Below are 288,358 nucleotides of genomic sequence, written 5' to 3'. Positions count from 1 at the left end.
TAACAAAAATAGAGGCTTTAGGACCCGAATACAATAATGAAATAAAGGATATTAATTTAGAAGGGAGCCCTATCCATTTAAGAGCTTGGAACATAAAATCCCATCCAATCCTGTCAAATGCTTTCTCTGCATCCAGCGCTATGGCAGCGATAGGATACTCAAGAGAAGAAGCTTTACTAAGGATGTTAAAAAAGACTCTAGAGTTATCGGAAGATAGACGACCTTTTACGAAACCTGATTGTTCAGGTCCAATTAGGTTAGGTAGGATGGGGTCAAGACGAAGAGCAAGAATTTTTGCAAAAATTTTATAATCAAGATTGACTAGGGAAATTGGGCGGTAATTTTTACAAAGAGTAGGGTCTTTGTTATCTTTGGCAATTAAGCAGATCAAGGCTTCCTGAAATGTACCAGAAGAAGCACCACTTGTAATAATGGAATTGAAAAGTAAAAGAAGATGTGGAAGAAGTAAATTAGCAAATTGCCCATAGAATTCAATCGTAAATCCGTCTGGACCTGGAGCCTTTCCCCTTTTTAGAACTGATATTGCATGAGTAATTTCAGAAAGAGTGATATCCAATTCTAAAGAGGAAAAGTCAGTATCATGAGGTGGAAGATGTTCAATAGACTCAAAATAGGCAGAAAGACTAGTTAAAGTCGGTTGTTGTTCAGGAGTATATAAATTCTTATAAAAGGAAACAAATTTGTTTAAAATGTCATCGTCCTTAAATAAGGAGGTACCAGAATTGTTCCGAATGGACTCTATTTTAGTTCGATCACGTCCTACTTTCAAATAGTTTGCCAATAACTTCCTCATTTTATTTTGACCTCCATAATAACGAGCACTGCTTTTTAAAAGATAGGAAGAAGCAGCTTCAGTGGATGATTTATTAAATTTGAATTTTGCGTCAATAAGTTTTTTTAATGAAGATTCAGAGTTTGAATGATAATAATTGTATTCAAGTTGTTTAATTTCTATAAGCATTTGAGAAGTTTTAACTTCAAAAGATTTCTTTTTGCGGGATACAAAATGTATAATAAACCCTTTGGCCGCTGCTTTAAAAGAATCCCAAATCATAACTTCGGAAGAGTTTGGAACAGAATTAAGGGAAAAGAATTCGGAAGCAAATGAGTTGAATTGGCTTGTAAAGTTAGAATCAGACAACAAAGTATTGTTTAATCGCCATCTACACGTATGCGGAGTAGAGGGTAACAAATCAAAATCCACAAAAACTGGAGCATGATCCAAAATTAGAATGGAACCAATTTCAGAGTGAGAAACTTGTTGGGATAAGGATTTACTAAAGAAGAGGTAATCTATTCGGGATTGAGAATGATGAGCGTGGGAGTAAAAGCTGTATTCTCGGGTATCAGGGTTACAAAGCTTCCAAATGTCAACCAAGGATTTGTGTTGTATGGCAGAAGTAAATTGGGAATGCATATTAGTGTTAGAGAATCTAACAGAAGAGTGTCTATCTAATATGGGATCAAAAACCTGATTGCAATCCCCTCCAAAAATAATATATTCATCATCCAGCAAGAGAAGCTTCTCAGAAATTTGAGTCCAAAAAGAATTATCAACAGTAACTGGAGCATAGGTGTTAAAAAGGACTAAAGGAATTTGGTTTATGAGTAGCTTGATTATTAGCCAACGACCATCCGAATCACATTCTTGATGAATAACTGAAACCTGATATTTTTACTGGCATAAAATAGATACTCCATTTTTCCTCCCAAGGGCTGGAGAAGAGAGAACATTACCAACCCAACCTCGTTTCAATTTAGATGATTCAGTATCACATAGGTGTTTCTCTTGAAGTAGAGCTATGTCAGCCTTCAACTTGGTTAAATGGGTTAATATTCGTTGTCTTTTTATAGGATTATTTATTCCCTTAACATTCCATGTAACAACTCTAAATGGAACCTGATAAAATTAATTCTAACAATTGTTATGCAAACAGTAAAAAAGTCAAGCACAATGTTAAACGACTGGTAGAAATTAGAACAAATATGCAACTGATTAGGTTCAACTCGAACAAGTATCATATAAGTAGGGGTGGGCGGAATTTGCATAATCGCGTTACGCAAATCTCCGTGAAACGGTAAAAAATCTCCGCGAACACGCAGAAATTCCGCGAACACGCGGAATTGCTTGTTCGCGATACTTTTTTCCTGTTCGCGATCGCTGTTTGCGTGCTCGGGGTGAAATATCTCGCGAACACGCATATTGAGAACGCGAACAAGCAAGAAATTTCGCGAAGTCGCGGAACGCAGATTTTTGGGTAATTTCGCGTTCTCCGCGGAACGCGAAATTAAGCAAATTCCGCAAACGGAACGGAATTTACCGCCCAGGCCTACATATAAGCAATGAGAAATCTAAATACAATATTGAAAAAATGATAGATATTAGAGTAACAAACTGTGAAGTGGGAAATGCAGATTAGAAAAAGAGAGGAGAAAGGAAGAGAGAGACTGTCATCAAAAATGGAAAAAAAGAAGAAAGAAGAATGGGAGAAGAAACAGAGAATAGGAAGAGAAAAAGAAGAAAAAGAAAGAAAAGAAAGAGGGAGAGGAAAGAAGAGAACATGGAACAGGAATACAAAACACATCAAACGCTATTTGGAAAAGCATAAAAATGTCAAAAAGACATACCACAGGAAGACAATGAGAGTGGGGATGGAGGAACCACACAAGGGAAAAAACACACCGAACGGAAGACTCCAAGAGGGTGCGGCAAAGGAAAAACAGCCTCCGGGCATAGGACGAAGAAGTCATACATCAAAAGGATCACAAAACCGCACCTCAGAGGAGAAAGAGAAAAAACACATTAGAAGAATACCTGAAGACATAACAAAAACAGTAAAAAGGAGGATAAAAATAGGCAATGATAGACAAACAAAAAATAATGAGACAATTCCGCTCAATTATGAATAGGAAGTGTCCATAGAACCATCTCAGCAGGAATTGAGGAAATGTTGAAGAAGTGTAGGATCTTCATAGTTTGTTGTTTTATTGTTGTAAGTCAATTTAAAGAGACAAGGGTGAAACAGTCCGTATCAGGCATTCAGGGCATGGAGAGAAGGTCTCATGTCCAAAAATTGTTTGCGACGATCCGCAGTAGCCTTAGTGTAATCTTGAGCAAAAAAGAGATTGGAACCATTCCAGGAGATTTTCCCCTTTTGTTTGGCAGCTTGAATGACTTTAATCAAGTCAGTATACTCTAGGAAGTACAAAATAACACCCCTAGGTTTCGTCGAAGATGAAGAGAAATTGGTAGAACGGGAAAGTTGACCCAGACGGTGTGCTCGCTGAATATTCAACGGAGGAGAACTTGGAAGACCAAGGAGTGTTGGCAGGAAGGATTGAAAGAAGGATATAGGATTGGTACCTTCAAGACCCTCCACAAGGCCATAAATAGGTAGGTTATTACGTCGATTACGATTTTCTAAATTTTCAATCTGTTGCTTAAGAGATTGTATTTCCTTATACATTCCCAGAACCTGGTCAGAGATTACCTGCACTGAGGTCATTTTCCTTTCAAGATCTGCAACTTTCTGTTCAGTATGCGACCAACTATCTTCAAGACTCTGAAGACGAGCATTTGTTTCAGCCATGTAGGGTTTAAGAAAGCGTATTTCTTCAAGAAGAAACTCCATGGAAATGGACAAGGCTGTGGTCGTGGGAGAAAGAGGATTCGTCTTTGCCCGTTTTCCTGGGGTGGAAGGTAATTTAGAGTTAGGTTTTGTGCCTGGGCGAGACGTGTTAGAAGATGAGCCTTTTATTCCAATAGAGTCATTAGTTACTTCATCCATATTATTCTGTAAAACACTGAATGGAATATTTTCCTCTAATGGCACGGAAGTGGCATTAATGTGCTGCACGCTACTACGGTTAGAACGAGCCATCATTTCCAAAAATACGAGAGATGGAAATATTGGTAAATGAGCACCAAGTCCCAAAAAGGCGTCAGCAGAGAACACTGAAAATTGTTGAGGAAAAATGAAAGGTTAGCTAATACGTGCCAGAAATAAAACCTTCATCCATATAAGCTTATGTATCAATTATGAGTAGAAATGAGCAACAATACCAAACAAGTTGTGGAAAAACATGGTAGAAATCGAATATGAAGGCAGAGGCAGCAAGCTAAAATCCAAAATGGAGTCCAGGGTTATATTGAGCTGAGGAGACATGGGAAAGCTCACCACAGAAGCCAAAAATAACCAAATTGCCAAGCGGAATAAAGGATATCATGAAGTCAGGAGAAAGATGGCAACTATAATCCTCCCAAAGCAGCAAAAGTCATGTTCAGGCAGAAAAAACAAATGAAATTTATCACGGAGGGGGAGCATAAAAGCACAAAATGGCGGCCGCAACTCAGCAACGGGTCAGGCCGATAATTGAAGCCGCAAAATCATTGTGCAAGCTCACCCCGCATCTCCGCTCAGCCGCCTATGCATTTAGGAGAAGATCCGCCGCTGCCAGGAACGGTTTCCGCGGTCTTTCAGTCACGGTGTGCGCCCGGGGGATTTCCGTCGCCTCACGCTCTCACGGACCTTCCGAGAGCGGCGACCATTCCCGTCGGCGCCTAAGCCACGCTCCCCCATTTGTGAAACTCTAAGTGATCCTTTTAGTCCTTATAAGAAAATTGCAACTTGAAGTCCGAATGAGTAAATTGGAACATTGTAGCGACATCTAGTCAAGTGTCATGTGATAAGAGATTATTTTTCATATTGGCATGGCTATGGTTGTGTGCTATGAATTCCTGGAATCTTGCATAATGGATGCTAAGGCTACCAGCATCTCAGTATCCAAAATTAGTCAGAATATAACATCGCATCATAACTCCGAAACAAACTAAATGCAGAGTGAGGTCAATCAAATGTGTGGAAGATACTTTCTAAGACTTTGAGGTGGATTCACAGATGCAGCAGAGCACAATGAGACTGACAGGGAATGTCAAATGCCTTCGATGAAACACACTCCACCAAATTATCAATGCTTCACATGCATTGTGAAGGGTATGGCTTAATGCAATTGACAGATCCAAGTCTACAAACTCGTACTGTAGCCAAAAGGGGAGGAAGGCAAATACACAGGGATACCCTGAAAATCTGCAGAGGGGTGGAAGTGGAGAGGTGTACATTGCTAACCTTTAAACTCGAGTTCTGCATTACAGGGATGCTCTTCTTCTTTGCCGCACATGTCAATGTATGTAATTTCTGTCAGTGAGTCATAGTTCAGTGAAAGTCATACTCTATACAAATGTTGCGATGGTGTATTATTGTGAACGCCTGCACGTGCTGACTATGACCTGACCATATGGCATGTACATTAATGACAGATACAGAACAATGTGAGATTTGTGAAGGTAATAATTCTGGTGCTGGAAAGGGAGTAATTGTTACAGTAGGAGAACGCTCGGGCTCTAATGATGTACCAGTGTTATTTAGTGTGCACAGCCTTTGTTGGGTTATTGGGGTGCTATCAATTATTATTTGCATAGCTCAGAGTTTTTTTATTTCTTTGTCCTGAATGACAAAGGTGTGTATGAGTGCTGATGGGCAGAAGATTCTGGTGACAGCTGGTGCTGAAGCAACTGTAATGTCTTAGATAAATTGTTTTCTGTGAGGAGAGACTGAGGATGATGAAATAAGAGTAACGAGTAGAAGCAGCTGGCATCGGAGGCCGGGAGCCACAGATTTTAGATGTCATCCTCATTTAAGTCTTTAGATATCCCATGAATGTCACATACATATTGAGAGTTGCCCGAGGGCTTTTTCATGCTTATCCTGAGAGAGGTACCAACTCCTGGAACCTCAAATGTGTTGCAGTGATCCAGTTTCCCTTCCTTACTAGTACTGTTGCAGATGAAAGAGTGAGTCTGAAATAGGTAGCATGTCAGGTATGTTGGTGCACAAAGACAAATATTCAGAGTTTCTGATGATGCATTTGGTTGTCCAGTGAGTATACACCATTCTCTGGAATCATTTTACATCCAGCCCACATAGTTAAGTTTTCAGGTGCAGAGGCCTCATTCCCAGCAAGTTAAGTCCATAATGCAAAGCTTTTCATATTAACTGAAGTGGTTGAAACCTATTGTGTCTCTGCTTTCTCCAAGAAATCAGTCTCTTGTGTGGGGGTGATACCATAAATGTTTCTCTTGGCTGTTGTAATGTTCTAAATTTGAATCCTACTAAAACCCTACTTCATAGTGTGCAAAGAGTTTAGAGTGTTTCTGTCTGTTCTACTTCAGGTCTGGTCAGTAGGGACCATGTGTTGGTGGCCGAAGCCATCTACTGTGGACTCCTCTCATGGAATGTGTCCATTTCAAGTTTGCCTTCCTGGACTACAGATGTTTACACTAGCTCACAATAGTCTATATGATGGCTAAAATATGCCTGTATTACCATGTACATTTTTTAAACAGCAGACAAAGCACTTTTCAAAGTGCCCAAATTCCATTTTATAACCCAGGGAAGTCAGTACTTTTTGCATCAGTCCCTCTATTTGACCAGCGTTGAAAGACCGGTTCAGATTTTGTTTACTGTATATGTGCTGCCAGTCAGCAACTCAGTCATGTGATAGAGTTCAAAGAAGAATTAAGCAGAGATTATTCTCTTTTTCTACTTGCCTAGGGGTAAGAACTGAAAAAGCTTAACAAATGTATGCCTTTTTAATACTTGCAAAAGGTCAAGTTCGAAACTAGTAGCAGACCTAATAGGAGTCATTGTCATTTCTGATTAGACTTCTGACAACACCCACTGAGTCCTTCTTCCCCACCCAATGCCTTCAAATTTTCAGTTTTTTCAGTTCACAAATATTTTACCACTTTTGGTATTTAGTGTTTTGTTTATGTATCATAAATGTGCTAAGAATTCATGATTTCCAGCAGTTTGCCCATTTACAGCTGGGACTGCTCCCAATGCGACTCGGTAGGGTAGCAGCACGGGGGAGGGAATATAAAAATAAAAACGCAAAAGAAAACATTAAAAACCATAAAATATCTCTTATGTGATGCTGCGTCCGCTGCTTTGCTCCTCTCCCGATCCTCAACTGGTAGCACACAGCACAGGCTCCAAGGTGCAAATCCTGACGCTGCTTTCATGCTGGGTATACTATTACCCAGCAAGAAAGAAGCGCTGGAATTGGTCTGGGTGGCCTGGATTGGTGCTCAGGCAGGACCTAGTAGCCTGTGTCTGTTCTTCACCCAGTTGGAGTAATGCTAAGTCTGCATGTCAGGTTGGACAGTCTAAGAAAGTTGGCCAAACCGACATGCACACTTAGCAGTACCCATCACTTCTCCCTGATGCCCAGGATGGCCCATCCCAGCCCGCCCTGTGACTAGGTTGACTCAGTGAAAATGATAATATATTTTTTTTGTTATCATTTCCTTTTCGCTGTTGCTCTGCTGGGTAGCAGCAGTTTTTGTTGGCCTTAGGCGTCTGTGCACTTAACCACTCCTAACCAGTGCTAAAGTGATTGTGCTCACACCCTAAAACATGGTTTGAGTGGCATATACCACATTGGCATATTTAATTTACATGTCCTGGTACCAAAAAACTCCCATTTGTGTTTTTCACTACTACGACTGCGCCAACACCCTCGCCCCGATCAAGAAACCCTCCAACAGACACACCAGCAAGAAAGCTAGCTGGTTCACTGAAGACCTCCAGGCCTCAAAGCAAACCTGCCGAAAGCTAAAGAAGAAATGGCACCGTAAACAGACACCGGACAGCTACGCAGCCCACAAGAACGCCACCCGCAGACACCATCACCTCATCAGATCCGCCAAAAGGGCCTCCTTTAAAGACTGCCTAGACAACAACGTACACAACAGCAAAGAGCTCCCTCAACATCGTGAAGGAACTCTCCAACCCCAGCTCCAACACCAACGACATCCCACCTTCGCAGGACCTGTGCGACTTCCTTGCCACCTTCTTCCATCGCAAGATCGCAGACATCCATGACCGCTTCAATGCCATGACCGTCCCGACAACCACTGAGACTTCCGTCCCCACAGCCACCATCCGCACCGACCCCCTGCTCTCCTGGACCAACATAAACGACGACGGCACCATCAAAATCATGAACAACATCCACTCCGGATCTCCGTCAGACCCATGCCCCCACCACATCTTCAACAAAGTCAGCGCCACCATCGCACCCCACCACCGGAAAGCCATCAACATCTCCTTTGAGACAGCGACATTCGCAGAGAGCTGGAAGCACGCTGAGATCAACGCCTTACTCAAAAAACCCAAGGACCTCAAGAACTTCCGGCCCATCTCCCTGCTCCCGGCGAAGGTCATCGAGAAGACCGTCAACAGACAACTGACCCGCTACCTCGAGGAGAACAGCATCTTGGACCTGCCTCACTCCGGGTTCTGCAGCAACCACAGCACCGAAACTGCCCTCATCGCCGCCACCGATGACATCAGGGCCCTGCTGGACAGCGGAGAAACCGTGGCCCTCATCCTCCAGGACCTGTCAGCCACCTTCGACACCGTCTGCCACCGCACCCTACGCACACGCCTCCATGATGGTGGGATCCGAGACAAGGCTCTGGACTGAACCACCTCCTTCCTCGCCAGTAGAACCCAGAGTGTCCGCCTCCCCCTTTCCGCTCCAAAGCCACCAAGATCATCTGCGGCGTACCCCAGGGCTCATCCCTCAGCCTGACATTGTTCAACATCAACATGGCACCGCTCACCCACGTCGCCCGACTGCACGACCTCAACATCATCTCCTACACTGACGACACCCAGCTGATCCTCTCCCTCACCAAGGACCCCCTCACCGCCAAAACCAACCTCCACAAAGGAATGAAAGCCGTCGCCGAGTGGATGTAGAACAGCCGACTGAAGCTAAACTCGGACAAGACAGAAGACCTCATCCTCGGATCCACCCATTCGACCTGGGTCAACTCCTGGTGGCCGACCGCACTGGGAACAGCTCCAACACCCACCGACCACGCACGCAACCTAGGATTCATCCTCGACTCTACTCTCTCTATGACAAAGCAGGTCAACGCCGTCTCGTCCTCCTGCTTCAACACCCTCTGCATGCTCCGCAAGATCTACAGATGGATCCCCACTGAAACAAGAAGAACGGTCACCCAGGCCCTCGTCAGCAGCAGGTTGGACTACGGAAACGCCCTCTACGTAGGAGCTTCGGCCAAACTCCTGAAACGACTTCAACGCATCCAAAACGCCTCTGCACGCCTGATCCTTGACATCCCTCGCCGCAGCCACATCACACCCCACCTGAGAGACCTGCACTGGCTCCCCATCAACAAGAGGATCACCTTCAAGCTCCTCACCCAAGCACGCAAGGCACTCCATATCACCGGACCAGCATACCTTAACAGAAGACTCAGCTTCTACACCCCCAACCGCCAGCTCCGCTACGCCGACCTCGCCCTCGCCACAGTCCCCCGCATCCAGAGAGCAACCTCCGGTGGCAGATCATTCTCCCACCTTGCCGCCAAGACCTGGAACACCCTCCCCATCCTCCTACGGCAGACCCAGGACCTGCTAACCTTCAGCAGACTCCTCTTTTCGAGCAGTAGCAGCATCCCTCCCACCCCAGCGCCTTGAGACCCTCACGGGTAAGTAGTGCACTTTTACAAATGTTCTGATTGATTGATTGATTGATTGATTGATTGATTGATTGATTGATTGATTGATGAGGCCTACCACTCTCATAAGACTACACTGGGGAATCCTTATTACATTTAATAAACTGTAATTCATAATTGAAAGGAGGTGGATCTGTCTAATTGGTACCTCTGGAACTGAAATAATAAAGCCACTTTAATGGCAAAGTACGATTTGGTGCTACAATTTTGAAAATGCAATATTTCGAAATTTGCCATTTCCTGTGTGCCAAGTCTGGGGAAGGTGACAGCTGGGCTTGGTGTTTTCTCTAGACACCCACACACTATGGGAAATTTGATAGCCATCCTGGTAGGATGGGAGGGAAGAGCTGGGCAATGCCTCACTTACACCTGAATATCTTGTGCCCTGTCCATACACAAAAGGCTGCATACCCCCCTGTAGTGAGTTTGGAGTCAGGGCAGAAAGGCAGGACCTCTGTGCACTTCAAATACCCTTATTTGAAGTCACCCCCACTTTAAAGGCATCACTGGGTATAAGAACTGAACTTCAGACCCTACCACTTCAATACACTTCTGGACCTGTGGAAACTCTGCCAGGAAAAAAGACTGCTGTGCTGCTGAAGAACTGCCACTCTGCTGGGCTACTGCGTTGGAAGATCTGCTGCCTTGCTGTACTGACCTGCTGCTGTCTTTACCTGGCTGAGAAGGACTGAACCTGCCTCACTTGTCCCCAGAACTCAGAGTGACTCCAACAGCTAGTTGTCTGGCCTCCAGATCTGAAGTCTCTGGGACATAAAAGACTTCCAACTATCCTGCTTCTGCATCTGGACTCTGCCATCTGTGAATCTGCCCTTCCCTAGTGGTGTCACCCCAATCCTGGACTCTTGCAATTGGAACTAACGTGTTTGCTTCAGCATAACCAACGCATCGCTACCGCTGAGGAGAACAGAATTGGCCCTGGGTCAACACCTAAGCATTGCCACCGCTGAGTGGATTGGAACTGGTGCATCAGCCCTGTTGCGTGGACCAGAACCAGCACATCATTGCTGTTGCATAGCTCAGAGACACCGCTTTGCCATCGGAACCAACACTGCGCGATGCCCTACTCAAAGTAAGGTCCTTGCATCCCTGTTGACAACAGCCTTGAGGAAATGCCTAAATCTCTGCATTGCAGCCACCCACTCATAGGAACCGACGTATCACCACTGTTAAGCAACCAGGACCAGCGCATTGCCCCCGCCGTGTTGATTGACACCGGCCCATCACCTGTCTGTGTTCCGCATCCTCATCGTCAACAGGATCCTCAACCATGGTACTTTTGCTCAGCAGGCCCAGCCTGGTCCCTGTAGCCAGCCCGCGCTCCATCGTGGTCAGCCTGAACTTGTGACTTTGTTCGGTCCAGCACAACCAGATATCCCTTGATGGGGCTTAGTTGTTGGTGCTATTTTCACTTAATGCTTTAAAAGTCAATATCTCTGGTTTTATGCATTTGAATTTTATCATTTTGCTGTCAAATAATTTATGAAAAAATAATCTATTTTTCTAACCTGGTTGGGATACACATTGCCTCTAAGTTAAGCCAAGAAAGTTGCCCAGCACTACTTCTCCTCTTCCCTAGTTACCCCTTAGACCTACAATTGCTCTAAAGATCACACACCCGTTGCCAAATTCATGTCTTTTGTGAAATTATTGCCTCTACTTCACGGCTCGGCAACTTCATCAACTCAAACATTAGAAGAGCTTTGCATATGTGTGCAGTCTCACTCACCTCCACCGTCTATCGAATAGAGTGTGCCGACCATATTTATCTGAGTTCAAACAAATAAAGTATTTACATGTTGGTTCTTAAAATCATTGTAGAGCAGGCAGTGGTGTTTTCCATTTTCAGGTGCAAGGGTGTTTTGTTAACCGGAATACAAATAATATTCATTTTCTTAAAGAAAGTAATGCATGGTATGGTGGTAATGTCATTGTAAAGTTAAGTACTGCTGTTTATCATTTTTATGATGCAAGGGTATTTTGTTTTGGGTGATTTAAGGTGTGAAACATTGGTTTGCAAAACAAGAGTGCTGAATGCCTTTTTGTGTCATACATTTTTCTTCCTCCAGCAGATTGTGTAATAATTCGGCTGCTCTTGCTGGATTTCGCTTTTAGAGCAGAATGAAGGCTGCTGGGTGCAACCGAGGACTCTTTCATTCACATTGTCCTTATCATGTACAACATTACATTGTTGCCAATGGGTTTGTATTTTTCTATTCAACAATAAAATACAAATCCAGAAAAGGCTGAAGGGGTCACCTATAAAACGAGGAGTCTCTTAGTAGTTATAGTACAGGCATATTGAATTGCTAGGCATCCAGTTCTGCCTGTGCTTGCATCCAGGGAGTTGTTTTCTTGATGTGATTGCCTCCTGGCCTTGCACTTCATTATAAATCAATCGTGTGCGAATTTTCTCCTCCATGTTATCAATGTGATTTGTAGTGGCTTCTAAGCTACCTAATCATATTTGGGAGGGATATTTCGATCGCCCTGTATTAATTTGTAGCATTAGCATGTTTTTCATTGCAATATTTTCTGATCTAAAGTAGAAGAAGGAATAGCTGCCAGGGTGGCAACTCATCTCCATGAAGCGAAGGGATAAAAACGGAAAGAATAGCAGAGGCATCTCAGACATAAATAGCAGAAGAGGGATCGTATCAGACACAGGAGATCATTATATAGGGATATTACCTTCCAAATTGTGGTTGGAAGGGCGTATAATCAATATAAGGTAAAGACTGGTAGGGAGTGTTACTCATACAAGTGGACAGGAGGCTTCAAGGGCAAAGGTGAATACTTATAACAAATGATTAGGGGGCATATCAGCAACAACCGGCGATAATTATCGCTAAGCGCACTTAGCGCTAGGATAATTATCGCCGGCTAGCGTGGATTTTTATCACTGAGATAGCGTGCTCTTAGCAACGCTTATCTCAAAAGCGATAAAAATCCTCACGCTAACTGCCTAATGTGAGATTATCGCTGGAAACCCAGAGATAATCTCACGCAATGTGGCGTTAGCTTGATGATAGAGAATCACAAATTTAGCCATGATATCCACCTTCCATAGGATATCATGGCTAAATCAGTCCTGAAGCAGGCGTTAGGAAAGTAGCGATAACAGGGGTTATCGCTACTTTTCTTGCCGCTATGCTTCATAGCGTGGGGCTTGATGATAGGAGAAATGTCGCTTAGCGACCTTTCTCCTGTCATGTCCGGTCCGGAACGCCCACTTTGCATCTCATTAGAGATGCAAAGCTGGGCGTTAGGAATTCCTACGCAAACGCATGTTTTCACGCGTTAGCCTGAGCTTGCTAATTAGGCGATAAAACTATCGCCGCTTTTCGGCCGAAAACAGCTGCAAAAGCGCGATAATTCTATTGCCTCGCCTTGCTGATATGGCCCTATGTTGTCGGGCAGGAACAGGCCAATAATAAATCAAGCCCTGCTCAAGTTGGATACTCTGAGAATCAGTAATCCCTCCATCCTTCAAATACTCTTTCTCTGGACAGGCTCCAAGGATCTGAGATGTTCTCTTGGCACTTATCCAACAGGCCACAACAAGCTCTGCTTTTAAAGGGGACCTCAGAAAGCACTTCCTAAGAGACCTTACATAATATCTACCCTCCTATTATACCTAGTTTTACTGAACTTGTGCTACAATTATGTCCCTATCTCCCAGAAGTACATGGGGGTATATCTACAAAGCGGCAATATAAAATTATCGCCGCATTTGCGGCCGTTTTCGGCTGAAAAGCGGTGATAATTTTATCGCTATATTAGCAAGGTCACCCTATCGCGTGAAACCTTGTATTAGCGCCTGAATTTCTAATGCTCATCTTTGCATCTCTAATGAGATGAAAAGTGGGCGTTCCTCCCCAGGATAACGGGAGAAATGTCGCTAAGCGACATTTCTCCTATTATCAAGCCTCACGCAAAGCAGCATAGCGACAAGAAAAGTAGCGATAACATCTGTTATCGCTGCTTTCTTTACACCTGCTTTGAAACTGACTTAGCCATGATATCCTATGTAAGGTGGATATCACGGCTAAGTATGTGAGGCCCTATCAGCAAGCTATAGCCAAACTTCGTGGGATTATCGCTGGGTTTCCAGCGATAATCTCACGTTTGGCAGTTAGAGCTAAGATTTTTTTCGCTTTTGAGATAAGCGTTGCTAATAGTACGCTATCTCAGCGATAAAAATCCACGCTAGACGGCGATAATTATCCTAGCGCTAAGTGCACTTAGCGATAATTATCGCCGGTTGTTGCTGATATGCCCCTTAATTCTTGTGTTATGATCTTTTTGCCTCTTCATTGTTATACCGTGCCACATTGAGTCTTGACATGGTCAGAGTCTTCACATGCTATGTCAAGAACCAGAATAAATAAATAATAAATGAATATGGAGGATTTCTATAAGACAACAATAAGATACATGACATAGAAATTCAGTCGTAAAAAGGGGAGATTGGAACGTGGTTTCAGGCGCAAAAAGCTTGAAGGGTTACCTGAATAATCATTAGAAGAGCCCTGTGTTCACTAATTATTACAATTTTCAGAGGAATCTCGACCTTCGCAAAATGTGGATAGCTTCTTTGTTGCGTTTAACACAATACCTCACTTTGTCGTGTACATGACACACCATAAGCACAAAAAAATTGTTTTACACAAACAGAGAAAAGAGGGAATATTGATCACGGTTACTGTGCCACACCACAAGCAGAAAAGACTGCTACCAGCGCTTGAAAATCTTTCTGCCTCTGACACATAACTGACATAATATTTGATGAAGTGGATAAACAAATGTGTTTTTCCTACTCTGCAACCACCATACAACAGGAAGCCACAGAGAACACTGAGTGCAAAGAGTTCCTCAAATTAGGAATAATTTGGTTAACTATAAGCTATTGCCTTCTATCTCAACTACTGAAGCTATATATAAAAAAAAGTCCTATTCTTTTAACCAATATATGGAGCAGACTGAATATTCAGCTTGCAACAAGCAGCTAAAAATGTGGTGTTAATTGAGAGTTTCTAAATCTGTATGCCCCCCTAAAACGAAACATTTATAGTACGTCTTCCTGAAAATGAAGGTCATATAAGCATTGGCAAAACCAGTAGGTCTGGCCTTGTGTAGTAATGATCATTTCTGGTACAGTGGTTATTCCTCATTTATTTATTACAAGCATCTGCAAGCAAACTATATAGCATCTCGAGGAAAAAAGAAAAACATGCAGTGATCTAAATGTGCCAGTCATGTGCTTTCAACAAAAACTAAATGAAAAATGAGTCATCACACTAGTTAACCATCTTGGAATGTTATTGTGCAGAGAGTATCATTTTTTAATGTTCCAAGACGGCTGCCACACCTAGGGTGAACGTCATAGCTATCATGGAGTTGTAAATGAATGATGCTGTATGCACAATACAATTCTACCATTCCAAAATTGCTGTCCTGGTTAAAGATAGGGCGACACGAGCTAGGACAAACTGCATAGGAAATGAGAGACCCCATAACCATGGCTGGTAGCCCCATAGAATTGGAATGGGAGGTGGCGGGCACTCTCAAAATGAAATGGTGATGAAAGTTATATAGTATTAAAAGGGAAAATTAAAGGAGTAGCCCGCCAGTGCAATCAGTAAATCACACTCTTTTTCCAGCAGATGTACATCTGATTAGATAAAATGTTTTCATTCATCGCAAAGAAGCAAATGGCAGAAGTGGGTTAACACGCTCATGTTTTAGACTGTCCTGTAGATGAAAGCAAAATGTGAATAGCACTCCAACAGAGCAATAACTGGAGAGGAATGACCCAGAACACTGCTGGATATGTATATGTGAATGTGAATCTCCATGTATATATAAGAGGCCGACAGATGGCTAAATCTGTCATGTTAGAGCTAAAAAGGGAGTATTGATATATCTAGGAGGTGAACTAAAGTTCATTATGTAGTTGTTCAAACCATTAGTACAAACCAATTGTAATGTCTCCTTAAATGTGGTTGTTAGCATGTAAAGTGCAGGCGAAGTTAGATTCATGGTTGTAACTTCTGTTTTCATACAGTGCGTGCCTTTCAGATGTTGCTCTGTTTCACTGTCTTGCAATGATCATGATCTATTTGAGTGAGTATGGAAATGGGATCCTACCTCATGCGTTCCACAAAATAAGCATGTCTCTTTCAATCTTTATTTCTTATCCCAATTACAGCAATGGATAAGCATTCATACATCAACCTGAACACATCTATCCCGCCCGTCTGCACAACTCTAATGAGGCCCAATTCGGATGAAACCAGTGTAAGATAGCTTGTTTCCCGTCTGGATAGAACATGGGATGGCATTTTGGGTTGGACTTTTCCTATTGGATTGTCAGGGCAGAGATGATCTACAGAGGTGATATGATGCACAACATAATCCCATTTCCAGGCAGCACAAATTCCCTGATCTTTTCTCAACAAAACCCAGCATCATCCAAGAACGGTGGGCACTCTCTCCACCAGAAGGATGAAGTAATCTACATCAGGCCCCTGGCGGAACAACAGATCATCGGGTGAAATATAAATTAGGTTGTAAGTTCTTTGGCGTCACAACTTGTGGATATTTCCTTTCCTTAGCTCAATTGTTCTGTAAATAAGAGTTTATCAAGTTTCCATCTGAAAACATGCAGTTCTCTATCTACTAAAGCAATCCACCTTTAAAGGTGTTCATTGTAATCAAAATTCTTTCTTCAAAATCTGGCTTTCTCTCCCATGGATTCTTGAATTTAGATTGTTGATATTATGGCTCTCAGATTTTGCCTTTTCTTTTATGGCGTCTCAAGTTAACTAGTGCTTTTCTCTTCTGAGGATGTGAATAGAATGGCTTGTTCATGCTCCTACCTTGTATTCAACGAGAGAGACATCCGCTTAGAGAACTCATCTGTGTCTAACTGCTAGGACTGGATCGAAGATCTTGAGACTTGCAGAACTTTGTTCTACCTGGAGGCGCTTCTTGGGACAGAGTATCAGTGGAGACTGCCTTACGCAGGGAAACCTCAATACTGAGCACATGAGCCTGTTCATGGCCCTGTTTTATAGCCGGAGCCACCACAGGATGACTAATGCTGCCTTGGACGACTGACACTAAGGAGGATTCATGCCCTATAGGATGACTACCACTAAGAGTGCTAGGTAAGTGACTCATGCTCAGAATGTTGGGATTTGTAGTCTTCTCCAAAGTAAAACAACAAACATGTATGAGTTCTTTGCATTTTGATTTACATGAAATGGCATATAGGGCATGAGGGTATCCAGGTCCACATCAATGTTACCATTCCATGTACACTATTACAGATTTGGGTTAACAAAATACTATCTAAAGCAAATCAACCTGGAATCAGTAAACGCAGCTACTGACACATGTTTCACACTTAGAGCCTGATTACGATGTCAGACAGACCTGAGTCCATCTGACATCCTATGGGAACTGGGACCAACCGACCTCCTGTTGTCGGTCCCAACCCAGCAAGTGGGATGCAACCAAACACTGTTCGGTTGCAATCCTATTCTGTACAATGGGAGCATGGATTCCGACCGGAATGCATGCTCTCATTGTAAAGAGCTGAGGTGAAGTTCATCCCTGCACCCCCTGACAGGCAGCGCAAGGTGTCTGCCACTGGGTGCAGAGATCAATGGGGGGGCACCTCTGGTGCCCCCTAGGCTGCCATCCGGAGGCCTTGCACCCATGGGGGCACTGCTGGGGGCCCCCAAAGTCGGATTCCTACAGCCTTTCTGTGTCAGAAAGGCCGGCACAGAAAGACTGTTGGAATCTGCCATCGTAATCCCTCGGGCAGAAAGAGAAGCCCTTGGGATTACAGGCCCCTTTCTGAATGGTAGACGGGCTCTGTGAGCCCTTTGTAAACCATTCGGAAATCCTGTTTGGATTAATTTACGAACGACTCCATCAAAATAGTTCAGTCAGAAATTAATTCAAACAGGAGATTACGATGGTTTAGGAATGGCTCCGACCAAGGGTAGGGGCCTTTTCCTGTAGCATCGTAAGTGGGCCCCTAATAGAGCTCATCTAAGAAGCACAGCTTTGTCCAGACATGAGGGAGCACCGACTGTAAGTTGAAACAATATCCTGTCCCAGCAATTATACTATTAGATTACTCTATTAGTTCCCGATTATCACCTACAAAAATCTTAGTGCTTCCTATTTCTCTCTTGACTCTAATTTTGTCATGATATTGATCAGATAGTCACTCAGGAGCTATTGCTTGAGCTGTGGGAGGGTCCACATTCAATAGCCTGTGACCCTGCAATTTTACATCCTAAACAAGCTACAGTTGAGTCATTTCCTGGAGATCCCTCACTTTCCCGGCTGAGGTTGCTCCCATTCTGAGCACAGGACTCAGGAATTCCTCCAGCAGTTGTGGTGTCAGCCCCACCATGGAAAAAAGCTTCAGGAAGCTGCAGGCAGTAATTGACAAAAATGAAAAGCAGGCTCAGCAGGTGCATTGCTGGTGTTGCCCATGCCTTGTTGAACGATCTTGTGTTTCTTAGAGTTTATCTGCTTTACCTACTATTCTAATCCGTATAGCCATTATTATTGACTTCATGTGGTGCTCTGTTCATGGTGTCTATTTAATAGTGCAGTTAAAGTAGAAATTGACCCCAAACATATTTCTAACCACAGTGTGCTATACATTGTAGAATTGCCTCTGGTATATCAATTGTGGTATAAACCTCTGCAGTGGACCTTTGAAATAACTCTGCTGCAAGACAGGAAATACAATTACCAAATGTTAAGTACCATATGGGAGTTTACTACACATAATTTAGGGTCTGGACCTATGGGCATTATTTGGGACAAGCTTAAGGCAATTGTATGTGAAGCAAGGCTCAGCTTTTCTTTACAAAGTCAAAAAGCTCAGGTTTATACCATTAGTTAGTGATTCAACATGACCTCTTGATCTGAAAAGGTGCACTCAGCAGAGGATTTGAAACGTTTATTGACTATAAGGTCCCTCATTCTTAGGGGTTAAAGAAGGGGTTGGCAATAGGATCTATACGATGAGCATTTGTGAATTTAGAGAAAAAATAGGTAGGATACTATGTTAAATTGAAAGACAAAGAATATTGTAGTTTCATAGCATATATTTACTCACATTTTCATGATGAATGCCAATCATGTTAAGCAACCAGGAGGGATTATATTGGCTTTTAGCAATTATGATGATGCAAAAAAATCATAATTTTGTGCTATATTTTAGCACAAAATGCATTCTTGCATCAAGTTTTGGCATGAGGATGCATTTAATAAAAGCACTGTGAACAACAGCCACTCGCATTCTGTTGTGTCTATGCGATCACTGTAAATTATTATCTTGAATTGCACCATTCCCAGGAAACTTGTATGGCAAATGGTGCACAGTTAAGCAAAGTGTCGTAATGGCATCATTTCAGGGCTTTCTCATAAGAAGTGTAAGATGAAACTCCTGAAATGATATGAATTGTGACAACGTATTTTAAATTCTGCCTAGGCCTATTGTAAAGAGAGGTTTGTCATGCAGCACTAAGAAGCTCAAGAAAAACTCTTGTTTTAGAAGGGGTTTAAAAAAAGGACACAGGGAGCAGCCGCTCGTTCTCTCAAGCTCTCTTTTCCTACTGAGGAGAGTGAAGCAGGGGCCAAGGTGCTGTGATTTATCATGTCTTTTCTCTTCTAGGTATTCCCCTTTTAGGTGACAAATGTTAATTCATTTAGAAATGAATGTGCACGACTGTTACAGAATGCACATTTATTTTGTGTTATTGTTTTTTCCTTACAATGTGATAAGCTAGTCAGTTCGAATATATTCATAGTATTTCAAATGCGCTGACTGCACTGCTCAGTTCTAAATAATCAGTATGGAGTTATGGACAGAGGTTCACGAAAAGCTGATAACTGTGTTGTGTTTGTTATTATTATTTAAAAAAACACAGTTTAGCAGAGTTGGAATAAGTAAAAGGGGATCACAACCATTTGTTTCAATTTTTGTCCTATAAGATTCAACAACTTCCAAATAATATTATAAAAGCCAGGTTTAGGGTGTGAAGTATTAAAGAGGAACCTTCCACTTTAATTACAGGCTACAGGGTAGTCATTCAGCCTGTGCTTGCCGCGAGTATCGACCCAGCTGTCCTTGCTTGATGAGGATAGCTGGCTTGGCCAATATATTCAACACAAGACTTAGGGCATCATTAGGATGGCGGGCGGGCGGATTTTGTCCGCCCACCATCCTGATGGAAAACGGGACTGCCCACCATATGTGCGGCGGTCCCGTGGGGGAGATTAGGATGCATCCGCCTCACTGGCGGGCACATCACACATTTTTAACATTGTGGCGGGCGGTGCTTTTAGCAGCACCCGCCGCAATAGTAAAAATGCATGTTGTGCATTTGTATGCACAAAGTGGCAGGCACAGCGCGGTGCCTGCAGCATTGTGCATGCGAATGCCTTTCCGTAAGGCTGCTCTCCGCCTGCATACTAATATGGATGGCGGTGTCTAGCACTCACTGCCACCATATTAAACCCTTTTCCACCCGGTCGACTCGTCGACGGGGCGGAAAAGCGGCAGACGGTCTTCCCGTCCGCCGCGGTACCCCCGCAATAGTGATATGGTGGGGGGTAATTGGCATGCCAGCGGTGTAGTATGGCGGGCGGATTGCCACCGCCGTTTGGGCGGTGGCGATCCACCCGCCATACTAATAGACCCTTTATTGTTCAAACAGGTAGGCATGTGTGAACATCTTTGAAACTCACAAAAGGCTTTCTTTTCTCTTCTACGAAAACATTAGTTTAGTGAATAGAAGTAGAAAAGATTGCTATAAAATCATTCAGTAAATATATATATATTTTTTGTTGTTTAACTCTTTGGCATTCATTGCAGCTGTCGTTCTATTTGCCTGTATTGTAGTTATGTTTCACATTGTGTGCAGCAAGATAGGATTTTGATTTTATAAATTAATCTTTAAAATGTGTTTTTTGTTTCATAGGATTCTTGAGTATGTTATTCCTTAATGAAAGAGAGCTTGGAGTTCCACTGAATTTTCCTATAACGTCTCAAATGATTGATCGTTACCTGAAAAACATCTCAATCAAGTATTGATCAGTGGGTTGTGGGTTGGTTGAACTTAAACTGGTTTTCTGTCTTGGATTGTTACATTGTCTGAATCCTTACAATCACAGCAACACCGCAGAGGAGGAATTATCCTGGTACTAAAACCTCGCCACTTCGAATTGTGAATATTCTTTAATACTACGAGGAAGAAATCTGGAATTTAATATACTATCAATTGACTGTATGACATCTGAATAATACAAACTAGCCTTGAGGAAGCCCTGGCTCAATCTGCAATATAGGGCAAAACACGTGTCGGCTGTCCCCTTTTCTTAACATCTTGCCATTAAACATGTTAAAAAAAGAGCGGAATGGCTTCAAAAAGTGACAAATGGAAATAAAATATCTTCCTTCACTAAACTCTAACTGGGCTACTCTGTTGTGTCACAAAATAAAGGAATTAACCTAATGGAAAAGCAGACCGACTGAAGGGAGGAACATATGCTTAAACCCATACTCTTACTTGTCAATACGAGGCTGAACGGTCCAGAGCCTTGAGCTACGTTCCTCCAAAGTCCCATAGGATTTCATATCCAACACCAGGATCTCTGGACCGACCTTTCCTTTGAATTGTCTGAATCCTTAAAGCCTGGGGGTCTAGAAGACCGAACTCTGTGTTCTAGAGTAACCTAGAAAATGTATTAAAGAAGCTACCAAATAGCAAGTCTGCTGGGGCTGATTTTCTACCCTTGGAAATTTACAAGTTCTTCTTTGAGGATTTATCTCCTCTTCTTCCTGTGCTCTTTAATATTATTGGTGAGTTTTGCCATGCAAATGCCTCCTAGAAGGAGGTCCACATCACAGTTTTTCTTAAAAGAATACAAGGACCCTATGCTGAGTGCACCTGGTCATGGACAGGACTCATGATGCCTTGCAACCATTGGTATTTCGCTCATCATGCCATTTCAATTTGGACCCAGCCATTTGCAAATCAGTCTTCACCCTGCTCCAACAGGGACAGTCCAGCCTGAACTTCCAGGCCAGGTCTTCCCTGAACCAGAACACAAGCAACCCAAGACTGGTTTTGGCCTGATTAGGGCTCATCACTCAAGTACAGATTGGTTCCAGAGGCACAGTGATCAGGGGATCCATGTCTGGGCATATCCTTGCCACTTGGGGCACACACCAGACACACAAAAGGTGATGGGAGGAATGCTTGTAATTTGTATAACCACTGGCATTGGTACAGAGGGTTTGCATGTTACCCTGAGTGATTGCCAATAGTTAGATGTATTGCAAGCATCTTCCCATCACAGTTTATGTGTTAGATGTAATGCCTTAAGTGGCAAGGGTATACCCAGACATTAATCTCTTTCTCACTGTGCCACAGGCAGCAAGCTACGTACAGCTTAAAACCTGTCGTAGGTTGCTTGTGTTTGGGTACTGAGAGGACTTGATTTAGCAGTTTGGGCTCGACTGTTCCTATTGGAGCAGGGTCAAGACTGAATTGCATATGGCTGGGTCTAATCTGAGTTGAGATGGTGTGTCAAATGAAAGAGGGATTGAAATGCTACCCCAGGTAATTGCCAGTGGTTAGAGGTACTGCAAGCATCCTCCAATCACCTTTTGTGTTTTGTGTGTAACACACACCACTCACATGTTGTGCCAGGAGAAAGAACAGCAAGTTCACATCCAGCTAAAGCCAAAGTGTCTTATTAATGGTAAACTAACGCAGCGTGGGTCCGCAAGTTATTTTGCTGCACCACTCTGTGTACGTTTCTGGGCACAGGGATGCAAAATATTTACAGCATCATGTCGCATCTCCGTGCCTTTCCCTGCGCTGGTGTACAAACTGCTACCATGCACCGGCACAGGCACCCTTGCACCATGGTGCAAGAATGCCTGCATTGTGGGTAGATTGTTTTTGTGCAGGAAGGGGCACCTTCCTGCACAAAAACAATCACTTGAGGTGATTTCCTCTTCCAATGAGTGCTATGGAATGTAGCATGCATTGAAAGGGGAAAAAAATAGGAGAAATGAAAATATTTCTCCACGTTGCGCCTCGCTACGGCACCCCTGGTGGTGTAGTATCCTGACGCATTTCCAGATTTACGATTGCTCGTAAATCTGATAATGCATCAGTGAACATGGGTATTGCGTGGGAACACCCAGAGCAACACCCATATCACGCCCCTAGCATGAAACGTGTTGCATGAAATGGGGTGAGATTTACAAGCACACATAATGCCACGCAGGGTGGCTTTACATGTGCTTGTAAATTTTACGCAGCAGGTTGCGTTGTTGCGTGACGCACCTGCGGCGAAATTAGCTCATAGATAAGCCCCAACGTCTCCCCTCCACGCTGCTATGCAATACTGCAATGAGCACTCCTTGCCTGCCACTCCAGCATTTGGCTTCATGAGTGAGCTGAGTAAAGAGGTCCTGCCTGCTGCATGTACCACAGCAGATCGACTCTGCCGCGTGAACTCTGTTATTCAGATGTTCACTCTGGAATGGCTGTTGTTCATGCGCTGCCTCAATCAAGCTGTCACTTTTCATGTACAATCTGCAAGTATTTCACCTGGAAATCAAGGCAGAAATCCACTCGACTACACACTGCTCTCATGTTTGTAATTATGTTAGACGAAGGCACGAGTAATCACACTGCACTGACGGTGGGCACCGGTCGTGGTGAAGCTTGGATTCTGAAGCACTCTTTCTTTCCATCAATGCAAGCACAGAACAATGCGCAGCTGGCAGGAGCGTCTCCACAAGCCTCATGAGAAAACAGCTGGGACAGGCGCTGCCAAAGATCATTGGCCAGATTCCGAGTTTGTCGGAATCCAGCAGCTTTTTATCGCACTCGATAGATAATGATTCTCTTGAGTTATGTTATTTATCGGATAATATAAATAGCACCTAGTGCAGGGTTTTCTGGAATAGAATGCAGGTTTTTGTGCTTACAACAGCACAGTCTGCATTGTAACGTAAATAGCATACACTTTCTCTCTATAATTCCGGCAAGTGTGACCTGCTGAGATTTACCAAAAGGTGAAATATTTAACACATTCTGTAATTACCGGATGTGGTGAATAACAGGAGTTTACGCAGGAGCCAGAGAATTGCCACCAATGTGTGTGTTTATGAGATATTGTTCTACATTGGCATATGTTTCAATACAATACTGATGGGTAACAGTTCTATGTGGGTTGATATTTAATTGTGATGAAAACAGGCATACCCTGTCATCCCACTGCAGATTGGTACAATACATTTGAAAGGACACAGCAGATATGGAACAACGCCACCTTTTGTTTGCTTTTCAAGTCATTTTTACTTCTCTGCGCGTTATGACCTGGAGCAGGGTGCTTATGGGATACATATCATCCGTTGGCTGATGTCACTGTTCTGTGAAATAAGAACATTTTAATTGTTACACCGAATCCTGAAATGTTTTGCTATAAACAGATATTTGGAAGAATTATATGACAATAAATATGTTATTATGCAAAAGTATGCTAATAAGTCACAGGATAATAAAGAATATATAAGGAAAGCCAACGACAGTGACTGAAATGCCTCTGTTGGGTGGCATAAGAGGCTTGGACGGTGTTGGGTTTGGGTTTTAACACTTGGGGGTGTGGCTAACGTCTTATGGGAAAGGCCGCCTGAAACGTGTGTTATATACCCGGGTTAGTCCCATGTAGCAAAGCGGTCCATTACTTACATTGTCTTGCGGAATTTTCGGAATTTGGGTAATTTCGCGTTCCGCGGAGAACGCGGAGTTGCCAAAAATTCCACGAGCCGCAGCTTCCCGGAATTTAATGCATGTTCGCAAGGTATTTACCCCCGAGCATGCAAACAACGTTTGCCAACAGGAAAAAAGCATCACGAACGGGCGAAACAAGCAATTCTGTATCCTCGCGGAATTTCTGCGTGCTCGCGGAGATTTTTTACCGTTTCGCAGAGCTTTGCATACATTTGCATAGCACGACTATGAAAATTCCGCCCACCCCTACATAATACAGCAAGATATATCTATTTTACAGCATGGACAATCACAACTTTGGTACATTGTAATACTAAGCTGTATAATACATTCTGGCCATGTGCCATGGTGTTATATCAATAGTATGAGTCTGTTTTCTGCATATGATATAACAGGAAGACAGATAGTAATGGCACGCACAGATTCAAAGTATACCATCTTGCACATTGAAAAATTGGACCAATTACTTTTTACCATTCACCATCCAGAGACTGTATAATCCTTGGTGACATCACCCTCCCGTCAACGACTTTCCAACTCCAATAGTGTCTACATTACCAACAAGTAGGAAGATATGGAGTGCTAGGGAAAGGTTATGTGAATGAGTACTGGGAATTACGATTCAGGTTTAGATGCAGGAATGGGGACGCAGAAGATTTTCTTAGTAGTTCCGACTATGAGGATGCTTTAAGCGGGTCCTTAGTTTGCAAAGACATTTCTCTTCATGGGGCATGCAATGCTTCAGTTGCGAACTTGTCCTGTTATCTGAAGGGTTTTCCGGCTGCTGTAATTCATCTGGTCTTCAGGCTGCTCTCGAATGGGAGCTACTTGATGCTGAAGGATCAAGGTTGCTGTGGAATGGAACCGGGCATCGCTTATCTGGTTACAGTTAATTCCATAGCCACTTGTTGTACACAAGTACTGTTTCCACCTGCCTGCACAGTTACAGAGGCAATGCTATGGCCTTCGATGAATGTTTTGAACAAACGCTTTGATTCTCTGAGCAAACTGAAAGCCATGCTTTTTCAAAAAGATGTTGCCCTAACATCAGCCAGAGAGAAGTTTAATCTCCAGGTTGCAAGGTCCTTGCCTGAGATACAGACACTACTCCACACTAACTTCCCTCTGCATTTAGAGGAGCTGGTTCATCGTATCTTTAACATGTCTGATACAAAGGGAATTGTACACTTTTTTAAATGTATGAGCTCTGGACTGGTTAGCACCTTTCAAACTATTCTCGGAGTTATACCGTCTTTCATATACTCTATTTTGAGAACGGTTTTTAGAGGTTCTGCTACTTGTGGCAGGAATACTGATTTGAATTTTCCTGCTCTGCAATGGACATCCCATTTCAACCCTGAATGGAGACAGCATTGCTTGTGCTTTGATCCCGTGAGCGCATGGTACACTTCTTCGGCACTCCTTGGCTTCCCTAACCAGACGAGCAATGGTTCTTGCCCTTCAGGCCTGTTTGGCTTCACTGCGTACAACCTGTATTCTATTGCCTGTTTTGCAGCCACAAATGTGTATTGGAATTTTTGCCTCGGATCACAATTGGTTGCGCCACTGGACATTGAGGTAATGATGGACCCCTTAAAGGCCCATAGGTATTGTTGTCCTCAGCGTAATCCATTGTTGATGGATGCATTCTTCTAGCCACCCTGGGATGCTTTGGCTCCAAGTGATAGACTTACAGGATGCAGTCCCTCCGCCAGCGGCTGCCGTGGGAACTGAATGGAATCACATTTGCTCCATAAACATGCTTCGAGGTGCACCTCTTGGAACACCGTCTGCGGTCTCAAGCAACAGCATTGTTGAGTCTACCACTCAGAACACATAAACAATTGGCTTTCCGTGTGGTGGGAATGATTTGGCCTATTTTTTAACCAAAATGGATCAACACATTTTTTTGCTTTATTTTTCTAGGCACTATGGCTTTCACAGTGCTTGAGATTCCAAAAAGTAAAATTAATGACTTCAAGGCTGTTATATGTATATTTTAAAGGGAAGCTCTCTTTTAGGTGATGTTAAGAGTAGTTTTTTTTTACCCTAGCAATTTTGCTGCATTATGGCCAGCTGGCTTTTAGTATGAGGAGTGGGTGTTATGTGCCCGGGTTAGGCCCATGAAGAGAAGCAGCCCATTTATCATATTGCCCTATTTTTCACAACAACATTTCTGCTGTGGCCTTTTGCACATATTTGTGTGCACAACAATGTTGGATTAGTTTCTCTGAAACTACTTTGTTTACATATCTAGCTTGGCACAATATCATCATAATTCTTTGAACATCATGTACAAGGCCCTTCTACGCACTATGTACAAATGTCGTTCAATCTTCATCCACGTGGCAGTAGGGTTATCTACATATCTATAACACCACTAATCTGTACCCACATCGCAACGCTGCTTTCTATTATAAATAAAGAGCATCCCAAAAGATTAGCAGAGGAGGCACTTCAGCTGACATCGCGGATCCCTGCATACTATACAATGAAACAGCGAACCTTTATAGCAATCGCACCACCCTCATTATTTTTCCAACCAAGTCCCAATATAAATTATGTACAGCCACATTGCCTGCACATCCACTGCTTCCGCCATTTCCAAGGAGAGATCAGAGGATCCGAAAAAGTTCAACATATAATTGTGAAGTGCACTGCACAATCAGATTTCCACAAGCAGTTAGTCCATTCCTTCCCAGTTAGAGTCCAAAATAATCTTTATATTTCATCTGAATAACACAGAACAGCCAATGCGTTTTGTCCACTACCCATGGACTTCATCAGGGCATGATATGTTTGTCTTTCAGTATATTGAAATTGTGGTGCACTTCACAATTATATGTTGGTCCTTGCATACTGAAAGTTCACCACGCAGCAGTCTGGCATCTCAGTGAGGGGTGTCCAGTTCCTGACCAAGATGGGGTCATACATTCTCTCCCAGCAGGTAATGGGGTTAGATCATCCTTTGCGAGGATTCTTGACTACACACATCCTAGTTACACTCAGAGTAGGGTTTGAATAGTAGGAGCATGCCTAATTACTGCCTTGTTTATATGCCTGCATAGTTACACTGTTTTAGCACTATGGTAGAACTGTATCTACTATTTACTCTTTTCATGCTTGTAATCACTTTCATCTGCTTCTGTCGACTGATTATTGCAGCACATGTATTCTATACAAGAATAACATTGGTTTAATAAATATATGGCAAATGTCCCACTGTATATTCTGTATATTTCTCTGAGCACTAGTAAGCATTATTGACTGAGCTAAAAGTTCTTATCTGTTTCCATGATCCATGAGGGGTCAGGTTTACCATGTTCAGTGGTTGCCAGAAACCATTCACTCCCTAATATATGAAACATATACAGATCAGAGATTTTGACTGAATACAAAGCCCTGAGGAAGTCTAGGTTGACTGTACCCAAAGACGAAACACATGTAGGCTGGTGAGAGAAGTGATGACCAATTAAAGAAAAGAATGACACACTGATGACTGTCGGATGAATTTCTTTGGACTCGGTTTTGCATGTAATCAGAGTTGCTGTTTCTATTAAAAACCTAGTTTACTCGCCATCTGACCCTACTATAGAAACATTACTGATATCTGATAATGCCCGCATCACCCTAGATGTCATAATATTCAAATTGTCCACTAATAGGAGTTCATGGAGAAAGAACTATGCCATTCTTGAGGGTCCTGTATCTAAAGAGTTCTTTCAAACTAACAAAACACCAGACATGCTGATTGAGGTGGTACTGGATGCAATGAAGGCAACTATTAGAGGGGAAATGCTTAGTATTATGGCATCTAGAAATAAAAAGATTAACATAAGACTGAATCTCTTTGAAACGCAAATTAAATAATAAGAGAGTGAAAGAACATTATCACTTGAACAAAATATTATGACTAAGATAACACTGTTCAAGTATGAATCGAATAAAATGAAAGGACTCATGTTTGGTCCAATGAAACAAAAAACAGAAATCTTCTAGAATTTAGTAGGGCAAGTAAACTCCTAGCTTTAAAACTTAAAGACACAAAAAAAGTATCCCAGCCATCAGAGACAAAGAGGGATTACTTCAGGTCGATGATACACAAATGTTAGATTCCTTCCAATCTTTCTTTGTTGACTTATACAACCCAATTCAAACTGATAATATAATATAAAGAGCTTTGAAGCTTGACAATTGCCAACATTTCTATTAAAGCCCTAAAATCTCCACAAAAGCACCGGGCCCTGATGGCTTAAGGTCTTATTTTTAGAAATTCTTTCGGGATATCTTAATACTTCACCTGGTTGATTCTTCAGAAAATTCAAATCCTCAGGTAAAATCACAGGGTTAGTTGCAAAAGCCCATATAGTAGTGAGACTGCTCTCCCTCCGTGCAGCTCCACCACTGAGTACTTCCCCTTGAGCCCTGAGTGCTCTGTTGCAGGATGTTTGAGGCCCTCCTCCACCCGCAGGCTCCTGCCTGCACCTCATTCCCAGTGGTCCAGTAGGAGAGCACTCTGGTCTTCTGCTGTTCTGCCTCTCTTGCCTCTTTCCTCTTTTAATCTTTCCTTCTCTGCTTCTTTCTTCTGTTCCCTCTTTTTCTCTTCCTTCTGTTTATTTTTCCTTCTGCATGTGCCATTTTTCGCTGCGCTTTTTCCCCTGCTGCTGTTGCCCCCGCAGTCTCTCCCCCTGCATTGTGTCCTTCCCGCCTCCCAGCTGACCCACCCTCCCCCGATCCCTACTTAATGGGGGCCACTATGTGGCTGCGCTGCTGGTGCACTGAAGGCGTGCCAAAGGCAAGCACATCCGCGCCTGTCTGCGGCCCAACCACGACCTTTGCCAGGGACCCTGGTCCTCTTACCCACCTCTGCTACAACTCGAGCACCCTCCATGATCTCATGCAACAAAAACTGCCAGCTCTCAATGCCAAACAACACCCAAGGTCCTGTCTACACTGCCACTGCACCTTCACCCACCTCCACCCCAGCCTTATCTCCCAGCATACCAGACACCACTGCTCACAAACTACTCAACTGCATACTTCTCAACGTACGTTCCCTACCCAAGCACGCCATAGAAATCTGAGAACTCCTCAACAAAGACTCGCCTGACGTCGCCTTCCTCACAGAAAACTGGACCAACGCCAACTCTTCACCGACATCACCACTGCCATTCCTGTCGAATACAAGAACCTGCACAAGGACCGCCCCACCCATCCAGGAGAAGGTATATCTACAAAGGCACCCTCTGCTTGACCACAACAACCCTCATGGAGCACCTCCATTTCCAGATCCAGGCCAACCCTAAAATGACTCTCCGCAGAACCCTCATCTACAGGCCACTCAGCCCCCGTGCTCCCTTTACCGATGCCATTACCGATCTCATCGCACCCCACGCCCACGCCTCCAAAGACTACATCCTACTCAGAGACCTAAACTTCCACCTAGACAACCACAACAACTCAAACACTGCCTCCCTCCTAGTAAACCTGGCCAACATAGGACTGAAACAACTAGTCACTGCCCCCATGCACATATCAGGACACACACTCGGCCTCGTCTTCGCAAAAGGAAACAGCATCTTCTACAGCCACACCACCATGCTCCTCTGGACAGATCACCACTGCATCCACTTCTCCTTAAAAAAACACCATACACAAGCACGCCCACCGCATCCATCACAGAAGCTGGAACAAGGTCAGCGAAGATCAGGTCACCTCTGCCCTCATCAGCACCCCACATCTGACTACACCAGACGCAAACACCACAGCATGCAACCTCCACCCCTGGATCATGAACTGCACCGATACATTTGCTCCCCCCAAAAGAGCCAGAGGAAGGCACATGAAAAAAACAAGCTGTTTCACCCCTGCACTCCAAGAATCCAGACGCTCTTGCTGATGACTCAAAAAGACATGGAGAAACAACAAAACCCCGGAAACACACTCCGCCTACAAAGCAGCCACCACCACACACAACTGCACACCACTATCTCTTCAAATCCACAAGGAAAAAATCCCTCCAAGAGAGAATCCTCACCAACGCTCACAACACCAAAGAACTCTTCTCCTTCATCAAGGAATTCGCCAAACCCTGCAGCAAAACAACAGACATCCCACCATCTTAAGACCTCTGCAACAAACTCAGCACCTTCTTCTACCTTAAGATTAAAATGATCTGTGACAACTGCGATAACCAAGACCTCCTCATCGCTCCAGCCCCCCTCCATGCGACACCAACCAACAGACCCTGCTCAAATGGACCCCACTCACGACAGAAGACACCTTGAAGACCATGAAAAGCATCCACTCCAGGGCACCCTCAAACCCCTTCCCACACCACATCTTCCACAGAGCAGCCTCTGCCATCACACCTGAACTACGTCAGACAATAAACTGCTCCTTAAAAACCACCACCTTTCCCGATGGCTGGAAACACACTGAAGTCAACCCCCTGCTCTAGAAACCCTCCGCAGACCTGACAGACCTCAAGAACTTCAGGCCCCTCTACCTGCTTCCTTTCGCTCCCAAGGTCATCGAAAAGGCCATCAACACTCAGCATGCAAACTTCATCGAAGCTAACAACATCCTGGACATCTCCCAATCAGGATTCCGCAGCAACCACTGCACTGAGACCACCAAAACAGCGGCCCTCATCCTCCTGGACCTCTCGGCTGCCTTTGACACCGTCTCCCACCGCACCCTAGCCTCAAGAGTCCATGACACCAGCATCCACGGCAAGGTGCTTGACTGGATTTGCTCTTTCCTCACCAGCAGAACTCAGTGGGTTTGGCTTCCTCCCTACCTCTTGGAACTGACAGAGACCAACTGTAGAGTGCACCAGGACTCCTCCCTCAGCCCCACCCTCTTCAACCTCTACATGGCCCCCCTCGCAACCATTGTCAGGAACCATGGGCACAACATTGTTTCCTATGCCAACGACACCCAGCTGATCCTCTCCCTCACAAATGAACCCAACGTCACCAAACATAACTTTCAAGAAGGGATGAAAGCTGTTGCCACCTGGATAAAGAACAGCTACCTGAAACTCAACTCTGAGAAAATAGACATCCTCATCCTTGACTCCACCCCCTCCGCATGGAACAACTCCTGGTGGCCGCCAACACTTGAAAATCCCCCCACCCCGACGAACCACGTACAAAAACTCAGCATCATAATAGACACATCGCTCAGAATGAACCGCAAGACAAACACTGTATCCTCGACCTGCTTCAACACCCTCTGCATGCTTTGAAAGACGTTGAGATGGATCCCATCCAATTCCAGAAAAACTGCCACGCACACTCTCATCAGCAGCAGACTAGACTACGGCAACGCTCTCTATGCCGGGATCAACAAGAAACACCTTTGCAAACTCCAGACTGTCCAGAAAGCCGCAGCCAAACTGACCCTCTGCATCCCCTGTCGCAGTCGCATCACCCAACACCTCCATGACCTCCAATGGCTCCCAATCGAAAGAAGAATAACTTTCAAACTCCTCACCCATGCATGCAAGGCTCTTCAGAACACTGAACCCACATACCTGAACAACTGCATCTCCTTCCACGCCAGCTCTCTCTGCCCACCATCCCATTTATCTACAAGACCAGAATGGGGGGAAAGTCCTTCTCCTACCTCCCAGCCAAGGCCTGGAACGAGCTCCTCCTCCACCTCCGGTAAGCTCCCACATTGTCCCAATTCAGGAAGGACCGCAAGACCTAGCTCTTCGGATAAACCCAGCACTCAACTGAGCCGTCCCTTTTACCCCGAGAGCGTTGAGATCCTCACAGGTGAGTAGCTGCGCTTTACCACCTTAATTGATTGAGTGATTGATTGATAGATACCCAAAGAAGGTAAGGACTCCCTTGAAATGAAAAACTTTAGACAAATATCACTACTCAATACAGACTTTAAAATCTAGGCTAAGAAACTACCTTTGAGGTGAGAAAAAGTGCTCCCCTTTCTTATACATTCCTCCCAGATCGGCTTTGTAAAGGGGAGACTAGCCATGGACAATATTCAAATGTTTTGCCATATTTCAGAAAAAGAAAAAATGTTAACTTCTTCATCCAGAGCTATGGCCTTGGATGCAGAAAAAGTATTTGAAAAGTTCCTTTGTCTTTCCTCAACACTGTGTTACAAAAATTCAACTAGGTGACCGCTTCTTACATACGGCTATATCCCTCTACCACAAGCCCGCAGTCTGCATCAAACTTAATGGACAAATGTCAAAGGAATTTCATTTAGCACAAGTGACTAGACAAGTCTGTCCCCTCTCCCGCTACTATTCCTGCTCTCAACAGAACCATTACTTCAAGCAATCAGAATGAATACTAAGATTAAAGGTATCCTGTTTACTCGTGGCCCTCAAAAATGGCAGCCTTTGCGGATGGCGTACTGATATTCTCCACAGAGGTGGAGGAAGAGGTTCCTCAAATCCTTGAAAATATTTCTAAATATGCTTTAGTTTCAGGCTATTCCCTACATTAAGATAAAACTGAAATTTTCCATCTGAATACGCTCTGTCTTAGGGTAGTGGCACAAGCTAACTTGACATAGCAACCTTCCAGGCTAAAATACTTAGGTATTGAATTTGCAAACACGATCGAGGAGACCAGAATCCATTGTGAATATTCATTTTAACTAAAGTTAAAAGGCTTGTAGATAAGTTGTAACCTAGATACATTACGTGGTGGGGACGCATAGAAACTGTTAAGATGATGCAAGCACTACAAATCAATTTTGTCTTTTGAAAGTTCCCGGTAAAATTATCTGATTCTTTCCACAAATCTGCCAATGCACTCCTATCTTCCTTCATATGGAAAAACAAACTTACGAGGATTGTATTTCTAAAACTGTAAATGAACACATTTAAAGGAGGTCTAGGCCTTCCAAACTTCAGACTCTATCAAACTGCTTTTTTGCCAGACAAGAAGCATGGTGGCTGAACAATGACTTTCCTAACCCTGCATGGGTTTATATCAAAGTTGTATTAGTCAGCCCTCTCTCCCTAATTAGTATCTTAACAATAAATCAACTCTAAGTTCCCCCACTCGTTTCTCATCCTCAGGGACATGCTGTCAGCGATAAAAAGTTTGGACCATTTCTTCACTAACATACTAAAATGATCCGAAGTGGCCTCATTATAGCTAAACAGTTCCATAAAAATGTCCATTACTGCAGCTTCCTGGATGGATTGGGTGACGGGAAGCATTCTTTTATTTAAGAACCTAGGAGACACCCAAAACCCGTTATCTTTTGCCATGCTTTCTAAGAGGTGCCATTCCCTACCCTACGACTTCTATAATTTCCTAAAGAGTAGGGTTGCCCTGCAAATGTTCGGACAAACTCAGTCTGCGGATTGCCTTGCCTTCCTCGAGAGCCTTAAGAATAAACCCCACACTGCTTCCCTTATATATAAAACCCTACAAAAGAAGGCTACTCCAACAACAACAATATCCAAAACAAATGGAAGGAATGATGTTCTCTTAATAGTACTGAGCCTACTCCGCCTTCACACTTTTACGACACAAAGTTTCTCCCACTCTGTACCAATTCACACTCTGAATAATTTACATATCATTTTGGTCCCCTACAAGACTACACAATGTAGGACTAGAAGACTCACACTAACTTTGGCATTGTAAACTTCTCCCAGTGACTTATACCACTTACTATTGTTTTGAAAGCACATTAGACCTTTCTGGACGAAGATAAAAGAAGTTCTTAATGAGATTTTTAATGTAAATCTCTCTCTAAACTATGCGATTGTTGCTTTAGGACCGCACACTTGCTCACCTTCCCCAGTGTTGGACATTTGGGATATTTATTTCATGGATGTCCTACACACTATTGCCGTTAAAGTCATTCTAGCAAATTGGATAAACTACAGTAACATTTCATACCATACATTGTGGGCCTGGGCTTCCTTCATAAGAAGTGCTGTCGACAGTCTCCACAACAGTAATTTCAATACCAAATCTTCCCACCTATTATGGTTAAAACTAGACCTTTACTTAGAAAAAAATCAAGCCACTATAACCATCCTATTTCACATAAAACGAATGGCCCAACACTTAATAAAGTGCACACGTGCTTTTTGTCTTTTCTTTCCTCCATATCTTCTCTACTATCCTGTCTCTCACTTCCTTTCCTAAGTTTCTTCTTCTAGACATTATTCCAGCTTTGCCTATTGCTTTCTTATGGATGACATTTTGCTATCACAATATGTATTCAACAACCTATAACATCTAGTGCACTTCAATTATCCTAAAATATTGCCATGTTTCAGACTGTTTTGTACAGCATAACCCGCTAAATTACTGGTATAATACTTTGTACCTAACTCCTCCAATGAAAATATTTGGAAATGAGAGGAAAAAAAACGAAAAAACCTTCTCATCTACTCCTGTGCTCTCGGGCTCTTAGCTGTGAGTTTCTCTGTACGGATTTGCAATTCCAGAAAGAGTGACAGGCGTTATTAGGGCGCTGTTAGTGGACCGACCCCTCGACGCCACTGAACACGGGGACAAATGGAGAAGAAGTCTGAACTGAGACTGGCAAGGCCCATCTGCCACTCTCAGGGGCCCGGCACGTCTTGTCCGATGAGTCACCCTATCAGAATAGCATGTTCCGAGGTCCCATACTGGGCTAATCTCATTGACCATGTACTTGTGCCTGTACTATCACCAACACATTTATTTAATTCAAACATGGTTCATGTATCCACTCAACCAGGGACTCCCAAACAAACACTCTTATTTCCCTACAGAACATGCATCTCCATCTTCTGGTCACAGTCAGTATAATGTACTCACAGTTATCAATAATCCCACCTAACCCATCCACACATGTGAAGAAAAAAAAAAATCATCATAGCAGCTGAGCCCCAGCTCTGCATGTTTGAACTGCTTGTCCACATGAGACTGAGAGCATGTGCGAACCATTCATGTGTTTGTTTTTTTATAACCAGATTTTATTGATTTTTGCTGTTGAAAGCAGTACAGAACACAACAGTGCGGCTCATACATACTGCGCTCGCTCATGCGATTGTTAGTATGTAGCCGCGAATAGGAGGAGAAGGAGGCTCCCTTATCTGCCCACAGAGCACTAGTGGGCTGTAGTCGGCCCGCCCACCACCTTTCCCAAACCTTCCCGTACTTGTGTGGACAGCCCCGTGCTTGGTATAGCGACTCCTCTAGCTCGGGGCACCAGTCCATGGCTGCTCTCCGAGCTGCTTGTGATAGGGCTCGGTCTGATTTCCAGTTCTTGGCAATTTCCTGTTTTGCCAGGGTGACACCAATGCCTACAGGGATCTGTTCTCCCCTGAGCCCCCCACGTCATCCAGGATACAAAAGAGAACGAGTTTGTTTTCTTTATGAGTACATGGCCACTATGTGTATGTATGTGTGTACTTTGCATGTCTCCACATGAGCATGCAAACTTCATCAATGTGTACTGTTCACATGTCCACTCCATGCCTGAAGGTGGGTGCAATCTCTATGTACCCGCATATACAGTATAGGGCACATATGACCAGTTGTATGTGACTAGACCACACATAGGTGCAATTTATGAACTCAACATGTGTGATGCTGTTGGCCCCAGCAGATCATACCCCATCAGCCATGCGAGTTTGCGCCTGGCATTGACTAGCACATCCTAATTGTACAGAGAAAAGCTGTCAGTAGTTGATAAATTCCCTGCTCCTTTACTGGTGGAAGGCAGTGAACCAGGGCACGGTTTTACAATTGTGAGTAGTGTTTAGGGATTTGCTGTCACTAGGGTAACACTCATGAGCGCCCACTTATCCAGCTCACCTCATTCGAAAAACCCAAACCACTTTTATCACATCCACACCTCACACTAGTCCTATCACTCACATCACTGGCATCACTCATATCAGCCACTCCAGTCACACTGAACAGCCCATTCATGTCACACTCTTTACCTCTCACAGCACTGAAATTACACATGAGGCACTAACACGGTTTACATCACTGGCATCACACTCATCACTCAAAGTTTTCCCCACTGTCATTCACATTGCTAACACCTGGAACCAATCATATTACCAATCATTCCGTTCACAGCACTATCATCATACACACCATCATGCCACTAGCAGTATAACTACTATTCATATGATGCATGCACTACTAACACAGCTTACATTACTAACACCACTCACACCAGACATGACTGTCTCGCTATTCACAGATCACATCATACACACCATTCGCAAATGTTCACCACCGACATTACTTACACCACTTGCACTGCTCTGTCACTCACACAGCTTACACCACTGACATAAAGTATACTGCTCACATAGTTTGCCCCACTGTTAGAAGGTGGTTCTGACACTATGGGCCGCCCGGATTTTTCGCTTTTTGAGCACCTAATTGTTGAGCTTTTACTGTGGAGGAGCCTCATAAGTTGGAACTCACCCACAGTGAACTCAGGATGTAAGAGACTGCATGGGGATTTTACTGGTGTTCCCCTGGCTTTACCAGGCCACTGCGCAGCAGCTGGAGTAAGGGACACCGGGCTGGTTACATGCAGACACATGTGTACATGCGTGTGCACACGTGTACGGGCTGCGCAGGGGAGATTCCTAGCGTGCGCAGTCCAGGAGCAGCTACAAAGTGAATGGTGTGGCAGGACTTATGCAGTATTGGGTGGTGACATAGGCTTTATACACTGAAAAGAAACATGCCAGGGAAAGTCAGTGTGTTTTACTGTGTTTTCACTTCATTATTCCCCTATGGGGATGTGGGGCCCATGGCTAGATTAACTTCTGTTAGGCCTACAGATTCCAGACACGCACTTAAGTCCAATGTAGCGAAAGTGAAAATAAGTCTTCTGCAGAGTCCAAAGTCATATTTGTACTGCTTTTGGGTCATCCAGAACTGTCATATTTCTCTGAGCCAGCCATGACCAGACCCAGACTGAGGGCTGACCTCAGCTGGATGTATTGATAACCTTTCTTCCACAAGCTAGGGCCTCCTCTCCACGAAGAGAAGATGGGTGGGGCCACAGGCCAATCCATCAACCGCTGTCGCTGGGTGCCAGGCACCAGGCTGCACCAAGGAGGGAAAGCAGTGTGGGGGAAGAGGCTTCAGAGGCATGTGGCCAGAAACCCAGGACGATGCCATTTTGAACAAGCCCAGAGGCTGGACATGAAGAAGGGAGCAGGGGCAGGGACGTGATGTGTCGCTGTTTGATAGGACCAACAGAGACTTCCTGTCAGCCCCCTACTCAACTTTTAAAAAGTGCTTGCACAGGAAGAGAAGCTCTCTCTGGGGTGCGGTCTGCTGAGGCTGAAGGTGCTGGAGCCTGGCGCAATGGGCAGTTGGAAGGAGAGACCCCCTGACTGCTCTCAGGACCCTAACAGCACCAGAAGAAGAGCCCAGGACCGGTGCACAGGAGCAGTGGCCTCTGCGCAGGGAGAAGAGAGGCCACGGAGGAGAGCCAGGCAAAAGGCTGGCGCAGGGAGCCAGTGAAGACAGCACCCTGCTGAATCAAAAACCCCGAGGGCGGAGGAGAGGGTTCCCAGTGGCTGGGGCTGGTAAAGAGGAGCATGAAGCGCCCCATAATGTCTCACCAGGCATTTGGAAATCTGCTGTTTTGGTGCTTTGTGGCCCCCAGAGGAGGGGGGTCACCCTCACTTGTGAAAAGGTGCTGGGGGAGCTGCTGGAGAAGCTCAGTCTCCCCCCCCAGCACAAAGAAATCTGCCGTTTTGGTGCCTGGTGGCCCCCAGAGGAGGGGGTCACCCTCATGTGTGAAAAGGGGTGCAGAGGGGCTGCAGGAGCACCGCAGCCTCCCCCAGCATAAAGAAGAACAGTCAACCCATAAGTTTCACAGGGCATCTGAAAGAATAACCCCTCAAGGGCTCAGCCTGCCTTTAACACCTTCTAGGCTGGAACTTATGTTCTACAGCTGAGGGTGTACTATGAAGTGCATCATGGAGGGAAGGGCTGAGTTGGGGATGTCTGGAGAAGGGCATCCCCTGGAGGTGAAGTGGTGTAATTGCACCAAAATGCATTTACTATTGGTTATTTCTTTTTAGGTGGACTGAAAGTCACCTGTGTAAGGTGATGTTAAGCTAAATGGAGTTATGTTGCTGGACCTTCCTGCTAGGGGGTCTGGCTGTATTTACGTAATTCCATGCTTTTACCTGTGATTCCTTTTAAAGTGAAGAGGCACACTGCAGGAGAAGTGTAGTTGCCAGGAGTACTTCTTTTGAAGGGACTGTAAGTCACATGTGTAAGGAGATGTCATAAGCCAAGGGGGGCTATGTTGCCAGAAAGTCCTGCTGGGGTGTCTGGCTGTATATGCACAATCCTGTGATTTCATCTGTGATGCCTTTAGGGGCTGCAATTGCAATGCATTCAAATGATCAACCAAGGTGATGAGTACTATCATTCTTCGATTCTTGCTGCTGTGCTTAGGTGAAGTCCCCAGAGTGCTAGCCCTTAAGATATAGAGTTTATGGTCAGTAGGAGATGCTCAGTCAGGGTCATGTGTCACCAAGGCAGGTTTACCCCTTTTTAATGCTTGTTGAGGTAATGGGGTGGGTCGCCACTGGGATGGTGCCAGTGCGCAGGGCCCTCGCTCCAGGTTATGTTCAACTATCTGCATTGGGAGCAAGTTGATGTGCATACATGGGAGTGGTGGTACTAGACCCCACCCCCCCTTTGCGGGAGGGGTGGAGATGTTATGCAATGTCACAAAGTAATTCCAACAGCTTATGTATATTTGTAAATTGGTGCATAGTATTGAGTAGTGTGTGTGTTTAATAAATGTACTCTTACTTTTATAAAGCAAAGTACAGACTGGACAATCAATTATTGAGTGTTATTTTTGTGCACCTGCAAATGGCGATTACTAGCCCCCACCACCTCCCTTGAGTAAGCCTCAGACTGCTCTGCAATGCTACCCTCTGAGAGTCAGGCGCTACAATTGGGTGTTTGGTTCCCAGTGAAGGACAAATGTAGTGATGTTATTTGTGCAGGCCTCACAGATGCTGCCTCGTTTTCCAACACCCACACATAAAGATTCCACTTAAAAAGCTTTCACAACCTACTTCACTCTCATCCAACTCCACTCACACAGCTCACATCACTGACATTGTGCACACCACTAATACAGCTTAAATCAATTACATCAAGCACACCACACACAAAGGTTACACCCCTGACACCATGATCACCACAAAACCAACTTGCACCACTCGCTATACAGACCATATTACTCACACGGCTGTCACCAGAGACATCAAGCATATCATTCACACAGCTTATACCAATAACACAGGTCACTGCTCACATCAAGGACACGAGCACCTCTCACATTAATCATATCAGTCCCATCACTCACCTTACTCACATCCATTGCGCAGCTCCCACCAGTTTCACAGGTTACACCACTGACATAAGGACACTTCTCACATACTTACACCACTGACACAGCTAATACCACTGATAACACAAACTATTTGCGCAGCTTACATTTTCATCACTTTCACCTTTCACACAATACAGATTGCTCATCCTGATTACATTATCCACATCACTCACGTAACTCACACTAGCCATGTCACTCTCATGACTTACACTACTAACACTGCTTACGTCATTCACACCACTCAACCACACATACTACTAACATTGCTCACATCATGCACATCACTCACAACTCCCAAAACATACACTGTTATCAACCTTCATACCAGACCTATCTCTTATATTAGGCTTATTATTTTCAACACTCACATTACTTTGGTATATAGAAATGTTGCATGCCTTCGATTGCATTGGGTCACGGGTGTAACAATAAACAAATATGGGAAGGGTTTGCCTTAATGAAGGATCTTTCCGAGCAAGCACCCCACACATCTAAAATGTTGATGCACAGAATACATGTCCCCAAGGAGTTATTATTTGCATCTTTCTTGACAGTTCAGGGTCAGCTGGCAGAGATCAGAACAGGATGTCTTCTCTGCTCTTCTGTCGCTGGCTGGAAAACAAACTTACACCAAACGTCCCAAAAGCAGTCTAGCAGTCACTCACTACCCAAAGCACTCTCACACCCTCAGGGGCGTAACACAGGCCCCCGCAGCCCCAGCGGTGCGGGGCGGCCCCCACACTCCAGCGGACCCCTCACTCTAAGCGGAGGGAGACGGCTGCGCCTGCAAGCAAGCCTCTTCAGCCTCTTCAGCCTCTCCAAGTCGCCATAAATTAAACTGTGCGCGCACACCGCGGTGACGGCATCTAAGCCTCCGAGTCTTCCCTCTCATTCTGTCTCGCTCCTCAGTTAGTTAGTCAGTTAGTGAAAACCGAGACTTCAAGAAACGGGTATTACCCTCTCTTTCCTCCTTTCGTTTATTTTCTCCCATGTGAAACGGATCCAAAAAAAAATTACATTTTTGCTGGAAACGTTGTCTTTTTCTGACACAAGTGCAGCCTCCAGGTGGAGAGAAATAAAACATTGCAAATGTGAAAAATACATAACTAATTATTATTAGAATTTCAGTTAAAGATTGCAGTTATGACGCACAAAGCCATCCACTTCAATACTCCCAGGTACCTGGCACAAAAACTTGAACTATCCTGTGGTGTAAGAGCCTCCTGAAGCGCCACTACTTTCCTCTTGCAACCACTTATCCTTAACAAAAAGAGAACTTGTCACAGAGCCTTCTCTGGCGCTGCTCTAAAGATATGGAACTCTCTCCCACCAGAAGTACGCAAAATCTCCGTAACAATGGTGTTCAAAGTGGAAGTCAAAAGATTCCTGATGAATAAATTCCTTCAGTAAGTGGGCTAGGCTCTCTGGCCCGATGTCATTGTTCCTACTTCCATGGTACCGACATTTACTACTACACTTTTTTACGACATACTGTGTCCCTCCTTCGCTACCCTGTACAATTGTTTAATATAACTTCCATGTGGCATTTCTCGTGTAATTTATGATAATTCGTGTTTTTATCCCTACCTGTTGTTGTTTTTACATTTTTGTCCTTCTAGTTCTAATGTAAAGCGCTCTGATATCCTTTGGGATCTTGTTCGCGCTATATAAAACTTTATAAATAAATAAATAAATAAATAAAATTAAAGCAAGACAGAGTGGTTGCAAGGTGTCCAGATTGATTTATTTACACGCACCTAAACACATTAACGCCACTTTACAGTGTTTGCCAGTGAAGTGATACTTTTGTTTTCTCGTCTCTCTTTGAACAACATTGTTTTCCCTGTGTGGGAAAGTGCACCTTGCCTGGAGGTACTGAAATACCTGTTTGATGGGTGAATTGGAAAACAAAATGTGTACAGCGACTGTGTGTTTACGAATGTGGTCTTTTTAGACCATACTACCTATGTTTTGAAATAATATAAGTAATGGGCACTGAAACGGGTCCCTTCTGGGCCCTGTAGTCATGGCCTTACCTTTTCATGCAAAATCACTCACTAATTTCAGAATAATGAGTGCAAAAGGAAAAAGGTAACCATGTTGTTCCTGCTTACATATCACATGCATTACTTAATCTTGGATTCCCTATGAGTGTTTGCTTTTTCTAGGATGTTGTTAATTTTTTTTAGGCAGCATATTGCTCTTGTCTAGTGTGTAATTAGAATTGAGTCACATCCAGGTGTTTATAGCGGGTCAGTGCAGTGCAAGTTTCTCTAAGTGGGGCAGTATGGGGTTCAGTGGGGGACAGGATGTGGCGCTATGGTCAGAGCTGCTGAAGTGGAACTAGTGAACCTGGTTCAGCCTTAATGACCAGGCTCCCAGACCACTCTCCTGAGGTACACCTTAGAAGGCGCCGCAAGATGTTAAAAGCCCTGGTGTCTTAGCACCAGCAGGTGGACCCTAGCAGTGGCAAGTGGTGATTAACCTTGAAGGCCTGTCCACCACTATCCATGAAGTTCACCTCCAGTCTTGGGGACAGACCTATGAAGCAGCCCATCATAGAGTGGCAGTGCCTCTGTCACTGAGATCACAGGACCCTTGAGCAGGGTGGCACTAGGGCAGTGCGACCGCACCGGGCGCTAACTTCAGTTGGGGGCGTTGTGTTTGTAAGTATATTATGGTTTTAAAAGCACTTGCTGCCTCCTTCCTGGCCTCCAACATTTTTGGGCAACAATAAAAATGTCTTGATAACTCCAGTGATTAATGTTCTTAGTAGAGAGAGATGGTGTTTTGTCTAGTGGAAGGTTTGACTCATAAAAAGGAATGGCAGAGGTGTAATGTGCATGCTGCTAAGAACATGTGCCATGCATATCACAAAGTGCACATAATGTGAATAGGTCAGTGGGTTACTGCTTTTGTCAGAGAGACCCTATTGTTACTTGCAGTTCATAAGTTAAAATCCTAACATAGAACAGTGAGCTATTAACTGTCATGTAAGAGCTGCATGCAAACTCCAAGGTATAAATTAGAGCGTTATGTTTTTTTCCCCAGTCTTCGCTTATCCTAATGTTGCAAAAAAGGGTTGATTTGGGTAGAAATCAATTCTGATTATTAAAGAGAACCCCTAACCATGGTATTATGTTTTTAATTCTGAGTTTGTGTTTCTGCAGACCAATCACTATTAAACCATGCTGCCTACTAGTATGGTTGTCATGTGACTCCTACACCTTGTAGTCCTTCATCTTATGTAACATTTCCTACACAGTGATTTACACACATATGAATGATTGTCTCTGTGTAATATGTGGGATGTAAAGTGCTCTGATATCCTACACTGGTATTAGTGGTGCTGTAAATTTTCTGACACTTTATTATTTTGAAAGTTTTACACATGCTAACAGTCTCTGCAAAGATTTTTCCTTATTAGTACTAGTGGAACATACAACTGCAGCAATGAGAAAGGTGACCAGTCAACCTTTGCAAAGGGCCTTCCACTTCACAGCAGCACAAGTCACATTTTTTAGTAACTTTTAATGTGTTTGAGCTATAAACAATTAGTTAAAATCGTCAGATTATGCAGCAGATGATGTATTATGTGGCAAATATGGCAAAGCCATAGTTATGTGGAAAACATTTGCAAACTACGATATTTTGCCATTCATGTTTGCACTCTCTCTCTAGGCATCTTGAAGCTGGAAAACTCCTGCATCCATCCCAAACTGGGTTACGCCCCTCTCAAGGGACTGAAACAGCCTTACTGGCAGTCGCGGAATACTCTAGAAGGATTCTTGATGCAGGTGGTTCTCTAGCCGTCATAGTGTTAGAGCTCAGCGCGGCATGTGATATGGTTAGTCACCGTATCCTAATGCATCGACTCAAAGATCTGGGTGTGACAGGAACACCCTTGAATTGACTGTGCTCTTTCCTCGAGGGTAGATCCTTCCAGGTCTTCGAGGGCGATCGGCCATGTCAAGCCCTAGGCCCCTTTATTGTGGAGTGCCTCAGGGGTCGTCCCTGAGTCCCACTCTCTTTATAGTTTACATGGCTTCTCTCGCAGGCATTGTTCTACCCTTTGGGGTGCATATAATTACATATGCCGATGACACTCAATTAGTGGTCGCATTTAACTACAAAAGCAGTTCTCCTAATTGTCTTGGCCCATGCCTCAAGGAGGTGATGAGTTGGATGTGCCATTCCCATCTAAAACTGAACGGTGATAAGACCGAACTTATGTTGCTCGGTAATCCCTCCCCCTTCGAGGTTTCCTCTATCTGGCCAGCATGTATGGGCCCTGTGCCTATCCCCAAATCCAAAATAAAGCGTTTGGGTTTCTGGCTTGATTCTGAGCTTAGCTTTTAAAAACAAGCAAGGAAAGTTGTTGCCTCCTACTTCGGTATTCTAAGACTGCTGCGTAAAGTGTTGCCTTTGATACCCCCTCACGCAAGAAAGCTCGTGGTCCAGGCACTTGTCTTATCCCGCCTGGACTATGGCAACGCTCTTTATCTCGGTGCTCCCTGTGCGGTCTTTAAGAAACTTCAAATCATGCAAAATTGTGCCGCAAGGATTCTTGAGGGTACTCCAAGCAGCCAGTCAGCCAAAGCTGCACTTAGGTCTTTACATTGGCTTTCCATTCAGGAAAGAGTCCACTTTAAAGCCCTCTGCACCACCCATAAGATGCTAGGGGGTGTCGGACCGGCTATCATTTCTTCCTTTGTCCAGCCCTACCAAGCCAACAGGCGGTTACTTTCAAATGACCTCCACCTGGCGTCTGTTCCCAGAATCAAGAGGTCCAGAAGTGGCGGCCGGCTCTTCTTTTACAATGCCGCTAAACTCTGGAACTCCTTACCGCTTCAGCTACGTAAAGAGCCAGACCACACCGTCTTCCGCAGGAGGCTCAAAACCTGACTTTTCCCTAATTGATTGCCACAGGTTAGTGCGGTTTCTGGCCTAGCGCTGGGATGCCTTCGTATAACCATGCGCTTTATAAATGCTATTTCATTTCATTTAATTCATTTCATTTTAACTGCTCTTGTGGAAAAAGGGAGGAGAAGTGCTGATGACAGAAACTCCATGGCCGGGAGACAAATGGCTTGTGATTCCACTTTTAAGGATATTTGGGACATTCTGTGATTGGAAATGTATCCCACTTTGTCAATGTATTTTAATGTCAATAACACATGTTTAACCTTAAATAAACACATGTATCTATTGGTTAAATTAAATAATGTAATAAGCTGTAACCGGTTAGTGAAATGGGAAACGAATACTAAAAATTGGGATATTTTGCTCTTTCTGCCACACCTCTCACTCCGCCCACTGAGCGAATCCATTGGTTATTCCCGCCCTCTGATTCTCCTCCCACATTCCCCTACTTTTTTTCCCCCACTTCGACCACTGCCTGGAACTGACATGCATTAGAGACAACTGTGGGCTTTTACCACTGGGTCTCTTAGAGAATGACACCTCATGTCCATACACGGGGGCTAAACACAGCACATTTCTGGGTTCTCCGCACAACGTGTTTGCTATTTGACGCCAGACTTCTGGCGTCAAATAGCAAACACGAAATTAAACATCCCCTTGTGCTTGTATAAAACATAGCTGCCAAGTGGCATTGGCACCATGTCATGGCCATTCATAGCTTTTATCCAACAACACTTTGCATACTGGAATGTTTAACCCCTTACTTGATTTTTGTATATTGCTGGACTGGTGATTGCTTTATTTTGCACTTTGAAAGTATTTGCACTTTTTCTTTTGCTTTACTAATTACAGTTTGTATAGATTATCATTAGGTACTTGCTGATATGGTTTGTTTTTATTCTACATGCAGTGTTATTTATGGTGTTGCCTGTAATACGTGTAACTTAAATCTTGTATTTAGCATTGTTTACACTACAGAAATGATAAATTAAAACAGACAAACATCTGCATCAATGTTCTGAAGCATCCAAACAGTTTTCTTCCTCAGCCTTGTTTGCCTGCCTGTTTTGCAGTGCTTACTAATAAAGACATTATGATTGAAATTGCTTCCTCAGTTCACGTTATTATCATGTGCAACCCTTGACAGTCGCTAGTGTGTGGCATGCAGATAATTCACCAGTCTATTTCTCTTGACGTTTGCAGGATACTGAGTTATAGCTTGTGCACTTCTCATGTATATTTTCAGTCGAGTTTTTATGGAATTGCAGGTTTGGGTTGGTCTTTCAAAGTTTCAAGGTATTGGCAATTCTATTTCAGACCCATCATAGTTGTTCTTTGTTCTTCAGCCATAGGCAGGTCCTGAGACAATAGGACCGCTCCTTGGCATTGTTCTGATTGCTGCCTCAGTTAAATAATCTGCTTTTGACAGTATTGTTACAAATGGCATAGCTTGTATGTTAAGAGTGTTTTCCACTTTTTCATTAGAACTTAGAGAAAGACAATATAGAGGCATTTCATTTAAATGTCGGAGGTTTCAAATCAAAATATGCAAGATTTCTGGGTGGTAGGGCAAAGTGGTAGATGGAGGGCCGCGCTGCCGTGGGAGGGGGGGCCCCCTCCATGTGCTTTGCAGGGGGGCCCCCTCAAGTTTCGTTACGCCACTGCACACCCTAATGGAGTAGCAGCCACACATTACCAACAGCACTCTGACATCACTCATAGATTAGCAGCCACACAATACTGATGACATTCTCATGGACTAGCAGCCACACAATACCGATGGCACTCTCATAGAGAAGCAGCCACACAATACCGATGGCACTCTCATAGAGAAGCGGCCACACAATACCAATGGCACTCCCATAGACTATCAGCCACACAATACCGATGCCACTCACATAGAGAAGCAGCCACACAATACCCATGGCACTCTCATAGACTAGCAGCCACACAATACCGATGGCACTCTCATAGAGAAGCAGCCACACAATACCCATGGCACTCTCACAGAGAAGCAGCCTCACAATACCGATGGCACTCTCATAGAGAATCACCCAAACAATACTGATGACATTCTCATAGACTAGCAGCCACACAATACCGATGGCACTCTCATTGAGAAGCAGCCACACAATACTGATGGCACTCTCATAGACTAGCAGCCACTCAATAGCGATGGCACTCTCATAGAGAAGCAGCCACACAATACCGATGGCACTCTCATAGACTAGCAGCCACAAAATACCGATGGCACTCTCATAGAGAAGCTGTCACACAATATCGATGGCACTTTCATAGAGAAGCAGCCACACAATACCGATGGCACTCTCATAGAGAAGCAGCCACACAATACCGATGGCACTCCCATAGACTAGCAGCCACACAATACTGATGGCACTCTCATAGAGAAGCAGCCACACTACTGACAGAATTCTCATAGAGTAATAGTCACACTCTACCAACAGCATCTGAAGCCACTCATAGAGCAGCAGTTGCACATTACTGACAGGACAGCACTCTGACACCACTCAGAGTGTAGCAGTCGTACACTCTCAACAGTACTCTTGCACCCCCTTGCACTAGGGTTTCCATACTACTGACAGCTCTGTGACAAGCCTCACAGACTAGAGTTTCCTACTACCAATAGCACTCAGAAACCAGCAGTAACACGTTACTCACAGCACTCCAGCAGGCTTCACAGAGGAGCAGTCCAACAATACACTACTGACAGTACTTCCAGCCTTCAAACAGTGGCAGCCACAAACTACGAACAGCACATTCACACCCTTCACACAGCAACAGTTTAGTACTATTGACAGCAATCCTACCGTTCCTGCTGCGAAAGCTCTGACTTTAAAATCACAACGCAAACGCATACCTGCATAGAAGTGCACTTGACTTCTCTCTACATCCTTCTACTTTTAGTACCTGTATCGGACTGGAAGCACCACGCGTAATAGCCTAAAGTACTGCAGCCTGTTACATCAAGGGCTTGCATCTGACCCGAGAGACCTCCATTAAAGGCCCATAGCACTGCAGCCCACATCAGGAAAGTGCCAATTACATCTTCACAAAACTCTGTGGTAAAGCAACTGTCCGTGCCTATGCTACTAGAAAAAAAAGCATTGGCATAGCGAATAGGTCTCGCCTTTGGGACCTTATAAGTGTTTATCCATGCAACAGTTGATGTTGTTGCACCAATGATATTGTGCTGGATAACTAAACACTTATAAGGTCCCAAAGGCGTGACCTATTGGCTATGCCAATGCTTGTGCATAAAGGAAGAATGTCTGTTGCCAGAGATGGTGAGCTTGTCAGCCAGCTAGGTAGAGTGCTGTTGGTTACTGCACCTAGTTATGGAGATGGTGTGGGCCGGAAAGGGCAGCCAGTTCCATCAGGATGGGAATAATATGGAAATATTTCTTCAGGCCATGAAGGAGGGATTCTTTAGCATGCAGAATGCGCTTGAGGGGGTGCCAGTGCAGATTCTGGGTAGCCATGGTGAAGGTTATTGCCACATCCAGAAGCGAGCGCAAGCCAGCTTGAACAGCAGTTTAGGAGTTGCTTTCTGAGAGAAATGGTTTTACTTAAGTAAACACAACTGGTTTCATGCCTTCTCTGTTTTCTTTCCAATTCGTTCTTTAAGGATGTGGTTTGCATCCAGGATGAGTACAAGCGAATTGGAATTTGGTGAAAGTCAGTGGTGTAATTGCTTACTTGCTCCAATAGGAGAGAAATCTGTCATAGATTCAGTATGTAATTGAGGTTTGCAAAGGGTACGACAGATACATAAAAAGAACAACTTGCTGTCATTGTAAGACTAAAAGCACCTGGGCTCCGCTAGGGTTATTGATGTAATTACATAGTTCTGCTAGAGTCACAGAGTTGAGGCTTCATGCCTCATATTACCAAGGAAGCCCTCTGAACGGAGAGCTTTGAGTCAGGCAGTTGAATTGAGGACCTGTGAGCCGTGAAGTGAGGTGAGGGCACGTGAGAGCAGCAGGCATCAGAGGGTGCAAGACAGGCAGAGGCAGTGGTGTGACAGCATGAGAGCTCTTCCGTGGTTGAGGGCATGAACGAGATAGGGAGTGATGCAAGAGCACGCGCAGTCTTGGATGTGATGTGAGGGCGCCTGCGAGCAACACCCGTCAAATATAGATCTGAGGGTATCTGTGAGTTGGGCAGCGATGTGACGGCATCAGTTAGGAGGGGGCGAGAACCGGGCATTGATGAAGGGCACAGGAGAGCCTGGCAGCGGTGTGACGTGTGAGGGCTCGCACCTTGGTTTAAAGACAATTCTAAATATTGCAGTTGTGCAAAGTAGTCACAAGGTTGTGATGCCACTCAGCGGTAATGTGGTGGAGTGGTGCGTGCGTGTGTGCGTGCGCGCGCAGTCTGCTCTTTTTGGAAGCACATACTCGTGCTTGTGGGGCGCCCCTGCGCGCTCCCTCAAGGTGGATGCCGCCTTAAGCACGAGTGTGTGCTTCGAAAAAGAGCAGAGTGACGGCTAAAGGTCCTCCGATGTACCGCGTGCACGCTGCGTAGGCGATACATAAAAAAGGTGAGGCCAATTGGCTTTGCCAATACTCGTTTCAGAGCTTAATTTGTAAATGAATGAGTGCCGGTGGCCGAACGTTTTGCACAGAAGCCAATGGTTGGTCAGGGGTACCAAATACCAAGGGTGGATGGGCTTGATTCCACCTCATTCCTCTTTTATCTACCACCGGGCACTCCCAACCCCTTTATCTCACTTGTGTAGGTTCTTTTTCCTCACTGATTTCTTTCTTTGTCATTGCTTTCCATCTTTCTCTTCCTCCTTCTTTTCTCCGTTGTTTTTCTTCTCTCTTGTTTTGTATCAAAGTCTGATAAAAAAATAATAAGTAACAGTCATTAAAAATGAGTGCCACCCGCAACCACTGGCTCTAATTAGGCATTGGCTTCTTTGTCCTGTAACTAATGTATACATGTATGATTCTTTTGCTTTCTCACTATATCTCACTCTTGTCATGATATTTGTCATTATATTTTATCATTACTGTAGGTATCTCTGATGTCAATTGCAACGAGTCCATACTAAAGGAAAACTGAATTAAATAAACAAAATGAATGTATAAAAAAAGTTAACATACACGGAGGAATGCACCCCCCTCCAATTACCATAAATCTGTTTAGCATTGCAAATGTTAAACTGCTGAATTATGTATCTCTTGATATGATTTTCCCCAAGATTGATGGTATGTGTACAAAAACCAAAAGGCCTGTTGTTTTTTACATTTACAACGAAGCTGCTCTTTAGAATAACTAAAACAGAATCCAAGCAACCCCACTGAGTGAACCTTTAAAGGTCTACGGCATGCAGATTCACATTGCATATCCGGGGAAGGAACCGTAAATGTCTCGAGCACACTGTAACAGAATGCATTATGGTAATGCATGGATTTTCTCGCTTCTCAGGCCACATTTCAATGACAAAGCCTCAGCTAATGAAAACGCGACTCTGCCGAGCACCTCCTTTGCATCAATCTATTTTTAAGATGCTATACTTAGAGCAGGCAGTGAGTTGAACTGAACACCAGTGTGGAAACATAGATTCACATTGTAAATCAGAGTGTGCGAGCGTGTGTGTGTGTGTTTTAACACATGGATATAGTTATTAAACATTAATACAAACTGAACTGTATGGTTATGATTGCTTGTGCAATCAATGAAACTATAATGTGTGCACGAGACCCAAAGCTCATGATCGCTGCCTTGATGTGACAGGGCAATTACAAATGGCAAAAACAATCTTTTGGTGAGATTACATATCGCATTGCCATTAACACTTAATTAGATATGTATGAATTAATATTGGTTTGAGAAGTTTTGCTATTTAATGACACTATGCTTTTAGGTATTTTGACTTATTGGTATAAATATTGCCAGATCACAGATATTGCCAGTGGTGTGAGAGTTATAGTTTGCATGACTATTGTATGAGTTATAGATTACAGAGTTAACCAGAACTGCTGATTTTGAGTGATTTCTCAGATTTAATTTGTCAGATTGCGGAGCTAACCACAGCTGCTGATGGAGTGATTTTTCAGATTTAATTCATAAGCATAACTGTACTTCAACCGTTGTTTTTCAAGTTTATTTCTATTTTTCTCAACACATGTTAAGGTATTAAATACAATCCGAACTATAACTGCACTTTAATTTTGATGGTCATCCACAGCAGACCAAGCCCCGTTGCACCCAACACACCGCTGGGGACCGACCCTGTGCCCAACATGCCTCTGGTGGCTAGCCACCATTGAATATAGCACGTGGGCAGGACCTGCAGCCAGTCTTTCATGGGAGACCAACTTGTGGAATGCATAACCTATGTCAAGGCCGGTAGGCCAATATGCCGCAAGCAACCAATGTCTTTGCAAATGGCATTTGACCAGGCACCACAGCAAAACTCAAATCAGGTGGCCTTGTAAGGCCTAGAATTTTATAGAGACAAGCTCTGTCTTAATTTTTTGATGGTTCTTAAAAGAACCGTATTTTGTGGAATGGGTCGGATTTTGTCTTTTGTTACAGTTTTTTTGTGTAGTGTACTTTTTTTGCAATTTGGTGGCAAACATTCATTTGAGATGTTTGTTTTGCACTACATGCATTAAAGTGCAAAGGTGCATAAGTTGAGATTGTCCTTTTCCGCTTCTTTCTGCAGCAGCTCATTTTGAGGTCTCTCTGATTCCTTGCATGCTTGTATCTTCCTTTTTCCAATCTTCAAGTACCTGATGTGCTGCTTGTCATGCTTCAACCCAAGGCCAGTCCGGCCGTAGCGGGCATCGGGCATTTTCCCAGAGGGCCAGAAGTATGGGAGCTGATTTTAAGTGACGGCCATTTTTGTTAATGGGGGCAGGTTTTGCAGCAGTGGTGTGGTATCGGCCCCCTGTAACAAAAACAGCAGTAGTGCTTCTCACTAGCACCCCCTAATCTCCCAACCCCAGGCCGGTCCAACTGAATTCCCAGGGCTGGTTTGTGTTCCCAGTCCAGCCCTGCTTCAACCAGAGGTGTCGCTACCAAGCAAAATCCTGAAGGGAAAGAATCAGTCCTCTCTGATCCCTGCTTAGATTTGGGTAAACATTGGTTGTCCTCCTCACAATGAATTTCTTCTCCCCTGGAAGATGAGGGAGGAATTACTGCAAAACGGAGTCCATGTTGAGCATCTACACTTTCTCACTTTCCCCCGTGCAAACCACTTCTTGTTCCAATTATGCAACAAAGGATGGTCCATAAATCTCTACTCTTGAGCTTCTTCCTGAAATCTGCCGGAAAGGGTGCTGTCCGGAGGTAGAGGGGCAGATTGTTCCAATTCTAGGCGGTGATTTAGGAGAAGGAGCAGACACCGCTGTGTCGAATGCTGGGTGTGTGTGTGAGGTAGAGTGAGGCGGAGCACAGGTTCTGTGAGGGCTGCTCAAAGTTCAGTCCATGGTTGATGTAAGACGGTTCTTGGTCAGAGACCTTCAAAGTAAAGAAAACACATAATTGCACCACAGCCATAGCCTGAGGCAAACATGGTCAGGATTAACAGGTCTGGGCCAAGAAAAGGAAATCCTTTTTTAAACAACCAAGGCAGTTTATGGGCAATGACTCCATAATCCTACTTTTAAATTGATGGAATGGCAATCCCACTAGCAGAGGATATCATGAGACACTGGACCAAGATGCAATTGAGCAAGTGGGGAAAGATTGAAACACACACATCAAGAAGACATATCCCTTCCAGGATAAGGCCAGAATTCTCCTGGCAGGAAACTAAAGTTTACTAGATCCTCCTGCACCTGGGTCCATCTCATGGCAGATGCTGATTGCAGGGCCAGGAGAAACCTCAAGTTACTTGAATGCAGTCGGAACGGTCCAAGTGTAAGGGCACCATTTCAACATCTGTCTGGAACTGCACTGCAACGGCTGGGGGTGGAGAATGAATTAACCAATTGTTATGGTGTGGGTGAAAGCCAGTCCCCTTTTGGTGTCAAAGACACATCACTGCAACAAGCACTTCACCTTGAAAGGTAAAACCTTGAATGGGAAATGGCCTGACAAAACTAAAAGCCTCAACAATCACCAATAGGGATACCAGACACAAATGTGGAGAAAGGCATCCTCAAAATCCAAAACTGCAAGAAAGTCTCCTACTGGGATCAGGCAAATAACGCTCTAAAGGATGTCCATATTGAAATTGTTTATTTGGGCAAGCTTGTTGACTCTCTTAAGTTGATGATGAGCCGGTACCGCTAGATGATCTTTGACACCATGAACATTTGAGAGCAAACATAGTTCTAAGCTCCAAGCACCAGAGAAACAAAGGAAATCACTTCCTTTGTCAACAAAGGTTTTACACACAGCCTTCTGCACACCCGTTTTGAACAGCCCCCAGGCAGGACCCAAGCCTCCAAACCAAAGTCTAACCAGAAATCACATAACCTCTCGATATGATCTGCCACGAGGCCCAATGCAGGAAGTTCAGAGTAAACAAGAGGAAGAAAAAGGTTTCAGAGGGGGGGCGGGTACACACAGCTTTGAAAATTTGCTGGATTGTCCAGAGGCCTCTGACCCCATGGAACCTTCTCTCAAGGCCAGTGCATACTTTCTGTTCTTAAAGGAATTGTGCAGGAGATCATCCTACTGAAATTTAAATAGTGTGGGATGTAAATCTGGAATTGACCTCAGACCATAGCACCAGAAGAAATACCATAGCACAAAAAGGATTTATCAGATAGCAAATATACATACAACTCAATCCAGGCAAGGAACTAAATGCATTCCACTCATATCAGCATAGCGGAGAAGAGAGCTTGAAGGCCCTGAACCAGGCTCTGAGAAACATAGGAGTAATAGGTTGGAGCTCTTATGGCCAGGTTGACTTTCATGACCACAGGATCTGAGGGTCCTCTGACAACCATGGAACACCCTGCCAAACAGGAGAACAAACATAGGATGTAACTGTAGGAGAGTAGGATCTGCTTCTTATAGTTACCCCCACTTTTGGCTGATATGACACTGTTTTCGACTTAGTCTGACTGGGATCCTGCTATTCAGGACCCCAGTCTAGCTGCTTTCTCATTTAAATTGATTGCATGTACTTCAGCTACACTCCAGATTGGGTTCTGGGGTACCCTTATACGTCCCTAGTATATGGTATACTATGTACCTGGGGCATAGGTACCCCAGAGGGCTCCCAGGGGCTGCAGCATGTATTAGGCCACCCCTGAGAGACCATTCAAAATGACACCACAGGTCTGCTACAGCAGCCTGTGTAAGGTGGTGCATGCACCCCTTACTTAGATACAGGTTCACTATATATATCCTATATCACTGCACATATAAACCTATCAGTCACCCCTACGGCAGGCCTTATCAATCCTGAAGGCAGGGTGCTGGGTTTTATGTGAGAGGGTGCATCTGCATGAGCAGAGCCCCTCTGCAGCCTTCGGGAACCTATATTCCGGGGCTGTTTGTGATGCAGCCAACCATATATGCTTAAGTGCATTATAACCTCGCGGTGAACGCTAACTTTAAAATGGCTGCATGGAAACATGTCGTGTTTGGTGTCAAACACCTTGGAATCATACCTCCCTGCCAGTAACTGGCGGTGAAGGTATGATTCCACCCTCCTAGAGGGAGAAATAGACATACCGGGCTACCCGGTACCAGCTTTCTCGACCCTGGCATCACAAAATGGATGCTGCCAGCCACAGACACGAGTTTGCCCTCCTACAGCTGAGCCAAGCTCGAGCAGGGGAAGGTTTGACAATAGGCTTCCTGTCACACCTCCTCCCAGACAGGCTTTAGTGTATTGGGGCTTGGTGGGTGCACTCTGAGAGTGCTTTGATGTCTGCACTGGGGGTACATTTTCTGTCCCTGTGCATAGTCCAGTTCAAACCGGTTGCAGGAGCTATTTGCTCCTACTCTGGCGTGAAACTGGACAAAGGACATGGGTGTAGCCACCTCTATGTCCTGACCCTCCCATAGGTGGGTCCCCAGAGTTTGTCCCACCCCTTCCTTGGGTATAAAGTAGGAACCCCTGAGTACAGGACTTTAGAATATACCTGGACTAAACTCTGCTACAGAAACCAAGTACTTTGACGATCTGCATGACGCTGGATGACTGAAGAATCTCCCTTGGAGTAAAGGAGTTACTCCCCTGCAAGGCAGGCACCTGAAACACATCTCCCGAGCTCCTGAGAATTTCTGCAACACAGGAGGTGGGTTCCCCAGGTCTCTGAGGTTGATCTGTGCTCTCAGCAATTCTGAGGCCCGTATCCCTCGTGGGGTCCATGCAACCTGAACCCCTGTGCACCGCGTACATTTGCAGCAGCATTTGCTTTTTGGCGACCCCTGAGGCTGTGCTTTGGGCTACTTGTAGTCCTGACCCCGAGCAGTAATTCCACTGAAGATTTCTGGCTTACACTCCACAAGTGTTCCGTGGGCTGGTATTTAGTGATTCAGCTTGAGGTCCCTTCGCGATCCCTGGTCCGTCGACCTGTGGGTCCCTGTGAAGGTAACTTTGGCTTCCCGTGGGCTTTCCCGGTTGCTCCAGATGTGCCCTGACTCTCCATAGCTTGGAGAGTCCCTAGGACCATGCTGGTCCTCGCCGAAGCATCTTTCCTCTGACCGCGTGGGTTGCAGTTGCCAAGGCTTGTTGGTGTTCAATCCGGACACTGAACCCCCAGCACTCGACATCCTTCGTGGGACAGCTCACCTCTGGACTTTGGTTGTTGTCGACGTCCCCTGGTCCCCGTGGCTGCAGAGTCAAGCTTCACCTCTTCTCACCTGAAACACTCGTCATCGGTGGGTATTCGTCTATCATGCCCCTGGTCAAGGTGAAGTGACCCAGACTCTGTCCCCTCTGCTTTCAGGTTCTTCTCAGCTCTGATCCAGGCTTGGATCACACCGGACACTTTTCATCTTCCCGGCAGCAGCACTTTTTCGCATCACGCTATTGAAAACAACGTTTTCCGACATCACTTGACCCCTATGCACCCGGCTCCTCTGGGATAGATAACACAGGTATCTCGGTACTCTCAAGGGTGCTGGCTTTAGAACCTTCTATGTTTAACTTGGTTTGCTTGAAGTCCTCTTCGAAGTGTCCTTAATCTTTAAAATTCCAAGCGTGACTTTCCCATAGAGTTGTTTGGAACTCATGTCTGTGTTCTCACACTGCACCCGTCCTCCGTGGGTCCCAAGTGTCACTAACTTGGGTGGTTCTGTGGGGTCTCAGTGATTCTACATGCTCTAGGCACTGTGTCTAGTCAAGTCGTGGTTGTTATACCACTTTCTTAGTATATGGTTTGGTCTCCCCCTAGTGCCCACTGTGTATTGTGCTATTTACTGTCGTTCTAGTGATTTAATATTGTGTGCTTAGTTCTCTAATCTCATAAAGAGGTTAGTAGAGAGTGTTTAGTAATAAATACATATATTTTATATATTCCTTGTGTGGTTCGCCTTTCATTTGGTTATTCAGGAGGTTATAATCTGGTAAACCAAGCTGCTTTACATTCCTTCGAGACTTAGCCTGAAGGCTGCTCTCCATAGCTACCACTAGGATAGCTTTCAATAAATGTTGTCTTTAACCTAATCATCAATAAGGATTGTTTGGACTGGTACAAGGTGCCCACTTAAATTAGTGGTCAGCATATACCAGGCCAACTTCTCACAGTAACAAAATCCAAATTGCCCGTTGAATACATCCTGGTCAGAAAATGAGCAATGGTTGATAACTCCCTCACGGAATGAATACATGCTCTGTGGCACCTGAGGGACCATCAGCAGAGGTAAATTCTCCAGTCCACACATTACAGGACATTTTTCATCCATTAAATCACAACATAGAATGTCTACAGAATAAATGCCCAGAGTAGAAACAATCACCAAGACAAAGAAACATTCCTTTGTGCAGTCTTCCATATGACGTATTCTGGCTTCTCCTCCATCCACATCATGTCACATCAATGCCTTAGAGCACCAAACAGCTATTGAGTTCCAGCTGGTAGCTCCAAACCAATGTGACTGTCATGCAGAGCTGAAAACGGGGAGCAGCAATGCATTGATATCACTCCACGTCAACAGTAGACGTTGTCCAATGAGCCAGTACCAGTCCCCAGAGAACCCGATCCATGTTCCTTTAGCCTTAAGACCAGCCAGGGATCTTGAAGTGTGAAAATATAAAGCAGGCAGAAGGATCCACAGCATGTGGTCCACCTATACATAAGCTACAGAAATCTGCACAGGCAAACAGAGAAACAAATAAAAGGAGCAATTGTGGGACCTTTATGGTGACTATTGCTGAGGAGGGGTAGAAAAGAATTACAGATAAAAAAGATTTGGTGGACCATCTGAATAAATATTCTTTAAGTCTCCTAACTGCTCTTGCTGTCTAGTAGCCAAACAACAGACTCCGATTTAGAAAGAATTTTGTGATATGAAGCTAGTGCATGTAAAGTATGATGGACCACCAGAGACTTTAAAATCAAAAAGTAAAACAATGCAAATATTATCAGAGCATATATGAGATGGTCCAACACGCTTGGATTGAGCACTTACATTACGGTTATTTTACCTGATTAACATACTTGGGAAACTCCAGGTGGCTGCTTGATAGATGTCAGATATAGAGCCACCACTGGATCAAAGAAAGCAGGGGCATCCCTTTTTTCCACAGACCAGAGAAACTGCTAGCCGGACTTCCTACTTAGTGGGGCAGTGGAGGTTTTTCCGCCCTTTATGAACCAGACAAAAAGTCACAAATAAGGTAGGAGGTCCCAAAGGAGCAGAAACGAAAGAAGACGTTCTGATTGAGCTGAAACTCTGAAAGGCAGGGCTTGTTGCAGGCTATAATGGAAGACATGAACATAAAGAATGTGCATAGGGGGGCCACAAAACAAACCCAACTATAAGAAAATCAAAAACCCTCATGGTACATATCAATAACTAATACATTTATATTTGTGGGAGTTGTTCTTGGAGTCAAAGTCCGGAAGAACTGTTGAAGCCATCAATTCTTCTTTGGAACGGCTTTGTCTCTGAAGGCAGTTCAATTGTCAGACATAAGCAACAAAGTTATATTGGATAATAATGGGTCCAGTAGTGGTGAGAAGGTGAGGGGAAGGGCCAATTCCTTGACAGAAGAAGTCTGGAGGAGCAAGGGTGTTAGGCCTGAGATCCTTGGTGGGGTCTTCCCCCAAACATTTTGCCTTCACCCCTCCTGATTTCTGAAATTCGTTTTAGTTTGCATTAGAAATGTGTGCACTTTACCACGTCTAACCAGTGTTAAAGTGTTTGTTCTCCTCCCTTAAAAGTGGCAAGATTGGAGTACACCTGATTGTCACATGTAATTTACTTTTAAGCCCCAAGTACATGGTACTACATTTACCCAAGGCCTGTAAATTAAATGCTACTAGTGGATCCACTATAGTAGCCCTTTAAGACATGTCTCAGGGGGCGTGGTTTGGACGCCGATCGGGATGGCGGCGTGAGCCTGCAGCTCCGTGCCAGATCCCCGCTACATATTCTGTTTACCGGCCAAAAAGCGCCGCTGGTGGCGCGAGCTTGTTGCGCTGGGCACCGGGACTAAAGCGGACGGCGAAAACGGGACGGCGGGGGCCCAGGCGAGGTGCTGGAGCTGGATCGCGGAGCAGGGACGTGCGGCAATCTGAGGGCAAGATGGCGGCGGTCCTGAACGGCGGAGCCTAAAGAGTGCCGGACGGAGGCTTGCGGCTGCAGGGGAGGCTCACCTCCTGCGGGACTGGGTGGAGCCGGTCCCCGACTGGGTGGTGCGGGAGGCTTTCCGCCACGGCAGCGGCGGGGGATCCTGCCGCCCCTCCCCCATTGCTGAACGCAGCCATTTTCCTGAAGTGGGGATTGACTGCCCCGGGTGCCGCACCTTTCTCGGACTGCTCACCGTCATCGGCGGAGGTGAAAGGACTGACCGCGGCCCGTGACAAGCACTGGCCTATGCACAGCGGAGGGCTGCGACCTGGAGTAATGGCTGGTGCCGCCGTGTGTGTGCTGTGAGGCAGGCGTGCGCTGACTTGAGGTCGCGGCTTGCGGCCTGGTGCACGAGTCGCGCTAGCCTGGAGCGCCCCCGGAGCGTTCGTGGGGGCGGCACACCCTGAGCAGAGCGGCAGAGGCAACAACTGTGTGGCGGTGGATTATTCACCCGAGGAGCCTGCCTAGCCCGACCCAAGCCAGCTGGTGGGGGACCGAGGTAGGCCCTGCATGCTGTCAGTGGGGGCTGGACGAAGAGTGGATGCATTGCTGGCTGCCCGGGGTGACCGGCGTGGAGGAGTTTAGGGCTTGGTGACCAGCAGGGAAAACCTCTCCATTTGGCATATAAATCCCCGGAAACACCCGAGAGGTACTGCCAAGGCGCATACTTTAAAGACTCAGCCCTCTCCAAACTGATCAACGACCTTCCTGGGCCTGTCGTGGCTGGGAACCCTGTGGCCAAGTGTACATTTGCCTATTCAGCCCCTTGACAAAAATGGTTGTGGGCGGACGTTGAAGGCTACCTGGCGGGACAGAAGTGCTCGGGCTGGGGAGCGCTGGGGACCGGCACGCCAGACGACTGCGGAGTGGCGCCCCCCGGGGTGCACGGCTGGCCCCGTTGGGTGTGTCGAGCTGGGTCTGCCCCGGCGCTGGAGCGGGGATGAGGTGAGCCTGCACTGCTGCGGACGCTGAGTGGTGTAGCGGAGTGCCCTTGCCCTGGGTGGCGTTCATGGGCACGCGGACGGGGGCTACTGGCGCCTGCGGCGGGTGGCCTTAGCAGGAGGACAGCCTGCTCGCCACGAGAAGAGAGTCTCCGGACTGTCAAGCCGCGGGCCCTGGGGGTGGAGGCCGGGCCTCGAGGAGGACACCGCCCTCAGTGAGAGGGCACCGGGCTCTGGATCCTCCCTCCCGCAGTGGACGGACGTTGGAACCGGCTTTTCTTCCGGAGGTGCCCTGAACTGGGACTGGCACGGGGCGGGATGACCACTAAGGGTGTCGCACCGCATTTGACTCCCGGGCACGGCCAGGCAGCGATGTCGGCCGCGGCTGGCGGGGCCCACGATGACCCGGAGGGCTCGGCGCAAGAACGGCGCCTGAACAAACGGCTGGATGGGATCCTGGAGGCGATCACCGCGACCAAGGAGGCCTTGCATCAGGACATAGCGCACGTTGCCACTGGACTGGGCCTCTTGAGGGCCGATCATGCCAAGCTGTCGGACAGAGTAAAGGACAATGAGTTGTTGCTCCAGGAGCTCAAACCAGCAGCGGCAACCGCGGAACGCAAACTCGCTGATATCCTTGGCCGTCTAGTGACGCTGGAGAAACGGGCGGAGGACGCCGAAGGCCGTAATCGGAGGAACAACGTGAGGGTAGTGGGCCTGCCGGAAAAAGTTGAAGGGGATGATGCGGTGGCCTACATGGAGAACTGGTTTAAAACGACTGTGGCCGCGGAGGGTCTCTCCCCCTTCTTTTCCCTGGAGCGAGCGCATAGGGTCCCGGCCCGCCCGCCCGCGCAGGCCCGCCCTCCCAGACCAATGGTGGCCAGACTCTTGCATTACAGGGACAGGGATCTACTGATACAGAGGGCGCGCTCGGAGGGCCCCTTTCAGGTGGCCAATAGCTCAGTCACGGTGTTCCCAGACTACACGCAGGAGGTCCAGAAGAACAGGGCTTCTTTTTTGGCCGTGAAAAAAGAACTGCGGAGTGAGGGCCTACAATATTCCTTGCTGTTTCCGGCGAAGCTGCGAGTGATCCTGGGCGGAACGACTCACTTCTTTCAGGCCCCGGATGAGGTGTGGACGTGGTTGGAGTCATATCGCGCTGGAACGGCTCGGGGGGGAAGGAGGACAGGGAGCGACAGAAGCCGGTCCAAGTGCGGAAATCTCAACGCATCCGCAAACGCAACAAACTCCAGGGAGCGGCGCGGGATGAACAGATGGCAGACGACAGACGGGGGGCGCTGGCCGCAACGGCGATCACCACGGGCTCGCAACGAGAGAGGACATCAGCGGGCTCGGACTCTGTTGAGGAGGCTGGGCGGTCCGGCGGAGAGGTTTCAGAGGCTGACAGTTCCGGGGGGCCGGCGATCACCCCACAGACGGCTGATGGATTATTTAACGGGTGACACTGGGAGTGAGGCCACATTCACGACTCCTGGTCTAACTGGGGGTCCTGGTGCTCAGCGGACTCGCAGGTATTGTGCTGAGACACACAGGGGATTGTGGGCTCGGGGCTGGGGCTTGGTCTGCCCTGGGTCGGCTCTGAATCACCCTCGCGTTGCCCTTAAGGCTTTCTGTGGAGGCGACCACAGAGTAGGGAATGTTTGGAGGGTTGCAGGTTTGGATGGGGGCTGATATTGCATTATTGGGTCCTGTTCTGGGGAGTGGGAGGGGGGGAGTTTGTGGGGATGTTTTGGTTGGGGAGTTCTACTGCGCTGCTGTAGGTGGGCCTGGGACACTGGTATGCTGGTGGGGTACTGGCTACAATGGGGACGTTACCTAATTTGAAATGCCTCACGTGGAATGTTCGTGGACTCCGCACTATGTCTAGACGATACAAGGTACACGCCCACCTGGTGAGGCGCGGCATACAAATTGCACTCCTGCAAGAAACTCACTTAACTAAACAGGAATACACTGCGTTGCAAAGGAGATGGCGTGGCCAGGTGTTTGGAACTACGTACTCAGCATTTGCCAGGGGGGTGTTGGTGTGGGTGAGGGCGGGGGTCCCATTCCAGGCCACGAATCAGTTGGTGGACCCGGAGGGTAGATTTGTGGCGGTGGAGGGGAGGCTCTATGGTCAGGACGTAGTCTTATGCAGTATATATGCTCCCAATACGGACCAGGCCCGCTTTTTTGCTAGCCTGACGGGCTCATTGGCGCACTTCCTAGCGGGCCCCATATTGATAGGAGGGGACTTCAACTCGATCACTGATGTGGCGCTAGATCGGTCGCATCCGCCATTGGCCGACTCCCCGGTGCGCCGGTTAGCGGCGCACAGGGCGGACTGGCAGGAGAGGTGGGGCCTGATAGATGTGTGGTGGGAGCAACATCCGGGAGCCCGGGACTACTCCTTTTTCTCCGCATTGCACGCGCTGCATGTTAGGATAGACGCTATTTTGTGCAGCGGGGCCCTGGCTCCCGTGATGGCCCACACGGAGTATCTCACTAGAACTATCTCGGACCATAACCCGTTGCTGTTGACAGTGCAGTGGCAGCGGCCGCGGTCAGCAGTTCCAACATGGCGGTTGCGACCGGATACATTGGAAGACCTGGTGTTTAGGGATGCGGTCCTACAGGGCGTTGAGCACTACTTTAGGGAGAATGAGGGCTCCACTGCCACGAGGTCGATGGAATGGGATGCAATGAAGGTAGTGACCCGAGGCATTTGTATGGGCAAATTTGCGAACGTGCGGTCCACAGTCCTGGCCGCTCTAGGGAAGGCGGAGGGGGTGCTGCGGGATCTAGAACAGCGTAGGCCCGAGCGACCAGATTTACAGGACAGGCTGCTTGAGGTGAAGGAGGTGGTAGCGACTGAAACGGAGCGGCTGCGGGGTTTTGATTACAAGTTGTATCTAGTCCGAGTGCATGCAGAAAGGGACAAGGTAGGAACGCTACTAGCTAGACTAGCTAACCCAGAACCCCGAGGTTGCCCGGTCATGAGCATTCGAACGGAGACGGGGGAGGTGGTTTACTCGCAAGAGGCAGTACTGAAGTGTTTCAGGTCGTATTACATGGAACTCTATGAGAGTCAACTGAGGGTGGAGGTCTCCACAATAGCTGACTATCTGGCGACTATTTGTCTCCCGCGGGTGGATGCCGAAACTGCGACAGAACTGGGTGGGCCCATCACGCTACAGGAGATCCGGGTGGCCATCAAGCAGATGGCCAGAAACAAAACGCCGGGGGTGGATGGCCTGCCGATCGAATTCTATGCGCAGTTTGTGGATGCCTTGGCACCCAGGCTCTTGCTGGTCTACGCTGAAGCCATGACGCTGGGGCGTCTTCCCCAATCGATGAGGGAGGCATTGGTGGTGCCGCTGTTGAAGCCCGGCAGGGACGCCTCTGATGTGACGTCGTATAGACCTTTGTCTATGCTGACGGTCGATTATAAAATACTGAGTCGCATACTGGCCACTAGATTACTGCCACTTATGACCAAGCTGGTTCATGAGGACCAAGCCGGTTTTATCCCCACCAGGAGCACGGCCTTGAATATCCGCCGCCTGGTCCGTATCATAGACAGTGTTTGGGGCCCTGATCAGAAACCAGCAGTGCTCTCCGTGGACATCGAGAAGGCTTTCGACAGCCTCGAATGGGGGTACCTCGATGCGGTGCTCGAGAGGTTCGGCCTGGGGGAGGGGTTTGGACGCTGGACGAGGGTCCTTTACTCCTCTGCTACGGCCAGGGTACGGCTGGGAGCGGTCATATCCTCCGATTATCTGGTGCGCAGGGGGTCGAGACAGGGTTGCTCGCTGTCTCCCCTGTTGTTCGCCTTGGAGATGGAACCTCTTGCGGCACAAGCGCGGACGGGGGCGGTGTACGGCGGGGTTAGTTGTGGGGAGGAGACGCACCATATCTCGCTGTACGCTGATGACCTCCTGCTGTACCTGGAGGACTCAGGCGACGCTCTGGAAGGGGCTGTGGGGATGCTGTCCAGCTTCGGCAGGCTCTCGGGCCTCAAGGTCAATTGGACCAAAACTTGTGATTTCCCGTTGCGGGCGGACGTGCCATATTCCCCTCCCACTGTGCATGTGGTTTGGGAGGCTACGTGCTTCACTTACCTGGGGGTCCGGATCTACCACGACATCGTGAACCTGTTGGAAGGTAATATAGGACATTGTATACGGGCCCTGAAGGGGTGCATGGCCTTCTGGGCCTCCCTCCCGCTCTCGGTGCTGGGCCGGGTCACGCTATTGAAGATGGTGGCTCTGCCCCGACTGCTCTATTACTTCCGCACCCTGCCGATCTGGATCCCACAGCGGACTTTCAAAGACCTGAAAACACAGGTTATTGGCTTCCTGTGGGGGACCGGGCGGCGGAGGGTGGCCTTGGCTGCTCTAATGCGGCCTAAAATCGAGGGAGGACTAGCGGTCCCTGATTTTGAATTATACTACCTGGCGGCACAGCTACAAGTGCTGACACAGAACGTTGCGAAAGTGTTCAGAGGCCCGGAACTGGAACGGGGGACCGGCATCCAGAGGCACGTTCTATCCTACCTAGTCATGCAACAGAAACTAGACCTGAGAGGCTTATCCATTGAGGAGAGAACTCTTCGATTATGCTGGCAAAGGAGCATGAAGAGAGCGAAAGCCAGAAAGACAGACGCCCCCTGCATTCTGTAGTAGAGCATTAACAGTGAGAAGTATATTGTCCCTTATGATGAAAGGAACCATCACAAGACGTCATATTTCCTGGGGACCTCTACTGAGCAGTCAATAGATGAATATGTCTAGTGAGGAGACTGCTCAGCATATGTCTATAGACACTTCGCATCCTCGAATTTCAGACGGCATATAATGAGTGGAGTTTGGCCTCTAATATAGGCTCCTTCGTGTCTAGGCACAAAGGAGCCCAGACAGTAGCCAGAAGAAGATGAACAACCATTAACGCAAACCCCTGCCACAATCATGAGTCCAGATCCTGTACCCGGTTGCGTAGGATTCTCTGGGTGCATGTCAGTTAGTGGCATCTGGCTTCAGGGATATTTTTGGCTACCCATGTCACTTCACCGGGGAACGCAAACCTACCTCGACTGCAGGCTGGACCTCTGTGCGTGGAAGCTACCAGCGTTTGAAAGAAAACAGATAATTCAATCAAATAATTTAGAAACTTAAGCAAAGTGTTTACATAGTTTGCTGACAGGAACATGTATGATTTGCGTTATGCCCCTTTCAGAAGGACAACATGATTATTACAAACAAATCTTGTGTAAAATACGTGTACTTAACGCCAACCGTAGAATATGTGGCCTGTTTGCAAAAGAAATGACCATGAGGCCACGACCGACCCCCACCTTGTTAACCCTTTCTCAGTAATTAGACAAAATGAAGCTCTTCCATATGAGCACTTTTAAAACAACATGAAGCTAAACATCTGCAGGTGAGGCAGAATCAAGACCAGGAGGACGCTCGTGCGCAGGGCCATTTATTTGTTCTGATTGTGAAACAACCTTGACTGTGTGAGAAAGGGAAAACGGATGGAATTATCTATCAGCTGGTTCCCATACAAGGCCGCCCCATGCGTAGAATTAACTGATTGCAGCTGCATGTCAGCCTGAGCCTGAACGCGGCCATTTGTCCTGGCAGGCGCAGTATGAAGCACGCGCTCCCTCCTAATGGCAATCAGCTGTGGGGGCCATTATTACTCGAGCATCAGTGCTCTGCGCCATATGTCAACGCCATGGCGCCTTTGAGGCACTGCTCTCCAGTATGAGGCTGGGCATCAGATCGCTGCTGCTGTGCGCGCTGCCTGGAGAGACTGTAACCGACAAGGACGCCCAGAGGGGTTCACTAAGCCTTACTATCAGCGTTCATCGGGTTTTGGTTTTAAAGTGATCGGGCTTAAGGTTTCCCTGGAAGATCTGACAATGCAAAATGTGATCCAGATTACAAAAAAGGTTTATCTTGAGTGTTCACATTGTGTTCTCACGGCAATTCGGAATCAAATATGAAAGGCATCAATTGTGTCACTCAGGAGAAGGGTTTTAAGGTTTCCCCTCTCCATGTGGTTGACAGGGAAATATCATTTCCCACGTTTTGTACGTTTTAGTTATCAAAATAAGCACAGTCTTTGCCAAAGCGCTCCAGATATGAAATGCAAACCAGATCTCTATATATGTTGGACACTTCATGAACTTCGCCTGAGAAAGTCCTACATTTTTGCGTTAGTAATCAGAGCTTTGAAGTTGCACACAATGCTGTGAGTGTTTTGACCTGAGTGTCTATCCCCTGGAACACTTTATGCATTTGCCTCTGACTTCCTGCTATTTAAGCCCTACCTCTGCAATATTGTTAAAATTCATATATTTGGAGAGATTTAGACCGCTGGTCATTTGGTTAGAAAAGGTGACTGCCGACCTGACAAATTTAGAGATCTCAAGCAGGCCGGCATCTCAGTGCCTGGGTCCGCAGGTAAACCAGGTCCACTGAAGTTTCTGAACTTTGACCACTTGACGGTGGTTGCCCCTGTTGTCAATAAGACAAATCCCAAAGTGTGAGTTTGTTTCTAGAAGACAAAAAACAACGTCCATGACCTTCAGGGAATTTTTTCCCTGCACATTGGGGGTAATTGTTTGATTGCCTGGCCCTCGACGGCCATGCCAGGTTGCCCTCCACAGGAAAATCTAGTGATGACTAACTTGTCACAGGCTCGCACAACAATCACTTTAGCCTGATGGCCCAGTGGTGGGCGGCCTTCAGTTAGTTTCATAGGTCATTTTGTAGCAGTTTTTAATGGTGATTTGGTGAAAAGTTCCAGTTTCTATTTTCCTCAATTAGGATTCGGTAGTCAATTTAATTTTGCTCAAAACTCAGGGGTAAACTCAATGTGGCAGGTGCAATTTGCATCAGAATTCTAATCCTACTTTAAGCACAAATATAAGTGTAAGCCTGAAGCATCATACCCCTCACTTGTTATTGGGGCCTATGCCCTGTGCTTTATTATCAAAAGTGCTACCAGACTCCACAATGTTAGATAAAAATACCATATGTGAGTTCAAACTCCAGTACCTTTTATAGTTTGTGCTGCCTTTCATGTACCTACTTGACTTACATGCGCAGCGATTTTGGCATAGATATAGATTTACCCCATTTGCCTGGCATTGTCCCCGTGACCATCTCCTTCAAGTGAAACAAAAAGCACCCACTCAAGACAATATTGTATGTGTCACTACATTCAACACATGCAGCCAGGAGATTAAAAAGATAGCAAAAAAGTACTGGGGCCTGGTCTTGTCTGAAATTGATGTCATGCAAGATTCCATCTTTGCTTTTAGGAGAGAAAAAAATATGAAAGACACGGTGGTAAAAGCCTATCTAGAACCACCTAAGCCACCAGACATTAGGAGCCAACTGGGATTGTCCCCTCTGATGGGACACCATAATTGTGGCCAGTGCAAGGCCTTCCCCCAAACCATTGTAGGATCATCTTTTACACATGACGGAAGGACATATAATCTCTCCCTACCTACTAACTGCAACGGCACTAATTTGATTTACGCAATTAAGTGTCCTTGTGACATGCTCTATAAAGGGCAAACCACACAAAAGTTGAAGGCTAGGATACTTCAACACATGAGTAGGATCTAATGTAATGTACAAGGAGCATCACTGGTAGAACATTTCAATTCCAGGAACCACAGCCCGGATAGCCTGAAGTGGTGGGTGGTAGAGAGGATACGGCCACATCCAAGAGGTGGCTCAATTGTATCCTCCCTTAATTTAAAGGAGTGTAAATGGATCCATTGTCTGGACACAGTTAATACAGGTCTCAACGAACTGAAAGAGACATCCAGACACATGAGGTTACTTTAGATAAACACCTTAAAATTGTCTGTCTTTGTCAACCAGAATGTGACTGTTTGCATGTAACCTCTGCTTTTCACCATATAGACCTCATCATGTAACACCTACCATTACTGACCCCTTTAATGGTGTTTTTGTCTTGCGGAAACTATTCTGTGACCCACTGTAACCTCCAGGGTCTGTACAATTTTTTATGCCCGCATCAGTCACGTGTCGACATGTAACCATTAATCAATGTAATGACTACTATATCACCGTGCGCACAATCTACTTGCATAGTTCATCATGTGTTTTTAACAGTGTGGTTGTTTATATTAGGAATCCTGTGGCAAAAGGACCCATTGAAACCTCCAGGGTCCTTTTACCTCAGGTGTTGCACATGTCATGTGCTTATATGCAACTTGCTCATTCAAACACAATAACCAGTGCATATACAGCCACATGTTTCAAATACGTTCATCAATATGTACAGGTACTCAAACTGGGGGCCTTTTTCGTTTCAATTATTGGCCTCTCCTTGACACTCTGCGTGAGCCTCTCCGCCCTTCCCCAAAATACGGACAGATCGAGACTCGCTGCCACACAGCTTTCAGCTGTTGCGAGCAGGTGCGTGATTGTGCAATTGGCGCCCGGGCAGGCAGCATTAAGCTGCTGCACAGCGTCACGCGCCCTCATGCACGCTGGCGCGTGTCTGCTTATATAGATACAGAATGCGCAGTCTGCTTTAAGACTGCAGAGCGGACGCCTGATTCCATGGTAAGCACTGGTTTCACTACCAGTTGCCCCGTGATGTCAACGTGACATTTTCAATCCTTGCGCTTTGGTATAATTCCCGTCATTTCTATACTTTCCAGGACTTATTGCGTGGATTTGTGATAAAATTCTTTACTCATCTGGATTGTTCCAGACTATCCCTCAAGCCACAGGTAGGACTATATTACCGATGTGGCAGGCACGCATTAATTAAGATTCAGCTGACTTTAGAGTATTTTCAACGTTGTATATTGGCCCCTTTCTTTCAGGGTACTGGCCCTGATTCATTCTTACTGGAATTATCCCAGACTTCACATCAAGCCACAGGTAAGACTCGACTACCGATGTGGCCAGTTTGCTTTATTAAATAAATACCTGATTTTAGAATGCTCTACTCTATAAATTGGCCCTCTCTTTCAGGGTATTGGCCTTGATTCCTTCACGCTTTCCCTTGGAGGGGAAGCTTTCCCTCCTTTCCCATTTTTTGAGATTGTACCTCACCGCGTCTTTCCTGAAACCTGCAGGTAAAACCCATTTCTTTATCCTGAATTGCGCGCCCTTCAAATTTACCCACTTTTCTCGAGAGCTATGTAACCATCCCTTAATCTAATTTTTAGATCCGTCTGGCTGCCCCCACACTGCGCGGGACGCCTTCTTGCATCTAGGGTGAGGAATGATTATCACCAGCCCACCTCCTAAGTTGGTCCATTTTAGAACACCCCCTAACACAATGTCTCATCTATTCCAGGCTGTCCCCCTTTCCTTATGAAGACCCGCTGCAACACATCATTTATGCGTTGTCAGGGTCGAAACGTTGACACTTAACCTTGGTTCAGCCTTACATATCTCTGTGTCCCACTGTTAAGCAATTTGGCCTTTACCAGAGAGATTTCTGCAATCACTGTTCTGACCATTTTTGAAAATTGTATAAACTTGAACTCAAAGACGAAATACATACAATAGAAGTCAAATTAAAAACTTTCCAGACACCAGCACAACTAAGAAAAAGACTTGAAGATTTGAATAAAGAAATGACAGATTTTGAGAAGGAGTCTAAGTATCAGAAATACAAAAAAGATGTGAAAAATTTTAAGCATGACCAAGTCTATCCCTACACCAGAGAAGACTACCAACCAACAAATAGGAATGCTGGCTATAACACCGATTCAGACGTATCAGATACAGGGTCTGATAATTCAGACTCTAGTACTGGAAGAAGGAACAACGTTAGAGGACGGAGACAGGGTAACTCTGTAAGAAGTAGAGGTGGCTATGGGTGGCCTTATTATCAAAAACCAAAGGAAATGATGGACGGAGTGTTGAACATTGCAAGCACTCACCCCCAGTCAACTGATCTGGGTTTAATCCATCACCGTTCTTTAGCCCACTCTGCCACCCCAGTTCAGACATGGCCATATGCAAATCAGTCTGACCCTGTGCCTCATGGGAACAGTCCAGCCCGAACTGCCAAGCCATGTCTTCCCTGGACCGGAAACAAGCTTCCTAGGACCGGCTTCTGGCATTTCAGCCGTCTTCAGCCAGGCTTGCTTGAATCCAGTGGCAAAGTGAGCAAGGGACTCACGTCTGAGCATACCCTGCCAACTTATGGCGAACAAAGCAAAAACCAAAGGAAATGATGGACGGAGTGTTGAACATTGCAAGCACTCACCCCCAGTCAACTGATCTGGGTTTAATCCATCACCGTTCTTTAGCCCACTCTGCCACCCCAGTTCAGACATGGCCATATGCAAATCAGTCTGACCCTGTGCCTCATGGGAACAGTCCAGCCCGAACTGCCAAGCCATGTCTTCCCTGGACCGGAACCAAGCTTCCTAGGACCGGTTTCTGGCATTTCAGCCGTCTTCAGCCAGGCTTGCTTGAATCCAGTGGCAAAGTGAGCAAGGGACTCACGTCTGAGCATACCCTGCCAACCTATGGCGAACAAAGCAAAAACCAAAGGAAATGATGGACGGAGTGTTGAACATTGCAAGCACTCACCCCCAGTCAACTGATCTGGGTTTAATCCATCACCGTTCTTTAGCCCACTCTGCCACCCCAGTTCAGACATGGCCATATGCAAATCAGTCTGACCCTGTGCCTCATGGGAACAGTCCAGCCCGAACTGCCAAGCCATGTCTTCCCTGGACCGGAAACAAGCTTCCTAGGACCGGTTTCTTGCATTTCAGCCGTCTTCAGCCAGGCTTGCTTGAATCCAGTGGCAAAGTGAGCAAGGGACTCACGTCTGAGCATACCCTGCCAACTTATGGCGAACACCTTTTGGAGCCCCACCTTTCTATTATGGCCCAACTATGGGACCTCACCAATTTCAACCACAACCTTTTCCTTACTGGAACTCTAGTTACCAAAATGAAGGACAAAACCAAAGAGGGCCTTTTTTAGGCCGAGGCAGAGGACAACAAAGAGGACGTCCAAAAGGAAAGAACAATGTTCAATGGGCCCAACCCCTGACATCGACACGAATGAACACCAGGAGTATGGGCTACCCGGACCAACAAACGAAGAGCAACCCTTGAGCATTGTTGTCAATCTCTCAAAGAAAATTCTATCCCCAATAGAGGTACAGATCTTGGAAAAAGGTCTAGGTTTTGTACCAACACCTACGCTGGATAAATTTGTACTCATCTGTGAAATGAATGAATTCATTAGAAAACTAAAATTGGAAGTATTCTTTCGTGACAAAAAACCTAGTGATTCTCATAGAGGAGACACTGGTCTACATAAAAAATCTACATTTACGCCTCTACTTTCAATGTTACCAGTAGAGCTCCTGGCTTTTGAAAAGGGAGTCCTTAAAGAACTAGGTGATTTGGATCCCACGACATCTAGAGTATTTCACAATACTACAAAAAACGAACAAGAAGTAACAAGGGCACTAGCTAATGACACTTCAATCACTATAAAACCCGCAGATAAAGGCGGTGGCATAGTGATACAAGATTCTGAGGCGTATAGAAATAAGTGCCTAAGGTTGCTTACATAAGATTGTAATTACAAGAAAATTGAGATTGACTCTACGGAGCGGCTACGTGTCAACATCACAAGTATGGTTGAGGAAGCTCTGACTCATAACTGGATAACCCCCAAAGAAGGCGCTTTTTTGATCAACAAAGATCCAGTAATTCCTTATTTTTATACCATACCGAAAATACATATATCAATACAGAACCCTCCTGGACGTCCTATTGTATCTGGCATAGGGTAAATTTTAGAATCTTTATCCAAGTTTGCCGATGCCTTGTTACGTCCTATTGTACAAAGAACTAGCACTTATCTCAAGGATACGAAATCTGCTCTAGTATTACTCAAGAATTCGATCCAACCAAAAATATCCTGGTTTCCCTCGATGTGGAAAGCTTATATACAAGCCTCCCGCATAATGAGACTATGAACATACTAGAAGAAACCCTATACCAGAGTGACTGGCCATATAAGACACCACAACATTTTGTATTGGAATGTTGCAAATGGGCCTTGCAAGAAAATTTCTTCAGATTTGAGCATCTCATGTTCAATCAACAACACGGTACCAGCATGGGAAGCACCTTTGCTCCAAGTGTGGCAGGGATCTATGTTTACCATCTAGAAACCAACACAATTTTAAATGATGGCAACCCTCATCGAGATAAGATCCAAGGATGGTGGAGATACATCGATGATGTACTTATGATCTGGAAAGGTGATGAAAACGAATTGCTGGATGAGTCACAGGAATGTAATATCTGGGCCCGGAAGGGTGGAATCTTCCATGGGGCATGTTGTTGAGGGGGGTCCATTGTTAAATCTTATGGGGGGGACGGTTGAAGCAACTACTGAGGATATTTTAGAGGAAATTGTGGGGGTGGATGGTGCTTGTATGACTCCTAGACTCGAGTTACGGGCTGAACCTGTGAAGGTAGTGGAGATCCCAGCCCCCACTGTGCCAATGATTCAATCATATAAAAGTAATGTAACAACTCCACACGATATTTTAAAGGTAGCTTCCTGGAATGTGGCTGGGATCAAGGGCCGGCTACACTCAGAGGAGTGGTTGGAATTTATAGATACTTTTGATATTATATTACTCCAGGAAACTTGGGCTACGGTCCCAATCCATAGGGTTGGGTTTATTAATTTTTCCAAACCTGCAATCAGTGGTAGCAAAGGGCGTGCCTCAGGGGGCCTATTGATCTGGGTGAAGCAATCCTTGGGAGTCCATCTATCTGAAATATCTCTGGAACATCAAGACCTCCTGGGTATCAAGTTGAGCAAAGCTGCCCATCGGGATCTGATTATTATTAACATCTATGCACGAGGCCTACCTGGAGGCCGCTGCCCTGGTATTGTCGATGTAGTGGATAGGTATCTTGATAGTTTAGGAAGTGATAATCTCTTTGTCCTAGCGGGCGACTTGAACTGCACCTTTGAGCCGCTCCAGGCAGTTGGGGACAGTTGGGGGTCCTCAGAGGATGCAGTCTGGAACATTCCGGACCTATCAATTGATAAAATCGCCAAAGGGACTGAGGCAGCTTTGAACTGGATGGCCCTATGTTTGAACAGGGGCTTAAGGGCAGTTAATGGCCGCTCCTTATCAGATCAATGTGCCTGCAACACCTATGATAATGGTCTAAGGAAAAGCCGTATAGATTATATTTTGCTAAAGTTGGAACTCTGGCAATATATGATCGACATGGAAGTGGTATCCCGCCCAGAAAGCGACCACAATCCCCTGTCGCTTAGTTTAAGGTTCCTGGGCTCTGATAGATTGAGGAATCCAGATACTCTTAGGACAGGAGATCTCACCTTGACAAATGACAGAAGAAGGCTGAAATGGTCTAGGTTAGTGGGTGATGCCACCCTCCTTGAAAGTATTAAAAATTTGGTCACCTACACGGTGAACGAACTCATGCCCACTGTGTCAGAGGGGGTCGGCCCCGATTATGTAACCGAGACCCACGAATGTTGTTTTGAACAGCTTAAATCTCTCTTATCCAGTCCATACTTGGAAGGCCCGTCAAAAAAACTTGGTTCCCATCAGAAATGGTACAACGGGAAATGTACGGAGGCCTATAGCCAATTAGTTAAGGCGGTCAAGTCTCGGGTTATGAGTGATGTCAAGTTAGCTAGGGTACAGTATAAAAAAACCCAGTGGGATGCTAAAAGAGAGTGGGAAGACAGACATTGGTCCGATCTTCTGGATGCATCGACATCCAATAACCAGACTAAATTCTGGGAACTGGTAAAGTGGGGCAGGGACCCAGACCCAGACTCGCAAATGCCTACAAATCACGTCTCCCCCGGAACTTGGGTGGATTTCTATGCTGCCCAATTTAGGTCTGAGATCTCGGAATCCTCCACTATGCTAAGTTATGAGCACACACTGTTTGATCACGGTGGGGTCCTGTTCTTCACAGAACAAGAAACAGAATTAGATCTGGGTTTGACTGAGCGGGGGAAGGCTCCAGGGATGGACCTAATCCCTGTCGATTTGTTTAAATCCAACCAAAAACTTTGGGTACCGTATATTACCAGGTTAGCTAATGCAACTGCCCAAGGAGCCAGAATCCCAAAGAGCTGGAAGGGGGCTGAGATCCTTCTAATCCACAAAAAAGGGGATCGGTCCAATCCGGGCAATTATCGCCCGATCAGCCTTATTGACTCCCTCCAAAAGGTCATTGCACGAATGATCTTAGGTAGAGTTCAGGGTTGGATGGTCTCCGAGTGCATTTTGTCTCCCATGCAAGCAGGCTTTAGATCCGGTATCAGCACCATCGACCAGGTGTTTAGATTTTGTCTAATTTACTGGAAGGTGGTGCTGTTAGGCGGGGGGAAAATTTTCGCCGCTTTTATTGATCTAAAGGCGGCTTTTGACATGGTCCCGAGGGCTAAACTGTGGTGCGTCTTGAGAGACTTGGGTTTACCCTTGGAACTTCTGGATCTAATTGTTAAACTGCATGAGGACAATTTTGCTAGGGTTCGGTGGGGCGGTCAAGGACAAGTGACGAACAGCTTCCCAGTAACACGCGGGGTTCGTCAGGGTTGTGTCCTGGCGCCCACACTCTTCCTGTTATTTATTGACCAGGTAGTAAACTTTTTCAAGACCTTCCCAACTGACGCTCCCTCCCTGGCTGGGAAGAAGTTCCCAATGCTTATCTTCGCTGACGACACTCTGCTCCTCTCTAAGACCAGAAGCGGTTTACAGCGGGCTCTGAACCGCTTTGAGGAGTTTTGTGTCATCAACGATTTGAAGGTAAACGTGGGCAAAACTAAGTTTATGGTTTTTACTAAGAACATTTCGGTTCGGAGCTCGGTAAGGATGGGTGGGGCTAATTTCGAACAAGTAGATCATATGTCCTACCTAGGGGTTACACTAGACTTTCGCCTGCGATGGAAGGAGCAGGTAGTCGAACAGCAGCTTAAACTGGCCCGCTTAACTGGCTGCCTCCTTAGGGAACAAAAGAGATCCATCACTAAACGTGTGCACCCAGCGCTAAAAATTTATGACGCAAAGATTAACGCTGCTATTTTATATGGAGCGGATCTTTGGGCGTATATGGATCTTTCTAGCCTGTTTAAAGCACAGTGTAAGTTCTTGCGGAATCTAGTGGGGCTTCCGCAATCAACTCCATCTATACCCCTTTGTTTGGACTTAGGTTGTAATCCACTTAATGAGATGGCGAGGTTCAGATTGGTTGCCTTTTGGAGACGGATTTGGTCTTCTCCTGACCTTGCCTTATTTGCTAATGAACTTGTCGAAGTTAGGTCCATTGAGGGATCCGGGAGAATTCCATGGCTACGCACGGTTAGAACCATCTTGGTTGAAATGGGTTTGGAACAGCTGTGGTTGTCTCCAGGAACCAATGTGTTTCCCTCCAAACAAGAATTTAAAGCATTGTACTGGGCCTCGGTTCGACAAACCTTAGTGTCTGCTTCTAGTTCCACAAGTCTAACAGGTAGGTTCCTGGCTAACAAGCTGGATCCTTCCCGTGAGAACTACTGGGATATCATTACCAGGCCGCTAGATAAGAAACTCTACCATCAGTTTCGGGTGGGTTCTTTGCCCTTGAATACATTCACTAAAAATTGGGGTACTGGAGTAACTGAATTTTGTCAATGGTGTCCTGGTCATAAGGAGACAGAGGGTCACCTCTTATTTGCCTGCCCCATGTACCAAGACCCACGTAGAAAATGGATAAAACCTCTGTTTCAACGCCTTACCTGTAGTAGGTCCGCGGAGGCCATTCGGGCATTGAAGACCAATACCTCAGAGTTGTTTGTGGTGAGCACAGCGAAATTCCTTGGCTGGGTTTGGATCATTAGAGCCCATAAATAGTTAGAAATGATTGCTTATACGATTCGTACTTAAAACATCCTATCCAAAGATGGATATTGTTTAGTATTTTAAGATGGTTTTATTTATTGATTTTATGCTTTTAAAAAACATACATAAACGGATCGTCTAAATATAAATGGGATGCTTAACAAGGATTATTTTTAATGTATAGTTTTTATTGTGTGTAAAAATATTTGTAATCTGGACAGTATATGGTGTTTGTAAAGCATGGCCCAAACTGTTTGTGTAATTTCTGCTGTCTTTTATGATTTTATTATCGAAATAAAGACATTAAAACCTGAAACCTGAACCTGAATTGCTGGATTTTCTCAATTGGCTTAACGAGCAAGACAGTTTTTTAAAATTCACGCATACGATGAGTAGGTCTGAATTAATATTTCTTGACCTCATTATACATGCTACCAATGAAGGCTTGCGGACAACTACCCATTTTAAATCTACTGCAAAAAATTGTCTTTTAAGATACGATAGTTTTCACCCCAGGTATCTGAAAGCCAATTTTCCTTTATGGACAATTCTTGAGATTAAGAAGAAATTGTTCCGAAAAATCTGATTATGTTGAACAAGCTAAAGATTTGGCGGTGAAGCTAAGACGAAGAAAGTATCCAAGAAATATAATAAGACAAGCACAAAAGAGAGCAGGCAACAATAACAGGGAAGCATTGTTGCAAACATATGAAAAAGAAATAGCAGAACAACCTAAACGCCCCATTTGCATAACGACGTACAACGTGATGTCTGATCAAGTGGCAAAAGTGGTCAAGAAACACTGGTCTACCCTCAACAATAGCGGTCTCAATATTCCGCTACCAATATTCTCACATAAAAGGAGCCAAAATCTGAAGGACATTCTAGTACACACGCGTCCCCAGATCCAACCGGCCAATCAGCAGTTAAGCAACCTTCCTAAAGGCCACCACCCATGTGGAAATTGTAGCGTCTGTCATTTAACCACGAAAACCACCAGATACACTTTTAATACAGGTGCTACCTGGGACCTCAGAACCTTTACGAATTGCCAATCCACCGGCACAGTGTATCTAATCACATGTCCATGTAATCTCCACTATGTGGGTATGACTACACGGAAAACCACAACAAGAATCAGTGAACATGGCAGCACCATCCGTTGTTTGAGATCAAGTACGAGAATGACTAACCACTTTATAGAGAAAAAACATTTTCCAAATGACATGCGTTGGTTAATTTTGGAGAAAATTAGACCTGGCGACAATCTTGAACATCGACTACATATAAAAGACCAAAGATGGGTCTACAAATTACGTACTGATACCCAGGGTCTTAATGACAGTATCCCGTGGAATGTATTGAACCGCTGAGGCAGACCTTCTGTGTGTAAAAATAACCAGAAGTTAACATGAATGAGGAAAACAATAATTTTCAAACGTTCTAAGGTAAATAATATACTACCCCTAACTAAAACCAACAGTCCTAATAATATACTATTTGGATTTTATGCTGAAACTAATATGTTAGATCTATCCTTAAACATAGGACGTATTTTGAGTTTACTATCATTATGTATATTGAATAAAGACTCCCTCATTAATAAAATTAGGGTTTTGAACGTCCGGAAATAATACTTTCTCCACCACTATTCTAATTAAGCATCACCAGTTTTACGTTTCCGGACAACATTTACTATTTTTGTTTGTTGTTACGAGTGTAAATTACATGTAAAAACAAAAGCCGCAAACGTTGGCATTTAAAAACTACTCATGTAGACATGGCTGAAAAATACATTCTTTTGGATTAATACACCTTTCCAAGATGGCGCACGATATCACTCGAGTGCACCATAACCCCCCAGCTAGTTTTACGCTTCCGGACAACATTTATTTGTTAATATTTGTTGTTACGAATTTATAATACATTTAAAATCACAAGCCGCAAACGTTGTTATTTGAGAACCCCTCATACAGACATGGTGGTTAAATACATTGTTTGGACTAAATCACCATTCCAAGATGGCGCATGATATCACTGGAGTGCACACACCTGTGAACCCTTCACAAGCTCCGTTTCCCGCTCACGGGGATATTTAAACGGAGTTCTGATAGCATACCAGTAATATGCGGTGTCCCTGGGAGCTAATAGGCTGGAGGTCCTTGATAGACAAGTAAGTTTTCATATAGCAAATAACCACCATGACGAATTCTTTCGGATTTGTCTCGCTTTTTAACTAAGAATTCCCAATGCACTAACGAGCAGTTTTCGTACTTATAACATCTAAAACTTCCTAAATCTAGATTTCTAAAGCCTCCCTGCCCCAGCAACACCATGGAGTAGAATAACACCTCCAAAAAAGTAGTTTTTTTATCGACGCAACCTACCGTATGTTCATGATATGTATATGTGTGTATATGTGTGTATATGTCTATGTGTTTCACTATAGTCACTTGAGCACTTTAAATACATGCACTTGATTTGTATTGATATATAAGATTTATGACACCGCAAAGTTTGAAAAGTTGTTTTGGTCCCTTATCCACGCTACTTAGTGGACTAGGGTGTGTAACTAATTCATGTGTGTCATTATATTTTTATACAGAAACATCGACCCTATACAACTAAGAAATTCTTGGTGCAAGGGAATCGTATGTATGTAACAAACCAAATACGTTACAATAAGTATAAAATCAACTGAGTGTTTTTCTGCACGGAGTGGTACACGCAGGGCTGGTCCTTGTGTAGTCCTGAGGAAGTGGTTGGGGTAAGCACGAAACATGTCGACCAAGTAAATAGGGACAGCTTCACATAATGGTTACTGTGCTCTGTTACTAACCCCATTTTTATTATATATTTACCAGATAGGAGCAGAATAAAGTTAGGGCTCACTATCTAGGTAATTTTTATTCAATTTTTTCACTTTTCACTTCACACAGCACATCACTACACATAGTTTAAACAAAAAAAGTGCTCCTACGTATTTCGCTAAGTTGTAGCACGCCCCAGACAGTAGATGCCTGGGAGGACCCCTATGATGAAGCATGTCACCCATGGGAAACCCTAGGTGAGTGAGGGGACTCTAGAAAAACAAATGTCTTTTTCTAGCACAGGACTCTAAAAAATTGTGGAATATACAATTTTTGGTAGGTTTTTATTAGGATCTTTGTGGATTCTTTTGGCAGATAAACTTGTACATAACCTCACAACTGTATATGTACCTTGTCCCCAGCACTGAGCACTCATGTCACTCTGAAACACTTGTCACTGTCTTACTTTGTTGTATTTTGACAGCCCGAAAATGTGTATATTTATGTTGTCTGATGAAAATTTTGAAAATTCAGTAACAATCATTTTTTCGCTAGTACTTTGGAGTCTTCCATCTTTACTAGGGTGTTCTGATAATTGTTTTTGCTTTGTTGCGCACATTGATTTGTTCTACTTACATTGGTACTGGATTCTTTAAGTAAGCATACGTTTCCATATTTCCAATGATGTGTTCATTTCAACAAAGCAATTGGCGCTCCCCGACAGAGCCATTGTAGTTCACTATATACTCACCCAGGCTCTGGGGGACACTGGGTTACCCCATTGTGTTATTCCTCATTTGCCACATAATCCACCATCTGCCACATAATCTGCAAATTTTAACAAAAAAATAGTTTTTTCTAGGTCAAATGGTTCACAATTTACTATACATGCAGCAAAACATGTTGCTGCACAGTGGAAGGCCATTTGCAAAGACTGACTAGTTAAATTTTTGTTGCTGATTGCTATATTTGATTTTTAAACTGGTACTAATGAGGTACAGTCAATGCCTAGACAATGTTATCAAGTTTAAAAATGAGAAAATAATGAAGCAATACTATAACAAAATGTTCTGCATTATGCTGCATAAAATGCCTTTCCTTCCTGTGTAATTTACTCAACCCTAACACATATTCTGGCCCTCCCCTGCTGCATAATTCCAGCGGCCCTGAAAAAGACACACGAGGAACAATCACTTTGCCAAAACACACACAAGGTCACTGGTGACATTTCCTTGTGCTCCATTATGCAGCTGAAGTGCAGAATACATACTGGACATTTATCAAAGGTTGTAGCACTTAGTAATTAACCAATAAAAAGTACTCCACTTTGTTAGGTATTTTGTGCAAAACTGTGGGCTCTTTTTGGATAAAGGGGCAGGTGCAGTTTTGCTGTAGCCTAGTCACTTACACAGCCACTGACACACTCATACAGACACTTAGACACCCATTCACACACTCAGGCACTCACACACCCACTGTGAAACCCACTCAGACACTGATACACCCACTCACAGACCCACTCAGAGACTCGTACACCAACTCACAGACTCACTCACACACCCACTCACAGACATACTGAGACACTCTCACATGCACTCATCGACCCTCTCAGACACTCATGTACCCACTCACACATGCATTCCAGCACTTATGTACCCACTCACAGAACCACTCAGACACTCTCACAGCCACTCACAAACCCATTCAGGCATGTAACCTACTCACAGACCCAATCTGACACTCTTGCACCCACTTACAGAATTAATCATGCTCTCTCTCACCCATTCACAGACCTATTTAGAGCCTCATGCACCAACTCACAGATCCAGTCTGAGACTCATGAACCCACTCACAGACCCACTCATGCACTCACTCACAAACTGATTGATGCAGTCATGGAGGCACTTGCAAACCCACTCAGACATTATCACACCCATTCACAAACCCACTGAGACACCCACTCAGGCACCCTCTGAGATACTCACATACTGTCTCACAGACCCAATGAGACACTCACACACCCACCCACACACCCACTGAGACACCCATGCACTCACTCACACACTCACTCTCAAAGGTTACAGTTAGGAAATAACATTAAAAACTATAGAAATTCGCTGAAAAAACAAAGGTTCCAGGGATGCTATACTTAGCAAATAGAATTTTTTAAAACATTAGAAATTCACTGAAAAAAGCAAAGGTTATAGGGACGATATAGTTAGGCTCAGATTTCACTTGTACGTAACCAATGAATTTAATTTAGCAGTTAGAGTTACCTGAACTAACTATAACTTACGCCACTGCAATGCACTGCTTATGACCTCACATATTACACCACTCATAACATGGTCAGTGACAACACTAATGACTTAACTGATGACATCTCACATGACATCACAGATGACATCATCCACAGAACTGCTCCAAAACCCACTCACACCCCCATACACCAACTTACCCACACAACTACTCACATGCCCATTCACAAACCCATACAAGTACTCACACAACCACTCACTCATCCATACAGCTACTCAGACAACTAGTCACCCATACAGTCACTCACACAGCCACACACTAACCATTACAGTTACTACACACCCACTTATTCACTACACAGCCTCTCACACACCTGCTCACTCACCCATACAGCCTCACAACACAGCTACTAACTCACCCATACAACCACTCACACAATCACTCACATTCCCACACAACCACTTACATACCAATTCACCCATACATCCATACAAGCACTCACACATCCATTCACTCACCCATACAGCCATTAACACAGACACTTACTCTCCAACACAGCCACTCACACACCAATTCACTTAACTAAACAGCCACTCATATAGTCACTCACTCTCCCATGCAGCCACTTAAACACCCACTCACTCACTCACACAGCCATTCAGATACCCACCCACTCACCCATACAGTCACTCACACACCAACTCACCCACCCACTCACCCACCCATACAGCCACTCACTCACCCATATAGCCACTGACACACACCATCACAAACACAGCCACTCACACATTCACTCCCTCACCCACACAGCTACTCACACACCCACTTACACACCCATACAGCCACTCACACATCCTCTCACACACCCATACAGCTACTCAGAACCTCATTCACACATGGTTAAACACAGCCAATCACATAATATATGTTAGCAGTAGTATTACTCATTAGTAGTACACCTAGTATAGTAATTATTTTGTATTTCCTAAATAGCAGCTCCTTAGAAATCGCTATTTAAGAAATGCAAAACTGTATGTAAAAAGATTGAGATTCCCTAATAGAAATTCCTATAGGGTAGGAATCATTCTTAGGAAACCACTATTTAGGTAATTCCAAATCATTCGTTCCTATGTGCCTATGTGCCTAAAGTCCCTTAGGTACGAATGGTTTTGCATTTCGTAATTTGCAATTTCCTAATAGGAAATTGCAAATTAGGAAATGCTAAAGCAAGGGTGACGTTCAGCCTAAGACCCCCCTTGCTGCACCCCGAAAAAAAGTGGTGCACATGTAAAGCACACAAGTGCCCTAGGGGTATAAGTGCACTTTATTGCACTTTAAAAAAAGTATTTTGGAGTGCTTGTTTTTAAAATTGCACATGGTTACCATCAACTTTGAGTCAATGATAATAGCATTTCCTAAATGCGAATTGGGTATTTAGGATGTGTTTGTACATGTGCATAGGAAATCGCAAATAGGAAATCCCTATTTGAGATTTCCTATTTGGGTGCAATTTCTACTGGGTGCAATTTTTCTGGGTAAAAATCACATTTTGCAATTCCCAAACTGCCTTTGTACATGACAAAAGGCAATTTTGCATTTTTCACTGGCTGAAATAGTGATTCGGACCGTTGAGAAATGCTAAATAGCTTTGTGCATCTGGCCCTAGGCCCTGCAACTATTAAACCCATTCTTTAAAATTAAATGCAGCCATGTTTACATGAAATCAGGCCTGACTTGCATATAAGATTCATTATTATCACATGAATGCCATGCCACACATAATGCTAGGGTAAACATTTCTTTTTGATTGATAGTGGATGTTCGGTAGGTTTTATTAGTATGCATTCTGCAAATGTCTATTATGATGCATTTCCAACTGCTGAGAAGTTTGAGTTTACTCTGAACAAAGGCATATTTTGGCCCCCAATTGTGGCTTGTGTGTATCCACATATACATGTGTGTGCGTGCACCGCGGGGACCGCGGAGACCTAACAGACACAGACAGTCGGCACTACTAATTTATTATTTAAATACCCGTTCGCTAGTCAAATATCAGCTTGACATCTTTCTCCTATTAGCATCTGAAAAACCAGATATCCTTCTAATTACGGAAACCTGGCTTACACCTGACTCCACCCCTGACATTCTGTCCGCATTACCCAATGACTACTACATCCGTTAAGCTAACTACCCGCCAGGAATAATAGCCGGCGGAGTAGCAGCCATTATTCACAAAGACGTTAAATTGACTGCCCTTACCTCTCTTTGTCTCCCTGCTGTAGACAATATTGTAATTCAATTGGAGATTCTGCCCCGCTTATATGTGCTCTAGTCTATAGAACCCCGCAGCACATGCCCCTGTTCCCTCATCAACAGAGCGAATAAATTGCTAACCTGGTAACTAATCACGCAAAATTTTTGTTAATATGTGAATTTAATTACTGGTCTAACGACACACGTGGTGGGCCTCATTCTGCTGAGCTAACAGATCTCCTAACTAATTTAAACTTTATCCAGCATGTATCTTCAGCCACACACACATTAAAGGGCACATATTGGACCAAGTCTGGACTACTAACCTAGCAGTATCTGCACCTGTGTCCCTCGCGTGTATATGGTCAGATCATCACCTAATAAAGTTCGCAATACTGAACCCTACCCCTACGGCTGAGGGGGAATGGCCAGGAAATGGAACTCCCTTGACAAAAATGAATTCTATGACATATTGGCCAGCACAGCCCCAACATTTGATCCTGATATCAAACTTCTTGAGGAAAACATCTCAGCTTGGCGACTAGCGGCCAGTAATAAGCATGCCCCACTCAAAAAATTAAAAGTGGCACGCTGATCTGATGCACAGAGATGGTTCTCCCATAAACTAAAACTACAAAAACTGGCCCTGTGCCAACAGGAAAGGAAGTGGAGACAGAATTACTCTCCAGAAGGGAAATACCTCTACCTGGCAGCACGGAAAGAATATAAAAAGGCTATTATAACAGCAAAAGCCGCTAATTTCTCCTTCAGACTCTTAAAATCTAATAACAGATCGAAGGAAATCTTCTCAATCGTCAATGAACTATCCAACTCAGATAGAGTCCTAACCAAACCCACACCCACGCAAGCACTCATTGAACAACTACTTTATTGAAAAGATTTCCACTATTAAAGCCAGTATTCCCACACACAGCTCCATCAACACACTTTCCGTTACACATGGGAACCCGTCCATTCTTGAAAATTTCCCGGCCATCAGTACCCTGGCCTTGCAGGACCTGCTGTCCACCACATGTCCTAAAAGATGCACTCTCCCTTCTCCCGAGCTCAGCCCTTGCTCCGCTGAATGAGTCCCTTTCCCAGGGCCACCCTCTCAAAGCCTTCAAAGAAGCAATTGTGATCCCCCTTCTGAAAAAACCAGGAGCAGACCCCGAGAGTTTGGCAAACTATCGCCCAATTTCTTTGTTCCCATACCTGGCTAAGGTACTGGAGGCTCATTTGGCGAAGTGCTTGTCCAACTTTATGAAACAATCCAACTATCTAGACTCACACCAAGCGGGATTTCATCCCGCCCACTTTACGGAGACTGTGATATTGGCGGTGTTGGACACACTTCGAGACAAAGCTGATAGAGGGACCCCACAGGCCCTGGTACTATTAGATCTCTCTGCCGCCTTTGACACGATCGACCATAGTATACTGGCGGACCGTGTCAGGGAGGCCGGCATCCAGGGCTCAGCCTCTAGCTGGATCAGCTCTAAAGGGTGGGAGAAAATTTCCGTTCCGCTCGCGGAAATTGCAAAATTTCTACATTTTCACGTTCCACGCGGAACGCGGAAATGTCGAAACTTCCGCGATCCGCAGAGGAACGGAAATATGCTGGGCAGGATTAATTCTGGCACGATGCTCCTGTCATTTAAACCTCAACAGGAAGCACTTACAGATTTAAATAAAGCAGGCGCCCAAGTTGAAGGTCAAATTCAGTAACGCATTAATCAGCACAAAACATTCCTGAGCACGGTGGAGGCTAGGCAGGTGTGCTTTCTCCCCATATCTACCGTCAACAATTTGCTGTAATCCTTGATGGAGGTCTGTGCATCCATGAGTTTCTCGAGCGCAATCCCTGTGTAGTTCCTGACACCAGGAGGTTCTGTCCCCTTATCTGCTACTCTGGTTGGTCTCTGACCCTTTATAAACAAGAGGCATGTGAACTGCATAGAAGCCCCGCCGTTTGGCCCCAGCCCACACACCAGCGGTGTGCAACGTCTTCCCGCCCTTTCCCCACTATAATGGACAGCTCACTCGAGGGACCCCGGCGCCCATAGGCGTGGTGGCAAAAGTTACAGACACTCATGGTCGCTGGAGACAACTCTTCTGGTCCTTTACGCAGCTGTAGTGTAGGAAAAGCACTATACATTTACCCACCGAGGTAGCACTTACTGATTAGCCGGTAGAAAGTACTCCAGTTGAGTAGAGGTATTGCACAAAACGGTGGCATCTTCTTGGATAAATATGCAGGGCAGGATTCCTTCTGGCACGATGCTCCTGTCAATAAAATTAAACCTCAACAGGAAGCACTAACAGATATAAATAAAGCAGGTGCCCGAGTTGAAGGTCAAATTCAGTAACGCATTAAGCAGCCCAAAATTTCTGCGAGCACGTGAAATTTTGCGTGTTCGCGGAGATTTTATGCAGTTTCGCAAAATTTTGCGAAAGGCAATTTAGCAAATTCCACTCACCCTTAATCAGCTCCTTCCTTGAAGATCGCTCCCAGTCGGTCCGCATTGCCCAGTTTACGGCACCTAAGATTAGAACAACATGTGGGGTCCCGCAGGGATCCTCGCTATTCCCCACTTGTTTAATCTTTACCTCCTGCCCCTGATCCAGTCCCTGAAGGAAAGGAAAGTGACCACCTTCAACTATGCCAATGATTTACAATTAATGTTTACCATCGACAACTCACCAAAATCAGTCTCTGAATTTCAGGCTACTATGGGGCCGATTCCGATCCTGGAAAAATTTCCCCGTACGAATCGTATCCGGATTTTTTACCGTCCGAACCATACAAGTAGCGTACAAACTGCCAAGTACGATTTGCATGGGAAAAAGTCCATACGAATCGCAGTGGGAAAATTTCCCCACACGTCCTCGGGTCGGAAAATGTGTCCGACACATCCTCGGACGAATTACCGTACGAATCAGAAAAATGAAGTCCGACCCTGCAATTACGATCAGTCCCGTCCTTTAGATTTCACAACCGTATGGAAAAAACACCGTACGGACCGAACTCCCATAGCAACCATGGAGACATGTGCCCGCATACGCGCAGAACACCCCACCCCAGACCCTGTATGTACGCGCAGAACACCCCCCCCTGCCGCGGATGTACGTGCAGAACCCCCACCAGTGTATCTACGGAGCGCACCCCCACCCGTGTATGAATCGAGCGTACCCACACCCGTGTATGAACGGAGCGTACCAACACCCCACCAGTGTATGTACGGAGCGTACCCCCACCCGTGTATGTATGGAGTGTACCCACACCCCACCAGTGTATGTACGGAGCGTACCCACACCCCACCAGTGTATGTACAGAGCGTACCCCACCCGTGTATTAATGGAGCGTACGCACACCCTACCAGTGTATGTACGGAGCGTACCCCCACCCGTGTATGTACGGAGCGTACCCCCACCCGTGTATGTACGGAGCGTACCCCCACCCGTGTATCAATGGAGCGTAACAACACCCCATCCGTGTATGTACGGAGTGTACCCCACCCGAGCATGTATGGAGCGTACCAACACCCCATCAGTGTATGTACGGAGCGTACCCCCACCCGTGTATGTATGGAGCGTACCCACACCCCACCAGTGTATGTACAGAGCGTACCCCCACCCATGTATCAATGGAGCGTACCAACACCCCATCCGTGTATGTACGGAGCGTACCCCCACCCGTGTATGTATGGAGCGTACCAACACCCCATCCGTGTATGTATGGAGCGTACCCCCACCCGTGTATGTATGGAGCGTACCCACACCCCACCCGTGTATGTACGGAGCGTACCCCCACCCGTGTATGTATGGAGCGTACCAACACCCCATCAGTGTATGTACGGAGCGTACCCCCACCCGTGTATGTATGGAGCGTACCAACACCCCATCAGTGTATGTACGGAGCATACCCCCACCCGTGTATGTATGGAGCGTACCCACACCCCACCATTGTATGTACGGAGTGTACCCCCACCCGTGTATGTACGGAGCGTACCCCCACCCGTGTATGTACGGAGCGTACCCCCACCCGTGTATGAATGGAGCGTACCAACACCCCATCCGTGTATGTACGGAGCGTACCCCCACCCGTGTATGTATGGAGCGTACCAACACCCCATCAGTGTATGTACGGAGCGTACCCACACCCTATCAGTGTATGTAGGGAGCGTACCCCCACCCGTGTATGTACGGAGCGTACACCCAGCACCCCCTGTATGTACGGTGCGAAACACCACCACCGATGGACGGTGCGGACCAACACCCTGCCCGTGTCTGTACTACCCTACCCCAGGTCCCTACACCAGCACCCTCACCCAACATCGCGCATGTACGAGTCGTACTAAGCCATAGCAAAGGACAGCACTGTACAACAACATGGCCCATGTACGCACCGTACAGACGTCAAAATCACTCGTACTGAACCAGGACAAACAAAAACAACACAAGGTGAGTCAATTTGATGCACACAACACCACAAAACATGTCCAACAAGCCCAAATACATCCTATACACTGGCCTGCAACTGTCAAACAGATAAACAGAGGCCCAAAACACAACCACTCCTTATAACACATCCACCCAAAGTTCAAACACAGCCACACCCACAAATGGACCAATAAAAAGGCCCAACACACAAACCATGATCCTTTGCAACGGATCCACAACTGCCAGACCACTGAGACAACGCACTGCACCATACTACATCCCTCAATACACCTTACACTTGCACTGCTTCACACAACCACCATCACAAACACCCCCTCATAACATTCACATACACACACCTTCACACCCACACTCACACAACCATCCAAACCCCCACAAACATCCACACCCACACCCCACACCATGCCCACTAACAAGAATCCAAAGTTCACAAAGGAGTTCACAAAGGAGGAGCTGGAGCCACAGCTGGAGCCACAGCTCTTTGGAACATTGGTCAGACGGACCAGCATATCAGAAAAATCTGCCATGTGGGAGAGGATCGTCAATGCTGTGAATGCTGTTGGGTCCACCAGAAGGACCAGGCATGAGTGCCAAGCCAGGTGGTACGATCTGCGGAGGACGGTCAAGAGAAAAATGATGGACGACCACAACCAGGCTGTAGGAGAGTAGGGTCTGCTATCCTATGGTCACCCCAAATTTTTGTTTTTTGCTTCATTGGTTTTTGACATATTGAGGCTGTGGGCCTGCCAATCAGACCCCCAGCCTGCTGTTCTCTCTACTAAATTAAAACTATGCACCCTAGGTGCATAACCAATTGGAAATGGATCACCCTGTCAGCCCCTGTACCAGTGTACACTAGGTACCCAGGGCATTGGTGTACCCAAGGCCTGTCAGGGGCTGAAGCATGTATTATGCCACCCCAGGCTTGGCCTAACAAATCTGACACAACTGGCTGATCACTCAGCTGGGGTAAGTTGGTGTAACCACCTCTTACTTAGGTGTAGTATACCTATACCTAACCTTAAATGGGACACATGTTAACCTATAAGTCACTCCTATGGCAGGCCTTAACAATCCTGAAGGCAGAGTGCTTGGTTCCATGTGAGATGGTGCTCTGGCATGAGCTGAGCCTGTCTGCAGTGGTCGGAACAACTTCCTTTTACTGTTTCCAGATATCGTCATACCATATACTCTTAAGTGCATTATGAACCTCGGGGTTAAATGCTATCTTTGGTTTGGCTTTATCAAAACATGTCGAGTAAGGTGTCATACGAATTGGAATACTAACCCCTCGCCAATTCTGGCGACGGGGTTAGCATTCCACCCTTCTAGAGGGACACGACATGTACAGTACCTGAAACCCGGGTAAAATCAGACATAGCCTCAGCTCCACAAAATGGATGCTGCCACCACAGACACAAGTCTGCCCTCCTGCCGCTGGGAGTCCTTCCAGCTTGGGAGGTGTGGACAAAGGGTTTCCTGCCAGGGGAGGTGCATGCACCACCCCAGACAGGATTTTGTGTATTGGTCAGGTAGGGCTTGAAAGAAACCAGACATGCCTGTGGCTCACAAGGAGCCCCGGTGCATATGCCAGTTCAAACCGGTCCTGGGGCACACCAGTCCCGGGCCTGGGGCGAGCTGGACAAAGGATTGGGGGTGTAACCACCCCCCTTCCTCGTCCCACCCTTAGGGAGGGACCTAGCAGGTAGTCCGGCCCCTAGAATCCGCTTAAAGGTAGGAGCTGTGTCCTAAGACTTCAGACATCCTGGAATCAACTTGAAACTAAGAAGAAGACGGGAACTTCGACGCTCTGCCGCACAGAGGACTGAAGCCAATCTCCCCTGTGGTCAGGGAGTGATCACCTTGCTAACGCAAGCACCATCCAGCGAATCAACGTCTGCTTTGCCGCCGCCTCCCGCCGGAGCCCGAGCCCAGAGACTGACAAGACCTGGACCTCCAGACCTCTCACCGCCCGATCCACAGTCCCTGAAAAGAGGAGACCCGTGGAGGCACCGAGACACGTGGAGCCAGCCATCTTGAAAAGACCACGACAAGCTGACAAGTGCAACAACCGAGGCTCCCTCCAAGTTGTGCTTTGGGATCTGAGAAGCCCAACCCTCGAGCAGCATCTGCACCAAAGGTGAGCCCTCCAGCATCTCCACGACTACAACTACTAAACTGAGAAAAAACCTAATTTTAAGGCTTTCGGTATTCACAGAAGGCATTTAGGAGTCCTAAACTTAGGACTACTAAATTGAGAAAAATCCTAATTTTAAGACTTTCGGTATTCACAGAAGGCATTTAGGAGTCCTAAACTTAGGAGTCCTAACTATACTACTACTAAACTGAGAAAAATCCTAATTTTAAGACTTTCGGTATTCACAGAAGGCATTTAGGAGTCCTAAATTTAGGAGTCCTAAACTTAGGACTACTAAATTGAGAAAAATCCTAATTTTAAGACTTTCGGTATTCACAGAAGGCATTTAGGAGTCCTAAAGTTAGGAGTCCTAACTATACTACTACTAAACTGAGAAAAATCCTAATTTTAAGACTTTCGGTATTCACAGAAGGCATTTAGGAGTCCTAAAGTTAGGAGTCCTAAACTTAGGACTACTAAATTGAGAAAAATCCTAATTTTAAGACTTTCGGTATTCACAGAAGGCATTTAGGAGTCCTAAAGTTAGGAGTCCTAACTATACTACTACTAAACTGATAAAAATCCTAATTTTAAGACTTTCGGTATTCACAGAAGGCATTTAGGAGTCCTAAAGTTAGGACTCCTAACTTCTGTGAATACCGAAATGAGTAAGTGCCTTCTGTGAATACCAAAATGAGTAAGTGCCTTCTGTGAATACCAAAATGGTAGTAAGTTTAGGATTTTGTCTTAAGTTAGTTCTGTGAATCGGGCCCCTTGTCTTTGATAATAGGAACCTGTCTAAGGTTGTGCCCCCCTACAAAATTGGGGATGACATCCACAAATGGATAACTGCTCTTGAGAGAGCCTGCAAAGTACAGCAGGTTCCTGAAGACCAGTGGGCAGCAATCCTCTGGCTCTCCTTTGAAGGAAGAGGCAGAGACAGACTCCTCACTGTTAGAGAAGAGGATGTCAGAAACTACAGAGTCCTGAAGAGTGTCCTAGTTGATGTGTTAGGCTTAACCACTGAACAGTACAGGTTAATGTTCAGAGACACCCAAAAGACACAGACTCAGGACTGGTCTGAATACATTGAATGTGCCACTAAGGCTTTGGAGGGTTGGTTGCTGGGAAGTAAGGTATCTGATTTTACAGGATTGTATAATTTGATGATGAGAGAACAGATTTTAAATAACTGTCAAAACCAGCAACTGCATCAACACTTGGTTGACTCTGATCTGACCTCTCCCCAAGAATTGGGAAAGAAGGCAGACAAATGGGTCAGAACCAGGGTTAAGCAAAAGAACCAGAACCAGGGCCAAGGGGGTGATCAGAAGAAAACAGACCAAAAGGGTGGAGATCAGAAACCTAAAGACCAGAAGTCTTCAACAGGGCCCCAAACTACTGCTAAGGAGGGTGGGTCCCAACAGTCCAAAAAGAAGAAAGAAGGTCAAAAGAAACCCTGGTGCAATCATTGCAAAAATACTACTCACTGGACTAGTGATTGCAAAAAGGGTGGAGCCCCCAACACTGTTGCCCCTAAGGCACCTGCTCCCAGTACTACTGTTAGCAGTGTTGGTCCCCAGACAAAGGGTGTAGTGGGAATCACTATGGGAACTGAAGGAGATTCTGACTTAGACAGAACCCTGACACAGGCAGTCCTGATCTGTGATGGGGACATTGATTTGTCCCTGACTGTGAGCCCCAGTAACCTGGGCAAGTACAGACAGACTCCTTTAATTAATGACAAAGTGGCTCAAGCCTACAGGGACACATGTGCCAGTGTCACTATGGTGACACCAGGCTTTGTGGACCCTGGACAGTACATACCAGGTGAGAATTACCTGGTGACCAATGCCAGCAATGCCACTACTTCACATAGTGTGGCAGTTGTTAACTTCTCATGGGGAGGGGTAACTGGCCTCAAAAGGGTTGTGGTTAGTGCAGACCTCCCAGTAGAATGTTTGTTGGGCAATGACCTAGAGAGTTCTCTATGGTCAGAAGTGGAGTACAGGACTCATGCAGAGATGTTAGGTATATCATCACATGTCCTTGCTGTGACCAGGTCACAGGCCAAAAAGTGCCTCACTGAACCTCAGGTCTTGGATCCTGGAACAATGGACCAAGCACCTACCAAGAAGAAGAACAGGAGGGTCAAGGCTGTGCCTTCCCCCCTGCCTCAGAGTGATGATCGGCCTTCCCAGGAAGCTGATCTAGAGGACCCTGAAGGAACTGTCCCTGAAGAGCTTGAACCTGATCAGGTTGAGTTTCTGGGGACAGGGGGGCCTTCAAGGGCTGACTTGAGGCAGGCTCAGTTATCCTGTCCCTCTCTTGAACCCCTCAGACAGCTGGCTGCTGCTGAGGCTGCTGGGAATGCTCAAGGTACCCATAAAGTGTATTGGGATGAAGGGCTCCTTTATTCAGAGGCTAGAGACCCCAAGCCTGGTGCTACCAGGAGGTTGGTTATACCTCTGCAATTTAGGGGCTTCCTTCTTACCTTGGCCCATGATATTCCTTTAGCAGGACACTTAGGCCAGAACAAGACCTGGGACAGACTTGTCCCTCACTTTCACTGGCCTCACATGAATGAAGATACAAAGGAGTTTTGTCGCTCCTGTGTTACCTGCCAAGCCAGTGGCAAATCAGGTGGCACAACAAAGGCCCCCCTAATACCACTACCTGTGGTGGGGGTCCCCTTTGAAAGAGTGGGAATAGACATAGTGGGTCCCATGGATCCTCCCACTGCATCTGGGCGCAGATTTATACTGGTGGTAGTGGATCATGCCACCAGGTATCCAGAGGCAATTCCCCTTAGGACCACTACAGCACCTGTTGTGGCCAGGGCCCTGCTGGGAGTATTCTCCAGAGTGGGGTTTCCTAAGGAGGTAGTATCTGACAGAGGTACCAACTTTATGTCAGGATACTTGACAGCTATCTGGAAGGAATGTGGTGTCAACTACAAGTTCACCACCCCTTATCACCCACAATGCAATGGGCTTGTTGAGAGATTCAACAAGACCCTAAAGGGTATGATCAAAGGATTACCTGAAAAGCTCAGGCGAAGATGGGACATCCTTCTACCCTGCCTTCTGTTTGCTTACAGAGAGGTCCCACAAAAAAGAGTTGGCTACAGCCCCTTTGAATTGTTGTTTGGGCACCCTGTAAGAGGCCCACTGTGTTTAGTGAAGGAAGGATGGGAGTTACCTCTCAAAAAGCCTAAACAAGACATAGTGGACTATGTACTTGGTCTCCGCTCCAGGATGGCTGAGTATATGGAGAAGGCATCCAAAAACCTTGAGGCAAGCCAGGCCTTGCAGAAAGCTTGGCATGACCAAAAGGCTGTCTTGGTTGAGCTTCAGCCAGGACAGAAGGTATGGGTGTTGGAGCCAGTGGCCCCAGCAGCACTCCAAGACAAATGGTCTGGACCCCATACAATCCTGGAAAAGAAGGGAGAGGTCACCTACTTGGTAGACCTAGGAACTCCCAGGAGTCCCCACAGGGTACTCCATGTTAACAGGCTTAAAGCATATGTTGACAGGGCAGACATGGGCTTGCTCATGGCTACAGATGAGGGACAGGAGGAAGAGAGTGACCCTCTCCCAGACCTGTTGTCTCAGAACCCTGAAGATGGCTCAGTTGAAGGAGTGACCCTTGGAGGCAACCTCACTGCCCATCAGCAGACTGAATGTAGACAGGTTCTACAATCATTTTCACATATGTTTTCCTTAATACCTAGTCAAACTGACTGGTGTACCCATGTGGTGGACACTGGTGACAGTCTGCCTTTAAAGAACAAGCTTTACAGACAACCTGACCACGTCAGGGACTGTATAAAGGCTGAGGTACATAAAATGCTGGAATTAGGTGTCATTGAACCCTCAGAGAGCCCCTGGGCTAGCACAGTGGTTCTGGTCCCCAAACCTCACACCAAAGATGGCAAGAGAGAGATGAGGTTCTGTGTGGACTACAGGGGTCTCAATGCTGTCACCAGGACAGATGCACACCCTATTCCAAGGGCAGATGAGCTCATAGACAAACTAGCTTCTGCTAAGTTTTTGAGCACGTTTGACTTAACAGCTGGCTATTGGCAAATCAGATTAGCTGAGGAGTCCAAGGCCAAAACAGCATTCTCAACCCCAGGTGGGCATTATCAGTTTGTGGTGATGCCCTTTGGTCTGAAGAATGCACCTGCCACCTTCCAAAGGCTGGTGAACCAAGTCCTTACTGGGTTGGATGACTTTTGTGCAGCATATCTTGATGACATTGCTGTCTTTAGCTCCACCTGGGAGGATCACCTGATCCACCTGAAGAAGGCTCTTGAGGCCCTGCAAAGGGCAGGCCTCACTATCAAGGCTACTAAGTGCCAGATAGGGCAGAGTAAGGTTGTATATTTGGGCCACCTTGTAGGTGGAGGCCAAGTTCAACCACTGGAGAGTAAGATACAATCCATCAAGGACTGGTCCCCTCCAACCACCCAGACTCAAGTTCGAGCTTTCTTGGGCTTGACTGGGTACTACAGGAAGTTTGTTAAAAACTATGGGTCCATTGTGACTCCTCTTAATGATCTGACATCCAAGAAGATGCCCAAAAAGGTTCAGTGGACAGTAAGCTGTCAAAAGGCATTTGATGACCTGAAGGAGGCCATGTGCTCTGCACCTATCCTGAAAAGTCCTGACTACTCCAAAGAGTTTATTGTCCAAACAGATGCTTCTGAGTTGGGTGTGGGAGCTGTGCTGTCACAACTTAATGTAGATGGTCAAGACCAACCCATTGCTTTTATTAGCAGAAGGTTGACCCCCAGAGAGAAGAATTGGTCAGCTATTGAGAGGGAGGCCTTTGCTGTGGTGTGGGCCCTGAAGAAGCTGAGGCCATACTTGTTTGGCACTCACTTCAAGATTCAGACCGACCATAAGCCCCTCTTGTGGCTAAATCAGATGAAGGGTGAAAATCCCAAACTGCTTAGGTGGTCCATTTCCCTACAGGGGATGGACTTTACAGTGGAGCACCGGCCAGGTACTGACCATGGGAATGCAGATGGTCTCTCCAGGTACTTCCACTTAGGACATGAAGACGAGACTGGTCAAGGCTAGTTTAATGTCCCAGCGTTTGGGGGGGGGGGTTGTGTAGGAGAGTAGGGTCTGCTATCCTATGGTCACCCCAAATTTTTGCTTTTTGCTTCACTGGTTTTTGACATATTGAGGCTGTGGGCCTGCCAATCAGACCCCCAGCCTGCTGTTCTCTCTACTAAATTAAAACTATGCACCCTAGGTGCATAACCAATTGGAAGTGGATCACCCTGTCAGCCCCTGTACCAGTGTACACTAGGTACCCAGGGCATTGGTGTACCCAAGGCCTGTCAGGGGCTGAAGCATGTATTATGCCACCCCAGGCTTGGCCTAAAAAATCTGACACAACTGGCTGATCACTCAGCTGGGGTAAGTTGGTGTAACCACCTCTTACTTAGGTGTAGTATACCTATACCTAACCTTAAATGGGACACATGTTAACCTATAAGTCACTCCTATGGCAGGCCTTAACAATCCTGAAGGCAGAGTGCTTGGTTCCATGTGAGATGGTGCTCTGGCATGAGCTGAGCCTGTCTGCAGTGGTCGGAACAACTTCCTTCTACTGTTTCCAGATATCGTCATACCATATACTCTTAAGTGCATTATGAACCTCGCGGTTAAATGCTATCTTTGGTTTGGCTTTATCAAAACATGTCGAGTAAGGTGTCATACGAATTGGAATACTAACCCCTCGCCAATTCTGGCGACGGGGTTAGCATTCCACCCTTCTAGAGGGACACGACATGTACAGTACCTGAAACCCGGGTAAAATCAGACATAGCCTCAGCTCCACAAAATGGATGCTGCCACCACAGACACAAGTCTGCCCTCCTGCCGCTGGGAGTCCTTCCAGCTTGGGAGGTGTGGACAAAGGGTTTCCTGCCAGGGGAGGTGCATGCACCACCCCAGACAGGATTTTGTGTATTGGTCAGGTAGGGCTTGAAAGAAACCAGACATGCCTGTGGCTCACAAGGAGCCCCGGTGCATATGCCAGTTCAAACCGGTCCTGGGGCACACCAGTCCCGGGCCTGGGGCGAGCTGGACAAAGGATTGGGGGTGTAACCACCCCCCTTCCTGGTCCCACCCTTAGGGAGGGACCTAGCAGGTAGTCCGGCCCCTAGAATCCGCTTAAAGGTAGGAGCTGTGTCCTAAGACTTCAGACATCCTGGAATCAACTTGAAACTAAGAAGAAGACGGGAACTTCGACGCTCTGCCGCACAGAGGACTGAAGCCAATCTCCCCTGTGGTCAGGGAGTGACCACCTTGCTAACGCAAGCACCATCCAGCGAATCAACGTCTGCTTTGCCGCCGCCTCCCGCCGGAGCCCAAGCCCAGAGACTGACAAGACCTGGACCTCCAGACCTCTCACCACCCGATCCACAGTCCCTGAAAAGAGGAGACCCGTGGAGGCACCGAGACACGTGGAGCCAGCCATCTTGAAAAGACCACGACAAGCTGACAAGTGCAACAACCGAGGCTCCCTCCAAGTTGTGCTTTGGGATCTGAGAAGCCCAACCCTCGAGCAGCATCTGCACCAAAGGTGAGCCCTCCAGCATCTCCACGATCTGCGTGGGGCCCTTCTGCATTTTGCCACTCGACGCGCCTAACCGGTTGCTGGCTCGCTGGCTAGTGGCCATCTTGGCGACGAACTCTACGAAATACACCACTGGTCTGGTTGCTCCAGACTGGCCCTTGCTCCCCTCCAAAGGAGCAGTTCCTCTGACCTTGCTGGTCAGAACCAACAGCTTATTTCAATTCCTACAACAATTGCTTTTGCCAAGGCTTGTTTGCTACGACCAAGTCGCCGACACCGCCGACAGCGAGAGCCTGCGTGGGACAGCTCGTGACTCGACTCCTGGATGTCGTCGACCTTCAGGGACCACGTGGCTGCAGAGACAAGCTACACCTTTCTTCCTGTTTGCACCCGACATCGCCTGGTACCTACCTTGTGCCATGCTGGTCACTGGCTAGTGACTGTGAAAACTGTCCCCTCTGCTTACAGGTCTTCAACATCTCCGATCCACTCTTGGATCCACCGCATCTCTTCCGGGGCGACCGCCTGCAGCATCTTTATCTACAGGCTCCATTGAACAGATAGAAGAAACCCGACGCACTTCGACGCCTATGCACCCGCTTCCTGTGGGTGAGGTAAAGCTGGCACTCCGGTGCCCAAGTGTAGAGAATCATCTCTAGTGTCTGTGTTTCCAATCTTAAGTTCCTAGGTCATCCGGAAGATTCCTTTTGCAGTAACTTTGTACTTTTTACGCACCCATTGAAACCTATGGGAGCTCGCGTGTGACTATTTGCTCTGCACACGCAACCCGTGGACCTCCTGGTCACTAACTGAAGTTAGCTCCTTGTAGGCCCAGCGATTCTAGAGGCCCTAGGCCTTTTCCCTTTTCTGTTCATGGTACTTATACCACTATTTTAGTATATGGTTTGAGCGGCCACCAGGGCCTATCTATATAAAGTGCAACTTCTGTGTATTCTACTGTAATCTTGTTTGACGATTTGTGCTCCTGTGCTCATAAAGAGACTAGGGGTTACTTTGTGAAATAAATACATATATATTTTGAATATATATCTGTGTGGTGTCCTTTCATTGGTATAAAAGGGGGTTGCATTTGGTAAAACAGCTGGCTTAACACGCTTCACGAGTTTAGCCTCAAAGACTGCTTAGCCTACGCTACCACTAGGGCAGCTAGTCCAAAAAGGTTGACTTACAACCACACCATAAGGGTTGCTTGGCATGGTACAAGGTGGTCACTTTAACTAGTGAACATCATATACCAGGCCAACTTCTCACACAGGCCAACATCACTGGAGGAGGGCCGGCCAGCAGACCTGTACACTGCCATGCCTGGGAGTAGAAGGTGATGGCCACGCTGCCGCCGGTGGGAGTAGACAGCCTAGAAGGAGTCCGAGAGCCTGGTGAGAACACAAACAACTCACCTCACATGGGGGGGAACGCCATACACAACCAAAATACCAGTCATGCACGCAACCCCCCCAAAGCCAGCACCGGACACAACCACACTCCAAAAACACACACATGCCACTAGCGCCTCCATGCCCCAAGCAAGGCCAGGCCAAGTCACAGGCCACACAAAACACCAGCACAAGACAGGATGTCCCCGATGCCGGGAGGGTGGGCCTCAGAACTAACATAGAGCAACTCTGAAGCACACAACAATGCCCTCAGCCCATAAGGCCTAGGGCACAGCCATACAAACAGTGTATCCCCACACAGTACTGTGTTGCATGCAAATGGTGGCTGCGTTGCAGGATGACATGGGTATGAAGGCACAATTTGCACATAACAGCAGCTAATGAAGACGCCTCACTCTGAAAGAGTGACAGCACACACCGCCACAGCAGCAGCGCACTCACACACTCCGACCAATGGGTGCCCGGAGATAAGCAACAAACCCACATGAACAAGCCAATGGCCTTTGAAAGACCTGCAAACTGTGTGTGCCCAGGAAGCTGGGTTGAGGTGACAGAGGGTGACACACAGAGGGAGGGAGAGGGGGAGAGAGAGGGAGATGGACAGAGGGAGGAGGTTGACAGAGGGAGGGAGAAAGGGAGACAGAGGGAGACGGACAGAGGGAGGAGGTTGACAGACAGAGGGAGGAGGTTGACAGAGGGAGACGGACAGAGGGAGGAGGTTGACAGAGGGAGACGGACAGAGGGAGGAGGTTGACAGAGGGAGGGAGAAAGGAAGACAGAGGGAGACGGACAGAGGGAGGAGGGAGACAGAGGGAGACGGACAGAGGGAGGAGGGAGACAGAGGGAGACGGACAGAGGGAGGAGGTTGACAGAGGGAGACGGACAGAGGGAGGAGGTCGACAGAGGGAGATGGACAGAGGGAGGAGGTTGACAGAGGGAGGGAGAAAGGAAGACAGAGGGAGACGGACAGAGGGAGGAGGGAGACAGAGGGAGACGGACAGAGGGAGGAGGGAGACAGAGGGAGACGGACAGAGGGAGGAGGGAGACAGAGGGAGGGAGAAAGGGAGACAGAGGGAGACGGACAGAGGGAGGAGGTTGACAGAGGGAGACGGACAGAGGGAGGAGGTTGACAGAGGGAGGGAGAAAGGGAGACAGAGGGAGACGGACAGAGGGAGGAGGGAGACAGAGGGAGACGGACAGAGGGAGGAGGTTGACAGAGGGAGGGAGAAAGGGAGACAGAGGGAGACGGACAGAGGGAGGAGGGAGACAGAGGGAGACGGACAGAGGGAGGAGGGAGACAGAGGGAGACAGACAGAGGGAGGAGACTGACAGAGGGAGGGAGAAAGGGAGACAGAGGGAGACGGACAGAGGGAGGAGGTTGACAGAGGGAGACGGACAGAGGGAGGAGGTTGACAGAGGGAGGGAGAAAGGGAGACAGAGGGAGACGGACAGAGGGAGGAGGGAGACAGAGGGAGACGGACAGAGGGAGGAGGGAGACAGAAGGAGACGGACAGAGGGAGGAGACTGACAGAGGGAGGGAGAAAGGGAGACAGAGGGAGACGGACAGAGGGAGGAGGTTGACAGAGGGAGATGGACAGAGGGAGGAGGTTGACAGAGGGAGACGGACATAGGGAGGAGGTTGACAGAGGGAGACGGACAGAGGGAGGAGGTTGACAGAGGGAGGGAGAAAGGGAGACAGAGGGAGACGGACAGAGGGAGGAGGGAGACAGAGGGAGACGGACAGAGGGAGGAGGCTGACAGAGGGAGGGAGAAAGGGAGACAGAGGGAGACCAAATCACCCTTGGGTGGTGTGGCCATTTCCGCTCGTCAGCAGGTGGAATGTGTGCATGTAGACAAGGTTTGGCAGTGCCTGCACCCCCCTTCAACCCCTGATAAACACTGGGCCATGTGTCAATCTGTGCACGAGTACATCCGTGCTGCAGGCACAAACCTAACCTTACACACAGTATACCCACCCACTGTGTTTGTTAGAACCCTGTCACAAATGCTTAAGTTACCTACCTGCATTCCAAATAGCATGGAAAAAACAATATTTGGCAACGTACAGAGCAACACGTAAGGCGGCTCTGCATGGCTTGCTACGTCTGCTCACTACACTGCTGACTGCATTCAAAAAAGATGCATCAACCAAGATTGTGTCACACATAGGTCAAGTGTCGAAAGCTGTGGCCAAGGGACATACCCATGCACGAGTGCACTGTGAGAGGAATGCAAGCCAAATCCAACCACACAGAGGAACTGTGCCAACTCAAAAGGAATCAAACATGGATGTTGCATGTAACACAATTAACATTGTCTCTCTCACACACAGGTCAACGTCGTCCATCTCCCCCCAACACTGGGGGGGAAGACTCACAGGACCAGGCTCTTCGTGAAGAGGACCTCACGGGCAGCGACGACTCTCACCACTCTGTGGATGACCCAGACCAACCTGGCCCCTCTGGTGTCCAACCACCTGCAGCACCTGCGTCAGGTACAACTGTGCCAACCACCACTCCCATTCCTGCCACATCCCAGGAGACATCCAGGAGCCCTGCCCACACACAACAACACAGCCAGACTGTCCAGGAGGGACAAGGTCCTCCGGGCACCCAGGAGGAGGCAGGCGACACCGCAAATGCCATCCCTCAGGGGTCCCGGAGAGCCGACGTGCCCACAACGGCAGGCCGGGCTCAAGTAGGCAGGGGTGGTGGGAGTGGAGGATGGCAGAGGCACGAGCCTGACCAGCCAGCTCAGGACCCGGTTATGTCACACGTCCACAACATCCTGGACACATAGCGGCGTGACTCCAGAGGCATCGACCAGGTAGTGGAGACCCTCAATGAGATGAAGAACATGCAGGTCGAGCATCATGCCAGTCATCTACAACACCATGGACGGATGGAGGCAAGACTGGCAGAGCTCCTGGCGGTGCACAGGGACGTGAGCCAATACCTCCGTCAGATCGCCCAAAGCCTGGCAAACCCTCCCTGTGCCACCAGGCGTAGACCAGCACCAGAAACAGGGAGGGAGGAGGAGGAGGATTCATCTGACGGAGCGTCCCTAGCATCGTCAAGGCCTGCTTCTGAGGGTCCCCGCAGGAAGGTGGGTCGTCCACGAAAAAGACCGTGAGAGTCAGCAAAACATCACCATCTCCCAGGTCACCTGGCCTGGCACCTGGCCCTCTGGCCCAACAGCAGCACAGCAGCAAAGGACATTCTCTGCCACATGGCCTTGCTGGTCACTGTCTGACCAATGTTGACAAAGACTGTGGCACAGACTCTGATGACTTTCAATGGCAAGGACACCAACTCCCCCTGTGAACTTTGGATTCTACACTCCCGCCAAGCACCTCTTGTCACCCCCCCAAACACGTACCCCAGCTTTAATAAAATTCATCACAATCACAAGATGATGCCGTCATTTTGCATTATTCCACTACATGTGTGTGTTGTAAAGTCAAACCATGCCTGATTTCAGTAGTAACTCCAACCATCCATACCCTGGGGTCTGAGTCTGGCACAGGACACACATGGGTCACAATGTACCATCCAGTACAGATATGAAGCACCATACTCACCCGTGATGGGACCAGCCAGCTGAGGGGGTGCCCGCACAACTGTGCCTACAGACCAATGTAGAAGAGCAACAGTCATGCGCAGAGGTCAGGGATCATGTTGAGTGTCCTGGGGTGCTACTCCCAGGTATGTGTAGACACGTGGCAGAACCATGTCCTGCATGCTTGAGTCAGGTGGATGTGGAGAACGGTGGGCCGGCCAAGGTTGGATGCATGGAGATGGCACAATGGGGTGTTGGATCACAGTGCCACAAGGTTGTATTGTGGTTGTGGGCTGCATCCTGAGGGTGTGCGTGGATTGAGAAGGTCATCCTGCAGCTGGCAGTGATTCATTCCCCCCATCTCTGTTGGACGTCGATGTGGCCTGGTCGCCGGATGTAGAAGCAGAGCTGTGCAGATGCACCCTGGATGTGGACAAGTATCATGGGAGTTGTAACACACACGTCCGTAGAGTGCAGGTTAGGATTTGACACGGATGTCGTAGTTGACCTGGGGGATGGTCTCTCTTGCCTTGAGGTGGATGGAACTGGGGTTCTTGTGCATAATCCAGAGTGTGCAGCAGCATGAGGCACAGATGCTGCTGATCAGCATAGCACATGTCAGCAAGCAATCCATGATGAACACCAACTTGTTTGCGTGGACACTGAGTGCCCTTGCTGCAGGGCCTGCAGCAGCATGCGCAATGTCAAGAAAACAATGCCACAAGTAGAACACAAAGACAAGGATCTCAGGAAGGAACCATGCAAACGGTGTATGTCAAGGAAGGACTGTCTGGCTCAACATGGCACACACACACACAATGGATGCACATGCAGCACAGTGGCTGTCGTGGAGACTGACATGCCACAATACCTACACAGCCATGGAAATCATGCACAATACAGATTCTAATCCCTGACAAACAGCTTGCATCTTGCTACTCTACACATAGACTCATATGCACCATCTCTGAGAACTATGCCAGACATGCCGCATGCACAGTGGCAACAGACCACCATTGACAGAGATGAGGCACCTTGGAGGCAGAGGGACACCTTTATTAATCATGTGTGTCGGAATGCTAATGCAACTCGGTCAACACATACACAGGTCATGTGGATGAACATGTGGGACCAACACTGGCACCCCCCTGTGCACCACAGATGCTGGAAATCCATAGAACTGGCACACAAGTGATGGGTTACAGCTAAACACCCCCTGCTGCTCACGGAGAGGCTGCTATACACCATTGAGCCTCTAATGGGGAATTCACACACCATGTCAACCCGGTGCAACCCGTATGTTTCCGAGGGCAGTGTTACACACATTGATGGCTTCATCACAATCCACAATCCCATTACAGATGACTGTCACCAAGTCTGACCATCAATTCAGGTGAATTCCGCCCCATGTCATGTGCTCCATGGTGATTCTACATGTATGCAAAGTATCCAAACATGAACAGGAGCAGTGCACACACATTCCACACAAATACCACACCCAAAAATCCGTGATGCATCCCTAACCCTAAGGAGATTTTCAAACTTGTCCGTGCATGTAACGCTGATTCAACACATGTTGCTGTGTTCATGAGGAATAGCAGGAGCACAACAATGCCACCAGCAGACAGCAAGCGCAAGTACCTGTGGATGAGAGACACACCAGAAGTCAGCCAAAAGAAGCACATCCGCATGCATGTGCATGTACTCGACACGTATAAGGTTGTCAACATGCTAGGTGACAATGATGTCTCTGGAAAAACATTCTTCCATTGCACCATCACTCGAGTAACACATCCAAACACACCTCTGACTCACTTGGCAGACATGCAAATGGACACACACATCGCAACACATGCCACACACGGCCAAATGCGTGCACACTCAGACACTGGAACTCACCACTAAGCAAAGAAGTTGCGTATGAGCCGACTCCGGATGTCCTCTACCGCCTCCTCCTCCTCCACATCACTTGCCTCGTGACCAAGCCCTTCATCCTCCACGGGTGGATGGTCCTGCTCATCCGGATCCAGGATGAGTGGCACAGCTTTCTCCACTGCCATGTTGTGCAGCATGCAGCACACGAGGAAGATCTTGCAGACCTTCACCGGTGCACATGGGAGTGCGCCACCGGTCTTGTGGAGGCAACGGAATCGGCTCTTCAGGAGGCCAAACGTCCTCTCTATCATTCACCTGGTCCGCCCATGGGCGTTGTTGTAGCGGTGCTGGCCAGCTGTGCTGGGGTTGCGGAGAGGCGTGATCAGCCATGGCATGTTGGGATAGCCAGCGTCCCCTTCATGGAAACATCATGGACAAGAGTGGGTCAGGAGAAGCAGTAAGACAGGAAGATGACGTTAACTACAGGACTGCCAGAGTATACCCACCAACAAGACATGCTCGTTCGTTGCGCAGCTGCAGCATCATTTCAGGCACCCTGCTACGCCTCATGATGTAGGCATCGTGTGCTGATCCTGGAAAACGAGCCCAGACATGTGAAATCACCATGTTGGCAAGACACACCACAAGGGCATTAATGGAGAGGTAATGCTCATCCAGGTGCTCCAACATGGCCTCTAAAAAATCATGCAGAACACGGCTGAACATGGTTTGGGACATGCCCCCAACATGAGCAATGGTATTTTGAAAGGTACCCGTGGCAAAGAAATGTAGGGCTGCCATCACCTTCATCTTGGGTGTCAGTGCAGTAGGATACCTGTGTAGCGGTTGGAGGTGTGGTGCCAGCTGTGTCGTCAAGTCCTCAATCAACCGTTGGGGGAAGCGGTAGCGGTGTATACAGTCATGTTCCCTCAGGTCAGCCAAGTCCGGGATTGGTCGAAGGAGAGGCGGAGCCCTGCAGTGAATTTGAAGGGACAACGAAGAGTGAGTACAGAACACCACCAATGTCAATGTACTGAGCACATGTACAACAAGCAATACACATATGCTACATACAGAGTCAGGTCTGTGCAACATGCCCTGGACACGTATGCCAGGCAGGTGACACTCCTACCAAGAGCCAGCCACAAACGTGGATTCTCAGGCTCAACATGACATGGCATTAAACTAGCGGTGGGCCAGTGTGAGTGAACAGGCAGACGCATCACAGGAGTGCCAGACATCCGCATATGGGCAGAATACATATGTCAATCATACAGACAGGATGGCGAACACTAGAGGCACGGGTGACATGTAATGTGAAAAGGACAGACCACACACCTTGCCATCAAGGGGTACATGTCAAGATTGATCACACAAACATTGAGAGTATGCTGATATGTCCTTGTTTTGGAACTCTGTGTCGATGCATACATACACACCTTACGTCGGATTACACATGTGGGCTGGTGTGCGGAACAGTGTGCCATGCCCATCTACACACAGACACATGTTGGTTGCAGCAACTGCAGATGCATTTGATCAAACTCCTACGGCAAACCCATGGGAAAACATGACACACACATGACATGGTCACAGCGTGCAACGCGGGCATTCACTTCTCAGGTGTAACATTACGTGTATCTGGCATCAGGGGACAGTTGCGGGTGTCGGTGACTGTGCCATGCCAGTGACGTATGGCTCAACAAGTCTGTACTACATGCACACATGTCAAAGGAGTGAAGGGGATGTGTGGCACATAGTGCACCATCACACATGACATCTGTACACAGCTCATCATACAGTCATTTGCTTCACACCTCAGGAGTAATGTGCCACATCACAGCCTGACACACCTGTGCCCGACACATGTAGTACTGCACAGACAATGCCTTGATGTCCAGCCTTGGCCAAGTAGGACAGCTCTATTCCTGTCTGTGTGCCGCCTGTCACCACTGTCAGGTGTGAAACGCACCGTCCATACGCACTGATGGCGTGTGTACGGTCGCTATCACCATGGGTGTGCTAGCGTATGCGTACGCCATAGTAATACGGACCGTACCCGCGTGTGTAGGGTCCGTACCACCATGGGTGTGCAGCCCTAGGCGTACGCCATAGTAATACGGACCGTACACGCGTGTGTAGGGTCCGTACCACCATGGATGTGCTGGCGTATGCGTACGCCATAGTACTACGGACCATACCCGCGTGTGTAGGGTCAGTACCACCATGGGTGTGCAGCCCTAGGCGTACGCCATGGTGATAAGGTCCGTACCCGCGTGTGTAGGGTCCGTATTACTATGGTGTACGCACACGTCAGCACTCCCATAGTGATAGGGCCCTACACACGCGTGTACGGTCCGTATTACTATGGCGTACGCATACGCCAGCACTCCCATTGTGATGGGGACCGTACACACGCGTGTACGGTCCGTTGCAATGCATTTGGGGTGCCCTAGGGCTGTGGAACGCACCGTACCTGTGTTTTAACCTAGGATTGACATAGGGGACACATGAGGGACAACTATAGGGGCCTAAATGCATGCTGGTTGTCATGGAGACCGAGTTTCATGTTTGAATTTTGCATCATGTGGCCAGCAGAAGTCGGTTGGAGACAATATACTTTGTTGCAATGTGGTTGTTGACATTACATCATGCTAGATTTTGAAACCATGCAAAGCCTGTCACTGGGGTAGTTTTAAAGTGATTGGAGGACACGTAGGATGCAAATGTGACTGAGCCAATCACTCTGTACTCCTGTACATGATACAGGCCAGCAAGGAAGATATAAGGCAGCCAGGTCCCTTGAGAGAGCACTTGCCTGCACATCCTTTCATTCCACAACACTGCTGCTGCTTGTGATTCCTCTGGCACCATGTCCAGGTCTGTGGAGAGGCCCGCCATTCACCATGGAGGAGAATATGGCGTTGGTGGATGTAATCCTCCCACAGTACACCATGCTGTATGGTCGACCAGGGGAGCAGGTGAGTGCAGACTCCACTAGCTTAAACTGTGCCCCTTTTGGTGACTGTGACTTCTGGCATTGTGTCCAGGTGTGACAGACATGCAGGGTTCTTCATAGTGGGTCCCAGGGGGGAGAAGAGCTCATGTCTCCCATGCAGAGCATGCTGTAGTTCGTGTGTGCACAACGCACTTGCATAGTGCTTACTGTGACGATCACTGCATGGTGCATGCCGCTTTCGGACTGCCTAATCCTCCTGCAAATGTTGTTTCTACAGTCCTGATGTGAGTCTGTGCTCCCCCCAGTGTGACAGGTGCCAGTACCCACAGATGTGTGTCTGTTCAGTGTACCTGTGGTGAGAGTGTCCAAATGATGTGGTCGTCCCCTGGACATTGGTGTGTGTGTGTGAGTCCCCTGTCATGTGGGTATGTGCATATGTGGAGTGTTGCACCCCAGCTGCATGTGGGATGGATATGCCCTGCCCATCTGATGTGAGCAGGGAGCTGTGCTGGATGTCTGCTGTGCTGAGACAGCCCCACATCTGTGACACCCCCAGTCTAGTGGCACATGTGCAGAGTGAGGTTTGTAGCAGCAGTTGCCAATGCCAGGTGATTGTTCAGTGCCTGTGTGTGTCTGTGTACTCTGCTGAGGTAGCGTAAGTGTTCTGGGGCATGTGACTGCTTAGGGGCACTGTTCAGATTCCTGGTGTAGCTTGGGATGCACAGTGTGAGCCTGCATCATTGATTGTGTTGCACCCCTCATGCCACCTGTGTACTTTCAATGGCACCTACTGCATTTGGCCATTCCCAGGAGGATGATGTCACTATGACAAAGGTGCAATGAGTTCGCTGCATACTATGGCCAGTTCAAACATGCATAATTTGTAATATGTGTGTCTCTGTATCATTGATAAGGTGGATTGATGTATTGTCACTTTTGAATCCTCACAGGTAGGCATCTGTGCCAAGGGGGAGATCTGGAAGCAAGCCGTCAGTGCCGTGAGGAGGACGGATGGTCGGAAGCGGCGCCTAGCCCAGGTGAGGAAACGCTGGCAGGATATCCGGTGCTGGACGCGGAGGATCACACGGGTCCTGCTGGGGGACTCACCTGTGAGCCACAAAAACCGTGGGCACCGGCGTCTGACCCACATCCAGAAGCGTGTGCTGGAGGTGGTCTTCCCCGACTTGGACAGGCGCTTACTGGAGAAGCAGCAGCAGGAAGGGGGTAGGTACATGTGTGTTTGTTGTGTGTGACCAGCTTTTGGAAGTGCGCAGTTGCATGGATACACTGCCAGGGTTTAAATGTGCAGTGCATATCCTGTTCCCCAAAGTAAAGTGGTGCTGTTCTTCCTCCCTTCCCCTCATTGCCATGTGTTCCCTGGTCTGTGTGTAGTCACTCTTGCACAAGGTTATCTAGGCTGGCAGTTCATCCAAGTGCCCAATGCTTGCAGCATCATGTGTGGGGGTGGTGTGTAACAGGTTTTTGGACGTTGCCTGTGCCCTGGCCAGTTCTGTCATAGTGGGGTCCATGTTAGTTGGCACTGATGCTGAGTCCTGACATGGGAGTGTGTGTTTCATGTGTACTGCCTTACTGCCTGCATGTCGAATGTTGTGCCCTCTGACATGATGTGCTTGAGTGTGAGATATGCATAGTGCAGGGATGGTGGCTTGTATTCCAGTCATATCCATCCAGGGCCATGGAGTAATGTGGCCACTACAGTCCCCTGGGGCACCTATTCCTAGGTATCATGTGTGTCATCAGACAATGTGGACATTCTCTGTGTCTTCAGCATAGTTTGGGCCCTGTGGCATAGTACCCATGCCTCATTTGTATTCACGTATACTGTGCTACATGTGTCCACTGTACAGGGTGACCTAATGTAGCTGGTGCATACTCACAGGGGCCAGTTCCTGTGTGTCTTGGTACAACTATCTGATGATGGTTGTTTGTCAGTGATATATGTGGACAGGCGCACCAGGGGTCGTGTGTGTACGATCAGGATTTATTGCAGGCCATGTGTTTTCATCCCAGACTAAGAGGTGTAAGTACTTCCTCTGTCTCAATCACATTGTCTCAGGTAGGGGGGGGGTTGGTGCGGGCAAGGCGTACATGTCCAAACCTGAAGTCTCCTTGCTCGGTCTGGCCAGTGTGTGATGTTTGTGTGGACAAACACTCAAGGTGCAGTGACCCAGTCATGTTGGCCATGGTTTTCAGTATTACCTTTGCAGCATGTCCCAAGAGTTGATAGACATGGTTCCTGCTCATCCCTTTCTTGGCTACGCTGTGTGTCGCAGTTGCTGTGCTAGATTGTCCCCAGAGCCTGGCTCCTCTGTACAATTTGATGTCAAGTTATTTGCTATTGTTTCCTGCTCTCCATATTTTAACAGTGGCATGGTGGGTCAACAAACTGTGTGTTGCAGGGAATACATATGTACCTTGTATTGTAGATGTTACTCTTGTTGCTTTTCAGGCTATGCACTGTGACCTATGTAGAGTTGACTCATGTGACATATGTATACAGGTGTCTGATTTCTCCTGTCTCTTCACCTTGCCCACAGCATCGTCAGGGGACTACGAGGGAGACACTGGCACGGACCGTGAGGAGGGAGCGAGCACCAGTGCCAGCAGTGCTGAGTTGGCTGGCACATCGAGTGGCACGGAGGGCGACGGGAGTGCAGCAGAGGACCTGTCCAGTCAAGCCACCACCGACTATGACGCTGACGGGTCCGAGGCTGAGATCTCCGAGGGGGCGGAGGCTGCTTCCACAGCTGACATCAGCACTCCATCACTACCCGCCCCCTCCATTCCGATCACCGGCCTCCCACTTGCTCGTGTCCCTTCCCACCGTGCTAGGTCACCACGTGTCTCCTTCTTGCCAGGCACCGCACCCCCTGCCCCTGTCTCCACTGCTGCCACCAATGCCGAGTCTGTGGACATCCTGCAGCAATTGAAGGTTGGTCAGACTGCGATGCTTAATGTCCTCCATGGCCACAGCCGAGTGCTCAACCAGATGGAGGCATACATGGAGGGCATTTCAGCTGCGCAGTCTGACCAACGCAACTTGCTGAGGTCCATAGACTCGACACTGACTGCAGCAGTGGGTCTCCTGCAGCACTATGTCTCCCCCTACCCCTGAACCATCCACACTTCCCACTCCCATGCCTGTCCAAAGCACACCCAGACATCCCCATGCACGCACCCCACCAGACACAGGCACCACACCACCAGGGAAGGCAAAGCGCACACCTCCTGGCACGCACACACAGGGTGAAGTAGGCACACCCACTGGGTCGGGGGGAAATGGAAGGCACGCAGCCAGAGTGGGAGTCCACATTCCTCACGACCACCACCCTCCAAATCCACTCCCCTCAGCTCTCCCGGCCAAGAGTCGGACACAGGGTCAGTCCTGCCCAGTGTGTCCATCAGCCCCAGTGTGGTACCACCCCGCAAGCGGTGGAGGCAGGACACCGGCAGGGGAGTTGAGTTCCCCCCCCCTGTCCACACCCTCCGCCAGTAGCGCTGCGACCCATCCCTCCGATCCCCCCCTCCTTGGGGCCTGTGGTTCCTTCGGGTGCAGGGGAGACGCTGGGCGACCTGGCAGTAGTGTGCAGCGCCGTGCTCGAATCCACCTTTGGCGCTGCCCCACCCTCTGTGTTGGAGTCGTCCATCCCTGCACCCACAACACCTACCCTTGCCCCTCCTGTCCCTGCGGTGCCTGGTCCTTCCCCCCCACATGATGCCCACCCCTGTGGATGGCAAGGTAGTCTGAACTGTGCAGGCAAGCTAGGGGACACGCATCCCAATGTGTCCCCCACCTGGATTGGAACTATGGACTGCCCTATGGGCCTTGTGCATATGGAACTTTTCATTCAATACATTTTTTAACATTGCTGAATAAAGCTATTTTATTTTCCTTGGCACACTACTGCTTTTCTGGCATTGCTGTTGGTGGTGCTACTCCATGATTTGGGGTGGTGATAATGTGTTAGGTGTCTGGGATATGTTGTAGTGTGCTGGTCGTGGGGTGGACCCTGTTATCTGTGTGCCATCACACGGTATTTGCTATCAAACTTTGCTCATGTAAGCTGTTACTGCATGGTGACATTGTCCCAAGGTGTGTACCTTCCTCTGTGGACCCTGACATCTTCCCTGCAGGGTGTTGTGAAGACATTTGTGCAGTGCTGTGTCTACATTTGCTGGGTGGGTGACGGACCCCTTCAACTTTGGCCATGCATGCTGGGCAAGGTCTCCACCTGCATCATTTGTGGCATCCTTGGGGGTCACTGTACTTGTGACTGGAGTATATTGACATGACTTCATGTCTACATGTTACCTTTTCCGCACTATGCATGTGTGTACTCCCAGCCTCGCACACATGTGTTTCGTGTTCTGCTGGGTCTTTGAGCACCTGACTGACGATTGTGGGCATTGTATCTGTGGGTACTCCACCCCTTTCTTTCCATGGGCACTGCTGGGAGTGATAGGCACCCACCCCTCCTCTGTCTGGGCACTGCTGGGGGGACTCTGCACCCACCCCTCCTATGTCTGGGCACTGCTGGGGGGACTCTACACCCACCCCTCCTATGTCTGGGCACTGCTGGGAGGACTCTGCACCCACCCCTCCTGTGTCTGGGCACTGCTGGGAGGACTCTGCACCCACCCCTCCTATGTCTGGGCACTGCTGGGAGTGATGGGCACCCACCCCTCCTGTGTCTGGGCACTGCTGGGGGGACTCTGCACCCACCCCTCCTGTGTCTGGGCACTGCTGGGAGGACTCTGCACCCACCCCTCCTATGTCTGGGCACTGCTGGGGGGACTCTGCACCCACCCCTCCTGTGTCTGGGCACTGCTGGGGGGACTCTGCACCCACCCCTCCTGTGTCTGGGCACTGCTGGGAGGACTCTGCACCCACCCCTCCTGTGTCTGGGCACTGCTGGGAGTGATAAGCACCCACCCCTCCTGTGTCTGGGCACTGCTGGGGGGACTCTGCACCCACCCCTCCTATGTCTGGGCACTGCTGGGGGGACTCTACACCCACCCCTCCTATGTCTGGGCAATGCTGGGAGGACTCTGCACCCACCCCTACTGTGTCTGGGCACTGCTGGGAGGACTCTGCACCCACCCGTCCTGTGTCTGGGCACTGCTGGGGGGACTCTGCACCCACCTCTCCTATGTCTGGGCACTGCTGGGAGGACTCTGCCCCCACCCCTCCTGTGTCTGGGCACTGCTGGGGGTGATGGGCACCCACCCCTCCTGTGTCTGGGCACTGCTTGGAGTGATAGGCACCCACCCCTCCTGTGTCTGGGCACTGCTGGGAGTGATAGGCACCCACCCCTCCTGTGTCTGGGCACTGCTGGGGGGACTCTGCACCCACCCCTCCTATGTCTCGGCACTGCTGGGGGGACTCTACACCCACCCCTCCTATGTCTGGGCACTGCTGGGAGGACTCTGCACCCACCCCTCCTGTGTCTAGGCACTGCTGGGAGGACTCTGCACCCACCCCTCCTATGTCTGGGCACTGCTGGGAGGACTCTGCACCCACCCCTCCTATGTCTGGGCACTGCTGGGGGGACTCTACACCCACCCCCTCCTATGTCTGGGCACTGCTGGGAGGACTCTGCACCCACCCCTCCTATGTCTGGGCACTGCTGGGGGGACTCTACACCCACCCCTCCTATGTCTGGGCACTGCTGGGAGGACTCTGCACCCACCCCTCCTGTGTCTGGGCACTGCTGGGAGGACTCTGCACCCACCCCTCCTATGTCTGGGCACTGCTGGGAGTGATGGGCACCCACCCCTCCTGTGTCTGGGCACTGCTGGGGGGACTCTGCACCCACCCCTCCTGTGTCTGGGCACTGCTGGGAGGACTCTGCACCCACCCCTCCTATGTCTGGGCACTGCTGGGGGGACTCTGCACCCACCCCTCCTGTGTCTGGGCACTGCTGGGGGGACTCTGCACCCACCCCTCCTGTGTCTGGGCACTGCTGGGAGGACTCTGCACCCACCCCTCCTGTGTCTGGGCACTGCTGGGAGTGATAAGCACCCACCCCTCCTGTGTCTGGGCACTGCTGGGGGGACTCTGCACCCACCCCTCCTATGTCTGGGCACTGCTGGGGGGACTCTACACCCACCCCTCCTATGTCTGGGCAATGCTGGGAGGACTCTGCACCCACCCCTACTGTGTCTGGGCACTGCTGGGAGGACTCTGCACCCACCCCTCCTATGTCTGGGCACTGCTGGGAGTGATGGGCACCCACCCGTCCTGTGTCTGGGCACTGCTGGGGGGACTCTGCACCCACCTCTCCTATGTCTGGGCACTGCTGGGAGGACTCTGCCCCCACCCCTCCTGTGTCTGGGCACTGCTGGGGGTGATGGGCACCCACCCCTCCTGTGTCTGGGCACTGCTTGGAGTGATAGGCACCCACCCCTCCTGTGTCTGGGCACTGCTGGGAGTGATAGGCACCCACCCCTCCTGTGTCTGGGCACTGCTGGGGGGACTCTGCACCCACCCCTCCTATGTCTCGGCACTGCTGGGGGGACTCTACACCCACCCCTCCTATGTCTGGGCACTGCTGGGAGGACTCTGCACCACCCCTCCTGTGTCTGGGCACTGCTGGGAGGACTCTGCACCCACCCCTCCTATGTCTGGGCACTGCTGGGAGGACTCTGCACCCACCCCTCCTATGTCTGGGCACTGCTGGGGGGACTCTACACCCACCCCCTCCTATGTCTGGGCACTGCTGGGAGGACTCTGCACCCACCCCTCCTGTGTCTGGGCACTGCTGGGAGTGATGGGCACCCAACCCTCCTCTGTCTGGGCACTGCTGGGGGGACTCTGCACCCACCCCTCCTGTGTCTGGGCACTGCTGGGAGGACTCTGCACCCACCCCTCCTATGTCTGGGCACTGCTGGGGGGACTCTGCACCCACCCCTCCTGTGTCTGGGCACTGCTGGGGGGACTCTGCACCCACCCCTCCTGTGTCTGGGCACTGCTGGGAGGACTCTGCATCCACCCCTCCTATGTCTGGGCACTGCTGGGAGTGATGGGCACCCACCCCTCCGGTGTCTGGGCACTGCTGGGGGGACTCTGCACCCACCCCTCCTGTATCTGGGCACTGCTGGGAGGACTCTGCACCCACCCCTCCTATGTCTGGGCACTGCTGGGGGGACTCTGCACCCACCCCTCCTGTGTCTGGGCACTGCTGGGGGGACTCTGCACCCACCCCTCCTGTGTCTGGGCACTGCTGGGAGGACTCTGCACCCACCCCTCCTATGTCTGGGCACTGCTGGGAGGACTCTGCACCCACCCCTCATGTGTCTGGGCACTGCTGGGAGTGATGGGCACCCACCCCTCCTGTGTCTGGGCACTGCTGGGAGTGATAGGCACCCACCCCTCCTGTGTCTGGGCACTGCTGGGGGGACTCTGCACCCACCCCTCCTTTGTCTGGGCACTGCTGGGAGTGATAGGCACCCACCCCTCCTGTGTCTGGGCACTGCTGGGAGTGATAGGCACCCACCCCTCCTGTGTCTGGGCATGTACGCTCGGGACATACACGGGTGTTGGTACGCTCCATTTATTCACGGGTGGTGGTACGCTCCATACATACACGGGTGGGGGTACGCTCCATACATACACTGGTGGGGTGTGGGTACTCTCCGTACATACACTGATGGGGTGTTGGTATGCTCCATACATACACGGGTTGGGGTACACTCCATACATACACTGGTGGAGTGTGGGTACGCTCCATACATACACGGGTGGGGGTACGCTCCGTACATACACTGGTGGGGTGTGGGTACACTCCATTCATACACAGGTGGGGGTACGCTCCATTCATACACGGGTGGGGGTACGCTCCATACATACACTGGTGGGGTGTGGGTATGCTCCATTGATACACGGGTGGGGGTACGCTCCGTACATTCCCGTACCCACGATCTGCAGGCCTGGGTACGGGCCGTACCCATGCCCTTCGAACGTGGGTACGGTGCGTGCCAGCATTGTTGGGGTGCCGTAGGGGTACGCGTGGTACGACCCGTACCCACGCTCTTGAGGCCTGGGTAGGGTGCGGACCCCCAATGGGGTGCCGTAGGGGTACGCACTGTACCCAGGCCTTCGGAGGGTGGGTACGGGTCGTACCACGCATACCCCTACATCACCCCAACGATGCTGGTACGGCCCATACCCATGCCTTTGGAACGTGGGTACGGGCCGTACCGCCATTGTTGGGGTGACGTAGGGGTGGGCGTGGTACGACCCGTGCCCACGCTCTTCATTTCTTCTTTTTTATTTTTATTTTTAATAGGCAGCTTCAATATGTACAATATACATAAAACACATTTTCCGTACTTTTAGAATACATTTAGGAAATAGAAATTAAATCTTTGCTATGGGATAAAGAGAAGAATGTAAAAAGAGAAAGAAAAAAATAAAATAGTCCGTGGCTGGATAGAACACAAATAGATATTACATTGCAATTAATCAAGACAACAGAGAGCAAAACAGGAGAATATATCCTAGAGCCTGTCTTTCCAAGAGATGATTGGCATCCAAATTAGGGCGCCACGTTGTCTAGCCTTCACACCTTTAGCTGAGTAGATTGCCATTTCTTGATTAGCTATTCCCAAGAAACGGGTTAGCCAGACTTGGAAATTAGGGGGATCTATGTCTTTCCATCTAGTAGCCAATATTAATCTATATCCTGCCATGCCCAAAAACATGCATACCTCTTCCTCCTTACTATGGCCAAGGGTGTTATCATACCCTAACAAACATAGAGTAGGAGACATCTGAACTTTATGGCCAAAAACCTCTTCCCAAAAATCTGATATTTTAGCTTTGAGAATAATCAATTTACTACATTCCATAAACATATGTAATAGATGAGCCGGGCCTGACCCACACCGAGGGCATTTATCATCTGTTTGTTTCCCCCATGAAAACAGTTTTGCCGGTGTAAAATATAAATTGTATATGGTCCTATAAAGTTGTGCTTTCAGAGTTGCTGTTAAAAAAACATTCCCAGCAAGGGAGAGGATCTTATCTAAATCCACATTTGGATTATTTAGTTTAAGTGCCCAGCGTGATTCCGTTCTTCCCAGATCATCCTGTTGTTGTTCCAACATCAGTCGGTATAATATACTTATACTAGATTTTTTCTTTCCACCGCTAAGTTCGAGAATAGAAACTTTCCTCATGGAGATGTGTGAAAGCTTCGTGGAAAGAATAGAGTTGATTTGAATATATTTGAAAAGATCGGAAGCCGGAATATTATATTTAAATTGAAGGTTGGAGAATCTCATACTGGGCGGCGCGTCTAAAAAACCCCCCACTGATAGCACCCCAAGGGCCTCCCATCTTTTAGCAATATCGTCATTGACTTGTCTGGAGAGAAGGAAAGAGTGCCATAAAGGTGTATATCTATTAATTTTAGAGATGTCAAAATGTTTACTGATTTTCCTCCAAACCCTCCAAGCATTGTCTATGATTTTAAATTTAACCTTCTTATAGTATGATGGTTCAATTTGTCGCAGCAGTAGTCCTTTTGCTTTCCCCCTTACAGCTAGCTTGTATATAGAAGGGATGCATATACTAGCTGTGTTAAAATATGGAAGACTTATGTTAAGTAAGGGAAACATCCCTTGGAGAAGGCTAGTCCAAAAATATAGGGTTATGTTCGGAAGCCCTAATCCCCCTCTCTCCTGCGGAAGAGATAAAAATTTTGAGGATCTCCTGATTTTGCCATAGCCCGAGACAAACTTAGAGATTTGTGTTTCTAGAGTTTTGATCAGCTTATCCTCAACAAGAATGGGAATTGCACGGAATAAATACAATATCCTTGGAAAAATATTCATTTTAACAAAATTAGTCCTACCTATAATTGAAATATTGAGGCTGTTGACCCGGAGTAGGTCCTTTTTAATATTTACAAGCATGGGGTCGTAGTTAAGTTTGTTAATATTTTCAATCTGTGGAGATATACAAACACCCAGATAAACTGCATTAGTTGCTTTCCGGGGATCGTTGAATAAGGTGTTCTTAGTACAAATAACCACAGTTTTTCCACTATTCAGTGAATACCCAGACATAGCCCCGAAAGACCTAGTTATTTTCTCAATTTCTTCTATTGCCTCGTAAGGGGAAGGTGTCACAACCGCCACGTCATCGGCATACGCCAATATCTTAGTTTCGTAGATGCCGGTTTTGATTGGTTTTATGACAGTACTTGCCAATAGTTTCTCAATCAGGGGATTTATATATAGGGCAAACAGTATCGGCGAGCAGGGGCAACCCTGTCTTGTCCCCCTTTGGATTTTGAAAGATCTCAATTCTAGGCCCATCATCAGAACTTTCGCAGTCGGTTCTTGGTACATAGCTTGGATTGCTTTAATATAACCAGGCCCAAAGTTATTAAAGTTCAGTATTGCCCATAAGTATCTCCAGGATACTCGGTCAAAGGCCTTCTCGGCATCGAGGAGGATCATGGACATCCGGCCCCCCGTCGCAGCCATGATATCGAATAATGAAATAACCCTGCGGGTATGATCTGTGGTTCCCTTATGAGGGATAAATCCATGCTGCCACGGGGAGACCAGGCGTTCCACCACCCTCCTGAGCCGATTGGCCAAGACCTTTGCATACATTTTTGCATCTGAATTGATTAGGGAGATAGGGCGATAATAAGTAGGATGCTCCGGAGACTTACCCTTTTTGAGAAAAATCATTATGTTGGTCTCCCTCCAAGACACAGGCGTAGTTCCATTCGCCTGTATCCCTATGCAAAGGTCTAGCAAATAGGGTATAATTACTGACCCCAGCATTTTATATAAGTCTATGGAAATCTTGTCGGGGCCAGCAGCCTTACCAGCTGCGAGATCCATTACCGCCGATTGTACCTCTGTGAGGGTGATGTCCTTATCCAATTCTTCTTTATTATTTGCATCAAGGATATTACTCCCTCCCCAATCATGTAATAAATCTTGCAAATTGTCTGGATCGAGTGAGTCTTCATTTTTATAAAGGTCTTCATAGTATCCCTTGAAAACGTCTAATATTTTCGCGGGTTCCCTATATATCATACCGTTTGCATGGATGGTATTGATTTTATTAAACAACTGTTTTTGTCGAGTACAAAGAGCTAGTTGTTTTCCAACCCTCTCCCCGTCCTCATATAGTTTATTTCGATTAGCCTGGAAGATTTCCGCAGGTTTCTGATTAAGCTTGCTATTAATTTCCGTTTTCAAAATTATCAGTTTACGTAATATTGCTTGACTGTTCTCGCCATTCATTATAGTAGTTATATGTTCGTGCTCTGCATTAGCTAATTCTGACATCTGCTGCTGGTTAACCAGGGCCGTCTTTTTCCTAATTTGGCTACAAAACTCATAGTTTCTCCCCTGAGAGCCGCCTTGAAGCAATCCCAGACCATGTTCCTCGATGTACTATAGCGATTACAGTCAAAGTAACCCTGTACCCACATCTTAATGTGTTCAATATATTCTTTATTTACCAGAAGTTTTCTGTCGAATGTCCAGTTAAAACGGGGCCTATGCAAATTAGTCAGATTAATGGTCAGAGTGAGCATATTGTGGTTGGATAGTACCTTAGGGCTTTTGACGATTTCGACACCTGAAGATTGCTCACTGACTAGCCATATATAATCGATTCGTACGTATTTATTGTGAGGAAAAGAAAAATACGTATATCCAGGATCCTGTTGATGTTTGAGAGCCCAGATATCTATTAAGTCCAAACTACCTTTGAGTTGGGATAATGCCCTATAAACTTTGGGTTTCCTTCCAGTATAGGTGGACATATACTGATTGTGTGCCATTCCTACATGTTTAAAAGAGATATTGAAGTCGCCACACAGTATCAATAACTTGGGCCATGAAGCAAGCTCAAGCTCTAATTGTTCAAATATCTGCGGGTCGTCTATGTTAGGGGCATAGACTGAACAGATTGTAATCCCCGGATCTAGTTCTATAATAACCCACCTTCCAAAAGCATCTACTAACTTACGTTTGGGTTGACCCAAGAAACTTCTAGCAAAAATAGCCACACCACGTGTTTTAGAGGTCTGTGTAGTGGTTGCTAACATGTTGTACCCTGGGATTCTTAGTAAATCTCTGTCCTCCCATGTAATATGAGTTTCCTGTAGGTAGAGAATATCGTAAGGTGCTTGTCTAAGTAGCTCACAAACACTGGCTCTTTTAGCCCTGTCGTTTAAACCAGCCACGTTCCAAGATGATATTCTTAGCTTCCCCATAGTGTGAGGCATTTAATTTCGAGAATTCGTTCTTCACAATAGTAGAACACTAACCTATTCCTTTTGACTTTAGAAAATGCTGTACATAAGAAGTTGCCTTTTTTCCCCCCCTGTTTTTCCCTCCCTTACAATAACCATCCCACCTCCCACTCTCAAGTTCCCACCCCCGACCCCACCCCCACCCCCCTAGCCACACCCTCAGTGAGGCAATATGACTCAATGAGAGCCTAAGTGATGAGTGTGCAACCAGGATCCCGGTGCTGGAGTTTAACGCGGTGATAATTTAACCTCTGCCCAAAGAGAGGAAAGAGAAAAAAAAAAACATAAGAAGAGGAAATTTTCAATATCTCAATAAGTTTAAGGAAGCGCCAGTGTTCGGCCATAAAAGAATAATCAAAGAAGATAGGTAAGGTGGCTAGGAGTGAATACCTTTCCCCCTACTTCTTGCTAGTTAATAGTTATTACAAATTCTTTTCAATCATAGATATGGCCAAGTCGTAAAGATTCTGCTTAAATTTACATGAAGTCTACAGCAGAGAGCACAACTAATCTTTGTAAAAGAAAAATCATAAATCATCCAAATATTCCTTGGCCTTGATCTCCGATGTAAAAATTTTTGTCGTTCCCTTATTAACTACTTTGAGGCGAGCTGGGTTATTCAAATAGGCCACCACATTTTTCTCCTGGAAAGGTTTAATCAGCGTGGGTACGGTACGTACCGGAATTGTTGTGTTGCCGGTTCGCGTCAACATCCACTTCCGTTGTGGCGGACGCTTGCGTTGCTGGACACGCCCCCACCCCCTCAAGGTGACCAGGTCCCTCAGGTCAGGTATGTCCAGGGCATGTCTGATTTGGGACTTGGGTGGGGGTTATGTTTCCTGCCCCTGACCCCCCTTTGCCCCTGGGTGTGGTTCTGACCTTCTGCGGCGTCTGCGTCAGTACCTGTAGAGCAGGTGGACTGCTATGAGGGCCGGGATGACACGTAGGTTCGGGTCCATGGCTGTCCGTCGCGTACAGGTGCTCCTTGTGCACGTCGTCCTGATTTCCCGGCACTTTTTGGCAGCCGGAGAATATAATCCTTGCGGGGTGACGTCGGTGCGGATCGTACTTCCTGGTTCGTGAAACGCGGCCAGAATGCGTCCCGACGTCACGTCGGCGCTTTTCCGGATCACATTTGTATGTATTTTTTCGTCGGTCGGTGTTTTGTTCGATTCGCACGGAAATTGTGTTTCCATGTGAATCGTACTAGCATTTTTGTAAATTATTTTTGCCGGGTACGAGTCGGACGGAGGAAATGCTCCGTCCGACGGTTCGTACCCGGTTTCTCCAGGATCGGAATCGGCACCTATGTTGTTCATCCGTCACTGGATGGACCACAACTACTTGAAGCTCAAACCAGGCAAGACTGAATTAGTTCTGACAAGGGGCAGCCACAATTTCTGGGACCCACACTACTGGCCTACTGAAATCGGACTCCCCCAAACCCCCTCTTCCTCTGCCAAGAGCCGCGGTGTCACTATAATTAATGACCTGTCATTAAGATCGCAAGTCGGATCAGTGATTTCATCCTGCTTTTTCCAGCTGCGAAAGATCAGAAAGATCAGCAGATTACTCACACAAGCGGCACTGATACAGGTCGTGATAGCCACGGTGCTCTCACATCTAGACTATGGTAACTCTGTCTATCTGAGAATACCACTTTTTCTAACCAAGCGGCTACAGATGGTTCAGAACCAAGCGGCAAGACTGATTCACCAGCAACCCAGGTGGCACTCTGCCACCCCCCTTTTAAGAAACCTACACTGGCTTCCCATTCCCCAACGCTGTGCCTTCAATACGGGATGCCTAATTTTTAAATCCCTACATGGTCGGAGCCCCAAATTCATAGATAACCTCAAATCAAGGTACACCCCTTCGCGTAACCTGCGCTTTGCCCATCTCCAGCTACTGACAATCCCCGCTTTCAAGCTAAAGCGAGAAGGGGGATGCAGGTTTGCCTCCTTAGCTCCTAGATTGTGGAACTCCTTCCCTATAGAGATCAGGTCATGCACTGACCTTATGCGTTTCAGGAAAAGATGGTTGCTGTGCAGGCCTCTGAATAATCTTTCCATTGGGTTCTGCTAATCCTAGACTCAGGTGGCAATTACGATCCGGTAAAAAAAATCCCTGTGCGACTCGTATCCGGTCTTTTTACCGTACGAATCGTACAAGTTCCGTACGAACTGGCAATCACGATTCGCATGGTAAAAAGTCCATACGAACCGCATTGGGAATCATTCCCCACACGTCCTCGGGTCAGAAAATGTGTCCGACACGTCCTCGGACGATTTACCGTACAAACGTGAAAAGTCAAGTCTGACCGAGGAATCACGATCCCACCCGTGCGTCCGAACTCACAACCGTATGGTAAAAACACCGTCCGCACCGAACTCCCATTGCAACCATGGAGATATGTGCCCGCATACGCGCCAAACACTCCCCCCAGCATCCATACGTTCGAGTCGTACTCCCCGTTAATGTACACCCCCCCCTGTATGTACACCCGTGTACGTGTCGAACCCCCACCCGTGTATGTACACCCCAGTACGATCGAGTCGTACCCCCACCCCTGTACGTGTCATACCCCCGTGTACCTACACCCCAGTACGTTCGAGTCCTACCCCCACCCCTGTACGTGTCGTACCACCGTGTACCCACACCCCAGTACGTTCCAATCCTACCCCCACCCCTGTACGTGTCGTACCACCGTGTACCCACACCCCAGTACGTTCGAGTCGTACCCCCTCCCCTGTACGTGTCGTACCACCGTGTACCCACACCCCAGTACGTTCAAGTCCTACCCCCACCCCTGTACGTGTCGTACCACCGTGTACCTACACCCCAGTACGTTCGAGTCATACCCCCACCTCTGTACGTGTCGTACCACCGTGTACCCACACCCCAGTACGTTCGAGTCGTACCCCCACCCCTGGACGTGTCGTACCACCGTCTAAGTACACCCCAGTACGTTCGAGTCGTACCCCCACCCCTGTACGTGTCGTACCACCGTGTACCCACACCCCAGTACGTTCGAGTCGTACCCCCACCCCTGTACGTGTCGTACCACCGTGTACCCACACCCCAGTACGTTCGAGTCGTACCCCCACCCCTGGACGTGTCGTACCACCGTGTACCCACACCCCAGTACGTTCGAGTCGTACCCCCACCCCTGTACGTGTCATACCACCGTGTACCCACACCCCAGTACGTTCGAGTCATACCCCCACCCCTGTACGTGTCGTACCACCGTGTACCCACACCCCAGTACGTTCCAGTCCTACCCCCACCCCTGTACGTGTCGTACCACCGTGTACCCACACCCCAGTACGTTCGAGTCGTACCCCCACCCCTGTACGTGTCGTACCACCGTCTAAGTACACCCCAGTACGTTCGAGCCGTACCCCCACCCCTGGACGTGTCGTACCACCGTGTACCCACACCCCAGTACGTTCGAGTCGTACCCCCACCCCTGTACGTGTCGTACCACCGTGTACCCACACCCCAGTACGTTCCAGTCCTACCCCCACCCCTGTACGTGTCGTACCACCGTGTACCTACACCCCAGTACGTTCGAGTCGTACCCCCACCCCTGTATGTGTCGTACCACCGTGTACCCACACCCCAGTACATTTGAGTCGTACCCCCACCCCTGTACGTCTCGTACCACCGTCTAAGTACACCCCAGTACGTTCGAGTCATACCCCCACCCCTGGACGTGTCGTACCACCGTGTACCCACACCCCAGTACGTTCGAGTCGTACCCCCACCCCTGTACGTGTCGTACCACCGTGTACCCACACCCCAGTACGTTCGAGTCGTACCCCCACCCCTGTACGTGTCGTACCACCGTGTACTCACACCCCAGTACGTTCGAGTCGTACCCCCACCCCTGGACGTGTCGTACCACCGTGTACCCACACCCCAGTACGTTCGAGTCGTACCCCCACCCCTGTACGTGTCATACCACCGTGTACCCACACCCCAGTACGTTCGAGTCGTACCCCCACCCCTGTACGTGTCGTACCACCGTGTACCCACACCCCAGTACGTTCGAGTCGTACCCCCACCCCTGTACGTGTCGTACCACCGTGTACCCACACCCCAGTACGTTCGAGTCGTACCCCCACCCCTGGACGTGTCGTACCACCGTGTACCCACACCCCAGTACGTTCGAGTCGTACCCCCACCCCTGTACGTTCGAGTCGCACCCCCACCACAACCTCCTAAGTACGGAGCGCACCCCATGCCCCAACATCACAACCGCATGTACGAGTCGTGCCAAGCCACACACAAGGACAGCACCGTACAACCAAATGGACCATGTACACACCGTACACACGCTCAAAACGCACTTACACAACCAGGACAAAAAAAAACAACACAAGAATACACTATTCGAATGGCACAAAGCCACTAAACATGGCCAACAAACACTAAAAAACACACCTTCACTGACCTGCAACTGCCAAAAACAAACAGAGGCCCAAAACACCACCACTCCTTATAACACACCCACCCAAACTTCAAACACAGCCACACCCACCAATGGACCAATAAAAAGGGCCCACACACACAAACTATGAGCCTTTGCAACAGACTCACTGCTGCCAGACACCACAGACAACTTACAGCACCTTACTACAAGCTTCACCACACCTTACACTTGCACATCTCCACACAACCACCTTCACAAACACACCCTCATCACATTCACACACACACACACCTGCACAACCACACCCACACACCCACAACCATCCACACACCCCCCCCACCATCCACACCCCCCCCACCATCCACACCCACACCCCTCACCATGCCCACTACCAAGAATCCAAAGTTCAGTAACCGAGAGTTGGAGGTTCTTGTTGATGAAATCCTCAGAGTCGAGCCACAGCTCTTTGGAACATTGGTCAGAAACACCAGCATGGTAGCAAAAACAGCCATGTGGCAGACCATCATCGATGCTGTGAATGCTGTTGGGGACACCAGAAGGACCAGGCAGGAATGCCAGAACAGGTGGTACGATCTGCGGAGGAGGGTCCGAGCCAAGAGGCAGGAGGAACACGACCAGGCCAACGCCACCGGAGGAGGGCCCTCCCGCAGACCCGTACAATACCAGCCCTGGGAGGAGAGGGTGATGGCCATGCTGCCGGTGGAGGCAGTCGAAGGATTAGAAGGACTCCGAGACCCGGGTGAGTACACAAACAACGCACCTCACATGGGGGGAACGGCATCCACAACCAAAATCACTAACAGGCACGCAACCACCCCAAGCCATCGCATGACTCAACCACACTCCATGAACACGCACATGCCACTGCTGCCACCATGCCCCATGCACCCAGCTGGACAATGTCAAGTCACAGGCCACAGGAGACACCAACACATAACACTGTAACCCGGATGGCGGGAGGCTGGGCCCCAAAAATCACATAGTGCAACTCCGAAGCAGACAACAATGCCCTCTGCCCATATGGCCCAGGTCACAGCCAGACAAACAGTGTGTCCCAACACAGGAATGACTTGCCAGCAAATGGCGGACGCCTTGCATCAACACATGAGGGTGAAGGCACTGTTTTGCACATGACAGCAGCCAATGAACAGCCAACATTGTGAAAGAGTGGCAGCACACACCACCACAGCAGCAGCGCACACACAGACACTACACCCAATGGGTGCCTGGAGATCAGAAACAAACTCACTTCAACAAGCCAAGGCCCATTCAAAGATCTGCTAACAGTGTGTGCCCAGGAAGCTGGCCTGAGGTGACAGAGGGTGACACACAGAGGGAGGGAAAGGGGGACAGAGAAGGAGGGAGAGGGGGACAGAGAGGGAGGGAGACGGACAGAGGGAGGAGGCTGACACACGGAGGGAGGGAGAGGGGGACAGAGAGGGAGGGAGAGGGGGAAAGAGAGGGAGCGAGACACAGGGAGAGCAAATCAGCCGTGTGGCGTGTGCGAATGTCTGCTCGTCAGCAGGTAGACTGCGTGCATGTAGACAAGGGTGGCCAGTCCCAGAACCCCCCCTCTTCCCCATGGCAAAACACAGGGCCATGTCACAACCTGTTCACGAGCACAACAACAGCTACCTGGATCATATAAGTGTGTGGATCCACTCCATGTGCACATGTACAGTGCTACACGGAAGGCGCCAATGCATGGCTCGCCACACCTGCCCACTCCACTGCTGACTGCAGTCACACTTGACGCAGCTAGTAAGACCGTGCCACACATAGTTAAATGGGCCAAAGTGGTGCCCAAGGGACACACCCATGCACAAGTGCACTGTGAGTGGAATGCAAGACAGATCCTAATTCCAAGAGGAAAAGTGCCAACTTTGAAACTGATGAAACATGGATGTTGCATGCACCAAAATTAACATTGTCTCTCTCACACACAGGTCAACGTCGTGGTTCACCCCCCAACACTGGGGGGGAAGACTCACAGGACCCGGATCTGCAGGAGTCCGATCCCACCGGCAGCGACCACTCTCACCACTCTGTGGACGACCCCGACCGACCTGGCCCCTCTGGTGTCCAACCACCTGCAGCACCTGCGTCAGGTACAACTGGGCCAACCACCACCCCCACTCCTGCCACATCCCAGGAGACACCCAGGATCCCTGCCCCATCACCACAATGCAGCCAGGCTGGCCAGGAGGGACACGGTGTCCCGGGCACCCAGGAGGAGGCAGGTGACAACGCCAATGCCACCCCTCAGGGGTCCCGGAGACCCGATGTACCCACAAGGGCAGGCCAGGTGCAAGTGGGCAGGGGTGGTGGGAGTGGAGGACGGCGGAGGCGCGAGCCTGACCAGTTGGCTGGGGATCCGGTATTTTCCCATGTCCGTAACATCATGGACACATACCGGCAGGACACCACGGGCATGGCCCAGGTTGTGTCCATCCTCGAGGGGATCAAGACCCAGCAGGCCCAGCAACATGCCAGTCTACTGCAACACCAACGGAGGATGGAGGACAGACAGGCTGAGCAAGTGACGGTGTTCCAGGGGATTCACGATACACTCCGTCGGATGGCCGACAACATGGCCGACCCTCCCTGTGCCAGAAGGCGGAGAACATCACCACCCACAGGGAGGGATCAGGAGGAGGAGGAGGAAACATCCGATGGAGCATCCCAGACGCCGTCACGGCCTGCTGCTGAGGGTCCCCGCAGGAGGCCGGGTCGTCCACGGAAAGGACCGTGAGGGTCGGCGCTACATCACCATCTCCCAGGACACCTGGCCTGGCACCTGGCCCACTGGAGCATCACAGCATCAAGAGACATTCTCTGCCACATGGCCCTGCTGGTCACTGTCTGACCAATGTTGACAAAGACTGTGGCATGGACTCTGAGGATTTCAAATGGCAAGGACACCAACTCCCCTACTGAACTTTGGATTCCAAACTCCCGGAAAGCCCCTCACTTTGTCCCCCCCCCCCAATAATAAATCACACTATGAAGAGTAGATGCCTGCTGGTTGCATTATTACCTAACATGTGTCTTGTAAAGTCTAAACATGCCTGAGTCATCTTTTGTCTTCAACCATCCACACCCTGGGGCCTGAGTCTGGCACAGGACACATGGGTCACAGTGTATTAGGCAAGACAGACATGGAGCACCATACACACCCGTGATGGGCCCAACCAGCTGAGGGGGTGGCCGAACAACCGTGCTGACAGACACATTGAGTACAGCAACAGTCATGCGCAGAGGTCAGGGATCCAGTCCAGTGTCCTGGGGGGCACCCAGGTATGTGTAGACAGGTGGCAGAACCATGTCCTGCAAGCATGAGTCCGGTGGATGCAGAGAATGGGGTCCTGGACAACGTTGGATGCATGGGGATGGCACATGTCACAATACCCACACAGTCATGGACATCATGCCCAATACACAGTCTCAGCCCACACACACAGCTTGCATCTTGCTACTCGACACATTGACACATAGCCACAATCAGGGAATACCATGCCAGACATGCTGGATGCACCGTGGCAACACACCAGCATTGACTGAGAAGAGGCACCTTGGAGGCATAGGGACACCTTTATTAGTCATGTTTTCGTGATTGCAGAGGCTACTTGAAGTACACATGAACACATCATGTGGAGTAACATGTGGGTCCAACACTGGCACCCCCCTTCTGCAGCACAAATGCGTGTTCGCCATGGAACTGGCACACAAGCGTCGGCTAACAGCTAAACTCCCACAGCTGCTCACGGAGAGCCTGCCATACACCATAGATCCGCTGGTGTGGAAGTCCCACACCATGTCAAGCCAATGCTAACCGTATGTGTCCGAGGGCAGTGTAACACACATTGATGCCATCATCACAATCCCCTATCCCATCACTGATGACTGTCAACCAGGCAGACCATCTATTCAGGTGTACACAGCTGCATGTCGTGTCCCATGGTGATGCTACATGGCTGCAGGGGAACCAAACATCGACAGGGCCAGTGTGCATACATCGTGAACACCTGCCACACCCAATACACCCCAGATGCATCCCTTACCCTATGGAGACTTCCAAACGTGTCCGTGCCTGTAACGCGGAGTCAGCCCACGATGTCATGTCCATGAGGAATAGCAGTGCCACAACAATGCAAGCAGCAGACGTCATGCGCAAGTACCTGGGGAAGAGAGACACACAAGAAGTCAGCCACAAAAAGCACAGCCACTTGCATGTGCATTTACTCGACACATGTATGGATGTCAACATGCTAGGTCACAATTATGACTGGGGAAATACAACCATCACTGCCACCATCACTCAAGTGACACACCCACACACACCTCTGACTCACGTGCCATACATGCAGGTGGACACACACATCACAACACATGCCACACAGGGACCAATGCGTGCACACTCAGACACTGGTACTCACCACTAAGCAAAGAAGTCGCGTATGAGCCGAGTCCGGATGTCCTCTTGCGGCTCCACATCCTCCACATCACTAGCCCCATTGCCAAGCCCTTCATCCTCCACGGGTGGATGGTCCTCGTCATGTTGATTCAGGATGAGTGGCACAGCTCTTTCAACTGCCATGTTGTGCAGCATGCAGCAGACCATGAAGATCTTGCAGACCTTCGCCGGGGCATATGGGAGTGCGCCGCCGGTCTTGTGGAGGCACCTGAATCAGCTCTTCAGCAGGCCAAACGTCCCCTCGATCACTCGCCTTGTCCGGCCATGGGCGGTGTTGTAGCGGAGCTGGGCCGGCGTGATGGGGTTGCGGAGAGGTGTGAGCAGCCATGGCATGTTGGGATAGCCAGCGTCCCCTACATGGGAAGCACATGGACATCGTTAGGAGTGGTGAAGCGGTCGTGCTGGTAGGTTATGCAAAATACAGGACAGACAGACTGTACCCACTAACAACACATGCCCGTTCGTTGCGCAGCTGCATCATCATTTCAGGCATCCTGCTACGCCTCATGATGTAGGCATCGTGTGCTGATCCTGGAAAACGAGCACAGACATGTGAAATCACCATGTTGGCCTGACACACCACAAGGGCATTAATGGAGTGGTAGTGCTTTCTATTGCGGTACGCCACCTCCCGTGCGTGTGGTGGTACCAAAGCTACATGTGTCCCATCTATGGACCCAATGACATGGGGCATCCCTCCCAGGGCATAGAATCCACGCTTGACCGCAGTCATCTGTTCATGGGTTGGGAACTTGATGAAGTCATCCAGGTGAATCAACATGGCCTCTAAGAAATCATGCAGCACACGGCAGAACATGCTCTGGGACATGCCACCAACATGAGCTATGGTATTTTGAAAGGTACCCGTGGCAAGAAAATGTAGGGCAGCCATTACCTTCAGCTGGGGTGTCAGTGCCGTAGGATACCTGTGCTGCGGTTGCAGGTGTGATGCCAGTCTCGCTGTCAACTCCAGAATCAACGGTTGGGTGAAGCGGTAGAGCCGGATGCTGTCATTCTCCTGCATGGCAGGCAAGTCCGGAATTGGTCGGGCAAGAGGCGGCGCTCTGCAGTAATTTGGAAATGACAAGGAAGAGTGAGTGCACTACGACAACAAATCATATGTACTGAGCACATGTTAATCTGTCAATACACATATGCTACATAGGGAGTCAGGTATGTGCTACATGCCCAGGACACGTATGGATGCAAGGTGACACTCCTACCAAGACCCAGCTACACACGGAGATTGAGAACCTCCCCATGCCACGCCATGGGAATAGCTGTGTCCCAGTGCAAGTGAACAGCCAGACGCAAGACAGGAGTGACATACGCCCACACATCAGCAGCAGTAGGATGCCGATTGCAGAGACTGGTAGCGGAACACTGGAGCCACAGGTCACATGACATTACACACCTTGCCATGAAGGTGCACATGTCATGACTCACCACACATTCCTTGTGAGGATGCTGACATGTCCTTGTCACGCTACTCCGTGTCCCATGCATACATGTGCACCTCACATCTGATACCACATGTGGCATGGTGTGCGGAACAGTGTGCAATGACAATCTACACACAGACACATGTTGGTTGCTGCAACGGCTGCAGCTTTTGAGGGTGCTCCAACATCAACCTGATGGGAAGCCCCCACACATACATGACATAGTCACATTGTGCACCGTGGGTAGTGACAAGTCAGGTGTGATAACCCCTGTACCGGGCATCAGGGGACACTTCCGTGTGTTGGTGTCCGTGCCATGCCAGTGATGCTCACCCCAAGTGTGCAGTACGACATGCACACATGTCAAAGGAGTCAAGGCCATGCCTGGCACACATTGCACCATCACACAGTACATCTGTACACATCTCATCATACATCTGGTGCCGTCTCGACTCAGGAGTCATGTGCCACATCACAGGCCGTCACACCTGTGCCCCACACATGTAGTAATGCACAGACGATGCCTTGATGTCAATTAATGGACAAGTATGTCCATCCATGGACAAGTATGTCCATCCATGGACAAGTATGTCCATCCATGGACAAGTATGTCCATCCATGGACAAGTATGTCCGCCCTATCCCTACCTGTGTGCCGCCTGTCACCACTGTGATGTGTGAAAACCACTGTACTGCTGCGAAGAGGGCCTGTGTACGTTCCCATATCACTATGGGAGTGCTGCCGTATGTGTACCCATCGTGATGGCGAGCGTACAGGCATGTGTACGGCCCGTACCACTACGAGTAGGCATACGCAAGAACACCCATAGTGGTACGGGCCATACACACGCATGTACGCTCACTATCACTACGAGTACGCATACGCGAGGAGACCCATAGTGATAGTGAGCGTACATGCGTGCGTACGGCCCTATCACTATGGGTGGCCTCGCGTATGCGTACTCGTAGTGGTACGGGCCGTACACACGCCTGTATGCTCCCCATCACTATGGGTGGCCTCGCGTATGCGTACTCGTTGTGGTACGGGCCGTACACACGCATGTACGCTCACTATCACTACGAGTACGCATACGCGAGCAGACCCATAGTGATAGTGAGCGTACATGCGTGCGTACGGCCCTATCACTATGGGTGGCCTCGCGTATGCGTACTCGTAGTGGTACGGGCCGTACACACGCCTGTACGCTCCCCATCACTATGGGTGGCCTCGCGTATGCTTACTCGTTGTGGTACGGGCCGTACACACGCATGTACGCTCACTATCACTACGAGTACGCATACGCGAGCAGACCCATAGTGATAGTGAGCGTACATGCGTGCGTACGGCCCTATCACTATGGGTGGCCTCGCGTATGCGTACTCGTAGTGGTACGGGCCGTACACACGCCTGTACGCTCCCCATCACTATGGGTGGCCTCGCGTATGCGTACTCGTTGTGGTACGGGCCGTACACACGCATGTACGCTCACTATCACTACGAGTACGCATACGCGAGGAGACCGATAGTGATAGTGAGCGTACATGCGTGCGTACGGGCCTATCACTATGGGTGGCCTCGCGTATGCGTACTCGTAGTGGTACGGGCCGTACACACACCTGTACGCTCCCCATCACTATGGGTGGCCTCGCGTATGCGTACTCGTTGTGGTACGGGCCGTACACACGCATGTACGCTCACTATCACTACGAGTACGCATACGCGAGCAGACCCATAGTGATAGTGAGCGTACATGCGTGCGTACGGCCCTATCACTATGGGTGGCCTCGCGTATGCGTACTCGTAGTGGTATGGGCCGTACACACGCCTGTACGCTCCCCATCACTATGGGTGGCCTCGCATATGCGTACTCGTTGTGGTACGGGCCGTACACACGCATGTACGCTCACTATCACTACGAGTACGCATACGCGAGCAGACCCATAGTGATAGTGAGCGTACATGCGTGCGTACGGCCCTATCACTATGGGTGGCCTCGCGTATGCGTACTCGTAGTGGTACGGGCCGTACGCACGCCTGTACGCTCCCCATCACTATGGGTGGCCTCGCGTATGCGTACTCGTTGTGGTACGGGCCGTACACACGCATGTACGCTCACTATCACTACGAGTACGCATACGCAAGCAGACCCATAGTGATAGTGAGCGTTGATGCGTGTGTACGGCCCGTACCACTACGAGTGTCATGGAGACCAAGTTCAAAATTCGATTTTGTTCTGGAAGGTGCACAGCAGAAGTCAGTTGGAATTCTTCAACTTTGTTGCAATGTGTTTGTGGGGCTGACATCATGCAGGACAAAAAAACAGATTGAGAACCCACAGACTGCTCGGTTTGAAGGGATTGGAGGAAACATAGGATGCAAATGTGAGTGACCAATCACTCGGTACTCCTGTGCATGAGATGGGCCATCAAGGCAGATATAAGGCAGCCAGGTCCCATGAGGGAGCACTTGCCTGCACATCTCTGTATTCCACGACCCAGCTGCTGCTACTGATTCCCTGGAACCATGTCAAGGGCTGTGGAGAGGTCACAGCCATTCACCCTGGAGGAGAACATGGCTTTGGTGGATGTGATCCTCCCACGGTACCCCATGCTGTATGGGCGACCAGGTTATCAGGTGAGTGCAGTGTCCACTGCCACAGACTGTGTCCCTTTTTTGTGACTGTGACTTCTGCCATTGTGTCCAGGTGTGACACACATGCTATGTACTGTAGGAGGGGTCCCAGGGGGGGGAATGCCTGATGTCTCCCAGCAGTGCCCTGAGACAGGAGGGGTGGGTGCCTATCACTCCCAGCAGTGCCCTGAGACAGGAGGGGTGGGTGCAGAGTCCTCCCAGCAGTGCCCTGAGACAGGAGGGGTGGGTGCAGAGTCCTCCCAGCAGTGCCCTGAGACAGGAGGGGTGGTGCAGAGTCCTCCCAGCAGTGCCCTGAGACAGGAGGGGTGTGTGCAGAGTACTCCCAGCAGTGCCCAGAGGCAGGAGGGGTGTGTGCAGAGTACTCCCAGCAGTGCCCAGAGGCAGGAGGGGTGGGTGCAGAGTCCTCCCAGCAGTGCCCTGAGACAGGAGGGGTGGGTGCAAAGTCCTCCCAGCAGTGCCCTGAGACAGGAGGGGTTGGTGCAGAGTCCTCCCAGCAGTGCCCAGAGGCAGGAGGGGTGGGTGCAGAGTCCTCCCAGCAGTGCCCTGAGACAGGAGGGGTGTGTGCAGAGTACTCCCAGCAGTGCCCAGAGGCAGGAGGGGTGTGTGCAGAGTACTCCCAGCAGTGCCCAGAGGCAGGAGGGGTGGGTGCAGAGTCCTCCCAGCAGTGCCCAGAGGCAGGAGGGGTGGGTGCAGAGTCCTCCCAGCAGTGCCCTGAGACAGGTGGGGTGGGGGCCTATCACTCCCAGCAGTGCCCTGAGACAGGTGGGGTGGGTGTGATGCACAGTGTGAGCCTGGATCATTGTTGTGTAGTTGCCCTCATTCCACCTCCTCCTTTCAATGGCACGTACTGCTTTTGGCCTTCCCCCAGAGGATCATGTCCCTATGACAAAGGTGCAATGCGTTGGATGCATACTAGGCCTTGTTGTAAACAGCGAATGTGTTCTAATCTGTGTCCCTGTGACATGTGCCAGGTGTACTGATGTAGTGTCACTTGTCCATCCTCACAGGTAGACGCCTCTGCCAAGGAGCAGATATGGCTGGACGCCGTCAGCGCCGTGAGGAGTGCGGAAGGTCGGAGGCGGCGCATGTCCCAGGTGAGGAAACGCTGGCAGGATATCCGGTGCTGGACGCAGAGGATCGCACGGGTCCTGCTGGGGGACTCACCTGAGAGCCACAAGAACCGCGGGCGCCGCCGTCTCTCCCACATCCAGAAACGTGTGCTGGCGGTGGTCTTTCCTGACTTGGACAGGCGTCTACAGGAGATGCAGCAGCCGGAAGGGGGTAGGTACATGTGTGTGTTTGTTGTGTTTCACCAGCATTTGTAAGTGCAATGTTCCATGGATACACTTCCAGGGTTTATGGTGCTGTGCTGATCCAATTCCCCACAGAATTGCTGTGCTCTCCTGCCTCCCTTCCCCTCCTTGCAATGTGTTCCCTGGTCTGTGTGTAGTCGCTCCATCACAAGGTCATGTGGCCTGACACCTTCTACAAGTGTACAATGCCTGCTGCATAATGTGTGGGGGTGGTGTGTAACAGGATTTGGGACCTTACCTGTGCCATGTACAGTTCTGGACTTGTGGGTTCCATGTCAGTTGGCACTAATGCTGAGTCCAGACATGGGAGTTAGTCTCTCAAGTGTGAGGCCTTACAGTACGCATGTCCTATGTGGTGGCCTGTGACATGATGTGCATGAGTGTGCGTTACGCATAGTGCAGGGATGTTAGCGTGTGTTGCAGTCATTCCCATTCAGGAGCATGGAGTTGTGTGGCCACTACTGTCCCCAGGGGCATTTTTCCCTAGGTATCATGTGTGTAATCCGAATATGTTGACAATCTCTGTGTCTACAGCATAGGTTGTGCTCTGTGCCATTGTCCCCTGGCACCATGTATATTGACGTGCGATGTATTGCAAGTGTCCACTGTACAGCCTGACCGGATTTTCCAAGTACATACTCACGGTGGCCATTGCCTGTGTGTCTTGTAGCAATCATCAGATGATGCCCATTTGCACATGAATCTTTGGACAGGCGCACCTTGGGTATTTGGTGTGCAACCTTGATTAGTTGCATCCCATGTGTATTTCACCCAGACTAAGAGATGTACGTGCTTCATGTGTCTCCATAGATTTGTCTCATGTAGGGGGTGGGTGGTGCGGGCATGGCCTACATGTCAAGACCTGTCATCTCCTTGCTAGGACTGGCCAGTGTGTGATGTTTGCCTGGACATACACTCAAGGTGCAGTGTGCCAGTCAGGGTGGGCATGTTATCAGTATTACCTATGCTGCATGTGCCTCTTGTTCCTGCCTATGGTCCCTGCTCATCCCTATTTGCTGCCACGCTGTGTGGTGCTGATGCAGTGCTGGATTGTCCCCAGGGCCTTGCTCCTCAGTCAAAATTCCATATCATCTCATTTGCTAGTGTGTCATGCTCTCCATAGTTATTCCATGGCATGGTGGGTAGAGGAACTGTGTCGTGCATGCCCTACATATGTACCTTGTTTTGTAGATGTAACTCTTCCTTTGTTTCAGGCTATGCACTGTAACCTACGTAGATTTGACTCATGTGACATATGTATACAGGTGTATGATTACTTTCTGTCTCTTCACCCTGCCCACAGCATCGTCGGGGGACACGGAGGGAGACATGGACACAGACGGCGCGGAGGGACGGAGCACCAGTGCCAGCGGTGACATCGGTGCTGGCACTTCGAGTGGGACTGAGGCGGTGGAGAGTGAACCCGGGGACCTGTCGACTGGCACAACAGAGTATGAAGCCGACGGGTCCGAGGAGGATCACTCCGAGTGGGCGGTAGCTCCACCACCATCTGACAGCAGCCCTACATCTGGCACCGCCCCCTCCATTGCCATCAGCCGCCTCCCACATGCTCGTGTCCCTTCCCAGCATGCCCGGTCCCCACATGTCTCCTTCCTGCCAGGCACCGCACCCCCTGCCCCTCTCTCCACTGCTGCCGCCAATGCTGAGTCTGTGGACATCCAGCGGCAGTTGCAGATTGGTCAGACTGCGATCCTTAATGTCCTCCATGGCCACAGCCAGGTCCTCAACAACATGGAGGCATACTTGGAGGGCATTCATTCATCGCAGGCTGACCAACGCAACTTGCTGAGGTCCATAGACTCCACACTAACTGCAGCAGTGGGACTCCTGCAGCGCTACGTCCCACCCCCTACCCCTGCTCCTTCCACAATTCCCACTCCCATGCCTGTCCCACATACACCCAGACGTAAGCATGCACCCACCACAACAGGCACAGGCACCACACCAGCAGGGAAGGTCCACCGCACACCTCCTGACACGCACACACAGGGTGCAGTAGGCACACCCACTGGGTCGAGGGGCAAACGTGTGACACGCAGCCAGAGTGGGAGTCCGCATTCCACCCAATCCACTCCCTCCAAATCCCCTCCCCTCAGCTCTCCTGGCCACATCTCCCCCAAAGACTCGTTCATGGCCGCTCTGTCCCTGAGCCCCACAGTGACGCCACCACGCAAGCGGTCAAGGAAGTCCTCGGTCAGGGTGCTTGAGTCCCCCCCTGTCCACATCCTCCCCCAGTGGCGCTGCGACCCATCCCTCTGCCCCCCCCCCCCTCCTTGGGGCCTGTGGTTCCTTCGGGTGCAGGGGAGTCCCTGAAGGACCTTGCCAAGGTGTGCAGTGAGATCCTAGAATCCACCTTTGGCCCTGCCCCACCCCCTGTGGTGGAGTCCTCCATCCCTGCACCCAATTCGCCTACCCTTTGCCCTCCTGTCCCTGCGGTGCCTGTTCCTTCCCCCCCACATGATGCCCTCACCCCTGTGGAAGACGAGGACTCGTAACTGTGCAGGCAAGCTAGGGGACACGCATCCCACTGTGTCCCCCATCCAGCTCGGACTCCTGGACTGCCCTATGGCCTTTGTTATGATGGGACTTACGTCATACTAGTTTTTTGCTCAAGCTGAATAAAGCTATTTATTTTTTGCCCTTGGAACACTCCTGCATTGCTGCCATTGCTGTTGGTGGGGCTGCTACATGGTTGTGGGTGTTGGTGATGTGTTGGGTGTGTGGGAAATGTAGTGGTGTGCTGCTCATAGGGGGGACCCTGGGATCAGTGTGCCTCACACGGTGTTTGCTACCTTTCTCCATTCATGTAAGCAGTTGCTGCATGTTGCTATTGTCCCAAGGTGTTTTCCTTCCTCTGTGTACCCTGACTTCTTCCCTGCAGGGTGTTCCCAATATTTAGTGCAGAGCTGTGAGTACATTAACTGGGTGTGTGACGGACTCCTTCACCTTGGCACATGCATGCTGAGCCATTCTCCAGCTGCATCATTCGTGGCATCCTTGGTAGTCATTGTACTTGTGTATGTGGACTATTGACATGACTTCATGTGTAAATGTTTTGTTTTTGGCCCTATGCATGCGTATACTTCCATCCTCGCACACATGTGGTACATGTACTGCAGGGTCTTTGTGCACCTGACTGACATTTGTGGGCATGGTATCTGTGACTACTCCACCCTTTGCGTTCCATGGGCACTGCTGGGAGTGATGGGCCCCCACCCCTCCTGTGTCTGGGCACTGCTGGGAGGACTCTGCACCCACCCCTCCTGTGTCTGGGCACTGCTGGGAGGTCTCTGCACACACCCCTCCTGTCTCAGGGCACTGCTGGGAGGTCTCTGCACACACCCCTCCTGTCTCAGGGCACTGCTGGGAGGACTCTGCACCCACCTCTCCTGTGTCTGGGCACTGCTGGGAGGTCTCTGCACACACCCCTCCTGTCTCAGGGCACTGCTGGGAGGACTCTGCACCCACCCCTCCTGTCTCAGGGCACTGCTGGGAGGACTCTGCACCCACCTCTCCTGTGTCTGGGCACTGCTGGGAGGTCTCTGCACACCCCTCCTGTCTCAGGGCACTGCTGGGAGGTCTCTGCACACACCCCTCCTGTGTCTGGGCACTGCTGGGAGGTCTCTGCACACACCCCTCCTGTCTCAGGGCACTGCTGGGAGGTCTCTGCACACACCCCTCCTGTCTCAGGGCACTGCTGGGAAGTCTCTGCACACACCCCTCCTGTCTCAGGGCACTGCTGGGAGGAATCTGCACCCACCCCTCCTGTCTCTGGGCACTGCTGGGAGGACTCTGCACCCACCTCTCCTGTGTCTGGGCACTGCTGGGAGGTCTCTGCACACACCCCTCCTGTCTCAGGGCACTGCTGGGAGGTCTCTGCACCCACCTCTCCTGTGTCTGGGCACTGCTGGGAGGTCTCTGCACACACCCCTCCTGTCTCAGGGCACTGCTGGGAGGTCTCTGCACACACCCCTCCTGTGTCTGGGCACTGCTGGGAGGTCTTTGCACACACCCCTCCTGTCTCAGGGCACTGCTGGGAGGTCTCTGCACACACCCCTCCTGTCTCAGGGCACTGCTGGGAGGACACTGCACACACCTCTCCTGTGTCTGTGCACTGCTGGGAGGTCTCTGCACACACCCCTCCTGTCTCAGGGCACTGCTGGGAGGACTCTGCACCCACCTCTCCTGTGTCTGGGCACTGCTGGGAGGTCTCTGCACACACCCCTCCTGTCTCAGGGCACTGCTGGGAGGACTCTGCACCCACCCCTCCTGTCTCAGGGCACTGCTGGGAGGACTCTGCACCCACCTCTCCTGTGTCTGGGCACTGCTGGGAGGTCTCTGCACACACCCCTCCTGTCTCAGGGCACTGCTGGGAGGTCTCTGTACACACCCCTCCTGTGTCTGGGCACTGCTGGGAGGTCTCTGCACACACCCCTCCTGTCTCAGGGCACTGCTGGGAGGTCTCTGCACACACCCCTCCTGTCTCAGGGCACTGCTGGGAGGTCTCTGCACACACCCCTCCTGTCTCAGGGCACTGCTGGGAGGTCTCTGCACACACCCCTCCTGTCTCAGGGCACTGCTGGGAGGACTCTGCACCCACCCCTCCTGTCTCAGGGCACTGCTGGGAGGACTCTGCACCCACCTCTCCTGTGTTTGGGCACTGCTGGGAGGTCTCTGCACACACCCCTCCTGTCTCAGGGCACTGCTGGGAGGTCTCTGCACCCACCTCTCCTGTGTCTGGGCACTGCTGGGAGGTCTCTGCACACACCCCTCCTGTCTCAGGGCACTGCTGGGAGGTCTCTGCACACACCCCTCCTGTGTCTGGGCACTGCTGGGAGGTCTCTGCACACACCCCTCCTGTCTCAGGGCACTGCTGGGAGGTCTCTGCACACACCCCTCCTGTCTCAGGGCACTGCTGGGAGGACTCTGCACCCACCTCTCCTGTGTCTGGGCACTGCTGGGAGGTCTCTGCACACACCCCTCCTGTCTCAGGGCACTGCTGGGAGGTCTCTGCACACACCCCTCCTGTGTCTGGGCACTGCTGGGAGGTCTCTGCACACACCCCTCCTGTCTCAGGGCACTGCTGGGAGGTCTCTGCACACACCCCTCCTGTCTCAGGGCACTGCTGGGAGGTCTCTGCACACACCCCTCCTGTCTCAGGGCACTGCTGGGAGGTCTCTGCACACACCCCTCCTGTCTCAGGGCACTGCTGGGAGGACTCTGCACCCACCCCTCCTGTCTCAGGGCACTGCTGGGAGGACTCTGCACCCACCTCTCCTGTGTCTGGGCACTGCTGGGAGGTCTCTGCACACACCCCTCCTGTTTCAGGGCACTGCTGGGAGGTCTCTGCACCCACCTCTCCTGTGTCTGGGCACTGCTGGGAGGTCTCTGCACACACCCCTCCTGTCTCAGGGCACTGCTGGGAGGTCTCTGCACCCACCTCTCCTGTGTCTGGGCACTGCTGGGAGGTCTCTGCACACACCCCTCCTGTCTCAGGGCACTGCTGGGAGGTCTCTGCACACACCTCTCCTGTGTCTGGGCACTGCTGGGAGGTCTCTGCACACACCCCTCCTGTCTCAGGGCACTGCTGGGAGGTCTCTGCACACACCCCTCCTGTCTCAGGGCACTGCTGGGAGGACACTGCACACACCTCTCCTGTGTCTGTGCACTGCTGGGAGGTCTCTGCACACACCCCTCCTGTCTCAGGGCACTGCTGGGAGGACTCTGCACCCACCTCTCCTGTGTCTGGGCACTGCTGGGAGGTCTCTGCACACACCCCTCCTGTCTCAGGGCACTGCTGGGAGGACTCTGCACCCACCCCTCCTGTCTCAGGGCACTGCTGGGAGGACTCTGCACCCACCTCTCCTGTGTCTGGGCACTGCTGGGAGGTCTCTGCACACACCCCTCCTGTCTCAGGGCACTGCTGGGAGGTCTCTGTACACACCCCTCCTGTGTCTGGGCACTGCTGGGAGGTCTCTGCACACACCCCTCCTGTCTCAGGGCACTGCTGGGAGGTCTCTGCACACACCCCTCCTGTCTCAGGGCACTGCTGGGAGGTCTCTGCACACACCCCTCCTGTCTCAGGGCACTGCTGGGAGGTCTCTGCACACACCCCTCCTGTCTCAGGGCACTGCTGGGAGGACTCTGCACCCACCCCTCCTGTCTCAGGGCACTGCTGGGAGGACTCTGCACCCACCTCTCCTGTGTCTGGGCACTGCTGGGAGGTCTCTGCACACACCCCTCCTGTCTCAGGGCACTGCTGGGAGGTCTCTGCACCCACCTCTCCTGTGTCTGGGCACTGCTGGGAGGTCTCTGCACACACCCCTCCTGTCTCAGGGCACTGCTGGGAGGTCTCTGCACACACCCCTCCTGTGTCTGGGCACTGCTGGGAGGTCTCTGCACACACCCCTCCTGTCTCAGGGCACTGCTGGGAGGTCTCTGCACACACCCCTCCTGTCTCAGGGCACTGCTGGGAGGACTCTGCACCCACCTCTCCTGTGTCTGGGCACTGCTGGGAGGTCTCTGCACACACCCCTCCTGTCTCAGGGCACTGCTGGGAGGTCTCTGCACACACCCCTCCTGTGTCTGGGCACTGCTGGGAGGTCTCTGCACACACCCCTCCTGTCTCAGGGCACTGCTGGGAGGTCTCTGCACACACCCCTCCTGTCTCAGGGCACTGCTGGGAGGTCTCTGCACACACCCCTCCTGTCTCAGGGCACTGCTGGGAGGTCTCTGCACACACCCCTCCTGTCTCAGGGCACTGCTGGGAGGACTCTGCACCCACCCCTCCTGTCTCAGGGCACTGCTGGGAGGACTCTGCACCCACCTCTCCTGTGTCTGGGCACTGCTGGGAGGTCTCTGCACACACCCCTCCTGTTTCAGGGCACTGCTGGGAGGTCTCTGCACCCACCTCTCCTGTGTCTGGGCACTGCTGGGAGGTCTCTGCACACACCCCTCCTGTCTCAGGGCACTGCTGGGAGGTCTCTGCACACACCCCTCCTGTGTCTGGGCACTGCTGGGAGGTCTCTGCACACACCCCTCCTGTCTCAGGGCACTGCTGGGAGGTCTCTGCACACACCCCTCCTGTCTCAGGGCACTGCTGGGAGGACTCTGCACCCACCTCTCCTGTGTCTGGGCACTGCTGGGAGGTCTCTGCACACACCCCTCCTGTGTGATGCTTGTGCGGGCCGTACCCAGGCCTTTGCCACGTGGGTACGAGCCGTCCTGCCATTGTTGGGGTGACGTGGGTGTGGGCGTGGTTCGACTCGTACACACGCTCTTCAGGCGTGGGTACGGGACGTACCTGTCTGGTTGTGTTGCCTGTTCGCGTGGTGACGGACTTCTGTTGTGGCGGTCGCTGGATTATCTGGACACGCCCCCACCCCCTCGTAGTGACCAGGGCATGGGAGTCAGGTATGTCCAGGGCATGTGTGCTGTGTGACTTTGGTGGGGGGTTTGTGGCCTGCCCTGGTCCTGCCACCCCCACCCCACCCCACTTTCCCCCCTCCCTTAGTTGTTCTGACCTTCTGCGGCGTCTGCGTCCGAACCTGTAGAGGAGGTCGATTGCTATGAGGGCCGGGATGACTCGTAGGTTCGGGTCCATGTCTGTCCGTCGCGTACTGGTCCTCCTTGTTCACGTCGTCCTGTCGCGTACTGGTCGTCCTTGTTCGCGTCGTCCTGTCTGTCCGTCGCGTACTGGTCCTCCTTGTTCGCGTCGTCCTGTCGCGTACTGGTCCTCCTTGTTCGCGTCGTCCTGTCTGTCCGTCGCGTACTGGTAGTCCTTGTTCGCGTCGTCCTGATTTCCCGGCAGTTTTTGGCAGCCGGAAAATATTGTCCGTGCGGGATGACGTCGGTGCGAATCGTAATTCCTGGTTCGTGAATGGCAGGCTGCGTGCGTCCCGATGTCAGGTCGGCGCTTTCCCGGTTCACATTTGTATGTTTATTTTGTTCGGTCGGGGTTTTTTACGATTCATACGGAAATGGTGTTCCCGTGCGAATCGTAATTCCATGTTTGTAGATTTTGACAACCGGGTACGCGTCGGACTGAGAATATGCTCCGTCCGACGGTTCGTACCCGGTTTTTACAGGATCGTAATCGGCACCTCAGTGTTATGAAACCAACCGGTGTATGTGCGCTTTATAGATCTCTTATAACATGACAGAACATAACATGCATATGTGCGCATGCATAGGCGTGTGTGTTAATTGTGTGTGTGTGTGTAATTCCACTATGGGGCTGATTACGATGTGGATCGGAAAGGCTCCGAACGGCATTCAGATTTTCTAATCCGTGTCAGAACCTATGTTTCCGACCGACTCAGAAAGGAACATTTCCGACCGACTGATTACGATAGGAAGGTAACCGTTCGGTCATTCCGTATCGGTTCCTACGGGCATTCGGAGACTCCGAGTCGGTCAGAGCTGAATCCTACAGCTCAATGGACCATGTTTCCGACCGACGTTTTATGATGTTGGATTCAGACAGCATTTCCGAATCTGTCCAACACGGAATGGCTATCGGAAACTGACTTTGAGAGCCCGTAGCAGGACCCCCTTCACCCTGTGGCCTCGAGTTGTGGCCTGTGGGGGTACCCAAGGGACCCCCTTTCAAACCTTGCACAGTGTGGCAGGCACAATGGGGTGCCCGCCCCAGGGTGCAAGGTTTTCCGCAACCACCCGTTTTTTCAATGGGAGCCTATGTTGTCGGTCGGAATGGTGTTCGGAACCATCATAATCGGTCAGTCGGGCTCGCCGAACGAGAGTCAGTCAGAATCGATTCCGACATGGAGTCGGTCGGTTTGCTTTCCGACCGACATCGTAATGAGGCCCTAGGTGTTCATTGTTTTGACTGGGTTTTCGCTTTTTTCTACCCGCTTGCGAAAGTAAAACCTTAAATGAATATATTGCCCCATCCCCAAAAAAGGAAGCATTTCATTTTTATTTTAATAGACAATTCTAGATTGGTGTTTTAGAGAAGACAACTCACTCTACAATATCCCCGGAGAAGGAGAGGTTTGTGTTTGAACTGAAATAAGGAAATGCTTGTGTTCACTGTGGATCACTGACATAATATAGACGACAACAATATCGACCTACCAGAATTTCGTGTCAAGAATATCGATGTCCATAATATCGACATCCTATCTACAACATGGTAAGTACAAAAATATTGAAATAAAATTATCGTTGTATAAAATATCAAAGTTAAATATATTGCTTTTTTAATGTTAAAAAAATTATAAAAATAAAGAAAAAATGCTAATAACTTAAAAGTAAATCCTTTTCATTTATTTACTATTCCCACTCCAGTGAGTGCAACAGTAGGGAAAGTGTTGGATAGCGGGTGGGTAAAAATTACTATTCCCACTCGAATGAGTGCAACATTAGGGAAAGTGTTTGATAGCAGGTAAGTAAAAATAAATATTCAAATTCCAATGAGTGTAACAGTAGGGAAACTGTTGGATAGCAGGGGGGTAAAAATTACTATTCCCACTCCAGTAAGTGCATCAGTAGAGAAAGGGTTGGATAGCGGGGGGGTAAAAATTACTATTCCCACTCCAGTGAATGCAACAGTAGGAAAAGTTTTGGATAGCGGGTAAGTAAAAATAACTATTCCCACTCCAGCGAGTGCAACAGTATGGAAAATGTTCGAGCTCGGGGGGGGGAAGAAATTACTATTCCCACTCCAGTGAGTGCAACAGTAGGGAAAGTGTTGGTTAGCGGAGGGGAATAATTTACTATTCCCACTCCAGCAAATGCAACATTAGGGAAAGTGTTGGATAGCGGAGGCGAATAAATTAGTTTTCCCACTCCAGCAAAATAATTAACATTAATTAACAAATAATTAATTATTCAAAAATAATTTACCTCCCACCATATTTCCCTTTAAACAACACCACCAATATTGTAAAACATGACAAAAGTAACATAATTAATTGGCAATTAATTAATTAACTAATAACAATTAACAAGCAAATTAAAACCAATCACTAATAAATTAGTTCACACAATTAACACTATAAAATAACTTTAAATGAAAATAAAAAAATTATAATTTTTTATTACATTTAAATTACTTCCCACCCTACTCAGCTATCAACGCACAACAAACTCTTAAAAGAAGACACAATTAACATAATTATTAATTAATTACTAATTATTCATATCCTAATAATAAACAAATAATAATAAATTAATAACCACATTTAACAATATAAAATATTAAATAGATAAATAATAATTAATAAAAAGTATTAATTAATTACTGACACTTACATTACTTCCCACCCTAGTCCTCTATAAACCCACAACACACTCCTAAAAAATGAGACAATTAACATATTTAACCATTAATTAATTATTATTAATAACCAATTCATAAAGCATTAATATTAAATTAATTACCGCAATGAACAACATAATATATTAAATACATAAATAACAATTAATACAACAATATTAATTAATTAATAATTTTAAATTTACTTTCCACCCTATTCCCCTATAAAACCACAACCCACTCCTAAAAAATGAGACAGTTAACATATTTAACAATTAATTAATAATTATTAATCAACAATTAATAAATCATGAATATTAAATTCATTACCACACTTAACAATATAAATTATTAATTACATAAATAATAATTAATAACAAGTATGAATCAATTAATAATTATTAAATTACTTCTCACCCTATTCCCCTGTAACCCCACAACCCACTACGGAAATAAAACGCAAAATTTAATTAACCAATAATTAATAACTTTTAAAAATTATTAATAAATGTATTATAATTAAATTACTTCCCACACTATTCCCCTATAAACCCACAACCCGCTACGAAACTAAAAAGCAACATATTGTTAAATTTTTTTTAATTACTTATAAAAATGTAACACATATATTAAAACACAAAAGCAATACTTACACAAAAATATAGAACACATACATTTAAATTAAATACTAACATACATAACACTAACTAAAAAAACGATATTTTTAACATCTATATTTAAAAAACGATATTTCTTACCTTCAACTCGATAATCTTGTCAAAGATATTCTAACTGTCGATATTCTGGCATGACGATATTCCAACATCGATATTCTGGTAGGTCGATAATTTTAACTCGATATTTTGTCTGTTTACCGTTCACTGTACAGTGCTGTTTTCCCCCGAGGTGAAAGGCCAGCTCAGTATAGCACTTGTGGGTGTTTTTTCCTCCTCAGTGGGGTTGTACGGTTGTCCATTTATATGAGGCTATGATGAACAGATCTCGTATTGCTTACACAAACACACTCAGTGGGTCCAGTGAAGATATACTGTATGCATGGTCAATACTATTATTTTAATATTGATCTGGGGTAATCTCTGGTCATTCTTTAAGAGCGATCAGATCAAATCTTCCCCCATATACAATGACAGCTTGCTCATAGTTGAGTTACTTTCACTTCTCAATGATGTAATTTGTCCTGACTTCAACGAGCACACATTTGATGTGATTCGTGGTTCTGCCATTCTGTCCTGAGTGATATCGTTGGATTCCCCGTAGTGTAAAGGGATTCACTTGGGGATGATAAATGTATGCCTGTAGTATGTTTAACTCTGATGTGCTTGTGACAGTGTCAGCCATATCTTTTAAAAAGCTTAGGCTGATCATTTATGATCCCAGCCAGGTCAAAACAGATTTAGTCCTGAGTGTCAAAGAAATGAACAGTGAGTTATTTTTCAAATCCCACCCAAGGTGTTTTTCTGGTTGCACTTATGACAAGATGTTATACATGATTCCTAAAATATTCCTAATTCAGAACAATGCTTAGTTTCTGTACAGGTGAGACTTGGCAATAAATAGCAGCATTATACGTTTTACATTGTATGTGTATGTATGTATGCGTTTTTTGTAAAGCGCACTGCTGCCGAGGCGTCGTGGCACTGTAGACCGCTGTGGAACCCGTCCTGGCTATTCCTGTGAGATGGTCCCTCATGGGTATCTCCAAGGTGAAACCAGGCATTCCCGGCGAATGTTGGGGGCCGTTGTGGAGATGAGACAAGCTAATGCCCAGAGTTGCCGAGTGTGATCCCTGGTTAGAGTAGGCACAGAGGCGAAGACCGTGCCACGTCAGGAATTGAACCCTGGTCCCAGGCCGTCCTCTGCTTCCAGGTCTGCTGCCTCTAACCAGTGAGCCACACTACTCCACATTGAGTTAATCATAGCAGATTTGCCCTTGAGATGGTGAATTATTGTGCCGATTTGGAAGAGAGCGTATTCAAAAGGGTATTTTTGACCATACTTGTAAGTTTACAGGCCACCATGGCTCATTTACGTCTGCCAGGAATTCAAAAAGGGATACCTGGTGGAATGAAATACATATAGTACTGCAGATTTCTCTGCCACAAATGTGAAGACATTTTCAGTTGTAAAACCCACACAAGAGCTATGAAAGGGACATTCCAAGGAGTATTTTGTGTTGGATGTTTGGGAACGTTCACAAACTTGTACCTTTGTGGACATACCTAAAAACTGATACAACACCTCTCAACCCTTGAATTGGCCTGAGATGTATTCTAGGCTGGGGGCACTCCCTGTGTTCTATGAGATCTCTCACTATTTGCTGGTGGCGCAGACGAAAACATGTTTGCACTATGAAGACAAAAGGAAAAAAGTATATTTGCACAGTGGGCTCTATTCCCTCATATAGAATTCTACACTACACAAACTTCTGCACAGCAAGAATAGGAGACTGCAGGTATTGTCACAATTCATTCCCAGGAGGACATCTGGAAACCTAGGCCTACTGTATGTTTCCTGACTGGCCAGACTGTAGGGAGGTGTGACCGGTGCCACTGCACCAGGTATCTAGTTCGATGGGTGCTGTGTTTTGAAATATCTAACAGGATGAAAGGCCCTTGCTGGAGAGTTCCTTGTGTGCCCAACAATTTTCAAGCAGTAATAACAAAATCAAGGTAACTCTGGTGATTAATGTACCTGCTGGAGAGATCTGTGTTTTGTCTAGTGGAAGTTTTGAGTCATCATAAAGTGGCACAGAGGGCTAATGTGCCTGTTGCAAAGCACATTTAACACTGCAGATCACAGAATTGTATTTTATGTAGATAGCTCAGTAGGTTACTGCTTCTGTCAAAAAGATCCTTTTGTTACTTGTAGTACATTAGCTTCAAATCTCGTAGTATAGCAGTGAGCTATGTACCGGCATCAAAGAGCTGTATAGAAACTGCAAGGCATATGTTTAGAACCTTATGTATTTTTCCCCACTCTTTCGTTGCCAAAAAAGGTTTGTCAGGGTAGAAATATATTACTTTTAGTAAATCTAACTGTACAGGTGCTGGAATGTTCCTATGTAATGTAGAACTTGAAACCGGGGATTGGAATGTCAACTAACAGTGCTATGAACAATTCTTCCTTGTGGAAATAATTGGGAAGGAAGAAAAAAGTATTGTTACTGAGGCTATTGTGCCAATCAGAGTGTTAACTGTCATTTTGACCTCTTATTTGTTTTTTAATCAAATTTTTATCAAGTTTAGAAAGTGGCACATCACATTATATATCATATCACAATGTACTTCTACATCTTGTATGGTTGCTCGTTCCCATACATTGTGATTACCACAATATCTTGTCGCTGCTAGCCCAACTTCTGTAACATTAACGTCCGCCCTCCCACCTTCAGGAGTCGCAACCGTGTGTGTGTTCATTGCCATTCTATCATCTCTAGCATGCAGGGTCCGAGGTCAGGAGGAGTTCCCAAGGGCGAGTTCCATACTTCACTCTCCCATATCAGAGCATAGGAACTATAATGACTATGGGTTCCCAGGCACTGCGTTCCCTCCGGTGCAGGTTCCTCTAACCCTAAGTTCGGGTCGTTCAAGCTGTCTACTAGGGTTTCCCAGACCTTAGCCCTCTCAAGCGATCCAATCCCTCACATAGCCTCTCTAAAAAGCACTCTCCCCTCACATCCTGTCCATCTCTCCAGTTCTTTTCGCAAAACAGTCCCTTGGGGTCCCCCGAGGCCTTCCAGTGCCTTGTGATTTCCCTTTTTGCTAAGAGAAATGCTAAATCCTGAAATTTGCGAGTCATCTTTGTCTTGGATGTGTGGGAACCAACCCAGCAGACAATGGGCCAGCGAGCAGGAAACTACCTTTTCTGTTACATCAGCAACTACCTTAGTTATCTCCTCCCAGTAGCAATGTAGCACAGGGCAAGCCCAGAGCATATGTAGGATTTCTTCCCCCACCTCTCCGCACCTTGGGCAGGCTGTTTCTACTGTTTGAAAGTATTTATTAATGCACCCAGGTGTAAGGTATGTCTCATTTAATAGATGGAAATTAATCAATTTAAAGCGTGCATTACTGTACACCTTGAGGATTCACTCAAGTATATTCGACCAGTCTCCATATGCAATGGGGACTCCTAGATCCTCTTCCCATTTGACTCACAGGCCAGTTAGTGGCAGAAGCATGTCTCCCCTGTATTGCTCTGTAGAGGCACGTGACTGCCATAATTGTGCCCCCGGGCTTATCAATATATTGGCAAGCTTTATGGCTGTAAGGTTCCAGTGTACCTTTTTTTGTGAAAAATATATAGGAAACCGTAATTAAAAAGTTTGGTAATGTACAATTTGTTCGATATCAGAAGTTAAACATGACTATCACAAAAAGGGAGTTAGTTGAAAATTCATTCTTTAATATTTTTTGTAGTGATGTTTATAAAATTATATCCTTTTTTTTTAATAAACTTATTTCTCCCTTATTTTTCCTTTGTTTTCCTTTTCCCTTATTGATTCAAACCAATACTTATACACACAAAATGTTATAGCGTCGTAACATAATTTATCTAGACATTCATTTATCAGAATATGGTTTGCTAGACTCTATACAATTACGTCTTCAATTATAGTGCAACTTTTATCCTACACAAAATAATACATAATAAACATGGCTTATTTCAGTCTACGCGCGTTTCGGCGTTCAGCCTTCCTCAGGCGGCCATGGTATTGAAAAATCCTAGGACATAATAAAGAAAAAGAATAGTCTGTAACACATTGTACATTACCACTAAATCAAGTGCACATTTACATTAAAAAAGGCCCTACATTGGTCCTATACATATATACATATATACACCTATATACATTTAATTTATGTAGCACTGACTGTAAATCGATTATTCAACAATAACATTCTCTCATTAATGTTGTGGGGCGTCAGAAACAAAAATGATGATTATATCCATTATAATGACATATACATTAGCTTCTAACCAGCGTTATTGTATTTATAATGCCTTGTTCCCCTTTTAATGTGAGTATCTATCTTCTATGATTTCGGGTTACAGATGCCTTCCACTGCCTTTTTGTGATCATCTGGTTACCTCACTGTTATTTTAAGGAGCCAAAAAACTTCCTCGGTATGATTATAGTAAGGTAAAGCTAACTTTTTGTGTTCGCTATCGGATTTGTTAATTGATTGCTACATTCACTGATTATTTTTACCTTATCTATTCAAAGCATATCTGTGTCCAAGGTTCCCTCTGTCAAGTGGTTAATATATCCAGTTCACTCTTTTCTGATGGCGGTGTTGTTTACCAGCGGAGTGTGCATCAACCAATCATTTGTACGGTCACTAGGGCACTGACCATATATGCACTAAAATAACACCAGATAAGATAGCGGATTAATCTTTTGATAATGGTACTGAGGTTGAAAACTAATATGGACTATTAAAGGCGCCCGATAGCACTTACCAAGGTAGCGGAGATTCCGTGTTCGTCCTCTCACGCTTCGTTGCTATCTGGGGAGGGGCTGGTTTTTGACTTGCATATATTCTTTCAGCCCGTTATTGCGGGTTCTAAATTGAAACACATAAAGCTATTGGTTCTTGTATAGCGCACTAACGTATAGTAATCGTGGGTGTTCCGTCATAACTTACCCGATCACTATAGTCTTTTATTAAGGCCCATTATCTCGACTTTTTCAATGGTGCTTCATCGGCGTGATTTGGAATATTTGTCCGAGTCGTCCGAACCTAGGGGCATATAATTAATCCAATAAATCTACTTGGTTACCGTATATGCCAAAGCATTCCGGCGTATAATTAATTCGATATTTCTGCTGGTGTGCCAAAGCATACCGGTACATTGAAGCGCCGCAGAGCTAATTCTCTAGTGTGTTCCTACAACACTCACCTCGCCGCGTAAGTCCTCCCTTCTTCTTGTCAGCAGATCACCAGGATAGAAAGGGGACTGGGCGTGAGACCGCTTCCCTTATACCAAGAGCTCCCCGGTCATTGGTCCGTTCCCACGGACATTATTCTTGCGCTTAAAGCGACACTACCCCGCTATTTATTTGTTCTTTTTTCTTTTTTCTTTTTTTGTACCAGAGATTGTTCGCTATCCACTGTGGCATTAGTTGTTATATCGTATGGCTTGACTCCATGGTATCTCACTGTTTAACCCCTTCTTATAGGTGTCCAAAGAGAATATCCAAAAAACCTCTCTCCTTTTTCGAATTTCAGTTCCCTGCGTCCCAGTAATGTTAATTTTCTCGATGATGAGCCATCTTATATCTTTCACGGTGTGGCTATGCTCAATGAAGTGTTGGACTAGCGGTGCTTGTACCTTCTTAGTCTTGATCGCTGACCTGTGTTCCGTTAGACGAGTCGCCATCGACCTCGATGTCTCCCCTACATAAGTTCTATTGCAGGGACATAGAATGGCGTATATGATGTTAGTAGATTTACAGTTAGTTAGGCATTGTAGGTCTATTTTGACTCCATTTATGGAGTATTGTTTCACTTCTAGGGCAGAATCACAGGCTAGACAGGACATACATTTGTAGTTACCCTTCAAAGTGGGTGGGCCTCCAATCGTGGTCTGAATGAATGTGGGAGTATTCTTTGGCATCCGCGATCTTGTTATTAGATCTTTAAGGTTCTTATTCTTGCGATACGCAAACATAGGTTTCAGTAGATAGTCTGGTTCTGTTCTTGTTGCATTTAAAATATGCCAGTTAGCATTAATGATCTGGCACATAATGCCATTCATGGTGCTATGCCGTGTTACCATCACAAGTCGGTCATGTTGTTTAGGTGTTTTTTTGCTCAGCAAACTTTGGCGATCGTAGTATCGAGCTCTCTTATATGAGTCTCGTACCAATCTTTTAGGGTATCCTCTAGCTACGAACCTCGTTCTCATTATTTCTGATTGTTGATCATAATCCGTAATATTGGTGCAGTTCCTCCGTAGACGGAGGAACTGTCCAAACGGAATAGTCGTTTTCTGCATTCTTGGATGGTAACTGGAAAAGTGTAACAATGTGTTACGAGCTGTGGGTTTGGTAAATAAGTCCACAGATAGCATACGTTCTTCAGACTTAATAGTGACATCCAAAAATTCAATCTTATGTTTGTCACTTTTAGCTACAAACCGAATGTTAGCGTCGCAAAGATTCAACCATGTTACAAATTGCGTTAAATCTTCCTCGGTGCCGTTCCAGATGTAAAAGACATCATCAATGAATCTAGACCAACTGGTGGTTGATTCACTGAATGGGGCCACTTCATTATAGACATATCTATGTTCATAGTGCGCCATAAAGATGTTAGCCACCGTTGGCGCACATGAAGCCCCCATACTTACTCCTTGGGTCTGCTGGAATAACGACCTATTGAACTCAAATGTGTTTTCTCGAAGCACAATGCCCAAACATTCCAGGATGAATTGAGCCGGGCACTCAATATTGTAAGTCTCAATGAACCACCTCACAGCTTCCAAAGCCCCCTGCTGCGGGATATTACTATAAAGGGCCTCAATATCCATCGTGACCAGAAGCTGGGTGTCCTGGTCAAAATGGATTTGTTCAACCTTACTAATAATATCGGTTGTGTCCCTTATATAGGATCTTATTTTGGGGACATGTGGGCGTAACAGAGCATCAACATATTTGGATAATGTTTCTGTTGTTGATCCAATGGTGGTCACAATGGGCCTATAAGGTGGGTCCGTGGTGCTTTTGTGTATTTTCGGGATTCCATATATTGAAGCCATCTTGGGTTTAGCCACATTCAAGAAAGTAAACTCTTTTTCACAGATGACCCCATCTTCCAAAGCATGAGTGGTTAGATCTTTGATCATTTTTGAGACCCTTTTAGTGGGGTCCGTCCGTACAGATGTGTAATGATCTTCATTGGATAGCATGGTAGTCATATTTGCTACATATTGATCAGTATTCATTAACACTATGCCTCCACCCTTGTCACACCCCTTAATAGTTATATCCTTATTGTTCTTAAGGGATGACAAGGCTTGATATTCATCCATGGAGAGATTATATTTGGGTGCCGGGATGAATTTAGTGGCTGCCATCATTTTATTGAACACGACGTGCTCAAAGATGGCGATCTCAGGTCCTACCTGTTCTAGTGTCGGGACAAACGTGGATGGAGGAGCCAAGCCTGATTTGTTGGGCATTAAGGGTTCTTGATGTTCCCGTCCCTCAAAGAAGGCACGTAATCTTATTTTCCGGAAGAAAGAAATTAGGTCTTGGAATAATTCAAATCTGTTTGCTTTTGCATGTGGAACAAAAGAGAGTCCTTTCGTCAACAGAGACTCCGTGGAGTGATCTATCGCATGAGTACTGAGATTGAAGATGGGTATCTGGTTTACTCGCGCCAATAATGGGCATGTCTCGTTGTTAGGACCTGGGGATCGTCCTGGTAAACATTCTGCCCCTGCGGGTAATTGTACGATTGCTGGTAGCTGCCCCGTTGACGTCGTTGGTATCTGGGCCGCCACCTGGATCTCTGTCCCCCTCGCCTGGCTAAAAAACCGGGACGTTCTCCTCTGCTATTACCTGCGACTCGTCGGCCTGAATTACCAGCTTGGTATTGGTCATAGTTTTCCCCTTCAGAGTCCGTCGTGTCAGAAAAGGTGACTACTTTTTTGGTAAATCTATCAGCTGAGGGTTGAAATTGATCTTCATCTATTGGTTGTTGCTGATAAAAGTTGTCAGCCAGGTATGGGTACATTCTCTCCTGACTAGTGTATCTCACATCTTTTTTAAGCTTTTCTGTCTTTCGTTTCATCAGGTACTCATGATAAGATAACATCTCAGTTTCCACTTCATCTAACTTCTTTTTAGCCTCTTCTATTGCTTGATTGCTTTTGATTTTATTCTCTAATTCTTGGATTTCCTCCATTAATGTCTGAATCATCTCCTTTGATGTTTCAACTATCAGGATCATGAGATCCCGGGAGCACCTGTTGGCTATGTGAGACCAACGTTCAAGGAATTTTCTAATTTTAACAAAGAGGCCTGGAATATTTTTTACTCTTAAGCCTTGTGGAATAATTCTAACTTTTTGTGTTCGCTATCGGATTTGTTAATTGATTAGGGCAATTCTCTTAATCTAACTAGAGACAACATTATTTCGGCACCTCTAGGCAATTTCAGTGGTTGCATGTGGTTTGCCATATAGGGTTAATTGCTAAAAAATGGATAAGCTCCAAACATTTGGTTTTACAGATGAAGATCTTGCCACATTATTGGGAGATTTTGCCATAGGTGGCCAAACAGTACATGCCACTAGTTCCCTAGGTTTTGAAGACTTTAATAAATTAACTTCGTTAAAGAAAAAAGCCAAACGAATTGAAATGCATGGTCACTTCATGCTAGAGTATCTCAAAGCAGGAATTATTCCACAAGGCTTAAGAGTAAAAAATATTCCAGGCCTCTTTGTGGAGAGAATGTACCCATACCTGGCTGACAACTTTTATCAGCAACAACCAATAGATGAAGATCAATTTCAACCCTCAGCTGATAGATTTACCAAAAAAGTAGTCACCTTTTCTGACACGACGGACTCTGAAGGGGAAAACTATGACCAATACCAAGCTGGTAATTCAGGCCGACGAGTCGCAGGTAATAGCAGAGGAGAACGTCCCGGTTTTTTAGCCAGGCGAGGGGGACAGAGATCCAGGTGGCGGCCCAGATACCAACGACGTCAACGGGGCAGCTACCAGCAATCGTACAATTACCCGCAGGGGCAGAATGTTTACCAGGACGATCCCCAGGTCCTAACAACGAGACATGCCCATTATTGGCGCGAGTAAACCAGATACCCATCTTCAATCTCAGTACTCATGCGATAGATCACTCCACGGAGTCTCTGTTGACGAAAGGACTCTCTTTTGTTCCACATGCAAAAGCAAACAGATTTGAATTATTCCAAGACCTAATTTCTTTCTTCCGGAAAATAAGATTACGTGCCTTCTTTGAGGGACGGGAACATCAAGAACCCTTAATGCCCAACAAATCAGGCTTGGCTCCTCCATCCACGTTTGTCCCGACACTAGAACAGGTAGGACCTGAGATCGCCATCTTTGAGCACGTCGTGTTCAATAAAATGATGGCAGCCACTAAATTCATCCCGGCACCCAAATATAATCTCTCCATGGATGAATATCAAGCCTTGTCATCCCTTAAGAACAATAAGGATATAACTATTAAGGGGTGTGACAAGGGTGGAGGCATAGTGTTAATGAATACTGATCAATATGTAGCAAATATGACTACCATGCTATCCAATGAAGATCATTACACATCTGTACGGACGGACCCCACTAAAAGGGTCTCAAAAATGATCAAAGATCTAACCACTCATGCTTTGGAAGATGGGGTCATCTGTGAAAAAGAGTTTACTTTCTTGAATGTGGCTAAACCCAAGATGGCTTCAATATATGGAATCCCGAAAATACACAAAAGCACCACGGACCCACCTTATAGGCCCATTGTGACCACCATTGGATCAACAACAGAAACATTATCCAAATATGTTGATGCTCTGTTGCGCCCACATGTCCCCAAAATAAGATCCTATATAAGGGACACAACCGATATTATTAGTAAGGTTGAACAAATCCATTTTGACCAGGACACCCAGCTTCTGGTCACGATGGATATTGAGGCCCTTTATAGTAATATCCCGCAGCAGGGGGCTTTGGAAGCTGTGAGGTGGTTCATTGAGACTTACAATATTGAGTGCCCGGCTCAATTCATCCTGGAATGTTTGGGCATTGTGCTTCGAGAAAACACATTTGAGTTCAATGGGTCGTTATTCCAGCAGACCCAAGGAGTAAGTATGGGGGCTTCATGTGCGCCAACGGTGGCTAACATCTTTATGGCGCACTATGAACATAGATATGTCTATAATGAAGTGGCCCCATTCAGTGAATCAACCACCAGTTGGTCTAGATTCATTGATGATGTCTTTTACATCTGGAACGGCACCGAGGAAGATTTAACGCAATTTGTAACATGGTTGAATCTTTGCGACGCTAACATTCGGTTTGTAGCTAAAAGTGACAAACATAAGATTGAATTTTTGGATGTCACTATTAAGTCTGAAGAACGTATGCTATCTGTGGACTTATTTACCAAACCCACAGCTCGTAACACATTGTTACACTTTTCCAGTTACCATCCAAGAATGCAGAAAACGACTATTCCGTTTGGACAGTTCCTCCGTCTACGGAGGAACTGCACCAATATTACGGATTATGATCAACAATCAGAAATAATGAGAACGAGGTTCGTAGCTAGAGGATACCCTAAAAGATTGGTACGAGACTCATATAAGAGAGCTCGATACTACGATCGCCAAAGTTTGCTGAGCAAAAAAACACCTAAACAACATGACCGACTTGTGATGGTAACACGGCATAGCACCATGAATGGCATTATGTGCCAGATCATTAATGCTAACTGGCATATTTTAAATGCAACAAGAACAGAACCAGACTATCTACTGAAACCTATGTTTGCGTATCGCAAGAATAAGAACCTTAAAGATCTAATAACAAGATCGCGGATGCCAAAGAATACTCCCACATTCATTCAGACCACGATTGGAGGCCCACCCACTTTGAAGGGTAACTACAAATGTATGTCCTGTCTAGCCTGTGATTCTGCCCTAGAAGTGAAACAATACTCCATAAATGGAGTCAAAATAGACCTACAATGCCTAACTAACTGTAAATCTACTAACATCATATACGCCATTCTATGTCCCTGCAATAGAACTTATGTAGGGGAGACATCGAGGTCGATGGCGACTCGTCTAACGGAACACAGGTCAGCGATCAAGACTAAGAAGGTACAAGCACCGCTAGTCCAACACTTCATTGAGCATAGCCACACCGTGAAAGATATAAGATGGCTCATCATCGAGAAAATTAACATTACTGGGACGCAGGGAACTGAAATTCGAAAAAGGAGAGAGGTTTTTTGGATATTCTCTTTGGACACCTATAAGAAGGGGTTAAACAGTGAGATACCATGGAGTCAAGCCATACGATATAACAACTAATGCCACAGTGGATAGCGAACAATCTCTGGTACAAAAAAAGAAAAAAGAAAAAAGAACAAATAAATAGCGGGGTAGTGTCGCTTTAAGCGCAAGAATAATGTCCGTGGGAACGGACCAATGACCGGGGAGCTCTTGGTATAAGGGAAGCGGTCTCACGCCCAGTCCCCTTTCTATCCTGGTGATCTGCTGACAAGAAGAAGGGAGGACTTACGCGGCGAGGTGAGTGTTGTAGGAACACACTAGAGAATTAGCTCTGCGGCGCTTCAATGTACCGGTATGCTTTGGCACACCAGCAGAAATATCGAATTAATTATACGCCGGAATGCTTTGGCATATACGGTAACCAAGTAGATTTATTGGATTAATTATATGCCCCTAGGTTCGGACGACTCGGACAAATATTCCAAATCACGCCGATGAAGCACCATTGAAAAAGTCGAGATAATGGGCCTTAATAAAAGACTATAGTGATCGGGTAAGTTATGACGGAACACCCACGATTACTATACGTTAGTGCGCTATACAAGAACCAATAGCTTTATGTGTTTCAATTTAAAACCCGCAATAACGGGCTGAAAGAATATATGCAAGTCAAAAACCAGCCCCTCCCCAGATAGCAACGAAGCGTGAGAGGACGAACACGGAATCTCCGCTACCTTGGTAAGTGCTATCGGGCGCCTTTAATAGTCCATATTAGTTTTCAACCTCAGTACCATTATCAAAAGATTAATCCGCTATCTTATCTGGTGTTATTTTAGTGCATATATGGTCAGTGCCCTAGTGACCGTACAAATGATTGGTTGATGCACACTCCGCTGGTAAACAACACCGCCATCAGAAAAGAGTGAACTGGATATATTAACCACTTGACAGAGGGAACCTTGGACACAGATATGCTTTGAATAGATAAGGTAAAAATAATCAGTGAATGTAGCAATCAATTAACAAATCCGATAGCGAACACAAAAAGTTAGCTTTACCTTACTATAATCATACCGAGGAAGTTTTTTGGCTCCTTAAAATAACAGTGAGGTAACCAGATGATCACAAAAAGGCAGTGGAAGGCATCTGTAACCCGAAATCATAGAAGATAGATACTCACATTAAAAGGGGAACAAGGCATTATAAATACAATAACGCTGGTTAGAAGCTAATGTATATGTCATTATAATGGATATAATCATCATTTTTGTTTCTGACGCCCCACAACATTAATGAGAGAATGTTATTGTTGAATAATCGATTTACAGTCAGTGCTACATAAATTAAATGTATATAGGTGTATATATGTATATATGTATAGGACCAATGTAGGGCCTTTTTTTAATGTAAATGTGCACTTGATTTAGTGGTAATGTACAATGTGTTACAGACTATTCTTTTTCTTTATTATGTCCTAGGATTTTTCAATACCATGGCCGCCTGAGGAAGGCTGAACGCCGAAACGCGCGTAGACTGAAATAAGCCATGTTTATTATGTATTATTTTGTGTAGGATAAAAGTTGCACTATAATTGAAGACGTAATTGTATAGAGTCTAGCAAACCATATTCTGATAAATGAATGTCTAGATAAATTATGTTACGACGCTATAACATTTTGTGTGTATAAGTATTGGTTTGAATCAATAAGGGAAAAGGAAAACAAAGGAAAAATAAGGGAGAAATAAGTTTATTAAAAAAAAAGGATATAATTTTATAAACATCACTACAAAAAATATTAAAGAATGAATTTTCAACTAACTCCCTTTTTGTGATAGTCATGTTTAACTTCTGATATCGAACAAATTGTACATTACCAAACTTTTTAATTACGGTTTCCTATATATTTTTCACAAATATTTACTTTAAAACCCTGAGATAGGAAACTAGATTAGGGGTACCCTTGTTGTGTTGCAAAAGGTTCCAGTGTACCTACCTTCCAGTGGCAGCAAAGGGCCACTATCACTGTTCTGTGGAGCAAGAACTGGCCCTCACGGGAGGTCAAATTCCGAGTGGAAATCCTCAAAGGAGAGAAGCTCACCCTCTCTGTACAGGTCCCCTACTTTCTTCGCTCATGCTGCTACCCATTCTTCCACCCCTCCACTATCCGCAATGGGGTCAGACTTCAGTATGACCGAGGGTAGAATGGGGGACTATGGGATTGGTTTGCGTGTCTTCTGAAGACATCTACTCCAGTAGTGCCTCATTACTTTGAGCTCCCTGTTGGTATCCAGGATAGGCTGGCCAGCCTTCAATAGTACTCTTGTCAGTACGTCTAGTTCTAGGACAAAGGGTCCCACTACACAGCCTCATGCCTGTCTGCCTACAAGCCATTATGTGAATCATTGCAGCTGTCCTGACAAATAATAAGTCTCAAAGTCGGGGATTGCCAGTCCCCCATCAAACCGTCAGGTGCTTTAGTATGGATAATCTTTTCTTCAAAAGAACATATATTTAATATATTCAACTCTATATCGAGAGAAACTTTGCCTTTTGCAGACATACGGATAATGCTCTGATTAGAAAATTTGCAGCATAAGTCACTTTGGCCGGCAGTCCCTGTCTGCATGTTTTAATCGAACACGTGCATGACTAAAACTGGGCGCAGATATTCTCAACATTTGACGGAGAGCGCGTTCATTTACCCTGATTTCTCTGGGGCCAACCCTTCTTAAAGAAATTGTAGAAGGGGTATTTATTGGCTTTATAATCAACCACACGTCCTGAAGATGGTCTGACAGTCTTACTGGCAACACAGACCGAAACGTCGACTGCTACATTTATTTCTTCAAAGATTCATTGATCTTAAGGAACCGTTTTCTGTTTTGTCAGATCGTTTTCCTTGGTTTTCTTATGGAATAGATGTATACATATTTGTATTGCAGGTCAATTTGTGACACCTCGAGCATTATGTTTGGTTGATTTCGATTGCATTTCCCTTGTTCTTGTTTGTGTATATATTAAATATATGTTCTTTATACAATTTATGTCTGTCAGAAAATTGTCCACTTTTTTGTTTGATTAATCAATAGTTCACCACTAATCAGGGTTCAAGAAAAAGCAATTTCTTTACAAACAATTACTTAACTTAAGTTTGTAAACAAAATCCCTTGTAGGCACTCTTTAACTTATTTCTAGCTTCTTTGCCCAAGCCTCCTCCAAGGGTATATTGGGTTTGCCCACTTCTTTTCATACATAGGGGTCTATTAGGATGTCGGGCGGTGGCACCACGGCAGTGCTGACGGTGCGGAAAAATGCATTTTCCACCCACGAGCAGCGGTCCTCAAGTCCGCCATTTTAGTATGGCCAAACATAGCCCATTTCCCATCAGCCGCGGTGCGACATGCACCACCATCAAAGTGCACCCGCCACCGCAGCAGTGGGAGCCAATGGAGACTCACCGCCGTGCGGAATGACATCCGCCCCGCTCAATAAATTAGTATGCCACAAACAAGCAGACGCACCGCAGCAGAGAAACTACACATCCAAAGACGGCGGAAGCTCGACAGCGGAGCGCAAAACTAGAGTCCCGGTCCACACCACCCGGTCACGACCGCAATGGATCCAGCTCTACACATTTTCCTGGTGCTGTACCTGCTACATCACCAGCAACTCATGGACCGCCGTGGACGCCGACGCAGGTACGCAATAACACAAACACAACACGCAACACATGGGCTGACACAGGGTCCAAATCCACATCAGTCACACTGGTGGGGACAGGAACACATCCACAAGGGCACCCAAACATGACACTCCTGCCACCAAGTCACCCCTCGGCATCCTGGACACACATCTTCCGCATTCATGCAGCAATGTCTCGGTCACGTCACCGCAGCGGTGTACACAAAGGAATACATGCGCACAATGCGAAAGGCAGGGCCAGTGCCAGGCATGGGCAGGGCACAAATACCACAGGGCCACACCTCCTCCCACCACACACTAGCACACCCCATGAAGGCACATGCCATGTGCCCCTCCTGTGCACCACCATGCATAACAACAAGCCAGGTGAATCCACACCCTGCACCACACAACAAACAACCAGGGAGACAGCCACTGCAGGAGTGGCTGCACAGGAACACACAGCACACAGCACAGTAGCACAGGACCAGGGAAACACACACACCACAACAACACCACACTCAGGGAAACAAAAATGAGTACAAGCACAAAATGAACACATACAAGGAACACACATCCAAATGGACACACAGCCTGCATAGTCACACATACATACCATAAACTGACACACAGACACATACACACCCCACATGCCAACAGCAATGGACCACAACAAATAGGAAAGCCAAAGTGGGCTGCACACAAATGGAAGGCCACGGAGACACACAACAAGCATGTGTACATTACATGCAAGACAAGGAACAGAGAACAACACCCTCAGACCATCAAATCACACATGGCTGGTACAGTCAGTGAAGTCAAACCACAGACATCACTGTGCAACAACACAGGTAGACAGCAAGGCAAACCATGTATAGGTACAAGGATGAAAGGAAGGCCCTGAAATCAAACTGTGAACAGCCACACATGTATACAACTACTTTACAGGAGTACACCAGCAGCACAACACACAGGGCCCATTGACACACTTCATGACTGCCAAACACCAGTAGGAATCTACACACATACCCCCCTCACACCACCAGCACACAACACCAGTGTCAAACACACTGAAGGCTGACAATACTTGCCAGTCAATACACACACAAAGAATCACACCCCCTGGGGGTAGCCACAAACATCACACACACACACAGGGATGCCAGAACAAATGTCTGCACAAAAACAACAGACAAACACATAACCTAACAGACACACTCATAGAACCACAACAAGAGCAGACAAGCCCTGTGCAGCTAAACTGTGGAAAGGCAATGGGAGCACAGACACAACAGGAATGCACAACCTCATCATTCAGGAACAATGCGCAGACAACATACCACAACACACACAAGAAGTGCACCATCACAGAACAACACAGCCACGTCACACAAACAACAGATGCACAGGCAACAAAATCACATAGCAAACACAGCAGGACATCGGGGGATGCACACCAGGCAATGACAAGGCAGCATACACACACAACACTGCATGCACAACAAGCAGTATGTGCACACCAAGCATACCAGCCACACACAGACATGAGTGGCAGAACATGAACCCACACAACGCCAATCAGCACAGCACAAAGACAACAGCACACCCAGGAAGTGAAGCAATACCACAGCCAACACGCATACATCCAACACAACACCAACAGATGCACAAGTCTGGGACACAAAGGTGGAAACAACTTGATCAGAGGACTGGGCAGCACACACAGTTGAACTGCATATGAGCAACCATGACTGCCAAACAGCACAAGAGCATCACATACAACCCATTGAGGAAATGTCCTGAGTGACACATTGATCCTGGCCCAAAAACTGCACCACAAAGCACAGTGTCACAAATGAAGTGGTGGGGAGGCACACACACATGTAAACCAAGGGGACAGCTGACATCAAAGTGAAGTGTACTGCATGTCAGTAGGGGACATGGCAGGAGTGTACCATACACAAATAGAGGGAGTGCAGACCCACAATGGTTAGGCATCTGAAGCTCAGATAGGGGATGGTATGACACCACACACAACATGCCACACTGGGGGCAAGAAGGCACCATGTGACAGCAATGCATGAGAAAACACAAGCACAATGGCAGTGTGCAGCAGCAGGTCTGCACAGTCACCACAAACAGTAACAAGACACATGGATGATCAACAAAACACAACACTGACTTGCCAGTCACACACTCTGCATATTCACAAGTGACAACAAAAACAACAAGTAGGAGTCAGATAGAACTGCAATGACACACCACCACACTGCACACTGCACAACATACAACTCATACATGTGCATACAACCACATCCACAGGGCTGAACAATCAAAACAACAGGCATACAACTCCTGGGTGATGCATGTGTGTAGTTGACAATGCAGGGACGTGCACACATCAACACTCCTGACAAATGCACCGCCTGTACACTGCACACTTCCTGTCCATCCAAGAGCACACATGGAAAGTAAGCCATGGGACTAGGATGACTGGCCATCACAAGATGACCACACACATACACCACTGGGCAAACATAAAGGAAGAATAAACATACATGATGAACCTGGTCAGCCTGCCTGCAATGCTGTGGATAGAATCACATTTTGTGCTGGTGGTGCCCCCCAACCGGACATGTGTAGGATATAGCCAACATTAACAAATTAAGAAAATAACAACTGCTTTCCATTAAAAGTTGACATCATTGCCATCACAAGTATCTGGGTCAGGAAGCACTGACGTCCCTGTCACCCCTGCAAAAAATAGAGCAAGTGAGCCAAAACAGTGACAAGGTTGAAGTGCCACACAGACCATGTGGCACAGTAAACCATATACATACACAGAAAAAGAACTGTATTCAGTAAGGACACTGACAAAATAGACAACAGGGGCAACTGTCTTTATTCACATATTGCACAGATAGGCACCATGAGAAGAGTGGAGCAAGGCACAAAATGCAGAGCATGTCCATGAGAAGCTGCACAGGCAAGGGCAAAACAGCAGTGGACAACAAGGCCAGTGGCCAGGTCTAAGTGAAGAGTATGTCCATGAGAAGCTGCACAGGCAAGGGCAAAACAGCAGTGAACAACAAGGCCAGTGGCCAGGGCTAAGTGCAGAGTATGTCCATGAGAAGCTGCACAGGCAAGGGCAAACCAGCAGTAAACAACAAGGCCAGTGGCCAGGGCTAAGTGCAGAATAGGTCCATGAGAAGCTGCACAGGCAAGGGCAAAACAGCAGTGAACAACAAGACCAGTGGCCAGGGCTACGTGCAGAGTATGTCCAGAGTATGTCCATGAGAAGCTGCACAGGCAAGGGCAAAACAGCAGTGCACAACAAGGCCAGTGGCCGGGGCTAAGTGCAGAGTATGTCCATGAGAAGCTGCACAGGCAAGGGCAAAGCAGCAGTGGACAACAAGGCCAGTGGCCAAGGCTAAGCGCAGAGTAGGTTCATGAGAAGCTGCACAGGGAATACTTGAACACAGCAAAAAGCAACAAGACCAGTGGCAAAACCGAAGTGCAGGGCATGTCCAGGAGAGGCTGCACAGGGAATGTGTGCGACTGTACCATTCCATGGTCAGCAACACAGTCAGGGGTCAACAATGTGCAGTACAGGCCCACCTGTGTGAGAGACAGGTGTGTGAGGGTGACTAACACTCAGACTTGGCTGTCAGGTGGACTGGGAGCTGGCTGTGTCTTGGGGACTGTCGGGGCACTTGACCGGGGAGAGCGGACCAGCTGAGGTAGAGCTATCAGTGACCTGGCAAGCCAGAGGGCTCCTTGGACCAGGTCGTGTAGTGGCACGTGGAGGTGGAGTCATGCAGACAAGAGACATGGTGTGGCTGGGAGATTGTGGAGGGGTGCCTTTCCACTTCTTGGGGATCCTAAATGGCTTGCCTGACTCTGGATCAATGGGAAGTGGTGTGGAAACAACAAGAACACTCACCACCAAAGCTGCATCAGGTGCAGACGCTGCCACCCCCTCTGGTGATGTACTGGACCCAGCGGAATGCTTTGCCTGGCTTCAACTCTTCCACCCTTCCCCTGTTTACTAGGTGTCACCCCTACAGTGCCCTCCTTCCACTGCTTCACTGGGCTTTGAATGAGAGTCGAGGTGGTGGGTGAATCTGCCTTGGAGCCTTTCCTAGGTGTACCCTTGGCATGCACCACCTCCTTGGTGGGCACAGAAACTGTATGCTTCTCTTTGCAAGATGCTTAGGGGACAGGAGAGTCCTTGGATGGGGATGCCTCTGAGGCATGTCTGCTGCTTTGCTTTTTGTCCCCTGGTGTCGCCTGACAAGCTTTTCTCTCTGCGCTCTGGGGTGGCTTTGGTCTTCTGTGGGGATGGTGTCTGCGCCCGGGACCGCTTGGGCTGTTGCTGCTGTGTGCTTCGTGTGCCATATCGTGACTTTGATGTATGTGGACCATGGTCACTATCGTCAGACATGGCCACTGCCAGGGAGGTGGACAAAGGGACCGGAGCTGAATTGTGAGTATGTGCCTGTTGAAGGGCTGACGTCACTGTGGAGGACAAAGCCTGGACAGTTCGGTGCAGCCCACCCATGTCTGAATGTATGCCCTCCATGAAAGCAACCACCTGGGCCAATTTTTTGTCTTGGTCAATGAAGGCATTGAGGAGAGCTGTCTGGCCTACACACAGCTGGTGCAAAAGGTCCACAGACTCAGCACTGATGGAAGCAGGGGAGACAGGGGCAGGGGCAGCGGTGCCAGGGGTGAGGGACACTCTTCCCCTCTTACTGAGGCAGACAAAGGCAGCACCAGAGGAAGTGGATGGGAGGGTGGGCACTGGCCGCTGTGTGGTGGAAGATGATGCAGAGTCCCCGTTCCCTGTGCCCGCCAACATGGATGCATCCCCGCTGGCATCAGATGATGTGGTACTTTGCGTCTCAGGCTGGGATTACTCCAGCAGACTCCTGTCCCCCTCTGAGGCACTGCTGATGACATCTGTGTCACTGGGCTCCTGTGCAGCTGTTGTGCTAGTTTCACCCCCACTGGTGTCCGTCTTCTGTCCCTCCATGACCACAGGAGATGCTGCATGAGAGAGAGAGAGATGTATGGTCAGGTCAGTGGCAGCAACAGAACAAACATATGCAAGCAATGCATAACAAAAGATGACCAAATCTACATGTTGCACACCACCCTGTGCAATCACATCATGCCAACTCACTATAAAGACTCAAACAGTGCGTGGAAACAGGAAATTCAGGCATGAGTGAGCCACGTGATGACCACACAGCACAACACCCTGCTTGTGGCTCTGTTTAACCAGACACACAACTAGCTCTGAGCACACCTAGGGACATGATGGAGGCACACTACTTGTTGCCACTGACAGATCTGAATGGAACAGGAGAGGACAACACAGACACAGACTACAACACGACAGTCCACAATGGCCATGAGCCCATGCCACCCACCATGTTGTACTTTGGGGCCCAAAGACTGGTGCACATGCTTGTCAGATGTCTAGGCCTCCCCAATCTGGGTGCATGCAATGGACACATTAATGAAGGCACACTCAGATCAGGCACACTGCCGTTCACTCCCATGGGATTCCCCAGACTACCCCAATGCAGAAGAAACCTGAAGAGCACAACTCAGAATGTAATGGGAATGCACAGCATTCAAATTACCTTTTTAAGTACAGGTAGGGCAAATGCATGACACCGGCACCCAGCCCAGCAGCCAGATACATGCCACTGCATCACACTACCAACATCACATAGTGTGAGATGGATTAAGCCACGCCCTATTTACAACACTAAGTTAGCATAAACGAGATCATTGTTAGCAAGCAAGCTTGTCGTTTCTGCTGCGCTGCACACAACACTGTTGTTATGTGTTATTTATTTTAGAAATGCTGACTCGACTTTGCCTTACAGGATAACAAACTGTTGTCTCACATTCTTAACCGTGAAATGTGCCCTTGGTCTGTACATCATGCAAAGAACGCGTCTCGGTCACTAGAAGGTACAGAGTGTTGTGTTTAGATTGATCGTACCACTTGTTAGACATATCATGTTTTGAGTTGTCTCGCGGTGCATGATCGCGAGAAGAAAGACGTGATCGCGCGACGCATGACGTCACTGTGGGAGCGAACTGTCGCGAGACAGCGCAAAAAGCTAAAAACAATCCAACATCTCATGGAGAACGCGACCGGATCAAGAAAACTTGTCGGCGAACGCAGGGATTCAGGTAAGGTGATCGCGCGAGAATGTATTATTTTACAGCGCGAGCAAGAAACAAATTATCGCCAAGCTGCGGAAAGCGGAAATTTTGACATTTTCGCGCTCTCCGCGGAACGCGAAAATGTCAAATTATCGCAATTTCCGCGAACGGAACGAAATTTTTGCCCAGGCCTAATTATTATGTTGTGGACTAACAAATAGATACGAACAGGTATTTTGGATTCCCACCACTCCTGAGAAATATCTAAGTCGCTTGTTCTGGTTTGTCTATACATTGGGACCACCTAGCTAGATCTAGGTTAACGAATGGGATACTAAGCTAGTCGGATAAGGGTTTCTGGGTTCTGAGGGGAGTTTTCTGGTACACCACAATTCTCTGAGGTCCTGGTCTCCTGCGCATAGTTCTGTGCAAAAGCAGAATCCCTGCAACATGGCGCACCTAACGTTTGGTCTTATGATCTGAGACGCTTTAGTAGTACTTGAGTTTAGTCCACAACTACCCTCACTCTCGTTTCCGGAAAACGAGAGTGACGGTATAACCTACCTAGGTTTAGACTAAAGGTTCTATCAAGCTTGAAAATTAAAAAGGTTAACATTTTTGAGCCCAAGTACTACTGTAAATATCGTTGTTACTCTTTAGGGTGTCCTTATGGCGGTTAATATTCCCGCTCATAGTAGGGTTCCTCTGCGCGCTCATTTGAGGGCTTATGGGGTACCTGATGACGGGATGGCCATGGTCTTTGTGGTCAGTGCTGACGCCACCTACCCTTATGAGTTGTTTTACTCATGGGTGACCTTTGAGGAGGTGAATACGGACGATAGTTTGTTCCACAACTATACAGCCTCGCCTGTGCCTGCGGCTTGTGCCCCATATAAGACACTGGAAATTCCTATTTCTGCCTGGCAGCATACAATTTGGTTTAATGGCGCCCTCCCCCATGAGGTCGTATCGGCGAGAATGGGCCCGTTGTCAATTGCAGGGGCCACTTGGCCGGTACTGGCCGGATATACTCCACACCCACGCTACCTGACGGTGGGAGTGGGTGATTTACGAACGCTACACACAGCCCTGATTACGGTCCATAGGGCTTTAGTGCAGTATGTGTCACGCACATTTCAGGTGGGAGCACCTGCGGTTGCTGGACACGGGGCGGATCACCATCACGCAGTAGTGATTAGCCCTGTTATGGTTAACGCGGTTGTCGGCAAGCGCCCCCTCAGTAAGGATGAATTTCCTTACTGGCTTGCGGAAAAATTTGATCAATTAGAAGCCGTGTTTCCAAACACTACACCTGTGGATAAACACAGGATACTCACCATTACTTTGCCGAAAGACCTGGTCCCTGAACTTGTTGATTGTGACAATTGGGGCAAGGTCTTTGCTGCGACATATTCGAAGTGCTACGGCACTCCGTCTATGGCTGTACTACCCTCCGTCATCAAAAAAGTCCAAGAAAGTCATGGTGCAGAGGCAGCTTTTGAGTTGGGATTACGGCTTGTCGACAGTTTTGATGTGGTTTGTTCCATGGTAATGGGCAACCTCAAAGGAGATGCCATGCAGTTCCAAGTTGGTAATATGCTGGAGCTTGTGGCTGATAAGCCAAGGGAGTTTGCGAAAATTATTGCGAAAGCCTATAGGATGGTTGGACGTAGTGCCTTAGGCGTGAAACCCACCATCAAAATTCCTGATGTAGTGCAGCAAACTAAGGTGAGTTCGTCTACAAAAGACGAAAAGCCCAACTTTCCTAAACAAAGTTGGCGTGCCAAAAAACAAGAGAAGCAGCAACAGAAACAGGTTTCTCGTCCTGCCTCACCCGTTCAGTCGTATAGTGAACGCACTTATGATTTGCGCGATCGTACTCGTATTAAGTCACCTGATAGATTTCAGGTTTCTGAACAACGCTCTCCTCATTCTTCACAGGAAACATCGACTTCGCACACTGGTGGTGGAGACCGTGGGAGAGGACGGGGTGCTCAAGGTCGAGACCAGCCCCGCCAGACTGACGGTAAAGGCAAGCAGGAAGACGCTGCCAGACCACGTCCACCGTTTCAGAAAAAGAAAGTTGCTGCTATCTCAGCGAGATATGCCTCAGATGGTCAGGACACAACTTCGGAACCTGACATGGGCACTAACGCTGCTAGACAGCGCGGCGGAGGTTACAGTAGTGCGGGAAGCATTGCGTCCATTTCTGGAGGCGACAGCAACTGACATTTATGTGACAGTTGAAACTGCTGATAGTCGCGTAGCCCCCCCGGAAAGATTATTTGAAATAGTCCTTAATATTGAGGGTGACATACAACGCAAAATTAAAGTGGTTTTTTGGGATAATCTTACCACCACATATGATATTCTTTTGGCAGAGAAAGATTGGCCTCCGGCTTTAATTTTGGACGCCCCAAGGGGAGAGGAAGTTATACTTCCTTCCTTTGGGCACGCAGTGCCCACGGAGGAGCCTACTAGGTTAGCCGGGGAGTGGGCTCAGGTGCTTGCGCCTGCGTTATATCGTAATCAGGTTGGCTGGGATAAATGTTCTCCCAATCACGAGATTCCATTGCGATCCGATCCCTAGCCACAACCCCAATATCCCATGCGTCGCGAGGCAAGACCTCACGTCACGTCCATCCTTGAACAATTGGAATATCAAGGAGTGATTGAGACATGTGTGTCACCCATGAATAATCCTTTATTCACTGTAACGAAGCCTGACGGGTCGTACCGCCTAGTTTTGGATTACCGGCATTTAAACTCGCATTGCCGGACGTGTGCTGTACAAAATACTCATAGTTCGGCTCTCGTAGATAGTCTCGTGAGAAAACGTTTCAAAACTACGCTCGACTTATCAAATGGCTTTTATTGTCATAACCTGGCCCCTCTTAGTTATGAGTGGACAGCATTCACCTCGGGTGGAAAACAAAAATTGTTCAAAAGGCTCCCGATGGGCTATAAAAACAGCCCTGGAGTTTTTGCCACTCGCGTGGTCTCTCTCTTAGAGATGGTAGACCCGGAAGCATACTTGTATGTTGATAACATCTATCTGACAGACGACGAGTTGCTTCCACACCTTGCTGGTGTGGATAACATAGTGACTATGTTTGCGGACTTCGGTTACAAGTTTAACTTTAAGAAGTCCCACATTGCTGAATTTACAGTGTTGTTCTTGGGGTACGAACTCAATAATGAGGGTCGAGGCTTGGCACCGCAATTCCTTGAGAAAAGCGCACACCTTCGTATCCCTACGACACTGAAAAAACTTCAATCCCTGCTGGGTTTTCTAAATTTCGGTCGATTCTACATTCTTGATTATGCCCAGCGTATCAAGACGCTTTATGCCTTGATACAACCAACTTTTACCAGATCTTGCTGGCTGCCAGAGCACTCGTTGGCATTGTATACTTTGCAAACTGATCTTCTTATGGCTAAATATCTAAAAGCTCGTGACAACCACACCAACCTGGTCATTAGAATTGTTCCAGGCGCGGAAGGTTTCACGTACTTAACGTTCAATGAGGGCGACACAGTCCCCATTGCTTACAAATCTCATCTGTACACTTCGGCTGAGCTGCTATTTTCCACTGTTGAAAAAGTCTTGACAGCAGTTCAGATGGCGATCCTGAAAGAACGAGCGCTATCACAGGGAAAGCGCATGCTGGTGGTAACACCGTTTCCTGCTCTCGAAGCAGTCACTAAAGCTAGTGTACCACATTCTAAGGCTTTGCATCCAAGGTGGATACAATGGGCGACCTCCTTAGCCTCGCCTGACGTCGAATACATCTTTGACGCGGCGTTGCAGACTCAAGAGAGTTTGGAGTATGAATTCGTTCATCCCGCTCCTCTGTCATTGCGCCCCATCGAGGAATACCATTGTGTCATATACACTGACGGGTCGGCGCAACCCGCAACTGGATCAAGGCACACCTAATTCAGCGGCTTGCGCAATTGTAGCCGGTACTTTCGTAAATGGAGAGTTCCAATCTGATGCACTGCATACGCAGTCATTGGGTGATTGTACCGCGCAGTTGGCGGAGCTTCGTGCTCTAGTGCTTGCACTTGAGTTTGCTGATCACAGGCTCACTACTCTTATAGTGAGTGATTCTTACTTTTGTGTTCAATCTTACAACGACAATTTACTTTTTTGGATTATGAATGGTTTTCGTGACTCCAAAGGTGGCACTGTGAAGCATAAACGCTTTGGGCTCGAGTGGCAGAACTTAAAGGGAGTCTGCCACTTGTGAATGTAATTCACACTCTTGGTCACCAACGAGTTGGGGTCCATGCTGTCGGTAACAGTTTGGCTGACGAGGCAGCTACAACAGCAGTGGCAACATACTTAGTAGCAGCAGTTACAAGATCAAAATCTAAGATTGATGCTGACATCTTGGCAGCTATTGCTGCTTCTGAGACAGGGACAAACTTCCCTAGAGGTTTCCCTTCTCGATACCATTATCACTTAAGTCCTGATAACGTCCCGTTAGTGAGGATTAACAACGTTGGTGATAGATTGATTCCCAACGCGGACTGCAGACCAAATTTGATAACAGCTGCCCACGAAGGTGTTGCGTCTGCGCATGCTGGAGTGTCAGCAACTGTGTCTCTTTTACAGCAACGTTACTGGTGGTACGGTTTGTATAAACAAACGCGGGCTTATGTACTTAATTGTGACATTTGCCAGCAGATTAAACCTTCTTCTGTTGCGCGTCCACCTCCAACGCAGCTGCATATATCTAATCAACCACTTGCGTGTGTTTATTTAGATCACTGCGGTCCTTTTACCTCTGATACTGCGTACAAGTATATCTTGGTTGCAGTAGATTCGTGCACACGTTTTCTGTGGGTGTGGCCACAAAGGAGTGCTGATGCCAGGACTGTCATTAAAGCATTGCGTGTCTTTATAGGGAGTTTTGCGTGTGGTACCCTTCACTCTGATCAGGGCCCGGCGTTCGCCTCTAAGGCGTACAAAGAGGCAATGAGAAGTTTGGGGGTCCAAGTCAAATTTTCGTCTCCATACCGGCCTGAGGGCAATAGTGTTGTGGAACGGATGAACCGTGACCTAAAGTAATCGTTGACAGCCAAGGTGTTAGGTACAGGCCGAAACTGGCTTGCCCACTTGTATGACGTCCAACGTGCACTTAATAACCTCCCTAGAAGGTCTCTGGGTGGGCGGACCCCGTACATGATGCTCTTTGAAGTGAGAATGTTTGTCCCGGACGTTGATGGTCTAGACAGAGCGGCGGCTGCCGTGCCTTTTGACCTGGATGACCACTGTGCTGTATTGCAGAATCTACAAGAAGCAAGAGACACTCTAGCAAAGGAACACGTGCCCTCTACATCTGAAGAAGCGCTCCTGATTCCGGTGGTCGGCTGGCTGGCTCGAGTTGGTGACCTGGGCCGTGAGAAGGTGGAGAACAAGAAGGAGTTTGGCCCCTCTTATCGTGCACCAGTCCCGGTGCTTGGAGTATTGGGTACACGTACAGTTGTTTTACCCCCACTTCCTGGTCGCAAGGAAAACAGGTACATTTCAATTGAAAATGTCAAGCTACACAGGGTGGCCGATTCTCCATAGTATGACACCTTCGGTTTCCTGCCCTTCGATGCTGAGAAACTCTGTTGTGGTGCCACCCTCTATCATCGTGCCTGAGGTTTCCGTTGAGATGATCATAGTTACTGATCCGCCACCTACTGCTGGTGGTTTGCCCGCTGATCCTGAGTATGCTTCTCCTGCAGAAGTCGCTTTGCCCCTATTACATACAACAACACTTACCCAGTCCCAGTCTTCCTTTGAAACTGAATCATTGACTTCCACTGCCCCTTCCAAAATTTCTATATTTTTTGCCTGGTTCAAGAGACATTTTTTGGTTACACCTTGGACTTACATCTGGCTGGTGCTGATTTGTATTTTTTTATTCATGACAATTGGCTTTGTGGTAGTGTTTTTTAGACTTATCAATGGACACTACCTGAATGAGCGTTCTACAATTCAATTAATTGATGGAACTTTGGCCCCCCCATTCCTCATCACACATCATGAAAAGGGACCAGACGTTTGTGAACATCACCGCTTGGCCTGTACGTGATGGGATTGCTTGGGATGCAGTGAACTTTCAAATTCATGGTCCCACCGAAGTTATTAATGTGCGAACTGTTTTTCGTGTTTCTATGGGTGATGTAGTTAAACAAAACATCCGCTCAGATGATTGGGATGTACAAGCAATAGAAGCACTGTTTTCTGATTTAAAATATTATGCTGCATTTGATGCTGAAGATCTGTATTTAAATACTGCAAACTACGATGAACAATTTTGTTTTCAACATTATGGCACACATTTCTTACACAGAGCAAATACTTTTCGAAATGTTGTTAATTTCACTCAATGGGAACATTGTCCTGTCCCTATGCCTGGCAGCTCTGACACTTTATTGAAATAATTCACATACTTTTCAGATTTTAGTGTGTCTAACCCTGATTCTTTTTATTTTAAGATGGCAGTAGAACCCACTTCTAAGGTCAGACTGACACACACAAAATTATTATATTCCAAATCCTTTATGGATGAATTGGCTATTGGAGGTTATGACGTATGGAAAGCTACTATCGATCTTAAATCGGTTTGGGGAACTAAACCGTGGCAGGTACAAGGAACAGAAGCTTTGCATCGTGCCTGTCTTATCCCAAACCATATCTTATTTTTAAATTCGTCTATTTTTCAGACCACCTGTTTTGGATTGGCTATATCTAAAAAATTAATTTCCCCCTCGATCCCTGATCTGGGTGCTTATCCTGGTTGGGAAAATCACTCAGACCTGTCCCTTACTATGTTGCAGTCCCTTGTTTCCAATGGCACCTTCAATATTTCAACATTGAATCCTGAGGGTTGGTTGGTGTGGCAAACAAGCTCAGATTCCTGTCAATGTCGGTTTCTGGATTTGGCTCCAGGGTATACACAACTTAGGGTTGACCCTCGTTTCACATCTTCACACACGGTGACTACCTACTCTGTAGGTAAGTTATGTCAGTCATGGCTGCAACATTCCACGTTAACTTCAGTTAAGCTTCATTTGTCACGCTTAAATGAAAAAATAGATTTGAATGATTTTATTAAGGGTCCTGTAAAGGGTAGATCTAAACGATGGGCTTATGCTATTTACAATGAAATTTGGAAATTGTCGCAAAGTGAGGCTGCTTCTAGATTACGTGCTATTGACCAGGCAAATATGGAAAAAGTATTAGCTGTGATAGATAATAGTATTAATACTTTGTCTTCTAGAATTTATACATTGGATAATATTGTTTCTTCTGTCGTAGACATTGTGCAAGATGATGTATCTGTGTTATATCATGGTCAAAATCAGTTGCGTTCAATTATGCAGTTTGCATGGACTTTGCAAACGTTAAATGCAGGGAAAGTCCCGTGGGATTACATGAATATTTCATCATTGTTCCTTCCTTTTAATTTGACGGAAAAACAGCAGTTCATGTCCATGAAAGATGCAACTTATGCATTGCTGCACATTGAAAAATTAGAACCTTTACCTTTTTCTGTAGCTGAGTTGAATTCAGCCGTGTGGCTTGTACACGGATTAGTCACTTTACCTTTTAGTTTGTTCAAATTTAGTTCGTACATGAAGCATTATGCCATTGGCAGATATGAACAACTTGGTGATGCGTTCCTGCATGAAGTTTGGTCACTTCCGTTCACTTACACATGCGTAAGGGATGGCAAGGAGGTTTACTTAAAAGGTGAAGAATGCACTTCCGCTCCTGATCACTCTGTGGTTTGTAGACATATACAATTACATGGCGCTTGCAATATACACGCTCCTAATTTAGCTTGTGTTCTAAAGGGGATTCCAATGCCAGTTATAATGTCTTCTTTTAAGCTGCTTGCCAACGGTAGTTATTTGCTTTTAAATAGTGAAGCTTGCTGTGGGATGCTTGTGGGTATTCCTTACATAGTCACTGTTTCGCAAAAAGTGGTTTGCTGTAATAACGTCCTTTTCCCACCCCCGCAAGGCCGACTCGATATATCCATCTGGCCAGCGATTCCAACCTTGAACGCAGAGTTCAATAGGATGAGCAGAATAAGGGCTCTTTTGTCTAAAAAAGAGGTTGCGTTGACTTCGTCCCGTGAAACATTTCTTCTTAATGTGGCGAACACACGCACTGAGGTACAAGCTCTTATAAATACCGACCTCCCCCTCCATTTTGGAACCTTGATTCAAACTATCTTTAATGCTTCGTCTACGACTGGCCTTGTTCATTTTTTTAAATTGTGGGCCCGGGCCTCGTGACATCTTTCCAGACTGTTTTTGGTGTGATCCCCGCATTTTTACATTCTATTTTTTTGAGTGTCTTCGGAGGGTTCCCCTTGCTCCTCGCTTTGGTGGCTGGGATCCTCTTGTTGATTTGCGCACTTCGGTATGGCTGCACACCGGGAGTTGCAAGACAGAATGCTGCGCTTGCTCCATCTTCGTAGCCAGATGCTTGATTTCTACGGCACCTTACCACTGGCGGTATTAAGCGTCAAGTATGGATTGTCTTTCCGGTTTCCCTTTTTTACGTGTGTGCAACCTGTTTTTCATTGCCTAGATTGTCCCTTCCAATGGGCTCTGGACTTGTGCCTATCAAACTTGGTGTCACCTGACCCGGATTTTGATGAACTAATGTGTCCCTTAGTGGCTCATGAATTTGATTGTTCTGGTGTCGGGTTTATGGCTTTGGGTGCTGCACACGGAGTCCTTGGAAACTGGGATATCGGAGAGGCAGCTATTGATTTCCTTGAAAGGAGTTATATTGAGGAGACTGACAGTTGTCCTATCATGGTGCTGGATGCTCCGATACTTGATGAACATGTGTGTTCCTTTCCCTTGCTCAATTGGATGGCAGATACTTTTGCGGAACGCTCCAATGATTTCCTCTTGGAAGCAGTTGCAACTTACGGTGCATATACCTTCATGGATTGACTGATTGACATTGTCACTCCAGGGTGCATCCAGGATTGTTAATTTTCTACGAAAGTTTTGCTTATTTGTTTAACATATCATTTTTCATTTTTTAAACAAAATTTTTTTTATTCTCGGACTTTACACTTACCTTATATGGACTTATAGTTCATGCCCTTGGTTCCGTTCTGAATCACTTGAACTCTGCGTTCTTGATAAGTGTATCCCTATTGGTTCGTGCTCTGATCATGGGGGGGGGTGTGAGATGGATTAAGCCACGCCCTATTCACAACACTAAGTTAGCACAAACGAGATCATTGTTAGCAAGCAAGCTTGTCATTTCTGCTGCGCTGCACACAACACTGTTGTTATGTGTTATTCATTTTAGAAATGCTGACTCGACTTTGCCTTACAGGATAACAAACTGTTGTCTCACATTCTTAACCGTGAAATGTGCCCTTGGTCTGTACATCATGCAAAGAACGCGTCTGGGTCACTAGAAGGTACAGAGTGTTGTGTTTAGATTGATCGTACCACTTGTTAGACATATCATGCATACAGCTGCCAACATCTGAAGGACAAGCGTCTTTAATATTGCAGAACAGTTTGGGTTTACATTCATTCGAACAGAAGAGCTGATGCATGCGAGAGCTGATCCTTTGATGTGATTCTACTAAGCTGATCTATACGGTATGGGGTCCCTCCTGTTAGCCTAAGAGACCTTCTAATAGTCTAGTAATAATAATGTATTAGATTCTAGTGAAAGGAGTGTGGCTATATACCACCGCCATTATTAGTATGATTGCTCCTTTCATTTTGTATGGTATTGTAATAATGCTTATGGTTCTGATCTGTACTGTTAGTCTGCTAGTGTTAGCCAAAGTACTGCATCTTACGACGCGAGGTTTATAAAATAAACTCTTTTAACTTTACCGTGTCTGTATTATTATGTTGTGGACTAACAAATAGATACAAACAGGTATTTTGGATTCCCACCACTCCTGAGAAATATCTAAGTCGCTTGTTCTGGTTTGTCTATACATTGGGACCACCTAGCTAGATCTAGGTTAACGAATGGGATACTAAGCTAGTCGGATAAGGGGTTCTGGGTTCTGAGGGGAGTTTTCTGGTACACCACAATTCTCTGAGGTCCTGGTCTCCTGCGCATAGTTCTGTGCAAAAGCAGAATCCCTGCAACAATAGGCCAGCGCTGGCACAGGCTCTGTACACATGCAGCCACTCCCAGCCAAAGTCACCCTCTCCAAATGCTCACCCCTGGCTTGCTGCTGATGCTCCTTCAAACATGCATCCAGCTCAGGCTGTGTCATCGCCAAGATGCAGTCCATTAGTGGTGTCATGCTACACCGTGCCAAATGCCCAGTGCGAGTAATCAGCCCCAAGGTCATCTCCGCCACGTTCTTTGCCAGCGGCTGATGTCGACCCACCTCTTGTGGCAGTGGGTGCGCCGTCGGTTTGAGACACCCAGAGCTCGCACCTTGGCTGCAATGGCCCTCCACACGGCCTTACGCTGGTGTACCTTGAGCTGCAGGCATGGGAGACAAGAGGGGGAAATGATCAGTTACACAGTGTTATGTACCGACATCTATCAGTATAGCAGCAAGATACAAACTCTTCACAAATCCAACGATATGTCTATCAGAGACTAGAGTACATCTCACATGGTACAACTGCATGGGAAAAGCTGATGTAAATACATGCAGGCGTGAGGGGCAACACAGTCCCTGCACATCTCACACACATGCAGGATGCCAGCACTGAAACCCCTATGTAGCCTGCCCACATCTCCAGTCCATTGTTGGGTTGAGCAACACATACATCACATATTAACCTGTGTCTGGGGGTGGGCTCACTGTGTCCAAGACTGCGCGGCCCTCAATGTCCTTGCCCCGTGAATAGATAACGGTGTCATTGAATGTCACACTGAGGGACATGATCTCACAAATCCAAAATCCTCTTCACACGGCCGGTCGTGTGCAATCTACAGTGCTGAGATGGTCCATTGCTGGAGTGCAATGAGAAAAGACTGATGTAATACTCTGTAAGTGAAGTGATGTGCCCTTGTCTTCGTGGGCGGGGACTGTGCTGGCCAGCTGGGCTCACACTGAGATGGACAACAGGGGCACACACAGCCATTCAGCCAAGTAATCACTGTCCTGACTTCTGCATGAACAACCTTCTGCGTCACTGTATGGCTAACAACACAACACAGGTCACTCATACATACATATGTAGGCAGGGAAACCTGTGGCATTGGGTACACACACCTTCCCCCTGGAGACAGCATGTTATGCCGTGCATGACCCAACCCCACACTCTCAGGCACATAATGCATCAGTACAACTACATGTGTGCCCCCCCACCCCACCCCCCCACTGTTGAGGACTTACCATGACATTTGAGGCACCATATAGCCTTGGGTACTGTGTGAGCACCTCATCCACCAGGACCTCCAGCTCCTCGCTCGTGAAGGTACTGGCACAGATCTTCCCTGTCCTTGCCATCACTGAGGACATGAGACAACAGCGGCAGAATTAGGTGGTGAGGGGTCTCAGGCAGCAGTCCCTGTAGGCAGCAGTAGGTGAGGGGTCTCAGGCAGCAGTACCTGGAGGCAGCAGCAGGTGAGGGGTCTCAGGCAGCAGTCCCTGGAGGCGGCAGAAGGTGAGGGGTCTCTGGCAGCAGTCCCTGGAGGCAGCAGGAGGTGAGGGGTCTCAGACAGCAGTCCCTGGAGGCAGCAGCAGGTGAGGGGTCTCAGGCAGCAGCAGGTGAGCGGTCTCTGGCAGCAGGCTCTAGGAACAGTGGAAATGTGTGACTCCCTCCCTCACATATATAGCCCCTTGGCATCGTGTCAAAGGAGCAAAGCTGCAGCAATTGGTGGTCCAGGTCTGCCTCTTTCAAATGCATCCAATGACCACCTCCGCGGTGGCGGAGCACGCCTACCGCGATTTTCAAAATTGCATCATGCCACCGCAATCAAGGTTCCCATTGGCTGTAAGGGCATGCTCCATGGCGGTGACACACCGCTGTGGCACGGTGTACGCTACCGCTATGGTGCATCTTTCAAATGCATCCAATGACTGCCTCCACGGTGGCGGAGCACGCCTAACGCGATTTTCAAAATTGCATCATGCCACTGCTATCGAGGTTCCCATTGGCTGTAAGGGCATGCTCCATGGCGGTGACACACCACTGGCGCACGGTGTACGCTACCGCTATGGTGCATCTTTCAAATGCATCCAATGACTGCCTCCACGGTGGCGGAGCACGCCTAATGCAAGTTTCAAAATTGCATCATGCCACTGCTATCGAGGTTCCCATTGGCTGTAAGGGCATGCTCCATGGCGGTGACACACCACTGGCGCACGGTGTACGGTACCGCTTTGGTGCATCTTTCAAATGCATCCAATAACTGCCTCCGCGGTGGTGGAGCACGCCTACCGCGATTTTCAAAATTGCATCATGCCACAGTTATCAAGGTTCCCATTGGCTCTAGGGCATGATCCATGGCCGTGACACACCGCAGGGGCCCGGTGTGCGCTACCGCAGTTTGGGTGGCGGCGCATGCCCACCACTATTTGGGCATGTCTCCATGCCTTTGACTACCACACTTGTGTGAATGGGGGTTTCTGGTGACACACCGCTGGGGCCAGGTGGTAGCTACCATGATATGAGTGGCGGAGCATGCCCATCGCCATTTGGGCATGTCTACATGCCTATACTACCGCACTTGCGTGAATGTGTGAATGGGGGGGGTGCGGGTGACACACTGCTGGAGCCAGGCGGTAGATACCGTGATATGGGTGCCATGCATAGACATTAGGCACCGCAAATTGGGTGGCGGAACATGCCCACCACCATTTGGGCATGTCTCCATGCCTATGACTACCGCACTTGTGTGAATGGGGGGGTGCTGGTGACACACCGCTGGGACCAGGTGGTAACTACTGCGATATGGGTGCCATGCATTGACATGAGGCACCGCGATATGGGTGGCGGAGCATGCCCACAGCCATTTGGGCATGTCTTCATGCCTATCAACACCGCACTTGTGTGAATGGGGGATGCTGGTGACACACCGCTGGGGCCAGGCAGTAGCTACCGCGATGTGGGTGGCAGAGCATGCCCACCGCCATTTGGGCATGTCTATGACTACCGCACTTGTGTGTATGGGGGTTGCTGGTGACACACCGCTGGGGCCAGGCAGTAGCTACCGCGATATGGGTGCCATGCATTGACATGAGGCACCGCGATATGGGTAGCCGAGCATGCCCATCGCCATTTGGGCATGTCTCCATGCCTATGACTACCGCACTTGTGTGAATGGGGGGGCTGGTGACACACCGCTGGTGCCAGGCAGTAGCTACCGTGATATGGGTGGCAGAGCATGCCCACTGCCATTTGGGCATGTCTCCATGCCTATCAACACCGCACTTGTGTGAAGTGGGGTGCTGGTGACACACCGCTGGGGCCAGGCGGTAGCTACCGCGATATGGGTGGCGGAGCATGCCCACCACCATTTGGGCATGTCTCCATGCCTATGACTACCTCACTTGTGTGAAGGGGGGGGTGCTGGAGATACACCGCTGGGGCCAGGCGGTAGCTACTGTGATGTGGGTGCATTACAATGGCAATGGCCATCTTGCAAACATCAACAGTGCACAGTACCCACATGGTCAATGCCACATCATTGTGCACACGATGCCAATGTTCCATTTACTCCACTGGTGACTACACATGCCATGTTTGTGTATGTGATTTCGTTGATTGGCCTGTACTCCCTCACATGTCACTTATGAATTTGATGGTCATGTAGGCAGGACAGTGTTGTTATGGACTCTGCACTGTGTACACATGTCAATGTGTTGAGGTGCAGTGACAGTCACAGCAATGTTCATCTCAATAAATGATGATCTTTTTTGCATGTCCTCTTATGCCTAATCATGCATACAATTGTCATTTCTACTCCCAATGTGGGTATTGTTATGTGGATGTGTGCCAGGTTCAACTGACGTATGAAGGTGTGTCAGGTACAGCAGCTAGGTATGAGACAGTGTGGTTGATTTGTTACACATATCCTGGATGCTATACTCCCAGGCGTGCCCATGGTAAATGTGGCCATATCCCTATGTGCATTCACATTGACCGAGGTGGTGTTTGAGGGATCTTGTTTTGTGTAAGTTGACAGGTGTGGCATTTGTGTGGCTGAAGGTGTCCCTACATGGAAGCTGCTCTGTAACTCAATTTTTATAACAGTCATTGTTGTCGTTCAGAACGTGAGATGCTGTGCCCATCTCATGATGCATTGCATTCAAATGTGTCCACTTTCATCTCAACTAGGAGGAGGCGAAATCTGATTCGTCACTTGACAGTGCTGGAGGACATGGAGGATATGGCGATCATCCGGAAATACAGTCTGCATAGAGCCACCCTAAAAACCCTTTGTTACATGTTGGAGCCCCACCTGCAGCCTCGCAGGACATATCCAACAGCTTTCACCCCAACTTATAAGGTAATGGCGGCCCTGCATTTTTTTGCCACTGGATCGTTCCAGCAGACAGTGGCCAGCGCTGGTGAGGTGTCACAACGGATGTTCAGCATGGTGCTGCGTGATGTTCTGTCCGCCATGATGATATACATGGATAGCTAAATCCATTTCCCCAGGGATCCAGAATTGGCAGCTGTGAAGGGAGACTTCTATCCCCTTGGACACATCCCCCATGTTGTTGGTGTCATTGACTGCACCCATGTTGGGCTCGTGCCACCACAGGCAAGTGAGCACATTTACAGGAATCGCAAACATTACCACTCCATAAATGTGCAAGTGGTGTGCCTGGCAGATATGATCATGTCCCACATGTGTGCTAAATTCCCAGGCTCAGCCTATGACTCCTACATCCTGCGAAACAGCATTGTCCTCCAGCTGATGGCTAACCTGCTTCCCGAGCGTGCATGGATTGTGGGTGAGTATGCCTAGTTGTATGGCATGCTGTGTGTGTGACCTGTTGCCCTCTGCCTCGGCGATATTGCAATGTCTATTTGTGTTTGTCATACCTAGGCGACTCTGCATATCCCAACCGTCCCTGGTTGCTAAGCCCACTGCGGAATCCCAGGACCCTTGCTGAAGTCAGCTACAATGAGGCCCATGGGAGGACACGTCGTGTGGTGGAGCGTACTTTTGGTCTGTTCAAGTCACGTTTCTGCTGCCTGGACAAGACCGGAGGTGCACTGGCATACTCGCCCGGAAAGGTGTGTCAGATTGTAGTGGCATGCTGCATGCTCCACAACCTAGCCATTCACAAGGAGATTCCCCTGCTCCTGGATGATGATGAGGACCCAAAGCCCCCGCCTGCAAACCAACCCGTGTCCAGTGTTGAGGACAGTGGAGAGGAGGAAGGTGTTGACCTGCATCAACAGCTCATCACCTGCTACTTCACTTGAAGGTGGGTGACTATGTACAACGTACCCATTGTCTGATGATGTTGCTGTTGCCGTGAAGGGGTATGTGAGAATTGTAACAGCAACCAGTTGTAAACTCAGTGATGGTTGGCAATGTTTCTGGGACAGGTGATTCAGGAACATCTACAGGATGTGTATGTTGACCCTTGTTGCCCATTGTGACGTGTGCATTTTGGCTTATCTTGATGGTAGGTGTTGTGTGATGTCTGTGATGCCACACTCAGACCAGTGAATGTTGTTCTGTTGTGTTTTCCTAGGTGCCTTCAACTTCTCCTTGCCTACATACAGTCCATACTCCTGGTACATTGTGATCATATTGAAGACTGTACATCCTGGAATAAAGACGGAGCAGACACAACAACATGTGTGTAAGGTTTTTAATTTACAATGGTGACATGTGAGGGAGTGTACATTTGCATTGAGGTGATTGGTGGAGCAGTGAGTTGACAGTAATGGTAAATGAGATAATCGAGTAGTCACCACATTGATGTGGTGACCCAGTCCAACAGCCAGATGCCATTCGCAAGGCAGTGTGGGGAAGGACAGTCCAAAAAGTCAATGCAGTGGTGAAGATGGTTGCCATCATGGCTGGCTCCGTGACTGGCGTTTGGCAGGTGCTTTGCCTCCAGCTACTCTCAGGGTTTTCTTGGGATGGCCCCTTAGTCGCTTGGCAGGAGGGGGCCCTGCTGTAGCACAGTGGGGTCTGAGGACTCACCCCTCTCTGTGGGCGCAGGCAAGGATGGTGAACTATCATCCTGCGGCCCACCAGAGGAAGACGGAGGTGTTGATTGTGGCGCAGGCCTGTTCCTCAGTACCGCCACTTGCTGGCCCAAGAGGTCCACAATTTGTCCCATGCGTTTGTCGATGGACCTCATCAGCAGGATGAGCTCGCGAAACAGTTTGTCCGACCGCCCCGTTCGTCCCTGGGCTCGTTCATATGCCCCAAGGACTCTGGTGATGTGTTCCAGGGATTGGGTCCCAGCCTCTTGGTGTCTGTGGGTGACCCTGCCACTCTCACCTACCCTGCTGCCACGGACCTGTTGCCTCACCACTGTGGGCACCCGCATCCTCTCCCTATCCTCCTCAGACGGTGTTGTGGGGTGGTCATCCTCTGGGACAGGGAGGGTGTTGCAGGCAGCACTGGTGGTGTTGGCAGTGGACACACAAGCCGTAATACCAGGGATCTGCAGTGATGTTGGTTTTGCAGCAGATGTGGAGGGGGGAAAATGGTGTCCTGGGACCTGTTTCTCCCTGGCACTCCAGATGGGCCGGCTTCGAGCTCATCATCCAGGGAATCCCGGTAGTCAACATCCGAGAGTCCATGTATCGGGGGGAGCGAGTTGCTGGTGTTGTCCTCTACAGTGAGTTCTTGGTCACCGGTCGGTCAGATGGGAAATGGTCATTGCAGTGCACCCCACATGCTTTGTGTTAGCTGTGTGTCATTCACTGTTTGTACACTACACAATTGACTGCTCATCACATTGTTTCCACTGTGCACTACTGTGCCTCTTGACATGATGCCGTGGTACATGCATTACTTGTACATGGTGTGAGGTGTCAATACATACCATGCACCACATGCTTTTTTTATGATTACAGGGACCTGTTGACATCTAGGGACTGGCACAACATGTTATTTCATTGAGCACTCTATGTTGATTTGTCTCACCTGGCAGACGTCACATCTGGCCATGGACTGCCCATTGTCATCTCCTGCATACCTTTGTCCTATCATGCGCATAGCTTGATTTGTACCACCAAACATGCTTTCTTAATTTTTGAATGGTCCTTGTTGCTCTGCCCCATGGCACTGCACATGTCAATAGGTGCTGTGCATGATTGTGTCCAGACTTTCTTCTACATGTGCATTGGTGTGTCACACTTTGGTAGTTGTGACAGTTTCCTTTGCTTACCTGTGTGCACACTGTGTGTGGCAATGGGGTTGATGTGCATATTTGTGCAATGAGAGGGTTGGTGTTGTCATATGGCACCATTTCTTTTGTGACGAATGTGTGGGTGCACGAACTGGCTACTTACCTGTTATGTGCTTACATTTGGCTTTGTTATGTGACACATCTGTGTGTGCGTGTTGGAGACATACATCTTGCTCAGTGGGGTCAGAGTAATATGTCTATGTACCTGTCTGTTTGGTGTACTGCAATGACTTCCACCTGCTTCTGGGTGGGGTGGGGGCTCCATCCAGCTCAGGTGTGGGCCATGGTGCATGGTGGGAGTGGTGGTACAGGCCTCCCACCCACAAACACCCTCCCAGGGAAGATGGCTATCTGCCTGTAGGTTTGTTTGGTGTACTGCAATGGCTTCCAACTGCTTCTGGGTGGGGTGGGGGAAGGTCTCAATCTAGCTCAGGTGTGGGCCAGAGTGCATGGTGGGAGTGGTGGTACAGGCCTCCCACCCACAAACACCCACCCATGGAAGATGGCTGCCTACCTGTAGGTTTGTTTGGTGTACTGCAATGGCGGACACATGCTTCTGGGTGGGGGAGAGCTCCATCCTGCTGATGTGTGGGCCAGGGGGCATGGTGGGAGTAGTGGTTACATGCCTCCCACCCACAAACACCCTCCCAGGGAGGATGGCTACCTACCTGTAAGTATGGTGTACTGCAATGGCTTCCAACTGCTTCTGGGTGGGGTGGGGGGAGGACTCCATCCAGCTCAGTGTGGGCCAGGGGGCATGGTGGGAGTAGTGGTACAGGCCTCCCACCCACAAACACCCTCCCAGGGAAGATGGCTACCTACCTGTAGGTTTGTTTGGTGCACTGCAATGGCTGACACATGTTTCTGGGTGGGGGAGAGCTCCATCCTGCTGATGTGTGGGCCAGGGGGCATGGTGGGAGTAGTGGTTACCGGCCTCCCACCCACAAACACCCTCACTGTGAAGATGGCTACCTACCTGTTAGTTTGATGAGGGTAATGTAATGGCTGACACATGCTTCTGGGTGGGGTGGGTGGAGGGCTCCATCTTGCTAGGCTGTGGGACAGGGTGCATGGTGGGTGTGGTGGTACAAGCCTCCCACCCCTAAACACCCCCCCCAGAGAAGATGGCTACCTACCTGTACGTTTGTTTGGTGTACTGCAATGGCTTCCAACTGCTTCTGGGTGGGGTGGGGGGGAGGGCTCCATCCAGCTCAGTGTGGGCCAGGGGGCATGGTGGGAGTAGTGGTACAGGCCTCCCATCCCCAAACACTCTCCCAGGGAAGATGGCTACCTACCTGTAAGTTTGTTTGATGTACTGCAATGGCTGACACATGTTTCTGGGTGGGGGAATGCTCCATCCTGCTGAGGTGTGGGCCAGGGGGCATGGTGGGAGTAGTGGTACAGGCCTCCCACCCACAAACACCCTCCCAGGGAAGATGGCGACCTACCTGTAAGTTTGGTTGGTGTACTGCCATGGCTTCCAACTGCTTCTTGGTGGGGTGGGGGGAGGGCTCCATCCAGCTCATGTGTGGGCCAGGGGGCATGGTTGGAGTAGTGGTACAGGCCTCCTTTCCCCAAACACCCTCCCAGGGAAGATGGCTACATACCTGTAAGTTTGTTTGATGTACTGCAATGGCTGACACATGCTTCTGGGTGGGGGAGTACTCCATCCTGCTGATGTGTGGGCCAGGGGGCATGGTGAGAGTAGTGGTACAGGCCTCCCACCCACAAACACCCTCCCAGGGAAGATGGCTACCTACCTGTAAGTTTGTTTGTTGTACTGCAATGGCTTCCAACTGCTTCTGGGTGGGATGGGGGAGGGCTCCATCCAGCTCAGGTGTGGGCCAGGGGGCATGGTGGGAGTAGTGGTACAGGCCTCCCACCCCACACATCCTCCCAGGGAAGATGGCTACCTACCTGTAAGTTTGTTTGGTGTACTGCAATGGCTGACACATGGTTCTGGGTGGGGGTGTGCTGCATCCTGCTAAGGTTTGAGCCAGGGGGCATGGTGGGAGTAGTGGTACAGGCCTCCCACCCACAAATACCCTCCCAGGGAAGATGGCTACCTACCTGTAAGTTTTTTTGGTGTACTGCAATGGCTTCCAACTGCTTCTGGGTGGGGTGGGGGGAGGCATCCATCTTGCTAGGCTGTGGGACAAGGGGGCCTGGTGGGAGTTGTAGTGCTGGCTTCCTGTACAAATGCCCACATGGTAATGTTGCTAGCTACGTTTGGGGTGAAAGTTGGATCTGTGAGACATGTTTTTGTGAGTGTGTGGTGCAGATGAATGGAATTTGTCCTAGGCGGTGTAGCTTTGTAGTTGTGCAAGACAGTACATATCAGTGTGGTGGTAGTCATTTGTTTGTACTTACCAGCCTCCACTCCCCCGGCTACTCCTGTGAGACTCTCTGGATGCACTATGGCAAGCACCTTCTCCTCCCACAGTGTGAATGGTTTTGGTGGAATGGGAGGGCCACCACCAGTCATCTCAGCCAGCTCACGGTTCTTGCTTCTCCTCTCTTTGACCACCCTCTTCAGATCATGCCACCGCTTTATGATCTCCTTTTTGGATCGTGGGGTGGTCCCTACTGCATTGACACTTTGGACTATCCTTGCCCACATTTGTGTCCTTGTGGCTAATGGTGTCTGTTGGACCAGGCTATCAAACAGTTGTGGTTCCACTCTGACTATCTCATTTACCATGACTGTCAACTCACTCTCTGTGAATTTGGGCATTTTATGTGTTGTCATGGTGTGTGGTGTACAAAGTGGTTGTGGGTGCAGGGGTGTGAGTGGTGGGTGTGGTTGTGATGTGTATGGTGAGTGATGCGCAGGGGGTTAGTTGTGCAGGTTTGGAAGTGGTGGTGGTGCTGTGTGTGGTGTGGCTAGTGATGTTGTGTTCTTTGCCTCTCCTTTATGCTGGGGTGTATGTCCCTTCACTCCTGGAGTATTGCAAAGGATTGTGGTCAGGGAAGGGGCTGGTTTTATACTCAGCTAGGTGGGTATGTCCAAATGGGGTATTGCTGTCAGGTGAGTTGTGTGTGTTGTCCTGGGAATTGTATTTTTGTATTTGCCATGTGGTTGTGTCATTGGGGTGTGTTTTGTGTTTTGGGGGGCATGGCTAGTTTGCTGTGTGCACATTTTGGCCTTATTGTGTTTTTTTGCTACTTCCGCCATATTTTTCACGGATCGTCCGCAGCGGTGGCTATGCTTCTGCTGGCTGTCCCATTCATCCCACTGTGCGACTGCAGTGGTCGGAAACAGCAGAACGTACCACGGTACCATCGGGGATATCCTAATTTCCCGTGCGGTCTATCTCCGCTATGCTTGCAGCTGGTTGGTGTTTTTCCGCTGCAGATCCAACCGCCGCGGACGGATTTTGGCCATCTCCGCCCGCTAAGGCCAGTTTTTCTTAGCCCCATTCCGCAGCGGTCGGTGTTTTTTGGTGGATGATCCTAATTTGGCTGCCAGTTTTTCCACGGTACCGGCGGGCAATTGTTTTCCGCTTCCATGGCAGTCGGGATGGTTTTCCGCCATCCGAATCGGCCCCTTAGTATGGATAAGGCCACTTTCTTTCAGGCCGACCCCCAGATAAATGCTGTGATCAGAGAGTCCAGCTCAGCAAAGCACGCTCATGGGATCCATATGAGAAGCATAACAAAGAGGTACAGTAATCTAGGAAGCCCTACCATTTTCAGGAGTGCTACTCTACCGACAGAGGCAGCGTCTTCCATAATTCTATATTGGAGCACAATGATCTGATGGCTGAAGCGTACATACCCTTCCAGCAGGTCTGACGGGTGATACAAGATCTTGACCTCCAGGCATGATAAGCATTGTGGCTCCCACAGCAGACCACCCAGTCGGCAGGCCGCTACCCCCTCGTTTGGGAACAATCTAGACTTTTTCCAATTAACTTTTAATCCTGATAGGGTTTCAAACGCCTCTATCTTTCTTTGAGCTCACTCCAAATCATTTCTTAAACCCTGGAGGAAGTGCAACAGGTCATCCACATACAGCGCTATATGCTGACGATGCCTCCTATCTGCATGCCCTGATATCGACTCCCAGTGTGGGCACAGCTGGCCAAGGGCTCCATAGCCAATGCAAAAAGCAATGAAGACAGGGGTCATCCCTGGCGTATCCCATGTTCCACAGTGTATCATTCCAATATTGTTGAGCCTGTCCGGACCCTGGACTGAGGGTCTGCGTAGAGCAGCTTAACCTAAACCAGGAAGCCTTCCCCCAACTGCATGCGCTCTGTTACCGCATTGAGGAAGCTCCATTCAAGGCTATCAAGAGGCTATTCCATGTTGATTAGGAACACAGCCGTGCCTCCCTCATCATGGCCATGAGCTTCCAATATCGACACCAGACCCCGAATATTGAGCACTGTGTTGCAACCTTGGATACATCCCGCTTGGTCAGGATCTACCAGTGTAGTCATGTATGGGAGAAGTCTTGTGACCAACATTCTACTCAGGATCTTAAAATCTAAATTGAGCATCGACAAAGTACTATACACTCTATAATCGTATAGTGGCTTGCTAGGCCTTAGGTATTGGTACCACCAGAGACTCTTGCGGAGTGCTGGGGAGAAACCCCGGTGCTCTGGCTGCCTCAAACATCTCCACTGGTTTAGGGGCCAGCTCCTCTATGCATGCAGCATAGAACTCCACAGGGAGCCCATCTGTACCTGGGGTTTTACCCTTTATTGCTGCCCATTCATCCCACTGTGCGACTGCGGTGGTCGGAAACAGCGGAACATACCGCGGTACCATCGGGGATATCCTAATTTCCCGTGCGGTCTATCTCCGCTATGCTTGCTGCTGGTTGGTGTTTTTCCACTGCGGATCCAACCGCCGCGGACGGATTTTGGCCATCTCCGCCCGCTAAGGCCAGTTTTTCTTAGCCCCATTCCGCAGCGGTCGGTGTTTTTTGGTGGATGATCCTAATTTGGCTGCCAGTTTTTCCACGGTACTGGCGGGCAATTGTTTTCCGCTTCCATGGCGGTCGGGATGGTTTTCCGCCATCCGAATCGGCCCCTTAGTATGGATAAGGCCACTTTCTTTCAGGCCGACCCCCAGATAAATGCTGTGATCAGAGAGTCCTCTCTTGGGAGTCCCAGGTCCTCTCTCAGGGCATCTATTTTAGTCTCTACCACTGCTCGAGATGCTGTGATGGCCTGCATGATATTCTGGAGTTTAGGTCCTCCAGTGGCTAATTTTACGTAAAATGGTGGAATCTTTGAGGTTGCTAATGAATTCTTTTTTTTAATTAAATAAATACAGTGACACAGACTTCAAAATAATAAAGGAGGGTATACTGTGAGCTCCCACACTGGTTCATGTTGATGTTACTGCAAATACATACATAATGGCTGATGCCAGCAATTTGGGAATAGGAGCTGTGTTAACACAGATGAAGGATGGCCATAACAAAATAATTGAATTTGCCTCATGATGCCTTCAAAAAGTGAAATCCTTCTTGTCTGTTATTGAGAGGGAAGCCCTGGTACGTTGCTGTGGGATGAAGCATTTCAAATATGTTGTATGGGGATTACCTTTTTATGTTAGAACTTATCACAAACCCCTAATTCATCTGTAAAAAGAGAGAAAAAGTCTGGAGGGAAACGTGATACTGAGAATATTCAGGATGGATGTTATCTGTGCTAGAGTACTATTTTGAAATGAAATATGTGATGGGTCTAAAAACATACTTGCTGATTGTCTATCTAGAATGCCTTTAGATGAGCCATATCAGGGAACAAAAGTGGATACAGATGTAGTAATGGAAGAGAAAAAGTGGCTCTCTATAAAGAGGAATGGGATGTAGCAATGGCAGAGGATGTTTTATTACATGAAGTGGAAAGGTCTGTAACTGCAGGATGAGAAGGAAGTTGCATTCGAAGTGCACAGCTGAATGGTTACCATAATGTGAAAGATGAATTGAGTGTGTGCAATGGGAAGCTGTTGAGTAGGAATCAGGTTATTCCACCTGAAAAACCCAGGCCGCAATATGATTAAAAACGTGTTCTCCAATTCTTTTCCAGGCCCGGGACGGATGAAGGCATTGAAAGCGTAGCTAGGGATGCTATGCATGCGCCAATAGTGATAAAACCAAAATTGCAAGATAACCTCCTTTGAATTGTGTGGATCTACTCAAGAGGTCCTGCGAGAAAGTGACTATTACTTCTTGGGTCCCGTAGCCAAACTGGGTGCGATGAATAAAAACATGATTGTCCTGATCGATTACCACACCAAATGGTTTGTGATAGAGTCCACTGATTTGATAGATACTGACTGAGAAGGTGATCAGATTCATTAAGAGAGTGCTCATGGATGAAGGTATCCCTTAAACATTGGTATCTGATAATGAGGTGCAGTTCATCTCCAGAAGTATGAATGATTTTTTTTTAACAGAATGTGCGCCAAGCATGAAAGAGTAGCTTTGTTCAGGCCTCAGGCCAACAGATTGGTTGAAGGGGTCAACCGCCTGATTATGGAGAACTTTCAACTATCCTTGGCTTATGGCTCACCATGGAAAAGTGAATTGAGAAAATTGACTTGGTCATACAGAATAAAGCTTCACTCCACTCAGTGACTGGCGTGTCAGCATTCGTATCTCTAAGAGGAAGAGAGCTGGGAATGAAAAAGATTCCACGGTTGAAGAGCAAAGAATGTGTGTGGGTGGATTGTTTTGATGTGGAAAGAGGTGTGGCAGACAGACAACGTAAGACCAAGGGGTATTATGATGTGAGTAAGGGCGTCAAAACAAGGCACACCAGGAGGGGTAATTGGGTAGCAGTGAAAAGATACGGTATAGTCAGGAAAGGGGAAAGTAAGTTCTCAAAAAATATCGAGCTGAATGATGTAAGAAGGAGAATTGTATTTTGCAGGATGGATCTGTGTGCAGTTTGGGGAATGTGTGCAAATGTATCTGAGGTGATCTGGATAATGTGCAGTGTGGATCGCTTGCTTTCAGGATTGTTTCCTGTAATTTATTCATATTTTCTATGTATAAAGTTACAATGTTGAGTATATTGTTAAACATGTTAACATGTGATTCATGTGTTTTCTTTTCTGATATTATTAATGTACTTTGATGTATGGAAATGGGGGAGATGTGTAGAGTTGCTGGAATGTACGATGTAATGTAGAACTTGCAATAGGGGATTCGGATGTCTTCTTATGAAATAGGGTAGTTGGAGTAGAGAAACTGTAACAGTGTAGTTTGATGAGGTAACTTGATGGAGAATACACTTGGAATTTACCCACATATTGACGTGGAGGATCCTTAAACTAGCCCAAATCATTGTGTTATGTTTAAATCCTGATTATATACTTCTCCAGATCAAGAACTAAAATATGCTGTCTAACAATATGGATGACACGTGACTTTGTCACTTTGTAGTCCTCTTAGTCTTATGTAGCATTTCCTATACACTGATTTACACATTTGTATGATATATTGTTTAATGTGTGGTGTGATATAAAGTGCTTTGACACCCTGCATTGGTAACAGTAGTGCTATAAAATAAATTAAATACATGTGAGAGCGGGGCTGTGGAGAGATGGGGAGCACCCTTGGAGGGTGGCAGAGAGGGAATCCAGGCAGAAGGAGGTCATTGGGGGGCACCAACAGAGATAGTCACAGCAGGTACTGCCAGTACTAAAACCAGCCTTGCTTCCAGGTGTTCTATTGGGAATGTTGGGGAATTCTAAGTGAATGTAAAAGTATGTTCAGGCAGAGACATAAATCTCCACCTGTACTTTTACATATTTATTGGTAAATGGGGCGCAAGGAAAATAGTTTTATGTGATGTGCCACATAATATGTTTCCAGAGTCAGGGTTTAGAACTTGGCCTTGCTGCCTGGCAAAGTTACAAGGTGCATATTTTACACTCCACAAAATGCATGGATTAGGGAGGAAAATGTACCAAACCATAGGTTAAAAATATTATACTTTTCTATGCTTTCTCTACACCTTCACTTTATCCAATAATGGACACTAGGGCAATGGGAATGAGATTCTCTCGTCTACAGGAGGATTGCAAATGAGGAAAGGCCTTTCTGACAATGTGCTGTAGCCTGATTGTCAACTGGTCATTCAGCATTATCAAGGTATGCTGCTTAGTCAAATGCTTGTGAATATAGTCAGTACTGGTGAGTATTGCACATCATGTAGTTCTTTGTTAAGGAAAGTCCTAATCTTCTACTGTTCGTTTATTATCCAACACATTTTTGTTGCAGGAAGTGCCGGACAGGCGATTTAAGAATAGAGGGCCATAATTATGAAAAAGTGGAACAGCACAATAAGTCACTTTGCTGTGCTACGCTGCCTCCTTGGAAGAGGGCAAGAATGTGCCATTATTAAGGCAATACAGCGCATTCCTGCCCTTTCCCCTGTGCTGGCGCTCAATGGGCTGCCTAGGGTCAACGCAAGCACCCTTGCATCATGGTACAAGGTTACCTGTGTTACATGCAGGATTGTTTTTGTGCAGAAACGGGCACCTTCCTACACAAAAACAATCCTGAGATATGTTTACCTCTTTCTATATGTGCTGTTGAATGCAGCACCATAAGAAAGAGGAAACAACAAGGAGAATTAAAGCTATTTCTCCTTGTTACACCTCTCCTGGGGAGGTGTATCTGTTTGGTGCATTACCAGGTTTACATTTTCTTGTAAAAGTCCATGGATGTTGCATGGGAACACCCACGCTACACCCATGGAAAGGCCTCCCTGGCCCAGAGTAATGCACCACAACGATTCACACAGTGTTATATTACTCAAGATATACGTAGCCTTGCAGGGCCATGCAAGGTGGCCTTGCACGGCTTCATAAATCTCATTTTTCATTTGGGTCACAATTGCACCACGTTGCCCCAGAGTCCTTTTAAAATAGATACTGCCAGGCAACATTCTGTTCAATGATGTGTGTGGACCTGGCTTAGCCTCTCCTGTCGAAAGTTCAAAAGTTCCCAGAAAGGCACTTGATGAAGAAAAGCTCTTGGAATCCCCTTCATCTGTATGTGAACTGCAAAGAGGAGCTAGCCTTGGAAACCACACAAGTGCAGGTAGTGAAGAGGAAATTGATAGACCTCCATTGTTAATGGGCGGGAAAAGGAGCACAAGCAATAAAGATCCCAGTAGACGGATGCACCTCATCACCCACACATGAGGAACCGTTAAGCACCTCGCAAAGGCCTGAATTTATATGCCTTCCTCGAAGATTCACCACCTTCCTGCCCACTTGAGGGCCAGCCCTGCTGTTGGAGCTCCTAGCGTTCGTGCATTGTTTATGGAAGCACATCCTTTCTCAAGACCTGGCTCCATCTGTTGTAGGTTATGATACCTTTTTACTGGACCAGCATGAACGAAATAAACATTTTATTGTACATTAGCTTTTAGGACCACACAGGTCTCTTCTGTGGATGTGATAACTATACTGATGGATGGCTGTTGTGCAGCTAGAATTAGGCCCAAGTTTGTTTTTAATTTTTGGCAAATGAACAAAACGAAATAATAGGAAGGAAGATGTAGGGCTTAGGGGGAGGTTTCAAAACAATGCTTCTGTGTGATTAGTTTCTCGAAGGAAACAACTGAAGTCGCCAAGTTAGCAAACAATAAATACAGCGTGTTGGATACCAAAATGGTGTACATTATGATGCATGACTTGTGGCGTCACTGATTGCAATAAAGCAGAGGGTGAGGCAAGACGAGATCCAGTGATTACATTGAAAGGGGAATCAGGGGTGAGGGATTCTTTGGGAAGAACGTAGGCCATCATTTTAAACTGTGTGGGGAAACCGATTCAGCATTCCTACTGCTGCACTCAGATGTGGTAACTCCGAGGTACAGGAATACCATGCATTAAAACATGTCACTAGAGGATGGGGAAATAACCCAGTGAAAAATGAAAGCAGCACCAATTCTAGCACGTTGTTTCCTCAGTTTGCTAGCAGAATATCATTGTGTCAAATATTGCCCCATTGGAGTTAATAATAGAAAATATACACATAATGGGATAATATTTTTGTAAATGATATTTGGGTCAAAAAATACTTATGTCAAACAATATTTCTCCAGACAGTATTCTGACATATAGCTTCTTTCATCATTATGGACCTTTTTCACTGCAGGCATTTTGACTGTTTTTTCTGCTGACTTGTTTTTCGAAAAGGAGGAAAAAAACATTTGAGTGAGGTGTTCTAGCATAATTTGTAATTTGAAGTCGACTTCCTTTTTAACGTTCTCTGTCCCACCCTAACACTTACAATCCTCCCTGCAAATGATGCACTCTGTACTGTGCCAAGGAGGACATCTGCTTCAGCTCCCAGTATTTTCCCGTGAATTGGGGATTTGGTCATTTTTTTACATTTGAGTGTTCAAGAACATGTTCTCCTGAGGGCTCTGAGATATAAGTTCTGTAGCCTCCATCACAGCCTCTAGGAAAGAGCAGCCTCTAATCTCACCCTGCTTTGCCAAGCTGTAGAGACCAGGCAGTCCTAAAGGCCAGAAGCCAAGCACTAGTGACGCGTATTGAGCTGGAGACAGGTGTCAGTTGTGTTAGTGACAATCTTCTTGAAACTGAAATATTGGCCATGTTAGTATAGATCGCAAAGAACGTGATGCACTATGCAAAGAGCAACAAAACCACATCAACACGTTGATAATAAACACAAAGCAATGTTCTCCCTGCATGTGTTCCCTTTTTCTGCTGCTCTACTTGGCATGTGCCTGCCCAGTTGCACGTTGTGCTCTCCCTCTTACTTCTCCTCCCCATCTTCCTGATATGTTTTCACATACCTTCATTCTACCCTCTCCCTGCTGCCACAACTCTTTATTTTGCTCATCCATTCTCTCCAGCAACTGCACTACCACTTCTCTGTCTTCAGCTCTCACTCCACCAACTCATTTCTCCTTCAATTCGCTCACCTTTCAATCAGATAAAAGGTTCCTTTGAGGATCGACCCCTGAATTTCTGCATGACTCCTCACAGAATAAACTCTTGTGCTATACACTGGGTGTCTTCTATGGTGGGTAAAACACAACTCTATCTTTCCTCTGAACAAGAATTGAAAATTGTCATAACTGGATTATAATCTGTCAAATCATCTGGATAAAAGAGAGGCTTTAGAAAGTAAAACCTTCTGTGGCGAGTCATTGGGTGGTTCTAATATATGGTATTCAAATCAACCTAAAAGTCTTAAAGAATGTTTTTTGTGGAAATTGAATGCCTTATAAAGAGGGACATGATTTTCCTTTAAGGCAAATGAGTGGGCGATTTGGAGGGTTTATCTTTTTTTAAAGAATGTTCATTACATAGATTAGGTGAACTGAACACCATGTACAGACGGAAAAGATTGAATTTTGACTTACAGGTAAAAAATTGGGGAAAGAGTGAGGAACAGAACATGATTGACTGTTATCTAGCATAAACTTCAGTTGATTGTTTTGTAGCCAAGTATCTACCTTTTCATATGCTGATAGTAAACACGTAAAGGCCAAGGAAAAGACAATAATGATGCTTTAATCCCTATAAATAGTCTGTGCGCTTAGTTGGAAAATTGTTAAAGGACAGAAGGAAAGAACACTATTGCTTGTTGACTGCCTTAAATTTTAAATTGTTTTATTGCCGGTATTTATTTCCATTCATAAATGCCCCTTAACCTGCACTTTCAATTTCCCCGCGTAGCGGAAATGTTTCTTTTATGTACTTTTACCTGCACCATTAAGTGTAAGATGCACAAAAGTTATGACCTCGACCACAAACTTTAGGATGCGGGGATGACATAGTCAGCGCAGGGGAGTGCTAGCCCATGTTCATTAAAGTTGTTAATAATTGTTTTTTGTTTTTAAACCTCAAAGAAATGATTGCACAACGTATCCTTTTTAGATTAACTTTAGAAGACGTCAGCAAATGCAATGTGTTTGCAACTTTTGTAAACTTTTTTACGGATTTAATTAACTAAAACAATAAGCCTGACTTTGACTTTGACTAATAGGTACAACTGAAATAGCAGGCCATGCAACTAACTAGAGAACCAGTAAAATATGAATTTGGGAATCAAGAGATTAACTTGTTGAAATGTGATATGACGCAAGGTCAATAATAACCCAATAGTATGTGTTCAGGCAATGTTTGAAATTGAATATCAGGAAGGTAATGTATATTACACATTTTTGTTGCAACATAGAGATTTGATACAATACTATAATTACATTTTTATCTCAAGGCAAATGTGAGGAAAAATCTAAGGCTTTTTATTACTTTTGAAATAAAATGACCATTACTAAGGCTGCATTGCACTATTTTTTAACTACTGGTAATAAGAAAAGTTTTAGAAGATACTAGAGACTTGCGGGACCACACCAAGGACTCCTGAACTTTAGTATGTGAAAAAGAGAGTCCTTGTACATTTTGAATAATTTGGAGACATATGAATTCCTACACCTAGTTTTACCTGTGATATAAAGTTTGAGATATCTTAAAGGATCGATTAGTGAACACTAATGAGTGATAGTTTAATGGAAATATGGTATTTTGTTCCAATGATAATTATTGATACTTGTATTTTACAACTGATACTGTGCTAATATGTCATTCTGTTATCTTGTTTGTATTTGTTTTCCGTCCCTTTTTCTATTTTTCTGAACGGCCCTGAAGAATCTATACATGTTAGCTGTTATCAATTACTCTGTATGAAAAATCATGGCTGTCATGTATTATTTTCTATGAAGAATCATGCGAATTATCTACGATAATCAAAAAATATTTCTTGAAATCAACATTCATCTGTGACAATAAAAATAAATTTCTATGAAAATTTCACACTTCAAGGACTTCATATTGTCTCTCAGATGATCATTTATATCTTGTTCTTGGCAACACAATTCCTTTATATGTTTAAATGAGAAATGATGGACTGATAGAACTACAAGAAAAAATAAATACTTCAGAATGGAAGCATAAAATGTGAAAAGTAAAAAATGTATTTACCAACGATAATGAAATTAAATATAAGTATAGATCTATATATATGCAAAAAGAAGTAGAGAACTGTGGGTAGTTCCCAAGTTTAGATCGTATTTTACCAATCCAAGGATTTTGTCATTTTACAACTCAGCATGGATGGCACTGTGATAATCCTATGCTTAAATCCTTTGGTGTAGAAATGACAAAAGACTAAGGGGTTGACTAAAAGTTTGGCAGATCATAGGACCGCCAAACCCATGGTGGCGCAGCAGCTACCATCGCACCAGTGGTCCGACAACCCTATTAAGAGTTTGGCTTTCGGAGCACCGCAGCTGTTGCAACTGCTGGGGAACTGTGCTGCAGCGGTGTGAGGCAGTAACATTCTGGTGGTGCCTTTGCAGCACCGCCAAGCATATTACAAGTTTCCTTACTGCCAGCCTTTTCATGGCGGTGAGCCTGCCATGAAAAGGCTGGCAGTGAGGGAACTAAAGTGGCCCTATAGGACCCCCTGGTGCCTCAGGCCATGGGGATGGATATTGGGGGGGAGCATGGTGTGCCTCCCTGTCTGCATGCATTCCCAGTTCCTGCACGGCATGGACTTAACTGTCCATGCCATGCAGGAACTTGCTGTGGTGTTCCTATTGTTTTGAGGCTTTTTCAAAGGCACCGCCGCGGGTCCGCCCAAGGACTACCGGTCAGAGAAAACTTGTAATATGGTGGGCGACCGGCGGTGTGGGAGCAGGACGGTGGTGTGGCGGCCCCGCTCCCACACCACCAAAGTCATAATCAAGCCCTTTGCACCTTTCTAGTTCAGCGTGTATGGCGCTGTGCTAATCCTATGCTTAAAAACTTTGCTTGAAAAACAGAAATTTGAGGTGAGCAAATTCAGAGTGTTGCTGGTGTTGTAGGGTGCTCTCCACCTAAACTTGGGAACTACCCAGAGTACGCTACTTCTTTGTTACATCATTTAAATATATATATTTGCCATAATATTATAATCTATACATCCCAATATGTCAGAAACCGCAATGTATATAATGCAAAGGAAACCCTCATTTAAGTTACATGGGTTAAACATATCGGGGCCTATTTACAAACTGCATTTTGTAGTACAGTTAGTGGTACTACAATAGTACACGCATATTTATACCTACCTTTTAATAGTACATGTGGGAGGGAAAGAGGCAGTAGCTGGAAAATGGGGAATGCTTACTTCTAAATGGAAAGGGTCTAGGGAGAAATAAAGTAGGGCTTTAGAGAGGACTGAGAAGGAGTTTACTCACCCACAAAAGAATAAGCATCATTGTTATTCCCAAACTGTATTTCTGTAGTTATAACAGCCAAAAAGGACCCAAAACATTAGTAAATGTATTCCAGCCAAGACCTGGAGTAAGTCAAGCATCACAGATGGCCAACCACTGGTCCTGTAACACCCTTCCATAGCGCATAATGAAAGCAAAGACTTAAAATAAAACCCCACATGAAATAATGTTAAAACAATGTAATGTATTTTGACTTTTTAAAAATAGATAGAAATTCAATAAAAGGCTAAAACAAATAATTATAAATGAAATATAGATCATACTTTATCATTATATTGTTGTAACTTATGTATCATTGGCTCTGGTTGTGTTCCATTCTGTGCTGTGAGTCATGGGAAAAGTACAATAGAGACAATGGAACACTAAGCAGAGATGGTACAGGAGAGCTGTTCAACCTGCTGATGAAGCTGTGCTGTTCTTGTTGGTGGAAGAAATAAGGAGTTGAAGATAACCTCGCTTCGTGGAGTTAATCTTAAGAAATATATTTTAATAAGCTTTTTTAATGTCAAAATAAAAGTAGCTTTCTTTTTTTTTAAATTAATTTGATAACTTTTAGTATGTTTTAATGTGTAATAAATAAAAAATATCAACATTTTACTTTAGGTAGGCATTTTTAAAAATAAATTCTTAAAAGAATAATTGTAATTGAGTCTAAAATACTTTATGTAATTAAATAGTTCACAGAATATAGTAAGAGTACTGCAGCATTGCTTGATTTTATTCTACATATCAAATTAATATACCACATGAATTACATTAACATTCGACATAAATTAATTTGTACTTTTTTTTTAATTTAAAAACCTTTTGTACATTTCCCTGTATTTTACAATAGGGAGGCCTCTGCCTCAGGTTTGGACATCTGTGCCAGGTGTGTGGAATGGAAAATACGGTCATAAAGTTAATACTAGTGTAACTTGCCAGTCATGCTTGCTGTTTTACAGACTTTACCCCCTATTTCAGGATTACCAATGAAAGTGAAAAGTGGCAGGGCCAAACTCTGTGCAGGCAACACTATTAGTTTCCACAATGCTCAAAGGGTAAGGAAAAAACGGCCACCCAATGTTTCAAGATTTGGAGGCTACTGGTCCCAAATGTCATTACAGAATAGTCTTTATCCTGAGCAAATGTCCAGTAAAAATTGGATTCCACCAGTGTGTGGTCAGAGAGACCTCTTCCTTTTTATTTTCAATGTCCAATTCTAAATTCAGCAATATTAAAGCTAGTCCTTTATCATTATATTTCCAGTGTTGTATTCAAAACCTCATAAACATTGAAGTCTATCCAAAGAACAGATGTAGCCGTTTGAGGTTTGAGGATTACCAATAGATATGGTTATGATTTTAAACATGTGTATTTAGTTGGATCTTTATCATGGTGCTTATGAACACACCTTGTAATACAAATATGTAATGGTGTTTAGAATAAAATATAAATGATTACATACATGTATAGTTACTTGGACTTGGACTCATGATGGTGCCTATGAACACAGTCTTTGTAAACTCTCCTATTTAGTCCGTTGTCGGTTACTAAAAAATGTTACTAAAAATAGTTGATGATCTTCTTGTCTTCTTTTTCCTCTAGTGCATCGACGAAGTCATAGAAAGTTTCGATCAATGCAGGACACATGACACCAATATTCTGTTTCTTAGAAGTGTCGAAAGGAGGTGGTGGGTTCAGGAACATGGCTGCAGTGTATTTCGTGCTCCCTTCTGCCACCATTGAGAGTACATGCAGTTCAGACTGCCTTCGCCGTGCAGACCAGCACCAATAACTTCTGCAAGCACTGGCCTTGTGCTTGAGCCTGAGTTGCAGAATATTCCAAACAACCTTGCTGATGAGTACGTTTTCTGTTTCTCATACCTTGCTGACGTTGTTGATATCTTTTGCTTCATCTGACTAATTGTTCTGTATTTGGTGCACGGGGCAGCGTCTCTGTAGACTACCTCATCAGAGGTTTTGGAAAGTCTTTCAAATAAACTCCGCTGTAGGGCCTTCAATTTATTCTGCAATTGTGTATGGACTGGAGCAGGGCTGTGACTCCACATATGCTGGCCGCAGACCATCCTGCATCGATTTAAGTTACACATGGCACGCACAAGCATTTTTCCATACCATTGCAAATTCTCATGGAGAGCAGCCTTGTCTTCTTTTGGGTACACATCCCCTTCTCGTCCCCAGAAGTAGCGTCTTACCCAGACCTGGAGCACGCAAATAAAATACACCACATGGGAGATGCAGTCAAATGCTTCTTTATTCCTCATCATACACTAACACACTGTGCATTATCGCATACTCCACGTTACGAACAGCCTAACACCTACCCCGCATATCACAGGTTTACTGTCCACAGTCTGCCCAGAACCATGAGGGTCTTAGAGCGCATAACATCAATATGCTACACATAGATCTCAAAAACATCTCAGCCCACCCAACTTGTCCCTAAAGTCCCTCCCCGTCCCTTGTCTACCTTCCAGACTTCCTGGCATTATTATCATTATCTGGCACTCCCAGTCTTCAGCCAAACTTCGCATCCGCTTTAAATAATTTATAAACCCTCCGGCTCATTTCATCATCTAGCCCTACTGGCTCACCAACCAGCACGCCAACTCAGTGATTTGGGATTTCAAAACCTATATATGCCATTTCAAGTCACACACATATGTAAATTATTTTTAACCAAAGCATTTGAGGTATTTAAGAGAATCTATAAAAACAACAAATGTCTTTGCGGCTACCATGAGCATCATTACATATTTCTCAGTCCCAGGTGTACAAGGTGAAAACTTAAGCACACCGTTCTCATGCTTCAACTATCCAATGTCCTTCATACTTACAGAAATGTGTCACTTCTGACTTATCTCTTTCCATGATCAGTCATCTCAACAGCCAGCTAGCTACAATATACTACTAAAGAATCATATTTGATTTGTTTGAAGACTTCAATCAGATAAATAACCACTAAACCCAGACTATGTAATCTATATTCTAACTCAACCAGCCATGGCAAATGCGAGCCCACCAAATTCATCATGTGCCCATTACACTTGTACATCTTCAAATGGTCATAGCATTTGGTTTCCGTATGTCATCTTCTCAATGTACTTCATACCACTTGGCAGTGCAGTGACCATACTGCAGGCTTTTTATCTGTTGTCATAATGATACATATCTAATGACACAAAAAGCTATGTTAGGCCCACTAGGTAGTTACTTTCAAATTTGCCTAATCTCCATTTTCCCCGCCCTAGAAACAATTTCTGTCAGTTTACAGGTCCATACCTTCTTCTCTGATTTGGGACCCTTAATTCCACTGGAATTTGCCCAATGGCCAACAATATCTTTACAGCATGTCCAGCACATAGCTTCCTTTTACCCTTTCGCTACTAGGCCTTTTCACCCTAGAATGCCAAGTCCTTTTTTGGCTATATGGGGTAGTTCACGCTTAGGCCTAAGGTATCCACACCAAATTTGCATCCTTTTGTTTTCCAACATCCTGGGGATTCCTACAGTTTGTGGATCCCTTTGGTGGGGACTATGGGGCACATGCATCAAGGTAATCATTTGCGATTAGCAAATAGCAAATTTTAAGGATTTGCTATTTGGTAATCGCAAATACCTATGCAAGAAGGATTCGCGAATATTTTTGCGAATCCTTAACATTCCTTAATTGCGAATTGCAAATTGCGATTCACAATTAATGAATGGCTTCCCATTCATTCCTATGGGCCAGGAGGCCCTTAGGAATGAATGGGATTGCATTCGCAATTTGTGAGTACGAAATAGGTACTCGCAAATTGCGCATGCAACTTGCAAGGGTGATAGGGGGTCAAGAGGTCACCCTGATGCACCCAATACAGGTAAGTGTGCACATGTGGTGCACATACATGACCTAAGGGCATTTTTGTGCAACACATGGCACTTAGAAAAATACAAGTTGGTGGTAATTTGCAAATCCTTAAAGCAGGGTCGCAATTTTACCATGCTTCCTGCATAGCATTTCGGGAATTGCAAATTGCGATTCCCTAAATGCATTTGCAAAATAGGTAATCGCAAATTTAGCGATTACCTGTTTTGCGAATTTGCATTTGGGTTGATGCATCCCAACTGACAAAATACCAGTCGCAAAGGGGACGATTCTACGAATTGGCCCGTTTGCGACCGGTATTTTGGTTGATGCATGTGCCCCTATGACAATAGCCAAAATTTAGCAAAATTTTGGTTTTTCTGGAAAAATAGGAAACCAATGCTGTGCAAAAAAGCTTCTGGTTCTTATCCTAAAAATGGCATCAACAAAAGGTTTGCTGTGCCAAAGTCACCGTTTTCCCACCTATCAGGAACATGCAGAACTAAATAAAAACCTTTTTACTTACCTCAATTTTGGCAGTTTTCAAACAGGTAGCCCATTTTTTCTGCTTTGTGATGGAAACCAGTGTGAAACCCATGGGCGATCCAGGAAAGCAATAGATTTCTGAAAAGTAAACAACATTTTAAATTCTGCAAAAGTTAATTTGTGTAGATCCCTATAGGTTTTCCCTTGGAAACGAACTGTTGAAATAAAAAAATATTGAAAATGAGTACGAAAATCACCCATATGTGACAACGTTTTTATTTGTAACTTCTTCTCACTATGGCCAATTTATAAAAGCAATATGCTATTTCGTCTGCTAGATCCTTCTGGTTTGGAAGGATATATAGGGTTTGAAGGTTCCCCAAGAGCTTGAGTTACCCAGAGCCAACAACTGAACTACACTTTACAATAGACAAAAGTAGACAAACATCTGAATTCATCAAGGGGTCGTTTGTGTAGATCCCTCTAGGTTTTCCCAAAGAAACTAGCTGCTGAAATAAAAAAAATACTGAAAATAAGTATTAAAAAAATCCCAGATTGACAACATTTTCATTTGTAACTTCTTGTCACAATGACCAATTTACAATAGCAATATACTATTACATCCACTAGACCCTTCATGGTTGCGGTAATACACAGAGTTTGTCATTTACCCAAGAACCCAAGATACTCAGAGCCAACATCTGAACTGCACCTTAGAATAGTTTTTCATTGTGTGACAGGCATAGAGCAATTCATATGGTAAAATAATAAGAGTAAAACATGCGTATCAAAGAAACCAATGTATTTCTGAAATAGACACCAGATACAGAGTTTATGAGCAGTTGTTATTTGTACATTTTTGGATTTTTGGGTACCCATACTTCCATGTCATTCAGATGGCATGTATCAAAATGTCTTCTTTCATACACGCTGCCATACATTTGGAATATTCAAAAGCAAAGAACCTCTGACACCATAGATTCAGATATACTTTTACTCCAGACTGATTTTTTATTTGTCCCTGGGTTATATTTAAATGTATGAAATGATTTTTATTGTTTTGTTTTCCCAAAACACATTGCCCGTATGCAGAACCAGCTAAACATAAACCTTTTTACTTTGTTTAACATATAAACGACAAAACATTTATACATTTAGACCATATTTACAATAGACAACTGTCTAAACAATTTACAAACATAGCACATTTTGATACTAACATGTACCAGAAAATATACATTTCACCAAACACATAATAGTCCTACTCCTTTCAAAATAAACAGTACAGGGAATATTATTGTTTCTGTCCTCAAAGTACACCAGTAACTTGCGCCTGAAAGGGGGGTCGCACCACTATCTGAAACCTAGTATAGGGCCGTACTCAGTGGGCTCTATTATGTTCAAATCCAGGACCACAGTTGTAGCTAGGTTAATAGAGCGAGCCTCCATCGAATATAACCAACGCGTTTCGACCTTCTCTTTGGCACTTCTTATTAATAAGGTCTTCATCAGGGAGATTCTTTATCAAGAGGACTGGTGGTATCTATTTTCCTTTTTGTTCTTTTTTATATTAAAAACAATCTTTTTGTATATTTTCAGCGAGGGCATGAAGCTTCTTTATGGCACATTCATAGAACTGTGGTTTATTTACGCAAACCCATGAGCGTATTTCTTGAGCCGGTCATTCTCTCCGTTTCTTATCACGGCAAGGCGGGGGTCTGCCTAATCTCGAGACTCAATCCCTATACCCGACTCAGCCGCTTTAACGTTCCACTAGTGCGGTCAATTAATCCGCATTGGAAAAGTTAATTTCATCATTCCTAGAGCTCTAAAGGGACTTTACCTCTAAGGAGTTTGCCGTCCTGTGCAATCAGCCAAGATGATTGCCATAAAGAAGCTTCACGCCCCCGCTGAAAATATACAAAAAGATTGTTTTTAATATAAAAAAGAACAAAAAGGAAAATAGGTACCACAAGTCCTCTTGATAAAGAATCTCCCTGATGAAGACCTTATTCATAAGAAGTGCCAAAGAAAAGGTTGAAACACGTTGGTTATATTCGATGGGAGGCTCGCTCTATTAACCTAGCTACAACTGTGGTCCTGGATTTGGACATAATAGAGCCCACTGAGTACGGCCCTATACTAGGTTTCAGATAGTGGTGCGACCCCCCTTTCAGGCGCAAGTTACTGGTGTACTTTGAGGACAGAAACAATAATATTCCCTGTACTGTTTATTTTGAAAGGAGTAGGACTATTATGTGTTTGGTGAAATGTATATTTTCTGGTACATGTTAGTATCAAAATGTGCTATGTTTGTAAATTGTTTAGACGGTTGTCTATTGTAAATATGGTCTAAATGTATAAATGTTTTGTCGTTTATATATTAAACACAGTTAAAAGGTTTATGTTTAGCTAGTTCTGCATATGGGCAATGTGTTTTGGGAAAACAAAACAATAAAAATCATTTCATATATTTAAATATAACCCAGGGATAAATAAAAAATCCGTCTGGAGTAAAAGTATATCTGAATCTATGGTGTCAGAGGTTCTTTGCTTTTGAATATAGTTTATGATTCATACCTCTGTACTCCTTAACAGAATCATTCCCCTGTTTTTTAGCCATACATTTGGAAGGCACAAATGCAGATAATTACAATTGATAATAATATTTGTTCTACTATTCTGTATTCCCACATGTCTCCTGAGACAAATGGTACCTCACTTGTGTGTTTAGGCATAGGGCTTGCGACAGGAAAGGGGCCAAAACACCACAAGGACACATTACATTTTTCCATTGAAAACAGATCCTTTTTTTACAATGTGACTGGCCGTGGATTTTGGGACCTAGCTCAGCTAGCATAAAGAAAAACCTAGCAAACCTGCACATTAGACACATAGGCAAATCCAGGATGGGATGACTTGCGTAGCTCTCGCCAGATTTTCTTACCGAGCAGCCCGTGCAAGTCTCAAACTTTGACTAAAAAGACACCTTTTCTTCACATTTCTGCGTTGGAAAGTTCTGAAATCTGCAGCGAGCCACAAATTCCCTACCACCCAATATTCCCAAGTATTTCGATAAAAAATGGTACCCCACTTCTGTGGGTAGGGCTAGTGCCTGCAAACAGGAAAGGCGTCATGTGAGAAGTTGGCCTGGTATATGCTGGTCACTAGTTAAAGTGGCCACCTTGCACCAGTACAATTCGACTCTTATGGTAGATAGGTTTAAGACAACCTTTTAAAGAAAGCTATCCTAGTGGTAGCTGTGGAGAGCAGCCTTCAGGCTAAGTCTCAGAGGAATGTAAAGCAGCTTGTTTTACCTTATAATCTCTTGAATCACTAAATGAAAGGACACCACACAGGTATATATATAAAATATATATGTATTTATTACTAAACCCACTCTACTGATCTCTTTATGAGATTAGAAGTCAAGGACATATGCACAAATCAACATTTCACAACAAATTAAGCACTTATATGGCTGGGGCCCTAGGGGCGTACCAGACCATATACTAAAAAAGAGGTATAAGAAGAACGACTTGAGAAGGGAGAAGGCCTAAGGTCTTCAGAAGCGCTGGGGCCTCACTAATCCACCCAAGGCAGGTAAGTAAAGGACCCACGGGAGATGCATGCAGTGTGAGAACACAGCCGCGGATCCCAATAGACTTCAATTGAGCAAGTCACGGTTGGAATTTTAAAGTTTTAGGATACTTCGGGAGAGTCTACAAGCAAGTCACTTACAGGGTAAGTAGTTCTAGAGCCAACACACACAGGAGTACCAGAGTACTCGAGTTACCTCACCCAGGGAAGCCGAGTGCATAGGTGTCTTTTGGTGTCGGGTCGCGGCGTCGTTTTCAATGGGAGCCAAAGAAGACTTGCTGCTTGTGAAGACAGGAGAAGTGTCCGGTGGAATCCAAGGATGGATTCTGAAGAAAGAAGACCTGAAAGCAGAGGAGACAGTGTTCAAAGTCACTTGCCAGTGACCCGGGGCCAGGAAGCTGGATGCCCACAGTAGTCAGATGATTTCAGGTGATCACGGGTGTCTTGACTCTTCAGCCACGAGGTCCAGGAGGCGTCGACGAGGACCAGGAGCTGGATTCGGAGTGTCCCATGAAGTCTGCAGCTTACTGAGGTGTCGGCAACCGGATTGGAGCCAACAAGCCTTGGCAACAGCAAGTCTCGTGGAAAGTGAAGAAAGTCAGCGGTGCAGACTAGCAAGGTCTGAGGGACTCACCCAGCGAAGGTAAGTCAGGGCAGGCCTGGAGCAACCAGGGGAGCCCTTTGGTTCTGTGGAACAGTCTTCAGGGGACCCACAAGCCAACCGGCAAGGGATCACGAAGACGCCTCGTGAGGATTCTCGGTCACTCGGGACGAGGTAGGCCTCTGATTTTCGAGGGAAATCCTGCTGGAGGCTTGGGCCACACGTGGTCCAAAGCACAAGTTCGACAATAGTGCACGGTACCCAGGTATTGCTGTTCCTCGTCACTCGTGGGGTCCACTCACCTCAGCTTCATTGGGGACTCACAATGGGCATCGAGAATTTAGGAAATCCACTTCTGGGGCTGCAGGGACTTCGGACTCCGGCGGGAGTGGGAACGTTTGCGACCGTTGATGCAAAGTTTTGGTGCCTGCCAAGCAGGGGAGTCACTCCTTGACTCCAAGGGAGATTCTTCAGTCTTCCAAAGGTAGTGGAACGTCGAAGGTCCAGGATTCTTCTTCAGAGCGTCATCCAGGGATATCTAGTTTGCCATGGCAAGGGTTCCATAACTTATACTCCAAGGAAGGGAGGGACTAGCTCTATGACCACTCCTATGGGAGGGTCAGGGGAGAGGGTGGCTACACCCACTTCCCTTTGTCCAGTTTCGCGCCAGAGCAGGGGTTGGTAGCCCCTGAACCGGTTTGAGCTGGCATATGCACAGAGGAGCCTACTTCTCCCCCAGTGCAGGACTTCAAAGCACTCTAGGAGTGCACCCATCCAGCCCCAATACACTAAATCCTGTCTGGAAGGTGGTTACACCTCCCTGTGACAGGATGCCTATTGTTGGGCCTCCTCCACTGCGAGTTTCGGTCAGCAACAGGAGGGCAGCCCAGTGTCTGTGCTAGTGGCATCCATTTTGTGATGCCAGGGCTCTTCAGGATTCTACCGTGTTTCCACAGTGGGTACATGTCTATCCCTCTAGAAGGGTGGGATCATACTCCCACACCAGTTACTGGTGTGGGGGTATGATTCCAAAGCGTTTGAAACCAAATAATACATGTTTTGATGCAGCCATCTCAAAGTTAGCATTTACCGCTAGGTTATTAATGCACTTAAGAGTAAATGGTTTAACCGCATCCACAAACAGCCACAGAGAATGGACTCTGAGAGCTGCAGAGGGTCCCTGCTCAGGCAGAGGCACCCCCTCACATGGAAACCAAGCACCCTGCCCTCAGAATTGTTAGGGTCTGCCTTAGGGGTGACTGATAGGTTTATATGTGTGTGTAAGGTGAGATATAGGGAACCTATACCTCAGTGAGGAGTGCTAACACTACCTCACCCAGGCTGCAGTAGCAGGCCTGTGGTGTCAGATTTAGTCTGCTTCCCAGGGGTGGCATAATACATGCTTCAGCCCCTGGTAGGCCTGTGAAGTACCTATGCCCTTGGTACCTAAGGTACCATATACTAGGGGCTCATAATGTACCACAGTATCCAATCACTAGTGCATCTAATATGCACTCCAGGTTGTTTAGAGAGAACAGAGAGGCTGGGGCCCTGATTAGCAGGGACCCGGCCAGACTATAGCCAGAAACCAGTGTAAGCATCAGAAAAAAAGTGGGGGCAACATAAGTGCAGATCCTACTCTCGTACACCCCAGAACATGACATGGACACAACACATTACATTTTTCAACTGAAATTTACCCTTTTTTGCAACGTGGCTAGTTGTTTAGGCCCTAGCTCAGCTGGCACCTAGGGAAACCTGGCAAACCTGTGCATTTCTACAAACTAGACACCCAGGGGAATCTGGGTGATGGGGTTACCTTGTGTGGCTCTCAAAAGGTTTTCTTCCCCAGTAGCCCTCGCAAACCTCAAACTTTGACTAAAAAAACACATTTTCCTCACATTTCTGTGATGGAAAGTTCTAAAATCTGCAAGGAGCCACAAATGTCCTACCACCTACCATTCCCCTAAATCTCCAGACACAAATGGTATCTCTCTTGTGTGTGTAGGCCTAGTGACCCCCAAGAAGCAAAGACTTAAAACACAACAAGGACACATAAAATTTTTCCACTAAAAACTGACCCTGTTTTTGCAATGTGGCTAGCTGTGGGTTTTGGCCCCTAGCTCAGCTTGCACAAAGAGAAGCCTAGAAAACCTACACATTTTTGAAAACTATACACCGGGGCTAAACCAGGATGAGGTGTCTTGCATGGCTCTCTCCAGGTTTCCTCACCCTGTTGAGTTGAAATAAGTGGCTATTACAGATTTCTCATTCTTCATGCTGATGTCACTTTTATGTTCGGTTATTCAGATTTAAAGTTTCCATTCTGTTTTTCCAACATATCCCCAGGTAAACTATTCTTACTTAATGTTCCTGATAGGTGGGAAAATGGTAACTTTATCACAGCAAACCTTTTGTTGATGCCATTTTTAGGATAAGAACCAGAAGCTTTTTTGTGGAGCATTGTTTTCCTATTTTTCCCCAAAAACCAAAATGTTGCTATCTTTTGGCTATTCTCATAGGGGCACATGCATCAACCAAAATACCGGTCGCAAATGGGCCGATTCGTGGAATCGTCCCCTTCGCTACTGGTATTTTGTCATTTGGGATGCATCAACCCAAATGCAAATTCACAAAACAGGTAATCGCAAAATTTGCGATTACCTATTTTGAAAATGCATTTAGGCAATCGCAATTTGCAATTCCCTAAATGCTATGCAGGAAGCATGGAAAAATTGCGACAATGCTTTAAGGATTTGCAAATTACCTCCAACTTGCATTTTTCTAAGTGCTATGTGTCGCACAAACATGCCCTTAGGGCATGTATGTGCGCCACATGTGCACACTTACCTGTATTGGGGTGCATCAGGATGGCCTCTTGACCCCCCATCACCCTTGCAAATTGCATGCGGAATTTGTGAGTACCTATTTCGTACTCACAAATTGCGAATGCAATCCCATTCATTCCTAAGGGCCTCTTGGCCCATAGGAATGAATAGGAAGCCATTCATTAATTGTGAATCGCAATTCGTAATTAAGAAATGTTAAGGATTCGCAAAAATATTTGCGAATCCTTCATGCATAGGTATTTGCAATTATCAAATAGCAAATCCTTAAAATTTGCTATTTGGTAATCGCAAATGATTATCTTGGTGCATGTGCTCCATAGTCCCCAACAAAGGGATCCACAAACCGTTGGAATCCCCAGGATGTTGGGGGAAAAAAGGATGCAAATTTGGTGTGGACACCTTAGGCCTAAGCATGAACTACCCCAAACAGCCAAAAAAGGATTTAGCACTCTAGGGTGAAAAGGCCTAGCAGCGAAAGGGTAAAAGGAAGCTATGTGCTGGACATGCAGTAAATATATTGTGGGCCATTGGGCAAATTCCAGTGGAATTAGGGGACTCAAATCAGAGAAGAAGTTATGGGCCTTTAAACTGAAATTGTTTCTAGGGCGGGAAAAATGGAGATTAGGCAAATTTGAAAGTAACTACCTAGAGAGAGCAAGTGGGCTTCACATAGCTTTTTGTGTCATTAAATATGTATCATTATGACAACAGATAAAAAGCCTGCAGTATGGTCACTGCACTGCCAAGTGGTATGAAGTCCGTTGAGAAGATGACATACGGAAAGCAAATGCTGTGACCATTTGAAGATGTACAAGTGTAATGGGCACATGGTGAATTTGGTGGGCTCAGCATTTGCCAAGGCTGGTTGAGTTAGAATATAGATTATATAGTCTGGGTTTTATTGGTTATTTATCCGATTGAAGTCTTCAAATAAATCAAATATGATTCTTTAGTAGGATATTGTAGCTAGCTGGCTGTTGAGATGACTGATCATGGAAAGAGATAAGACAGAAGTGACACATTTCTGTAAGTATGCAGGACATTGGATAGTTGAAGCATGAGAACGTTGTGCTTAAGTTTTCATCTTGTACACCTGGGACTGAGAAATATGTAATGATGCTCATGGTAGCAGTAAAGACATTTGTTGTTTTGATAGATTCTCTTAAATACCTCAAATGGTTTGGTTAAAAATAATTTACATATGTGTGTAACTTGAAATGGCATGTATAGGTTTTGAGATCCCAAATCCACTGAGTTGGCATGCTGGTTGGTAAACTGGTCGGGCTAGGTGATGAAAAGACCAGTAGGTTTATAAATTATTTAAAACGGTTGCGAAGTTTTGCTGAAGACTGGGAGTGCCAGATAATGATAGTAATGCCAGGAAGTCTGGAAGGTAGACAAGGAACGGAGAGGGACTTTAGGGACAAGTTGGGTGGGCTGAGATGTTTTTGAGATCTATGTGTAGCATATTGATGTTATGCGCTCTAAGACCCTCATGGTTTTGGGTAGACTGTGGACAGTAAACAAGTGATATGCGGGGGAGGTGTTAGGGTGTTCGTACCGTGAAGTATGCGATAATGTACACTGTGTGAGTGTATGCTGAGGAATAAAGAAGTATTTGACTGCATCTCCCATGTGGTGTATTTTATTTGCGTGCTCCAGGGCTGGGGAAGACGCTACTTCTGGCGACGAGTAGTGGATATGTACAACAAAGAAAACATGGCTGCTCTCCGTGAGAATTTGCAATGGTATGGAAAAATGCTTGTGCGTGCCACATGTGACTCACATTGATGCAAGGTGGTCTGGGGCCAGCAAATGTGGAGTCACAGCCCTGCTCTAGCCCATACACAATTGTAGAAGAAATTGAAGGCACTACAGAGGAGTATATTTGAAACACTTTCCAAAACCTCTGATGAGGAAGTCTACAGAGACGCTGCCCCATGTACCAAATACAGAACAATCAGTCAGATGAAGCAAAAGATATCAACAACATCAGCAAGGTATGAGAAAATGAAAACGTACTCACCAGCAAGGTTGTTTGGAATATTCTGCAGCTCAGGCTCAAGCACAAGGCCAGTGCTTGCCGAAGTTGTTGGTGATGGTCTGCATGGCGAAGGCAGTCTTAACTGCATGCACTCTCAATGGTGGCAGAAGGGAGCACAAAATACACGGCAGCCATGTTCCTGAAGCCACCACCTCCTTTCAACACTTCTAAGAAACAGAATATTGGTGCCAGGTGGCCTGCATGGATTGAAACTTTCTATGACTTTGTCGATGCACTAGAGGAAAAAGAGGACAAGAAGATCATCAACTATTTGAAAAATCTTGCAGGTGATGGAGAAAATGAAGTGCTAAAGAAAATCTTACAGACTGATGTAAAATCATACCTAAAGGTAAAGAAGTGCTGGAGGCAAAGTTCAATCCAATGCCGAATGTGAACTATGAATGGTATATTTTCAACCAAGCAGGACAACAGGTTAGTGAAACAATGGACATGTTTTTTAGGAGACTTGATGCACTCATTAAACATTGCCAGTTCTGTGGATTCACTGACGAAGAAGCCATGCACCTCATAGTCATTGATGGCTGTCTTTCAGCTTTGTTTAGAAGGTGCATACTGAAAGAACCACACAGTCTAAACAAAATGCTGATGACTGCGATAGCAGAAGAACAAGCAGAACGACAAGCGGCTAACATGGAAGTAGGTCAGTAAAAGCAAGCATAAACAAGATACACGTAAGTCAATGCTTTCAAGGAGAACAAAGCTATGCTTTCAATGTGGTTTTCATTTCCTAATGAAAGCAAATGTCCATCCATAGCACAAGTCTGCAAAGGTTGTGGGAAAGAAAACCATTTCATAACTGTGTGCTGAGCTAAGAAAAAATTAAGCGCATCATGACAGCAAGATAAAATAGATGCAAGAATGTTCCAGAAAAGTTCTCACAAAGCAACATTAACTGCAACAAGTAGAACTCATGCAAGATCAATCATTGGGTGTACGCTGATGATATCTACCAAAGAACAGCATGAGGGGTTACCTGCCTATAAAGTAAATCGCAGCTCAAAGACAGATTATCAAATAGAGTAATTGATGTCACTTGGACACTGTCCCAAAATCACATTGAAAGTGAACGATCCCTCCATAACTTTCATCATAGACAGTAGTGCGTGGATATATCATGCCAGTGGAAACATTTAACAGCCTATCCCAGCACCTTTCCTCATTCCATCAAGCATGAAGGTATACATTTTGGCTGCTTCGGAGCCACTTCAAAGCTAAGAATTGTTCAAAGCGACAATGAAACACAAAAATAAATTGTTGTGAGCCACCATTCATGCTCTACAAGGGACTTTGTCGAGTACTTGCTTGATAAGTTTTGCCACCAATGCTGAGATGGGTTGATATCCCTTAACTACAACCTCTGTGCTCAGTCTGAGATCATGAGCCAGTTTCTGTTGTTGTTCCATGGCTTGGGAAGGCTCAAGAAACTGAAAGTACAGCGTTCTATCAATGAAGACATTTGCCCTGTTGCTCAGCAAAACCATAGAGTTGCTTTTCATCTACAAGAAGCTGCAGAGAAAGAGTTTGAAGCACTCTTAAAACATAACATCATTGAACGCTCCACAGGTGCCACACCATGGGTATAGCCCATAGTAGCAGTACCAAAAAAGCACAGTAGTGGAGCAGTGGGCATTTGCGTTGACATGCGCCAGGCAAACAAAGCCAATGAGAGGGAGAGACACCCTGGTCCACTCACCGTGTCATGGACATGATCATACAATTGAACAGAGCTGAAGTTTTTTCCCATCTTGACCTGAACAAAGGATACCATCAACTCCAGTTGGAGGAGAACTGCAGGTAAATTACTACATTTTTGACTCATGTTGGTTTGTTCAGATACAAAAAAAGGAGTTTTGGAGTTTCTTCAGCTGTGAAGATATTTCAGGATGATCTTTGCCGAGTAATCCAACCTGTTGCTCATACTTTCAATTACAGTGATGACATACTGGTTTTTGGGAGAGCATAAGAAGAACACGAAAAAGTCTTTAACCAATTGTGCCAGTAACTTGCTGATGCAGGTCTCACTCTGAACGCTGGAAAGTGTGAGTTTCACAAAACCAAACACAAGTATTATATATAAGATAAAGGCATGACTATTATCAAAGAACTTTTTACCACTTAAACATGGAGGAGTAGTACCCAGGCCCTTGCCAATAATGTTGTATTCCAAAATTGCAAAAATGTACATGATGAGTTAGCAACCATCCAAGAAGGCTTAATACTGCGAGGCTCAAGAATCGTCACAACTGGAAGCCTAAGACAGCATGTCATTGAAGTAGCCCATGAAGGACACTGTGGTATTGTGGCCACCAAAAGAGCCTTAAGAGATCGAGTGAGGTTCCCTCAGCTAGATGAGCAAGTTGAGAGGGAACTGAACGTGTGCCACATTTGCAATTGTTTATCTCCCAAGGTGACTCAGCACCCAATGACAATGTCTCACCTTCCTGCCTATGCTTGGAAGAGGGTTGCAGTTTAATTATTTTTTTTTGGTCCTTTAGGAAATGGACATCATTTCATAGTAATCATAGACAAGTATACATGTTTTTCTTCGGTGGAAGACCTATCTTCGACAACCCATGACAAAGTTATAGAACGGCTTGATGACATCTTTGTAACGCAGGACATCCTCGAAATCCTCAAAGCTGATAGAGACCTGCCCTTTAACAGCAAAGAGTTCAAAGAATTTCTTTTTCGACTCAACATCAAACACTGAACAAGTACACCTCTCTGGCCCCAGGCCAATGGTGTAGTTGAACAATTTATGGGAACATCTTCAAGAGGGTCGTTCCACAAACATCCAGAGAGATGATCAATATAAAGCAAGCGCTGTGCCAGGCCCTCCGGGACTATCAATCTACCCCTCACTCCACAACTGGTGAGAGTCCAGCCACCTTAATATGTGGGAGAGCCACCAGTGAATGATGACAAGGTTCTAGACACCGACGTGAATCGGAAAAGAATAATGAAAACGTATGCAAATCAACGTCACCATGCCTAGGTGACAGTCTATGACAAAGGAGACTGGGTACTGGTTAAGTAGAGAAGAAGAGGGTAAACAGACACTCCTTTTGTCGCTGATCAGCTACAGGTTGGAGCGAGTAATCATCCTGGACAATACATCACTCAGGACAATTCACATTTTGAACACTGACTGCAACACTTGTCGAGTCCTGTTGGAAAACCACTCCCACACTAGAAGGGGTGGTGGTGGACTTCCCGAACACACTGTGGTAGCTTGGCTCGAGTGGTCAGGAATCAGGCACCGTGCTAAGCATACAATATACCCATACAATAACCATGCGTGCATCCGTTCCAAAAACGACTCTACACCGTAAAAATTATGAAAATATCTCTCTTTATCTTTTTCTCTTAGTTGCTGATTGGAAAAATAAATAAGTCAAACACAATATACAAATTTTAAATAGTGCAGGTCAAATAAATACTGTCTGAAGATTCAATAAATAGGGGTGATCATAAATATAAAGGACATAAATATAAGTGCAGGTAATACAGGCAATTAAATATTCGGAGGCAATAAATACTGTACCAATAAATATTGTGCACCAACAAGTCCTGTGGACCAATAAATATAGTAAAGCAATAAATAGGTAAAACACAATAAATACAGTGCCCCCAATAAATAATTAAAAGTATACAGCAACACTCATGTAATCAGATCACTTTTCAATTCCTAAGGGCTGATTTGGCCCAGGCACAGCTTGTAGGGTTGTGGAAGGCTTGAGGGGGGCTACTCCCTGGCTGGGACAAGGCTGAGGCCTAAACTGAGGTAGATCAAGGGGGGAATACCAGTGCCCTGGCTTTCTCTCTCCACACAACCTCTCTAGGTTAGTCCCAGTTCACCCCTGGCACAGTCAGGTTGGTTTCAGCACCTCCCTAGCCCCTTAGAGTAGTCTCTCAGGTCTCCACAGGGCCTTAGGCGCCCTCTACTCCACTTACTGCCCTTTTTCTGATGCTCCGACGCCGCTGGAGTCGTGTCGATGCCGTGAGGCGGTTCCGGTTCGATCTCGGCGGCCTCGGCACAATGTCAGTTCTTTGACGACGCCGGTAGGCGGCTCCGGTCCGATGTCGGCGGCCTCGGTTCGATCTCGACCTCCGATTCGACGGCGTCGGGCAGTCTCTACTCGATGTCGACTTCGGGCGGCTCCGGTCCGATGGCGCTCTCGGCTTCGATGACGTCAGCCGGCCTGGCCTCGATGTCGACTTCCGGCGACTCCGGGGTGCGATCCTCACCCCCGACCTCCGGTGCTCCTCCTCTCAGGTTCCGGGCGACTCCGGAGTGCGATCCTCACTCCCGACCTCCGGTACACTTCACCTCGGTCTCCGACGACTCCGGAGGGCGGACTTCACTCCTCCGATGACGCCGCTCACTCGACCTCGGTTGACTTCCTCCTCGACCTCTGGTATTCCTCACGACCTCCGTCGGCGCCCTCTTACGACCTCAGGCGGCTCCGGGTACGACGTCTGCTTCTTCAGTCAGCGCCGCTTCTCCACCTCGGGCTCCAGGTCTCAGGCTACTCGACGCCGGACTCCAGGGAAACCAGTTTCCAGGTCAGGATCTTGCTGCTTTCTGTTTCTAAGGCCTGTTCCTGCTGTCCAGGTCCTTAGGATGAGTTTTTCTGGCTTCTTCCCACACAGGGCTACAGGCTGGGATCCATCAGTAGGGACTAGTATCAAGGGTGGGTTTATGGACCCCACTCCAGGCACAGGTTTCCACCCCTGCTGCTTCACTCCTTCCTCCTTCACTGTTGTGCTGCTCTCCCTTCACCAGTCAGGTGCCAACTGCCAGCTCCAACTGCCAACACTCTGTCTTAACCTCCCAACATTCTAAACCGCCTCCAACTGTCACAGAGTTCTGGAATGTTCTGGAAGGTGCTGGTAGGTTCCAGTGGATGCTGGTGATGTCACAGGTGGCCACCATTTTGTGCTCCAGGCCCTCAGACAGAAGTTTCAGGGTTAGCTAAAATGGCTCCCTGAATCTGTAGCAACACGAAAAAGTCTGGTGGTTCCCAAAAAGGAAAAATTCAAACAGGGTTTGAGGCAAAAGTGGGACAAAATAAATAATGATGAGGAGGGACCACCCAAAGGGCTGACAGGTCTAACACGCGTCCCCCCCAGCTGAAAGTGGGGAGAGCTACCCAACCCCTTGGGAGTTCTCATCACTAAGGCGGAAATACCTTGAGAGACCGTCTGCATTGGCGTGGTCCACTCCAGGCCGATGTTCCACCTGAAAGTCCATCCCCTGTAGGGAAATAGACCACCTCAACAACTTGGGATTCTCCCCCTTCATCTGCATCAGCCAGCGAAGGGGTCTGTGGTCGGTCTGAACCAGGAAGTGCGAGCCAAACAGGTATGGCCGCAACTTCTTCAGAGCCCATACCACTGCAAAGGCTTCACGCTCTATTGCACTCCACTTCTGTTCCCTGGGAAGTAGTCTCCTGGATAGGAAGACCACGGGTTGATCCAGGCCCTCTTCGTTGAGTTGCGATAACACTGCCCCAATGCCATGTTCTGATGCATCTGTCTGGACAATGAACTTCCTGGAAAAGTCTGGGGCCCTTAAGACCGGGGCCTCGCACATGGCTTTCTTCAATCTCTCAAAGGCTTGCTGACAAGCCTCCGTCCAGACTACCCGTCGAGGTTGTTTCTTGGACGTGAGCTCCGTGAGGGGGGCTACGATGGTACCGTACCCCTTCACGAAGCGGCGGTAATATCCCGTGAGGCCCAAAAATGCTCGGACCTCAGTCTGTGTCTTGGGGGGTTCCCAGGCCATGATGGCCTCGATCTTCGCCTGGAGGGGTTGCACCGCTCCCCTACCCACCAAGTGTCCAAGGTACACTACCGACCCCTGCCCGATCTGGCACTTGCTGGCCTTGATCGTCAATCCAGCTTGTCTCAGGGCCTGGAGAACAGCTTGCAGGTGACGCAAGTGATCCTCCCAGCTGTTACTGAAGACGGCTATGTCATCCAGATAAGCAGCAGAGAAACTCTCCATTCCGGTGAGGATCTGGTTTACCAGGCGCTGAAACGTGGCAGGTGCGTTCTTGAGCCCAAAGGGCATCACACAGAACTGGTAGTGGCCATTGGGCGTGGAGAAGGCTGACCTTTCCCTTGCTCCATCAGTCAAAGAGATCTGCCAGTACCCCGAAGTAAGGTCAAAGGTACTTAGATATTGGGCAGCTCCCAGCCGGTCAATCAATTCATCCGCCCTAGGGATCGGATGAGCATCAGTTTTTGTCACTGAATTCAGTCCCCGGTAGTCCACACAGAACCTCAGTTCTGGTTGGGCACCCGGTGGTGCAGCTTTTGGTACTAACACCACCGGACTGGACCAGGGGCTGCTAGAAGGTTCAATCACTCCTAGCTCCAGCATCTTAGTGACCTCACTATGAATGCTGGCCTTCACCTTGTCTGACATCCGGTAGATCTTGGACTTCACAGGTGGGCTGTCTCCTGTGTCCACGTCATGGACGCACAGGTGAGTCCTACCCGGGACAAGGGAGAACAACGAAGAGTACTGCCCCAGGACCTGGCGACAGTCCTCCTGCTGTTCAGGAGTTAGAGATGGGGAGAGAATCACTCCCTCCACCGACCCATCCTTTTCTTGAGACGCAAACAGATCAGGGAGAGGCTCGCTTTCCACGTCCTCTCCTCCGTCAGTCACCATCATCAAGATGACTTCGGGCCTCTCGTGGTGGGGTTTGAGGCGGTTGGCATGCAGCACCCGCAGGGGCTGACGAGGGGTCTTCAGGTCCACCAAGTAGGTAGCCTTACCCTTCTTCTCCAACACCTCAAAGGGTCCTGACCAGCGATCCTGGAGGGCACTAAGCTCTCCTGGTTCGATCACCCACACCTTCTGGCCAGGCTCCAACTCCACCGGGTGAGCATTGTGGTCATACCACGCCTTCATCACTGCTTGGCTGGCTTCCAAGTTGACAGAAGCTTGCTTCCACAACTTAGCCATTTGGCTCCGGAAGGCCAGCATGTAGCTCACCACATCCTGGGGGAGCTTTCTGGGAGTTCTTTCCCATCCGTCTCTCACCAGGTTAAGAGGTCCACGTACAGGGTGCCCATACAGAAGCTCGAAGGGGCTGAAGCCCACTCCCTTCTGTGGCACTTCCCTGTATGAAAAGAGTAAACAGGGTAGGAGGACGTCCCATTTCCTCCGCAGGCTTTCAGGCAGACTTCTGATCATGCCTTTTAAGGTTTTGTTAAACCTTTCCACCAGACCATTGGTCTGGGGGTGGTAAGGAGTTGTGAACCGGTAGGTCACTCCACACTCCTTCCACATTGCCCGCATATATGCTGACATGAAGTTGGTCCCCCTGTCGGACACAACTTCCTTGGGAAAACCCACTCGGGTAAAGATTCCCATCAGGGCCCTAGCCACAACAGGTGCTGTTATGGTCCTCAGAGGTATTGCCTCTGGGTACCGTGTGGCATGATCCACCAGAACCAGGATAAACCTGTGACCAGCTGTAGTTGGTGGATCTAATGGACCCACAATGTCGATGCCCACCCTTTCAAAGGGGGTGCTAACGACAGGAAGTGGTTCCAGGGGAGCTTTCAGCTTCACCCCTGTTTTCCCACTGGCTTGGCAAGACACACATGTCCGGCAGTAGGTATCGGACGACACTTTCATCTGAGGCCAATAAAAGTGTGGGACAAGACGGGCGAAGGTCTTGTCTTGCCCCAGGTGTCCTGCCAATGGTATCTCGTGAGCCAACTCCAAAAGGAAGGCTCGATAACGTTGAGGAACTACCAAGGCTCGTGACGATCCATGTAGGGGTGCCTTGGGTTCACTGTAGAGGAGGCCATCCTCCCAGTAAACACTGTAGTTCCCTTCAACGTTCCCTGCTGCCTGGGCTTTGGCCTGTCGCCTCAGCCCCTCAAGGGTAGGGCACTCCCTCTGGCCCTGGCAGAATTCCTCCCTGGACGGGCCTCCCTCCACGTGCCACTCGGCCGGGATGGGTAGGTCCTCCAGGTTGGTAACGTCCCCCTCCGCAGACTCCTGGTCCACCACCTCCGGTGGCCTATCCGTCCTACGGGGTGGAGACGCCGAGGCAGGCTCCTCCTGTCCTCGGTTCTTCCCTTGACTGGCAGCTGGCTGGGCCTTTGTTCCAGGCTCCAGCCGGAATGAACTCCCTCTTCGGGTAGTCGCGGACCTTGTGCTAACACAGGCCCAGTCAGGTGTACCCAGCATCTCGGTGTGAGTCCGGTATTCCACCTCCTTCCAAGCGTTGTGCTCCATGTCATTCCCCAGCAGACAATCGACAGGCACGGCAGGGCTTACGGCAACTCGAAGTGAACCTGCAACCCCCCCCCATTCAAAGGGAACCTCGGCCACGGGATAGTGGCCTGTTCTGCCGTCAGCCATCGCGGCTGGGTGGAGTACATCGGGAATTACCTGCTCTGGAGACACCAGCTGGCTACGCACCATAGTCATACTGGCTCCTGTGTCTCTCAGAGCCTCCCCTCTTTGGCCGTTGATGGTGATCCACTGCCCATACTTTGCGGTATTTGCGGGCACCTGGATCTTAGGAACCATCTCCCGTTCTCCCAGGGACACTAAAGTGACACCCGCCCACTCCCTTCCCTTAGTTAAGGGCATCTCCTCCCCGAGCACTACACTAGCTACTCCGGGGGTCTTTCCTCCAGTGGGAGGGGGTGATCGTTTCTGACACTTCGGATCTCCTTTATAGTGTCCAACGCCACCGCACTCGTAGCAATGGACAACCCTTGGCTGCTGACTCTGGCCAGGATTAGGGTTTCTGGGTGGGTTAGCCCTAGGGGTGAATCCTGTTCCCTTTCCTTGGAAGCTATTTTGGGGGCTTTTGGAGAACTCCTTTTTCTTTTCCCCTCCCTCTTTCTTCTGGGGGGCGCCCGGTCCGGCCTTTTGAGTATCCCCTCCAGTCCCCCTTGTGGACACCCGGGTACTAGCCCAAATGTCCGCCTCCTCAGCAAGCTTCCGGGGACTGGTCAGCTTGCTATCCACCAGGTGTTGCCGCAGTTCAGGGAAACATTTCTCGAGCAGGTGTTCCTTCAGTACTAGGTCAAACAACTCCTCGTAGTTCCTCACTTCACTGCCCTGAATCCAACCTTCCAGTATCTTCTTTGCATAGTCCAGGAAGTCCACCCAATTCTGTGTGCCCAGTTTGTGACTACCCCTGAACTTCTGTCTGTACTTTTCAGGTGTTAGTCCAAACTTTCTGATGAGCGCCAGTTTCATGGTGGGGTAGTGGGTCTGCTCATCCTCTTCGAGGGCCAATAAAGCATCCCTACCAGCTGGAGGCATGTACTTATACAATCCCCCTCCCCAGTACTTCTCTGGTACCCCATGGGCCCTTAACGAGACCTCATAGGCCGCTAGCCACTTGGCGATATCATCACCCAACCCATAGCTAGCTACTATGTCCTTTGGCAGGTAGGGTTTGGATTCCCTGGTGATCTCTTGGTCTTTGCTGCCACCATTAGGAACAGTTGGTGCCCCAATTCTTAGGATCTGAAGCTCTATCTCTTTCAGTCTTATCTCATGAGCCATCTTCTGTTTCTCCGTCTCATGAGCCATCCTCTGTTCCTCCTTCTCCTTCTCCAGCTTTGCTAAGTCCCATGTGAGCTGTCTTTTCTCCCTCCGATCTGCTAACTCCACTTCGGATAAGCCCCCACTAGAGACAGTGCTGCCCTTCCTAGAAAGTGTCCTGGGCCCTGCTGACAGGTTCCCCACCTCAGGTTGGTACATCTCAGCCCCCTCGGGGTCAGGCTCTCCATCCCTGTCTTCCTCCTCAGCCTTGCTTTCCCTGCGTGCCTCCCCCCAAGCCCTTAAGCTGGTTTGGAGTGCACCCTTCTTTGCTCCTGGGGGACAGTACACCCCCTCCCGCTGGCAAAACTCCCTGAGTTGGGCCACAGTGTACGTTTCTAGATTTTCTAGTACAAACTCCATCTCGCCCACTCAGGTTAGAGGACAGGTTTTGTGCAGTAACAATGCAGGGGGGTACCTCTAATAATACCTCCTCCCACCACCAGAGTAAATTTGAAAAAAAACAAAATCCCACAATTAGGAAGGCCGCTTTGAGAAAACTCCCGGTGTAGGCCTATGGACTACCCACAGTTATTGTTGAGTATATGTAGGCACAGCTCTATCCCACCACTGAACACCAATTTATGTTGGAAAACCACTCCCACACTAGAAGGGGTGGTGGTGGACTTCCCGAACACACTGTGGTAGCTTGGCTCGAGTGGTCAGGAATCAGGCACCGTGCTAAGCATACAATATACCCATACAATAACCATGCGTGCATCCGTTCCAAAAACGACTCTACACCGTAAAAATTATGAAAATATCTCTCTTTATCGTTTTCTCTTAGTTGCTGATTGGAAAAATAAATAAGTCAAACACAATATACAAATTTTAAATAGTGCAGGTCAAATAAATACTGTCTGAAGATTCAATAAATAGGGGTGATCATAAATATAAAGGACATAAATATAAGTGCAGGTAATACAGGCAATTAAATATTCGGAGGCAATAAATACTGTACCAATAAATATTGTGCACCAACAAGTCCTGTGGACCAATAAATATAGTAAAGCAATAAATAGGTAAAACACAATAAATACAGTGCCCCCAATAAATATTTAAAAGTATACAGCAACACTCATGTAATCAGATCACTTTTCAATTCCTAAGGGCTGATTTGGCCCAGGCACAGCTTGTAGGGTTGTGGAAGGCTTGAGGGGGGCTACTCCCTGGCTGGGACAAGGCTGAGGCCTAAACTGAGGTAGATCAAGGGGGGAATACCAGTGCCCTGGCTTTCTCTCTCCACACAACCTCTCTAGGTTAGTCCCAGTTCACCCCTGGCACAGTCAGGTTGGTTTCAGCACCTCCCTAGCCCCTTAGAGTAGTCTCTCAGGTCTCCACAGGGCCTTAGGCGCCCTCTACTCCACTTACTGCCCTTTTTCTGATGCTCCGACGCCGCTGGAGTCGTGTCGATGCCGTGAGGCGGTTCCGGTTCGATCTCGGCGGCCTCGGCACAATGTCAGTTCTTTGACGACGCCGGTAGGCGGTTCCGGTCCGATGTCGGCGGCCTCGGTTCGATCTCGACCTCCGATTCGACGGCGTCGGGCAGTCTCTACTCGATGTCGACTTCGGGCGGCTCCGGTCCGATGGCGCTCTCGGCTTCGATGACGTCAGCCGGCCTGGCCTCGATGTCGACTTCCGGCGACTCCGGGGTGCGATCCTCACCCCCGACCTCCGGTGCTCCTCCTCTCAGGTTCCGGGCGACTCCGGAGTGCGATCCTCACTCCCGACCTCCGGTACACTTCACCTCGGTCTCCGACGACTCCGGAGGGCGGACTTCACTCCTCCGATGACGCCGCTCACTCGACCTCGGTTGACTTCCTCCTCGACCTCTGGTATTCCTCACGACCTCCGTCGGCGCCCTCTTACGCCCTCAGGCGGCTCCGGGTACGACGTCTGCTTCTTCAGTCAGCGCCGCTTCTCCACCTCGGGCTCCAGGTCTCAGGCTACTCGACGCCGGACTCCAGGGAAACCAGTTTCCAGGTCAGGATCTTGCTGCTTTCTGTTTCTAAGGCCTGTTCCTGCTGTCCAGGTCCTTAGGATGAGTTTTTCTGGCTTCTTCCCACACAGGGCTACAGGCTGGGATCCATCAGTAGGGACTAGTATCAAGGGTGGGTTTATGGACCCCACTCCAGGCACAGGTTTCCACCCCTGCTGCTTCACTCCTTCCTCCTTCACTGTTGTGCTGCTCTCCCTTCACCAGTCAGGTGCCAACTGCCAGCTCCAACTGCCAACACTCTGTCTTAACCTCCCAACATTCTAAACCGCCTCCAACTGTCACAGAGTTCTGGAATGTTCTGGAAGGTGCTGGTAGGTTCCAGTGGATGCTGGTGATGTCACAGGTGGCCACCATTTTGTGCTCCAGGCCCTCAGACAGAAGTTTCAGGGTTAGCTAAAATGGCTCCCTGAATCTGTAGCAACACGAAAAAGTCTGGTGGTTCCCAAAAAGGAAAAATTCAAACAGGGTTTGAGGCAAAAGTGGGACAAAATAAATAATGATGAGGAGGGACCACCCAAAGGGCTGACAGGTCTAACAAGTCCTAAGACCACGTTTGAGGCAACCCCACCAGCAGGTCCAGCTCAAGCGCCTGAGCCTATGTCACTTTTGCCTGGTCAGGGGGGACCTCGATAATCTCATATCATCTGAGCCAGCCAACAAGTGCAAGTGCCTCATCGACTAATCGAGGAAATGTGATTTTATTGATATCTGCCACTTTTTATTTAACATAAGGGAAGATGTAGCATATTGATGGTTTGCGATGTAGGACCCTCGTAGTTCTGGGCGGATACTAGAGAGGAAACAAAAGATATGCGGGGAGGTTATAGGGAGGGGTTAATATGGAGTATGAGATAATGCGCAGTGTGGGTATATGTTGAATAATAAAGAAGTATTTGACTGCAGCTCCCATGTGGTGCATTTCAGTTGCATACTCCGGGGCTGGGGGGATGCTACACGGTGTTTTAGTTTAATATTCAGGGATTTATTTCACTGTGTAAGGCGAAGGGGTTCAAATGTGTGAGAACTAGCTAATTTGAGCTACTAAGAAAACTTTTTAAGCTTGAAAGACAACACATCTTGCATGGCTAAAAAAGATTATGGAGCATATTAACAAGGGCTTTATCTCCGCTTTTTTGGCTTTAAAAGCCAAAGAAGCGGAGATAAAAAATATCGCCCTATCAGCAACAGGGTGCTAACATGCAAAATCGCATGTTAGCACCCTTTTTCACTACGCTTCCCTTTGCATCTCTAATGAGATGCAAAGTGGGCATTCCAGAGCAAAATAATAGGAGAAATGTCGCTAAGCGACATTTCTCCTATTAGCAAGCTTCACGCTAACCCTGTTAGAGACAAAAATAGCAGCGCTAACCACGGTTAACGCTGCTTTTTTACGTCTGCTATTTTTCAGATTTAGTCATGTAATCCAATGGGAGGTGGATTACATGGCTAAGTCCACCATGGGCTATCAACAAGGATATCCCTATCCTTGTAGTTTTATCGCTGCATTACCAGCGATGACCTCCCAAAATGCCACTATCGCTGGATTTTTTATCGCCTAGATGGTTAGCGTTGTTAATAAAGCGATAACCAGGTGATATTATCCAGCGGGAGTTAAAAAAATTAACGCTAAGCGCCCTTAGCGTTAATTTTCCCTGTTCCTTGTTAATATGCCCCTATCTTTTTAACTTCGTGTTACCCCACAGAAGCGCCAATCTTACTCTACTATGAATGTGTTGATACTTCCTTTACAATGTGCGTGAGCTGACGAAGACTGTTATGGTGCGCTGTGTTTGCTTGATATGGATTTGTCCTTCTAGTGGTGTTTTTTTTATTTATTTCAGTCTAAGCATCACAGAATGTTTGCTAACACACTACTCAAACCTGAACTTGCTTAAAAAAAAGTATTTTGCGGCTAAAACCTTAAACGTTGTTTTAGATTTCAGACTTCTTTTTTCCCTGTGCAGTGTTTCTGAAATAACTTTCTGCAACTGTATTTTCTGTGATCCCAGTTGGTCTTTTATCAAGATAGGTATTAATGTAATTAAAGTTTTATTGTGAGGTTTACTGTTGGTGCCTTTAATGTAAAAATCAAGCTTAGAAAAGTAAAAATGCAAACGTTATACCAGAAACAAATGTGCACTAGACTGAGTGAAAACGCTTTCTGAATGTTTTCTCTTTTTTTGGTAATGTTCAGACATTTTTTTTACTGTAATGCGAGGCAGAGACCAATGCACAGTATTTATTATTTTTGGATGCATGTTACAACAGTGCCAGAAAAAATAATTCTCAGAACAAAAAGAGAGATATCAAAGTAAACATGTCAGCATGGGTGGCATATGTGGGACTGGTGCCTAAAGCCGACTTTAACTCTTGAGCTGATTATGCACGGGGTTCCTGTGGGATTATATTTTGTAAAGATTGAAAAGCAAAATATGACAATTTCTCCCACATCTATTATTTTAAAAGAGGGTTGAATACTGGAAATGGTAAACTATGAGGAGAGGGGGCAGTTCCTAAAATGTTTGTCTTTTCTCATTGACTGATGACTGAAGGAGTCCTGACAGACTTAGACCTGCATTTGGAGAACTGGTTACACGAACCTCCACGGAGCCTGCAGGCACGGATTGGGGGAGGTTCAATTTGAGGAAACAGGCTAACAAGAATCAGAGAGGGCAGGCTACATTTCGACATAGAAAATGCATTTATGAATCTCAAGTGTGGAATGTCGAGCAAATAGGGTTTCAAGATTAATAGCCAACTCATTGAACGAGGATCACGGCTTTTACTATTAGTTCGAAATAAAACATTGATCAGCGGGCAAATTATTCAAAATGAGAACATTTGAGAAATATGGAGGAAATATACACTCCTCTATCGTGTATATGATGATGCCTCAATGAAGTGCTTGTGGATTAGTATAAATTAAGGGTGTGCAAAATTGGAGAAGTTGCCGTCGGCCATCTTTGTGACGATTATTAAAATGGATAGACAACTCTGTCATCTTTATAAACATTAAAAGGATAGCATTTAAAATATTTGGCAAAAAACGGGATTTACAAGGAAAAAGGTCTGAACAACTTTAGACATGCATACCCTGAAACAAATTGTCTTTTTGTGCAATGCACACCCAGATGTATCATGATATGCCAATACCTTTAATTGAGAACATGTCTTGATAATATTCCACTTACGTACGGCTCCCGATATGCCGTCATTGTTTGCACGGCTACCAAATGGTACACATGCTCGTAGCTACGGGCTGTGAAGATTGATTTTTCCTGATATTTCTCGTGGGCGGTGATTGTGCCGTCTCTGGCCGTTAAGTGAGGGACGTGATTATCTCCGATACACTCGAATATATGTATGGCTTCAGTATTTTGGATCAACACCTCCCTTATGGATTGAATATCTCTTTCCATGACCTCAGGAGTAATTATTGTCAAACGAGGTTGACCCTTAATGAAATAGTGAACAAAATTACTTGTTGAATGCTCTGGCAATATGCACTGTTTGTCCTGATGATGACTATTCAAGTTTAGCTTGGTTGAAACGCTGTTGACGCCTATGTGTGGTCTTTATTGAAGAGGAAGCAATCCTTGCTATTTCAGTTTTTTTGTTTTATCTAAACAGTTTGTATAATAAACTTTTTTCCTCAGCCACTGTCTTTGTTTACAATATCAATTGTCTCTATATTGTCCGTCGTTTAGCTGAGCGAGCACCACTGTCTAATGATCATATTTTTTTTATACTATTGTCTTATTAAACATTGTATATTTTGTAATTTTCATAGGGGTATCAATTTGTAATATTATTTTGCTGTTCTGTATAGTTTGTCTTATGTGATGTAGTTATATTAATATTTTGGTATGTTACTTAAATGTATGTTGCATGTAATGTATTACTTGAAACTTTGTTAGGATTCTAGTCTTTATCTTGCCCCTGGTTCTGGTAATAGGGCTACCCCTGTTGGTGGTATTATTGATAATATTCCATATCATATCATTCACCTTCTTCCAGAAAATATAATGGAAATTATAACTCTTTGGGACACTATTTGGGTTGTTATAAGATCATGAGCATTCATAGCCAAATTAGCCACTTCTTTCATCACCCGAGCTACTCTTCGATTCTGGAAGGGCCATTCGTTAGTTTGGTTTTATGATGGCAAAAAATCATGCAGTCTCTGAAATGTCTCTTTTCTTCCTTCCAAGTAAAACAGAAAGCAGAGCACCACATAACCAGGAGCATGAACTAGACTAACCTGGAGTAGCCCAACATAGAGTCAGTTGCGACTAACACAGAAAATCCCAGGTCAGAGACACCACTCTCAGTGAACAGCGCAACTGAAGGAAAATAGTTCTTGGAATGATAGCTTGGATAAAAAGCAAAAAGGGAATATGGTCTGTGTTTTTGGATGTGCATTTACTACAGCCCATAAAACTGCTGCAATTTCCTTCCTCACAAACTAGCTGCTAGACAGTGGAAGCTAGATGAATGGAAGGAATCAAATCCTATTGAGAGGACAAGTGTACAGTCCAAATGTTTATTTATCACATTCAGGAATTTTGGAGAATGTCGTCACGTTGCTTTTCTCTTTCAAAATGGATTAGGATCACAGGTACTCCCCCATTTGAGTCATTGGGCACTTAGGAACACAGTCAGCAGGAAGACCATTTCAGGTCCTGCTTCTACTGGTCCAGAGGCTTTAGGAAGGTGTTGTATTTCATATCATAAGGGACCTGTCTGAACAATTTATTCAGCTTCGACGTCCCGCACTCTGTTTTTATATATGTCTGTTTGGCTTTTAATAAAAATTATTTTTTGACACAAATTAGGCAATTTTAAATCACTTCCACCATCCACCACATTCACAACCTGCTCCGCAGTAATTCTGCCGTCGAAGCACACCGGGGTGGCATTCGGCCTCTCCCGGTGGGGCCCAATGATGAAGCATGTCACCAACCAGGTTGGTGAGTGAGGGCTTTATTAAGAAACCTACTTGGTTTCTGCTTTTGTGCTCTACCAATGATTTCTAGGCACACTCTTTCGTTGTTTTGATGGTATTTCTAGATCGATCACATGTTGCTGGAGTGGGCAGTGGGTTCTGTGTGGCTAATGTCTTCAAGTTCACCACTCACCCCATCCTGAAAAAGTCAAATGAAGAACCAACCAAATGCACTTGCTGCAAAGATAGCTATCCAGTCCTACCTAGGAATCAAGTACCTGGAAGTCGTCCCACTAATGGGGTCGCAGGCTGTAGCCATGGGAAGCGGGAGAGGCTGAATCTTCATTTCTTCTTTGGGGTGCACCTACAGGGAATGGGACCAACTTTGTCACCATTTCCTTGGTCTCTCTGTTCTGTGGTCTGCTTGAAATTTGATATGTGGTTCCAGGCAGGCAGTCCTCTGCACTTTTGAGCATATTTTGTGGAAAAATAGAAGTTGATAAGGGCCTGGCTACTAGAACGATGTATTGAGTCTTCCTATCATTGATAGCTGGTATCATGTACCAATTGTGTGAGCTCTGGTCCTTTCCCATCTGGATTATGGTATTTCCGGCTACTTGGGGATCCCCAACAAACTGATGCAATGCCTCTTGATGATCTAGAATTCAGCGCTCCCGTAATGACCATAGCCCTTTGATTCCAACACATATCACCAGGTTTGAAGCAAATACACTGACTCCTGGTTTCAGCAGTGCTTGCCAGAAGGATAGTCAAATATATCCTCCAATCAAACTAGGAAATCAGCAGGAGACTCACTCTTATTTTGTTAACATGTGTTAATCTTTGATGAAATCAGTTTTTGTAATTGTATTCAACAAGCATATTTCACACTGGCTAATGGATAATTGTCCATACCTGTTTGTGAGCCATTTTAGCCTTGGTGATCAATCAGTTCCAGACCTCTCCAGGAATAAAAGCACACGACAATTGGTTTACTGCTTGTGTACCCATGGCTCCATTGACCAGAATGGGGATAATTGGGGTATGTATTAGATTCCACTATTTGTTTTCATGGACCTCATCAGTAATGCGGGCAATAGATGCAAAGACGAAATGCAATGGAGGAATAACTGTGATCGTATCCCTTATATGACTAATTTGGTATCTCAACGTGTCCTTGGTGTCTTTATGATCCCTCACTTAAAATTCTTGAAGTGGTTTCAAAGCTTTCTTGTACCAATTCAGAAAACAAAACTGCTTCTTTGGTTTTATTTTTGGTATCTTTTAGTTTTCATTTCAGTTTTTTGGGATGTTTAATATCAAAGATGCCTTCTTTCTATCATCCATAGTTCACTTGACCTAGTTTGTTAACAACCTGCATGTGCTCACTGGCGATACACGATGTGAGCAGGAATCCCTCTAGGGGGAACCTTAGTTTGATTCAATTCCTTGGTTCCTATTTTTACATAATGCTCCCTCACTTTAACTAAGATAAACATTTATCGACTCTGCTGTCTGTAGCCGCAGCTCATCACAATGGAGGGTGGAGGAATGTTTCAAGATAAGAGGGAAGGGACGTATCGCACAGTTTTCCCCACCAGCTCAATCTGGGGAAGGGAGCGAGCGCACTCAAGCTTGTCCACTGACGCTGGGCAGCTGGAAGACCAGGGGTCACAGGCCATTGAAGCTGTCTGAAAGTCTAGGAGGGCAGAATCAGTGTACCTCTCCAGCACTCATTCAATGTTGTCTATACTGTGGGCCGCAGTCACCTCCTTGCCCCTGAGCCTCCTGCTCTGTATCTGAGGATTCTCATGTACACCTTTATCTCCAAGATCCCTGCACTTCCTCCTTTTTTACCCAACTATTTCTCACTCCGTCTCCTACTCAGACATTTTTATGTCCACAAACCAAACTAGATAAAAAGTACCAAGTGTTTAATCAATAAATATAAAAGACTCCTGATGGCAACTGTGAACTACTCATCTTGATAATTCGGTGCCACCATGGGCAGATAGCCGAGTGTAAGCTAGAAAGGAGCTTAAAACAGGTACCACACTGAGGAAGCCTGGGGTACAACCCCTCGACATGGGGCGAGCTTCAAATACTTTCAAATGCTAGAATAAACCTGACATAAAAAATCACACTAAGAAACAGTAGTAGGAAACAATATCTATCTGTCACCCCGCACTGTGGCAGAACCAAGGTCATCAAAGGGCCTGCTAATGGCAGACAAACATGATTTGTTTGAGAGGAGGATCCTAGCTATAACCTCCATCTGGGAAGGAGTAATACAGTTAATTATGTTAATGTTGTATCCAGTATGGAACAAGATCCCTGTCTCACGATTAAGGATTGAGACAAGGTGTATTGCTTCTTCAGTTTTGAATTTCATGGCACCTTTACTCAGTACGGATTTCTCAATTCAGTTTCCGTTGTAAACATTCTTCTTATTCATTTCACAAACTGTTTGTACACCCAGCACTGACTCATGGCTCAGCCGGGTCATGTTCAGCTGTAAAAGACGCGTGTTTTGTTCACAGACTGCCAATTAATAAATGTTTTAGGTCAAGTCAGCAGACAGCAACAAACTATCTTTGGACTTGCAGCCCATCCATTGCTTACCATTGGTTGGCTTTACTCTCATTCTTATTGGCTTGCTTTCGATTCAATGGCTTTCATTGTTTCAGCCTAACCATTTTGTGTTTTTTCCTTCCGTGGAGCATAGCTCGTTTACCATTGCTTTGATTTGCAGGCTTCTATACTTTCTCTGCTCGATTTAAGGAAACTGCTTCATTTTGTTTAAGCATTCCATGAGCGCGCATGTGTTTCAGCTGTCGCTATTGTGTGCTTTTCTCCACCCACACCTTGCACTTTCTCGCCTATGTGCTTCTCTCACCACTTAACCTCTTGTGTTTCTTTTAATGCACAAATCAATGAGGTTGCTTCCTCTCTCTGTTGCACATTTTAAAGAAGGTTCTCCCTTATATTCCATTCGAAGTGCAGAAATGTGTGAACACTGCTTTAGTCCTATCTAGGTTGAACTACTGCAATGCCCCATATTTGTGCAGCCACTATTGCTCTTTCAAGAATCTTCCAGCCCTACAAAGGGGCATATTATCAAGCAAGGCGTTAAAATTATCGGTGCTTTAGCTGCAGAAAACTGCCGCTAAAGCGGCGATAATGGGCTTGATAATATGCCGCAGAGAATTCCAATAGAAGCCCATGTTGACACCAGAACATGGGCTTCTATGGGAATTCTCAAGGGCATATTATCAAGCCCATTATTGCCGCCTTAGCAGCAGTTTTCAGTCGCTAAAGCGGCGATAATTTTAACGCCGTTTCTTGATAATATGCCTCAAAATGCGGCGGCATGATTGTTGAGCAATATTCCCAAGTTCACGTCAGTCTTGGAGACTCCGGTTGAACTCCACTGGCTCCCTGTGAGAAAAAGAGTAATGTGTAAGGCCTTATGTGTGGCACATAAAACTCTGTATAGCAAAGGCCCAGCATATTTGAAAACAAATCTCTTCTGGTGCTCCCCCAGAAGAACCATTCACTCGGCAAACTCTAGGACTCTAGACTCTAGACTCTAATGTCAATTGATCAATCAATGTCCTTAAAATCAGAAGAGAGTGCTGCCAGGAAGGGGCTTGATCCACATTACATGTCGACTGCGGAATAACTTACCCTCCAGCTCAGAGCTCAGTCTAACCTGTCCAGTTTCAGAAAACATATAAAAACTTGGCTGTTCTCCCATGCGGTTTGATTCAAATATAGGCCCCTCTTAGAGGTAAATGTTTTGGTCTCTGTCCGTGCACACCTTAATATAGCTGACATCAGCGCCAAGACGCCTTTGGCATTCGCACGTTGTATCAAATATTCAGTTTCAATCAGGAAATGAAAAGGAAAAAATACATGTCCTTTTGTAGGTGTGAGCATGCATGTTGTATGCACGTGCATGCCTACAAAATGACTTAATGGCCTCATCATGGTGCCTTTTTTTAACCACTGCAGCCACGATGTGTTACAGCAAGCGTAAAAAACATTGGCAAAGCCAACAGGACTCATAGTTGACACCTATTGGCTTTGACAATGCTTGTTTATTCTTTCTGTTTAGTTATAACTTTTAATTTTCAGAAATAAATATCTATTAGGACACTGTAAAAGGCAAGAATTCAGAAAGGCTTATATATTCAAATGGGGGCTCAAAAGAAGCGACATGTGGAAAGGCCTTGCAGTTTTTAAGAACACATAGGGGCATATTATCAAGCAAGGCGATAAAATTATCGCTGCTTTAGCGACAGAAAACTGCCGCTAAAATTACGATAATGGGCTTGATAATATGCTCTATGGAATTCCAATTGAAGCTCATGTTAGATGTCCTTCACATCTAACATGGGCTTCAATTGGAATTCCATAGAGCATATTATCAAGCCCATTATCGCCGTTTTAGCGGCATTTTTCTGCCGCTAAAGCAGCGATAATTTTATCGCCTGGCTTGATAATATGCTCCATAGGTCTTTGAGCCCACAGACCTCCTCTGTCTCCCTGAAACAATACACATGACCATACGAGAAAAAGCATTGCTAATATGGTTTCATTTAAAACCTTTCAAACAATGCAGGAGGGAAGTGCGAGTTAGTGTGACCTCACATCACTCCATGAAGAGTAACAAGTAGGGGGCTGCTTTTCTAATGAGCAGCAGCTGCTTCTGCCCCCTGTACTTTTCTGGACAGATCAATGTTTCTTTTGAGCTATGGCTTTTTTCAAAGAAACGCTTTAGGCCTTTCCATTTGTGAGCATTCCAGGAGGGGCACCCCTCTGCCTTTACATTAAACCCAATGACTCCATTATGACGTTCAGGAAATAAGGGCCCTGAGACCATCTGGCAAAGCCTACCACATGTAGGAATTAGTTGCTTACTAAGGGTGCATGTTGCAGGCTGATAACAATTTCACAGCCATCCCGAACACCTGTTTTTGTTTTCTTCAATGAATGACTAGATGCACATCCACCCAAGTACACCACATACAGTATCTGTCAGGACATGAAAGCAGATTCAGCACTGTCACCTCCACTCTGCGATGAGCCATTGACAAATGTCTTTGTTTAAAAAAAGTTTGCAAAACGTGGCAAAAAACTGCAGATTACTAAGTGTCCTTGATTCTGGAAAAAAAGCATTTTGAGCTTTGTGGTACACCAGGTCCCGGATTTATCAATATTTGATGCAGCACAAAGCAGCAAGACAACTGTCTGCGCTGTGTCAAACGGAAAGGGCAGGAATGTACCATATTTACTAATATATGGCGCATTCCTGCTCTCTCACTGCACTAGTGCACTATGTTCTGCCTAGCGCCAATGCAGGAAGCCTTGGGTCGTAGTGCAAGGGGGCCTGCGTTGCATTCAGGATTGTTTATGTGCAGGAAGAAACAATCCTTAGAGGCGTTTTCCTCGTTTTGAGTGTGCTGCACAATGCAGCACACTTAGAAAGAGGAAACAACAAGGAGAAGTAAAGCTATTTCTCCTCGTGGCACCTCTATCAGGAAGGAGTATCATTTTGATGCATTCTCAGGTTTACTTGACTAAGTAAATATGGGAATTTGCCAAAATACATGGGTGGGTGACCCATGTAACGCCCTCCCAGTACAGAGTAATGCAAGGCAGCAACTAGCAAAGCCTTGTGTTACCCCAGGTTTTCCAAGCCATGCAGGGTATTGTAAGGTGGCTTTTCGTGGTATGGTAAATCTGACTTAAGGATTGCGTTGAACTTGCATCATCCTGCGTGATGTAAGGCAACCCAATCCTTTGATAAATCTAGGCCCTGGTGTGTCATAGTTACTCCGCAAGATGGTTCCGCTGGTTGTCTGAGCTCACAGATGGTGGAATGGAACACCTCTAGATTATGGAACAAATATGTGAAAGTATTCAAAGGTAGATAAAAAAACTTTCATTTGGCCTCCCACATGTCTTTTTGAAGTAAGGGCATACTTTCCATGGAAAAGTTACTGGAGGCATGGCAGGTGATTGGTTTGCACACCAAGGAGCATTTTTACAAGAAACTGTCGAGCAGTGTTATGCCAAAATTGGTAACGCCGTACTCCAACAGGTTCAAAATGCAGGGAAGCGCCGTATGCACAAGAATGCAGTGCACCCATGGGTTACCCCTAGCGCTAGCACAAAAAGATATGCCCAGCACCAGCACAGGCACCCTAGTGCCATTTTGCTAGGGTGCCTGCAATGCAGGGGCAATTGCTTATGTGGGACACCTTCCTGCACATAAACAATCGTAACAGGTGTTTTGCTCTATCTATGTGTGCTTCAAAATGCAGCAGATGTGAAAAGAGCAAAATAGGAGGAGAAATAAAATTCTCCTCGTATCGCCTGCTTAAGACCAGGAATTCCCTGGGGGTATTTTTGGCACTGCCCCATACCTTGTAAATATGGGGTGTGTCAAAAAGCAACGGGTATTGCGGCGGAACGTCCACTGCAACACTCATTGCACACGCCTTTCGTTCTAAATATTGCATGACCAGGGCCATTATTTACAAGCTAAGGGGCTTAACACCACCTTGTAAATAAGGCAAAGGAGTTAATGTCACCAGAACGTTGGGAAAAGTGACGTTCTAGTGGCGTTAACTTCTTGTAAATATGCCCCACAATGTCTCTAAGTGAGGAGATATTTTCTGCACAAACCAGTCTCCTTTCAAAAATCACACAAAATTCTTCTGTATGCGAAAGGATGAAAATTGTGCGAATTATGCCTAACGTTAAATTCAGAAATTTAGCGGGATTACATACATACAAAGAAAATTATGTGCTGGCATTGTCAAGCTTTGCCTTGTGATTGGAAATACCCGGTATTAATTTTGCAATGACAAACAAGCAAAACATTTTGATTTTTTAACATTGAACAATAGCCAATCCACCCTAAATTTGTTAAGTTTTCGTCTCTTTTACATACCATATTAATGATGGTAAGTTAAGAGTTCTTTTGTTTAGAAGTGACACTTAAGGGCGTTGTGGCCAGGGCACAGAACCAAGCGGATGCATGTCCCCTGAGCTCCAATATCTGGGCCGGTAATCCCCCAAAACAGTCACTGCATTGCCCCTTATGCTGTTTTAAAGAGCCCCGAATATGTATGGAACACAATGAGAGGTGAGCAATGGGAGATGCAGAGGGATTGATCATGTTTTGACCATGGACGAGCAATGTGAGTGGCACCCGGCTGAAAACACCAGTCCATCTCGAGCAACCTGTTATCCCTGACATCACTACGGCAGTGCATATCAGCAGCCCATTGAGCTCAAGTGGACACTGAGCTTGTCACCCTGATGAACCCATACCAGATCTCGGACTGGTATGAGGTGAGGAGAGGGAGACGTACAGAGGACCAGACAACTCAGGGGAGCCTGTGGAGGCCTTATGGGGGCTGCAGGAGTCCTTTCTGGATGCTAGTGGGAGAATCGGTGGTGTAGCCCTCCTACTGAGCGGTGTGTGGGGCACTCCAGAGGTCACCGGCCATGTTGCAGACCTTCAGCCACTCTGCAGCACTGTGCTACACTTTTGTCCGGCAGATTCACCTCCCTCAGCAGTGCCTACTGAGTGGCCATTTCTTGAGTCATTGAGGACCACACCAGTAGCGGCCGGTGCCTACCCTGCCTGTGAAGCCCCTGCGCATCTGTGAAGCTGGCAGCCCCATCATGAGGCTCAGTATTGGGCATAGAGACCACCGAGATCCCACATCCAGTGTTTGCGACCCACATAGTCATATGTTCAGGTGTTAGATGGCCATCTCCTATACCTCCCTGATAACACCCCATTACTTCAGGATTGCAACCATAGGGCTTTTTCACCAATTCTACAACAAAGACTAGTGTTCATTACTATCACATCAAAGAACAAAATCTGATGGCGGCTCAATGGCAGGAGTTGCTGGTAAGCTCGTAAGTGACACAATTCTCTTATTCCAAGATGTGCACGCCCAAATGCTTGAGCACCGTCAGGAGTGGTGTGAGAACACAATGCACCTGGAGGGAGAAGAAAACTCTTACTGTTGGGGGTTCCCTTTCAGACTGCTGTTTACAATTAAGGATAAGTGCTGTGTGTACTAAGATCGCCAGGAAAGGAAGACTGTACTCGGTCTCTCCTCCCTGGCCCCAGCAACCTCACAGATCTCGGTGGGGGCTGGCCTTTCCAGATGTCCAAGTCGACTCGTAAAGAGGCAAGGAGACAAAGTCGCCTTCGAGACAAAAGAGCTGCTCAATGTCCTCAGAGGAGGACACGCTGATTTGAATTGTCGTTGTTTCACCACCAATGCTTCTATCACAAACTCACCAGTAGTTTGCCATGTTGTAAGGGTAACTTCATTGCATTGCATGTTTCGGGGGAAGGTGGGGTTCAACACACTCTCAGAACCAGCCCCCTTATTGATGGACTTCTCCTGATACTTGCCTTTGATGTTCCCTGGCTATACCTTCTGATGCAGCATTCATGGCCTGACTCTTTAACAAGAACTCAGTGACCAAATATGCTGCTCTTCTTTTGGTTCTCTCCCTTTACCCAGACCAGACATGAGACTTGGGACACCCACTCCATACCTTCTGATTCTGCACATATCATGCCTCTCCGCAGCAGTAACCCACATCAGGTTCTCTGCAGAAACTAGTCCTCAACCTAATGTCCCTCTTGGAGCCCTTGCGATTTACCCCCAAACCATAAATCAATGTCATATGGCTTACAGCAATGACACTACTTAAAATGGTCACTTATAATGTTCAGGCCCTTAACTCCCCTATGAAGTGCAAAGCCAAGCCTTGCTTCAGTGGTTGAAACACAAGGAGATGGACGATGCCCAGCTCCAAGAGACAAACCTATTGCATACAAAGAGACTGCGCCCCTTTTGGTTTTCATGATAATTCCATGCATCTAATACCCAGAAAACAAGAGGGGTAGCAATCCTTATTCGAAGATGCCTTTCTTACCATATAGAAACCACACTACAATATCCCAAAGGCAGCTGAGTAGTAATTAAGGGTAAATTATGTCTCACCCGCCTCTGTATATTTTCACGTAATGATCCAAATGAGGACCAAGACGGATTCTTTTGTTGTCATTTTCCATACTGTGGCTCACTTTGTGGAGGAAGAGATTATTCTAGGGGTGACTACAACATTCCCTTGGCTAGCCCCAATGACCTATCTCATCTGTGACATAATGGCCCATTACCATCACCTTCATTGACACAAGGGCCACTTACTTTAATTTTGCTGATATTTGGTGTTTCCACCACCCGACTGACAAGGACTATACATTCTATTCGAATGAACATAAGACATACTAACAACTGGATTATTTCCTGGTCACTAAAACATTACTACCCAAACTATTAGACATTAGTATTGATGTCCGTTCCCTGTCATATCATGCCCCTAATTGGCTTTTAATAACTCCCCAATCTCCCCAGAAATGTTCTTACCACTTATGGCTGATAAATGAGGTGACTTTAAGCTATCTCGGCCTAAGAGACAGCATAAATGATTCAAAAAACATTACTTCACAGAAAATGACACAGGTGAGGTTCTCAATTGGTGTTATGGGATGCTGCTAAAGTGGTCATTAGGGGCAAACTGATCTCCCACAATGGTGCTTCTGAACACCTCCACAAACAAAATAGGGTGGATGTTGAGGCCACTCTGGCAAAAGCAGAAATCCACCACAAGCAGAATGGGTTCAATGTCTTATTACAAGACCGTTATAGGATCCGGGGCCTGCCAGAAAAGATACAGATAGGCACCTGGACACCTAGCTTGCCACTTGCCTGTGGCCTCCAGTTCTTGATTGTTCTTGATTGTTCCAAACGGATCCAGTGACACCGCAGCTGCCCGGATTTTACAGCTGGGGTTTTTCTGACTGGGTTTTCCCAGTCACCATTCTTCCCACCAACAGAAGGCCCTCCCACCCCAGGATCTACATAATGCAGACATGCCAAATCCAAGCTTTTCTGTGCCAGTCTGTGCCTGGCTTGTGCCCAGATCCATGATCCCTGACCCTCCTGCCCCCAAGATACACCGAGCTCTACACACTTGACCCAGGGCACCGCACCAAACACTGCCACCGTGCTGACCCACGCTCCACAGTAGGACCTTTCACCTGCACCCACTGCCACTTCACCTGCTACTGCACACACATCAGCCCACCAACCAGCCCCACGCTGAACACACCACAGACAACACCTGAACAAACAAACCAACTCGCAGGCGTCCTTCTCAACACATGCTCACTATACATGCATCCACTGAATTATAGGACCTCATCGCCGCCCTCATCTTCCTCATTAAGACCTGGCTCAACAATACATCCACCCCAGACATTGCCACAGCAATCCCAGATGGATATAACATCACTCACCAGGACTGCACCAACAAGCCGGAGGAGAAACAGCCATCATCCACAAAGAGACCATGCAGTGTACCACCACCACCGACATCACCACCACCCACATGGTACATCTCATCTTCAAGCTCCATATGGGCGACAAGACAACCATCAGAGGCACCCTCACAGGCCCACATTCCAGCTTCTGCAACACCATCGCTGACTTCATTGCACCCTTAGCCTTAGACTACAATGACTACATCTTCCTCAGTGACCTAAATTTCCACACTGATGATCCAAATGACAAAAACACCGCACACCTCCTCAACAGTATGAGCTGCCTCAAATTGACCAAGATCCTCCACGACCCTACACACACCTCAGGACACATGCTGGGCAAAATTTTCACCACCAATAACCATGTCAAATACAGCCATGTCACAGAGCTAACATGGACTGATCACTCCATAGTCCATTTCAGCATCTCCATCCCACGCACAGGCACCCTCAAGATGAACAACGCCTCCCACCAGAGGTGGAAACAAATTTCAGAGACCAGCTGGGAGAATGCACTCAACACCTCCAACCCTGCTACCACCACCAACCTTGAACAGAGAGTGAAAAACTTCAACGCATAGCTCAACAATTGAGCAGACAGCATCATCTTCATCAAGAGCAACATCCAGAGAAATTCCTACAAAAGGCCAGCTGGTACAGCCAAGAACTCAGAACAGTGAAACGAAAGAGTAAACAGTTGGAGTGGACATGGCCCAACTGCAAGGACACCTCCGACAGGGCAGCCTCCAAGATCTCCCTCAAATTCTACCATCGCCTGCTAAGGGCAGCAAAGAAGACAGCCCTTGCCGCATGCATCGAAACAAGTGGCAACAACATCAAGGAACTTTTTACCATCGTTAAGGAATTCTCCAACTCAGCTGCCAGCGAAAAAACGTCACACCCTCACAGGAGCTGTCCAACAACCTCACCCACTTCTTCCATGACAAGATCGCAACCATATACAGAAACTTTGAACCCCAACCCACACCTACAGACTTACTCAACAGATACGTCACCACTGTAACTGACACAAACCACACACTGACCACCTGAAACATCCTCTCCATCCAGGACCTCCACCATTAAATCCATCCACTCTGGAGCTCCAACAGACCTATGCCCGTACCACATCTATAACCTCGGAAACCAAAGGATCAGCAAGGAAATAACCACCCTACTGAGGACCTCTATTACCACCACAACATTTCCAGATGCCTGGAAACACCCCGAAGTCAGACCACTACTCAAAAAACCCTCATCCAACCCCAGCGAACTTAAAAACTACTGGGCAATCTCTCTGCTGTCATTCCCAAAAAAGGTACTGGAAAATATCATCAACAATCAACTTGTGACATACCTGGAGCAGAACCAGCTACTCAAAGCCTCCCAATCCAGCTTCCGCAGCAATTACAGCACCAAAACTGCCCTGATGACAGCCACCGACGACATCCAATCCATCCTCAACTGAGGAGAAACAGCAGCTTTGATCCTTGTCGACCTCTCAGTAGCCTTCGACACTGTATACCACCACATGCTGATCAAAAGGCTCCACCACATCGGCATCCAAGGGGATGTTCGCAGATGGATCACCTCCTTCCTCACCGGAAGAGCCCAGGGTATCCACCTCCCACCTTTCACAAATGAACCAAAGAAGATCACCTGTGGTGTTCCCAGGGCTCCTCCCTCAGCCCCCATGCTCTTCACGGCATATATGACCCCGCTGGCCAACATCATCAGATCCCATGGTCTCAACATAATTTCCTACGCAGACAATACCCAATGCATCCTCTCACTCACTGATGACCCAACCACCACCAGAACCTGCTTCGACCAATGCATGACAAACATTGCCGACTGGATGAAGAACAACTGCCTGCAGCCGAACACTGACAAGATGGAAGTACTGATCTTTGGCAACAGCAGCACCACATGGAATGACTCCTGGTGGCCATCAGACCTAGGACCCACACCCACTCCCTCCAACCATGCCAGAAGACTTGGAATCATCAATGACAACAAGCTCACCATGATATCACACATCAACGCTGTCTCCTCTGCCTGCCTCCTTACTCTGTGCATGCTAGTAAGATCTTCAAATGGCTACCCCTACACATGAGACACACCGTGATACAATCCCTAATAATCAGCTGACTAGACTATGGCAACGCCCACGCCACACACTTCCTACAGAGACTTCAGACCATACAGAATGCCGCAGCCAGACTAATCCTCGGCCTTCCCCCGGGGAATCCACATCACTCCTCACCTCAGGCAACTCCACTGGCTCCCCTTACAGAAGAGATGCCAATTCAAGCTGCTGACCCACTCACACACGACTCTACACAACCAAGGACCCGCCTGCATTAACCACCTCCTGAACTTCCACCAATCGTTGAGAAGACTACACTCCATCCCCCTTTCACTTGCATATACTCCCTGCATCTACTGAAGCAGCAGTGGAGGACGCTCCTCCTCCCTCATCGCAGTAAAGACCTGGAACAGCCTCACCATGTGCCTCCGGACCATCTCCTCACTTCCAGAATTCCGAATGGCCCTCAAGACCTAGCAGTGCGAATAAGCCTCTAGGACCTGCAATCGCCTGAATACCCTAAGGGTAATTAGCTGCGCTTTATAAATCCTGATTGTTTGTTTGACAGATGAAAGATATTGCTATAAAGCTTCTCTACATTAAACAAACATACTATGAGAAGGGTGATAATACAGATCGCTTATTGGCTTACAAATTAAGGCTAGCTATCACTAGAACCCACATTTTGAGCATCATAAATATCTACAAGCTAGCTACATCTGAAAGATTTGAGATCTTAGCTGTCTTCCACTAATATTACTTTGATCTGTTTACCCACCAGTAACTTGATGTAACAATCCAATACGCATACTTAAATGACTAGGCACCACCCGACCTTGCGGCTGACTTAAGCTCCCTAGTGAATGATATCACTCCATAGGAGAGGCGATCAATGGAGTTCCACTCCAGAAATCCTGGGACCCTGATGGCTTCTTGGGCTCTTTTTACAAGGCCTATACCTCTTTCCTCATTGCACCCCTCACCAAGGTGTTCAGTCATTTTCTGACCACCGAAATGGTCACGGAAAAAAGCCAGATTCCCATATTGCTCTGCTCCTTAAACCGGACAAAGATCAGCAGCTCTGCTCATCCTACCACATATTACGCCGCTCTTTAAACCGGACAAAGATCCTCCACTCTGCTCATCCTACCGCTTGATTGCATTGTTAAATTGTGATGTGAAATTGTTCATGTCCATCATATTAGTTCAGAGACTTCCCAAATATTGGCCGACCCTCCTCTCCTCCCAGCAATCTGGCTATACTTAAAATAGACAAGCATCAGACAGCACCCGGCTCACAGTTGCTTTGATGGAGGTGGCTGAGACACTTGAACTCCCAATGGTCCTTCTCTTGCTTGACGTGGAGAAGGCCTTCGATCAGGATGATTGGCCCCACCCCACCAAAATACTGGAGAGGGCCCGATTGGGCCCTAAAATGCAAACCTTCATTCAGGTGAATTTCAAATGTCCTTCAGCAAAGATTAAGATGAAAAGCAAACATACTTCGCCCATACCGATAACTAGAGGCACGCGCCAGGGTGCAGGGTCGGACTGGGAACCACAACCGGCCCGGGCAAAGTGCTCGGCCGGCCCGCCCCCCCCCGGGGAGGGGAGGGGGGTGCTGCCGAGCTCTTTGCCAGGGCCGGTTTCAGCCGATTTTGTTACAGGGCCGAGTTAGCAGCTATGCTGCAAAAATGTCCCTGTAACAAAAACGGCCCCCAGAGGCCCAAAACCGGCCCCCACCAGTGCGGCACACTGGGGTATTGCCCGGTGCCCGCTACGGCCAGTCCGGCCTTGTCAGGGTACCCCTTATCTCCCCTGATCTTTGCTCTCTGAATGGATCGCCTCATATCCAAGATACTAAGTAACCCAACTATTAGTAGTGTAAGGATGGGGGAGATTGAACAGAAGTTAGTGCTATTTGCCGGCGACATGCTTTGCTTCATAACCAACTCTGATAGCTCACTCCTGGCTCTACTAGCGTAACTAGACCCCTTTGTGGTGGTCTCAGGCTTCAAAATAAATTACTTTAAATCCCAATGTCTTGGTGTGGCAGGACCCTAACGGGAGATGAGCAGCAAAATACAAGCAGCAGGGATTTCCTGAGCGGGATCTTCCATCAAATATCTCGGATCCACCTGCCAGCACAAACTCAATCACTGCACAAGTGCAAAATTCCTCCTCTCCTGCGAACCCTATTCAAAGACCTTTATTGCTGGGATAAAATGCAAATGTCCTGGTGTGGAAATATGGATTTTTCTGGTCAGTTATGTCCCCTATCTTGGGCCCCAACGGTTCTATGTGCATGTCACAAGTACATGTATGTTCCCTCCAGTTCCAGTTATGAAGACGCAAATACATGTGCGTCCACCGTCAACATGTCCTCTGTCAGATCCGCCATGAATAGGCCGGATATTCCATTCCTAAGTACGAAAGGCCACCGGCTTTATATGGTTCACTTATGCCATTTTACAGTCCAGGCAAGTAGGCCCAGATTCTGTCATCAAACTCTTCTTGCTTTCTGCCTCTGAAAGCTCCAGTCTGAGCCTGCATCTGTGACCATGAACTTTGTCTCATTCTCTGCGCGGCTCACGAAGCCTGACATCAGCCTATTCTCTGCCAAGAACTGTATTTCACCTTCGAATTATCTGCTTCCCCCTCAGCCGATGCATTCCTGCCTAGTAGTTTAAGTAAACATTCTTCCAGTTACCAAGCAAAAGGCCCGGCTTCTCTGTCCTCATGCAAGTAATTCATAGTCCTGTTACCATGGAATATTTCTACCCCCTCGCATTTAGTGTAGACACTTAGACGCTTGTACACGCACACACAGTCAGTATAGAACAGATTCTGTCCGAGAGTCCTTCTTTTTTGGATAACATAGTTCTTTAAACATAGGATGTTAGATATGATTTGGGACTAGGTTGACTTGACCCCCCAGACTTCTTGTCTCCACATGTAGAGCTAAATGTCAAGTCCCCTTCACCCCCTAGTTACACGTCAATTACACGTCATGCTGCTGCGCGCGCATCTATGCCAAGTATTATCTTATAGATCCACCTATAGGTGACATCATAACCAATTATGTTCCTTTTTACTCCTTGTTCCACCCATTTTTGGTTACGCAGACAAATCGTCATTTTCCTTATCAATTGTTACGCCTATTGCATTCGCTTCATTGTAAATGTATGTACTATAAAGGTTACTTCATGTCAATAAAGTATGTACTTCACTTCCTGAACCCCCGTGGTGATGGAACTTGGAGCAACCGATTATAATCGATTATTGGAATAAAGCCCATTCCGAACCTCTAATACCACGGATTCTGCCTCTCATTTTACTGAGCTATTTTATTATGTTTCTGTATCAAATTCAGTCCAGGTAAAGGAAAATTATTTACCACATGAATGGCGCCCGAACAGGGACACTTTCTCATCTCACGCGCCGGCGGTGAGTTGCAGGCCCGGTCTCCTGCCACAGCTGGACGGACAATAACGCGTACCAGCAGGATTTCCTGTATCTCCCTCCGGTCAAGCGGGGGCGACTGAGGCTGCGATCAACACCCAGACGAGGCGGTGAGAAGTGCGAAGTATCCCGACCAGAGCCTAGCTGAGAGAGCAAGATCCGAGGTATACAGAGACCCACCAGTTCGAAGTCAAGCCCAGTGTCCGACGAGTCGAGTCGAGTCCAGTCCGGTTCAAGTTCAAGTTACCGAGGCCTTCCGTTTCCGAAGCTACCCGGTGAGTACCATTGCTGGGGAGGCATTTCTGACGTGCACATAGGTTGTGCCGGTCAAGACGGGTTTGGGTACACAAATCCGGTCTGCACTGTTTTAGCAGTGTATCTGTACTGTTTAGCAGTATATCAAGTATTCCGAAGTATCTAGTTATTGTCAAGAATTAAGCTTGGTGATTAGTTATGCAGACGATCATCATTGTTGTTTCAGTTAAAGGTTTAATGTTTAATGTTTAATGTGTTTAAAAAACGTCCTGCATAATGTGGTATGAATGACTGTTCATTATCGTGTTTATTGTATTAAGTCTGTTCAAAATCAAGTATCAGGTCAGTTGGTCAAAATCAAGTATAAGGTCAGTTCTCAATATGCCGCTCTTTTCGAAATTAAGACAGATCACTACTAGAAAAGGGGTTCTCGAAGAAGCCGTTCCTATTCCTCCTAGGGACACTCCAGGGCACTTTATGTATCACAAACATGGCTTAGACGCTATATTATTTCTTGATTTATGGGTAGACTACACCAAGGGATTACCAGAAAGTCAGAGGTGGCCCACAGCGGGAACCTGGGATGCAGAGTGCATCATGAAAGTTGAGGAAGAGTTATGGAAAAGGAAGGTCAGACAGTCACAGAAAGACGCCGTTGAGTTATGGCGTAAAGAATCTCATAGACGCACAGAAAAAGCACGTAGACAGGAAGAAAAGAATAAAGAAAGTTCAAATAAAGTTCGAGAAAATCTATTAATTGAGGAAGGCATCCGAGTGAAATCAGAACAAGTAGATAGGCAAAGAAACGCCCTTATGAATGGTATGTATCCCCTTCTGGCCGAAGGATTACCTAAGGCTACTCCAGAAATACCGAAAGACTTGCCACCCCCATTGTTCCCAATAAAGGTACATCCTAAGGGGCATCCTAGAACCGCAGAAGATGTTTTTCTTTCCTCATATTTAGATGACGCAGCTCCCGAGTATGCAAATTCCGCCCCACATAGACCGCATATCAGGGAGGTTCAACGCCAAGATCCAGTGCCCGTATCCCTACAGCAACAAATCGAGTCACAAGTTCCGGCAAGCACATCTGTTTCTGCATCCGCTCCTACAGCTACTTCTATAGCTGTGTCCACACCTGTAGTTGCTGTGTCACGTTCGACGAATCCTTTCACGCCCGACACCCCAGATGGGGCTACGGGAGGTGCTAGCAACATTTTTTCTACGCCACCCAGAATAAATAAACGTACTTTTCAAGAGTCAGCACATTCACGTACACCGAAACTCATAAGTGCCCGTACGCTGAAGGAACTTCTTATAGATTGCAGATATGACCCTGTGCCCGGTAAAGAGGACGAAATGACCCTGGCATCATTGCGTATCAGACGAGCCGCAGTGTATTTAGGAAAGTTACCAGGAATGACTGCGCATCTAGATAAAATATATCATTTTGTCCAAACAGGGCGAGATCCAGAATGTATTAACAGAGCTATGGAATACCAGAAAGTAGAGATACAGGGGGAACTGTTACGTTTCCTCATAAACTGTGTGATCAGAAATCAAGACCGACCAGGGGTAGACCCGGAAGAAATGCAAATTCTTACCAGATGGAGCCAGAATATATCAGAAGGGAGACATGATAAACAAAATTGTATAATAGCCATGTGCCGAAAGATCCGTAAAGAAATAGAACGCCTACACGAAGAGAGATTAGAGGTAGACGAGTTCGAACAAAGCGAGGAAGAAGGGTCAGGACTGCCCACAGGACAGTCGGACACCATAGCCTATGTAGGTAGAGGAAGATCTTGTAATAGTAATAGATGTCTTACTGACTCGATACGTCCGATATGTCCAGAGAATAACAGGAATTTCCAAATACCTATAATTAATATAAGGTCTAACGAGCATTCGTTCCAAACCGCCGACAAACTACTCCAAGAACGAAGGGGTTATCATTTTCTCGATTCTATGGATGAACAAGATTTAGCCAGGGCAGCTGTCCACTGGGTGGACAGTCCCGGAAAATATAGTGATGATACAGTAGCACGCACATTTTTGAATCTCACCCCAGACGAACAGAGGTTAGCTGGGATTTATATGATTCAACAACTCATTATACTATATCGGAGTCAGCATTCGGACCCTGGTCCCTTACCTGACATATTGACCGAATTGCTTATGAATAAATGGAGAGGTTCAGGTACTAAATTAATTAAAGAAATTCTAGAATCAAGAAAGCAGTATATTCTTTTTGTATGTTCAGACCGTGTCTCATTGCCCGTCAAGGAAAGAACCACGTATCACATGGATAAACAGAATCCCTTACGAGAAGTGCACCCAATAAAAGGCGAGGACAACGAGTTTAAGCGCGTATTTGTATATACGCCCATATCAAAAATAGAATTGTTACAAATGAAAAAAGTGGTACCCAGTCATGACAAAGATCCAGCGGGTTTTCACCGAGAAATTAAGGACATGTTACTCATGGGAGAGTATACCTATCCCGACATTATGACAATATTAAAGGTATTGATGCCTGCTGGTATTTATGAGAAACTCAAGGAAAAAGAGTGGGAGGTAGGAGACCAAAAGATAGAATGGTCAGTGTTAGAAGCAGAAGAAAAGGCCCGAACTGCAGGAGCAGGACTTGGGGATAAAACTAAGGCATTACCAGGTTTATTAGTACAGGTACTGCCACGTTTATTAACTACGAAAAAGGAAGATTGGGGTACAATTTCAGCCTGTAAACAGAAGCAAGATGAAGACACTAGTGATTACTATGCCCGATTTGAAAAATGTTTTGGTATAAATAGTGGCATAAAAGCAAGTAGCGAATCATACCCACATCTGTTTGTAACAAAATTAGTAGAAAATGCCCTGCCACCAGTAAAGAATAGAGTATTAAAATTCGAGAGTACCTGGCAAGGTAACACTCCATCACAAATGTTACAAATGTTACAGTACCATCACAATAGAATTAGAGAGGAACAAGAACATGAACACAGACGCATGAAAGACACGAAAATGAAAATGCTAGTTTCCCAGACAGTTCCAGCTGAAGGACATAAAAAGGGTATGACACATTCCGATTCAGCAGGACCTGTAAAAGGGACATGCAATTATTGTAAAAAGCCAGGTCATTACGTACACGATTGTCCAGTTTTGAAACATAATATCAGCATAGGTAAAACACAAGAAAGATCACGGCCACTTAGACAAGATCAGAATGAACAAGGAGCTCTGCAGCATGCCCAGGCCATGCCAGCCGCACAACAGCCAGTACAGTTTGTGCCAGCTGCACCACCGTTGCCTGTTGCTGCCACACAGACAACAACACGACAAATGTATCAGACCGCACAGTATGAATATCCTGAGTATCAGCGTTACGCATGAACTAGCCTAGAGAGGGAAGTTGACTTACCCCTTATTGAAATCCCAGTAGATCAAGAAGGACCTTATGTACATAGTAAATTATTAGGCCAAGATAGAAAATTTCTACTCGATACAGGGGCAAGTCGAACGACCATAAAACGTAGTGAAGTTCCAGGGGCACCCCTCTCAGGCTCACAGAATATTTCCCTTGGTTTTTCAGGAAAACCTATTGTTAATGAAGTGTCACAACCTCTGCCACTTACGATAGGACCTCTGACCCGAACTACAGATTTATTGCTTACTAAATCATGTCCAGAAAACTTGCTAGGAATAAAAACGTTGAAAGCTCTAGGAGCCATAATATGTTGTTCTCCGGAAGGAGTAAGGTTGTTTTTACGTGATTTTAAAGGTCATTATGTGTCTAGAGACATGGATCCCCGACTACAGACATTACCTACACATCTATGGGCACAAGGCCCTACTGATGTTGGACGCATGAATATTACACCATATCGAGTCACATTAAAGGCAGGAGTGGTGCTACCACGAATGCGACAATACAAGTTACCACCAGATGCTGTAGTGGCTTTACTGCAAATCATTGACGAGCTTATTGCCCAAGGAGTAGTTGTGGAAACGGACTCCAATGTATGTAATTCACCGATAATTCCGATTCTTAAACGAACAGATCCAAAGGCCCCGCCAGTCTATCGATTGGTTATTGATCTGCGCGAGTTAAACAAATGCATTGTGCCACAATTCCCTGTGGTCCCAGATATCTCGTCATTACTGACAGCTATTGATTCCGAAGCAACATTCTTTACTGTAATTGATCTCAAGAATGCTTTTTTCAGCGTCCCAATAGATCCGGAAAGCCAATATTTGTTCGGATTTAGTTTAAATGGACGTAGCTTTAAATTCTCACGCGCACCTCAAGGATTTACAGAAAGCCCCAGCATCTATAGCCAAGCACTGAAACGAGAACTAGATAGTATCCACATGCCAGTTAACACTGCTCTGCTCCAATACGTCGATGATTTGCTGATCACCGCAAGAAGCGAACCAGAATGTGAAAAAGCATCACTGACAGTTTTAAAATTTCTAGCCGAAAAGGGGCACAAGGTGTCCCCTTCTAAGCTGCAATTCTGTGTCCAGCGAGTTGTTTATCTTGGACACTCGCTGTCCAAGGAGGGAAGGCAGCTTACACCCGACCGCATTCAGTTAATAGCTAACATGCCAATGCCCAAGACACAAAAGGAAGTACGGGCTTTCATAGGCCTCACTTCATACTGTAGACAGTGGATCCCTCAGTATGCATTTCTAGCAAAACCACTCATTCAGTTGACAACACAGGAGGCAGCCACATCGACTGTTCTCCCTTGGACTCAGGAACATACACAAGCTTTTGAAAGCCTAAAGAAAGCTTTATGTCAAGCACCTGTTTTAGCAACGCCATGTTACAGAAAACAGTTTACACTCTTTGTTACAGAACGCGAAGGTACTGCCTTGTCAGTACTCACACAGGAACAAGCAGGAGCACACAAACCATGTGCTTATTTTTCTAGTACATTAGATCCCGTAGCTCAGGCTTTGCCTGCATGCCTAAAATCAGTGGCAGCGACAGCTTTAGCAATCAGACAAAGCGATGCCATAGTGTTAGGACATCCATTGACAGTTCAAGTACCACACGCAGTAGAGGTTCTTGTAAATAGAACGCAAACACAACACTTGACTATAGCGCGACTTACAGGGTATGAACTTACATTGTTTCAGCCACATATAGAAATCAGACGCTGTAACACATTGAATCCTGCCACACTTTTGCCAGTAACCGGAACAGACCCACTAGCTCATGACTGTATTGAAGTTATTACTATAACGACAAAACCCAGACAAGACTTAACCGATGTCCCATTGTCAGATCCAGACCTGACGTTGTATGTAGATGGTTCATGTATGAGAACAAGTACAGGAGAGTTAGTGGCCGCTTACGCAGTCACAACAGATACTGAAGTCATTGAAACTAATCGTATAAATACTTTGTCAGCTCAAGCCGCAGAGCTCATCGCTCTGACACAAGCCTGTATTCAAGCCACGAATAAAAAAGTCAACATATACACTGATTCACGTTATGCATTCGGAGTTGTACATGACTTCGGCGTGCTGTGGCGAGAGAGAGGTTATTTAACTTCCCACGGTGCCCACATTCAGCACGGACCCCTCATTCATGCTTTATTAGATGCAATACATCGACCCACTGCAATATCAATTATGAAATGTAAGGCTCATACGAAGGTTACTGATATCATTTCCCAAGGCAATGATCTAGCCGACAGAACAGCTAAACAGACTGCTCAAACTCAAACCCCCGACATGACAAAGACAATAGTCCCGATGCCGACACATTGTATGACAGTTAAAGATCCTACTCTTGACGTAATTGACATACAGACACATGCTACACAAGACGAAATAAAGAAATGGACTGAATTAGGAGGGATCCAAACGGACCAAGGATGGATGATGAAGGAAAAGTCTGTATGGTTCCTTCCTGATTCAATGGTCCAAGTTATAATTAACACTACACATAGTCCAGCACATCTCGGAGAAAAAGCTATGCTAGACAGCATTCAACACATTTGGTTCAATAAACATTTACGAGCAGCAGCAAAGCAAAAAGTCCGTACCTGTATGATCTGTTGTCAGTTTAACCCAGGAAAAAGCGTTCCCGTAGAACAGGGTGGATTTCATCCTCCTGATCACCCTTTTGAAGTGCTCCAGATGGATTATATCCAGATGGAACGATGTCGAGGATTCAAATATGTTCTCGTAGTCGTCTGCGCTCTGTCCCGTTGGACGGAGGCATACCCGGTTTCAGATTACACTGCCCCGACTACTGCCAAACAGTTGGTTCGAGAATTCTTCCCACGATACGGTTTACCACGTGTTGTCTACTCAGATAACGGCCAGCCGTTCTCATCCGAATTAATGAAACATGTTTCACTTCTGTTAGGATATCAGTGGAAATTCCACTGTGTCCGACACCCCGAGGCAGCAGGTCTCGTAGAAAGACATAACCAGATACTGAAAATCAGATTGTCCAAAATATGCAGAGAGAAAGGTGTCGACTGGGTAGTAGCATTACCAGTTGCACTCTTTTACATGAGAATGGTAGCACACTCTCGAACAGGGCTATCCCCGTATGAGGTGATCTTCGGCAGACCACCAAATATGTGGGGGACGCCCATACCACGCAAAATAACTGATATTGACTGTAATATGCTGACAGATTACTTGGCTTCCTTGATGTCTGCACTACAATCTTGTCGTTCACAGGTAGCTGCAGCATTTCCCGACAACACTGAGGTGAAACCCCATGACGTAGTTCCGGGTGATATCGTATTTGTGAGAAATTTCGACCGAAAGACTCAGCTGGAGCCCAGGTGGAAGACACCCAAGTTGGTTCTGCTAACCACAAGGACAGCCGTGAAGATCGAGGGCCGCAAGGGCTGGATTCATTCAAGTCATATCAAGAAATTTCATGGACAATCCTCGGATATAGACATTGTGCCCTGCACTCCCTCACAGACTGATTCAAAACTTCCTTTGGTTGAAAAAACTGAAAACGAACTCTATAAAGTTAAATTGAGGCCTAGAACGTCAGACGATTTGATTGTTTAAGTCCTCTCCTAGGTGAAGCGGTTGAATCTGTCTCTGACATGTATCCTCTAGACCTGAATCATGGACAGTCGCGAAAAATGATGAAACGACAGGCGTATTGTAAATCACTGCGTAGCCATTGCATAGTGACATTAATAATCTTGTTTTTCTTGAGTCTTTTAATAATTACTGCAAGCATATTGTTGCACATATATTACCCTATTTCTAGACATGTTTATAATGTTACTGCTGAACATTCTTTTAGTGACTTACCTCCGCATGAATTATCTTATAGACTTGCGCTGCGCAATAACACTTTCATTAGTATGTTACATCATTCCCATCAGACTAGTAATGCCACCAATTGTTGGGTGTGTGGTCGGCTCCCTCCCTATCAGAATTATGAAGGAGTCCTGCCATTCTTTCCACACCCATTTACACATAATGGCTCCTGTGGAGCATGGTTTAGTTTAATCAATTCCATAGACTCAGACACAGCTGTTTACCAAGGTCAGTGGGTATGGGGAAATCTGAACCTAGTTTTACTCAAGGTCTGCTACCCTGACAAGGAGGGTCGCCCCAAAAGAACAGGAACTAATCTAGAAAATGAAGTATATGGATTAGGTAATTTTACACCTAATCCCATGATTCTAAATGTCATATCCGAAGTTGAACCTGTCTTACCCACCATGTCAGTATTCCCAGCAAAAGGGGAATTATGTGTAAGAAAGGTTGGTTCCATACATATGGGCCATAGTAAATGCACTACTATAGTAGAATTCAGTGATCAAGGCAAATCTTCATTTAGAGCTTATCACCACTCCTACTTTATATGTGGTCAGACTGCATATATGCGTCTACCTCTAGATTGGGATGGTACCTGCTACATTGCATTCCTTTTGCCACCTGTTTTTCTAGCTCCTCCGGATTATTACAGAAATATTCATTTAGTACACAACAGAGAGCGGAGAGATTTCCCAATTGTCGATTACACTGAAACAGCATGGGAAAAATACACAGATTTCAATAAAGGCATCTTTCCCTATATAGGTACTGTTACTAATAGTAAACTGATACGTAGATTAACTAGAACCCTTGAAGCAGTAGTGAATGAAACTATTTCCGCCCTAGGCAATTTAACAGAAGAGCAGTCTGCTATGCGGATTGTTGTGCTTCAAAATCGTCTTGTCCTTGACGTCATCCTGGCTGATAGGGGCGGAGCTAGTAGGGTCATCGGATCAAGCTGCTGCGTATTCATACCAGAAAATTCGCCATCAGTATATAAAGCCATAACTCGCCTTCATAAGATTGTAAACCAGATACACCAGAACCCAGGCACTTGGACTTGGTCCAGTTGGTTTTGGAGTGTGATATCCGCCTGGGGATGGAGAGTTCTATCCTTCCTAGGTATTGGCCTTCTCATACTATTCAGTTGCTGTCTATGTCTACAATGTGGACCAGCGATTTGTGGTCTGTGTACCACATCGTGTATTCCACCACCAAGATTTCATTCGTCACGGAAGAAGAAAGAAGAACAAATGATGTTATATTAACAGATCAATGGATTAATGAAGATTGATATCTCTTAACGGGCAAGTAGGGGACAAGGAGGGAATGTGGAAATATGGATTTTTCTGGTCAGTTATGTCCCCTATCTTGGACCCCAACGGTTCTATGTGCATGTCACAAGTACATGTATGTTCCCTCCAGTTCCAGTTATGAAGACGCAAATACATGTGCGTCCACCGTCAACATGTCCTCTGTCAGATCCGCCATGAATAGGCCGGATATTCCATTCCTAAGTACGAAAGGCCACCGGCTTTATATGGTTCACTTATGCCATTTTACAGTCCAGGCAAGTAGGCCCAGATTCTGTCATCAAACTCTTCTTGCTTTCTGCCTCTGAAAGCTCCAGTCTGAGCCTGCATCTGTGACCATGAACTTTGTCTCATTCTCTGCGCGGCTCACGAAGCCTGACATCAGCCTATTCTCTGCCAAGAACTGTATTTCACCTTCGAATTATCTGCTTCCCCCTCAGCCGATGCATTCCTGCCTAGTAGTTTAAGTAAACATTCTTCCAGTTACCAAGCAAAAGGCCCGGCTTCTCTGTCCTCATGCAAGTAATTCATAGTCCTGTTACCATGGAATATTTCTACCCCCTCGCATTTAGTGTAGACACTTAGACGCTTGTACACGCACACACAGTCAGTATAGAACAGATTCTGTCCGAGAGTCCTTCTTTTTTCGATAACATAGTTCTTTAAACATAGGATGTTAGATATGATTTGGGACTAGGTTGACTTGACCCCCCAGACTTCTTGTCTCCACATGTAGAGCTAAATGTCAAGTCCCCTTCACCCCCTAGTTACACGTCAATTACACGTCATGCTGCTGCGCGCGCATCTATGCCAAGTATTATCTTATAGATCCACCTATAGGTGACATCATAACCAATTATGTTCCTTTTTACTCCTTGTTCCACCCATTTTTGGTTACGCAGACAAATCGTCATTTTCCTTATCAATTGTTACGCCTATTGCATTCGCTTCATTGTAAATGTATGTACTATAAAGGTTACTTCATGTCAATAAAGTATGTACTTCACTTCCTGAACCCCCGTGGTGATGGAACTTGGAGCAACCGATTATAATCGATTATTGGAATAAAGCCCATTCCGAACCTCTAATACCACGGATTCTGCCTCTCATTTTACTGAGCTATTTTATTATGTTTCTGTATCAAATTCAGTCCAGGTAAAGGAAAATTATTTACCACACTGGGTAAGGCATCTAAATAGCTTGAAAATTTACTTAACACCTAGTTTGCTGTATAAACTACAAACATTGCCCATGACTATCCCCAAACTAACTCTGCTACACATCCGCCAGAGTAGCACCCTGAACACTTTTCCAGCCTATAGACAAATGGGGACTGGAATTTCATGATGCTTTCGCATATACTCCTGCATACCAGATAAGACCAGCTTTAGAATGAAAATACAATCCAGACAGCATGCCATAGGTAGCGGTTGAACAAGCGTTTTCCAACATTCCCGTCGAAAATATCCTGTGGCTCCCACCCAATCGAACTCGAGATAAACAAGCCCTTCTTCCGATTATGACAACATTTAACCACTGGAACTCCTTAATACTCAAAAAGGCCTTTCCCAAATACCCCTTTTCAGTAATGCCTTTAATCCACAGCCCGCATTTTCCTCCAGAGATATCCAATCCTCACTTTGCAACCTGTAATACCAGTAACCCCTTTCGGCTCTTACACTTGAGTCCTCACATATGTTAGCATGTCACCATATTCTTCCTGGGTCTTCACTTGTGGGTAGTGTCTTGAAATGCAGTCTGCAAGAATTTGGAGATTGGGCCAGTTAGGTCACGTGATAAGAGTATGGATGCAGCTAGAGGATGCTCTTTTCAATCTGTAGTGAGAGTTTTTAAGCAAATCCTAGGAAAAGTGGTACCACTGGAATGCGGTGGAAGTGAAAATGTCAACACCCCCTTAGAATGGAGATTGTCCCTTTGTAAATATGTGAACACATACTCTACCTGTCAATCAGGGATTGACTGGGGTAGACCGTTGGACCCTATTATTCAATAGGTCATTGCTGTAGTAGACAACAAAGGGGGATATATCCTGAGCAAATTTCACAATAATCAAGCACAGTTCTTAAATAAGTGTAGACACAGATGATCTTCTTAGTCTTCGGTTTTCTGCACGTTAAGAAGTTTTTCCTTTTTGTATGGCATGCATGGTCATGAGTATATGCTCTGCCATAATATCAACAAATTGAACTGTTTATTTTGGGATTTGTCCACAATTTGATGTGGACATTAGCTCTATGTTAATTTTATACAGTCTTGGTTGTCACTTTGGGCAGGGAGGATTCCATGTGCATTGCAAACCATTCTGACAACTCATTTGATCTTCCTGTAGTTAATATATTCTGTAAAGAAATGTGTCAGTGTCTTAGAATCAGTCTTCAATATTTTGCTGACCTTCAAACTTGAGTATTCAAAACTCACTTCATCCCCTTAAGGACGGTGATGAAAACAGAAACGTTATTATGCTTTTATTCAGGGATGGCAGAGGGCAACAGAGACCTTGATTTTGGCAGAGACTTTATCACGTTGTCGTTAGTTATTGTACTATACCGACTGTCAAGGCATGTCCTTTAGTGTACCTATGTGTCTATCTCTATCTAAAGACTGAGGGCTTATTTATATTTAGGAAGAGAGGGTACTCCATCGTAGCTGCAATGTAGTACCCTATCTCCCAAAATCAAGGTCCAAACACACGATCTAGAGGCAGGTAGTCCTTGAGTATGTTGACAGCGGAGCCTCCTGCGTTTCTGTTGCTGAAATGCTCCTATGACAGCCCAGCAGAGTCTGTCCTATTTAGAGTGGATAGCAATGTTTTTTTTCTGTCTGTCACTAACAGGTAAGAACTGGTTTTGATAGACAGTAAAAGAGAAATGAAAAAAAACTCCCATACTTTGGGGGCTATTTGTGTTAACCTTTTCAATAACAAACTCCCGCTTTGGGGTTTGATTTAAAAAAAAAAGTAACACTTTGTAAAAGTTTGATGGAGGGTCATCATGTTTGATGTAGCCATCCATCAAGCTTTTACATCATTGACCGGAACCACAATGATTGCAGTTCCTTTCAATGCTAAACATTGTCAGTGGGGCTGGTGGACAACATTAGATTTGGTAGGCGGAAGTTGGGGTCAAGCTCCCCATTTCCAAGAGAATCATCCCGCCACCAAACTCAAAATCAGTCCCTAAGTTTATATATTGTATCTCAAGGATATTTACCACTATATTATGTATTCTTCCTGAATAATAATACACAGTGTTAATGGGAAGAAATATATGAACCATCCCGCCCACAGATTATTATCGTTATCACACCCAATGCGTTCTTGCATTGAATTAATGCACTTGGTAAAGTTCCAAATGGTGCCTAGACTATTGTCCCAAGCTGTTCAGTTCAGGGATCATAAATCTATTTGGATTTAATTTATATGCTAAAGGTATTGATACCATTGTCTGTTTGTCCCACATGACAAAGAGCCTAGATGGCCTACAAATATGTTGCCTTGATTATTCCCAAATCTGAGAGAAAAACAAAAAAGACACGGGGAAGGAAAGCAAAACCTAATTTTTCAGTTTTTAGGTCTCGCCTGGCGTTAGCAGCGCACATTCGCTGCTCTCGCCATGTGAGGGCTTTTTGTAATCAATACGCTTTTGGAAGGGGACTTGAAGCTCTGCCCATCTTTTTTAATTGGGTAGCGTCATCTTCCATGCGAAACACTAGCTTCTGATTGTAAAGGAGGCTTCTTAGTCCCTCCTTGTTGCCGCCTTGTTCACTTTTGGCCCCGCCCAAAGGGACAGGATCATTTACTTGCGGCGGTACACACTGTCTTTTAATTCCTGGGTAAGCAGTTTTTTTAAACCATTCGTGTATGGTCTTTTAACTTTGCGGATTTGCTTCTAGGAGTAGCATTTCAGCAGATTATCAAACACTGGAAAAATTTGTCTGACCTATCTTTCTAAGCTTGGTGGTATGCGTTTGTTATAATCACAGGTTGGGTACAGTTTATACATTCCCAACTTCCTTAGCTCTCAAACGTTCACTTCTATGGTCTTCAGTTACAAGTTTTATTGATTGTCATGCTAAGCTTTCACATATACGTAATATCTCCGACCAAGAGGTGTCGAAACCTCCTTGACATTCCGTTTTATCTTTGCTTTTATGGCTGCCTTTATAAATATTTTCACTGTATTTTTGTATTCTTAGTTATTGGACCAGACTTACATTTTATATTTATCTTTTTTCTATATACTCTTAAAAGGTTTCTTAGTTATGTATATTTCAAATGTAAAAAAATAATGTAACTTGTATGTTTTCCCCTTTCCCCTGCGTGCTCCGCTCCTGTGCTGGGTTTCTGAATCCTCTCAGCGGGTCCCTAATCCCAGCATGCTCGGGTTGGGTTGCCTGCAGTGCAGTGCCCCCTGCTCCTGTACGCTGGAGATGATTTTACCATTTTTCTCTGTATAATCTGGATTTATTTGCTCTCGTGTTCCCTTCAAGGGTGCTGTGGCATTTGGCGCGGTCCCTCGAGATCCCCCTCTCGACTTCAAACGCTAAGCAAAAGGTATAATTATTACAATACCCCCCTGAAATGACAGAGCCAATATTTGGAGCTACAGAGACTCTTTGGTGCCAAGGAGGCATTTGGAAGCCCACGGCACAGCGAGGTGGCACAACAGAGCTTCCAGCTTCGGGCTCAACAGGCACATGAGTAAATGTAATATTGATTTATCATACAGCACACAGCAGACTAAATGGTGTCCTACTCCTAAATAATAGGTGTTATTACTGCCCAAATCAATTGTACCCGTGATATCGACCTCTGAAGCCTGGAAGGCTGAATCAATCCTGCTGGGATTCTTTTTTTAAACATTAAATAAGGTCGCCCGCGCGTCTTGTTTTACCCGCCTTTCCCCCTCTCCTCGCTCACTCCATAGATTATAACAGAACAAAGCCAAAATGCTTGACCGGCTGTGCCTGGGACTTAGTTTTGCTATGGTCACAATTAACTTGTTGACATAGTGACTAAAAAGCAATTTACCCCTTGTGCGGTCACCAGCACAGATGTCCTGTTCCTAAAATAAAATGGAAGCTGAGTTCATGCCTCCTTGGCCACGTAAATCCACTGAGACTAGCGTTGACTTTAATAAAGAAACTGCAAGCACGTTAATGCCAGCTTCCTATATATTTCGTAGCCTTCTGATGTGTTTCCGGTGTGGGGGGTGCAAGCAAGCCTGGCTGGGCAGCTGTTCCTTATCTTGGGTCATCAGGCTTACACTGCAAGCGCCCCCACCAATCCCCCAAACCCGCATGTCAGAGCAGTGCGGAAAAGGATCACTGCATTCCATGTAAGGTGAGCAAATATTTGCATTTGGAGAATATGTGAGGCTGATTTGTATAATGTTATCCTGCAATGTGACATCATGAAAAGAGAAGCGAGTTTGTAATAAAAAGTCCACTGATGAAGCGCCATGAGTTCCTAGTAAAGAGTGTTTATGATCGAAAGTTAACCGGCATTAATGGCACACACACAGGATGTACTTGCAGCAAGTATTGTACTTATGGTAATGCATTAGCATGGTGTCCTGATTCCAGCTGGAAAAACAACAGTTGATGGACAGAATGCAGAACAATGTCATACATTCACCCCAGTACAGAGATCTGGGACTAAATCCATCATTTGTTTGCTCACCATGCCATTTCAGTTTGAACCCAGCCATATGCAAATCAGTCTTGACCCTGTGCCTCATGGGAACAGTTCAGCCCGAACTGCCAAGCCAGGTCGTCCCTGGACTGGAAACAAGCATCCTAGGACCGGTTTCGCAGTTCCACCCGTCTGCAGCAGGATAGCTTTATTCCAGTGGCATGGAGAGCACGAGACCCACGTCTGGGCATACCCGTCCCACTCGCGGTGACAAATGCAAAAACAACAATTGATGGACAGAATGCAGAACAATGTCATACATTCACCCCAGTACAGAGATCTGGGACTAAATCCATTGTTTTTTTGCGCACCATGCCATTCCAGTTTGAACCCAGCCATATGCAAATCAGTCTTGATCCTGTGCCTCATGGGAACAGTCCAGCCCGAACTGCCAAGCAAGGTTCTCTCCGGACTGGAAACAAGCATCCTAGGACCGGTTTCAAAAATTCCAGCTGGGGTTTGCATATCAGAATAGTCTGTTTCAGTTTTGCTTTATATTGGTTTGTTTTTATCAGTTAGATTCTTGTAGATGTTCACTTTCATTTTTAGAGAAACACATTAAAATTTGGGTTCGCCAGTGTAACAGTGCCAGTGTACGTGAGACCCAGGATTTGAAAAATGGCAGGGTATTCAAATTACTAAGACACATTACTGATTTAAATATTGCACTTTCATTTATTATCCTGAGCAAAACCAGTGCATTTATTTTAATTATTCTACAAACAGTGCACATCCCTTTTTAACAAAATGTGCTATCCTTCCGACAACATTTCAGCAGCAAACTACAACCAATCTGAAAATGCATTACGTTCTATTGAGTTTAAAATTCCTTGTGTCCTACGTACACTTCCGTAACACACCGAACAAGGATCTCTTCTTTGCCTATGTGCGTCTGTCGGGTGTGCACAGGAACCCTAAGGGGGTACAGAAAAGCCCTTTTTAAAGCTTCTCAGGCATCACTCATTTATTTTGGTGGCTGTAGCAGCACACAAGAGCATTCCTGAAATAATTTGAAAGGGTCAAGACTGAGCAGCTTTACAGGTTATACCTTAATATTTTGCTAAAAGGGGTTAGTTTGGCTAGAAATGCAATCTTATTAGTAAAGCCAACTTCAACCACCTTGGTGCAATTAAAATCCTGAGTTTGTCCAGACAGACCAGACATTCTTAAAATATACTGCCTACTGGTATGGATGACATGTGATGCTCATTCCTACACCTTGTAATCCTCCTTGTTTTATATAACATTTGCTAGAATTAATTACACACAAACAATTCATTATCTCTGTATAATGTGGGTGTGTTGTAAAGGGCTCAGACTCTCTGCATTGGTATGAAAAGTGCTATAAAACAATTTAAATGCATGTGAGAAAGGTCCTTTGAAGAGATGAGGGGTACTCATGGAGGGTGGTAGTAAGGGAATCCTGGGGGAGCAAAAAAAAATGTTGCCCCGGGAACCATCTGTGCTAATGCTGGCTCTGAAAGAGTGAGTCTGTGATGTCTGTCACTGTGCCGTTTGACGTTAATAGTTGTGTCCAGTTGGGAAGGTGTGGAACTGAGTCTTGATTGTATGGACTTATGGCCTTTAATAGTACACTGCTTATTTTACAATGTAAGTGCCAATCTGTTGCAGTCAGTATTTTTTTTTATGTAATTGTATGTGTGTCTGCATTTACGCAGAATGCTAATAATGTACTGCCGCCCAAAGACGTGTTTGTTTAATATCATGATTACACAATTGTTTTGCAGTACAATGAGATTCATTTCAGCTCCTTTGCAGCAGTTTCGAGATCTTAGAGTTTCTTGTTGCTCAAATGGGTGTGATTTCTGATATTTAACTGCACTAGGTGTCGCCTTTGATTAAGTTAAAGCCATTTGCTTTGCTAATGGTAATGTATAGAAAAGCAAATGGCTTTAACTTAATCAAAGGTGAGACGTATTGCATTTTTAATGCTTGTTATCTTTTGGTTTTCAATTCACCCCACGATATGTTTTTCAGGACAAAGTGATTTTAAGTGATTGCAGTCCAAACAGATTATTCATATCTATTCATACAATTCAACTGGAGCACACTGAACATCCACCCAATGACCATCACTTGGTTCCTGTGATGACAAAAGGGGTAGGAAGACACTTGTTAGACAGAGAAAAATACGTACAATTATTAGAGTAGTTGTAGAGAAGAGTCACGCTGTAATACTGGAAACTTGTAGTTTAATCATGAAGAACATCCATACAAGAAGGGGCTCTGGAGCAACTGCCGCACACAAGAACCTTAATACCAGAATGTAGAACACTTGCTCCATGAGCTCACTACATTCCAAGTCAATGACTGAGTAAACACACATTACCACACATCCCCCATTTTTAAATGGAGACAACAAGCAAATTAAAACACAATAAAAGTATAATACCTACACATTGCTAAAAACATATATATTCAAAATAACAGTGCATATACAGCAATTAAAACATACTTTTTTAAAACAAAAAGAATACATAAGAGAAATAGAATGAATTCAAATTAAAAGCAATTCAAGTAAGAATACACCAACCATCATTCCTTCCTCTTTTTTAAAATTTTAACGAGAAACAAAATCATTAAATCTCGTGGGTCTTCGGTGAATACGATCACTCCTACGTGGAATAGAATTGCCTCTTGAAAAGTCTGCAGCCACTTTTGGTGCAGAAACATTACGTGGAGTTAAAGCTACACGGGTGATACCCCACCAATTACCATCAGAAAGTTTCACAGCATTCTTCCTCACCTCACAAACTTGAATAGGATCCTTAAAGTTGGAAAAACCTTTCCCAACCAAGATGGGATTCCTGACACGGACCCAATCCCCTACTCTTAATCTGCAAGGTTTCCTCGAAGAATCCTTTTTATTTTCTAACTTCTTAAAATTGAAACAATTAGAGTTGTATTCAGCAGATTCACACCAATTACTAACATTCCCAGACTTGGGTAATGCCTTAAGGATCCAAGACGGACACAATTCAGTAGCAGCTTCTCTACCCCTCATGAGTTCGAAAGGAGACCTGCCAGTAACAGAGTGTGGAGTAGTACGGTGAGACCAAACCAGCTCATGGATAGATTGAGCCACATCCATATTGCTCTTAATTGAAGCTTGAATGCACTCCATAAGTACCCTGTTGAAACGCTCAACTTTCCCATTACTCTGAGGGTGATAAAGAGGTGTCCTTAAATGTTTAATTTTACAATTCTCTAAAAAGGAAGACATTTCAGATTAAACAAATTGAACACCGTTATCAGTTAGAAGTTCTACTGGGAAACCCTCTCTAGAAAACACCTTAAAAAACACACTCAATTACTTTTCTTGTGGTTGGTTCTGATACAGGTTCCACCTCAACCCACCTGGAAAGATGATCTACCATCACAATGAAGTATCTTAAATTGTGAGGTAAAACTTGATATGGTCCCAAGAAATCAACACCGACACGTTGCCACACTCTCTTTGGACACAAACTTACTGATTCAACTTGTCGTTCAGTTATTAACACCTTATCACTAGAATCACACTTGGTACAATTCAACACAAAATCCTCAATCTGTGAGTCCATACGAGACCACCAAAACCTCTCCCTAATTTTCTTCTTTGTCAAGGTAGAGCCTAAATGCAAGGTAGAGCATAAATGCCCACTGTGAGCCAATTTTATCACCTGCTGACGAAGAGAAAAGGGTACTACTAATTTCTCTCCATGAACTAACAAATCACCTTCTAAAGACAATTCATCTGCAATCTTCCAAAAAGGTTGTAACTTATTTGTCAATTGTGATTCCTTTGGCCAACCAGACTGCAATAATGTAATAACTTCACTCAGAATGCAATCTGAACCGACTGCAGAAATCCATTCACTTTCTGAAAAGCTTGCATCTCCTATATATGCAATAAAACATTCTTCAATCTCGGCTTCCCAATCATGACTATCGTTTTCGTCAATGGGAAGTCGAGAAAGACAATCAGCCCGGAAGTTCTTTCCCCCAGGAATGTACTCTACTGAAAATGAAAATTCTAACAATTTGGCAGCAAGTCTTGAAATTCTAGCTGTAGTACGTTTGATTTTTTTTCCTGAGAGAATATTGACTAAAGGACAATGGTCAGTTTTCAGTGTGAAATGTCTGCCCCAAACATATGCTTTAAATTTCTCATCACTCCACACACAGGCAAGCAACTCTTTTTCGATCACAGAATATTTACGTTCAGCATCTCTTAATGTGCGAGAAGCGAATCCAACAGTAAACTCACGTCCATCCTCCACTTGAGTGAGAACAGCTCCTAAGCCATATTCACATGCATCCACCGAAATAACAGTAGCCCTTTTTTCTGAAAAAGATTGAAGAGCTGGGGCATTGACAATTCTTTCTTAGATTACTTTAAAAGTTTGATCACAAGAATCAGACCAGTTGTATTCCGCATTTTTCTTTAACAAAGGCCTAAATGCTTCAGTTAAATTTGCAAAGTTTTTTAAAAACTTAGCATAGAATTCGCAAAGACCCAAAAAGGAAAGTAATTGGTCTTTGTTCTATGGAGCAGGAGCGTCCAAAATACTTTTTACAAGGCAAGGTTTTGGTTTGATACCATCAGCTGAAAAAACATGACCCAGATATTCTATTTCCTTAGCTTTGAATATGCATTTGTCTTTCCTTAAGGTAGCACCTCTAGATTCTAATATGCTCAAAACATTTTCCACAACAGTGTAATGTTCATCTTCACCCTCTGTAAACACCAAGATATCATCTTGGAAAACCACAACTTGAGATAAGTGATTAAACATGCTAGACATTAGTCTCTGAAACACTGCTGCCGCAGAAGCAATGCCAAATGGCATCCTGCAGAACTAAAAGGTTCCCTCCAGAGTAACAAAGGCAGTCAAATGGCGAGAGGATTTATCTAAGACAACTTGGTGATAAGCTGACCTAAGGTCTAGCTTCGTAAACCAACAAGAGTGACCAATTTTGGTGATAAGGTCCTCAATCCTTGGTAAAGGAAAGTTATCCACCCAAATTGCCTCGTTGACACTCCTCAAGTCAACACACATCCTAAGTTTTTTTCTTTGCGAGAACAATGGGAGATAACCAAAGAGTACCCTCCACTTTCTCAATGATGCCTTGTTCACATAAATTCAAAAGCATGACAGATAGGTCTTTCCTTACACTTAGAGGTATGTTGCGTAACTTATGGTTGACTGGAGCAACCTGGTGTTTGACTTTTATTGCAAAGACAAAATCTGAAATATTTCCCAATTTGTCTTGAAAAACCTTCTTGAATTTTTTCTCCCAATCTAATTCTGACTTCAAATGTACCCTGTTGTCACCCGACAAATCCACAGAACAACAAGAGCTGGAAATTAACCTTTCAATAGTGACAGGATTGCTTGACCCAGGTCTTATAACTAGTTTTCAGAATCAGATTTTTTTTTTTTTTTTTTCAGAATCAGAAGCAGCTTTATTCGATTTTTAAGAGACAAAACCATAAAAGCAAACATATATCACATTTCATTCAATGAGACAAGCTTTAAAAGTTAAAAATAACAGCATGTTAAAAATGATCTAATTCATGGAGATCCTAAATCTAATAACAGTTTTTAGGAACATAGAGACCGAAAAGATAAGAAATTCATCGTCTAACATTTGTAATCTGACCAACGCCGCTCTACATTGTCTCAACCCTAGCTTTTTTAAAACGGGTCGAAGAATACTTTTTCTAGGTTCTGTATAAAATTTACAAAAAAGAATACAGTGGAGGGAAGATTGGACAGAAATCTGGTCACAGGGACAAGGAGTAAGTTCCTTAAGCCAGCAATTCTTCTCAGGAAAGGTGACCATTCTAAAAAAGATGTCAGCCCTAAAACGAGATAACAGCATGCGAGTATAGCAGCTGGGGACTAGTTTCAAATATGGTTGGATACCCGGGTTAGTAATAAGTAGCTGATTGGCCATAACAGAGCTCTTACATTTCTCTGACATCCAGCGTTGCTCTGAAAGAAAATGCAGACAAATTTGCTTAAGCTTCTTTCTTGAAAAATTCGTCATGCTAGCTGGAGAGTCAAAGAACTCCGGATGGCCTAACTCCGTAAAGAAATTCCTTACGTAATTAAACCAGGGAATTTTCAGTGCTCCATCTAGGCCTAGGCAGTCCTTAATTATGTCCCTGTTCAGGTCTGTCTCAGTTCCAGACCATACTTTATGCCACAGCAAGATGGGCTCCAGTTTGATGAGATCAGCAATATAGGGCACGCCCAACTCTTGATGACAGGCATAAGAAGAAGTTGACCCCGGCACAGCCAATAAGTACCGCAGAAAAGCATTCTGACAGATCTGAATTTGAATACTTGGGGTGTTCACAATCCCCCAAATTCCTGCGCCATATAGTGCAATTGATACGCACTTAGCCCTATAGATATCAAGCAAGACTGGTACCGGGCGGCCTCCAACCTTGTTTGAAAAATGTTTGACTGCCCCAATTGCTCGCGAGAATGCTAGCTTTCGGGATTCACCTGCCGCTGTCCAAGTTCCCTTTTTATCAAATGTAATACCTAAATACGAAAAAGTATTGACAGTCGCGATTTTCGTGTTAGATAAAAATGAATTACAGCTAAGATTCTTCTTTTTTGTGCAGCACATGTTAAATGTTTTGCTTATGTTAATCTTTAGGCCACTACTACCCATGTATTCAGAAAAGCTGGTAATCGATCTCTGGAGACCGATTTGGGTCCGGGCCATGATTACAGCATCATCTGCATATAAAAGAATGGGGATAAAGGAATGACCAATTTTGGGATAATCCTGCTTATCTTCCAGGAGGTGAGACGCGACGAGTTAATATATAAATTAAATAAAAAAGGTGCTAGAATACAGCCTTGTCTCACACCCTTTTCTATGGAAAATTTGGAAGTGCAGTCCCCCTTCTCCCCATAGCGTACCCTTGCGCCCGCCTCCCGATATAATTCTCTAATAAATATTAGGAGGTTCGGGTCCACTCCCATATCCTGCATAGTTAGCCAAAGTTTATTGTGGTTGATGCAGTCAAAGGCCGAGCTTAAATCCACAAATGTTAGAAATAAGTTCTCTTTTTTTGCCTCGACATATTTGGCTACTAGGAGTGCTAGATTCAGACCTTGCTCTATTGTTCCTAAGCCTTCCCTAAAACCGTATTGAAATTGGGAGAGAGTACCTGTGTCGTTCACCCATACTTGTAATTTGTTAAGTATAACTCTCCCCGCGATCTTCATGAGTGAATCAAGTAAGGAGATCGGTCTATAGCATTTCGGTAAACTGCGATCTCCTTTTTTGAAAATGGGTACCACAATGGCTTCCTGCCAAGTCTTTGGGAAGCCCGTTTTAGTAAAACTGTTGAGGACATTAGTTAACAGTGGGGCCCATAACTTACTGTTAGCCTTAAAAACATCTACGGGAATTCCATCCGGACCAGGGGCCTTTCCCGCTGGGCTCTTGTTGATAGCTGTCATAACTTCCTCCACATTAAAATCAACATTTATTGGATAGGGTACTACGTCCTTATCACCTGAGTTAAATTCCCCTTCTATCTCGACCTGAGAGTCCTTTGTATAAAGTTCACGAAAGAAAGACATCCAGCCCTCTTCCGAGATAGCTGTTACGATAGAGTCTGTTGAATCATTGGAGAAAAAAGGAGCATTCACCGCTTTCCAAAATGCTGTATTATTTTTAGAAATGCAGGTTTCCCGAAGAGTACTCCAGGCTTCCTGTTTAATTTGTTTTTTCCTTTTTTTAACTGCCTGTTGGTAGGCAGATCTGGCTGATCTAACTTCGATCATTACCCTAGGCTCCCTTTTTAGTTGTTCCATTAAATGAGCGTGGGTCTTACTACACTCTCTATCAAACCATCTCTTAAATTTGTTTACCCCAGAATTCAGAGGTCTCATGAGTAGCTTTTTAATTTCCTCTGAGATACTAAGGAATGCATCATTGACTTTGAGAGGCTCAGCATACTCTGTGAGACAGATATTAAATTCCTCTTCCTTGGAACGAATTAAATTTCCTAGGAAGGCCACTGGTTCCACTTTGTCCCATTTTAGGGTATAACCGTTCTTCCTTGCAAGTTCTAATCTAAAGTCATAAAGGGTCTGAGTCATGGTAACAGTGTTGTTTTTACCCAGCATTGTAATAAGGGACATACTAAGCGGTAAGTGGTCACTCATTGCTACCTCGCATGTTTCAAACGCGAGAATATAATGAGAGTAACGTTTGGATATTAACATGAAGTCAATTATTGATTTGCAGCCCCGTCCAATGAATGTGGGGTTAAAAGAGACTGGTGGGGAGCATAGTTCATTCACAAAGCCCAAGTCCAGGGAGAAAAGTATATCATTAAGGTGTTTTCCCAGAGATGTATGTGAGAAGTGTGTCACAGGAACACCGTCCATCTCTCCCAGTCCACATAGGTTTTGGTCGCTCAATGGGCATAGAAAGTAGTTAAAATCGCCCATCCAAATCACACAACTATCAGAAAGTTCTTTTTCGTCTATGTTTTTAAGGGTCTCAAGTAATTCTTTAAAGGTCGAGGCCCATACATCTTTCGGTATGTTGTTGTAGAAATTTATCAGGTTAATGTGTTGATTGCCCCCCAACGTTATATGCAAAATCTGGTAGAAGATGGAATCAGAGAAAAAAGAAATATTAGTTTCTTTTAAACAATTTGAGACGTAAATACAAAGGCCTCCTTTATTTCTCCCTCTCAAAGTGTGTACAGCTGGCGTGTGGTAGGTACGATAACCATTCATATGAATGGGCTCGACCGTCCAACATTCCTGGAGACAGACAATCGAAAACCGTTTTACAAAGGAAGCACAGTTTATGTCGCCCAGCCTGGAGGACAACCCTGCAACATTCCAGGATAAAAATGTAATAGAATGGCCTATGTCGCCCCCTGAGGATGAGATCACAATGGGAGTTGCACCAGGAGCCACAGTTTCAGAAGATCTGCTGCACGTCAGTGTGAGATGATCAGATAACTCATCATCCTCGGTATTGATGGGGATAGTTTCTAAGTTGTTCTCTAAGGAAGTTGACAATTGTACGGGCCGTAAGTCAGTCGGTGAAGTTGGCTTATCACCGACTGCGACTTCCCCCACATAATCGACGACATTATAATTTAGGGGTCGACCATATCCAGACAGCTGTACCTGTTTGACAATGGAATGGTCTCCAACCAACCTTGACTTAATATAGGCAACATGCCTCTTTCCTGGTTAGTATGTATTTTTGCCCTCCCTACTTGTTCCCACCTCTTGTTGATTGATTGATAAGGATAAAAGTAATCAAGAGGTAGTGGGATGATGTTTGTGTTGAGGACAGAAGATTGTACATACTGGATGTATTTTGCAGCCTGGGTGTCCTTAAAATTAACAATTATACAATCTCCCGGTATGTCTTTACTCCTTCTACCCACCCAGCTAACTCTCCGTACAAATAAGATTTTAGTATGAATGTGAGGAGGGAGGGGTCGGTTGATATTAAGCCAATGCATAGTTTTGTTCCTCAATTCGAGATAAGACTCATTGGTTTTTCCCTCCAGGCCAGGTACTCCCGCCAATATAATGACGTAGGGTAAGGATTCTGGGGGAAGATCTAAAATAGGTAATTTGGGAACAACATCTTGGGCAGGAGCAGTTCCATTTTCTACCGCATTTTTATCTTGTGTAATAGGATTATTAGTTTTTTTATTAACTTCCGAAAGATTCTGCTGGGGCTTTACTCCTGCGTGTGAATTTTGGAGGCCACTACTAGTTGTGGTGTTTTCAATACGGGCTGTGTTTTCACATTTATCCCCTGATAATCCCAAGTGCCTATCCGTTAGCGGCAAAGGCATAGGGGGAGGAGTTTTCTCTTTTGGATTGCTAGCAGGTTTGGCAAGAAGAGAGAGTTCGTGGAGCTCCCTAAGTAAGTCTGTCCTCAGAAATTGATTGTGTTCTAGATTAGTAGAGGCAGTCTTTTCTAGTTTCTGTAGTCGCTCCTCTATCTTGGAAAGTCTATCCAAGATCAGACGGGTTGAATTTTCAAACACTTCTATTATTTTGGAGTGAAACCCAACATCTAGTTGCCTAGTCAAGTCTGAGGTGACTTCGTTCAGGGGGTAATCAGCAGCACCCAGAGTGATATTAGAAGCATTTGTTTTATTTTTATTTTTTGACACTCTTGGTTGTCTCCCCTTTTTTGCTTGCGGAGCAGCCTTGAGTTTTGGTTTTGCTCCTAAATTTAAAGGAGGGGAGGAAGAAAAAGAGGTAGCCTCAGTTATTGCGTGTAATTGTGCACGAGTAGAGACACCTTCGATTAGATTGTTGGTAGCAGCAGCCGAGGTAGTTACAGAAGTAGTAGACCTTCTAATGTCTCTGCACTTATTACTTTCAATAGTTAGGTCCGTGCTGAGGTCTATGCTTTCAGTCTCACTAGTCAAACATTCAGTTGATATAGGTTTAGTAGTGGTTACCCCAGGTGTAGTAGATAGAGCGATTTTCCCTAGGGATGAGCGTTTAGTTGTAAAGGGTTCAAGCGATAAGCGACGCTCGGTAAGGTCTATCTCTCGTTCTAATATGTTTGCAGCTCTAACAATAAAATTATCCAGGGTCCCTGCCATAGATGTACCAGCAGCAGCACTTTTATTCCTAGACATTTCTCCCACCAATATCGATATGGTGATCACAATCGAATACACTTAATAAGATATAGGGGGGGTGGCCCAGCCCAGTGTCTCCAGTCTCGAACGGCCTCAAACGGCCCGCTCTTAACCCGGTCTTCGCCCCGGGCTTAGTCCCGCGCGCGTCCCACTAGCGCGCGGTAGCAAAATTATGAAATAAAGACAAAGGGGCGGAAAAGGAGGAGCCGGGAAGAGGATGCAGCTGCGCTCACCGCCAAGCAGCCTGGTCCTCGCAGTCCCGCGTTCTGATGGTGATGGTCCGGTAGGTATCGCCCCCAGGGCAGCGCGGCGTTCTCGTGGAGAGCCCACAGTTGTCAGCAAGCAGTCCCAAGCCTACAAGCGGCACCCGTGAAGCGGGGGCCGCGAGGCGTCAAGAACCTTCTGGGGGAGGAGCCGGGAAGAGGATGCAGCTGCGCTCACCGCCAAGCAGCCTGGTCCTCGCAGTCCCGCGTTCTGATGGTGATGGTCCGGTAGGTATCACCCCCAGGGCAGCGCGGCGTTCTCGTGGAGAGCCCACAGTTGTCAGCAAGCAGTCCCAAGCCTACAAGCGGCACCCGTGAAGCGGGGGCCGCGAGGCGTCAAGAACCTTCTGGGGGAGGAGCCGGGAAGAGGATGCAGCTGCGCTCACCGCCAAGCAGCCTGGTCCTCGCAGTCCCGTGTTCTGATGGTGATGGTCCGGTAGGTATCGCCCCCAGGGCAGCGCGGCGTTCTCGTGGAGAGCCCACAGTTGTCAGCAAGCAGTCCCAAGCCTACAAGCGGCACCCGTGAAGCGGGGGCCGCGAGGCGTCAAGAACCTTCTGGGGGAGGAGCCGGGAAGAGGATGCAGCTGCGCTCACCGCCAAGCAGCCTGGTCCTCGCAGTCCCGCGTTCTGATGGTGATGGTCCGGTAGGTATCACCCCCAGGGCAGCGCGGCGTTCTCGTGGAGAGCCCACAGTTGTCAGCAAGCAGTCCCAAGCCTACAAGCGGCACTATAACTAGTTTCAATTCAGCCTGATGAATTAATCCTAGAACATTAATGCCCTTGCGAGCAACATAAACTTTGCCCTTGATATGTGAATCTAGAAATTTGATAGTGGCCAAAAAATACCCCAACAAATCCACCTGTGCTGCCTTCAAATGCCACAGTAGATACATCAGGAGGAAGCAAAGGGAGTTTGCTCCAAGATAATGTAAATTTTTTATAATCATTGATAGTAATGCGAGCACCAGTATCTACCAGAAGTTTGATAGACACTCCATCAATCCAAACTTCAACTTCAGGATCAACGACTGAAGAAAAGTTAAGCTCTTTTACACATCTAACCCCCAGCATTAATTCAACATTGGTGTTGGAATTTTCTCTTTCCATCTCACTGTCCTCAGTTACTAAGGAGCGAATAGGATTATTAAATCTGCCACCCCTACACACTTTTAAAAAATGACCCATTCGATTGCACTTCTTACAATGTTGACCAAGTGCTGGACAATATCTAAAGGAAGAAACATGATTAGGTGAACCACACCTAAAACAAAATATTTTCCTTTGTGCAAAACTTTGAACACTAGGTTTAGCTGCAGTTGTAGGTCTTTTCTGGTCTGCAGAAGTTGTTGGCTTATTAACAACAGCCCCTGAAATACAAGTTTTGTTAAGAGATTCCTCAAGAGACTTAACGTCATGACAGGATCCCTCAATACTTTTCGCTATATTGATAGCTTTATCAAGAGATGGATTTTTGCAGGTGAGCAAATGTTCTTGTATCTTTTTAGAACTGCATCTAGCTACGAGTTGATCTCTAATCAATTGAGAAGTGAACTCTTGAAATTCACATGTCGAAGCTAACACTTTCAGAGCAGTCACATAAGAATCAATACTCTCTGAAGATTTCTGAACTCTGGTAAAGAACTTGAATCTGTGAACAACCAAGTTTTTTGACTTCGCAAAATACTTGTCGAGTTGAGCAATAGCTGCATCGAACTCATCAATGTCTTCATCTGAACCATCATAATCGGGAAGATGGTCAAATACATTTTGCCCCTCAACGCCAAGATGATAATACATTACACATTTTTTCCTGTCAGGTTTGAACTTAGTCGCATCAATGGCTACTAAGTATGCTTTAAACAAACGAATCCAAAGTTTCCACTCTAGGGGAGGATCCCCAGGATCTTGCAGGAAAGAAGCTGGCGCTGTAATATTTTGCATGTCGGTAAAAAGAAAGAAGAGAGCAAAAAAAAAAAAAAAACCTTATATAATAAATATGAAAACCGTGTAATGCGCTAATATCACTTGCACCAAATACTAAGCGTGCAAGTTGCTGAAGTAGCAAACACCAGTGCAATACGGAACAAGAAATGCTAAAGAACAATGAAAACACAAAAAAATAATATTAAAATTGTTTGTAGAAGGAAAGTACATGCAAGAGATTGAAGAAGATAACTCTCTTTTCACATCACAGAATGAATGTGTGCAGGTCACAGAAGTAACAAGCCTGCAGTTTTCAAATACACCACTGGGAGTGCTGTAACCAGGAAGTTCTGCTTGCAGTGGACGTGCTGCTTTAAACTCTATGACCTTCTTAATCTTGTCGAGAAAACAACAGGAAAGAAGCCAAGGTAAGAGCCTTCTTATTCTCTTCTTTTCTCTAACTTAAATCGCTGTTGAAAATCATAAATATGATCCTGCTGGCCAAACGCTGCTTGTGAAGTTCTTGTCTAGCGCGCGAGATACCAGCGCGAGCATGTAGACGTTCTAAGCGTCGTCTCGAGCACAGCGCTCCTTTTCCACAAATCGCACCGACAATACGAGTACTGGAGGCTTAAACTTTAAAATAAAAAATCGAAAACTGAGGCAGTGCCAAAATTCAGCAACTGCGCAGCCCCACGTTTCAAAATATCGCCACCGCTTGTCACAAAATCAAATAAACAGTCTCGCCGCGCACCATGGCAACGGATCGACTCTTCTTTGTGAAACACTTCGCACACTGCTCAAAAATGCCGAGTTGCTGCTTCACAAAGCGGGACAGTACAGCCAAGGTTGAACAAAGCCTCTCACCTCGCTCGTCGTGAATGGCAACAAAAGTTCCAAATACCCATTTCAAAACTTCACTGGTTCTGATCCTCTGAAGTATTTCGCAGCTTGATCCTCTGGCCCCTTCTTGCTCGTTTCAATGACAAACAATCCCGGTCGTCGCCAAACTTGTAGAGAAGAGTCACGCTGTAATACTGGAAACTTGTAGTTTAATCATGAAGAACATCCATACAAGAAGGGGCTCTGGAGCAACTGCCGCACACAAGAACCTTAATACCAGAATGTAGAACACTTGCTCCATGAGCTCACTACATTCCAAGTCAATGACTGAGTAAACACACATTACCACAGTAGTTTTGTGGAGAAGCCATAAAACATTTGTTAAAATATTAGTCGCTGAGTAGAAAACACTTTTTTGTGATTCCTCCTAGTTTTTAACCTACTTTCTTCATAAACTTGGACTTTTGGCATTTGATGTGTATTTGGTAATAATGTTTCAGAAAAGCGTGTTCAGTATTTGAAGTAAGTACCCGTTCTACCTTACACTCCTTATACATGAAAACAGCCATTATGCTTGGACAGGTTAGCCAGTACACATTTAAATTACAAATTGATCACAACAAATACGTGGTAGGTTAATCCAGAAGAACAAATTGGCCTAGATACTAACGTAACTGGTTTGATATGGAGGTAGAGGTAAATAGCCAACTACATGAAAAAGTGAATCACTTTTTCTTCAAGTGATATAAGAGAAATGTTGTAAATTCCTCCTTTTATAGGTTTGCCTATAACAGATAACCTCCACCCATAAACCTACTATTATGTCTGTCTCCTTTGGGAGAGGGTCACCTTGTTTTTCTGTTTGTCAATGGGAGTTCCTGCTTATCTTGTGGGCCCTTTTTGAGCCTTTGCTACTTGCTGTTGATTGTTTTCTTGATTTTTGCTGACTTCTAGCCCCCACTTGCTTGCAGCCTGGTTTATGCTGGCTTTGTGTGCACCCATGTCTCCCTGCCTGGGGCTTTGTATTGTAAGTTTTTGTGTTTCAACTCCTTTCCCTAGCTCTTGCTAGGCTGTGAGTCGGACAGTGATCTGCTAGCTTGTTGGCGACTGTTGGCCATGCTTCGAGTTCACTCTTTGGTTTGCCTTTAGTAACTTGTCTGAGCTGATGTACTCTTGATATTTTGTGTGTGGCGTAATTCCTGTTTGTCACCTCTCCCCTGCAACTGGAATTTGATTTGTTTGGGGAATATCTACCTTGTTACTCCAATCTGGGCCTTCTTGATTGGCATGTGCATTCCTCCAGGTAGTGGGGGATTGGTGACATTTCCTTCTGCTTGCTTAATATGGGGAGTGCCTGCACTGCTACAGGGTCTTCATACTGGTGTCTTTTGGTCCCTTGTAACTCCTTCCATGAATCTATGGCCTTGAGAGGGTGCTGCACCCTTTGGCTTTCTCGACTCTGATGTTGCGCTTATGGGTCACTATTCCAGGTGATCCATAACTTGGCATCCTGCTCCTGTGGGTACACAGGTAGTGCCTGCTGCTTTTTGGGTTTCTAATGTTTGTTGGTTCCTTGGCACTGGCATATGCGGCTCGGTTAAGCTTTTGTGTTTGGTCTTTCCTTTGTATCTGGTTTTTGCCCTTACTAGTTGGCTTCCTTTGTGGGCTAGCGATGGTGGCCCTGCTTTCTTTTCTATATCCTTACGATGTAGCGGTTAAGATAAAGATGTGATAAGGAAGTAATGCTGTGATTACTCACCAGTATCCCTATTACTTAATTTCAACTTAGTTGTCAATATTTTTACAATCCAACAGCCTGTCATGATCCACAGTCCATGCTCAGCTGTATATGTCTGGCTGACATGAAGATGCAGTCCTTTGAACTTCTTAGGTGCTTGAGTCAGATTGTCAGGGTAAATCTAGGATCTCAAAAAATCAAAAAACAGTGAATACCAGTAACATTACAAATAGAAAAATTACAACCAGTAGAAAACAGGATTCTTTAAAAATGAATGGACCAGCCCTGTTAAATGAAGAAAATGTGTTAGTTCCAACTTGGTAGGAAGAACCATGCAGCCATCTTGTGCACATTTTATTGATTCTTTGAAAATTACTTTGCCCATGGACAGGATAAGATTGCATAAAGATTTTTCAATTCAGTTGCCTCTAGGAACTATAAGAATATTAGGTTTGCACAAATTTGTACAGATACTTGTGATTAAGAAGGACATTCCAAAGGGTTTTGGTAGTAGATGGTTTAGTAGTGCCCTCAGGGCTTATACACTTTCACACTCACATGGTTTCTTTGATATATCATGGAAATCATCATGAAAAAGTTATTATGATCTCTTTGATGCCCCTCATCTTAAAATAATTCTGGGTATGTAATGGTTAATTGATTAGTGGGCAAGAACAATATAGCAGAATTTTGATTATTGTATGAATCACTGATTAATGAATGAAGAACTAGTGGCCAGATGTACTAAGGCTTTTTGCATTTGCAAAGGGTCCAATTTGCAAAATCAGGCAGTTTGTGACTGCTAAATGACCTTTTGGTATGTGGAAAATACAATTGGGATTTGGTAACACTTTACTGAATTACAATTGTGGTTTATGACTACTTACCAAATTGGTTTTCGGAAGGGGCATATTTAGGGCGACCCTTCCAAATACTAATTGGGAGTGGGATGTACTAATGTTTTCAGCTGAAATCTGGTTGCAAAACATTACTATCTTACCATACTATCTGATTATTCCCATTTGTGAATGCTAAGACAAATATTTTTAAGAATAGACAGTGATCCAATGGACATTTTTTTCAAACACATCCTGTTTTGCTTTAAGGAAAACAGGCTAAATTGTTTTAAAGAAAATGATTGCTTTATTTAAAAGCAATCACAGACATGGTTCTGGCCTCCATCCATGTAATGCCTGTGAATTGGAATGGATTGCGATTTGCAAACCACTTTAGTATCTTTCATGAGGTAGGTCAAATTGCAACCCGCTCTGGCTCAGTATTTTGTGATTCCACCTATTAGTGCATAAGTTGGGTTGCAAAATACCGCAATGGCCTCAAAAATACTGGTTGCAAATTGCAACTATTATTTTCCAACCAGTGCTTAGTACATCTGGCCAAACATCCATTATTCAAACTAGCCTGGCTGATAAGGGGTGATACCCTAAAACCGGTCCCAGGATGCTTGTTTTCCTGTCCAGGGAGGACCTGGCCAGGACTGCTCCCATGGGGAGCAGGCTCAAGATAAATTTACATACGGCTGGGTCCAAACTAGAATGGCATGCTGAGCAAAAATAGCGATGGATTTAGACCCATATCTGTGACTGGGATGAATGTTTGACAATCTCCGTCCATCATCTTTTTGTATTTCAACTTCTGTTATTGGTTGTGTAGTTACCTTGTTATGAGAATTTTCAAGATGTGTTTGAAAAGAAAAAAGCAAGTGTATTTCCTCCACATCATATTTATAATTGCAAGATTGATCTGAAACCTAGAGCATCTATATCTTATAACTACGTATGTACTCTTACAGAATCAGACTGGAATTTAGATGAGATACTAGCAAATGGATTTATAAGACCATCAAGGTCTCCAACCTCATTGCCTTAATTTCTGTACCTGGAAAAGTGTGTGAGTTAAGAGCTTTAACCCGATCGTCTCTTGTCTTGGCTTGTTGAATAATAATAATAATAATAATAATCTTTATTTGGCATAAAAAATATGACCATAAAAGAGACCGTTTAAAAAGACACATACATCAAGTGTGCACATTATCTGTAAAACAGCCCGATGTACAAAATAAGACAACACAGAATCCATAACGTCTTGTTGTCCCAGCAGGTGTCTTAAAATCATAACACTCCCAACAACCCTTTCTTGAATTAAAAATGTAATCAATAAAATCATGATTTCACATAAATTTAACCTAAGATAACTAAGATAACTACACATGATCCCAAAAAGTGACCCACAGGTCAAGATATTTATAGCAACCTAACAAAGTGCAAAATTCGAAAAACCTCTTGTGACCATCAGTCACCTCTGGTGGTTCTTATCCTTTAAGCAGATCTTAAAAAATGAGAAACACAAAAGAGTGTATAAACATTAGTTGAGAGCTGTAAGAACAGTAAGGCAACATGTGTCTGCCTAAATCTAAGCTTTTCTAAAAGCCCTTTGAAGGACACTCGCCTAGGATGAGAATGATATGTACAGAGAAGGACAAAATGTAGAGTGTCCTGTGGAGACCTATTGTTGCAGGCACAGGGACGTCTGTGTTCTGCATGCACAGCAAAGCCTGGGGGTGAAGCCAATAAATGATTAAATAAATTCAATCTAAAATGGGGAATTAAAAATCTATCTTTATCACATGATATGAGGAAAAAAAGGGTTCCATGCCCTGCACCAATTTGACTAAAATGTGTTCTCTGACCGTGGGATACCTAAGCTCCTTATCCTCACCGGGTGCCGTATCATGTTTTTAAAAAAACTGATCTTTGATAATCGCCTTCTCTTGGGGACCTACCTTATCATAACTAGTAAACAGATTTTCTCGTCCTAGTATGGTGAAGGTATCCTTAACATATTTTAGCCACAGGATTTTTTACGCGTGACAAAGGGAAAGGCAGTCCTGGATTACCAGCCTGTCAAACCTACCTCCTCATTGGGCCAGATCTTCACCCAACACAGGAGGAGTTTGACAGTCACCATATCTGAGATATACTTAGATCCTAATTCCTCATGTACAGGAGTACCCGGGGGTGCTATGGGGGACTTTCTAAATCCGCCTAAAGGGTTTATTTTCTATGGATTGCAGTTTGTTAGCCACCATGTAGCCCCATACCTCACTGCCATATAAAACTTTGGAGATACAAAAAGAATTACATAACTTTAAAATTATCCCCTGGTGAACAGGTGCCTAATATATGAATGTAATTTGCAATTTATCTTGTTGACCTTGTCATCTCTAGACATTTCTCCTCTAATAAATGTTTAAAACTCAATTTCTCATCAAATAAAATACCCAGATAAGAAAAGGCATAAACTTTCTCTAGAATGTGTGTGCCTATTTTGTATGTAATGGGCCTCCTGCTATGCTTTCCAATTTCCATTATATAGGATTCAGTTAGATTAGGTGACAAATCCATCATATCCATAAAAGACAAAACCCATCCAGCAAAAGCTGCAGGCCCTTTGTGGTGTGTGCATGGAGTACCACGTCATACGCATATAACAAGACGGAAACCTGTCTTGAACCTATCCTAGGAGTATCAGCCTGTAGGGCCCTCAGGGCAGAGTATAGACCATTAATGTATATTGTGAACAAAAACGGCGCAAATATACAAACATGTCTGACCCCACTAGAACAGTTAAAATGACCAGTGGTTTTCCCATCCTGTGGTTATCTGATTGCTGCAGTGGTGTTAAAGTGGAGGGCCATTAGGGTATTAGTTATTGCTGGGTCCACCCCAAGCTCTCCGAGCAGTTTCCAGAGTTTACCATGGTTTACTCGATCAAAAGACGCAGTGAGGTCCATAACACCCAGAAAGAGCGCCCCTGGTTTGGCTATTGTATATTTTGCAATTGTGAGGTACAGATTCAGGCATTGATCTGAGGTGGATTTACCAGCACGGAACCCATATTGTACATCCATATTTTGTACGTCTCTGCCCATTCAGACAACCCATTCAATAAGACTCGACCCAGTATCTTCATTGTATTGTCAATAATGGATATGGGGCGATAACAATGTGGGCTGTCCCTATCTCCCTTCTTACAAATCGGTACAATGGTAGCAGTAGACCAGGATGCGGGCATTACTGTTGCTATTGCCGCATTTAAAACCCTGATGAGGAAAGGGGCCCATATCTCTATATTGCAAAGTAAAAGGTCTGGCGGGATCCCATCTGGTCCTGGCACCTTATTCAGTGAAAGTCCCTCAATTCCCAATCTGACCTCGTTCAAAGTGAAGGTAATGGGATCAGATCTGTGCTAAGGATTTAATTCCTGTGATGGTTCCTCTCTGTGTGAATGATTGTAAACTGCCTCAAAATGAGCCTGCCACTGCTCTGGAAAAATATTATGACTTAGCTCTGGTTTATTTAAATCCTTAAGACATGGGTTATTAATGACCCTCCAAAAGTGGGTGCAGTGCAGTCCTTTTGCTCACATGCCTCTGTTAGGTCCTCCCAAGCTTTTTTTTGCAGTAAGCGCTTCCGCCCCTTGATGGCTTGCTTGTAGTTTCTAAGGCAGGCTGTCACCCAGCACCTAACTCGCGTTGTCTATGGCCACATACAACCTGTTCTGCAATTGAGTATGTTTGCTCTGTCTATGTTCACTTGACATTGCTGATGCTTTAAATATGGAAAAACAATGGTGTCTTGTCATCATTGAAACAAGTTTGATGCTTGGTTTTTCAATAAATAAAAATAAGAAGTACATATTCCACCTGAGTGTGTCTTCGTTGTCCTTGGAGGCTTTCGAGGGGGAAGGGAAAAGATATATATATCCATATATATATATATCTATATCTCGATCGATCTATCTATCTATCTATCTATCTATCTATCTATCTATCTATCTATCTATCTATCTATCTATCTATCTATCGATAGTAAATGCGACTCATTTGTGGTGGCGCAGGGAGGGAATTGCGTGTCATATCTTTTCTGGCACATCCCTGCTGATTTTCAGAGATGCGCCAGAACTCGTAAATCTGCCCCATATATCTCTATCTATCTATCTATCTATCTATCTATCTATCTATCTATCTATCTATCTATCTATCTATCTATCTATCTATCTATCTATCTATCTATCTATCTATCTATCTATCTATCTATCTATCTATCTATCTATCTATCTATCTATCTATCTATCTATCTAGCAAGCACGACATGGCTACAGCAATGCTCAGGGGCGCCCTTTGCCTAACATGCTGCGTCACTCCTTACGCCTGCTTCAAGCAGGCGCAGGGTTTTGACGCAGCAGGGATGTAAAAGTGACTCAGTGAAATCTTTTAGATTTCACTGCATCACTTTTACGAGGCGTTCCTGCGCTGGAACGCCCACCCTGTGACGTAACGCCCACATGAAACCTAACGCAGGTTTCATGTTGCGCAGGGTTTTACAACGTGACGCATCTCCCTAGATGCATCACGTTGTAAATAAGGCGCAACATGGCACATGGTTTACGCCGCCGCTGCGTCACAGAAGTGACGCAACGGCAGCGTAAATGTGGCGCATGGGGCTTGTAAATCTGCCCCATATATTTTTATGATCAACCAACCAAATCCACTTTCAAATGCCAAACTCTTAATGGGTGCTTCCATTACACATCACATAATGAATGCACCTGTTAAGAGTTTGGCATTTGAAAGTGGATTTGGAGGATCGTTTATACAGTTAAAAATGTGAGAACCACCGCTGCCAAAAGGAGCATCATACCTGTTGACACGAGGTCAAGCATTACTGCAATGCGATAGTCCTGGTTACCAAACAGGAACTTTGGGATATGTGATGTCTGGTAAAGGGTAATTGCGGCAAATGAGGGGTGTTACATCCAGTTTACAACCTACTTTTTAAGCAAACGGCACTCTCTTGGCTAAATGTGGAGAAATGTGCTCAATTATTCATTGCGCGTGAAGAACTTTAGAAAGTGGGGTGAACCGTATCCATTTTGGTGTTATAGATCTACTAATGAGGAATAATCTGTACTGGAGTCACCTAATCAAGTGAACACATCAATTATGTCACTTGCAATGAGGCGGCACAATGTTAGAAATGCTCCAGGATGGATGAAGCGTCCTCTTTCTTTAACCATCATTCACCTCCCAAGGAGTGTTTTCCGTGACTTATTTCAAAGACTGGTTAGGTGATTGCCTTATTTTGCACAACCTCAGTGAAAAAGGCATCAGTTGCTGAAACGCATCTGTGGCGCAATAAATTGAAATTAGATGAATAGACCCCTCAGAGTGCTGTTTTTGATGTGTGTGTGTGTGTGTGTGTGTGTGGTTGTGTGTGGATGTGTATATATATATATCTTTCAAGAAACAGGTGTGCCCATGCACAGAAGCGCACTCAGACCATCGTCGGTTCGAGTAAAACCTTTATTCAGGACAGACTGCTAATGCAACCAGGAGTCAATGTGAGGGTGTGGCGCTTAGCTCCACGACGCGTTTCGGGCTCTTCCCTTCTTCTTGGTGGAGCGCCATGTTGCAGCTATGTGCCTCTGCATACTTGAGTCAAATACGCCCTCCAATGGGCCAACCAGGTAAGTCGACTCACCCAGATGAATTCTGGGAAATGCAGTGCGCATTGATTTAATGCCTCCGTAATATCGCTGCTAAAATTATCACCATTCAGCCCTGGATGGGCCTCACCAGCGCAACGCAGTCCGTAATCCATCCATCACGCTGCCTCCAAGGACTCCGACAATCCCGAGCCCTTGGCCCCCTTCAATCATGGGGTGGTGCGGCTTCTCGAGGCTGGGCGGCCGCGTATAAACATCAAGAAACAGGTGTGCCCATGCACAGAAGCGCACTCAGACCAGCGTCGGTTCGAGGAAAACCTTTATTCAGGACAGACTGCTAATGCAACCAGGAGTCAATGTGAGGGTGTGGCGCTTAGCTCCACGATGCGTTTCGGGCTCTTCCCTTCTTCTTGGTGGAGCGCCATGTTGCAGCTATGTGCCTCTGCATACTTGGGTCAAATACGCCCTCCAATGGGCCAATCAGGTAAGTCGACTCACCCAGATGAATTCTGGGAAATGCAGTGCGCATTGATTTAATGCCTCCGTAATATCGCTGCTAAAATTATCACCATTCAGCCCTGGATGGGCCTCACCAGCGCACCGCAGTCCGTAATCCATCCATCACGCTGCCTCCAAGGACTCCGACAATCCCGAGCCCTTGGCCCCCTTCAATCATGGGGTGGTGCGGCTTTTCGTGGCTGGGCGGCCGCGTATAAACATCAAGAAACAGGTGTGCCCATGCACAGAAGCGCACTCAGACCAGCGTCGGTTCGAGGAAAACCTTTATTCAGGACAGACTGCTAATGCAACCAGGAGTCAATGTGAGGGTGTGGCGCTTAGCTCCATGACGCGTTTCGGGCTCTTCCCTTCTTCTTGGTGGAGCGCCATGTTGCAGCTATGTGCCTCTGCATACTTGAGTCAAATACGCCCTCCAATGGGCCAATCAGGTAAGTCGACTCACCCAGATGAATTCTGGGAAATGCAGTGCGCATTGATTTAATGCCTCCGTAATATCGCTGCTAAAATTATCACCATTCAGCCCTGGATGGGCCTCACCAGCGCACCGCAGTCCGTAATCAATCCATCACGCTGCCTCCAAGGACTCCGACAATCGCGAGCCCTTGGCCCCCTTCAATCATGGGGTGGTGCGGCTTCTCGCGGCTGGGCGGCCGCGTATAAACATCAAGAAACAGGTGTGCCCATGCACAGAAGCGCACTCAGACCAGCGTCGGTTCGAGGAAAACCTTTATTCAGGACAGACTGCTAATGCAACCAGGAGTCAATGTGAGGGTGTGGCGCTTAGCTCCACGACGCGTTTCGGGCTCTTCCCTTCTTCTTGGTGGAGCGCCATGTTGCAGCTATGTGCCTCTGCATACTTGAGTCAAATACGCCCTCCAATGGGCCAATCAGGTAAGTCGACTCACCCAGATGAATTCTGGGAAATGCAGTGCGCATTGATTTAATGCCTCCGTAATATCGCTGCTAAAATTATTACCATTCAGCCCTGGATGGGCCTCACCAGCGCACCGCAGTCCGTAATCCATCCATCACGCTGCCTCCAAGGACTCCGACAATCCCGAGCCCTTGGCCCCCTTCAATCATGGGGTGGTGCGGCTTCTCGCGGCTGGGCGGCCGCGTATAAACATCAAGAAACAGGTGTGCCCATGCACAGAAGCGCACTCAGACCAGCGTCGGTTCGAGGAAAACCTTTATTCAGGACAGACTGCTAATGCAACCAGGAGTCAATGTGAGGGTGTGGCGCTTAGCTTCACGACGCGTTTCGGGCTCTTCCCCTCTTCTTGGTGGAGCGCCATGTTGCAGCTATGTGCCTCTGCATACTTGAGTCAAATACGCCCTCCAATGGGCCAATCAGGTAAGTCGACTCACCCAGATGAATTCTGGGAAATGCAGTGCGCATTGATTTAATGCCTCCGTAATATCGCTGCTAAAATTATCACCATTCAGCCCTGGATGGGCCTCACCAGCGCACCGCAGTCCGTAATCCATCCATCACGATGCCTCCAAGGACTCCGACAATCCCGAGCCCCTGGCCCCCTTCAATCATGGGGTGGTGCGGCTTCTCGCGGCTGGGCGGCCGCGTATAAACATCAAGAAACAGGTGTGCCCATGCACAGAAGCGCACTCAGACCAGCGTTGGTTCGAGGAATTGAAACTTAAAAAGTGGTTTGATACGAAACATAACAAAACAGATTTGACACCTGTGGGTATACCTTTGAACACCCTCAATATTGATGACATTGAGGTTTTACATGCTATGTCTTCTATGTCTGATTTAGAAATGTGTGATGACAATCAACAGTTGAATTTGGAAGATTTCTCTATTGATCCCAATATTAATCCAGGCAGTCATTTTAAACCCAAATTAGTTTTTTTACCGAATATTGAATGTGATGCTATTGAAGTATTTGAAAGGGGTGTTTTAAATGACTTAAAGAAAATGAGGTATGGTAAAATTCCAGCATCTAAGAAGAACTTGAATTGGGGTCAGATTAAAGCATTAGAGAATTTAAAAGCAGACAATACTATTGTTATCCATCAATCAGACAAGGGCGGAAATGTTGTTGTTCAAGATAAAGCAGCTTATTTACGTGAGGGATATAGACAATTGGATGACCAAACCTGCTATTCGATTTCTGACAGAAGTGCAATAACACAATCCAATTTGAAATATGTGGAACTCTTAGTAGAATGGAGGGAGAAAGGTCTACTGGAGTGGGAGGAATTTAACTATCTGAAATGCCCTCACCCCAGGATCCCTGTGTTGTACTTGCTTCCAAAACTACATAAGGACCCAGTTAACCCGCCTTGTAGACCTATAGTTTCGTCTATTGGGTCTTTGTTGGAAAATACGTCCCGTTATATTGACCATTATTTACGGCCTTTTGTGGCTGGCTTACCAGCATATTTACGGGACACGACTCATTTTCTAACTATTATTGATGGGATTCACTGGGAACCTGAGTATACGTTGGTCACTCTTGATGTTGGCAGCCTGTATACCAGCATACAACATCAGCTAGGTCTAAGGGCTGTGCAACATTTCCTCAAGACTCGTTCTATTTCTCTTCTCCATCATTCAGAGATGATCATTGCTATGATCGAATTCTGTCTAACTAATAATTTTTTCTTATTTGATGATGTCGTCTATCGGCAGTCACAGGGCACAGCCATGGGTACCTGCTTTGCCTCCAGTTATGCTAATTTAGTCATGGGCTGGTGGGAGGAGTAGGTGGCCTCTCAGCTGGCGGAATTTGCCAGCTGTGTCCTGTGGCTCCAATATATGGACGACACCTTTCTGATTTGGAATGGTGACATGGACTCTGCTAGTGCATTTGTGAAGAAATTTAATGATAATTTGTTTAATTTGGTCTTCACGGAACATATCAGTAGGACCTCTGTTGAGTTTCTCGATATTACCGTGGAGATTAAAGATCATTCTATGCATACACACTTATTTCGTAAGAAGACTGCCGGCAATAGCATCTTGAGTGCTTCCAGTTCACACCCTCGGAAGCTGGTTTGTTGTATCCCTTATGGGGAATTACTACGCGCCAAACGCAACTGCAGCACTGAGAGTAGCTATTTAAAAGAAAAGGAAATCATGGTGCAACGCTTTAGAGATAGGGGTTATCATCAGAGTACTATCAATGAAGCTTGTAAGAAAGTAGATGAGGTTGCACGCAATGAGCTACTGCATCCTGTGCAACGAGTATCTGAATCAGAGGGCTTGCGGTTTATTACCATGTATTCAGGACAAGCGCATGATCTGCGCCACATTTTGGACAAACATTGGCATGTTTTTCTAACTGATAGTAATTTGCAAAAACATCTAACTAATCATCCGCAAATTACTTTTAAAAGGAGCAACTCGTTAAGAGATGAGTTAAGCCCCAATGTGGTGACTAACTCCATAATATCCAAAGGTGGCGGTCGATCTGGTTTCCGGTGTTGCAAAAACTGCAAGGCTTGTAGAAATAGTGTTGATTGTACTACGGTACCTTTTTCAAGCATGGGCAAGGAGTTTACTATCAAAAAAGCCCTTACCTGCAATACGATATATTGCATCTATGCACTGATCTGTCCATGCAATAAGGCATACATTGGCAGCACAATCCATCGGGCCAAAAAAAGAGTGCTTGAACATGTTAGGGCTATACGCCATAACAGTAAACAATATCCTGTCGCACAACATTTTTTTGAGCAGCACTTGCAGAATGAGAGACTGTTAAGGATGGTGGTGGTTGATGCTGTCAGTGACAATGCACGTGGAGGTAACAAACTACTCCACCTGGGACAATTGGAGTCGAGATACATTGTGGATTTTGAAACGATGTCCCCCAAAGGGCTGAATTCTAGCGAGGAACTATCTGTACACTTGCAAAATTAATTGAAGTCATTTTGTTATTGAATGTACATATTGTTGCTGTTGACCTATTTTGCACTAAAACATATTTTATTGTATTTTTCAGGGATTGGTATCGAAATTTTGAAGTGGCCATTGATGAACTTGAGCATTTGAGCTATGTGTAATTATATTATTTGTTTATTCAACCTAATGCAGCATTATACATTTTTCCATCATGCCCACTGGGGCTTTATTTTGGGATTGTTGCTTTTTCTGATTAACAGGCTACATGTACGTGCATATTTGTATATACATATTTCGTGCTAACAAATATTGAACTCAATTGAGTATTATACTTCGCCCATTGGGGCTTGAATGTGGCACCTTGGTGTATTTTTATGACCAACAACACGTTACCTGAAATTCTACATTGCTTATTATGAGTTTTTGTATTGAATGGAAGCATATTTTTGATCTATTCTGTACTATATTTTGTGCTGAATATTTAAGCAACTTGTGATCGTGAACTGGAAGGGTGTTATTATGCCTTTATTTTTTCATGCTTTAAGTCACGCTCTGTTTACTAGCATGAGTCATTGTATGGAATCAAGTACAATGTTAAGATGGCCACCACGTTTTCCTTTCTTTCACTATTGGTGATTTGATGAGTCTGTTGTTTGTGTTGTTAACATTGTAGTATATTTAACTTTAACAAAAAAAACTTTGCGTTAAGCGTGAACAAGGCGAAAGCTGAAACGCGTCGTGTTTGCAGTTAAATAAACCAATTTCAAACTGCAAATCTCCTTGGTGTCCGTGAACTTTTGTATTGGAAAGTGTGGCGTTTCATATTTGGGGCTGCCGATTACCCCTGCACGGACCGACCAGCCAGACAGACTTCATTTTTGTCGGGACTGTGCGGGGATATATATATATATATATATATATATATATATATATATATATATATATATATATATATATATATATATATCCATCAAAAAACCAAGTTCCACCTTGCATGGAGACGCCATCACAGTTGGACATATCACCTCATTTATTGTGGCAGCAGGGAAAACAGGTAGCACTCCACCACAGAAAATCGCCAAACATGTTTCGGGCTCCATGCCCTTGCTCACTGGCTGCAACACCAAAGTCCCAACAGCTGTGAGGACTATAAATCATTAACCCCGCCCAAGTGGGACGTCACTCTGCCAAATTGCATTATGGGGTAAGTAGTCCTTCATTTACCATAGTGGATGCTGTCAGTGCTTCGTGTTGAAAATCATTCCCAAGTGGGTCCTAAGGCAGGGAACCACCGTGTTGCCTGCTGATACGAAAACCCCACAATACCGGCATGACCATCTCCTCAAAGTGCTTCGATTTCCATGCACCAAGGTCCGCTGAATAGCGCGGCAGGGCGTCTCCGCGGCGAGGCGCGCCGCTATAAATGTCCATCAAAAAACCAAGTTCCACCTTGCATGGAGACGCCATCACAGTTGGACATATCACCTCATTTATTGTGGCAGCAGGGAAAACAGGTAGCACTCCACCACAGAAAATCGCCAAACATGTTTCGGGCTCCATGCCCTTGCTCACTGGCTGCAACACCAAAGTCCCAACAGCTGTGAGGACTATAAATCATTAACCCCGCCCAAGTGGGACGTCACTCTGCCAAATTGCATTATGGGGTAAGTAGTCCTTCATTTACCATAGTGGATGCTGTCAGTGCTTCGTGTTGAAAATCATTCCCAAGTGGGTCCTAAGGCAGGGAACCACCGTGTTGCCTGCTGATACGAAAACCCCACAATACCGGCATGACCATCTCCTCAAAGTGCTTCGATTTCCATGCACCAAGGTCCGCTGAATAGCGCGGCAGGGCGTCTCCGCGGCGAGGCGCGCCGCTATAAATGTCCATCAAAAAACCAAGTTCCACCTTGCATGGAGACGCCATCACAGTTGGACATATCACCTCATTTATTGTGGCAGCAGGGAAAACAGGTAGCACTCCACCACAGAAAATCGCCAAACATGTTTCGGGCTCCATGCCCTTGCTCACTGGCTGCAACACCAAAGTCCCAACAGCTGTGAGGACTATAAATCATTAACCCCGCCCAAGTGGGACGTCACTCTGCCAAATTGCATTATGGGGTAAGTAGTCCTTCATTTACCATAGTGGATGCTGTCAGTGCTTCGTGTTGAAAATCATTCCCAAGTGGGTCCTAAGGCAGGGAACCACCGTGTTGCCTGCTGATACGAAAACCCCACAATACCGGCATGACCATCTCCTCAAAGTGCTTCGATTTCCATGCACCAAGGTCCGCTGAATAGCGCGGCAGGGCGTCTCCGCGGCGAGGCGCGCCGCTATAAATGTCCATCAAAAAACCAAGTTCCACCTTGCATGGAGACGCCATCACAGTTGGACATATCACCTCATTTATTGTGGCAGCAGGGAAAACAGGTAGCACTCCACCACAGAAAATCGCCAAACATGTTTCGGGCTCCATGCCCTTGCTCACTGGCTGCAACACCAAAGTCCCAACAGCTGTGAGGACTATAAATCATTAACCCCGCCCAAGTGGGACGTCACTCTGCCAAATTGCGTTGGTAACCGTGACCAAGCCATCGGTGGATGGCGAAACGCGTTGGTTAATTTGGAGACTGGAGAACTACTAAAAATGAAAATAAAGTAATTGGGAAACTCAACAGACTGTGAGTGCGTGCTACTTGTTTCACTGCGAAGTGAATCTCTGGGGACAATACCAAACGGCATGGCTCTGCCTTAACACAGCACCGGATCAAGACGCGCCAGGGGTCCTACGAACGGAGCCGAATTGGGTCGATATATATATATATATATATATATATATAATATATATATATATATATATATATATATATATATATATATATATATATATATATATATTTATCTTCACTAAAAAACAGAGAGGTCAAAGTAACATTATAGTTAGGTGAACTCTTAAAAAAAAAACATAACGTTTTGCTGTTGTCTATAAGGAATTCACCAGTTAGAGTTACAGTTATCTCAAGTAACTATAACTTGTGCCCTAAACTAACTATAACTCCCACTCCCACCATGCACAGTTTTCTCATGAATAATTTCATTGCAAATGTTGCAGTGATATTACCAATGATGTTATTGAAGATGTCATGAGTGATGTTTTATGTGGGGTAATTAGTAGTGTATGTCAAAGGTGTAAGTTATAGTTACCTTAGTGCATTTGTTATTCCATAACGTTACTTTAACTTTAGTTTTTCTCACTGAATTTCTAGGGATTTTTAACACAAAGTAATATTTTATTCCCATACGTAAAGCCAACCCCCCTGCCGCGTTCAGCCTTTGACCATGCAAGAGCTGGAGGGTAGACCACAGGGCCTAGCCTGCAGCCAGACCTTACTTTGACTTTCCCCACAGGCAGCGAATGCCACACTGAACAGGGCCTTTCATCATGCATGGAGTGAGGTTGACAAGCTCCCCACAGAAAACCACCTGGAAGCAGCCAACCCCACAATGTACACAACCTTTGGATATACGTGGGGTTGGCCAAATGGCCTGGCTTACAGCCTGGTCCTGCATCCAACTCCCCGCCGGCAGCCATCTGGAGGCAGGAAACCCCATAACAAGAACAGCCTTTGGTCATATGTAGGGTTGGCAGAATAGCTTCACTTGTAGCCTGCCCTACCTCCAACTACCCGCAGGCTCTAGGCCACAGGGCTTGGCCAGCCGTCAGGTCCTGTGACCATCCCCCAGCAGACTGTCAATCCTGCACCGTGCACAGCCTTTGGTATGCAGGCGGTGGGTTACTCTTCGGCCTCTGGATTCCATCCCCCGGGGCCAAAACATATATATTAAGGGCCGTGGGGAATTCAGGCCCCCTCCCTGAGCCGTAATTAGCACCGAGGACCCCATCTCTTGGTGCCAAATTCCAATTGGAAGGGGGGGCATGACGCTCCTCTCTGAGCCTTAAAAGTACTTGGGGACCCCATCCCTGGGGCCAAATACAATGAAATAGGAGAGGGGGGATGCAGCCCCCTCCCTGAGTCCTTTTAGGTCATGGAGACCCCATCCCTCAGGATCACATGACATTATAAAGGAGAGGTGGGCTGCTTGGCACCCATCCCCGACCCTTACCTTACTTCAAAGGGGAGGGGGCTATGAGACCCCTAGCCTATTATGCCTTGAGGATGCCATCTAGAAAACAGGTCTGCTCCCAGTCGGCGGGAGCATGTTTAAATCTCAGCGCAAGCTGCAAGCAGACTTCCATGAGTGCTCCCATTTGGCAGGAGATTTAAAAATGTTCCCATCAGACAAGCGCAAATATATGTTTCCCTGCTTACGACATTGCAAGCAGGGAAACTACTGTGTACCAGGGGTGAGCTGCCCAAAACACAGTCACTGAGCCAGCCGCACGATAAGGCGTCCCCAGAGCCTTTAAAGGCTCAGGAAGTGGGGCCGTGCACCACCCTTCCTTGAAAGGTATTTATGACCCCAGAGGTCCTCTGGGGCTTTTAAGGCTCAGGTAGGGTGCCCAAACCCCCTTTTTTATTGATTTCGGCACTTGGGGATGCTGTGCGGCCCCTTCCCTATTTTTGTTAAAGAAATCAGCAGCAGGGGATTGGGTGGCCGGGGCCTACAAAGGCTCGAGAGGGGGGCCACACAGCCTACAAAGGATCGGTGGCACACGGCCCCCTCCACTTAACTAACATGTCTGGACCCTGTGGATGAGGTTCCAGGGGCCCACAATGGAATCATGACCCTACCCCATGGATGTTTTAAAAATAAGTGCCATTTTATTTTTTTATTGGGGCCCCAGAGGTCTCCCTCGTGGTCCCTCTTACAGGGCCTTGGGGGGACAGGGTATCCCTACCTCCTTATTTTTTTTAAATGTAATTCCAGACAGGGGACTAAATCCCTAAGTTCTGTAATGGCTACTGGAAAAAATATCATGTTGCTGGCAGACAAAATATGTTAAAAATTAAATATTTTTTCTTCAAACATCAGTTTATGAGTTTTGAAAGCCACACACTTTCATCCAAATACACACTATTCTGTTTTAGTTTAAATGTATTAATTCAACCAAGCAAAAACTTGCACTTTAGTAGGCTGGCCTGCTCACATGAGAGCTGCTTACAGGTACCTAGGGGCATATTA

The sequence above is a fragment of the Triturus cristatus genome, chromosome 2_1 (assembly GCF_964204655.1).
Source record: "Triturus cristatus chromosome 2_1, aTriCri1.1, whole genome shotgun sequence".
Classification (NCBI taxonomy): domain Eukaryota; kingdom Metazoa; phylum Chordata; class Amphibia; order Caudata; family Salamandridae; genus Triturus; species Triturus cristatus.
This window is presented reverse-complemented; position numbering follows the sequence as displayed.